This window comes from Canis lupus, chromosome 30, assembly GCF_011100685.1.
Source record: "Canis lupus familiaris isolate Mischka breed German Shepherd chromosome 30, alternate assembly UU_Cfam_GSD_1.0, whole genome shotgun sequence".
Taxonomy (NCBI): domain Eukaryota; kingdom Metazoa; phylum Chordata; class Mammalia; order Carnivora; family Canidae; genus Canis; species Canis lupus.
This window is the reverse complement of record NC_049251.1, coordinates 12,295,715-12,584,072: the sequence shown is the minus strand read 5'-3', so window position 1 is coordinate 12,584,072 and position 288,358 is coordinate 12,295,715. Positions and strand designations below refer to the sequence as shown.

The following is a 288,358-nucleotide window of genomic DNA, read 5'->3' as shown; positions in this document are numbered from 1 at the left end:
TCATGGAGAAAGGGAATTATTGTATTTTCCTTGTACGTTTGATCTTCCTTTTGTTGTAAGTTAAGACCACCAAGAAGCAAACTCCAATGGAGTGTAGTATTCAGTATGTTTATTAGGGAGTGTGACCTTGGGGTCAACACAGGTAGAAGTAGGGGAAGGAAGCTAGAGTGGGTAGGTGTCAAGCTACAACAAAATCCCAGCAGACAGCCAGTGAAAGAGCTTTATCTTAAGGAAAGGATTCACAAAATTGTGGAGGCCTGGTCAGTCTGAAATCTGCAAGATCTGCATAACTGTACCTCTTGAGATGGTTTTGTTTTGCCCTTAACAGTTGGATGGATTTTGTCAATCAGCCAGCCGGATATGCTGTTTAAGTTTTTACAATATATTACTAAATAAAATTGACATTCCAATTGCCTCATTTCCCTTTAAAAAAAAAAAAACTCAAGGAGGACAATTAGCTTTACTGAAATGAGACTTCTGATTTAAATGCGAATCTCTCTCAAAAAAAAAAAAAAAAAAAATTCCATCACCCAAGAAAGTTCCTTCATGCCTCTTCCCAGTCAACACACAACTCCCACCTATTTAAGGTAACAACTTTCACTTCTCTCCCCACACTAAATATCAGTGCCTCTTTTAAAGAAAAATTCAAGTCCCAAAAAATTGTTCCTAAAATGTGGGCTCTCCTTACCACAGTGGAGGAGGAAAGAGATTGAGACTTTCTTCTCAGGAAAGGAGATTGAGAATAAAGACTTAGTACCTTCCCAGGAAAGGGGATCTAGGCAAATTTGCCATTCCTTCTTTCTGGGTCTATGGCAGCAAGAAACAACCCAATTTCAATTCTCTGATGACTACATTACGTTAAATTTTCAAACTATTTTGCTATATTAGATCTCATTTCCACATCACATGGACAAAGAGAAATGTATCACGGAGATGAATAGTGGATCAGGAAAATCCAAACGAGGAACCCGTTTCATAGAAACATCTAGAATAAAGTTTGACCAAATATCTGAGTATAGTGGTCAAGTTGACACACACATTTAACCATCGTGCCACCCCAGAAAGGCATGATTTGGGGAGAAGATGGCTTCCTACAGCTAAGGCCTTCTGTAGGGATTAACAGCTGAAAACTATCTGCTAATGGTATTCCCTGCAGCTAGGGCAACGACTCTTCCCCATAAGTGGGAATCTGAGCAGGTGTTCCTGTTCATCACACCTGAGATTAATTGTGTTAAACAATTAACTTTACAGTTAAAACACTTATTCAATACTATGTTTCAAAGCAAAAGTTGATAAATATATATTAATGTATAGACGTAAAGGACACATAAGCTTTTTTTGTTCAAGAGAAATGATTAAGAAAGTCGGTCAAGTGTCCGCCTTCAGCTCAGGTCATGATCCTGGGGTCCTGGGATCAAGCCCTACATGGGGCACCCTGCTGAATGGGGAACGTGCTTCATCCCTCCCTCTGTTTGTGTACTCTCGCACTCTGTCAAATAATTTTTTTTTTTAAAAAGGAGTGTTTAAAATATCTGAAATTATTGCTTACACATGCAGTAAACCAAATGCCGAGTCTGTGCTATTGGTACCCCACTGAATAGTTGCCTTCACTCATACAGTGAGCCTCTCAGTTGCTTATATGTCTAATCCCTCTCAGAGCCTGATGCAGTGAACTCTTAAGATGTCTGGGGTGAAGGAGAGGGGGACAACTCAGAGAAACTTATACTGTGATCTAAGCAATTATTTGATAATATTTCCTGGAATCAACTAGTGTTATTTAAGGATAACTTGTCAGGACTCAGAACAGAAACACAAATTGACAGAGAGCTCAGTTGCCATGTCCCTCATTTTGTGTGTCTCTCCAACTTCTAGTTGCATTATACCACACGTGAGTGACCATCAACCCAGGAAATGGGTAGATAAGGACTGATTAAAAGGAATCACTTGAGATGGCCCAGTTGGGATGGGCCTCACCATGTTCTTCATCCTATGTGACTCATCCTTTGGGAGGATTTATCTGTCCTCCAAGCTGATGAAATTTATATGGGAATTATTCCCTCCCCTCTCATCCACAATAATTGGCTAAGGAATAGGCATGTGATGCAGAAGGAAGTAATGAAATATTTTTTGAAGTTTCTGGGAAATGGAGAGGGGGAATCAGTGTGGTCAAAGGTGAGATTGTTGGGGATCCCTGGGTGGCGCAGCGGTTTTGCGCCTGCCTTTGGCCCAGGACGTGATCCTGGAGACCCGGGATCGAGTCCCACGTCGGGCTCCCGGTGCGTGGAGCCTGCTTCTCCCTCTGCCTGTCTTTGCCTCTCTCTCTCTCTCTCTCTCTGTGTGTGACTATCATAAATAAATTTTAAAAAAATATTTTAAAAAATATTAAAAAAAAAAAGGTGAGATTTTTGTGGCCACCCTGAGGAGGTGGGATGACTGCAAAGAGCATTGCTGGCAATAACTGACCCTCTGAATAAAAGGTCAATCCTTAAAGTTAATCTTACTTCTGGGTTTTTTAGTTCTAGGACTCTGAATTTTCTTTTTTGTACTTTTATGAGCTGTATCATCCATACAAAAAAGAACGTAAAATATTTGTGAAGTTTAAAAGCACTTATATTCTCCCTCTGCATGGGGGAACTGGGCAGATGGCCTGGAGGCTGGAGGTAGCCCTGCCAGCAGGAGGAGGGCTAGAGGTGGGGGCAGGGGCCACCCAAAGCCTGGAGCTGGACTTCAACCTCTCTCACAATTGGGGCAAGGTCATTATGCATGGAAGGTGCTGCTGGCCAGCCAGGGAGGACCACAAGCCACACCTGCACCAGCAGCACCCCATCTACAAGCTGGTAAAGGACACAAACACAGGTCCAGAAGCAACCTGAAGCTCCTCCTCATGCAGGCAATGGGAAGACTTGGAGTCTTGGGTGACCTGGTTTCAGAAGAAATCTTTGAGCCAAAATCAACTACTGCCTCAAGGTCTGGCTGTATATGCATCACCTGAAAACAAACTGTTTGAGGAGTAGAAATTGCTGAGAGAAGAAACATTTTAGAAGATCTAGGTCAGATCTAGGTCTAAGCTGTCACCCGGAGGTGGAGATGAAGAACAACTTCAAATGGGAACTAAACCCTGCAAGAGTTGCCCGCCATTTCTTCAAAACTAAAATCAGATAAAAACAGACAGGGAGGCAAACCCTGAGAGACTCTTAACGCTAGGAAACAAACTGAGGGTTGCTGGAGGGGAAGGGGATGGAGGGATGGGGTCACTGGGTGATGGACATTAAAGAGGGCACATGAGGTAATGAGCACTGGGTGTTGTATGCAACTGATGAATCACTAAATTCTACCCCCGAAACTAATAATGTGTGAACTAAATAGAATTTAAATTAAAATAATTAAAGTATAGTAATAATTAATATGTGAACTAAATAGAATTTAATTTTTTTAAAAATAGGTATTGTGGTTGCCCCACATACATTAAAGTTACTGGAAGAGCCCATTACACGGAGGGCAAGTGGTGTGAGGTGTGAGGTGACAATAAGTGGACTTGACATGGTGAGAGTGCCTATGTCTGTGATGAACTTTGAGAGGCCCAAGACCAAAAAGCTTACTGGTTATCCCAGCGAGCTGCCAAGGGAATGGGCCCTACCAGCTCTGGGACTATCTAAACCCACTCTCCCTCAAAAGCAGAAGAACAGAATCAGAGGAGCAGTGCAGCAAAGATGGGCCAGCACCCTGGTACCACCCACTCCCAGCTCTGACCAAATAATGAAATTTTAGAGAACATATGGCAACATCAACCTAAACTGCACATCTGCTTTGAATGCTCTGTATTTCGCACCTCTGTCTTTACGTATTATCACATCAGGCCTTATTGGGGCAGTCAATTCACCTCAAGGAGTACCAGGCTATAGATTTGATAAGCTGAATATTAACAGATGGAAACAGTCCAGATCCTGTTTAGGTTCTTCCTCCACGGGAATGCTTTGGAACAAATGGAAAAGCTAGCCACTGTCTCCAGTACTGGGGCTGTTCTCACACAAACCTAACAGCTGTATCTCATGAGAGAATAAAGAGGCTGTGTTCCTTTCATTTAAGAGAATAAAATAATAAAAGCAAAAACAATTATAAAGCAAACATCAATCTAACCACCAATCAAGGCAAGAGAATATTTCTAGCACATCAGAAGGCACTTGTATACTTCTCCCACCCCCAGAGGTAAGTCTTTGCCTAACTTTTGTGATAATTATTCCTCCTCTGTACTGTATAGTTTGTTTGCCCTCAAAATTTACTCTCCATCTTTCACCTTGCTCTGGACCCCAAGAGAAATACATTTATGTATTACATTAACAGATTCTCTTGTCCTCTGGTTTTCAGTTGAATGTGACCAAAGGGAGGGATTGGAAGAAAATTAGAATATTAGAGATGAGAAACCAGGGAATTTCTTTGTCACTCAGGCTCCAGGGCAGTGGCTGGCAGCAGCTGTGTCTCCCCTTCAACACTCCTTCCAGGCACAGCCCTTCTCTTTGTGTTTCCAGCCTCTACCTGAAGGCCCCAGCTTCCGGGCCCCTGGTAATACTCCCTACTCTCTCTGTCTCCCCAACCCAAGGAGTTCCTACTAGGAACTCTAATCCCTGGTAATAACCAACATCCCTCTTTGGTTTTTCAACTCTTATAAGTTATACTTGCTCCCAAATGATGGGTTGATTCCCTAGACAGATGACACTATATCAGGGGCTTAGAACTGGTCTTTATCGCTGGCAGGTTGGGCATTTGATGACAGTAGAAGCTAGATAATTCTGTTTGCTTATATTTTGTTCATGATTTCTCTTCATGAGTGCAATTTTTTCACATCTTAATAGGTGGCAGCAACATTATTATGACATTAAAATTTTAATTGGGAACAGGGTCATCTTTTCTGATTCTCTGAAAGAGCTTTAGGTTGGAAGTATTTCTTCTGGAATGGCAGAAAGAACTGACTGGAAAATATAATTTGAGATATTCTTTGGTTTTAACTATGGTTCCAATCCTTTAGGTGACCATCCATACTTGCTACTTTTCATATGCTTTGATAAGTTCACTTCTCTAATAGAAATATTTCCATTTTTCTAAATTTTCAAAGTTATCAGCAAAATGTTGTTCCTACTTTTCTCACACTATGCTTTTTTAAAAAAATACTTATTTACTTACTCATTTTAGAGATAGAGCACATGCACATGAGCCAGGTGAGAGGCTAAGGAAGAAGAAGAGAGAATCACAAGCAGACTCCTCATTGACTGGGGAGCCTAACACAGGACTCAATCCCATAACCCTGAGATCATGACCTGAGTGTAAATCAAGAGTCTGAGGCTCAGTCCACTGAGCCACCCGGGCACCCTATTTCTCACTAACCTTTCAAGAACTGGAGGATCTATAGTGATGGTCCTGTTATTTCTGATAATAGATATTAATGTTTTCTTTCTTTGAAAAAAACTCAACAAAATCAGTCATGAATTAAAGAAATAGATTATGGATTTTAAAAATCTCTATTGTTTGTTTTCTAGCTCAACAATTTCTACCTTTATTTCCTTCTTTCCAATTTTTAGATTGGTTTTGCTATTTGATATTTAATTTTTTAAACTTCCTAAATTTGAAGTGTAGACTGGGTGCCATATTTAAGTGATAAGTCACTAAATACTACTACTCTTAAAACCAAAAATAAATAAAATACTTCCAACCCCTGCTGCCTGGTACCTTGTCCCCTCTTCAAGAACTTCTCCCTCCCAAAACCTACCCATACCCACCAATCCTGGCATGTACTAAGGGGTAAGTGCTGGGGTGGGGGCTTCAGGACGCTACTGGCCTTGGTCCTCATCATTACTACCTCTACAGTTAAATACCGTTAATATTGCCCCATCCTCTTCCTCCTTCTCCTCCTCCTCCTCCTCCTCCTTCTCTCCCCACAAAACAGTTCCTCCTCCTGACTTGTTTCTGGGTCCTGTATCTTGTTCTCCTGTTCATGTTACATGGAACCTCTTCTGAGCCCCACTCTCCCGTCCTCTCCTGCTCACCTTCAATTGGTTGTCTTCCCTGTGGCTTTGACCTCTTCCACCTTCTGCCACTCCTCCCTCATCTCCTCCTTTCCCCTCACTATGGCCTCCATCCTGGAACAGACTGATTCAGCCCAGTTTCCTTGGCCCCTACTGAACTCTCCTTACCTCCATCCCTTCCTCCTCCACAAACTTGAAGCCAAAGCCTGCCCTTCCTACCTTGCTTCCTCATGGGAATATGCCTTCTAACCAAGGAGGTGGCCTTTCCCCTGCGAAAGTCACCTCAATTAGAAATCCTCATACAGAAAAGGTATTTCATAAACATTTATTAAATTCAGTCAACTGAGGGAGGAGCAAGATGGCAGAAGAGGAGGGTCCCCAAATCACCTGTCTCCACCAAATTACCTAGAAAACCTTCAAATTATCCTAAAAATCTATGAATTCGGCCTGAGAATTAAAGAGAGAACACCTGGAATGCTCCAGTGAGAAGAGTTCACGCTTCTATCAAGGTAGGAAGACGGAGGGATCCCTGGGTGGCGCAGCGGTTTAGCGCCTGCCTTTGGCCCAGGGCGTGATCCTGGAGACCCGGGATCGAATCCCACGTCGGGCTCCCGGTGCATGGAGCCTGCTTCTCCCTCTGCCTGTGTCTCTGCCTCTCTCTCTCTCTCACTGTGTGCCTATCATAAATAAATAAAATTTAAAAAAAAAAAAAAAAAAAAGGTAGGAAGACGGGGAAAAAGAAATAAAGAAACAAAAGGCCTCCAAGGGGGAGGGGCCCCGCGAGGAGCCGGGCTAGGCCGGGGCGAGTGTCCACAGGACAGGAGAGCCCCGTCCCAGAGGAGCAGGAGCTGCACCAACCTTCCCGGGCGGAAAGGGGCTCGCGGGGAGTGGGAGCAGGAACCAGGAGGGCGGGGATGCCCTCGGGCTCCCGGGGACACTAACAGACACCTGCGCCCCGGGAGATGCGCCGAGCTCCCTAAGTGCTGCAGCGCGCACGGCGGGACCCGGAGCAGCTCGGGGGGGGGGGGGGGTGCTCGGGGGCGGCTCCGCGGAGGGGGCTGCGGGGCGGGAGCAGCTGGGGGGGCTCGGGCAGAGAAAGAGGCTCCGTGCGGAGGAGGCTGCGCGGTTCCAGGAGCAGCTCGTGGGGGCTCGGGCGGCGACTCCGTGGAGGGGGTTGCGGCCCGGGAGCGCGAATCCAACAGCGCAGGCTCCGGAGCACAGGGCGCCGGGACACACCCAGGATCTGGCCTCCCCCGGGACAGGCAGAGGCCGGGAGGGCCAAGGACGGCGAGGACGCTCCTGCCCCGAGCTGAGCAGATCAGCGGCCCCGCCCCGGAGCCTCCAGGCCCTGCAGACCGAGAGCTCCGGAGCTACTGCGGGGGCTGACTCCAGGGCTCCAGAGCTGGCCCAGCCACCGTGGTTGTTCCTCCAGGGGCCTCACGGGGTAAACAACCCCCACTGAGCCCTGCACCAGGAGGGGGCAGAGCAGCTCCCCCAAGTGCTAACACCTGAAAAACAGCACAACAGGCCCCTCCCCCAGAAGACCAGCTAGACGGACAAGTTCCAGGGGAAGTCAAGGGACTTAAAGTACACAGAATCAAAAGATACTCCCCCGTGGTTCTTTTTTTCTTTCTTTCTTTTTTTTGTTTTGTTTTGTTTTGTTTTGCTTTTTGATTTGTTTCCTTCCCCCACCCCCTTTCTTTCCCTTTCTTTCTTTTTCTTTCTCTTTTTCTTCTTTTTTTTTCCTTTTTTTTTTTCCTTTTTTTTCTCTTTCTCTTTTCTTTCCTTCTTTCTCTCCTCTCTTTTTCTCCTTTTCCCAATACAACTTGCTTTTGGCCACTCTGCACTGAGCAAAATGACTAGAAGGAAAACCCCACCTCAAAAGAAAGAATCAGAAACAGTCCTCTCTCCCACAGAGTTACAAAATCTGGATTACAATTCAATGTCAGAAAGCCAATTCAGAAGCAGTATTATACAGCTACTGGTGGCTCTAGAAAAAAGCATAAAGGACTCGAGACTTCATGACTGCAGAATTTAGATCCAATCAGGCAGAAATTAAAAATCAATTGAATGAGATGCAATCCAAACTAGAAGTCCTAACGACGAGGGCTAACGAGGTGGAAGAACGAGTGAGTGACATAGAAGACAAGTTGATAGCAAAGAGGGAAACTGAGGAAAAAAGAGACAATTAAAAGACCATGAAGATAGATTAAGGGAAATAAACGACAGCCTGAGGAAGAAAAACCTACATTTAATTGGTGTTCTTGAGGGCGCCAAAAGGGACAGAGGGCCAGAATATGTATTTAAACAAATTCTAGCTGAAAACTTTCCTAATCTGGGAAGGGAAACAGGCATTCAGATCCAGTAAATAGAGAGATCCTCCCCTAAAATCAATAAAAACCATTCAACACCTCGACATTTAATAGTGAAGCTTGCAAATTCCAAAGATAAAGAGAAGATCCTTAAAGCAGCAAGAGACAAGAAATCCCTGACTTTTATAGGGAGGAGTATTAGGGTAACAGCAGACCTCTCCGCAGAGACCTGGCAGGCCAGAAAGGGCTGGCAGGATATATTCAGGGTCCTAAATGAGCAGAACATGCAACCAAGAATACTTTATCCAGCAAGGCTCTCATTCAAAATGGAAGGAGAGATAAAGAGCTTCCAAGACAGGCAGCAATTGAAAGAATATGTGACCTCCAAACTAGCTCTGCAAGAAATTTTAAGGGGGACTCTTAAAATTCCCCTTTAAGAAGAAGTTCATTGGAACAATTCGCAAAAACAAGGACTGAATAGATATTATGATGACACTAAACTATCTCTCAATAGTAACTCTGAACGTGAACAGGCTTAATGACCCCATCAAAAGGCGCAGGGTTTCAGACTGGATAAAAAAGCAGGACCCATCTATTTGCTGTCTACAAGAGACCCATTTTAGACAGAAGGACACCTACAGCCTGAAAATAAAAGGTTGGAGAACCATTTACCATTCGAATGGTCCTCAAAAGAAAGCAGGGGTAGCCATCCTTATATCAGATAAACTAAAATTTACCCCGAAGACTGTAGTGAGAGATGAAGAGGGACACTATCTCATACTTAAAGGATCTATCCAACAAGAGGACTTAACAATCCTCAATATATATGCCCCGAATGTGGGAGCTGCCAAATATATAAATCAGTTATTAACCAAAGTGAAGAAATACTTAGATAATAATACACTTATACTTGGTGACTTCAATCCAGCTCTTTCTATACTCGATAGGTCTTCTAAGCACAACATCTCCAAAGAAACAAGAGCTTTAAATGATACACTGGACCAGATGGATTTCACAGATATCTACAGAACTTTACATCCAAACTCAACTGAATACACATTCTTCTCAAGTGCACATGGAACTTTCTCCAGAATAGACCACATATTGGGTCACAAATCAGGTCTGAACCGATACCAAAAGATTGGGATCGTCCCCTGCATATTCTCAGACCATAATGCCTTGAAATTAGAACTAAATCACAACAAGAAGTTTGGAAGGACCTCAAATACATGGAGGTTAAGTACCATCCTGCTAAAAGATGAAAGGGTCAACTAGGAAATTAAGGAAGAATTAAAAAGATTCATGGAAACTAATGAGAATGAAGATACAACCGTTCAAAATGTTTGAGATGCAGCAAAAGCAGTCCTAAGGGGGAAATACATCGCAATACAAGCATCCACTGAAAAACTGGAAAGAACTCAAATACAAAAGCTAACCTTACACATAAAGGAGCTAGAGAAAAAACAGCAAATAGAGCCTACACCCAGGAGAAGACAAGAGTTAATAAAGATTCGAGCAGAACTCAACGAAATCGAGACCAGAAAAACTGTGGAACAGATCAACAGAACCAGGAGTTGGTTCTTTGAAAGAATTAATAAGATAGATGAACCATTAGCCAGCCTTATTAAAAAGAAGAGAGAGAAGACTCAAATTAATAAAATCATGAATGAGAAAGGAGAGATCACTACCAACACCAAGGAAATACAAACAGCTATACGCCAATAAATTAGGCAATCTAGAAGAAATGGACACATTCCTAGAAAGCCACAAACTACCAAAACTGGAACAGAAAGAAATAGAAAACCTGAACAGGCCTATAAACAGGGAGGAAATTGAAGTAGTCATCAAAAACCTCCCAAGACACAAGAGTCCAGGGCCGGATGGCTTCCCAGGGGAATTCTATCAAATGTTTAAAGAAGAAATCATACCTATTCTCCTAAAACTGTTTGGAAAGATAGAAAGAGATGAAGTACTTCCAAATTCATTCCATGAGGCTAGCATCACCTTAATTCCAAAACCAGACAAAGACCCCACCAAAAAGGAGAATTACAGACCAATATCCCTGATGAACATGGATGCAAAAATTCTCAACAAGATACTGGCCAATAGGATCCAACAATACATTAAGAAAATTATTCACCATGACCAAGTAGGATTTATCCCCAGAACACAAGGCTGGTTCAACACCCGTAAAACAATCAATGTGATTCATCATATCAGCAAGAGAAAAACCAAGAACCATATGATCCTCTCATTAGATGCAGAGAAAGCATTTGACAAAATACAGCATCCATTTCTGATCAAAACTCTTCAGAGTGTAGGGATAGAGGGAACATTCCTCAACATCTTAAAAGCCATCTACGAAAAGCCCACAGCAAATATCATGATTTTTGATTTGAAAATCAAAATCATATCATTTCAGATCTTCAGAGAGTTGGAACAAATCATCTTAAGATTTGTGTGGAATCAGAAAAGACCCTGAATAGCCAGAGGAATTTTAAAAAAGAAAACCATATCTGGGGGCATCACAATGCTGGATTTCAGGTTGTACTACACAAAGCTGTGGTCATCAAGACAGTGTGGTACTGGCACAAAAACAGACACATAGATCAATGGAACAGAATAGAGAACCCAGAAATGGACCCTGAACTTTATGGTCAACTAATATTCAATAAAGGAGGAAAGACTATCCATTGGAAGAAAGACAGTCTCTTCAATAAATGGTGCTGGGAAAATTGGACATCCACATGCAGAAGAATGAAACTAGACCACTCTCTTTCACCATACACAAAGATAAACTCAAAATGGATGAAAGATCTAAATGTGAGACAAGATTCCATCAAAATCCTAGAGGAGAACACAGGCAACACCCTTTTTGAACTCGGCCACAGTAACTTCTTGCAAGATACATCCACGAAGGCAAAAGAAACAAAAGCAAAAATGAACTGTTGGGACTTCATCAAGATAAGAAGCTTTTGCACAGCAAAGGATACAGTCAACAAAACTCAAAGACAACCTACAGAATGGGAGAAGATATTTGCAAATGACGTATCAGATAAAGGGCTAGTTTCCAAGATCCATAAAGAACTTCTTAAACTCAACACCAAAGAAACCAACAATCCAATCATGAAATGGGCAAAAGACATGAACAGAAATCTCACAGAGGAAGACATAGACATGGCCAACATGCACATGAGAAAATGCTCTGCATCACTGGCCATCAGGGAAATACAAATCAAAACCACAATGAGATACCACCTCACACCAGTGAGAATGGGGAAAATTAACAAGGCAGGAAACAACAAATGTTGGAGAGGATGCGGAGAAAAGGGAACCCTCTTACACTGTTGGTGGGAATGTGAACTGGTGCAGCCACTCTGGAAAACTGTGTGGAGGTTCCTCAAAGAGTTAAAAATAGATCTGCCCTATGACCCAGCAATTGCACTGTTGGGGATTTACCCCAAAGATTCAGATGCAGTGAAACGCCGGGACACCTGCACCCCGATGTTTCTAGCAGCAATGTCCACAATAGCCAAACTGTGGAAGGAGCCTCGGTGTCCATCGAAAGATGAATGGATAAAGAAGCTGTGGTTTATGTATACAATGGAATATTCCTCAGCCATTAGAAACGACAAATACCCACAATTTGCTTCGACGTGGATGGAACTGGAGGGTATTATGCTGAGTGAAGTAAGTCAATCGGAGGACAAACATTGTATGTTCTCATTCATTTGGGGAATACAAATAATAGTGAAAGGGAATATAAGGGAAGGGAGAAGAAATGTGTGGGAAATATCAGAAAGGGAGACAGAACGTAAAGACTGCTAACTCTGTGAAACGAACTAGGGTGGTGGAAGGGGAGGAGGCCGGGGGGTGGGAATGAATGGGTGACGGGCAGTGGGGGTTATTCTGTATGTTGGTAAATTGAACACCAATAAAAAATAAATTAAAAAAGAAAAAAAATTCAGTCAACTGAGAAAAAAATTCGAGTGCACAGAATTACATTAATTACAAACCTTAGGTCATGATACACTCTTAACATTTCTATATACTCTATTGGTCCCACCTTCCCCATGTCTTTTTTGTTACTCTCACCTTCTTTTGAGTTGACTATATTTTATTCCTCCTTTTTTCCCTCAGCTAGTTTACATTCCTTTCAGTGTCTACTCTTTTATTGGTGTAGTGGTGACCTAAAAATTCCAACGTGTGTCCTATGTCTGTTTAATCTATACCTTCTCCCTACTTCTTTGAAGACTTCAGCTCCACTTAACACCTTCTCTACTTTTCCATTATTGTCATGTACTTTGATTATACATTTTAACCCCATTAGACATTATTGTTTCATACAGCCAATACTCATTTAAATGTACCAATATAGGGATCCCTGGGTGGCGCAGCGGTTTAGCGCCTGCCTTTGGCCCAGGGCGCGATCCTGGAGACCCGGGATCGAATCCCACATCGGGCTCCCAGTGCATGGAGCCTGCTTCTCCCTCTGCCTATGTCTCTGCCTCTCTCTCTCTCTCTCTCTCTCTCTCTCTCTTTCTCTTTGTGTGTGTGACTATCATAAATTTAAAAAAAATGTACCAATATATATTTATCACTTTTTTGTTTTGAATTTTTCCTTGCATGGTAAACCCTCAATGTGGAATTATTTTTCTTCCTGTTGACTTTCAGAACTTTCTTAGTCAGGGCCTGCTAGTAAGGAAGTATAGATTTTTTATTTAAAATATCTATTTCATCTTTGATCTTGAAATATTTTTTTAAGGTATAGGATTTTATTTTGGCAGATATATTTCCAACTTATTAAGGATCATATTCCATTGAATACTGGATTCCATTGTTAACATTAAGGAGCTGTCTGCTAATTGCCACTCATTGAAAGTAATCTTTTTTTATGACCACTTTTAAGACTGTTTATCTTCAGTTCTCTGTAGTTTTGCTGTGAGTGAAAAAGAAACATATGAGTTTCTTTTTACTTTTCCTGCTTTGGATTCTTTGGGTTGAGTCTTTGGATTAGTCTGTCATCAGTTCTAGAAAGCTACCAATTCTCTTTCTAAATATCTCTTCTTTTTCACTCTCTTGTCTCCTTATCAGACTCTAATCAGATGTCAGACCTTTTTACTCTTATCTGCATTTTCCCTCTTTTGACCTATCTTCCAATTCACTTATGTTCTATTCACCTACATTTAATCTGCTATTAAGCCCCATCTACTGAGGGTTTTTTTTTTTTAAACCAACTTTATTGTAGTACAATTTGCCACCCATTGAGTTTTTTAGTTTATTACATTTTTTTATTCCCCAAATTTCTATTTGGGTTATTTACAAAATTTTCTTTTCACTTTTTATAGTTGTCTGTACCATCCTAAGATTTTTCAAATTTGTCTTTATTTTAGTGTTTTATAATCAGTGTCTGATCATTTTATCTTTGGTCTTTCTGGGTCTGTTTCTATTATTTCCCCAGTAGACATTGCTATCAGTGCCCTGCCCTTATCCTTGGGAACCTCTGGTACTCTGCTGAGTTCCAATTGCCACTGTCTGCTGTCTATTCTGCACACAATGGCTCAGAACCAAGGCACATGTGCTACCTATGTGTGTGGCTGGTTACTAGTGCAAAGGAATTCACAATATCAACCTCCACACTAAAGCAACAACCAGCCAATGTTTGATTGACCAGGACTGGCATAAAAGGCGAGTTTCCTCACCTCTTAGATGGGATTATTCTGAGATGTGTGTTTTGTACTATTTCCCAGTTTCCTCATGAGTTTAAATTCTAATCTCCCACATTGGGCTTTATTGGCTACCTTCCCTATATCACATCTCCCCTTCCCAGCTCATTTCACTTGCACTGCCCAGATATTTATGTACCTTCAAATCCTTGTCTTGGATTCTGCTACAATGATTAGGATAAGGGTTTCCCATTTTCTTCTGTGCTTAGTTGCCCAGTCACCACCACCACACCCCTTCTTTTTAGCTTATCATTTAACTTAGCAAGTGTTTTGTAGAAATTCAGAACCCAGGATAAAGATATATTTATCCGAAGATTTGTATTTGCTCTGCCAATTCTGGGATGCTTCTTGAACCACCAAAGTGATGCAAATTTAAACTAAAAATTCACTTGAGGGCCAATCTATTATTCAAACTTTTCAAAACTTTTTAAGTTTTGCTCTGCTCAGCATAAAAGCAGTTTCCTACAGGCTCCTGGGGGTAGAGCTCTAGAGCAGAATTTTTCTAATTTTTTTAAAGATTTTATTCATTTATTCATGAGAAACACACAGAGAGAAGCAGAGACATAGGCAGGGGGAGAAGCAGGCTACCTGCAGGGAGTCTGATGCAAGACTCGTTCCCAGGACCCCACGATCATGCCCTGATCCAAAGGCAGATGCTCAATCACTGAGCCACCCAGGTGCCCCTCTGGAATAGATTTAATTCTGGATCACCCTTACTCTGAAGAATGACCTTTTGAGTTCCAGCCTTATTGAGGGTGGTCTCCCATGAGGTGCCCCATCTTGAAAAAATGCTACATTTTGTCTTGACTGCTGTACCTAACAAAACTACCCCCCACCAAAGAAAAACAGGTTTGGTAAATATTGTGTGTGGGTTTTAAGATTTTATTTATTTGACAGAGAGAGAGAGAGAGCACAAGCAGGGGGAGCAGCAGGCAGAGGGAGAGGGAGAAGCAGGCTTCCCACTGAACAGGGAGCCTGATGCATGGCTCAGTCCCAGGACCCTAGGATCATGACCTGAGCCAAAAGCAGATGCTTAACTGACTCAACCACCCAGGGGCCCTGGTAAATATTCTTTGAACAAAACAAGAATTCTCAATTTACCTCTCTGGGCTCCCACCTTATTTGATAATGTTTGAAAAAGTAAAGTCTCCCGCCTTTAATTTTTCACAATCTAGCATGTCTCTAATACTTTTTAAAATAGTTGTATTTAATATAGCATTTGTATTTGTTCTAGGAGGAATGGTCAGGTCAAATATGTAACTAATATTATTAGAAATGGAATTCTACTTCCTTTGGTTAAAACCCAACTTGACTTAAGTTTTCTGTCACTTCCACATGAAAAAATCCTAATAATGAAGAAGGAGATGTGTAAAAAAAAAAAAAAAAAAAAGGATGTGTCTTTACTTGCATCAAAATAATGTATAAATATTATACATATATTATAACTGGCTAAGCATAAAGGAGACAGTGTCACTGCATTTTCCTTTGTCATCCGATTGCTCCTTGAAATAAATCTCAGAACTTGAGGTACATGGTTTCACTAGTATATTCTATGCACAAGTCTATATCATCCTGTGAGCATTACTGAGTCACATTAATTCATGGGTTCTATCTATGTAGGCTATAAGAGCCCTCAGGACAATGGACCAGACTGATTTCATCTATTATTCAGCCAACAAATATCCATTAAATGTGCTTTGTAAAGACACTAAAAATACAAAAGCAGCCAAGATCCCTGACTTCATGTATCTCACATAGAGGTATGTAAGACAGACATCAACAAAATAATCACATAAGGAAATATATGCATAGACATGCTGCATTGAAAGCATATAATAAGGGAACATGTCCTAGCAAGCAAGGCAGGAAAGACTTTTGATGAACAATAAATGGAGTTGTTAGCTTCTGCAGAAACCAAGTTATTATTTGACTTTTTAAGGGATTAAAAATCATAGGGGAGAAGCTTTTTTTCTGTTAATTTGAAATTGTTCATTTACAAATAACTGTGAACATGGGGGTCTCCAATTTGGTTAGTTCAAAAAATCAATCAAGTATATTGTTTTACCCCTTGTCCAAGCCAATGAACTCTGTATGGGATGATTTTTAACCAAAGGGCCATGCCCGAAATCTAAGCATTCACCTCATACAAAATGTCAGGTACATTTCTCAAGTACCAATTATTTCAAATTCTACACACTTCCCCAAGAACTACCATGATTATAAAGCAAGGTAAGGGCACATCATCAAAGACTAAAACTATAAATTAAAGATGCCATCCCATTTATCCATGTTATCCTAGTGCCTGTTATTTTAGACAAGGTACAATTGGCTATGGATTATTTGCCAGCTGAGCTTAAGAAATTGGCTCAATCGAATAACCCAAGGAATCTCTGCTTCCTCAACATGAAACACTCTGTGGTAAGCATTAGTTTCTGGATGTGTTTTTTCAGTGAGGTGTTTAAGATTTATGAAGTCATTTTTTATGTGATTATTTCTGATGTTTCCTGACTACATACGCTGTTTTCAGGACTCAATGCAGCAGCTCCAACTCACTAAGTCCTGCCTGGACCTCTCATAATTCACTCCAGCAGGGCACTAACTGAACCAGAACCATTCTGTATTGCCATCTGCAAAACAAGGTCTAGGAAGCGGAAAACTTTAGTATTTGAACCAAAGTAGAGTGATTCAATTTTTTACAAAAGTCACCTTGAATTTTCAATACTCCAGTACATCTATTTCTCCTCACTTCACCCAACTCTAATTCTGTAGAAATTAATTGTAAAGGATGCATTTTAAAGTAAAAAACATTAGAAATATCACAAGTTTGTATTTTCTTCATATTAAGCCAATAGGTTTAAAAATGTAATTTGCCTACATCAAGATTTAATTCCCAACTGTGAATATTCCATTTAGAAAATTCTCATATATTAGATACATCACAATGCAATACAATTCCAAAATAAACAGCCCTGCAATATTATCAGCTAAAACTTAAACCAGCAAGTCATGGAAACAATCAGTGTTCACACATCATATTGTATTTAATCACATTAATTGCAAATGAGTATTGATGATGTTGATAAGTTAGCTGATGGTGATGTTTATTTTTTCAATTTCTTCATTAATGCCATATTTGTATAGGTTTAGACAGTAAGTTGTCAAGGTGATAGAACACATTTTGTTGAAAATAATGTAAATATCTTTGCCAAGTATAAAAATCACTTGTATTATAAAACTGTTCCTCACATAATTCTGAGAAACTTTTCAGAGCTTTGCTCAGTAACCTCTTGAGGATAAACTTCATTGAAGTTTTAGTTAATGGTAAAGACAATCTGTCTGTATTGACACAGAGTTCATGTTAGTTCTACCTCACATCACTTAAAAGAAAAGGTCTATAAATCAATCATGGAAGAACAAAGATATTTTACAAAGAGAAATATAATGAACAGGCTGTTCATTCTTTACTTGTCTTTACATTAGAACAGGATGAGTGACCAAACTAAACCTCCAGTAATGACATGTAATTGCTAATGTTTACCCAGAATGACATTTTTTATGAAACAAAATATGTGATGTTCCCTAGGTGCTTTCATGTCTCAGTTTATCTATACCAGATACAAAGATCAATAAATCAGACTTGAAAGTAAAAACTTTCAAGTTTCTCCTCCTCACCTTTAATCTCTCCTCTTCAGGTCTCATTTCTCTCTGTTTTCCCTCCAGTTTTTCTCAAAAAGACCAATAGGGCGGAGAGGAGGATCGAAGGTCTTAGCAGAGTGTACAACCAGACTATAATAATGTTCTAAAGCTTTTAAAAATGTTATTAGAAAATAAATTATGTTAAATTCAACAAAGATGAATTACTATTTAAAACCTTTTTGTTACTGCATCTAGCTGTCTCTCTATTTCTAAAATCAAGCAACACTGTACTTGCATCTTCTTTGTGACTGGTATTGAGTGCAAACTCATCATGTGGTGCTATAGGCCAGGGGTCAGCAAACTTTCAGAATGACTGATCCAAGCAGTTATTATCCCTTCCCTTCTTAAAGAAGATTAGAAATGCAGCCAGGAACACCTGTTAAGTCTGAGGCTATGAACTTTCCACCTTCATCTTCTCTACCAGCTAGGCAGTAAGTTGGACTTCAATTCCCACTTAAAACTATAATAGCCCTATGAAAGGTTGCTCCTTAAGTCTTTGCCAAATATTCAAGTTTTCAATTTTCATTTTTAATTTAATTACACTGAGTTCTGTTCATGATGCAACTGTGTACTGTTTCTTGCCAAGGTGGGGCTCCAGAGGGCCCTGCGGGAGAAGCACCTGAAAAAAAAGTATATCCTGAGACAGTAGCAGGACTGCTGCTTGGAGAAGTCATACAGAGCCCAAACAAAAAGCTTTCTCACTTGATAATTATATCTGGACTATGGTGCTTGATCAATATGCTGGCCTCGACCAGGGTTGTGTTTGTTCAAACTGAATGCAGGGATACTGGTTTTGAATATGGACCTAGTTTATAGCTGCCTGGCATTGGAAAAAGCTGTAAGGTAGTCATCTGCTTGGTTCTTCCTTGGGAATGAATAGAAAAGAGAACTATGTGTATGATCATTTCGCTCCAGGTTAAGGGTGCTTTGTTTTGTTTAATTTTTTAAAGAAATGAGGGACAAAAGGAGAGAAAATATTAAGGAGGCTCCACACCCAACACAAAGCCTGACACAGGGCTCGATCTCGGGACCCTGAGATCATGACCTGAACCAAAATCAAGAGTCAGATGCTTACCTGACTCAGCCACCCAGGACAAAGAGTATTTATTTTTTAATTAAACTATCTATTGCGGGGATCCCTGGGTGGCTCAGCGGTTTGGCGCCTGCCTTCAGCCCAGGGTGTGATCCTGGAGTCCCAGGATCAAGTCCCACATCGGGCTCCCTGTGTAGAGCCTGCTTCTCGCTCTGCCTGTGTCTCTTTCAATCTCTTGTGTCTCTCACGAATAAATAAATAAAATCTTTAAAAATAAATAAATAAAAATAAACTGTCTATTGCATGAATGAATGAATGAATGAATGGTGGGTATAATAGAGAAGAACCTTGCTAGCGACAATACGTTGGCTTCCCAGACTGTTCTAATTAAAATCTAAGTCAGATCATGTCAGTTCTTTTTCAAAATCCTCCAGTGACTTCCCACTTTACTCTAGGAGCCTGATCTTCTGTCAATAATAATCAAATGTGTATTAACTATCAAATACCAGGCACTTTTCTAGGCACTAGGGATATAAAACAGACAAAAATTCCTGCCTTCATGAAGCTTATATCATGAGGGCAGAAGTTATTGGAAACTAAACAATAAAATACTATATTACATAGTGATAAATGCCAAAGAGAAAAAATAAGAACCAATTCATATGTGAAATCCTCTATGCAATGTTTACATTTTAGACAGGATAGTCAGAGGAAACCTCAATAAGGTGGCTTTTGGGTCAAGATTTGAGAGACTTAACCATCTTGGGGAAGAGAGTTCCAGGCAGAGGGAAGAGTAAGTGCAAAAGCCCTAAGGCAGGAGTGTTCATGGTGTGCACAAAGAATAGCAAAGGGATCAGTGCAGCTGTTTGGAAGGAACAATAACAGCAAGAATGAATTTTTACTATGATTCTCCAGGTCCTAGTCTGTGATCAGCCCCCTTGAATGGTGTATGAAGTCACTGCGGATTTCGAACAAGGAGTGTCTTGATCATACATTTTAATAGGATCAGTCCAGGAAGCCAGGGTATCAGGAAGACCATTAATGTATATTAATTCACAAGGCACTAGAACATACATGGCACTGAAGGGTTAATTAGAATCTAAGAAAATCAAGAAATGAGAGGGAATGGGCTGGAGATAGGAGACAGCAAAGGACTGCAACAAAGACGGGTAGAAGGAGACATAGTCTGATTATATGTGGTTCAGAGCTTAGCATTTTTATGGAGAAAAAAAGAGCAATAGATATGAAAGGGGATATGGAAAGGAAGGAGGACACCCTCCTGACCTCCAGACTCCTTCTGAGGATAGACATAAAAGATAGAAAACACCCCACGCGGAAGAGCTGTAGAGGAATTGTCAAGAAAAGAGCAGGTTTCAGAGGAAGAAGTGAAGAGAACATTCACAGAAGAGGCTCCAGATAAAGGTCATCTTGATCAAGATTGACCTCGTGTTCCTGGGGACAACGTGAAAGAGTTCAAGAGATGGTGAGGCAAGGGGGAGGGGTCAGAGAAGGCAATGGACACAAAGATGATGGAGATGAGGAATGATTTCAGTCTTGAACTTGTGATGAACAGGGAGAAGGGGTATGCTCAGAGTTTGGCCACTGGTCCCAAGGCACATGGTGATAGAGAAGCTGTGTTGAGAGGAGAGGGATGAGGGAGACATGTCTGAGCTCCTAATTCACTCTTGCTGAAGGAAGCACACTCTACAGAAGGGTGATCTTTCTGAATGGGGGCTCAATCTACCTTCTCATAAAAGAGTGGTCTGTGGGGTGCTGACTCCCTTCTGATCCTGCTGATGGCGGATTGCTAAGAGCGTGTGGTCTGACTCTGAACACAGGCAAGCACTTGTCCCCTGATAAATGGGGGACTTTAGGATGCTGAGCATTCTCCCAGACCAGACAGCACCCCAGTACCTTCACTCTTGTTGATGGTGATCTTTGAAAGGGGTTATTCCTCTGAAATTTCAAAGACCCTTTTGATACCTGATGACTGAGAAATTGAGGTTACCTTTAGGAATACTTTCTCACTAAAAACAATGTTTATTGGACACTTAATGTGCCAGGCTTTGTGGCAACTCTTAAAATACATCCTTATTTAAGCCTTAATGTCCCCAGATCTCAGCGATACAGTCCCATTTTACAGATGAGAAAATTGAGGCTCAGAGCTGTACTCCAGAGTGCTCAGCTACTAATTGCTAAGTTAGGATTTGGATGCTGGTCTGAATGATGCCAAGTCTTGAACTTATTATCACTACACTCTACCACCTCCTAACTGAGACATCACAAGACTGTTGCCTGATTGAGAGCTGTCAGTAGCTGGGCCAACTTCTAACAAAGGAAACTAGAAAACTATCCTTAGCTGTGGCATAAGCCTGTGAGCTAAGACAGACCTGTGGGAATCTCTGTGGATGAATTCCAGGAAACATTGTCTCTAGTCCAAGGTTCTTTCTTTCAAGAGACTGCAAGATCTCATTTGATGGCCTGAGGATAGTGATTTCTCTAACTTCTCAAGGTCTGGGACAGAATCTCCAGGTTTTAAATCCATAACAGAAAAAGAAATGATTCCCAGCATTGGAGAAATCTATCCATACCAGTGGGGGGAAAAAAAGGAAGTTGACCCAGAAAACTAGGAGCAGACCAGCTGAGCAAATGAGCTCACCTAGCTGCCCTCCCTCTCAGTGTAGTTTAGAGCAGCACCCTGGGAATTGGGATAGCCGATTCTTCCTTCATCTCAGATGTGATTTTGGTAGCTCCTGCAATGTTCTGGTCAAAGAGGGAGTAAAAGAATAGATTGTAACCAAGAAAGCACAAGGTTCCCTTCAGTTCTGGGTTTCCCATTGCCTCTTCTGGAAATAGGGAAGGGGAAGTATCTATCTGGTCAATTCTGGTCTGTCAGCTACAGATGTTGAAGACCTACTCCTTTAGGATTAGGCTGAGCTGGACCCTGAGCCAACAAGGACTGAGGTTGACGACATTTTAATAGTTACAGCCACCAACCCCACAGCAGACACCACAAGAATAGGAAGTCAAAACCTCATTGACCCTGATCTCGTTAGATAGCTACAAGTGTTTTCCTATTCTGATAACTATTAACATTGTTTAAATGTCTTTCAGTTTCTTTTTACCATTCCTATCTTCCCCTAACTTGCCAGTCCACACAATCTACTTGAGAAACTGAAAGTTCTCTAGAACGGAATGGATAGCCACTTGCCTTCTTTTCAACCTGTTCTCAGTGACCTTGAAGTACTCTAGATAAAAAACAGTTGCAAGCTTTGATTATGCGAGAGATGTGTTACTGAAAGGGATGTAGAAATGGAATTTTTCCACTAATACCTCATAACTTGAGATCCATTTATAAAGGAATAATTCTGGCCCCAAGATGTCATTGAAAATCACACAAAGAACATAAAATGCTATTTTATGAACTAACTCTGATAAAATATTTATAACCTCAGTTGAAAACTATACTAAAATGGTGGTACTCCAGGCTACCACAAGCTGAAGTAAGTGCTCTTGGGTTGTGGGCAGAAGGCCTCATTTCACTACACTTAAGAATTTGTGTTACAAAAAAAATAACTCCGGTAACTAACTGCATTGAACAAATGTTCTTCCCATTCAGTTCCCTGAGGTGCCTAAAAAATCATTATTAACTCTCCTTGAAATGTTCAGGTTACATACATGATTACATCCACTTGATAGGATTGCAAATCTGTCTTAAATTGCCCAAAAGGCTTACGCTTTTACACTTGAAGCTAATTAGACTACCCCTCCCCCGATTTACTGATTTCTAAATTTCCTTTATCCAGGTGATGAAAACTTAATGGGATGCTAAATACTTCACAGGTGTCCCCAGAAAGTTCCATCTCTCTAATCCCAGAGGTATGGAACCAAGCCAAAGCTTCTGCAGTTCCCGCAAGCATGAGGATTTGGGGAGACTTTGGCAGAATGCAGGCATGGATTGGAATTCGGACCTAGTCCTTCAGCCCAGCCCAACCTCAGAGTTACCGATAAAGAGGGCAATGGGCAATGCATATTTCACAGGTTTGTGGGAGAAAAAGAAAAACATTTACCCTAGAGTGCCTGAAACTTCATAGGTGCCCAAATGTTGATTAAACACATTAAATCCATACCTCTATCCTAAAGGTCCTAAACACTACTAACTGTCTGGGGGGCCAGGCATAAGTGTGTCCCAGAGGGCCTGAGGGCAAGTCACTCAGTGGGGCTGCTGCTCAGTGCTCCTGGGAAAGACCACTTCAGTGCTGATGAAACTTGTGGTTTTTCCCTTATAGTGACAAGTCTGAATTTTTATGTGAAAAGATCTCAACTTTTAACTATTGCCTTAAATCTTTTTAGAAACCTTGTTTTAAAATAAATTTTAATAAAAATTTAAATAAAATTTTAAATAAAGCACACCTGCTACACCAATGTCAGCTGTGAGCCACCAGCTTGCAAAGCCAAATTTATAATTTTTTCCTGTTATTAATCATAAAAAAAAAAGCCAAAGGGACACCTGGGTGGCCAGTGGTTGAGTGTCTGCCTTTGGCTCAGGGTGGGATCCCAGGGTCCGGGGATCGAATGCCGCATTGGGCTCCCCACAGGGAGCCTGCTTCTCCCTCTGCCTATGTGTCTCTGCCTCTTTCTGTGTCTCATGAATAAATAAAATCTTTTTTAAAAAAAGAGAAAAAGGAAAACATCCAAAACCAAAACAAAGAACAGAAAAGTGGCAAGATGATTCAATAGCAAAACACAGAAAGGAATATATTTATTGGTATCACCTATAGACAGGAAGGTTTTAGGCAACATAGGTAAAGAAATAATTTTATTAAAGAAGTTTCACATTGCAGACTTTTGAAATTGTTTATATTGAATCATCTAGACTAAAGTGGTTCTCAAACCTGGCTACACTCTACTTTCACTTTGGAGGCTTTTAAAAAACACCAATGCCTAGTCCCTGCTTTCAGAAATTCTCATTTAATTGCTGTGTTGTGGAATCTGGGTGTTCTGTGTTTTTTTAGGTGAACCTCTCTACCTCCCTACCCTCACCTCCACCCTAGAACTTACAGCCGAGATTAGGAACCAGATGTAAAGCAGCAACTCTCAAACTAAAGGAGGTTTCATTGCTGTTTTAACTGTGTCTTAGATCTACAGAATTGAAAACCAGTAGCTGGAGGTAGGGCTCAGAAATTTTCTTTGTTAATTTGCTCCCAGGTGATTCTGATGCAAGTGGTCCACAGACCACACTCTTAAAAACATCACTAATGTTTGGGTTGAGACACAATGCTTTCCTCCTATTTAGCATGTTCAATATGTGCACACTTTTTTTTTTTCAACCTAAGTATCATTTCATAAAGTGTAATAATAGGGAAGGATCAGAAATGTGCTCACCAGGGAACATGGTGGAGCTCACATGGAGACTGAAACTGATGATTTAACCTAATTGGATGAGGACAGCCAAGTGGTAGCAACAGCGAAGAAAGTACAGCAGGGCCCAGCAACTCTTGGTAGCCAAGGCATTTGCCAACACAGGGAACACCAGAAAACAAAAGCATCAGACTATATTTGCCATCAGGAAGGTCATGGCCATTTCCGAGAGAGCTGCCCCAGTGCAGCACCCACACCAGCGGGAGGTAGTGAAGCACAGAGGTGGTAAGAGTGGAGAGTGAGGGGCGAATGGAGAGGGCCAAGGAAGGCAGTCAGGGAAGGTCGAGCAGCTCAGCCACTCACTGGCATTCACCACAAGGCTGGGGTCCTGGCAGGGTTCTCAAGCAGAATTCATAAGTGAGAAACAGGCAGTGCCCAGCCTAATTGCTCCAACTAACTTTAACATCCTTTGATTCTTTTTTTCCTGGTCTCCCAGCCCTGGGAGTTCAATAGGAGGTTTCTGGTTGGCTGGGTAAATCTGACTGACTAAATGGACCCAGCTTGTTTATAATTCATAGGCATGCCGCATTTTTGTTAAGCATCAAATCATTCTTAAAAGCTTTGCTTTCCCAGGTCTCTCAATCAGCATAATTAGTCGAACACCTGTTATGTATCTTGAGCTGTGACCTAGGTATTACAGTGTGAGACAGAGGAAATGAAGATACGAATTTGTCCTGTACCTCACCAGACCCCTCCCTGTCAACCACAAATACAGCTGAAAATGACAAGATAATACAGCTAAGGAAATAGAGGGAAATGCAAACCCTCCACCACATTGTACCAGATTCTCTATAAGGCCGGTGCTTTATTTTCTATGAGGCTTCCCCTACCAGGGAAGGATCCCAGTGGTGACTCAATATTGGTCACTGGGTCAACCGTATCTAATTCTCTCTTCCTTAAGATGAAGGTCCTTCCCAGGAGGCTCCCCTGTCACTCATGTAATAAATTCAGGTAGGCATGCTTCCCAGTCATCCTCAAATATCTAGACACTATTTACACAAGCTGTACCTCCCATTCCCCACTCACGACAAGAAGGAAGGTTAAAGAGGTGGAGGTGTCTGTCACTTTTACTGTCAAGCTCACTAACAGGATGTAGAATATTTACTAACTGGAAACAATCTAGAGAAAGCTGAAGGCAGAGAATATATGAGAATAACTAGATGAATTAATTTCATATTTATATGAGAGCCAAGTGCCTATTTGCTTCCCTTCTAGATTCCCTTGAATTTTCAACTTTCAAATCCAGCAGGAGATCATGAGTTTTGTTTCTGGTTCTTAAATGACTTCTTTCTTGCCTTTAACATACTTACTATGAATGTCCATCAACTGATGAATGGATAAAGAAAATGTGGCGTATATACACAATGGAATATTAGTCATCAAAAAGGACGAAATCTTGCCATTTGCCATGACATGGATAGAGCTAGAGTGTATTATGCTAAGTGAAAAAAGTCAGAGAAAGACAAATACCATATGATTTCACTCATGTAGAATTTAGGAAACAAAACAGATAAACATATGAGAAGGGGAAGAATGAGAGAAGCAAACCATAAGAGACTCTTATCTTAACTACAGGAAACAAACCGAGGATTGATGGAGGGAAGTGGGTGAAGGATGGGCTAAATGGGTGATGGGGATTAAGAAGGGCACTTGTCATGTCAAGCACTGAGTATTAAATGTAAGTATGAATCACTAAGTCCTTCTCCTGAAAATAATATTACACTATATGTTAGCTAACTAGAATTTAAATAACATTTTGAAAAATAAAACCATATTTACTCTGTTTTCCTCTCCAACTTTTGAACTGATTTTCCACATCAGCAGTGAGACGCTGTATCCCTTTGAAAAGATGCATCCTCTTTTAAGTCACTCTCTAAGACTTCTCAAACCTCTAGCTTGCATCAAAGTCACCTAGGGGACTTCAGAAAACACAGACTGCTGGGCTCCATCACCAGAGTTTCAGATTGGGGTGTCTGGAGTGGGACCCAAGATTTGCATTTCTAACACATTCCCCAGTGATGCTGAGGCTGCTGGTCCAGACATCACACTTGGAGAACCACGAGTCTAAACCAACATCCAGTTCCTTTGGAGTTAGGAACTGAGTGGAATATCGCAGTGAATTTGCAAATTGGCATCAAAGAGCCTCCATAAGGTAGATACCAGAGTTGTATATACCTGCTCCCCTCAGAAAGTGTCTCACTACTCTTCCTAAAGGACTGTTTCTACTTCTCCTGCTAGATTGTCCTAGCTTTGGTAATGAGAATTAGAATAGGCTATTTCTGAAGACTTTTCAGGCACTCACCAAGTTACATGCCTCTTCATCTGTTAAACCACTGCCTTGAAAAATCTTCAATATTAAGCTTTATTGCTGTTTCCAACTAACTTTACAAAACATAAAATGGGAAATTATAGGAGCAGCCAGACTAGTAGCCTTAGGTTCCCTATGTGTCTGCAAGGTCAAAATGCCTAATTGTACCACCATAATTACAGTCACCCTTGAGTTCTCCTCAGACATAAGGGGTTACACAGAGAGAGTCATTAAACAATTACTTGTAAAAACACACTATGAATTCAAACTTGGCCTTCATCAGCCCAGCCTAGCAATTATGACTTTTAAAATAAATATAAAAACCTTATTTAGTCTCCAGGCAATTGTAAGTATCAGCTAAAATAAACATTCAGAAAATACGAAAAGTATTTGTCTTCCAAGCAGCAGACATTTATGTTTTGCTCTAGTCCAATTAAAGCAAAGTTTTAATGATGCTAAATGTAATCATTCAGTGGGCTGGGACCACAATGCAATGGAGGAACAATTACAAACTGCTTTGTTGTTAAAAACCCATGTTCTAACATACCTGGAGAATAGACTTAGTGCTTGAACTACAGAAATCTAGACTTTCCTTCCTCCCCCATCAAGAGAAGGTAATAATTCAAAGTTAAGAAACACTGGTATGGGATGAGGTCAGGTATTTAGAAAGCCTCATATAGGGTGGAGAAAAAGTAGGCCAGAATATTAAGGAACATCCTGCAAGCCCTTTACCTATAGCAGCCATCCTCTGGGACAGGTTTGACAGATGCGGGAGATGCTTTTGTACATGTTAGTTTGAGATTTTTCCAAAAGATCTTTTCTTTCAGCATCTTCTCTAAAATCTAAGACTAACAATTTGTTCAATAACTTATCTAACTCATATTATGTGCCAGATACACAGGTTAACACTTAACAGTTAATTCAAACATATATTTTAAAATTTCCTCTGTTTTCCTTAGGTTTTAGTGCTAGAAGAGGCATACTGCACAAATCTAGACAAGAGCTAGACTACACAAAGGTTGTTACCTGGGGAAAACCAACCAGCCTCCAGTCTCGAGTTTTCTCATCTGAAGAGAGGCCATCTGGTACCACATTAGCAGGTTTCAAACTATAGGATGCATCAAAATCACCTGGAGGACTTGTTGAAACAGAGATTGCTAAACTCAATCCCCAAGTTTCTGAGTAGGTCTGGGGTAGGGCTTGGGAATTTGCTTTTTTTTTTTTTTTTTTTTTTTTTTTTTTTTTTAAGAGAGTGGGGGAGTGGGGTGGGAAGAGAGACAATCTTAAGCAGGCTTCATGCCCAATGTGGAGCCCAATGCAGGGCTCCATCTCACAACCCTGAGATCATGACCTGAGCCAAAACCAAGAATCAGACGATTAACTAAGACTCAGTTAATTAACTCACTCAGGCACACCTGGGAATTTGCATTTCTAGTAAGTTGCCAGGTGATGCTGATGCTGCTGGTCCAGGTGCCACATTTGTCTAGAGTATAAAGATTATTACCTAGAAGTTTTCTCTTGCCAGGTTGCTCCTTTCCAAGTCCAAGAGCAGGATTTTTTGCAGAATGTTTTTGTTTGTTTGTTTGTCTGTGGCTGTTGGTGTTTCTGGGTTGCCAGTATCTTCAGCTAAAAGTCTATATGTGAAACTAAAAGAAAGCCCAGGGAACTCATCACTATGTCATTCCTTGGGTCCTGAGATCCCTAGCCAGTCTTTATGTTTCCACCCTTTAGAGTCTTATGTTTGCTTTATATAAAATGTTTAGGACATTCTACTTACTATGAGAAACAGAAAGGTGGGATAGTGCTTCTCCACCCTCCCAGAATCAAAAGTCTCTGGACCTCATTTTGAGAACCACTACATTAGATACCTGTCACATCCTTTCCAACTCTATACTCTATGTAAAAAGGGGTCTCCATGAATTCATAAGACACATGACAGGGTAGACACTGAGCATCATAGAGAAGGGATAGGGTTAGCTCTCTGGGCTTCTCTGTATCTATTTTTCTAATTACAAGTCAATTAGCACTACCAGGTGTGAGGTCTAAGGCTCCTCCACTAACTCCCAACTGCCAAGGTTGACCCGCACAATCTGTCCACACCATACCTCCACACAAGTATTCTGGGTTCTACTGTTTGCTAACCTAGGACCCATTCTCTGGGCCCTCTCTCTGTGCCAGAACTAGTCTGTCAAACCTCTCTGTGTGTGACACTGGTGAGGCTCCAGATCACGTTTTTATAAGAACTTTATTTTTCTTTAACTTAGAGGATGGACTGGTAGTGATTTCAGTTGCTTCAAATCATCCTTCAAAGCTGGCATCCCTTCTTTCCTGGTCTCCAACAATTGCTTCCCCACAGATCTTCTTCTGTACACTCTTGCCCCATTCTAACTTTCAATATGGAAGTCTGAGTGATCCTGTCAGAAAGAGATGCTCATGGCTCATTTAGGTTTCAACCACTTTAAAACAAAAAGTACCTGCTATGTCTGATGTGGCTCTGCATGACCTGGGAGACACTTATCTCCTCTGCTCCCTGTACTCAGTGACAATGGCCTGCCTGGATTTCCTCAGCTATCTTCTTTAGTTCCAGGCACCTTCCTGCCATAGGGCCTTAGCTCTTGCTGTGCATTTTCCCTGAAATGCTCTCCCTATTCAGTCCGTTAATTCACCCTCCTTCACATGCCAAATCAATGCTTTCCCTGATCACTAAGACCTCATCACACCCAGCTGTTACTCATTTATAGCACTGTTTCCTTTCCTTCATGGCACCTATTGGCAAATAATCACAAAATCTCTTCTACTTTATTTTTCTTGCACCATTATATCACCAGGACCTACCACAATGCTTGGTATATGAGATGTGTTTAATCAATCTCTCTTAATTGGAATGTATTAGAAGAGGAGAAACCACCAAATAAACCAATTAGTCATGTGCTGCAAAAAAGAAAAAACTCACATTTGTTTCATTTCAATCAACAGTGCCTAGCACAATGGCTTTTCAAACATGTTGAAAGAGAAAATTTTCACATTTTATTTCATATGTTAAAGAACTAACATAGCGCTCAATACTCAACATAGCAGATTTTGCCATCCATAAGGGTGCTGTCTGGAGACTTTGGCTAATCCCTCAATACATGAACAACCCCCTCACATATTATTTACTCCACAAAAGTTTGGTTCAACAATGACAGACAAGCCTTTAACTCCTGATGCTTCAGTAAGATGACTGTGCCACCTCTCGACTTTGGATCACATTTGCAAAGAGACTCAGTCATGAGTTTCCTGAGCACGATCCCAACCACTGAGATAACTGCTGGATAGCCACACTGAAGTTTTCTCTCTTACCTACTAAGCCATTCTATACCTAACCAAAACCTTCCTTGAAATGTATGTCACTTTTCTTATTCCATAGAGTGCATATGGTAAACTTGTTCTGGTCAGTCAGAATAAGAGCTAGAAATCATTAGGACAAATTAAATGCAGAACATTGAATTCAACTAAGAAACATCACTTTCTTTGACCTTGTCTAGGGTCACAGACACCGTATGATGTCTGTAGATCTCACAGGTGAAGAATCTTGATAAAGTACAAACCGCAGACTAAACTGTAATGCTGATTTATATGTAAGATCCCAGTTCATTTACTTAAGTGTAATTGGAACAAACTGTATAACATTGGTTAGCATGTATTTACAGCTACTTCTAAAAGGAATCGTATTTTGAGGTATTACATTCATAAAAGCAAGCTAAAAATTATCAAATATTCATAGAACAAAAAAAATTATGTAATACAAAACACTTGAAATATGACTTCTACTGTGAGAGTGGTTATTCAAAGCTTCACTTCAGTGAGCAAACATGGCTTGGACTAGAAAATTCAGTCAAAAAGCAGTCTGTAATGCCCAGTCATAAATGGTCATATACCCAAAGGAGTTCATATGTGCCCACTATAAGAATTTAATACAGTAGTAGCTGTAGTGTTTTATAAACAACAAACATCAATTGAAAAGTGTGAACCAGCAAAACATAGGTACCAATAAGGGAAAGAACATGGTAAGTCCAGAAAATGTGAATTGAGCTATGCAAAAAAAGGATTAAAGATGCTCAAAAAAGTTACTTGGAACCAAGGTAAAATTAGAAGGTAGAGGAAAAACAGTAAAGTACCCTCCAGACTGAGAAGGTACTTTGAGACCAAAAAAACAAAGCGAATTACTCCATACCATGTACAGTTTTATGCAGGGTAACTTACCAACAGGGGGGTAATTGGGCAGACAACAATCCAGGAGCTATTCTCTCCCAGACCATAATCCACAGCTTTTATAGGATGAGAGGCATCGTGGTGAAGTCAAAGGGTTGTGACCTAAAGTGTACCATCTGTGTGCCAGAGGGAAGATCATTAACAAGCCTTCTCGCGTTCTGGTCAGAGTGGACATTAACCTCCCAGGAGCCTGGAACACATAGCCCCGAGGTAGGTCACCACACAAACATGAACAAGATGGGATTCCAAAGATGCAGTCAGAGTTGTTAGCACTCCTACCGCAAGTACTTCAAGTGCCTATTCTGATATGCTGTTGGGGACTTCCTAATGAGTTAGGCTTACAAGGACTGTGAGGCAAGATCTAAACTTAGCAGAAAAGAACAAATCACTAATTTTTAATACCTGCATGGGCTTGAGAGCAAAGGATGGTGGGAGAAATACCATTTTTTGTTGACCCGGGGGTCACTCTGGTTTTAGAGCTACTTCGAACTTCTCCTGGTCTTCACCAGTACAAGTAGTTGACTTTATTAGAGTCAATATTTTTCACAGAAAACTAAAGTGTTTGTTTCACTTTAGCAGAATTTCTACCTGAGGGGTCATGCATAGAGGATGGCCAAATCTCACTGGGATGCAGTGAGGTTTACCACCTGGCTAAGTGGTTTGCTGCTGCACAACAGCCTCACACATGGTCAGTTTCAGTTCTTGCCTCAGCATTGCCCAAATCACTACATGGGCATTTAGGGTCACTCACTGTTAGTTAAAAGTGTGATAGTTAAATGTGTAAATAAGGTTCAGTACTTGATTTGTGTACATGATTAGTAGTTTTGGACATAGTCCTTAATACAAGTTGACAATTTCTGCTGGAAAAGTAGATACAGTTGGATAAATACACATGTAAATAATGCTAACTTTGCAAATGTGAAGAAAGGAGCCCTTTTTAGAACTGAGCCTTGAAGGATTAATAGAATTTTGAAGGCAGGTTTTTAGTAAAAAAGAAAGTATTTCAGGCTGATCTTCCCCGGAGAAAATGTTTTTAACTCTAGTCCTGCTGCTTCTTCCAAAGATCCCATGGCTACCTCACCAATACTACTAAAATCTTGGTTTATATTAACTCTCCACAATTCTGCCTCTTGGCTGTATTAGTGGGTGTTATCCTAGGACATACCCAACAGTGGAAAAGAACTCCACATAGCTGAAAAGCACTGCTGTGGTCTACAAGTCTCTAATTTTTCTGGACTGCCACAAGCAGAAGCCATGAACAGGATATATAATATTTTTTGTCTCTCAATGTTCTGAGGTTGATGAAAAGGAATAGCAGAAACTCAATAGATTGATGACAGGACAGACATCCCTTTATCCCTTTGCTCTTTTTTTTTTTTTTTTTTTTTTTTTTTTTGGGTTGGGTCAGGACACAAATGCTTTTGTGCCACATAGAAAGTTTTGAATGATCTGAACTCAGCAGCTAGTAAGAAAGGCTCCCTGACCAGAGACACTTACCCAGAGCAGCTCTTCCATGGATGACAAAAGGTCTCAAACCTGCATGTATGCATCTACTGTATGTTGACGCAAATCCAGTGCTTGTGACCAAGAAGAATGTAAGATGGTAAATTGCTTTAGTATGCTTCTCTGACCATAATTTGTAACTTAATTTATCACTGAAAATCATATCTATAAAAAATTTTCAATAGAAAGTATAAAATTCAGTGCAGCTTTTTGTGTTTTGCATTTATTTCTATTAGAAATTTGGCAAAGTGCATACCTCGGCACTAAATATTCCTAAGTCAGAATCCATGGAAGCAGGGTCTGAGAGGGAGTACTTGTTCAAATGATTTGTGGGAAGAGTACTTTCAAGAATAGGGGCATGAGGGAAGCAAGATAGGGCAGGGGGAGGAAAGGGAAGCAAAAGTGTACTCTCAGCTGGAGACGAGCTTGAGTCTCATCCCTGGGGAAGCTCTGGCGTATGAATTGCACCACGGAGTTAGTTCACTTTGCCAAAAGAGAGACAACCTTTGTACATACTTGCGGCAGTCATCAGCCAAAGTCAGGTCTCAAGAGGGAACATCTGTCATGTTTGTCAACACTCACAGTAACTGGGAGATCTGGGTGGGGCACCATCAACACCCACTGAAGCCATTTTTATTGGTAACTGGTCATCTATGCTATGACAGTTTCACTAATCAGTTGATTTTTCCTACTTCACTTACCTTTTCTCTAGTCCAGAAGTGTCAGCAATCTTTAAATATTTTAGGTTTTTCAGGCCACATATCATCTCTGTGACAACCACTTAATGTTGCTGTTTTAGCACAACAGTAGCCACAGACAATCTGTAAATGAAAGAGCTTGGCCAGGTGCCAGTAAAAGTTTATTTACAGAAATAGGCAGCTGGTCAGATGTGACACGCAGGCTGCTGACTGTTGCTCTAAGTCCATCTCTCTCTACGTCCTGACCTGTTTTCTTCACTACTACTCATCATTGATCTCTTTCACGTGTAATCACATGTCATTGCACCTATTAATTCCCCATTGCTCTCCTTCCTATTCTCCCCCTCTTCTGACATGCCTCCCAGCCAACTTCCTTTCCCGACTAGTCCTCTTCTTCTCCTCTTACTTGACCTTTGAAATACAGCATCATTTGAAGTACTTCACACAGTTGCTTGATAATATTCCCATTGTTCCTTCTCTTAAGACCTTTTCTTGTTTTACTATCACATTTATCTTCTATTTCTTCTTCATCAGTATATCTGTTTATCCCAAAACTGAGTTCTCTTAGCCTGGTCTTCTAGAACACAGCAGCAACATTGTAGGCATCAACCAGGAACAAATTCTGTACTTATTCCAAATACCTACAAAAGTCCTGGCTTTCTGTTTGCTTTTCTTCCTTTTAGATATTTCTATAATTCTATTAACACTGGTTCAAGTTTTATATGCTGTATTTGGAACGCGAAAAAAATACTGATTTCCAACCAGTCTGGTAGCCCAATCTTACCTTACACCCTTCTCAAGGAGTATCTAAGGACATCGTGAAATCAATACTCAGAAAAGCAATCAGATATAGAATGTGGAGTTTTCTGTGGAGCAGAGATAAACTTGTTTTCCATGTAGAGAGTTCTTTTTCCTCCCTCTTTAAGACTAGTTTTATTCTCTAAGAACCCACTTCTTCATGTGGTGTTTCTGAAAATAATGGACAGGAGGGATTCTTCTTGGGTGGGGATCTCAGAAGCAAGAAAGTATGGAAATGCGGCAAAAACCTCTACATTAGTAGCCTTCACATTTCACTCTTAGTTATGACAAATTCATGAAGGTAAGATATTGCTTAAGAGTGTGGGCTAAAGGGATCCCTGGGTGGCGCAGCGGTTTGGCGCCTGCCTTTGGCCCAGGGCGTGATCCCGGAGACCCAGGATCGAATCCCACATCGGGCTCCCGGTGCATGGAGCCTGCTTCTCCCTCTGCCTGTGTCTCTGCCTCTCTCTCTCTCTGTAACTATCATAAATAAATAAAAATTAAAAAAAAAAAAAAGAGTGTGGGCTAAAGCTCTGGCTACATTGGAATGAACCCAAGGTATGTATCCCTGGCGACTAATGGAAGTGGCAGCAATCATGGTAGGCAGCTGAGCAAAGATTTGAGGATTCAGGATACCAGTTAAATCTTTTCCCAGAGGGACACTTGGGTTGCTCAGTGGTTGAGCATCTGTCTTTGGCTCAGGTTGTGATCCCAGGGTCCTGGGATTGAGTCCCGAATCGGGTTCCCTGCAGGGAGTCTGCTTCTCCCTCTGCCTATGTCTCTGCCTCTGTGTGTGTGTGTGTGTGTGTCTTTCATGAATAAATAAATAAAATCTTTAAAAGAATATCTTTCCCAGAATCATACCTGATGGAAGTGACTAGATGCAGAACAGTACAGGATATGGGAGATAGGCTTACTCAGAAAGATCAGACTGCAGGGGCACCTGGGTGCCTTAGTCGGTTAAACATTGGACCCTTGATTTTGGCTCAGGTCTTGACCTCAGGGTCATGAAATCAAGCCTTGCATCAGCTCCATGCTGAATGTGGAGCCTACCTAGATTCTCTCTCCCTCTGGTCCCTCACCACCACCACTGCCATTAGCTCACTCTCACTCTTGCTCAGAAAGAAAAGAAAAGAAAGAAAGAAAGAAAGAAAGAAAGAAAGAAAGAAAGAAAGAAAGAAAGAAAGAAAGAAAGAAAGAAAGAAAGAAAGAAAAGATCAAACTGCAAAAGAAACTTAACTTCTCATGGGAAAAGCCCCAGATGGAAAGAAAAAAATCTCTGGTATTGAGAGATATTCTCCATCACTGGTTCTAAAAGTCATCTCAGGGGGATAAGGATTCATCTTAAGGGCTAAGGCAGGTTCACTCCTAAAGTACAAATTATAACAACAATTATTTATCTAATCTCACCTGAAGCAACAAGATCTTGTTTCAGACACTGATAGGAATTCATTTCTGGATTGGGGCAGGCTCAGGTTAGTTGGGGAAGTGCACTTTGGATCTGACAGTATGAAGAAATAGTAGGAGGCAGTGAACTCACTATTCTATTTTTGTTTTCCTTCTTTCTCCTACTTTCAGTGAGGACTGGAGACTAGCATTTCTGGGAATGCAAAGCCGTGAATTTTACTTCTACAGTCTCCTATTATCTGCGAGGAGTTGCTTGCCTGTCAGAAAGTGGGAGTATCTTAATTTGGATTCTCCCAGAAACAGAATCTGAGACAAAGAATTGAGTATAAGTTGTTTATTTCAGAGATGCTCCAAGAAACACTTGGAGGGAAGTGGGAAATGAGGCAGGAAAGGGAGGGTATCAAGCCAGCTAATCACTGTGGGCCACTAGAGGCTCACCCTGCTGGGAAACTAGGAATCATGGTTGAACAGGCAATCCAGAGATATCCCACCCAAGTTATTGATTAAGGGCTGCTTATGGGGCATCAATTCTGTGGCACTTAGGTACAAGCAGTAAGTTCCAGCTACCTTAGTAGCTCCAGCAAATATGTGCAAATCCTGGCAGTTGGAAGTAAGATAGGGAATATACCACAAACATTAGGCTCAAAGAGACATGGTTGGGGGACCAACAGCATCTTTTACAAGGTATGATCCTGAATTCATTTGACTGTGGACTCTTCAGAAAAGTAGCAAAACTCCAATGTCCAAAAAAAAAAAAAAAGGATATAAGGCATTCTTGGTTCCTCCTTTTTTTTTTTTTTTTTTGAAATTAAAATGTATGATCTGTACACAAAATGGAAAAAGGAGCCTTACAAACTACCTGGATGAAAAATCTTACCATCCCAAACTTAAGAGATTTTACTAAAAGAAAGGAATGTTTCAGAGTTGTGCCTACCTTCCTCTCCCCTTTCTTCTCCCCACCAAACATGACAATTACAGTGTAAAAATGCTTTGTCAGAACTATTACATTTGAGTTTTAAATGGAGAGGGTGGGAGGGATCCCTGGGCTTTGACCCCGGATCTTAATTATTACAGCCCCATGTAGGCTGGTGCTTCTCACCAGGGTAGAAAAGGCGGGGGGGGGAGGGGCTGTTCATCCCACCTTCAGTCCTAAGTGCCTGTCCCCTCCTCCTCCACATTGTAACTAGGGAATAGTTTGACAAGTAGGGAAGAAAAGAGAAGAATAAGCAACAGCCACATCCGTTGGCTGTTGGTCTCGCCCCAGGCAGGGGACAGGCTGGCCATCCTGTGCAGTGGTGTGGCTGTGCCATCGGGATGGGAAGATGGAGGCCAGAGCAAGTACCTCGGTGGGGAAGCTCCCATCTTGCCGTCTGCAGGGTCCAGCTTGCCTCCTCCACAGGGGGCCAGTGGGTGGGGACCAAGCGCCAACAGAGTGGCCCTCTAACTGGGAGGGCCACGCCCCAGCTAGCACCTCTGGGAAGGGGTTTTTAACATTGGTACATGTGCTGTGGTTCCTGAGGTGCCTTCCACTGCCCCCTGCTCAGTAACAGGGCCTTGGTAATTGGGTTGTCACTGGACAAAAGTGCTTGAGATTTAAGTTACTATCCTGGCTTTGCCCAACCTCAGTGACTTGTAAGACTGACCGTGAAATAAACTGTGTTAATCCTGAAAAATAAATAAATAAAATAAATAAATAAATAAATAAATAAATAAATAAATAAATAAATAAACACAAGTAGGCTAGACAATAGGTACCAATTAGTCTTGTCCTATGGAGAAACTAAAAGTCTCTCTCTCCTTCTCTCTCTCCCTCTCTCCCCCTCTCTCTCATCTTTTCTTGGTTTATATTATCTCCAAAATATGCTTCATCTTTGTGGTGGTCTCTTACTGAAAATAGCAACTTGTGGTTAGATTCTAAGATATGTGTTTGGTACTGGAAACACTGGATTGCTTGGGGAATACATGTGCATATAAGGCAATTTGTACTTAGAATGTAAATATTTAGTTCAGTAGATCTGGGTCTAGACAGTTCCTTGGAACTTTGGAAATATGGAAGATTTGAGACTGGGGTAATTTCTGGAGGTGCCAAAGGAACAGTGCCATTTCCTATGGGAAATACCCTGGGTTGCAGCTGGAAAAGAGATCTAGACACCAGAAAGATACTGCAGAGCTGAGACTGAACCAAACAAGAATATAGTGACAGGCAAAGTACATATGTATATGCATATATATATATATATATATATATATATATATATATTTATTTATTTATTTATACACACACACTCATATGTAACATACCTGTACAATTATATATATATATATATACTTGTATGTAATATATTACTTGTATAAATATACATGTTATTAGACCTCTAATCCTTCTAAGAACAAGAGATTGACTTTTAAAAGCAAGATAATTTTTAGAATTATATCAAATAAGGTTGTCTAGTAGAATAATAGGAACTGGAGTTATCCTCCCAACTTAAATAACTAAAAACCTGGACAAAATATATGAAACCACATTTTTTAGATATTAAGTGACAAAATAGCAGTACAAAAGTCCCTGAGAGATGGGAAACAAATGAGAAGATATCTACAACTTTACTGGTTTATGATTTAGAAGCAATTTTCAGGCCTTTGTGCAGAGGAAAAAGCCAAATAGCCCAGCACTTCTTGAATTGAGAAGATGGGCTAGAGTACAAGAGGCCAAGACAGCTAGAATTTGTGGGGCAGAAAACCAAAAAGGAAAGGCAATAAAAAGGAGAGCTTTAGATTTCTACAGCGGGATCCTCTAGAGTCTTTGGTTAAGTATAGAAGTGCATGTGTAACAGGGAAATAATCAAAAGAAAAAAGTAGGAAGAAAAATTCCTGAAAAGCCCACTCAAAATAGGAATAGATTTTTAGCCTACTGACCAGAGTATAAAAATATCACAACACCAGGTGCATCGTGTAAGAGACTATAACTGTCATAATGGAGTTAAATTGATGCTAGAGTAAAGGATCATCTGGATCCACTCTAACAATTCTTGAAAGCCAAATTCAAAGATTCAACTGATTCAAGGTAATTTTACTGCATATTTGAATAAAATGCAGCATTATTTAATAAAAACAAAACCCAGCAGCCAAAACTAAAAACAATGTAAAATTAAAATGTTGGGCATGCAATAACAAATTATAAAGTATACAAAGCAGCAGAAAATTTTGACCTATAACTAGCCAATGCAAAAAGTAAAATAAAAAAAAAATTGATCACAAAATGGCTGAGGCAATCAGCTAGCACACAAACCATAAAAAAGGCTATAATATGTTCTACATGATCAAAAAGCTAGAGAAAAATATAGGCATTATGGAGAAAGAAGTGAAAGATAATTTTAAAAGACACAAATAGGTTTAAAAGTAACAATATAAAAATATGTACAATAGGGGCACTTGGGTGGCTCAGTTAAGCTTCGAACACTTGATTTTGGCTAAAATAAGGATCTCAGGGTTGTGAGGTCAAGCCCCATATCAGGCTGTGTGCTGAATGTGGAACCTACTTAAGATTCTCTCTTTCCCTCTCTCTCTACCCCTCCTTCCTTGCTTGCTCTCTGTCTCTCTTTCTCCCTCTCTAAATATATGTGTGTGTGTGTGCGTGTGTACAATAAAAACACTAATCAAAAGCAAGAAGGAAAAGCTATACTAAGGCAAGTAGACTTTAGTTTGAGAAATACTGCCACAAATAAAGAGAGATATTTTATAATGGCAAAGGGGTTGGTTCATCAAAAGTATATGCATTATTTTGCTGGGCCTACCATAACAAAGTACCACAGACTAGATGGCTTAAGCAACAGAAATTTATTTTCTTATAATCTGGGAGGCTAGGAGTATAACATCTAAGTGTCAGTATGCTTGGTTTCTTCCGAGACCTTTCTCCTTGCCTTGTAGATGGCCATCTTCTCCCTGGGTCTTCACACTCTCTGAGTGTGTCTATATCCTAATATTCTATTCTTATAAGGAAACCAATCATATTAGATTAGAGTCCATATAATGAAATCATTTTAATTTAGTTACCTCTTTAAAAAACCTATAGTCACATTCTGAGGTACTGAAGAGTAGGAGGACTTCCACATATGAATTTTGGAGGGATACAAATCAGTTCACAACAATACATAACAACCCTAAATGTATATGTACCCAATAACAGAACTTCAAAATAGACAAAGCAAAAACTATAAGAACTGAAAATAGACAAATCTGCAATTAAAGTTAGCTAATTCAACATATCTTTCTCAGTAATTAACAGAACAAGCAGAGAGAAACGTCAATGAGGATACAGAATGCTTGAACATCATTATCAACTAAACCAAACTGACATTTATTTCACAGCTCATCAACTGCAAAACACACATCTTTTTCAACTGCATATGGGATGTGCACTGAAAGAGACCATGTCCTAGACCGTGACACTAGCTTCAACAACTTTAAGAGAAGTTAAATGACACAAAACATGTTTTATAACCAGAAAAAGAATTAAACTAGAAATAATAGCAGAAAGATAACTAAAAAATCTCTAATATTTTCAGGTTAACTGACACACTTTTAAATAACTGCATGAGTTGAGAAGAAATCACAAGGGACATTTAAAAATATTTTTGAACTGAATGAAAATGAAAACATGGCATCTCAAAATTTGTGGGATGGAGCTTATAAGAACATTTATAGCAATAAGTGTATTTAGAAAAGAAACAAAGTCTCACAGTAAGTTATGTATATCTCCACTTAAATAAACTAGAAAATATGAGTAAATTTAACCCAAATAATAAGAAGAAAGTAAATAATAAGGATAAAAGCAGAATTCAATAAAACAGAAAACAAGAAAACAATGGAGATAGTCAATTAATTTAAAAAATGTTTTTAATTGATGAGCCTCTAGCTAGTCATGCTAATTAAGAAAATAGGAGAGATGACAGAAATTACCAATATCAGCAATTAAAGAGGGGTCATCACTAGAGACCCTATAGTTATTTAAAAGATAATACAGGAATATTATACACATTTATGCCAATACATTTGACAAATTAAATGCACATTTGTGACTTAAGACTCTTAAGATGCCAAGGCTCACTCACCAAGAAATAAATAACCTAGGTAGTCCTATATCTTTTAAGTAAATTGAATTCTTAGATAAAAATCATCTCAAAAGTAAAACTTCATTCATCAGCGGTGAATTCTACCAAATATTTAAAGAAGAAATAATACTAATCCTTCCCAGACTTCCTTAGGAAATAAAGGAAAAATACTTCTCAAATATTTTTTAATGAGGCTAGCATTTCCCTGACAGAAAACCAGATAAAAATATCATAAGAAATAAAAATGAAAATTACACACATAGATGCAAATATTCTTAACAAAATATTGGCAAATTAAATCCAGTAATAGATAAAAAGAACAAAGCATTTTTACCAAGTAGAGTTCATCCTGAAAATGCAAGATTGGTTCCTCAAATCAATCAATATAATTTGCTATTTATGGGCTAAAAAGAGCCATATGATCACCTTAATAGTTGCATTAAAAGCACTTGAAATTTTAAAAATTCAGCATCTACTTATGATAAAAAGCTCTCAGAAAACTAGGAATAGAAATATCCTGATAAATAACATATATGATAAGCATATAACTAATATCCTACTGATGGTAAAAGACTGAATGCTTCCTCCTGAGATCAGGAGAGAGGCAGAGATGTTCGCTTGTCACCAATTCTATTCAATGTGGTGATAGATATCCTGGCCAAGGCATTAAGGCAAAAAGAAGGGGGGGGGATTTTTTTTAAAGATATACAGATTGAAAAGAAGTAAAACTCTTCATTTGCAAGTGACATGATCTATGGAGAATATCCTAAGGAATACAAAAAAGCTACTAAAACTACTGAGTATGGTGAGGTTGTGGGATACAAGATCAATATGCAAAATCATATTTCTATATAATAGAAATCAACAATTGGAAGTTGAAATACCATCAGAAAGTGTGAAACAGATAAACTTGACAAAAGTCATTGAACTTGTACAGCAAAAACTATAAAATATTGCTTAGAGAAATTAGAGAAAATTTAAATAAGTGGAGTGAAATTTCTAATCCTCATAAACTGGAAGACTCAATAATGTTAAAATATTGATTCTCCCCCAAACTGACCTATAAATTCAACACAATCACAGAAAAATACCACATGTATTTTTATATTTCTTTAAAAGATGCTTCTAAAATTTATATGGAAATACAAAAGACCTAGACTAGCCATAATCATTTTGAAAAAGAAAAAAGAAAGTTAGAACTTTCCTGTTTTCAAGGTACATTGTAAGGCTAGAGCAATAAGAGACTGGAGCATTTATATAAAGAGATATACCCCATTACAGAGAGCAGGAGCTTGGGAAGATGGCAGAGTAGAAAGACCTTGAGCTCACCCCATCCCACATTTTCAACTAAATATCATCCACATCCAAATCAACAAACCGGAGAGTACAATCCAAACACTGGCAGAAAAAAAAACTCTGCAACTAAATATAGAGAAAAAGCTGCATCTGAAAGGTTAGGAAGGTCAGAAAAGCAGACAGAGGCTGCCTGCAGGAGGGAAGGAAAGACACACAAAGAGGACAGAGAAAGGGATCCTCACACCAGGGAGCTCATACTAGGAAGACTAATCCCCATAATGTTTGGCTTTAAAAATATTCAGAGGGGCTGAATTTCATGAGTTTTTAAAGCCAGTGGGACTTGGAGCTTGGAACTTTAAAAGTCAGCTATCTCAGCACGGGTGAGCTGGGAAGGCAAGTCATAGCTGGGTCACAGCCCTTACAGAGACAGCAGCCTGTGCAGAGAGGCAACATAAAAACAGCAGTCTACACAGCATAGGGGACAAGTAGGAGGCAGATCTGTTTACGCTGATTTGAGTGTGTTGGGGTACTTCTCTGAAAATTAGGGAGCTGACAGGTGCCATTTTCCTTGCCTACCCCCAGCATAAATACAGAGCCATGTGTGGCAGATGAAGTACACAGACACTGGTAGCTTGGCCCAGGGCTCAGGTTTTGTTTTTGTTAAGGTTGCTCAGATCCCATTCCCTGCTGCTGAGAGACTAGCTGCCACTGTGTACCACACCCAGCCACAACGCAGTACCAACCACTTGCTCCCACCCACCATTGTGCGCTGCACCCAGTTTCTGGGTGCATAGCTACTACCAAATGGCACCTCATCTGCTACACCATACACAGCCACATGCTCTCAACCACCATCATGTGCCCAGCCCACCATCACTGTAGGCCACCCCCAGCTTTCTGCCCCCAGCACACAGCCCACAGTTGCCACAGCACATCAGAAAAGCAGCATAGGCCCAGAGCAAATTTTGTTAACACTCCTGCCCCACTCCCAAGTTCCCCAGCAGGCACACTGCCTCAGAGCTGGCCAGTCTGGATCCCATTAACACCATAGACAGCAACACCAGACAGACAGTACAGATGACTGCACTGAAAGGAAAAGTGACTCAGAGACATAACAATGGGGTGTAAACAACACACATAGGATATTCTCCTATAGTGCAAGGGTCTGGTGAACAGGGGAGTCTATACTGTAGATCACTCCAGAACCTCTTCTTCATAGTCACTACTTTCAAGAGAAGACACAGCTGACTTTGTTAACACAGAGTAGCAGATGCAAAGAGGCAGACAAAATGAGGAGACAGAGAAATTTAACCCAATTGAAAGTACAGGAAAAGGCCACAACCAGAGATCTAAGCAAGACAGATCTAAGTGACATGCCTGATAGAGTATTTAAAACAATGATCATAAGGATACTCACCAGATGAGAAAAGAATGGAAGACATGAGTGAGACTCTTAACACAGAGGGAAAAAATAACATGGTAAAGATAAAGGGCTCAATAAATGAAATGAGAAACACTCTTAATAGAATAAACAGCAGGATGTAAGAAGCAGAGGAATGGATTATGACCTAGGACAGAGTAATGAAAAGTAGTCAAGCTGAACAAAAGAGAGAAAAAAGAATTTTAAAAAAATGAGAATAGACTTAGGAAACTCAGAGACTCCATCAAATGTGATAACATTTATATTATAGGAGTCTTGGAAGAAGAAGAGAGAGAAAAGGGAGCAGAAAACTTAATTGAATAAATAATAGCTGAAAACTTCCTTAATTTAGGGCCCAAGGAAACAGATATCCAGATCCAAGAGGCACTGAAAACTCCCATCAAAATCCACAAAAGCAGACCCACTCCAAGACATATTGTATTTAAATTAGCAAAATATACTGATAAAAAATTTGCAAGCAGCAACATGAGTCAATAACTTACAACAGAAAACCCATAGGGATGGTGGGAGATTGTTCAACAGAAACTTTGCAAGCCAAAAGGGAGCCATGATCTATTCAAAATGCTGACTGAGGGACACCTGGGTGGCTCAGTGGTTGAGCATCTGCCTTTGGCTCAGGGTGTGGCCCTGAAGTACTGGGATCGAGTCCCATGTCAAGCTCCCCTTGAGGATCCTGCTTCTCCCTCTGCCTATGTCTCTCATCAATAAATAAATAAAATCTTTAAAAAACAAAAGCAAAAGCAAAATGCTGACTGGGAAAAATCTGTAGTTGAAAATGCTATATTCAGCAAGGCCCCTATTCAGAATTGAAAGAGAGATAAAGAGATTCCCAAACAGACAAAAACTAAAGGAGTTAATTGCCACTAAACTAGTCCTGCAAGAAAAATTACAGGGAATTCTTTGAGTGGAAAGGAAAGACCAAAAAACACAATATGAAAGTAGGAAACATAAGAGCAGTAAAAATGAATACTTCTGTTAAAAAAAATCAGTCAAGGAACTCAAAAAAGAAAACGGATATAAAATATAATAACATATACCTAAAAAGTGGAGAGGAGAGGAAAAAAGAATGTGTTCACACTTAAATGACTATCAACTTAATATGGACTGCTATATGTAGAAGATGTTATATACAAACCTAATGGTAACCAGATATCAAAACCCACTAATAAGTATGCAAAGAATAAAGAGAAAGAAATCTAAATATATCACTAAAGAAAATCAGCAAATCATGAAAGACACAAAGACAAGAAAGGATCAGAGAAAATCTTTAGGAACAACCATAAAACAAGTAATAAAATGGCAATAAATACATATCCATCAATAATTACTTTAAATGCAAATGTAATAAATGCTCCAATCAAAAGACATAGGGTGACAGAATAGATTAAGAAAACAAGATCCATCTATATGCCGCCTAGAAGAGACTCATTTTAGACCTAAAGCACATACAGATTGAAAAGTAAGGGGGGGATCCCTGGGTGGCACAGTGGTTTAGTGCCTGCCTTTGGCCCAGGGCGTGATCCCGGAGTCCTGTGATTGAGTCCCACATCAGGCTCCCTGCATGGAGCCTGCTTCTCCCTCTGCCTGTGTCTCTGCCTCTCTCTCTCTCTCTCTCTCTGTATCTCTCATGAATAAATAAATAAATCTTTAAAAAAAGAAAAGAAAAGTGAAGGGATAGAGAAACATCTATTATGAAAATGGATGTCAAAAGAAAACCAGAGTAGCAATTCTTATATAAAATAAACTTTAAAACAAAATCTGTAACAAGAGCCAAAATAAGACGTGATATAATAATAAAGGGGATAATCCAACAAGAAGATATAAAAATTATAAATATTGGTGCACCCAACATAGGAGAACCCAAACACATACAACAGTTAATAACAAACATAAAGGAACTAATTGATAATAATACACTAATAGTAGGGGACTTTAACACCCCACTTACATCAATGAAAATATCTAAACCGAAAATCAAGAAGGAAACAATGGCTTTGAATGACACACTGCAACAGATGGATTTAACAGATATATTCAACACATTCCATCCTAAAACAGCAGAATACATACTCTTTTCAAGTATACATGGGACATTCTCTAGAACAGATCCCATATTAGGCCACAAAACAAGCATCAACAAATTTAAGGATATCAAAATCATGCCATGCATCTTTTCTGTCCACAACACTATAAAAGTCAACTTTTAGAAGTCTAGAAGTCAACTACAAGAAAACATCTGGAATGACAAATACCCACCATTTGCTTCAACGTGGATGGAACTGGAGGGTATTATGCTGAGTGAAGTAAGTCAGTCGGAGAAGGACAAACATTATATGTTCTCATTCATTTGGGGAATATAAATAATAGTGAAAGGGAATATAAGGGAAGGGAGAAGAAATGTGTGGGAAATATCAGAAAGGGAGACAGAACGTAAAGACTGCTAACTCTGGGAAACGAACTAGGGGTGGTGGAAGGGGAGGAGGGCGGGGGGTGGGAGTGAATGGGTGACGGGCACTGGGGGTTATTCTGTATGTTAGTAAATTGAACACCAATAAAAAATAAATTAAAAAAAAAAGAAAACATCTGGGAAGACCACAAATTCATGGAAGGTAAATAACATGCTACTAGAAAATGAATTGGTCAACCAGGATATAAATAAGAAATTTAAAAGTACATGGAAACAAATAAAAATGAAAATACAAAGGTCTAAAACCTTTGGTATGCACCAAAAGCAGTTCTAAGGGGAAGTTTATAGCAATACAGGCCTACCTCAAGAAACAAGAAAAATCTCAATTAAACAACCTAAACTGGGACACCTAGGTGTCTCAGTGGTTGAGCAGCTTCCTTTGGCCAGGTCCATTCCCACCAGTTCTATTAAACATAGTATTGAAAGTCCTAACCAAGCAATGAGATGGCAAAAAGAAATAAAGCACACTCAAATCAGTAGGAAAGAAGAAAAACTTTCACTGCTTGCAGATGACATGATACAGAGAAATTTAACCCAATTAAAAGTATATATATATAAAACCCTAATGACTCCACTAGAAAAGTGCTAGAACTGATAAACAAATTCAGTAAAGTCACAGGATACAAAATCAATGTACAGAGATTGTTGTATTTCTATATACCAATAATGAAGCAGCAAACAGAGAAATGAGAAAACAATCCCATGTACAATTGCACCAAAAATAATAGGAAACCTAGGAATAAACTTAACTAAAGAAGTGAAAGACCTTTAAAACATTGATAAAAGAATGAGGAAACACAAATAAATGGAAAGACATTCCATGCTCATATACTGGAAGAGCAAGTATGGTTAGAATGTCTATATGACCCAATGAAACCCACACATTTAATGCAATTCTTATTAAAAAAAAAAACAGGGATCCCTGGGTGGCGCAGCGGTTTGGCGCCTGCCTTTGGCCCAGGGCGGGATCCTGGAGACCCGGGATCGAATCCCACGTCGGGCTCCCGGTGCATGGAGCCTGCTTCTCCCTCTGCCTGTGTCTCTGCTTCTCTCTCTCTCTCACTGTGTGCCTATCATAAATAAATAAAAAAAAATTAAAAAAAAAAAAAAAAAAAAAAAAAAAAACAGCATTTTTTACAAAACCAGAACAAACAATCCTAAAATTTGTATGGAAATAGAAAAGACCCTGAATAGCTAAAGTAATCTTGAAAAAGAAAAGCAAAGCTGGAGGCATCACAATTCCAGATTTCAAGCTATATTATAAAGCTATTGTCATCAAGACGGTATGGTACCACACAAAAATAGACACATACATCAATGAAACAGCATTGAAAACCCAGAAATAAACCTACAGCCAATTAATTGACCTGCAGAAACAAAGACCTCTTCAACAAAGAGGGAAAGAATATGATGTTGGGAAAACTGGACAGCAACAAGCAAAAGAATGAAACTGGACCACTTTACTACTCCATACACAAAAATAAACTCAAAATGGATTAAAGACCTAAACATGAAGCCTAAAATCATAAAAATCCTAGAAGAGAGCACAGGCTTTGACATCAGCTTTGGCAACTTTTTTCTAGGTAAGTCCCCTGAGACAACAGATAAAAAGCAAAAATAAATAGGGAGACTACATCAAAATTAAAAGCTTCTGCACAAATGTCGCAGCCAGATCGCCCTCACATCCGTGGTGGAAGGGGAGGAGGGCGGGGGGTGGGAGTGAATGGGTGACGGGCACTGGGTGTTATTCTGTATGTTAGTAAATTGAACACCAATTAAAAAAAAAATTAAAAATAAAAAAAAAAAAAGCTTCTGCACAGCAAAGGAAACAACCAAAAAAACTAAAAGACAACCTGTGGAATGGAAGATATTTGCAAATGACATATCTGATAAAGGTTTAGTGTCCAAAATATGTAAAGAACTTATAAAACTCAACATCCAAAAAACAAATAATCCAATTTTAAAATGGGCAGAAGACACAGACATTTCTGCAAAGAAAACATCCAGATGACCAACAGATAAATGAAAAGGTGTTCATTATCACTTACCATCAGGTAAATGCAAATCAAAACTACAATGAGATATCACTCACACCTGTAAGAATGGCTAAAATCAACAACACAAGAAACAACAGGTATTGGCAAGGATGTGGAAAAAAAGAAGCACTCCTGCACCATCAGTGGGAATGCAAACTGGTGCAGCCACTGTGAAAAACAGTATGGAGGTTCCCCCAAAAAGTTACGATCCAGCAATTGCACTACTGGGTATTTACCCAAAGAATATAAAAACACTAATTCAAAGGGTACATGCACCGCTGTCTTTATAGCAGCATTGTCTACAATAGCCATGATATGGAAGCAGCCCAAATATCCAATATCCATCAATTGATGAATAGATATGCATATATATATTCATATATGGATGGAGCTAGATAATATAATGCCAAGTTAAATAAGTCAGTCAGAGAACAACAAATACCACAAGATTTTATGCATGTGGAATTTAAGAAACAAAAGGAGCAAAAGGAAAAGAAAAAGAGAAAGACAAATCAAGGAACAGATTCTTAATTATTAGGAACAAATTGATGGTTACCAGAAGGGAAGTGGGTAGGGGGAGAGGTAAAACAGGTGTTGGGGATCAAGGAGAGCACTTGTGATGACCACCAGGTGATGTATGGAAGTGTTGAATATTATATACCTAAACTAATATAACACTGTATGTTAAACAAAGCAAGCCAAAACCCACTGTATAGTAACTATTAACTAACTAGAAATAAATAAAAACTTAAAAAAAAGAAATACACCCACAATTTTTTTTTTTTTTTTTTTTTTTTGCCAGTTGATTCTTGACAAAGGTGCCAACGCAACTCAATGTGGGAAGGATAGACTTTTCAATAGTGTTGAAACAATGGGATATTCATATATAAAAAGAAAAAGAAGTTTAACTGTTGCCTTATAGCATCAACAGAAATTAAATATTAGGGATCCCTGGGTGGCGCAGCGGTTTGGCGCCTGCCTTTGGCCCAGGGCGCGATCCTGGAGACCCGGGATCGAATCCCACATCGGGCTCCCGGTGCATGGAGCCTGCTTCTCCCTCTGCCTGTGTCTCTGCCTCTCTGTCTCTCTGTGACTATCATAAATAAATAAAAAAAATTTAAAAAAAAGAAATTAAATATTAAAATAACATTACCTTATATTAATATTATAATATACACAAAAATATTAACAACCGAGTATGATCACATGAATCATAGACCTAAATGTGAAACCTAAAAGTACAAAATTTCTGTAAGAAACCATAGGAAAAAAACAAGACAAAATCTTTATGTTCTTGGGTTAGCAATGATTTTTTTTGGTAAGACACAAGAAGCACAATCTATAAAAGGAAACATTGGTAAACCTCATAAAAATTAAAATTTTTCAAAAGATACTGTCAATAAAATGAAAAAGGAAGGCTACAGATGGGAGAAAATGTTTGCCAAACATGTATCTAATAAAGGACTTGTATCTAGAACAGAGGTGGGCAAATTACAGCCACCTGTTCTTGTAAGTCAAGTTTTATTACTTGTTTGTCTTCTTTCAAGCTAAAATGTCAGAATCAAGTAATTGCAATCCAGACCTTATAGCCCAAAAGCATAAAATATTTGCTAGCAGGCCCTTTAAGAAAAAGTGTGCCAACACCTAACAATATTTAAAGAATTCTTAGAACAAAACAGAAGATAATCCAGTTTTCAAACAGACAAAAGATTTAATAGATACTCCATCAAAAATATATACGAAAAGAAAATTGAGTTATAGTTAACCAGATGAATAAATTCTAGAGATCTGCAGTACAACGTAGTAACTATAGTTAACAGAACAGTATCCTGCACTTCAAAGTTTAAGAGGGAAGATTTCACGTTAACTGTTCTTGCCAAAACAAAATCAAAAACAAAAGGTAAGCAAGGAAACTCTAGGAGATGTTGGATACACCATTACCTCAATTGTGGTAATGATATCACAGGTGTTTGCATATGTCCACACTCATCAAATTGTACACATTAAATATGTGCGGTTTTGTATATCAATTATACCACAATAAAGCTGTTTAAATATACCAAATATCATTAGTCATTAGAAAAATGCAAATTAAAATCATAATGAAATACCCCTATACATAACTAGAATGGCTACAATGAAGAGGACTGACAAAACCGTGCCAGTGAGAGTATGATACCGCTAGAACTCTCAGTCTATGCTTGTGGCAATATAAAATACTATAGCCATTTTGGAATAGTTTGGCAGTTCCTTATGAAGTTGAACAGACGTCATTTCACCCAACAATCCCATTCCTAAATATTTATATGAGGGAGATAAAGAATATGTCCACACAAATATGTTCATAATAGCTAGAAACTAGAAACAACCCAAACGTCTATTGATAGGTCAACAGATGAACAAATTGCAATGTATCTATCTGATGGAATACAGCAATAAAAAGGAAGAATAAATACAGAGAACAACCTGGATGAGTCTCAAAAGCACTAGGCTAAATGATGGAAGTATGAATTGGTTTTCACTTTCCGGAGTTTAAGTCAAAATGTTTACTATATTTGGACAACATCCTTCATTGTCTGTGATTGGAGTTTGCTGCTATTTCCTACGTTCATTTTATTTTTTTTAAGATTTTGTTTATTTATTCATGAGACACAGAGAGAGAGAGGGAGAGAGAGAGAGAGGCAGAGACACAGGCAGAGGGAGAAGCAGGCTCCAGGCAGGGAGCCTGGTGTGGGGCTCGATCCCTGGACTCCAGGATTATGCCCTGGGCAGAAGGCAGGTGCTCAACCGCTGAGCCACCCAGGGATCCCCTCCTATGTTCATTTTAGATGGATTTTTTTTATTCTATTTTTTTAAATTTTATTACTGAAGCATAATTGACGTATGAGTTTTGAGTGCATAACACAGTGATTCAACAATTTTGTACATTACACAAGGCTCACCATACATTACCATAAGATGTTACCATCTGTCAGCATACATTATTAAAATTATATATATATATGGTACTTTTCATCTCTGTGACTTATTTTATAACTGGAAGTTTGTACCTCTTAATCCCTTCACCAATTTTGCCCATCTTCTCTCTTTCCTCCCCTCTGGCAACCACCAGTTTGTTCTCTGTATTTATGAGTCTGTTTTGTTATGTGTTGCTGTTTGGTTGGTTGGTTGGTTTTTAGATTTTACATATAAGTGAAATCATGTAGTATTTATCTTTCTCTGTATGACTTATTTTACTTACCATATTACACTCTAGGTCCATCCATGTTGTTCCAAATGGCGGTATCCTATTTTTTTTATGATTGAGTAGTATTTCATTATATATATTATATTATATTTCATTATACATATATTATATATGTATCTATACATATATACATCTATTATATATATGTATACATTTACATATATATATATATATCTCACATAGATACCATTTCTTTATCAATTAATCTGTTGATGGATACTTAGGTTGCTTCCACAACTTGGCTATTGTAAACAAAGCTGCAATAAACGTAAGGGTGCATATATGTTTTCAAATTAGTCTTTCTATTTTCTCTGGGTAAATACCCAGGAGTGGAATTACTGGAAATGGTATTTATATTTTATATTTGTTGAGGAAACTCCATACTGATTTACAAAGTGGTTGCACCAATTTATTCCCATTAACAGTGCATAATAGCTCCCTTTTCTTGCCACACTTGTCTAAGAGAGTACTGCCTATGTTTTCTTTTAGGAGTTTTTAAGCCTCACATTAGGTTTTTAATCTGTTTTGACTTTATTTTTGTATAAAGTTTAAGAAAATCATCCTGTTTCATTCTTTTGCATGAAGCTATCCATATTCCCATCACCATTTATTGAAGAGATTGTGTTTACCCTGTTTTATAGTCTTGTCTCCTCTATTATAGATTAATTGACCATATAAGCATGGGTTTATTTCTGGGCTCTCTATTCTATTGATCTACATGTCTGTTTTTGTGCCTGGCCATATTGTTTTGGTTACTATAGCTTTGTAGTATGCCTTGAAATCTGGGATTGTGATACCTCCAGCTTTGTTCCCTTTCAAGATTGCTTTAGCTATTCAGGGTTACATACAAAATTTAGAATCATTTGTTCCAGGTCTGTGAAAAATGCGATTGGTGTTTGATAGATATTACATTGAAACTGTAGTTTTAAAAATATTAATTTTTCTAACCCATAAAGTATGGTGTTTCTTTTCCATTTGTTTGTGTTGTCTTCAATTTCCTTCATCAATGTCTTACAGTTTTCAGAAAATAGGTCTTTCATGTCCTTGGTTAGGTTTATTCCTAGATATTTTATTCTTTTTGGTGCAATTATACATGAGATTGTTTTCTTAATTTTGCTTTTTACTACTTTGTTATTAGTGTATAGAAGTGCAGTGAATTTCTGTACATTGATTCTGTATTTTGCAACTTTACTGACTTCAATAATTAGTTATAATAGCTTTTTGGTGGACTCTCAAGGTTTTTTATTTTTATTTATTTTTTTTTTTTAGGGAGGTTTTTTAAAGATTGTTATTTTTTTATTATTTTTATTTATGATAGTCACACACAGAGAGAGAGAGAGAGAGAGGCAGAGACATAGGCAGAGGGAGAAGCAGGCTCCATGCACCGGGAGCCCGACGTGGGATTTGATCCCGGGTCTCCAGGATCGCGCCCTGGGCCAAAGGCAGGCGCCAAACCGCTGCGCCACCCAGGGATCCCTCAAGGTTTTTTATAGACAGTATAATATCATCTGCAAATAGTGAAAGTTTTACTTCTTCTTTACCAATTTGGGTGCTTTTTCCTTCTTTTTCTTGTCTGATTGCTATGGCTAGGACTTTCAGGATCCTGTTGAATAAAAATGGTGAGAGTAGAGGACATCTTTGTCTCATTCCTAATCTTAGAGAAAAAAGTTCTCAATTCTTCACCATTGAGTATAACATTAGCTGTGGGTTATATATATGCTTATTATATTGAAATATGTCCTTGAGAGTTTTATCAAGGACATAAAAGGATACTGAATTTTGTCAAATTCTTTTTCTGCATCTATTGAGATTACCATATATGTTGAGGGTTTTTTTTTTAAGACTTTATTTATTTGAGAGAAATAGAGAGAGAGGGAGAGAGCACAAGCACGGGGACAGCAGAGGGAGAGGAAGAAGCAGGCTACCTGCTGTGCAGGGAGGCCGACACAAGCTTCGATCCTAGGACTCTGGAATCATGACCTGAACTGAAGACAGAAACTTAACCAACTAAGCCATTCAGATGCCCCATATATTTTTAACTTTTTTTTATTTGGATTCAATTTAGGTAGCATATTATTGTTATTAACTTCAGAGATAGAATTTAGTAATTCATCGGTAACACCTAGTGCTCATTACATCAAGTGCCCTCTTTAATGCCCATCACCCAGTTACCCCAACACCCCACCCATCTCCCCTCCAGCAACCCTCAGTTTGTTTTCTAGAGTTAAGATCTCTTATAGTTTGCCTCTATGTTTTCATCTTATTTTATTTTTATTTTTCCTTCCCTTCCCCATGTTCATCTGTTTTGTTTCTTAAATTCCACATATGAGTGAAATCATATGGTACTTGTCTCTCTCTGACTTATTTCACTTAGAATAATACCCTCTAGTTCCCTCCACATCATTGCAAATAGCAAGATTTCATTCTTTTTTCCACTGCATCCATGTTCATCAGGGATATCGATCTGTAATTCCCCTTTTCGGTGGGGTCATTGTCTGGTTTTGGGATCAAGGTAATACCAGCCTCATAGAATGAATTTGGAAGTTTTCCTTCCATTTCTATTATTTGTTAACAGTTTCAGAAGAATAGATATTAATTCTTCTTTAAATATTTGGTAGAATTCCCCTGGGAAGCCATCTGGCCCTGGACTCTTGTTTGTTGGGAGATATTTGATTACTGATTTAATTTCTTTGCTGGTTATGGATCTGTTCAGATTTTCTATTTATCCCTGTTTCAGTATTAATCCATCATTCTGATAATGTGATGTATCATGTTACTGATTTGTGAATATTGAAACCATTCTTGTGTCCCTGAAGTATATCTCTGCTTGGTCATGGTGGATGACCCTTTTAATGTATTGTTGAATGTGAGATTTGCTTATATTTTGCTGAGGATTTTTGCTTTTATGTTCATCAGGGATATTGGCTTGTAAACTTTTTGTACTATCTGGCTTTGGTATCAGGAAAATGCTGGTCTCACATAATGAATTTAGAAGCTTTCTTTTTTATTCTTTGGAATAGTGTGAGAAGAATATATATTAATTCTTCTTTAAATAGTTGGTATAATTCGCCTGTGAAGTCATTCAGTCCTGAACTTTTGTTTATTGGGAACTTTTTTATTACTGATTCAATTTTGTTACTAGTAATTGGTCTGTTTATGTTTTCTATACCTTCCTAATTCAGTTTTAGAAAATTACATATTTCTAGGAATTTATCTATTTCTTTTACATTGTCGAGTTTGTTGCCATGTAATTTTTTGTAGTAGTCTCTTATAACCCTTTGTATTTCTGTAGTGTTAATTGTTACTCTTCTCAATGAGTCTGGGTAAAGGTTTATCAATTTTGTTTATCTTTTCTGTCATTTTATTTTTTTAGTAATAAATTTATTTTTTATTGGTGTTCAATTTGCCAACATACAGAATAACACCCAGTGCTCATCCCATCAAGTGCCCACCTCAGTGCCTGCCACCCAGTCATCCCCACCCCCCGCCCTCCTCCCCTTCCACCACCCCTAGTTTGTTTCCCAGAGTTAGGAGTCTTCCATGTTCTGTCTCCCTTTCTGATATTTCCCACTTATTTTTTCTCCTTTCCCCTTTATTCCCTTTCACTATTATTTATATTCCCCAAATGAATGAGACCATATAATGTTTGTCCTTCTCCGATTGACTTATTTCATTCAGCATAATACCCTCCAGTTCCATCCATGTCGATGGTGGGTATTTGTCGTTTCTAATGGCTGAGTAATATTCTGTTGTATACATAAACCACATCTTCTTTATCCATTCATCTTTCGATGGACACCAAGGCTCCTTCCACAGTTTGGCTATTGTGGACATTGCTGCTTTTCTGTCATTTTATTTTGGTCTTTATATTACTTATTTCCACTTATTTATTTATTATTTCCTTTCTTCTACTAACTTTGGACTTTGTTCTTTTTCTGATTCCTCTAGGCATACAGATTGCTTATTTTGGATTTTTCTTGTTGTTTTTTTTAAGATTTTATTTATTTATTCATGAGAGACAAAGAGAGGCAGAGACATATGCAGAGGGAGTAACAGGTCCTATGCAGGAAGCCTGATGTGGGACTCGATCCTGGGACTCCAGGATCATGCCCTGAGCCAAAGGCAGACACTCAACTGCTGAGCCACCCAGGCGTCCCTCTTATTTCTTGATGTAGGCCTGTATTGCTACAAAATTCCCTCTTAAAACTGCATTTGCTGCATCCCAAAGATTCTTGGACTATTGTATTTTTGTTTTCATTCATTTCTATGTATTTTTTTAACTTCCTCTTTGATTTCTTTGTTGACTCAATGGTTCTTTAGTAGCATATTGCTTAGCCTTCATGTGTTTGTGTTTTTTTTTTTCTACTTATAGCTTGATACCTAATTTTTATTATTTTTATATCTATGGCCTTTTGGGAAGGGAGAAGAGTAAGTATACCTTTATCTTCTGTCTTTGGCTGGATATTATAAGCTCATGGTTATGCACTTCTCCAAATTGGTACAGATTATACTATACTCTTTGCCCTGAGTTGTGACTAGGATCAGGGAATAGGCCACTAGTTATTAAATATCTCATGCTTGCTTACTAATGGATTTAGATAGTTAAAAATTTTTAAGTTAATCTATAAATGAAAAATAGTTTTAAACATAAGAGTGAGAAATAAGGGTAAAAGGGACAGAGAAAAGAGAGAAGGAAAATTCTGCCGGCTTTCTGTGGCAACACTGAAATTAACTCTAAGCTTCCTAGAATCGAAGGTTGGGGAGTGAAATCACAATGGCTGATTCAGTTCTAATACCTTGATAAAAGAAAGCATGTTATCCAGTGGTAAGCAACTATTTTTTTCTGGCTTTAAAAGAATTCATAATAAGGATTTGTTCAATAGATAACTATTGTTCATTATCTCACTACATATCCCTTATATGTTTTAAACTGCAAAAGATAGATTATTCTCCTCTTTGGAGGAGAGGAGCTAGGAAGGGGAAGTGCCTAACATTCAGGTGATAACAAACAGTGAGAGTAGAAATTGCCTCTGCCCTATCTGTGAATTTACTACTAGTGCTGGCTCTAGGTCTTCCTACTATACTTACACCTAGACCTGCATTCTTGCCAATCCTGATTTCTGAGGCCTAGTTAATCCTCCTGATTTGGTTTTTCTCCTGGTTCCCATAGTTTCTACTTACTCCAAATAATGAGAACCTCCTAGACTTACTTGCCTTATCTTTCTTGGGCCCGTAGCTTGCACCTCTTGCTTCAAATTCTGTATCTGATGCCATAGTATGGTAATGTGTTTCCTTATTCAGAAACATAAAGGGTCAAGTCAGCCCCCTCAGTAAATGGTGGATATAATCATGGTGGCTTAATGGCCTCTAGAGAAGAGTGCTGAGATGCATTACTCAGATCCCTCACAAGGAGTAAAGGATTTATTCCCCCAGCTACTGAGACTGCTGATGGAAGAGATCTCAGCTGTCAGTTACCTATTGCCATGGCTGAAGGTGATGATTCTTCCCAAGGCTGCCTGAATTCAAAGAGTGATCTTCACAGGGATATGACCTTTTGTCCCTACAGGATTCAGAACTCCCTATAGGGTTTGGCAGAGGCCTTTCTTGAAACTATAACTAAACTTCTCCCTCCACACAATCTGGCTTTCTTCCCTTTCCTTCCTCACTTACTAACAACTCTCCTGCCCAGTAATCCCCATTGAGGAGTCTACTTTCTATAGAACCTAATGGGTAAAACTTCTTTTTTTTTTTATAATAGATTTTATTTTTTTAAGACTTTATTTATTCATGAGAGACAGAAAGAGAGAGAAAGGCAGAGACACAGGCAGAGGGAGAAGTAGACTCCATGCAGGGAGCCCGATGTGGGACTCGATCCCCAGGATCACACCCTGAGCCAAAGGCAGATGCTTTAACACAGGCATCCCTGGGTAAAACTTCTTAAAGCTAGCTTGGGCTGATCAACTGCATCATCATGATCAGAACATCATGTAATTGGCATAAGTGCCACAGTATTAACTAATACGAACATGTAGGGCCAGAAATGAAATACAGGGTACTAGAAAAGATTTAGAATTCTAGAATGGAAGGGGATGATTTAAAAGAGTAGGTAAGAAGGAAAAAGAACAGCAAGCATATCGGTGTAGCTATCTCTATCCTCAAGACACAAGTCTGGGGATTAGACATTGAAGGAATATCTAAAAACCACCCTCCACATTCCACCAGCACCATATCACCTGAAAAATGAACTCCTGAAACATCTTGAAGATTCCTAATCCTGAAACCTCTAAAATGTTTCTATGAATCTTCCAGTTTGATCATCAAGCTTTATCTGCCTGAAGTGGTGCCACCTTCATTTCACAGAAGGGGAGGAATACTCAGAGAGTTTAGACAATTTGTCCCAGGCCATCAGCTACATGCGCAAGGCCACCCCCATTACAGTCTCCTCTGAAATAGAGGGACCCAAGACAGCCAGTTGGCACTTATCCATTTTAACTTAGCTTTTTAAAATTAGAGTTGCCCATTTCCTGGGGTTATATACACAGCTTGAGTAAAACACTCTTGGATCTCTGGCCTGCATGAAGTCACTGCAAAAATAATGGAAAGCCAGTTAGAGTCAAAGAGAAAAACCCTGATCCTCTCAGCTGTTGCCTTCCACTCTCCACAGGTGTAAATACTACTCCACAGACCATTTTAGTGCAGGAGCTAGAGGCCTATTTATTTTCCTAGTTTAAAAAAAAAAAAAAAAAAAAGCTTTTCTGAAATCTTGCTTGGGGTCTCAGAGCTTCCTGCTATGCCACTGTGTACCTGCAGTTTTAGTATATAAATATATGGAGCTTGTCCCTGAAGTTTCTATGGGGCCTACATTAGCTTTATTTTCCTTGTGTGGATCTAAGCATCACTTAGCAAATTAGAATCAATTCCTGGAAGACCATATAATAGAGAGTTGCGACTTAGCTGGCAAGGGACACTCTGCTGTGAGTCTTGCTACTGAATATTTTAAAACAGATATAGATCAAGGAACTCGAGAAAATCTCCCACTGTCTTTGCTCTGACTCCTGATTCTTGCTCATTTGGATCTGTGTCCAACATGCCCTGTTGCCTGCATTTTGTGTTGCTCTGGGAGGTGCTAGACTCCCAGGATTAGTAACAATGTATGTTTCTTTCTGTTTCTCCCCTGGACAGCATGGTTGAATTTTTTTTTTCATGTGTAAGTAAAATAAGCAAATCTCTAAGAACATCAATAGGAGAAAAATCAGGGACTTTCTGCTCCAGCCACCTCTTGGAAGACTCAGCACAGGTCCTCTTCCCATGTATCACATGGGCTGGTTTGCCATGCCTCTCCCTTTAAGCCTGATTCAGGAGAGATTTTTACAAAGCTATTTTGATACCTGAGAACTTCTCTTAAAACAAACCAATATTTAATTATCTTTTCTTTCTTTTATTCCCCCTTTATTTTGGTGTTTTCTTTTTTGTTTTTTTGTTTTGTTTTGTTTTGTTTTAAGTAGGCTCCACACCTAGCATGGAGCCCAATATGGTGATTGAACTCACAACCCTGAGATCAAGACCTGAGCTGAGATCAAGAGTCAATCACTCAACTGACTGAGCCACCCAGATGCCCCTTGGTGTTTTCTTTTAACGAGAAGTATAGGAGTCATCCATACTGGCCTTTATTTTGTGGAAGAATGCTGTAGGTAATAGGACTACTTTGTAGAAGACAACAAGCGAAGAGGTTTAAACATAAGTTACCAATGCTGACATTTATGGCGCTATGGGGTATTCCTCTTTTTTAAGTATTACTACCACAATGGAGTTGTGGGTGATGGATGTGGATAGTCAATCAAGACCCATACAAATAGAAAGTGACTTCATTTAATTTTCTTTGTAAAAGAACAGAAAAAAAAACAATTTTACCTAGGTATTTTATAATTCAGAACAGAATAAAATATTCTTCCATCCAAATGAATCATTTTAGTGAATATTTTAAAGAGAAAGCAGGGTAGGAATGGTAGTAAAGTGTTGTGTGTGGTGAATCATGTAACTATTGAGTGAAGACAGTCAGGACTGTGCTGCAATGTACTGGATAAGAGTACTAACTGGGAGGTAGATCTCTTCGTACTGGCTCCATAGGCTAAAGTAAAATTAAGGAACATCATATCTAATCATTCTCAGCCCTGTTATTTATGTCATTTAAATCTCAGTTATGGCCGAAGACCAAGTTCTGAATGTTAGGAGGTTTACTCTACCATATTAATACTGATAAACTTTAGGCTATTTAAATAGCTATTTAAATAGCCCCCAGGGCTATTTCTTCCCCCTGGGGAAGGTCATCTTTTGCCCAATTTCATACTGTTAAGAGGGAGGCCTGAAAAACCATAAAGCAGGAACCAGTATCACTCTAACCAATCAGATCAACTGAATCAACCTTTATAATCAAAGCAGTAACATGTTTCTTCTAGACTCTTCCTTCCCTGCATATCCACAAAAGCTAGCTTCCATACACCAAAACATACAATCTTTTTGCAAGATGCAATTTCCATCAATATAAGGTGCAGTTTTGGAACATGAAGTGTGTGCGTGTGTGTGTGCGTGTGTGTATCTGTGTGTGTATGTCTGAATGTGCTGATTTGCTGAGTCTGATGGGAATAGTTTGAAAAAAGATCCCAGAGTTAAGAAACCTGGAACAAAAAGCAGCAAAATAAACCTTAAAAAAAAACATCCTCAGATGGTAGGAAGAACAAGTGTGGCTAGACACAAATACATGCCACCCTTCAGAAAAGGAAATCTACTAAGCTATCAGATTGTGGGAAATATGGTCAACAAGATGGATCTGCCTCAGCTACAGACAGCTGCTCAGCCAGGTTGCTGCCTTTCCTGGGACAGCCTATATTTAGTGACCGAGTGAAGTGGAGGGACAAAGTCCTCCTATGTCTGTCCACCAGATAGTTCTGATTGACAACACACATTCCCAAACTTCCCACCAGCTTCCTGGAGACAAGTTGGGTCTGCATTGCAGTACAATTGCTTCCCACTGACACACCCTTCCTTTCCCAAGTGTTGACTCTTAACAAACTGCCTCCATCCCAAACTCCATCTAGATGTCTACCTCTGGACAATCCAGTCTGTGACAGTTGGTGTCTGTTTCTGAGAAAGCTCAGATTGGGACTTGGAGATGGTTTGCTGGTCCTGGCTGGCACTGAGCTCCCCATCATTAGAAGAATGTGAAGGATAATCAGCTCCTAGTACCACTGGCGCTGTTGAACTGTGAAAACATTTGACAGTGCTAAGTTGGAATGATGCACTTTTGAAAGTATGGTAGATGCACTGGCGAACATGTCAGGTGTTTGAGACCCATAGAGGAAATAGTAGCTCTAGGGATAATAGGAATGCATGGTTATGCCTGTCTTCCATATTCCAGAAAGATAACTAATAGCTGAGCATAAATAGAAGCATAGCGTAGCTCTCATCTCCAGCAGGAGGAGGGCAGAGGATTTAGAAGTTAGAGTGGTTCAACATCAAAGAATTAAACACCCCAACAGGACAATCATCTTATCCTGAGATCAGGGCCTAGGTTAGGAAAACACAACACTAACACACCAGATGGAAACTTCTGTGTAAATGCCCTTGAAGATTTTATCTCCCTAGACTCCTCAGAACATTCTCCAGTAAGAACAACCATTTCCCCCAACCTCTCCAACTGGAAGAGAGAGCAACGGCCTCTCCTCTGAAAGGCAGCATGTGCTCTGGACAGGCTCCACCTCCCATCCTAGCTATTTAGGCCTATTTGTACGTAATCCAGTTATCTTTCTGGAGTATGGGACAGCAGCCCAATCCTGCTACCTCATCTTCCTCTCAAAGGTGTTGATTCCAAACTCCTCATCAATGCTTACTTCTGGAGAATGCTTCCCACAAAAGGAAGGGTCGCTTAAGATAGGCCCCAAATCATTTTTAAACATTAGTGTGAAAAACTGGATGTGTAGCACAGGAGAGTATATTTTGACAAGATATAACTCTAGAAGGACTGGTTCTGGGATAAAACTGTGAAGTAGACAGAATTTATCTCTAGAGCATTTCCCATCACCCTGTCTGCCTCTATCCCTACCTGTCTGCCTCTTCCCAGGTATGTAAGGTCTTCTGCTCATCTGGATGCTCCCTCTCCTCAGATTATGGTTCTCTACACACAAGGCTCTCTTGCTTTGGTCTCCCCTCATATCAAAATTGATCTCTAATACATAAGACACATAGGTATTAACCATGCACAATATTTTAAGGTGTTTCTCCCACAAATGTTTAATAGCTATGGTCAGTCAGCATTCTTAAATACCTATTAGGTGCCATGAAGAATTTGGAAGGGATTGTTTCCTGCCCAACAGCTTCCTCGTTAGTTCTACCTGCCATTAGCCTTGTCCTGTGTAAATGTATTCAACATGCTATCCCTTGAACAACCTTTCTAAAATGTAGGTTGATTATGTTGTTTGCTTGTTGGAATGCCCCCATGACTGCCATGATGCTCAGACTGAAATAACAACAGCAATAATGATAACTATCCTTTACCAAGTACTTTGTATATGCCAGACACTGTATTCAACATTCTCTATGGGTTAGCTCAGTAACTCCTTACCACATCCCACTAAAGCAGGTAAATTGTTTCGAATTGACAGCCCTGATTCAGGTGCAAGTTCAGGATGCCAGCTCCTGCCCTCCTCACCATTACACTATACTACTGAATCCTTTCGGTGACTTATAGAAGCCCTGTATAATGTGGTCCCAGTTTTTCTCTCCAGCCTCCCCCAGTCTCTTGGCTCTCCCTAGCCTGAACTCACTGGGCTCTGCTATGCTTCAGACCTTTGCCTGATGTTTTCTAGAACTGCCCCCAATGTACGCTATAGCCCTGCTGCTTTCTTCTCACTTAGCCTTTATTCACTCTTCTAGCATCCATTTAGACATCACTTCCCATGTCAGTTCCCTTCACCATTCTCCTAACAAGTTGTAAACACATGTATTTACCCTTATTGTGATTTCTATTTGCTTGTCACCCCCACTAGTCTGCAAGTTCCTTGCAAGAAGGAACATCTTGCTTACTGCTATATCCTCAGTACTGGTAGCACGTGACAGAGAGTAAATGCTCAAAAACAATACTTGTTTGATGAGTGGATGAATGAAGCCCAAAGGAATACATGAGATGGGAATTTCTTGGTGGTGGTGGAGGTGTGTGGTTAATTTTATGTGTCAACTTGACTGGACTAGGTGGTACCCACAGAGACAGTAAAACTATTTCTGGATGTGTCTGTGAGGGTGTTTCTGGAAGTGATTAGCTTTTAAATTGGTAGACTGAAAAAAATAAAATAAAAAAAAATAAATTGGTAGACTGAGTAAAGAAGATAATCTCCCTCAATGCCAGTGGGCATATCGTCCAATCTGTTAAGGGCCTAAATAGAACAAAAAAGTGGATGAAGGGCAAACTTGCTGTCTGCTTGAGTTGGGATATCCATCTTCTCCTACACTTGGACACCAGTGTTTCTGGGTCTTGGGCTTATGGACTTATATGGAGATTTACTTACATCCTTCCCTTCTTCCCCTCCAGCAGTTCTCCAACTGGTCATCTGCAGATCAGGGGACTTCTTGGCCTCCAAAATCACATCAGCCTATTCCTAGAAGAAATCTCTCTCTGTCTCTCTTTATATACATAAATATATACACACACACCATATATACACATATTTAGTATATACTTTCATTAGTCATACTTTTATTTATATGTATATATAAAATACATACATATATATTGTATATATATGAAAAAATAAGAGTTTGAACACAAGCTCCAGGCATCTTGCCCCACAAATTCATCCATGAACTCTTAGGTGACTGGGGCTAAATTTTGGATCCAAGTCAGGTTCAGAGTCTGTTATGCCATTTTGTGTCTGACCACACATGCCACCCAGGAGGATTTGAGCTGGCAGGTTCCAAGCCAGAAGAAGCCTGACAATTGCTTGTTGAAAGAAAATTGTTACCAACTCTCTAGATATTTGCAGTCTGACAAATAAACTGTCTTCCTCAAAGAGTTTAGACATACATAGCTAAACACTGAATACCCAGATGGCCCATCATGAATGAAAAGGTGGTAAATAAGAAAAACCCAGTGTAATCAATGTTGCTGTCTTCTAAACTACATGGAGAAAAATCCCAATCAATATTTGGGATAGTCAGTTCTTTTAAAACTGGGGAATGCTGAGAATGAAAGACTATTCCATACACAGAAAATGATTTGCGGAAACCTTCATTCTAATTTAAAATGTTCACATTTTTGCAATTCATGAGATTTGCTCTGTAGCAAAAAAGGGGAGCTACTATATATAGAATTTAGCAGCTCTGGACAAAATTGACTAAATGCTGGAAACACTTTTGCAGTGTTTTTTGCCTACAAAACTACAGGAAAATAATAGCTAAAAGGCAGCAAGAAATAAGCAGCCTTAGTTTGGAGGACTTATTTTTGCAAATGCATTTTTTTAATTACCAAGAAATTGCCTCAATTAATTGTTTTTAGGAATAAGGCATAATGAAAATCTAAAAACAACACTTTCTAGAAATTATTTAAACCAACTTGGTTAAAAGACCTTTTTAACTTGCTATAAATACAGCTTGATAACTAAATATTTATCTTACTAAGAAATCAAGACTATTTTTTTCATGATCTCTTGTTTTTTCCCTTAGAAAGGGAGAATGTCTCTTTCCTTTCCAAACTTCAGTAAATTAGAATATCGGTCATATTTATTGAGTGCCCATGATTTGACCCATGCTGGTCTACCGGTTAGGCCTTTCTTCTGACAATAGCTCTGCTGCTTTCTTATGTATAGAGAGTGATTTCTGCTAATTTTGAAGAAGCTAAAAACACATTTCCCAATGGATCGCAGGACATCCTGGCTATGTGTGTCTGTTCTAGCCCTGACTGTCTCATGATCCCGGGAGTGTTCCACTCACTTAGGCCTCACACCCCTCTACCCCCATCATCCTTCCTCCCCAATCTCAATCTCAACACTCCACATCTCTGTGACCATATAACCAGCCCCAAATGGAAACTCAGGGCACAAAGCAATCACTTGTCATCATTCTTTCATTCTTTCCTTCTTTTGAAGACTTAAGCATTTAGTCTGTGCCAGGCTCTGTTTTCAATATTGGAGAGAGACAGAAATGTATGCAAACAATAACCAAGATGACTCCAGATGATGAATGCTAAGAAGGGAGGAGTAGGCTTTACTTTTATTGAGAGTGTGGTCTAATAAGCAACCACTTTGCACAGATCTAGGGGCAGAGAACTTGGGGCACAGGGATAAGTAACTATGAAGGTAGTAAGGTGGGAACAAAAAGGCCAGTCTGATTGGATCACAGTGCTTTCTGGAGGGAGCTGGAGATGAAGTTATAGAGGTAAGGAGGGGTCAGACCATTTACCATCTTTAGTGGATAGCTCCCATCTGACCCTCCAGGTTCACTCTTCACCCAGCTTTGTGTCCTGGGGGCAACTTTCTCTGACCTTCTGCCTTCTGTTTGTATCCAGCCAATGATGAGTCCCAGCAGATGACAGAATATAGGGGCCTGAGTGTTTAACTGCTAGTCTCAGCTCCACGCAGCCGGTCCATCTTCACGTTAGAGTTAACAGGTAGCCTTCCTTTCAGACCTGGGGTACCATCTGTGCCGTTCTCTTACTATCTCTGGGGACTCCACACCACCTGTTGCTTCAGGATAGTCTGCCCACACTTTTAAGGAAAGTTCAGCAAAGTATTTACAGCTTTTTTTAAATTTGAATGTGTCATCTATTTTCCATGGAACCCTGACTCATATAGCCATATCAGCCATGGCAAAGAGTATGGGTTTTGTCTTAAATACAATAGAGAGTTACTTGCAATTTAAAATTTTTTAAATTTCAAATCACGCTTATTGAAGTATGATTTATGTATAGTAAAAATCACCCCTCTTAGGTGTACAATTTTATGAATTATGACAAAGGTGAGTCATATGATCCCACCACAATCAAGATACAGAACATTTCCAACCATTTGAGTGTTTTAAACAAGGGGGTTACATGATTTTTGTTTCTGTTTTTAAAATCTTACTTAAACTTGAAGAAGGGTCATAGGAAAGCAAGAGTATATGTAGAGAGGCTAGTTAGGAGGCTACTAGAGTGGTTTAGGCACTATGCTGGTCAGGGTATGATAGTGAATGATCTGCTCTTTAAAACATTATAGTCTAGCAGGACAAATCAACAAGGAAGGAGAACATTATAATTCAGTGTTATAGTTTGTGGGATATCCTGAAGTATGGGGTGCTATGGGAATACCTGGGAAGAACACAGGGGATCAAAATTGCACAAATTTTGTCTTTCTGTGACCTCTCTAGTCTAACCAATCCCTTTGGCCTGGGAGTACCCAGAAGAGGTCTGATTCCATCAGCACCAGTACTTGTGGGCAGAGGGAAAAAGGGCTTTTGAGTTCTCAAAATCCCAATAGTTCAAGGTATGAATGCCACTCATTCGAAGTATAAAGCAAAAACATAAAAGATTAATACATCAACATCAGATAACATATATCAGTGCTTCCTGACATTTTCCACATCACAGTCCACATAGCACACTGGGGTAAAGATCAGAGGTAGCTCACCTCCAAGCATAGACCAACCAGGCTATCTTGGCACACAGTTTTTACCAGACCACCTTGAGGGCTGAGGAGTGTTAAGATTTTGGCTCTCATTTAAGCTATTAATTGAGAAGCACTAACATAGTCTCCCTCTCATGTGAAAGGGTGTCACAGAGAGTGAAAAGAACCATGGACTTTAAAGTCACGAAATCTGGTTTAAGTCACAACACTGTTTGTGTCATCTCTGCCAAGGACAATCTCTTTGGGCCTCAGAAAATATCTTCTGATTTTATAGACTATTGAGCACTTTGTCAAACATCAGTTATTATTACACTGTAAAAACTTCAGTTTTTTGGTGCATACAGAATCTTCAAGATTGATCACAATGCCCTGCTTGATGTGTGTACCTGAGAAAAATGCTAGTTGTTGCCTGACTACCTCAGAAGAACAGCTCAGACGAGGGCAGTGAGTGGAGAAGGGAAGACTTTGATGAACCTTCATCATTAACCCCCTGCTGTCACTGCCCACCTGAATCACTTCCATTCACCTATATCAACAATCACCTTCTCCACCAAGCCCCTGGAAAGCAGAGGCTAGAAAAGAAAAGTGAGACAATGTGGTTGGAAGTACCACTGGGTTGATTTTAGGTCATTAAATAATAAACTTGAAGAGGGCTGAATGTCATTCTTCTATTACAATTTAATCCTTTGTTATATTTTTCTAAGTTTTAACATTACCTTGCATCTGTAGAATTATCTGAAATGGCTTGCTAAAGGTAAACAGTGGCTATCAAAGGATTCCACTTTAACAGGCAACTAAAGATCTGTCTGGATACTCAGAAGAGGAATGCTTTCAATCCCACAGAATAATATGAGTGGTAAATCCAGGCAGGAGGAAGATGATGGTTGATCATCACTGAGATGATGATGATAATAAGTACAAAAATAAACATAAGACATAATGATAATGCTAACTACATTGACAACATCAATGTTGACATTAACGATGAGCTATAGTGGTGTAAATGGTATAATGGTGCAAATAATTAAAAAGCATGAAATCTGAGGTCTCATTATTATAAAGTTAATGAAATGATCAAGGTGAGCCTGCTGTGGAGGTTGGAAATCAATTACTAGTTAAGGTTATCTAAATTTTCCAGGTTTCATCATACATACTATGTACTAGGCTTTGTGCTAAGCGTTATTATGAATTATCTTGCTTAGTTCTGACAAACAACCATAGGAGGTAGGTAAGTACTATTGATCCTACCAAATAACCAATTAGAAAACTAAAACTCAAAGATTCAGTATGGTTTTGTAGCCAGGCCAAGGTCAGGGAAGGGGATCAATGGCAATATCAGAAGACTCGCACTTTTGGGAGGCAACTTTGCCACGACTTGAACCTCCTCATAGAGCTATGTAGCCAATGCAATTGGCAATTTATTGCCTCAAGGTCTTTTATGATGTTTCTGATATTATTCTCAGAAGTCTCTGAAATAGACCAGAGCATGACATCAATTCATTTTACTTCAAGGTCAGCCTCTATACTAGATGGATGGTTTTCAAATTTTGCCATGCATCATAATCACCTGAAGAGACCATTAGATCACAGAGGTCTATCCCCTATACTCAGCCTTAAATCAGAACCTCTGGGAGTGGGGCCTGGGAGTGGGGCCTAGAGAGCTGCATTTAGACAACATCTTCAAGGAATTCTGGTGTATATCTGTTTGGGAACTATCACAGCAGGCAGTAAGGAAAACATCTCTTATTATATTTTTTCATCTCAAATTATGCTCATGTGTTGTCAAAACTTTCTTAGGATTAAGAATCTAGTATATACAGTGAAACAAATAGAATTGTGTCAGCAATATATAAATACTGCACATTTGTTGCTATCTTCATTTAATTTTTAAAAATCAAAAACTTCATCAATTACTGGATACAATTTGGTGAGTTTTGTAAATGTATATAATATATATCGTTGCGTATCTACCACCACAATGGCGATATGTAATATTTCCATTATCCTCAAATTATTTTGTGTCTCTTTGCAGTTAATCCCTTCCTTGGCCACTGGCAACCACTGATTGGCTTTCTGTTAGTATATTTGCCTTTTCTAAAAATTTCATATAAATAGATCATACTAATTATAAAATAGGATAATAGAGTATGTGTCTTTTATACATCCTTGGGTCTTAATAAGAATATAGGTTTTTCAGAAAATCAGTGAGAGACCAAGGGGCCTAGCTTTACCTGGAAGGATGAGTATGAGTGCATGCCCAGCCCATGCGGAGACCACCATGGAGACTGTTACACACTGAGGAACAGAACAAGAATTGAAGAAGTGTTGTGTCTATTTTCACGTTCTCCAGTTATGACTCCTGGCCTGAAACAACCAGAGGTGAGAAGGTTGAAGAGAGACTAGATTTGCTCTTGCTTCTTACACCCAACTAAGCAAGGTAAATAAGTACAAAATCACCAAACAAAAGACCTACAAGCCATGGAGCTGTACTACAAATTCACATGGGTCTCCTGCCTGGTGATCTGCATCCCCACAGAGGGGACAAGGGGAAGATTATCCCAAAACCCAAGGGATAGTAGTAGCATAGATGCGTGGAAATACCAAAATGAGAAAAGAAATTTAAAAGGCAAAAGAAAAATGAAGAACACATATCAGGAAAAACTATGGTGGAAAATTCAGAAAGAGGATATAATAAAGCCACTACAAAAATGTAAAACATTAAAAGCAGCAAAAAAGAAAAGAGAGACATCTGAAATGCAGTGACATGAACTCTTTGAAGCTAGGCAATAAAATGGGAAAAAAAAAGACAAAAGAAGAGGCTAAAGAGAAGATCAGAGGCATGGAAGATGAAAGCAGATAACTAATACACACATAATTGATAGTTCTCAATAAGGGAATGGAACAGATGGACGCCAAATTTTTTTCAAAAATATAATAAAAGTTGGCAGAGAAAAAAGCAAGCCCTAAATCTGCAGTAGCAAAGATCACACTGTGGCCCAAGAAAATTTGCAGGAAAGCACTATCCTCACTGAAAAAGTCACATGCAAGGGGATAGAAGGTATCAGGTTGGCACATATATTCTCAACAGGAATGACATCACCTCCAAGGGGAGAAAAATTGGTTCTCAGAGGGTAAGGGGGACTGAGAAAAATCTTAGATGTTACAATAGTTTGTGGCCCACCAGAGGCCATAAGAGTAAACAATGTAGAGTATATTTGTGGTATTAAAGGATCTTTCAGAGAGAAAGCAGTAATGCAATTAGAACATATGAGATATATGTATATGTGTGTGTGTTATATATGTGTATATAAATATAATAATAGTGAAAATAGAAACACTGGATTAATATAACAAATGTCCACAAAATCTTCCTTGCCAGAGCAATGTTTAGAGAGGCCAGGGGAGAAATAAGTATGTCCCAAATAATTTCAAACTAATCAAACATCAATCATGAATATAGTCATTAGCCATGCATTTGCAACTACACAAAGAATCACAACATAGCAATCATAGGCCCTAATGGGAAAAACTGAGAGAGAATGAACTCCAGCTAGCCAAAAGAGGACCTGAAATAAAGAACCAGAAATGAGGGCACTGTGATTTTTAAGGACTGGTGGCGAACACTGAAGCCATTAGAAGTTTATTACATTCACTAGAAGTGTTGTAAACTTTAATGCTGTGAAAATAAAGGAACTAAAAAGCAAAGTAGTGATGTAGGGGTGATGTAGGATTTCCCCATATTTCATAGCAAGAAGTCAATAGACCTAACTTTAAAAAATATTAACAATCATAAAGGTAGCCACTAGAGGAACTAAAAACCAGATTATAAATCTCTCAAAATATCAATAGTAGGAGAGCAATAGAACCAAAATAAAGACATAACCATATAGCAAAAGATGAAAAGCAACAGAAGCATTAGAAAGCGAAAACACAAAATGACAGAATTGAAATGTATTATATATGTAATAAATGTGTTCTATATATATATGAAATATAAAAAATTCTTCAAAGATTCTCAAATTGTATTTAATAAACAATAACTATATGTCTTAGTCATTCAGAAATGTTAAAAGTAAAATGAATGATATGACATGTGATTCTGGCTTTCCTTTTCTTTTTTTTTGGCAATAATTTGTCATGTCTGCCAGACAGATGTCAAGGCAAAAAGCATTAAACAAGACAAAAGAGTAGTTTATCATTACAAAAACATTCAAACTTAAATGAAGATATAACTACCGTTATATTTTACATTCCAATTATTGTAACATAAAAACACAGAAAGCTTAAAATACAGGGAATTTAAAGAGATTGCTCCAAATGGAGAAGGATTTTAATTTATTTCTTTCAGCTGCAAAAAAGTCAAATTCTCAAAATGAGCAACAGTATAAAGAATCTGTAATCTAATCTATCAGATTAACATTTATTATTACAAGAATAGGCTTGTTTTCAGGTACTTCTAAAAACACTTACCAAACTTGACCATACTTTAGGCACAAAAAAGTACTTAAAAACAAATGGTAATAATAGTAATGACCATGGTCTTAGGTTATAAGCCAATTAGAGTAGAAATTAGTAACTAATAAAACCAACCACCTGAAATGTTATAATTCATTCTTTAACAATTCTGTTCATGATTTCTTTATTGACTCCAAAGTTACAGAATATCTAGCAAATAATAATATTGAAAACACTACATTAATAAAACCCCATGTCAATAGCTAAAGCTATGCACTGTAAAAAATATGAAGTTATTAACACATTACTAAATACAAACTCAACTCAGTAATTTAAAAAGAATAAAACCTAAGGCAAGCAGAAGGAACAAATTATTTAAGATAAAAAGCAGAAATGATATATTATAAAACAAAGGAGAGAAAGTAAACTTAATCAGTAAAACCAGAAAGTGATTCTTAGGGTGAAAAGAAATAGAGATAAATCAGCAGTTAGTCTAAACAAAAAATAGAAAGGAGACAACGCAAACACAGATCATTAACAATGAGACTAAGGGAGGAAGAAACTTCATATGCATAAGATTTTTAAAAGAATTATGAGTACTTTGCAAAAACTCAAATTCAAAATATTGAATTCCTAGATGAAATGGATAGTTTCTAAGAGTTTAAAAAGTACCAAAACTGAGAGCATTCTTAATTTCTTTCATGTCTATAGATTTATCTTCTTTCTCTTCTGGGGTCAAAGAATAACTACTCCCCATCTCCCTAGTCCCCCAACAAAAGTAGGTCAAAAAGATGCAAAAATGCATTTTGTCAAATCTTCAAGGAACGAATAATGTGATATTATTTACACTCCTTCAAAGCATACAAAACAAATAAGAAACAAAGTTCAATCTTGCTAATTAATGTCAATGCAAAAATCTCTAATGTAATATTAGCAAATAAAATCCAACAGAACATTTTAAAAAATGTCCCACAACCAAATAAAGTTTACTGAGAAATGAAAGGATGGCGCAAGAATAATTAGAGGCCACAACCTTCCCTTTGCTATTGATCATTTCTTCCCTGGACCAGTCTTGTAACTGGCCCCCTGCCTTCTAAGTTCATTCATCTTCCCTCCCTCCTCATCATTCCATCAGAGTGGATCGCCTACATTATTGACTGAGAAAGCGTGCTAATACATGAATTTATATTTTGTTGTTTCCCTACTTGCACCGTCAGAGATTCTCCACCCTTCAAATAAAGTGTTATCCTCTATCTGTGGCATGTGAGGCAGGCCTCGCCCACCTGTCTAGCTTTGTTTCCTGCCTACGTACACACACAGTTGATTCTCTAGCCACTGCAAAGTACTTGGAGATCCTTAACTCTTTTTATTGTTTCTCACCTTTGTGGTCCACGTGCTATTTCCTCTGCCCAGAACACTTTTCTTCCTCCTCTTAGCTTCTTTCTCAGCTTATTCTGGCATCATCTCCTCCAGGAAGCCTCTCGTACGAGGCTGAGTTGGTTTACTTCTGTGCTCACTACAACGCCTTGTTCAGACCTCAGTAGGACTTACCACAGTGCATTAGAATTGTTAGCTGTTGGCAGTCTCCCACTTGACACCTTAACTTCCTTGAAGATGAAGAGTTTTACTTTGTCTCTTGCATTGAGTGTATGTCTGGCATATGGCAGACGTTAAATAAATGCTGAAAGGGGGAGTACTTCCAGTCTGGTAGAAAATCAACTCCAGATTGACCAAGTCACTGTAAGTTGTTAATGGAATGGAATGACTTTGGGGGCCCGGCTTAGAACTACTATATGCCAGCTTCTGACAATGAGAGATTTTTTCCAGGAGTGTCGCCACTTGAGAAACAGATGATTATGTTAGAAGACTGTGCATTTTAATGTGTTTTCCTATACTTGGGAGGATTAGAAACAAAATCCCATAGTTTGAAGATGACAGGATGCCAAAGACTAAATGACCCATCTCAAAATTCAATTTGGAGCAAGAAGAGATTTAGTTTACTACCACTGCATAGGCAGCATGCTTGGACACAAACACCCCTGGTTTGCCACTGCAGAAGAGCCACACAGCCACACATCACATTATTTTATATCGCAGAGTGTAACATCAATACAGGGAAGAGACCCCCATCCTTACCCCTATTGCTAACTAAAAGAGCTACTTTGTTTCTCAGTAGGATATCATCTGCATTTCTGGGTCCTCGATTCTCAAACATTTCTACTTCAACCACAGCTTCAGTTGTATTTGTTTTATATAATTTATTTCCCCCTGTAATTTTATCTAAAGATTACCTTCAAACTTTTTGGCAGGAAAGCACTCTGATTTGGTGCAACTCTTATTTCACAGATGAAGAATGTGAGGCCAGGTATATTAGTTACGTTTGCCCACACAGCTAGTTATTAAAACCCAAACCCCAAAGAAATACCAAAAAATCCTAGATACAGTGTTCTTTAGGGAGAATAATCCTTATACTTATTTCTGCTTCCAAGGTCTATTATAGCACAGAAGTCTATGTGCTCATTGTCTATGTCTCTTAATACAGCATCAGCTACTATTTTATTCAATTTTCTGAGCTGGGCAGTCATATTTTCTCAAGTATTACTCAAAGACAAGATTTTTAAAACCTAACACTAACCAGACAACACACACACAATCCCATGAGGTTACCAGACACATATCTCATGCCACCTGGAAACTAGCTAGCAGATTTCTACTCTAATCAAATCCATTGTCAATAAGTCGCAAAATAAATTAAAATGCAGCAGAGAATGAGGGAAGTTAACTTCAGAGTCCACCAGTGTGTTCATTCCAGCACCATCTGTGCATCTGTTACATGATTAGACTCTGTGTTGGGCAGTTTTTAAATAACTGGGCAGCCCTACCATAAAGACCATATGCTTACAAGTGAATAAGACTTGTCAATACAAGAACCATCAACTCCTCTGCAGATTTCTCTCTACTCTGAGAGAAATCTTCTTTAAAGAGTTTTGTTTTTTCTCAGACTGAAGTAAGATTGTAGAAGGGAGTTCTTTCTAAAGAGCTTATAAACTAGAACTACTTTGGGGCTACAGCACAATTACATGCAGCCACAAACCAAGCTGCCATTGCATGTGCCATGGTAGAGATAACAGTTAAGCCTTCAGACCTCACAGAGCCACTCCATTCTGCGAAGTTTCACACAGCTATGAATGAAGTGGAAGAGGGCACTAGAGGAAGTATACTGAATTTCATATACACTATTCCAGTTTTTACTATGCACTTACATACTAAGTCATGCATTTTGTGTGTCAAAAACATAGTAAAAATTTTTTTTCTACTCTACTCTTTTCAAAACTCATTACAATGTAATCTCTTGCCAGATCATGTCTTACCAAAGAGGCAGTTATTTTTCCCTCCTTTTATGTGGAAATATTACACTCTTCTTAATCATCTGTTTTGTTTGCTACCCCCCCCCCACCAGACAGGGAGCAATTTTGTATATCTACTACATAGTGCAGTGCTTGCCACATGCTAGATACTAACAATTGTTAGAGAGAAGGTGAGACGAGAAAGGGAGAGAAGGAAGTAGCTGTTGAGTCATCAGAACAAGAGCAATGTGAGAAACACAGAAAAAAGTATAGATCAGATGAGTTGTAAGATTTTTGCCATTTTAGCACATGGGCTATGGAACTTCAATCTTAATGAGAGAAGATTAAAGACTGACATTGAGAGACACAGTATATCTTCAAATTTTGTTCTTTTAGTATATACATATTATATACCATTTTCATTTTTGAATGTAAGATCAAAGGGATTTGTTGAAAGTGACAAAAGTCTTTATAAAGCCCACATTAATAAGCCTCTTAGATACTGTCATACACCTAGGTAGACATTGCATTACTATTAGAGTCCCGATCCTACAGCTGAAAGTGAGCAAAACTCCTTGCACTCTACCTGCACCTCCACCGTTCCCTGTTAGACAATTTTTTTCTGATGATGTTACTCATTTCATGACCTTGAGCTCAGAGCCTAATGTGAGCACATATGATCGGTTTACCCATCTAATGCCAATTCAAGAGGAAGTAGCCAGATAGAAGGTTACCATGGGAGGGGAAAAAATCAAGTCTGAGACAGAATATAAAGATAGAATAGGAACCAAAGACTAGATTGGCCTTGATCTCTCGAAACTGACAATCCCAGACTGAAATATCAATAAAGATGTATTCAAATTTCACTTGAGATTGACTATCTATGAAAGTTTGAAACTGCTAGGTTATGAAGAAGAGATATATTAACCACATTTGAAAGTAATACTGTTTCTCTGAGAGCACTGAGTAGCAAACATAATTTGAATTGAAAATTCTTAAGCATACACTCAGATATTAGTGATGTAAGAATCTTAGAATCATGTCCAGATCCCTAACACTAACAAAAGAGGAAGCTAAGGTTCAGAGATATTTCCCTTGGTCTAAGATCATTGAGTTAGTGTCAGATTGAGATTCCTAATTCCAACCAGAATACTCTCTCTTTCCGTCCATCTGAAATGATTCCTAGTTATGCATCATTTGCACAAAACTAGCTTAAACAATGAGGAACTATATGATTTAAGTGGGCCAGAAACAGAGTAAGCTTCCAGGTACCCTTGGTCAGCAACTCAGTAATGTCATCAAAGACCCGGGTTCTTTCTATCTGTTCTACTCTGTCTCCCTACGTACAACTTCCTCCTAAGCCTGATAACCTTCATTATTTCAAGACAGCATCGATTGCTACTGGGGGTTATGTGTTTGTTTGTTAATATTGGTTATGAGTGGTAGGGAAGGAATATAAATCTTTTCTAATTCAGCAAATTTAGATTTTATGCTCACTCCTCATCTTGAAAGCTGGAGATGGGATGGATACCTAAATAGATCCAGAGTGTTGTTATCCACTAGGAATTTAGAATTGGGTAATGAATTTAGTTTGACTACTATGTGTCTATCCCAGTGGTAGTTCAAATCAGTATGCAAGTAATCAGAAATGCAAGCTGCCCTAGATACACCTTAAATGCTCCCCTCCCACTTCTAACCCACCATTCCTCAATATTTCCTCCATCAAATTTCCAAAGTGATATAGCAGATGGGGTGAGAGAGAAATTGGCATAAGCTATTGTATCCATTTGCACGCAATTTCTGTTCCTGATTGGCAGGACTCCTTCAATTTTTTGGGTGGGCAAAACACAGCAGACTCTGCTAAACCCAGCTTTTGGGTTTAAATTAGTGTTGCATATTAGAATATTGATACCTGTACAGCACCAGGAAACTAATTAAATTAGTCTTTCGGGGGGTAGAACCTAGGCATAGGTATTTTTTAAAAGCCTAGGTAATTCTAATATGCAGCCAGAGTTGAGAAACACTACTGTGCTAAATTTCTCAGTTATTATCTTTGAGTTGTCTTGTTGGCCTAAGACTTTGAATTCAGTTTCTTTGCAATTCTCCCAGGTGACTTAAAGCATGATACATTTAAATAAAACATCATCTGTGGTATGATAACAACTACAATTTAAGGTAAGGATGCTGTGTCAGCTTCCTTTCAGAGAATGCTGCTCAATCAATGGATGAAAGTCTGAACCAAAATATTATATAGGCATGAGGGTTTTTGTATTGCTTTCTATCTATTTCTGGGTGTAGTGTATAACATGCATTGGCAACATTTCATTTTTATATTGTAATGGGATCTCCATAGGCTTATATTGAAATTGGTTTTCTGTTGTAATCTCACATTTTAACAGCCTCTATAGACCTGCTCAGAAACTGACTAAAAATTGTTGTGAAGAATATTTGGCATCATAATTTATTTTTTTAAATTATACAAATGCCTCAATCCCCTCTACCACCAACCATACAGATATTGAAGTACCATTATAACTGCAATGGGAAGTAAATACTTGACATATTTGATAGTCATTTTACAAAAGCAAGAAACTGTTTTTCCCCCTGAGTAGAGAGTCTTCAGTCATCCTCAGATTTTTAATAGGATTTTGATGTCCATTTCAAATTATAAGAGAAAGTGATTTTATCACTTATTTTCTTTGAGTAAATGTTAACTTGAAATTAATATTACAGGCACCAGAGTTCTTCAAAGCCCCTAGTGCCTCCAGGTGGTAACTCTCCTTTATCAGACTTGTCACATTCACGCTGCTGTCCAGATCAGCCAGTGTTGGAGGAGGTCATTGAGAGGACATGACCAGTGGTTGACCCATGAGCTGGACCTGAGCTTCAGGGGCTTCTCACCTCCTTCCATGTTCTTGGGATGTGTATTTTGTTTGGCCTTTCCCAAGCTAAAAGTTTCCCCAAAGACATAACCTTCAGATAGTTATGTGGTATCAAAATCATCTGGACAGTATACACAACTGAACCCAGTTAGGACTTCCATATCGACTAATCCTGTGACTGGCTGCCCAAGACAAGCATTGCAAGTAAGTTCCCCTGCTTATTAAATCTGCCCACTTACTATCTGGAGTGGCCTGCCTCTTTCTTCGGTCTGTCTTTCCTCCCAGTGTAAGGGGGTCAGTTTGCTAACCAATAGTGGGTGAACCATCCCAGAAACTAAAGAAATGGGTGGAAAAGAGGCATCCCAAGTTGGCCATTGACCTCTATACAGGGAGGGATAGCCTATATGTTAGATGTTTTGTGGACTGCCATGTGAGTAAAAGGATTCCCTGAAAACACTGGCTGCATGAATGCACTTGTTTAGGAAACTACACATGGTGCATTGTGGCAAAGAAGTGAAATGAATGGCTGACACAGAGGGTTGGCCTCTACTCTGGGCAATTTGGCTAGACACTGATGCCCAACTAGAAGCTAAAGCTCAAGTTAGAAAGCAGGGAGGAGAACTGAAGTTAGAGAAGGATGTGCAATCTCCCACTACGCTGCTAGCTTCCAGGCTGGCAGGCAAGGTAGAAGAGCTGAAGAATAACTTGGGAGAACTTATTGTGCCATTTTGTAAAGCTAGGAGGCCTTGTGACAAAGCCTGATTAGGATGCTAAAAGGTAGAATCCCTGGGACAGTAAGGAAAGCAAAGGGAAGGATGTTGTGATTGACAGTGAAACATGAGTATCCCATGCTGTCTGACCCCTAACACAAAGGAAAATTTTAAATAGCAAATATCTAGACTTCTGATAATAAAGAAAAATACCTCAAAACTCCTAGGAGAAAAGTTGCATTCTTTCTCTGTCCTTTGAAGTTGTAAATCTTAAAATGTCTTTGAAATATAAACACCCCAGGAGATAACTAAAACACTATCCACAAAGACTTTTTTTTTAGAGATTGTTGTGATATTTATTTATTTATTTTGTGATTTTTTATTTAATTTGGGATTCTGATTAGAATAAGAACAGTGAAAATTATGCCTTATAAACATTGCATTATTACTACCATCATTGTGATATGGCTTCATATTGATTGTAGAGGGAAAAAAAAAATAAGAATTAAGGCAATAACCACATGTGCAAACCAAGCACAATATACCCTGACACAGTCCTTAGTAAAAAGCTCTTTTGGTTAGGTGATGGTTGATATTGCTGCATGCAGATCAGTCATTGAAGGATGAGAAAGAGACTTTTTCAAATATGGACTGCTACAGAAGCTCCCCTGTCCAAAATCTAGTTCAGCCTCCATATGATTATTCATCAAGGGCTAAGATTTTGGAATAAAAGCTATGGGTCTCTGTTTGTGTCTGTCAATATGTTTGTGTATGTCTATGGATGTGTGTTATGTATAAGTAATTTTTTTGTACCTCTAGAGGTTATTTACAAAATTGATTTGTAAAAGAGCTCTATTTAATTGACCTAAAGAAAAATAGGCTTTAATATCAAGGTGTATTTATGTAAAACTGAAAACTAATTTTCTTTCATCTGCTAAAAGTTCTTGGTCTGTTCTTGGTAGGGTTGTGAAAGTCTTTGCTTTCCTTGTTAAGTAATATGCCAAAAAAAAAACAAAGATTCTGTATTTTATCAAACTAATTTCTTGTGCTCTGTATTGTATTTATCAGGTCTTTGATTACTGGAAAAAACTGAGTCTTCTCTATTCAAAAAGCTAAGATTTTTTACAACTATGTAACTTTCTGTATTTACTTTGAAGTCTTTGTCACTTTCATTAATGGATAACTAAGTGTTGTTTCACAGTGACCTATGATCCTATTTAATCAAATGTTTTAAACATTTTGATATTTTTAACAAAGTTCCCCCAAATCAAATCCTGAATGAAGTCTTATTGACCCCGAGCTAACTTTGGGACTTTTCCAAAGGGTCCTGGACCATCTCAAAAGATATATTCTTTCTTCTTATGAATGCAAGATGCTGAACTAATTAGGCTTAATTGGTATATCAAATTTCATGGGAAACATTGTCAAATAAGAAATAATACTAAACTTTCCTTGGGATATATTTGTATGAAATTCCTAAAAATCTGACACGTCCTGGTATAATGTTATCAGTTATAACTTTAAAATGTGTGTCACTGAAATAAATTCCCTTGTCAACTGCATTATAATAAACTCTCATCAGATCTTTAACCATAGGTTGTTTTAAATCTTTTGCCATTTACAAAGAGTTATTGTTTTACTCTGATATTTGCGAAAGTGTTCCTGCAAAAGTGTTTCATCTTCAAAGAGATTCACAGAAATGACTCTGCCAGGTACAGTTTTCTGATAATTAAGATCAATTGGCTTTCACATGGGAAGGTTAACAATGGACCTTACATATGCTTCCCCAAAGCTACCTATGTGGTCTTACAATATGTCATGGGATGGTAGCCTGAGACCTGTCCCTGTTCTTCTTCCCCGCATCAGTAAAATGAGCAATTCCATTGATAATATAATGTTTACTTGTGAAGACTTGCCTCTGCTGTTAGACACTCTTCAGGCTTTGCTGAAACATCTGTGAGGGAGAAGTTGGGTGGTAAACTCACAAAAATTCCCACAGAAAAAAAGGCCAAGGCACCCCCACAAAGTATTTGGGAGTCATTTGGTCAAGCAAGACATACATCCTCTTAGAAACCATTGTTGACAAGATGCAAGCCTATCCAACCCCTAAGAATGTAAAAGAGATGCAAGCCTTTGTAGAGATTTTAGGATTGAAGGACTTTTTTTCCTCACCTGGCAGATTGCTTCCATCCCTCATACCACCTGGTAAAGAAAGGGCATGTGTGGGAATGAGGATTAGAACAGTAAGCTGCCTTTGGAAAGACAAAAATACTAGTGAGGCAAATTAAAGTGAAGCTCTGGGCATCTCCCAGGCAGGACTACCATTTGAGTTAGATGTGCTTATATTCTGGAATTTATAGGTCACACGCTGTGGCAAAAACAACAGAAGAGACTACCTTAGGATTCTGGTCCAAGCTCTAAAAGGGGAAAGAAACCCAAAATATCTCCTAGAGCAACAGTTCTTACCTAGGAATGCAGTTCTCCTCCAGGTAGATACTCTCATACAGAAGCCAGTGGAGTAACCAGTAGGCTGAACTCAGAGCAGCTTGGCTGGTGATCACTCATGATACCTGACCATTAACTGTTTGCACTAACAGTTGGACTATTCTAAGGGGATTAGCATTATGGCTTATATGATGGGAAGCCAAGATATGGATAATGATGAGTGGATCCTTGTGGGGTCAGGATGAGTGGAAGGAAATTTGGGTTCACCTGCAGGAGCCTGAGACATTCTTCCCTATCTTCCATGTCCTGGCTCATAATGCACTGGTATTCCCTGGCAATCAGGAAGCTGATACCCTAACCCAGGTATAAGCCCTAACAACTGACCCTTCTGTAGATATAGCAGATTGGGTGCATAGGAAGAGTGGCCATCATTGCACTTGGGTTGTTTAGAATGCTGGTATTGCATTAACCAAGTCACTATAATTCAAAAGCAAACCAGTATCCTTGGCAATATGCCATCCCACCTGGGTACAAAGATGACCCAGTTGGTAGGTGATTGGAAAATTGATTATATTAGCCCCTCCATCTGAGTGAGGGTTGTACATATGCCTTGGTTTATGCAGACCCCATATCTACACTCACTCAAATTTCCCCATGACCATACAAATCAGGCTGCCACCACTGGGGGTTTAGAGAAGCTGAGTACCATGTATAGATATCCTCATTAACTAAAAAGTAAATAGGGGTCACATTTCAAAGGTCATGATGTGCAGACTGGATAAAAGAACATGCCATTGAACAGAAGGTCCATCTCTCCTATAACCTGCACATAGCAGGGTTGGTAGAAAGGAAAAATGAAATATTAAACCAGCAGAATAAACTAATGAGTAAAACTACCTCAGTTGGGTAGACCAAAGTACTGTCCCAGGTTTTAATACATATGAATGTAAGGCCCACTGTCCCATATGCTAGACTGAGAACCCCTGCTGAGACACCCGGGGCCACAAGGGTATGGAAGTCGAAGGGAAACGCCATTGCCCACTCTCACTATAGATCAATGTGCTATGCTTCTGAGAACACTAAGCCCCATCAGACCTGGAAAAGGTGTTATCTATTAGAATTTATAATGGGATGTCCCACCAGGATGGGTGAGTTACTTCACACCCCTGGGTAAGGAGGAACTACTCCTTCTCCACTGAGATTCCTTTGTCCTGCTATAAGGTGGACCTACTGAAATGGAGTGGAATGGAACTATACCTGGAATGGACCATGCAGCATTAAAACAGGGAAGATGGTGGGTGGGGGGTCCTGGTCTGGCATATCTGGTGACAACCAGTCCATCTTCTCATGCCTGGCAGTACTGTCTCCCCCAGCTAACAAGTATGGTATATACAGTCAGGTCAAGCTCCTAAATCTGTCAACCTCCCTCTTCTCAAGTCCAGACAAGTACATTTTGTTTTCCAGTGGTATGATCATTTGGCCACCATCATTGTTCCCGCCTTTGGCCTGTAGAATGTTATAGCACACAGAAAAGTCCTTACTATATACACCCAGCAAGCCTTAAATAACAGCCCATCCTTATTGAACACTTAAATGTCTCTAGTGAGAAAGGTTGTCCTCCAAATAGGATGGCCTTGGATATTATTACTGCTTCACAAAAAGGCACCTGTGCCATTAGCCAAACAATGCTGTATGTTCATACCTGATGCATCTGCCTATGTGTCATCTTTATTAAATTACAAGAGGACATGTGAATGCTCTGAGTGCCTAGAAGACTTAATAAATCAGTGAATCAGATCATGCAGTTCTTGGTGGAAAAAGTTTTCACTGATGTTGGAAATGATTGTCTTAATTTATTTTCTTTTGCGTGTCCTGTATTGTTGCTATGGTATCTGCCTCCAATGCAGCCAGAGAGCTGCCACTGAGCCATACCCAAGCTAGCAAAACCCCTTGCCGACCACTCAGGACACATTGCAGAACAGGGGGGTGTCTGAGATTGTAAGAACTGGTCATGAGGGGTGGACGGTCAGAGGAGGTCATTGAGAGGACATGCCCACTGATCAACCTACAAGCTGAACCCAGCCAACCAGAAGGTCCTTACTCCCTTCCCTGTCCTTGGAATGTGCATTCCTTTTGCCTTCTCTACCCTAGAAATTGCCTCAATTTAGCCTTGAAATAGTAATGTGATGCTGAGACCATCTGGACAATGTACATGACCAAGCCCAGTTGGGATCTCTATATAAATTTTCAAGATTTGGCAGGTAGGTACAGAGATCTACCTGTCTTGCAGCCACCCAAGACTAGCCTCAAGGTAATTCTCTTGCTTATTAAACACGCTACCTACCAATCTGGAGTGGTCTGCCTTTTTCTTCAGCCTCCCCTTGCTTTCTGTGTATGAAGGGTAGTTTACAAACCAACAGCCAGGCCACTCTTTTTATCTATTCCACCACTTAGGCATCCCCAAAGTGACAGGAGAACTAAACCCACCTCCTCTGTGGTGAAATCAGCATTATCAGTTGCCTCAGAGCCTATAAGATTCAAAAGGGAGGTAGCCACCTGCTCCCTCAGGTCATCCCCTCCTCTGGGCAATCTCTCTGGGTTAGAGTTTCACTCCTTTATCCCACAGCATCTCTGGAGCTCTGCAGAGGTTCAATGTAAGATGCACGATTTACTAACTCTAGGTTATTTAAATAACTTTGCCTCAACAAATCTCCATTTCTTAATTAGTAAAATGCTAACATTACCTTTTAGTATCTTTGGGAGGATTAAATGAGATAATGCATAGATTGTGTTCACTCAGCACAATACACAGCACAGATTTTTAGCTCCTGTTGATATAACACTGCTACTGGCCATTGTTGCCACCACCATACTGATGCTTGCAGAATTCTATGGGTTTTTTTTACATCTAATTTATTTTTTCCCATTGCTGCTTCAGTCCTTTACCATATTATACCTAGACTAACATTGTTAAGATCCATAATAGTCCTCTTTTCCTGCCTTAGCTGCTTGTCTTTCCTCTCCAGCAAGAGAAAAACAAACAAAAACAACTCAATTCTCTTTGTGAGAACTTCACAAAGAACCTCTAGTTGAAATGGAAGACCATGGATGCTGTTCCCCAAATTTACCCCTCACCCTTTTTTTAGTACAGCTCTTATCACCCCTTTGAACTGTAATGCTGCAGAATACACTTTGGGAAATGGTATTTTAGGGAAATGATAGGACCAAGTCACAGGAGCCTACTATGCTCTTTCTCGATGTTCCCATGCCCTAGAGAACAAAAGGCCAACAGCCTAAGAGAGGGAGCACAGTCAAGCCTAATTGAAGTCCTCCTTCATGAACCAAGTTTCCAGGAGTCTTCACTTCTGTCATGATCTGTAAGGAGATGGCTTTAGGAAAGATGGTGACACATACAGTGTGAGGCCATCAAGACATGCACAGCAATGACATCCTGCATCTGATGCTGCTTTTCAAGCCTTTTCAGTAACACAGGAAGGACATGGAATTTTCTGAGTCACTCTGTAAAATCTTCATTCCCATCGCCTGCTCAGCATGAACCTTGCTTATTGCTTGGGTTTGAGGTGATTTACTTAGTTGCTACTTTAGGATGCACCAACCACTGTTCTGTTTTAATTAGGCTAATGTAATAACCCAGGGTTCTGAAAAGAAAGCTTTGCTACTTGGTACAGAGATTGGTGCAAAAATTTATAAAAGCATTCTCTCCTGCCACTTCTCTCTCCATCAAAATATACAGTTCTGTAAACAGGAGTAAGGGATTTGTGCTCACAGAAATAACCTTTGCCACTCCTAACTAATAGTCTAAGTCTTGTACCTGTGGCGGCAGAAGCTCCATTAAGTGTTAAGCACCTGTTCTCCTCATCTCAGTTCACAATTTAAGGGTACAGTGGGCAGAGTAACTGCAGTCACTGCTTCATGGTACAGTATGAGTAGGGGAACTATGTAATTAATTATCCAGACCAGAACACTTTTAAAAGTGAAAGGGAACAATTAACAGTTTTACTTGGACAACAGGCATAAAACAGAACGATCCCAAGGAAACTAGGAATTATATCACCATACTTAACAAATACTACAGTTCTTAGAAAATGCTATGGGAACACAAATCTCAGTCCTGTGTCCCCAGAGATAAAGAAGATGACAAGTCTTCTGCTACTACCAACTGGCAGAAGAGAAGGAGCTCTTCTTCCCCATTCCCATCATCCAGGCCTTTTCTTCTAATCTGATATCTAGGATGAGAACTGTCTACCGCTCTGACCTTCCAACATCAGAAATCAGATTTTTTTCCTCAGAAAAAAGGGGAACTGTGTTCTCTGGTTTGATTCCATATTTGCTCATTTTATTTGCTCAAAGGAAGAAAGTATAGACTATCCCTGACTTACGATGGTTCAACTTACGACTTTTCTACTTTATGATGTGCAAAAATGATATGTATTCAGTAGAAATCTTATTTCAAATTTTTATCTTTTCTTGGGCTAGCAATATGCCCCATGATACTCTCCAGATGCGGAACAGTGGCAATGAGGCATAGCTCCCTCAGTTACACAATCACAAGGGTAAACAGCCAAACACTACAACCATTCTGTTTTTTCACTTTCAGTACAGTATGCAATCAAATACATGAGATATTTGACACTTTATTATAAAATAGGCTTTCTGCTAGATTACTCCACCCAGCTGTGGGCTAATGTAAGTGTTTTGAGAACATTCAAGGTAGGTTAGGTTAAGCCACAATGTCCACAATGCTAGGTTAAGAGTATTTAAATGCATTCATCTTTCAATGGACACCAAGAAGATGTGGTCTATGTAACCATGGAATATTCCTCAGCCATTAGAAACGACAAATACCCACCATTTGCTTCAACGTGAATGGAACTGGAGGGTATTATGCTGAGTGAAATAAGTCAATCGGAGAAGGACAAACATTATATGGTCTCATTCATTTGGGGAATATAAAATTAGTGAAAGGGAATAAAGGGAAAGGAGAGAAAATGAGTGAAAATATCACTGAGGGTGACAAAACATGAGAGACACTTAACTCTGGAAAACGAATAAGGGGTAGTGGAAAGGGAGGTGGGCGGGGGATTGGGGTGACTAGGTAATGGGCACTGAGGGGAGCACTTGGTGGGATGAGCACTGGGTGTTATACTAAATGGTGGCAAATTGAACTCCAATTTAAAAAAAGACACACAAAAAAAGAGTATTTAAAAGCATTTTCAATTTATGATATTTTCAACTTCCAATGAGTTTTCTGGACGTAATTTCACTGTAAGTCGGGGAAGATCTATAATTTCCTTTGACATTGAATCATAAAATCAACTGATTATTCAAATTAATAATTCTGAAAATACAGCTCAACTTGTGATAAATACACAAAAAGAAAAATCTAAGTTCACAATACCCCAGAAATAGAGGAAAATTCTAGTAGATGAATGGATAAAGAAGATATAGTATAGAAATACAATGGGATATTACTCAGCCATCAAAAAGAATGAAATCTTGCCATTTGCAATGACATGAATGGAACTAGAGGGTATTATACTAAGCAAAATAAGTCAGAAAAATACATATACCATATGACTTCACTCATATGTGGAATTTAAGAAGCAAAGCAAAAAAAAAAAAAAAAGAAGCAAAGCAGATGAACATAGGGGAAGGGAAGGAAAAATAAAATAAGAGAAAAGCAGAGAGGGAGGCAAAGTATAAGAGATTACTAACTATAGGGAACAAACTGAGGGTTGCTGAAGGGGAGGTGGGTGGAGGATGGGTAATGGGATGATGGGCGTTAGGGAGCACACTTGGTGTAATGAGCACTGGGTGTTTATGCAACTGATGAATCACTAAATTCTACCTCTGAAACTAATAATCCAGTATATGTTAGTTAAATTGAATTGAAATTAAAATTTTTAAAAATTAAAATAAAATAAATAAATCTTTCTAAAACATAAATAAGAAGAATTCCAAGCAATAAAAGCTGAAAAAATTCGAGAAAAAAATTTTAGAGTGTGTATACTGTCTCACAGTAGAAAATATGCTAAAATATATAAATGACCTATGTGGCAAAATTGAAATGATTATGAAGGGGATGATCAACTATTATAAAGATAACTGATCTTTCCAAATCAATCTATAGATCTAATAAAATTCCCATCAAAATTGCAGCAAAATAAAAAAAAAAAAAAAAAAAAATTGCAGCAAAATTAGGATGTGAGAGAATTGCCAAGTGGTTGTCAAGTCTTTCTCTAAATATTTTATTCAACATCATTTTTGCTATTTTCACAGATGGAGGATGTCTAACCCTTACAAATATTAGAATATATTATAAAACCACAATTCCTAAAATACCATTAAAATAAGATTTTTTTAAAGTAAATATCGATATACATCTAAAAGCCAAATACATGGAGTAATTCATTAACTGAATTGGGAAGAGATTGTTTGAATAATAGTTGAGAAATTCATCTTTGGAAAAAAAAAATTCTAAGTCCTCAGTTCATTCCATAACCATAACCAAATAACCTAAATATATGTAAAAGTTAGATTTAAATTAAAACCAAAAAAATAAAATAAAATACATTCATATATTTAGTTGATTTCTCAGTGACAGATTTTCTACACATTAAAACAATGGAGAAATCACAAAGGGGAAAAACAGATTTGGTTTTATAAACCCCTTAAACTTCTAGAAGTAAAAACATCATAAACAAAATTAAAAGGCAAGATCTAGGACATATTTGTAATTTAATGGCTAAAAATAGGATAATACTTGTATGTTATCTATTACCATAGCAATCAAAGCCTCAGAAGACAATAACGATATTTATTGCTCACAGTTCAGGGTCAGCTAGGCATCAGCTAGATGGTCCTGCTCATCTTGACTGGATTCACTCTCATATCTAGAAGTCAGCTACTGTCAGCTGACTTAAAATGTTCTTGGGGCACCTGAGTGGCTCAATCATTGAGCATCTGCCTTTGGCTCAGGTCGTGATCCCCAGGTCCTGGGATCTAGTCCCATATCAGGCTCCCCATGGAGAGCCTGCTTCTCCTTCTGCCTATGTCTCTGCCTCTCTCTCTCTGTCTCTCATGTATAAATAAATAAAATCTTTAAAAAAAAAAAAGTCCTCTTCTCCTTTCCACATGTCTCTCATCCTCCAGCAAGGTAATTCTGGCACATATATACTCATGATAATGGTAGAGATACAGGAGGAAATGTGGAAATATGCAAAGATGTTTGGGACCTAAGCTCAAAAGCAACACATTTCTGCCTCATTTTATTGAAAAAGGAAGTTCTATAGGGTGGAAAATAGACTCTGTTTTATTGGGAGGAACTTTAAAGTCACAGGTCAATGGGCATAGGTGAAAATTTGTGACTATTGATGCAATCAATGTCCCAAACATCATTAATCAATTAAGAACATGATCTTATTCCAATTAATAAGGGGGCAAAGGCTCAGGTAATCACACACAAAAAGACAGATATACAGATGGCAAATAAAAATATTAAATTTCATTGAGGATAAACAAAATGCAATTTTTAAGAGATAATATGTAAAAATATTTTTTAATTTATTCTAATTTGATAGCTTTCAAAAATATAACTTTTAAAACAAGAAAACATACTATTATTTCCTAATCTATTTTCTAATTTGATACTATCAAAGGAGTATTTGATATTTGATACAAAGGATATTTTCTAATTGATACTATCCAAGGAGTATCCACTCAGATGGAGCTGGTGCAAACACACATTAGTACACCTTTTCTAGAGGAATGCTGGGCAATATATATTAAAAGTGTTTTCTCTATTACCTCTAACTTAGAGGAAATAAATACACCTGAAGAGGTTTGTAAAATATAGAACACACAGAAGTCAATAGCAGTGTATACTACAGGCATTTATTAAAGTTTGAGAGGGAAAAAAAGGAAGAATGGAGATAGGAAAGCAGACTACTAAAGTAAGCATCGGAATAAAGGGGCACCTGGGTGGCTCAGTGGTTGAGCATCTGCCTTTGGCTCAGGTCGTGATCCTGGGGTCCTGGGATCAAGTCCTGCAATAGGCTCCATGCAGGGAGCCTGCTTCTCCCTCTGCCTGTGTCTCTGCCTCTCTCTCGTTCTCTCATGAATAAATAAATAAAATATTTTAAAAAAAAGAATCTGAACAAATACAGCTCCAGATGCAGTCCTTCCTTAACTAAAAAAGATCATTTTTCTTCTTTGGCAGAACACACTTCGGTTTTTTACCCACATCAATCTCTTTTCTTTATCTTTTCTAATAGTACCCCAGTGTTGTCCATGCATCCTCCCCATTTCCTGAAATCCTGATCCTGTCCCAATCTGCATATAGCATTTTCCTGATACGATTACTGATCTTGATAGGAGCACATGACCCATGATGGGTCAATCATACCAAAGGGAAGAATGTATATTTCTTGCTACGGGAAAATGTTTCCTCACTCTTCTACTGGTTGTGAACAAGGAAGCATGGTACCCTGATTGCTACTGGTGATCATTCTGCAACCAAAAAACAAACAGCCCTAGAAGGTAATAGAGCAGAGAAATGGAAAGAACCAGAGTCCTGGGTCACCATGCTTAAAGTCAGCTTTGCCTCTGGGTTCCCAGTTATGTGAGATATTTCTCCTTATTGTTCAAGTCTGAAAGTGTCTAGGCTTTCTGTTACTTGTAGCCAGAGACATCCTAATCAGTACACATTCCCCCCAACACACACACCTTTTTACTAAAAGTATCTCCTTCTAAAGTATGTGCAGCCATTGGAACTAAAACTTCTTTACAGACTTCAAGACATTGTATAGAAAAATATTAATCAGTATCACTAGCCACTTTTGCCTCCTAACGAAAGCACCAAAATGTGAGACACACCTGCTCCCGCTTTCTTGCAGCCAGATATTGGAAAAGCATTCCACACAACCCTGAGAGTGTGAGATAAAGGGGGTGGCAGTGGCAGTGGCCCGCTTTCTATGGATCTATCTGTGGCCATAGACGCAAGTCAGAATCTCAGACAAAGTCTGTTATGTGCAACAAAAAGAGCATGGTTTTATGTAATATCTCCAAACATATTCCTGATTTAAGACTTAAGATTTAAGATTTAAGAGCAAAAAAGCTCTTTTGTGCTTGGCATTTCTAATCTGTGGGAATACTACTTGTGTCCCTACTAAAAATGGTTACAGTCTCAATATTTTCTTATCTGAGAACCAAAATACTAAAGATGTGTTACAGTAAATGTCTTTTATAAAGACATGAGTTGTAATTTTGTTCTCCATATCACAATTTTTAAGCTCTATTAGAGTGATTATGACCTTTCATTTGAACCGTTCTTGAGATTTTTAAAAGCCATATCCATATGATTAGATAGAAAAAGAATATTTTCAACACACTTTTAATAGGACATTAGGGTCCAATAAAACAAATGTTCTGTGGATATGAGAAAGTTCAAATTATTGGTGCCTTTTTCAAAAATTTTTATTAAGATTATATTGAATTTTAGCACTGAGTTGGAAGCTATTCCTATAGTACAAATGCAAAACCTCATCAATTTTGACTGCATGAGAATGCAAACTCTGTCCTTCCAAGTACCTTAATGAATAATTAATATCATGTTCAATGATCTGGCTGCAAGCACCAATCAGCTGGCCAAAATAAATTGGATTTGTATTGAAGAAATAGTTCCCCATGCTCATCACAAAGATTACTGTTTCTTTTAGGGAAAGCCTATAATAGTATAAAATGAAGCTCTGTTGGAAATACCTTGCTGCTATCTGCTTGAATAATCATTCCTTTTTTAAACTACACTGTCAAAGCACTAGCTGTTCCTAGAAATTAAAAGATGGTGGTATAGGTTGTTCCCAAGTCTGTTCCCCACCACCTACACACACACACACACACACACACACACACACACACACGAAGAACTAACAACTATTCAAGAACAAGATACCACTGAGAGAATTTCCAAAACACAAGTGCGAGGCTAAAGCACTCCCCTGCACCAAAGAGGCCAGGACCGACTACATTAGAAGGGTAAGAGGAACATTTACACATTAACCACGTGATCCTCCCCCAAACCAGCACAGCACCATGTGGAGAGTCTCCTCTGGTCCTCTGGTTCCTCCAGTGGAAAAAAAGAACCTAGAAGGACAACAAGCTCCTTCCACCCCAGCACTGTGAATTACTTTGAGGTAACCCTTATTTTGATCTTGCACCACCACAGGGATTGCAGGGGAATTTGACTATGATGGAGAAGGAGGGAGGGACTTGCAACAACTAGCACACAGATCTTGACAGACCAAGTTTATATCTGGATCGTTCAACCAGCAGATTTCCTCATCTGTAGAACCAAGTCAGAGGAGCAATCTAACCAGGGAATTCAGTAGGGTACAGATCTGCCTGATTTGAATCCTCAAGAAGATTTGCTAGCCCTAGAGCCCAGCTTAACTGTGCCCAGGAAAGGGGCTGAATCACAACCACACCTGCTGTGGCAAATCTCCTGCCCCCATCTGACCAGAAAGGCTAGACAACTCCTGGAAGCTGTGCAGCCCAATGGTGTGTAAGCCAAGATGTGGGCATGCAGAGATGCTCACCTCCAAAGCAAAGCCAGTACGGGTCATGGTCTATTCCCATGCTATACACAGGCAGGGGGATTAATTCATAGCCAAGACTACAGGTAGCTCCCAGCCCTTCACAACCAGAAAGTCATTTTGGGAAATTGAGAGTAAAACAATCCTTCCCAGTCCTACCCAGACAAAGAACTGAATCATAGCCCTACATGCTATGGAGAGTGTCTTTTGGCCTTATCTGACCAGAAAGACATTCTGTGCCCCAGTGGTCCTTGAGCTAACAGGTGGGCAGGCAGGGCCAATACATTGCATAATAAAGCCAGCAGCCCTGTTTGGTCAAGAAATTGAGGTCTAAGTCACATTAAGAGACCGAAGAGTTTTACTGGCATTAGAGCTGCTTCTCCCACTGCATCCAGGCAGGGAACATACTTCACAGCCCCATTCATCACTGGATATAACCTTCAGCTTTGCTGGCCAGGGAACCTAACAAGAACACACAGGAAGTGGCTAAAATACCCATTCAACAGCTCCATATACAGTAGCACTTGAACAGAGAGCACAGCTCATAGCTTCCCCTGTTTGCAGAGCAAAACCTGTGGCCTCACATAATCGGATAATTCACACTCTGGCCTTATTCAGATCCCCAAACAATGAGCTATACAGGCCCTGAGTCTGTCCTGCTGCCCTGCCAGAGCAAGGAAGCTAATTCATAGCCCCATTTACTACTGAATATAGTACACAGTCCTGACCATCTAATAAGCCTGATTAGAGAATTCAGACAAATGCAAGCTTATCCTATACACTTGCTTGGGTAGGGAACCAACCCAGCAGTCCTATCTAACTATACTCAGACAGTGACACACTGCCCATCCCTGTCCTCAGGGCTCAAACAGTCACCTCACCCAAAAATAGACCATAATAGCAGGACTCACTTGCCCAAAATATTACCAGTAAGCACAACTGAAAAACCCAAAATGAGCTAACTAATGAACTGTCTCTGCCAAAGTAAACCTGTAAAGTCAGGAAAAGGAGCCCAGTTGTTCAACTGGCAGAGAAACCAACATAAAGAATTAAGGATCACAAAAAATCAGATAAATATGATACCACCAAAAGAAACTAGTAATACTCCAATAACTGACCTTAAGGAAATAGAGATGTATGAACTGTCAGACAAAGAATTTAGAATTCTCTTAAGGAAGTTTAGTGAACTACCAAAAAAACACAGACAACTAAATGAAATTGGAAAACAATGTATGAATAAAATGAGATGTTTAGCAAAGAACTTAGCAACCATCAAAAAAAAAAAAACCCAAAAATAGAAATCCTAGAGTTGAAAATACAATAAACTGAAAGGAAGAATTTAATAGAAAATTTCAAAAGTAGTCTTAACCATGAGGAAAAAAAAATCAGCAACCTAGAGGATAAGACTAGGAAATTATCCAGTCAGAGAAGCAAAAAGAAAAAGAATGAAAATGAGTAAACAAAGCCTATGGGAATTATGAGACAAAATGAAAAGAAACATTCTTTGCATTATGGGAATCCCAAAAGGAGAAGAAAAAAAGAAAGGGACAGAAGATATATTTAAAGCAATATTTGCTGAAAGCTTCCCAAACCCAGAGAGGGAAATGGACACCCATCCAAGAGGCCCAAAGCACCCCAAAGAGGTTGAACCTGAAAAGGGCTACACCAAGATACATTAAAATTAAATTGTCAAAAGTCAAGGTCAAAGAAGAATTTTAAGAGCAACAAAGGAAAAGAGAGAAGTTAAGGGAACCCCCATAGCCTATCAGTGAATTTTAGTGGTTGAGCATCTGCCTTTGGCTCAGATCATGATCCTGGGGAGCCTGCTTCTCCCTCTGCCTATGTCTCTACCTCTCTCTCTATGTCTCTCATGAATAAATAAATAAATCTTAAAAAAAAAAAAAAGGAAACTTTTCAGGCAAGTAGAGAATGAAATGCCATATTCAAAATATTGAAATTAAGTAACTGTTAACCAAGAATTAGATACCCAGTAATGCTGTCCTTCAAAAATGAAGGTGGGATAAAGATTTTGGTGAGCGAACAAAAGTTGCAGAAGTTTATTAACACCGGACTTGTCTTACAAGAAATGCAAAAGGAATTTTTTGAGAAGTAAAAGAACATTCATTAACATAAAAACATAAAAAGGTAATGTAAATATTACTGCTAATGGTAAACACATAGTCATAGCTAGATTCTTCTATATGGTAACAGCGGTATCTAATTCACTTTCAAGTATAGTTTAAAAGTTAAAAAAAAAAGTAAAAATAATCATAATTACAACAATCTGAAAGCTATGTTAGTTACACAATATGAAAAACATGTGAATTTTAACATCAATAACTTAAGGGGGGGGTAAAAGTGTAAAGTTTATAAATTCTATTGAAGTTATTTGTTTAAAATAGGGTATTATAAGTTTAAGATATTTTATGTAAGCTTCATGGTAACCACAAGGAAAAGGTCTGTGGCAATTATGCAAAAGAAAATGATAAAGAAGTGAAAGCCTACCGATACCAAAACACATCAAACACACAAAAAAAGTCATCAGAATAAGAAACAGGACAATAAATCTACAAAACAACAGAAAATAATTAGCAAAATATTAATTAATAGTAAGTCCTTGCCTATCAATAACTTTGATGTAAACATATTACATTCTATTACATTCTCCAGTTAAAAGACATAGAATAGATGAATAGATAAAAAGCAAGATCTAAAAATATGCTACCTACAAGCGACTCATTTTTTTCTAAGAGTTATTTATGTATTTATTTGAGAGAGAGAAAGCATGAGCAGAGGCAAGAGCAGAGGGAGAGAGAGTGAATCTCAAGCAGACTCTGCACTGATCACAGAGCCCAATGAAGGGCTCAATCTCCCTACCCTAAGATCAATATTAAAGCTCCTAAATACATAGGGACACCTAGGTGGCTCAGTTGGTTGAGCATCTGCCTTCGGCTCAGGGTATGGTCCAAGGGTCCTGGGGTAGAGTCCTGCATGGGGCTTCCTGTGAGGAGCCTGCTTCTCCCTTTGCCTCTGTCTCTGCCTGTGTGTGTGTGTGTGTGTGTGTGTGTGTGTGTGTGTGTCTCATGAATAAATAAATTTAAAAAAACACCTAAATAAACAAAGCAAAAACTAACAGAGCTAAATGGAGAAATAAACATTAACATAGTAAAATAGTTGGGGATTTTAACACCCCACTCAACAATGCTTGATTAAATGTTTGTTATGTCTTCTTGATGTATTAACCATTTATTATTTGGTTTATAATGCTGTTTAGATCTAGAGAATCAATAAGGAAACAGATTTGAACAATGCTATATACCAAATGGACCTAACAGACATATACAGAACAATCTGTCCAAAAAACATTCATCTCTCAAGTGCATATGGAACATTTTCTACGATTGACTATATATTAGGCCACAAAACAAGTCTTGGTAAATTCAAGAACTTTGAAATCATACCAAGTATCTTCCCCAACCACAATGACATGAAACTAGAAATCAATGACAAGAGGAAAATTGGAAAATTCATAAACACATGTAAATTAACACTATCCTAAATAACTAATGGATCAAAAAAAATAAAAGAGAAATAAAAGTTTCTTGAGACAAATTAAAATGGAAACACAACATACTGGAACATGTGGGATGCAGCAAAAACAGTCCTAAGTGGGAAGTTCATAATAATAAAAATGTACATTAAGAAACAAAACAGATGCCAAAAGAAAAAAAAAAAAAGAAACAAAACAAATGCCATATAAAGAATCTAACTCCAAGCCTTAAGAAACTAGAAAAAGAAGAACAAACTGAGTCCAAAGTTAGCCAATGACATGAAATAATAACTATTAGAGCCAAAATAAAGAACAGAAAAGATTAACCAAACTAAGAATTTGTTCTTTAAAAAGACAAACAAAATTGACAAACCCTCAGCTAGAATAATCAAGGAAAAAAAGAAAAAGGACCAACACAATTATACATTTTTAAAAAGGAGATATTACAATGGATACCACAGAAATTCGAATAATCATAAGGAGCAACTATATGCCAAGAAACTGGACAATCTAGAAGAAATAGAAAATCTCTTAGAAACTTACAATTTATGAAGACTGAATCAGGAAAAAATAGAAAATCTAAATAGATCAATTATTTGTAAGAAGATTTAATCAATAATCAAAAATCTTCCAATGAAGAAAAGTCCAGGACCAGATGGCTTCACTGGTGAACTTAACCAGACATTTAAAGAAGAATTAACAGCAATCTTTCTCAAAATCTTCCAAAAATTGAAGAGGAGGAAGTATTCCCAGACTCATTTTATAAGGCCAGCATGATCGGGATACTAAAACCAGAAAAGGATGCTACTAAAAGGAAAACTACTTTAGTAATAGAGATACAAAAATTCTGAACAAAATACTGGCAAACCAAAGTTAGCAGCACATTAAAAGCAATATTCACCATGATCAAGTGGGTTTATTGCTAGGATGCAGGGATGATTTAACATACACAAATCAATCAATATGATTCATCACATTCATAGAATGGAAGAAAAAAATTATATAATCTCAATAGACACAGAAAAAGCATTTGACAAAATTCAACATCTATTCAAGATAAAAACTCTTAACAAATTAGGCATAGAAGGAACATATCTCAATATAATAAAAGCCATATGACAAGTCACAGGTATCAAATCATACATGTGATAAGGGCTTAACATCCAAAATATATAAAGAACTCATACAATTCAATAACAAAGCCAAAGACAAATAACCCAATTAAAAATGGGCAAAGGACCTGAACAGAGATTTCTTCAAATAAAATATATGAAAGGTCAACAGGTACATGAAAATGTGCTCAACACCACGAGTCATTAGATAAATGCAAATTAAAACAACAATAAGATATTATCACCTATGCCTTTCAAAATGACCATCACCTACAAGAAAAAAATAGCACATGTTGGCATGGATATGGAGAAAAGGAGCCCTTGTGCATTGTTGGGATTGTAGATTGGTAGAGTCACTGTGGAAAACTATGGAGGATCCTTAAAAAATTAAAAATAGGACTACCACATGATCCAGCAGTTCCATTTCTTGGACTATATCCAAAGTAAATGAAAACACTAATTCAAAAATATATCTGCATCCCTATGTCCATAGCAGCATTATCTACAATAGCCAAGACATGGTAACAATCTCAGTGTCCATCAATAGATAAATGGATAAAGAAGTTGTGAAATATAAAAATATATGGATATATAAACATACATATAATATGCATATATGCATACACTTACATAAAATGGAATATTATTCATCCGTTTAAAAAAAAAAACAAAACAAGAAAATCTTATCATTTGCAACAACATGGATGGACCCTGAAGGCATTATGCTAAGTGAAATAAGTCAGATAGAGAAAGATAAACACCATATGATCTCACTTCTATGTGGAATCTGAGGAAAAAAAAAACCAAGACTTAGAAAAAGAGACCAGATGTGTGCTTGCCAGGGGGAAATTGGAAGAATTTATAAACAAACTTCTGGTTATAAGACAAATAAGTAGTAGGGATGTAATGTGCAACATGATAACAATAACTAACACTGTAAGATACATAGGAAAGTTGTTGAGATAGTAAATTACCAGGTGTGTATGAATTGTTGAATCACTATATAGTGTACCCGTAATGAATAAAACATTATATGTTTAAAAAAAAAAAACAGAAAAATCAGAAGAAAACAGAAATGCCATTTCATTGAATCATCCATCTGGTTTTTGAATCCTCACTGCAGAAAAATATCACGTAGACATTTTTGTCAGAAACATACTTGGATCCCAGGGCCTGTCTTCTTCTTTTGGAAATAGGGTAATACTTGGTGATAATAAAAATGAAGCCATTGAATAAGCAAAGCAATTTGAAAGTGGAAGAGAGGAGGTTTGGGTTTATATACATATAGGTATGTCAACAGAGGTAAGAATAACTCATTTTGAGCTAAATATAGTTTTAAAGTCTAGCTAATGGTAAATTATAGGTGCAAAATGCTCCTGAAGCAAATATATCCTACTATATCCATAGTGTTAATGAAACAATTCACACAATTAACTAAATAATGATGCTAAACTAATAATTTTTAATTCAAACATTGTTATAAATGCATCATAAATATTATCAAATTATCATAGTTTAAAAAGAAAGGCAGCAATTAATTATGAAGCAATGCATCTGGAACTTTTCTGAGAGTTCCTAATCTCTATCTGTAAATATACAAAAATAGTTTTGCCATGCTGGCAATTGCTAAACACCATTTGTTAAATTACTCCTCCTCTGTAAGCTGGTAAGTGCACATATTTTCATTTATGAACAACATTTTATAAGTCTTCATTCAGATACCTTCAATGGCTAACAAAACCAAAATCCAAGGGAATCGTGCCTTCTGAGTAGATGCCATTTAAAGAAGGGAGTTGAATTTTGGATCCGGTTTTGACTCATCAAGAAGACTTTTTTTGACCAGCAGTGGGCCACAAAATATAATTTAATCACCATCGTAAAGAGACCATCTATTCACTAGTGATCTTAAACTTAAAACTTAGAACTCTCCCAAGATGAAAGGACATGCTGTCTTCCGTTCACTTCTTTCTCTTCACAAGTCTTAGTTAGCTGTCACTGCCTCGGGCTGAACAAAACGACTCTAAACCTCTTCCACATGGCAGCCTTTTAATTAAAGATGGTGGTTTTTTCCCCGAGTCTTTTCTCCTTTAAGCATGATTTAGGATCCCATCACATCCTGGTCACTCTGCTGAATGCAAGTCTTGTGCTGAGTCTAAATAGCTGAAAAAGAGAAGAGAGAGGAGAAAATACTTGACAGAGAAAATGGTATATAAACAAGAAGTCAAGAAGAAAAAAAGTACCTAGTAAGTTCAGAGAAGAGTTGAGTCAGGGGTGAGAGAGGCACTGAGTAGGCTAGCCTGCCAGGAGTGCAAGGTCACTGAGAGTAGTAGAGGAGACAGTGCTGGCAAGCTAGCCTGGAGCCAGACTGTGTGTTGCCTGGCTGAAGAGTTTGGACTTTACATTCGGTATTTGGGGAGAAGCCAGGAAAGCTTTCGAGCACAGGAATAAAATGTTCGAAGTAGTATTTTAAGAACATTAAATCTGACAGCAGCATAAGGCTAGCCAAGAGGCAAGACATTTAGTTGGAAGACAACAAAGTATTAGTGATTACAGACTTGGGCTCTGGAGCCCAACTGTCTGATATGGAATTCCTGCTCTGGTGCTTTCTGTGTGAATGTAGTAGGCAAGTTTCTCAACCACCCTAAGCCTATTTCCACATCTATAAAGTAGGCATAGAAATATTACCTACTGCAGAGATTGGTTGTGAGCATTAAATGAATTAATATATGGAAAGCACTTGATATGTGATACATACTAAGTACTTAAAAATGTAAGCTTGTTTTACTATCGCATTTATTATCATTATAAGGCAACACTAAGTGAAACATAAGATCTTGCACTGGAGTTATGGTAAAGGGAATAGAAAGGAGGGGGTATATTTGAGATTTGTTGCAAATGAAATTTCTCACCCTCCTCCATAACCTTCCTTTGTCTTTCCTCTCATTGTTGGTCAACGACATGGGTTTCGGTGCAAATATATGTGACAGCATAAAGTCATGAAAAAAAACCTTGTTTAGTAGACAGGGAATGAATTCATTTTCTGTCAATAAGTCCAAACTGCCTCACTAATTTTAGACAAGTTAGAGAAAGGGTTATATCTACACAGACTGTAGCCCTAAACTCTTGTCTCATATACTAACTCCAGGATCTTTTAATCACTTCTGCCCGCTGTTCTCAGATTCTAGTCTTTCCTGATCCAGGAGGGGAAATACTGAACTTATCAACCCAAATGTGATATTTTTTCTGGTGCTCTTTCGATTAAAACGTAAGAGTTCTAGGTTCTAAACTTACTGCATTCTGAGTTCTAAAACCTCACCATCAGAGGGAGGTAAGATGGTGGAGGAGTAGGATGACCCCTAGCCTGCCTCCTCACTCAAACACAGCTGGATAAATATCAAATCATTCTGAGAACCCAAGAAATCAGTCAGAAGTCTTAGAGAACAAAGCTGCATGTCCTCAAATCAGAAGAGTGACCCATGGAAGGTAGGAACTATGGACGGTTGGTGGGCGCTCCCTAGGTGAGGGAACCCTGTCTGCAGAGGGAGTAGCAAGAGAGGAGGAGAGAGAGAAAACCCATAGGGGAAAAAATAAAGAGTGAAAATACACACAAGAAAACTACTGCTCAAAACCGTTGATGGAAGAAAAGGAGAAGAGTACAATACCACCAGTTTTCTATAAATACAGTAGAGATTCTAAGGTATCAGAGGTTTGGGACATAGCCCTGTTAATGCCTGAGGAACTGAGGGGTGCTCAAGGGGGAGAGCAGGGCTGAGCCCCAGCAGTGGGCAGCCTAAGGATCCCAAGGGTCACAGAGAGAAGTGGTGTGTTTCAGAGAGGTGCTATAGCCTCTCTTAAGGCAAAAGACCCTATTGGAGCCATTGAGCCGCCACCCACCAATATAGGAACAAAGACACCCACTGAGGGCTACAAATCCCAGTGCCATCTGTATGTTGCAATTTACCATAAACTCCAAACTGCTGCATGGTGGTGCCACTATCTTCTGGGACATGCAGGCACTGGCCACAGCTTGAGGCATTTGGGAGAGGTGATAGGCCTTTCTGGTGGGCAAAGGACCCTGAGGGCCCATTGAGCTGTCCCACCCACCAGTATGGAACGAAGACACTGGCTGAGGGCTACATAACCTGGCCCCAGCTGTGTGCTGCAATTCACCATAAACTCTGAACTGCTAAAAGGTTGCACCACTGTCTTCTGCTACTAGCCAGCACTGGCCACAATGTAGGGAAACTCTCTCTACCCCCACCAGGAGGATCAGGGTGGGTCTAAACCTCAGGGGTCTCTGAAATGTGGGGTTTTGAAACACAGCCATGCCTGAGATAAAACATAGGAGTGCTGTACCATTTGGCAGGTAAACAGCTCTAACACAGACAGAGTAAGGTAGAAATCTGACAGAAACCAGGGATACAGGGGGCCTCACTAAAAAGAGGTGACATGCATTGAGAAAACCAGGCAAGACCATTTTCTCCCCACACCCACCAGCTTGATCCACCTCAGTGAGCTAAATAGCACCACCAAAAGCAGAATAAAGGGCTACACCAAGCTTCCCCCTCCCCTGCCCTCCACTAGGGCACACCTCCACCACTAGGGCAATTCCACCTGAGAATCAGAGCAGCAGATCCTTCCCCAGGAAGACCAGCACAAACTCCTCACCCATACCAAGTCCACTGATTATAGAAAGCCAGAAGGCTTCAGCTTTAAGGGAAACAGGATCTAGCATTTGGGGGCTTTTTGGTTTGTTGGTTTGATTGTTATTTGTTTCTGGTTTTGTTTTTTTGGTTTTGTTTTTTTTTTTTTTTTTTTTGGTCTGGTTTTATTTATGTGTTTTTTGGACATAGAGCAATTAGTTATTTATACTATTTTATTTTTAATTTTTCTTTTTTCTCTTTTCCTTTTCCTTTTCTTTTTTCTAACAAGCTTCTTGTAATAAGTAGACCATAACACACCTAGGATCTAGCTTCCTTTATGTATTTTATTTTTTAATTTTTTTCCATTTTTTATTATTTTTTTTTCTTTTTCCCCTCCAAAATGACAAAAGAGAGGAATTCACCCCAAAAGAAAAAAACAGGAAGAAATGATAGCCAGAGATTTAATCAATGTGGATATAAGTAAGATTTCTGAACTAAATTTAAAATAACAATTATAAGGATACTAGCTGGGCTTGAAAGAAGCTTAAAAGACACTAGAGAATCCCTTACTACAGAGAATAAAGATCTAAAACTTAGGCCAAAATTAAATATGCTATAACTGAGATACAAATCCAAATGGAGACCATAAAAATGAGGATGGATGAAGCAGAGGAACAAATCAGTGATACAGAAGATAAAATTATAGAAAATAACAAAGCTGAAAAGAAGAGGTCATGGATCATGAAGATAGACTTAGGGAACTCAGACTTATTAAAATGAAATAATATTTATATGATAGGAGACCCAGAAGGAGAGAGAAAAAGAGAACTAAAGAAACTCGACAAGCCAGAAGAGAGTAGTAGGATATATTCAATGTGCTAAATGGGGAAAATATGCAGCCAAGAATTCCTTATCCAGGAGACTGTCATTTAGAATATTAGAAAAAATAAGGAGTTTCCCAGACAAACAAGAACTACTAAGTGACTACTAAACAAGCCCTACAAGAAATACGGAGACTCTTTGAGTGGAAATAAAAGACCAGGGCAGCCTGGGTGGCTCAGTGGCTTAGCACCACCTTCGGCCCAGAGCATGATCCTAGAGACCCAGGATTGGGTCCCAAGTCAGGTTTCTTGCATGGAGTCTGCTTCTCCCTCTGCCTGTGTCTCTGCCTCTCTCTCTCTGTGCCTCTCATGAATAAATAAATAAAATCTTAAAAAAAAAAAAAAGAAATAAAAGACCAAAATCAACAAAGACCAGAAAGGATCAGAAACAGCATCACCATCTACAGATAATACAATGATACTAAATTCATATCTTTCAATAATCACTCCAAATGTAAACAGACTAACTCTTCCAATCAAAAGATTTGGGATACAGAATGGGTTAAACAACAACAACAACAGCAACAATATCCAACTATATACTGCCTATAAGAGACTCATTTTAGACCTAAAGACACTTGCAGAATGAATGTGAGGGGATGGAGAAACATTTATCCTGCAAAAGGACGTCAAAAGAAAGCCAGAGTAACCATCCTTATATCAGATAAAATAGATTTTATTTTTTTTTTAAATTTTTATTTATTTATGATAGTCACAGAGAGAGAAAGAGAGGCAGAGACACAGGCAGAGGGAGAAGCAGGCTCCATGCACCAGGAGCCCGATGTGGGATTCGATCCCGGGTCTCCAGGATCACGCCCTGAGCCAAAGGCAGGCGCCAAACCGCTGCGCCACCCAGGGATCCCTAAAATAGATTTTAAAACAAAGACTGTAGCAAATGATGAAGAAGGGCATTATATCATTATTAAGGGGTCTACCCATCAAGAAGATCTAACAACTGTAAATATTTATGCCCCCAAATTGGGAGCAGCCAAATATATAAATTAATAATAAACATAAAGAAACTCACTGTCAATAATACAATCATAGTAGGGGACTTTAACACCTCACTTACAGCAATGGACATATTATCCAAGCAGAAAATCAATAAGGAAAAAATGGCATTGAATTACACACGGAACCAGATGGATTTAACGGACATATTCAGAAAATTTCATCCTAAAGCACAAGAGTACACATTTTTTTCAAGTGCACATGGAACATTCTCCAGAGATCACATAGTGTGTCACAAATCAGGCCTCAACAAGTGCAAAAAGTTGAGATCATACTATGCATTTTTTTCAGACTACAATACTATGAAACTTGATGCCAATCACAAGAAAAAATTTGAAAAGCCCTCAGATAAAAGAAGAAATTTAAAAATACATGGAAACAAATGACAATGAAAACATGACAGACCAAAACCTTTGGAATGCAGTAAAAGCAGACTGAAAAGGGAAGTATATTGCAATATAGGTCAACCTCAAGAAGCAAGAAAAACTCAAATATGCAACCTAACTTTACATCTAAAGGAGTCCGAAAAGGAACAGCAAATAAAGCCTAAGGTCCTCAGAAGGAGAGAAATAATAAAGATTACAGCAGAAATAAATGGCATGGAAACAAACAATAAAACAGAACAACAAAACTAAGAGCTGGTTCTTTGAAAGAATTAATGAAATTGATAAACCCCTAGCGCTCTTATCAAAAAGAAAAGAGAAAGGACCCAAACAGATAAAATCACGAATGAAAGAGATCATAACTAATACCACAGAACTGCAAACAATCATGATGGAATATTATGAAAAATTATATGCCAACAAACTGGGCAATCTGGAGGAAATGGACAAATTCTTAGAAATGGACAAATTCCTAGAAACTTGCAGACTACCAAAACTGAAACAGGAAGAAAGAGAAAATTTGAACAGACCCATAACAATAAAGAGATTGAGTCAGTCATCAAAAATCTCCCAACAAACAAAAGTCCTGGGCTGGATGGCTTCCCAGAGAAATGCTACCAGACATTTAAAGAAGACTTAATCCCTATTCTTCTCAAACTGTTCCCAAAAATAGAAATGGAGGAAAACTTCCCAACTTATTCTATGAAGCCAGCATTACCTTGATTCCAAAACCAAAGACCCTACGAAAAAGGAGAATTAAAGGCCCATATTCCTGATGAACATGGATGCAAAATTCTCAATAAAATATTAGCATATCAAATTCAACAGTACATTAAAAGATTTATTCACCACGATCAAGTGGGATTTATTCCTGGGCTGCAGGGGTGGTTCAACATTTGCAAATCAATCAACATGATACATCACATTAATAAAAGAAAGGATAAGAACTAGATGATCCTGTCAGTAGATGCAGGAAAAGCATTTGACAAAATACAGCATCCTTTCTTGATTAAAAACCCTCAACAGGGAATCCCTGGGTGGCTCAGTGGTTTAGCGCTGCCTTCAGCCCAGGGCGTGATCCTGGAGTCCTGGGATTGAGTCCCACATCGGGCTCCCTGCATGGATCCTGCTTCTCCCTCTGCCTGTGTCTCTGCCTCTGTGTGTGTGTGTGTGTGTCTTTTATAAATAAATAAATAAATAAATAAATAAATAAATAAATAAATAAATAAATAAATACTTAAAAAAAAAAACTCTCAACAAAGTAAGGATACATGGAACATACCTCAACATCATAAAGGCCATATACAATAGACCCACAGCTAATATCACCCTCAATGGGAAAGACTGAGAGCCTCTCCCCTACAGTCAGGAACACGACAGGGACGTCCACTTTCACCACTGTTATTTAACACAGTATTGGAAGTCTTAGTCTCAGTAATCAAACAACAAAAAGAAACAAGAGGCATCCAAATTGGCCAGGAAAAAGTCAAACTCTCACTATTTGCAGACAACATGAAACTCTATGTAGAAAATCCAAAAGACTACCAAAAAATTGCTAAAATTAATACATGAATTAATACATGAATTCAGCAAAATTGTAGAATATGAAATCAATGTGCAGAAATCTGCACACCAATAAAGAAGCAGCAGAAAAAGAAATCAGGGAATGATCCCATTTGCAGCTGCACCAACAACAGTTAGGTACCTAGGAATAAACCTACCTAAAGAGCTAAAGGATCTGTACGCTAAAACTATAGAACACTTATTAAAGAAATTAAAGAAGACACAAAGAGCTAGAAATGCATTGTATGCACATGGAATGGAAAAACAAACATAATTAAAATGTCTATACTACCCAAGGCAACCTACACATTTAATGCAATCCTATCAAAATAACATCATTATTTTTCAGAGCTATAACAAACAATTCTAAAATCTGCATGGATTCACAAAAGACCCCAAATAGCAAAAGCAATCCTAAGAAAGAAAAACAAAACTGGAGGCATCATGATTCTGATTTCAAGCTATATTACAAACCTGTAGTCATCAAGACTGTATGGTACCGACACAAAAATAGACACAAACATCAATGGAACAAAAGAGAGAACCCAGAATTGGACCCACAACTATATGGTCAATTTACCTTCAACAAAGCAGAAAAGAATATCCAATGGAAAAAAGACAGTCTCTTCAACAAATGGTGCTGCAAAAACAGGGTAGCAGCATGCAAAAGAATGAAACTAGACCACTTTTTTTGTTTTGTTGTTGTTTGTTTACTGGACCACTTTCTTACACCACACATAAAACTAAATTCAGAATGGATAAAAGACCTAAATGTGAGACAGGAATCCATCAAAATCCTAGAGGAGAACATAGGCAATAACCTCTTCAACATCAGCCATAGCAACTTCCTACTAGACACACCACTGGAGGTAAGGGAAACAAAAGCAAAAATGAGCTACTGGGACTTCATCAACATAAAAAGCTTCTGCACAACAAAGGAAATAATCCCCAAAACTAAAAGGCAGCCTACAGAATGGGAGAAGATACTTGCAAATGATATATCACATAAAGTCTCCACACATCCCATTCACTCTACTCTGCACCCTGTTCAGACACTTTTTATGTTTATATAAACACAACCCATATGTTCATCATACACCATGGACTTTACAGTGTGCCCTTATGAGTAAGCACGAAGTAAGAACTAATAGATGCTTTTTGGCAGTGAAAAAAGCCAATGCAAGACTTGCAACTACCCATCTTTTCTTCCTTGCTGCTTGCAGGTCAAGCTTTTACCAATACCCAACAATAGAGCTTCTACAAATAAGGATCTGAAAGCTTAGAACAGGTCAATGGTGTCAAAACTTGCCTTAAAAGAGGGGTTAGATAAGTTGATCTTTAGAGGTGACTTCAATTGCTAAGATGTAGATTCTCTATCTATGGTTTTACAGACCATTTCTGAAGTTTTTAATATCTGGTGGTATTACAGAAAGACCACATTGTCTAGGTGAAGTTTGGAAGCCCTACCCTGTACTTTGCCACATTCACCCTGCTATGACATGGGGCTTGGAGCTAAACTGAGGCTCATCAGTAAAATAAGGATAGTAATAGAATCTAATCCATACAGATGTTCTCAGTGCAGGTGCATATCAAGGGCTTAGCACAGTGCCTGGCTTATAGAAAGTGCTCAAAAAATGTTGGCCATTACTTGATTAACAGGAGATGGGTGAGTTTCTCCCCAACTTGATCTCAGTGAGTATTCACTGCAACAAACTAGCTGCCACATCAGATTATTCCAGGAGAACAGCAGCAGCCCTTCCTTTTAGGTGACAGAGACACAAAATGCCCTTTAATAACTGCAGGTCCCACTCGGATGAAGTTAATTGAGTATTCTCACTTAAAAAAAAAAAAAGTATTTATACTCTAGTAGTTTATGTGCTCTAAGGTTCTAAAAGCAAAGACAGAAAACAGTGAAGATAAGAGTTAAATTAAAGATTTTCTGCCACAGACCTCCAAATCTGCAAGAACAGGGGCTCCTCTAACATGCCAGGTCACTCCAGGACAAGGGCTGGTGGTGATGGGAAACTTAAATCAATGAGCGACATCACTGTCAAGCTGCTACTTGGTATTTTTAAATAAATTCCATTAGAGAAATCTCCACGTTTGGGAAAAGAGCAAATGTCAGTACTTTCTACCAAATTAGAAAGGAGAAAAGAAGAATGACCCTGAAAATGATAGATAAGTCAGCTTAATGTCACAAACCCTGGGTGACACTGGAGCAGATCATCAAATGATCGATTTATAATCACTCAGAAAATTAAGCGCTAACAAGTGCAATCGAATAGCTTAGGGAGCTACAAATTATACCACATTAATTTTACACAAGGGCAGTTTATCTAAACAAGGGCAGCAGGGATGGGAGAGCCAGAGATAAGACTCTCCTGAGCTCAGTGAAACTTCCAGAGTCTCCGCCTCAGGAGATTTTTCAGAAGCAAACCAGGAGAACGTGGTCTGGATCATAGAACTCTCAGGCAGTTTAACCCACTGTGACTTAGTTGGGTTATTATTTCCAGAAAAAGGCCTAGCCTATTTCCATCCTTTACTGATACAGCTGGACTCCAGAATAAGTGTAAAGGAGTAGCTACCATGTGCTAGGAATTATGTGTAAATTATCTATAATCTTCCTCCTTCCCTAGTTCCTCAACAATACCGCAAAGTAGTGATTTTCTTCACTAGGAAATGGAAAAATACAAACCTGAGAAGGACAAATATGAGTTGTCCAAGGCCATAAAGCTGGTAAGTGGTAGAGTTAAGGCTCACACTGACCAATGGAGAGGCTGAGGGGCAATGGACACTAATAATAGCTAGTGAAAGCTTTGAGGAACTGGGCCAGATGGTTTGGGTCTTGAGAAAAGAGGACAGGAAAGGAAGAGAAAAAAAAATGTGCAAACTATAGGCTGAGAATTTTGGAACTGAACTGAGGTGCAAAATGCTTTCTGACCCTCTTAGCCTCCATTCCTCCTCAAGAAAAACACCATGGGGCTTGGGGTCTCTCTAGGTAATATTCAAAGCACGCACACAGCGGGTACCCTCTGGATCCTGCTAAAAACTTCCAAGAAAGGGAGGAACTAACATTTCAGTGATCAAGTACCTGACCTTAAGCTTACTGCCCCCACACTTGTTCTCTCACTCAGGTCTCTCTGAAACCTGAGTAATCCAATCTTTATCTTTTCCTTTTTACATGTGAAGCTCAAAGAGTCTGTCCCTTGACCAAAGTCAAAGGGCTAGGAAATGACAGAGCTGAAATTGGAACCCATATCTGTCTGACTCCAGATTTTTTCTTCACTGAGATAATAAACCAGGTATATTTTTAGGCCCTGAATCACTAGGCTGATGATTATTATCAAAATATATTTTTCCTGTGTGGGCTTTGTTCTCTCTCTCTCTTTCTTTTTTCCATGTGAGGCCCAAGAAAAATCAGATAGCAAAGACTATCTTGGAAGATGAGATACAAGGCTTTTTGATACAGATGGAACTTCTTGAAAGTACTCAGAATTTTAAAGTTAGCTCTCTTGGGTGTTCTTTTTAATATGCACGTCACAGTTGATAAGGTGTCAGCAGGAAGGAATCATACAATACTTACAGCAGACATCTGAAGAACATAATTGCCCCAGCTGACATGTGTGACTGCTCTTTCATTATCATGTCAAGAGGACAGTTCAGCTTATAAATTGTTTGCAGTGAAAATAAAATAGGAAGTACTTGCTTAAAGTTTATTATAGCCTTTTAGAGTAACATAATTATGATTATAAAGTGTTCTTCCTTGGTGTGAACATTTTATTTGTTCTTCCGAGGATTTCTTCAAGATCAAAAAAGAAAATGTTATTTCAGTGGATGTTAAGCATAAAAGTTCCATTCATGGAAACTTTACTCGAATGTTCAATCATATTCTCTGGAGGACATAAGCCCCCCAGGGGCCTGCTGTGCACTCTTCCACAGATTAAGAATATCTTAGCAGGTTGCCTTGCTGCAATTTTCCTGGGATATCAAGGCTCCGAACTAATCTTCAGGACCAGCATCAATCTATAGTAGAATTTAAAGTGAGAAAGGAATGGATTCATTAGAGTCAGGACTGAGACTGTTCTAACTCCCCAACAAGACAAGACAAGCCAGGAAGTGGTTTTCACACCTGCTAAAATGAAAGACCCCTGGGATGGGCAACCTCCAAAATACATCATTGGCTCCTTAAGTGAACTGATTTTAGGTTATATTTAGTTTTCATAAAATTCTAAGGACGAGAAGAGGCTTAGAGACCACCTTACCCAGTGCTTCCTTTCACAGATGAAATAACTAAGACAGTCAAGGTTGTGTGCCTTGTTCGGGATGACGGGAGACAGAACCAGGGGACAGATCCAGGACTCCTACTCCAATTCAATCATCTCTCATCTAAAGAGCATGAATCACTGGACAACTGAGAGAAGACAAAGGCGAAGACAGGAATCAGGCAAATTGCATCTTTGGTGCCCCTCATCTCTCTGTTCTGTTCCCTGAGATGAGTGAAATGACAAGACAGAAACTCATGCGGGAAATTTTTATGAAATAAGTTTTCCATGCACATGTAGTGTATATTAAACTGCCTGTATTCTGTTGCTCAGAACTCAGTCACATGGCCCCAAGCAACTGCTAGAGAAAAGTCACTTGGCTATGCAGCTAGGAGGCGAAGGAAATTGGTTTGGGTAAATATATAGCAATCTCCTTGAAATGTTCTAGTTCCATAGCTTTTAAGACATTTTTTATTTTCTTGTTCTTAGATTCAGAAACTGTTGACTGAAGAGGAAGCCTGATCCTCTTGAGGAAAACCATGTAACCCACATAAGTTATTACAACGAATACTTCCCCAGTTCTTCCCCTAAATGATCTGAAGCTATTTATCAGGGTAACTGTACACCAGGAAATGGAATGTCCAGAATATGAAAATTTTTTTGAGGATTGTGAGATACAAGAACTGAGCTGCCACTAATAATAAGAAACCCAAAATGTGATAATAGCTCCCTGGGCAAGGTGAATGTCTATTGAGGCCAGGTGATGATAGAGATCATACAAAGATCATTTTAAAGAGGGTTCAATAGGACTTCAGACCTGTCCTATGGTTATTCCCTAGTTCCTAAGTATATAATTGGATAGATATGCTTACTCCTAGAAGAATATTCACATTTTTTGTCCAACTTATGGGATAAGAACCATATGGGAAAGGCCAAGTGGAAGCCTCTAACACAGCCCCAGCCTTGGCCTAAATAGTAACTCACAAACAATACTGTACCCCAAAAGGAATTTCAGAGATTAGCACTACCCTCCAAGGCTTAAGGAAAACAAGGTTGGTACTCTCCATCACATCACTCATCAGTAGAAAAAGAAAAGAACCATCCCCTTTATCGCCTTAGTAATATGGGTGCTGGATATCACAGAGAACACCATCTGCGTGATACAAGTGAGAAACTATCAAACCCTGCCTATGTACCACCCAAGTCCTTGAAACTTCACCATCCCTTCCAGCTCTGCATGCTTTCTTATCTGCATCTTTCTTAAGCAGTTGCATCTCAACACCGCCTCACCTTCTCACCTTCTCCCCAAGTCTTGCTTCTTTCCTTTCTCTCTCCCAAGTGCTATCCTGTTGAAGCTGTTGCTGGACCCTAAATGGTGCCCACAGGCACAATCAGGAAATGCTGGGAAGTTAATACCCTTGACAATGGAAAGCAAGGGTCAGTAGATAAATTCTTCCCCTATCTCCCTTTTCCCACCCAAGGACAGTTCTGAGACACAATTTTTTTTTTTTTTTTTTTTTTTTATGATAGTCACAGAGAGAGAGAGAGAGGCAGAGACACAGGCAGAGGGAGAAGCAGGCTCCATGCACCGGGAGCCTGATGTGGGATTTGATCCCGGGTCTCCAGGATCGCGCCCTGGGCCAAAGGCAGGCGCCAAACTGCTGCGCCACCCAGGGATCCCCTGAGACACAATTTATATAACTTCTCAGAGATGTAGTCCCCTGATTTGAGCAATTAATTACACTGGTGGCCCATTAAATAGCACCTTCACATGGGCTCTCCCTCCTTGCCTGCATTATTCACCTGGGTCCTTTACTCCTGCTACCTGAGATTGCATTTCCTAATAAAATAATAGAGAAACCTGTCTGAGCTTCTGTTTTCTTGGGAACCAAGAAAGACTAAGACAGTTACTATTGTTGATTTTATTATTGTTGTTGTTGTTGTTGTTGTTGTTGTTGTTATAATGGCCACCTAATAGATTTGTTGAAAATATAATTCTTAGCACATTAAAACTGCTTAGAAGCAATGCCTAAACATTGGCTATCATCATCAACATTAACCATCACCATTATTGTTAACATCCCAGCCACATTTCCTGCCCTACCCTCTGCCCTCCTCAAACTCTATATTCTATAAAAATTGCACTTGTCCATAAAAGAGAGGATATGTTCCAAGGTGCTCCTTCTTGTACTGATTTCAGGGGGGTAGAGATAGAGTGCTAAGTGGCAAAAGAAGGTAGTTTGGGACCATGAGGTGGTTCCCAGAATGTTCTGACTATTCTAAATCTTGGTTACATCCCTCCCTTCAGAATTCATGCACCGCTAATTGTCTAAACCAACCAAAGCTACTTTTGATTTTATGGTGTTCTATAAAATTTATACATACACATGTATATACACAAGCACACATACACAAATATGTTTTGTCTTCCTATCTAGACTGAAGAACCTACTTAAATATGCCTCCTGAGGTACTGATCCAGGCTGAGCAGATTCTAGTGTTTGATTAAAGTTTATTTCTTTACTGCCGGACAGGCTGAACAGGATTTCTTCTCATTGTTCCCCCATGGCACCTTTTCTTTCCACTCTCAGTTGTTCATCTCACCTGCCTGGATTCACAACAAAGCATGAACTACTTGTATCTAGCATTTCTTTTTCACAATTCCCTGGCTGCTTCTTCTCTAATTAAATAAGACTTTTCTTAGGCAGAGAAATCTACCATTTTATGGAAGAAGTACAAAAGAGTCCCAATGGCTCCTAAGCCTTCATGGAATACTCTGCTCCACACTATAACCATCTTGGCCAGGCTGGACACCCTGTCTTCAATGTAGAGTCCTGTCCTGAACACCTTGAGAAGAGTTTGTGTGCCTGTGCCAGCTCAGGGGAGAGAAATCAGTCAAAAGTAACAAAGCTAGCAAATAATCCCCACACACCTCCAATTCCAGACTTTGTATGGTCCACACTTAGCGCTAAGGCTGAGTGTAGGGAGTTTACAAGTAAATAATGTGGGGTAGCAGATAAGGTCCTTCCATATTACTCCCACATTTTCCTGTTGTTATTTTACCTTGTCTATTTCGTTGGTGTTCATGTCACAAACTATGTGCCTCTGGGACTGGATCTTGTTCTGCTATTTTAATTTTATTCTACCATTTTCAAAATTAAAGGGACTCTGTTTTTATTTCAGACCTTCCTTCTTTCCCCTCTCACCAGATTGCCTGGAATTTAATCTGTCAAGAGGAAGCAAAACCTGCCTTCTCCACCCTCAGTATTGCTAAGCTTTTCATCTTTGTCAAACAGAGGGGATAGCAGTTGTTAATTGAGCTTTCTTTGCAATTATCAAACTCTAGGCAAGATGGGACCCATGGGGCTCAGAATGTGCTACAGGGCTCCTTGCCAACTTTGTTACCTTTGTGGCTCACTTATACTTAGATGAGATATTCCTCACCTAAGGACAGTCTTCTCCTTGAGGATCTGTACAAAGTAATCACTCTCATGGATTTCTTTGAACATCAGAAATTTTAATCCTTGAGGAAAAAAATTTAAAGACCATCAGCTCTACTGCTCTTAAAAAATGCTAATTTTCAGAAATATCCTTTTGATGCTTTGATAATAGATACAATTGGAGCCATACTATTAAGGGTTAAAGGCACAATGTACAAAAATATTCCACATCTAACCAAAAGAAGTTCTGACTTTTAGCTCAAACCTAACAAGCCTATCGTTTTGCACATGAGAACAATCAGTGCATTGTCAGTTGTGGATAAATGGTAGCAAATTCTGGAATCATTGGAACTCTAAATGCATCAGAATTTTTGGAACCCATAAACCTTTCCAGAAGATAAAAAGAAAATCACAAAGAAATATGTCTTCTCTGTAGACTCTCTCCACAAATCAAACACCTCTTTCTCTATGTATAGCTTTGACTCCCCTCCCCCCAATCTCCTATTGTACTATTCTAGTTAGGTTTATCTGGTTCCAAGAAATAGAAACTCGTTCCAATTACTTCAAATAATTCTGGGCTCATTGAAAGAATGGGCAATCATAGGAGTCCAAGAACAAGCAAAATTCAGACCTTAGTTGACTATGCGTCCATCCATGTTAACTCTGGGAAGAATTTCACAAGTCTTCATTAGGACATATAAGGTGATCAGTCATCAAGGTCACTTAGCAACTTTCCAGGTGTCTATGTCTCTCTACCAAATGGCTTCCTCACCCTCTGCATTCCATCTTTCTCTCCCCAATGTCAAAGTTTTGTTGAATCAGAATTTGTTCCCTCATTTACTTCCATCTCCCAAGGAGAAAAAGAAGGAAGGAACATGAGACTCTGCTCTCAGCTTGCAATACTTCAGTGTCTCATGATTTCCTCTTGCAAACTCTCAGGAGATTCTGATTCAGGTCAATTGATTTATTGTTGTTTTGTTGTTTCTACCAGGCCCTATTATAGATAGCTGGCTAGCTTGTACACTGGCTGCTTTGAGGACATGTGACCACCTCTGATCCTGTCTAGAGTCATACCACCCAAATACTATCATAATTGCCCTAAGCAGACCATTCCTAGGAGGGAATCTCAGTATGGCAGCCCCAACGGCTGATTTGGGAACCTCAAGCCCTTAAGTTCCCTTAGATAGAACTTAACCTTTAATCATGCATAATGCTATATTGTTCACTAAGTTTTCATGTATTCATATCTGTTAATCTGAGCTACTATATATAAGCTACTTGAAGGCAGAGGCCATTTTTAAGAGTTCTGTGTTCTCCACAGCACCTGGCACAGGCTTGAACTTACACAGTAATATTAGCTTATTGGCTTCCTCAGGAACTAGTTAAAACAACAAACTAACAAAAATGGATTTATCCACTCAACCAAATCTCCATATGCCTTCTATATCCTCTAATTCTGTATCATAATTTTAGTACTTACTGTCTCTACTTATACTGTATCAACTTATCCCACCAAGGTTTGAGGTTGCATGATCATTCATTTCCCAATAACAACGCTAAGGCACTAGAAGTTTCTGGAAAGAACTCAGGTTAATCTTTTGCTATGTGAGAAAAGAGGATTCATTATAGGCTGAAATAAGAATCATGTGTAACCTTGAGTCAAACTACTTTAATAATACATTTAGCTATTCTGGTTCTTTGTAGTTCTGCTAATATTTGGCCTTCCTCTGTGTGTCAGTTGCCTAATGTTTCCTAAAACCCTAAAAGAAGACCCAGAAGCAATGTTCACAAAACAGTAGAGCTCTCATCTCTCTCTTTGTGTTCAAGAAGCCACTAGATACAGAGAGATGATGTTGACTTGCTCCACCTCAGCACTTCTAGATTTATGAAATTCTAGAGTTGGAAAAAACCCTGGTAGTTCACCAGCTTTTAAAACTGAGACAAGATAGTGTAGCATGGGTTTAGAAGTTATTCAGGATTGGATTCAAGCCCTGCACTACTACTTACTAGCTGAAGATTGTGGGCAATTAATTACAATTTTTTAAACTAGGGAATTCACTTATAGAAGATGAGAATTGAATAAAATAGTACATCTAAATTACTTACTCAGGTGCCTGGGTCATAGGAAGTATTTAATAAATGTTAGTTGACTTTAATTATATAATCTATTTTCCTTAATTTACAAATGAGGAACTAAAGGCCAGAGAGGTAAAGGGAACTAGCTAAGGTTGTATATCTGCATACTAACTAAGGTACGTATTAAACACTTGAACAATAATTGAATGAAATCTTCCCTTTAAAAAACAAAGCTCCTTTCTGGCCCATGTTATGGGCAAAGAATGGCTGCTCCAAACAAGAAAAGTAAATTGCGTATGCTGAGTGTTTTCTCTTTCTCAAACACTGAGCAGATATAAAATGAAAAATAAAAATATAAATGAAACAGTCCTGTCTTGGAATCACTTAAAACTGATTTGAAGGGGCAGCCCGGGTGGCTCAGCGGGGTGTGATCCTGGAGACCTGGGATCGAGTCCCTCGTCGGGCTCCCTGCATGGAGCCTGCTTCTCTCTCTGTCTGTGTCTCTGCCTCTGTGTTTGTGTGTGTGTGTGTGTGTGTGTGTGTGTGTGTGTGTGTGATGAATAAATAAATAAAATCTTTAAAAAAATTTTTAAAAACTGATTTGAAGAGATGAAAGATAATCCTAATTAATTAATAAAATTTTTCCTAACTAAATGCCAGGTATGTGGAACAGGTTTGCTAAGAATGAAGAGGTGAGACACGGTACTTCCCTGGTGCAATCCGAGAAAACTTCTTGATAGGAATAGGTCTTAATATGGGGTTTCTTATTGGGCAGCTGAGGGAAGAAGAAGGGGGAAAGCATGACAGTATTAACATTTTGTTACCAGAGAGGGAGAGCCCAAAGTCTTCATTTGCCATCTAATTAAAAAATTCACAGAGATGTACTCTTTGCATCAATGAAATCTCCCTTATACAACATAGTTTGAAAAATGAAATTTTATTTCTTTCAGAGATTATACCTTAAATCCTTTTCCATTACCTTTGATACATTAGACACTCTCATGTAAGTGAATGCAAAATGTAAATAATCCAGAAACAAAAGGCATATATATAAATTTAGCACTCTAGCAATACCAGGGAACTGTCCTTCATTGTCATTGGATAAACATTTCCTTTTTAACCATTAATTTCTTTAATAAGCCTCCTTTTTCCTTTTTTTAAGATTTTATTTATTTATTCATGAGAGACACAGAGACAGAGGCAGAGACAGGCAGAGAGAGAAGCAGGCTTCCCACAGTGAGCCTGATGTGGGACTCAGTCCCAGGACCCTGGGATCACGCCCTGAGCTGAAGGCTGATGCTCAACCACTGAGCCACCCAGGAGTTCCAAGCCTCCTTTTTTTAAAATAAATTTGTATAAAAATATATTTCAATCCATCTTCTTTAATTGGTTCCTGGATCCATGTATTCTTTCTTTGAGGGACAAGCCCCACATAGAGGGTTCTCATAATGTGTGTGTGCCCTGCATTCTGAGGATATGCTGCCATCCTGCATTCTGGAGGATGGCATTATATCCTCACAGTGTTTCCTCTGACCTGTGTATCAGCAGCACCTTCAGCAGATTGTTCCAACACTCTACTAAGCCACTGCTTCTGGGTGGTACAATATGTCCAACACCACAGATGTGTGGTAAGGAAAGGGCTGCTGGTGCAACTCTGGTGACTACTGTGGGGCTCTGGACTACTTAACTCATAGATTGTTTGTGCTTCCTGGTCCTACTTGTTCTAGATTCCACATGTACCACTTCCAATTCACAGTGAAAAACTGCTAGGTATACACCTGATTTTATGAGTTGGCGGTTCAACAAGACCTTATGGATGATGGGAAATTCTGAACCTATGGTTACTCAGTGGTCCAATGGCCAAGTATTCTGTCTCTACAAGGCACTACTGGGGTGTCAAAAGCTGTTTTGCCAAAGGTACTATGGCCTTGCTCCAGAACAACAGGGGTCTGCATTTTTATTTTCATACTGAAAGGCTTTGTTGGATCAAATAGCCCAAGAAACAGGGCGGCTTGTGCTGCAACCTGGACATGTTGCAATGCCTCTCTTGTTTTGGAGTCCATTAAAGGATGGCAGTCTTTTGTGTTACCAGGAATATGGGCTTAAGCACCATTCATAAATTTGTAATATGACACCTAGTATGAGTTGCAATCAATGAGTTAACTTCTGCTAAAGTTTCTTCTACCACCAGGCTTAATCTTCAAAGGAGAACTACCAGTGAAATTCTTAATGGTGCTAGTATATCTTTTACAAGTGCCTTCCCAATAGCTTTGGAAAATGAGGTGTGTCCTCAGCCCCTTTCCATGGAATATAATCCAGTGGTGGATCTTCTGGACTTATATAATATCTCCACTCCAGCAAGTCCACTTCCCTGAGACTTTTGTTTTCTTCTTCTGATACCTGCAATGGCAATTCTGGCATATCCACTTCAGTCAGCATGGGCCATCATTTTCTCTTACTTCTAGAAGCCATCCTAACAGTGAGTCATTGCCAAGGTAGTAAATCATCTGTCCTAAGAAAGTGCCTCCAAGCCAATAAACTTTCTCATATGCAATGTTATGTTCTGGCCCCTAAAGAACCGTCAAATTTCAGTACCATGAGTACTCCCCTAGCTTCTGGTGGTACATGCAGACTAGATCTTGTAGCTCCTATAGAGTATAATATCATTCCTCCCTTATTATAAGATCTAGGACATCCCATCTGGGACATGCTATGATATGATCCTAGTTATAGGCCAAGCATCCAAGATAAGAGGTTCCGCCCATATCTTGTTGAGGCTAGAGAGAAGCCTGTGAGCTTACAGAAGAATGGCCAGAAATGGCTCCTCATATGAAAGGGTTGTATATTAGTTCTTAGTAGGGAAAGGGACCACCTCTAAAAGCTCTGAAAATCCAGAGGAGTTTGGAGAGCCAACATCTGGGAGACAGCAACAGAATATCCCCTTCACATGTGTTAGGATGGGGACAGTTTTCTCAAGCAGAATCCTAACTTTGGCATAACAGACATGCTTCAGCCACATAACCAGTTATGTTTGAAGCTCTGGATTCTATTTAACCCTGCGTTTGGTCTGTTTCTTCTCTTCCAATGCTGAAGATAAAGGCCTCTTTTTAAGCTACCAAAAAGGACTTCTGATATCCTTAGTTACCAATTTTTAACTGCCTTCAGCTTTTCATAATCCCTCTAACAAGCATCAATGCTACTTAATAACAATCAGAAAATTCTATTCTCCTTGTATGAATTTTTTTCCCTTATCTTTTTACAAATGCCTAAACCATCGCAATGGAACATCGTCTCAATTCAGCAGAGAAAGTTTTTGCAATTGGGCCAACATCTTATGCCAGACACTAATCTGTGCCCCCCACATACCACCTGGGATAGGATTCTCATTGCCAATCAGGCACTGAGTGATCCAAGCCCAAAACCTCATCTTACCACCTGTTTTCCTCTAGCACTCCTGGAACCACTGTGTCAGTGAGGTCCTCTGGGAAGCAGGTGTTGAGAAAGAACTAAGAATGCAGATTGAAGAATAATACTCATGAAAAGAAAAGGGAGAAGTAGGATTGAGCAGAAAGAAAAAGAGCCCATAATGTGTATTGGACAAAGCTTCAGCCTGCCCAGTAAGAAACTCTGAAGCAAAGATTGCCCATTTGGGGAGTGCCAGCTCAAAGGCTGACATGGACCTAAAGAAATAAACAGCAGGAGGCTGCCAGCGAACCACGCTTGAGCAGCAAGTCCTTTCTTGAAGGAGGATCCGAGAAATGCATCTGTGTCTGTCACTATGCTAGCTAAAATAATTAGGTTTTATCCTATATATGGGCCTGAATATATATTGACCTAATTAAGGCTGGATGGCCCCTCATGAAAATTTGGACAAATTTTACTTTTTTAATGAGTCCTTCAACCCTCTCTGATCTCCAAAAGCTTCTAAGTTCCTCTGAGTCTCTTCTTAATGTGTACCCAGACATCTTCTTGACATCTCCATGTCAAAAGAGATTTGGAATAATCGTAAGGAAGAGAGGAAAGTTTAAACATTACCATCATCTCTGAAACTATGTCCTATTTTCTAATTAGCTTGCTCTGAAGAAGAAGTCAAATGGCTTATAGTTAGTTCAACCAGAAAAACTACTCATGGCTACAATTCTCCAGTCAGACTCCAAGTGTCAAACAGCTCCAGTGTCAACATTTTGCAAGTTAACATACATTGGTCATAATAAAAAGTGCTGGAGATAAAGTAACGGCCTAAGCTCTGACGTTATGATGTTTGCAGTATTTCTGAGCATGTGTAGGAAATTCTACAACACTGAGACCAGAGTAGAGAAGACATTCACACTATAAATCTCTGCTTGAGAGCTATTAATCAATGGAGTAGTAACTCAGGAGCTAAGATAATACAATTTTCAACAACCACCCCATTTGTTGACACTGTAGGGAAGCTCTGAATCTTCTCAAAACGAGTGAACTGCTAGCCTATAAGAACTTAGGTCTTCGGGTCTGAACTGATACCAAAAGATTGGGATCGTCCCCTGCATATTCTCAGACCATAATGCCTTGAAATTAGAACTAAATCACAACAAGAAGTTTGGAAGGACCTCAAACACATGGAGGTTAAGGACCATCCTGCTAAAAGATGAAAGGGTCAACCAGGAAATTAAGGAAGAATTAAAAAGATTCATGGAAACTAATGAGAATGAAGATATAACCGTTCAAAATCTTTGAGATGCAGCAAAAGCAGTCCTAAGGGGGAAATACATCGCAATACAAGCATCCACTGAAAAACTGGAAAGAACTCAAATACAAAAGCTAATCTTACACATAAAGGAGCTAGAGAAAAAACAGCAAATAGAGCCTACACCCAGCAGAAGTAGAGAGTTAATAAAGATTCGAGCAGAACTCAATGAAATCGAGACCAGAAGAACTATGGAACAGATCAACAGAACCAGGAGTTGGTTCTTTGGAAGAATTAATAAGATAGATAAACCATTAGCTAGCCTTATAAAAAGAATAGAGAGAAGACTCAAATTAATAAAATCATGAATGAGAAAGGAGAGATCACTACCAACACCAAGGAAATAAAAACGATTTTAAAAACATATTATGAACAGCTATACGCCAATAAATTAGGCAATCTAGTAGAAATGGACGCATTCCTGGAAAGCCACAAACTACTAAAACTGGAACAGGAAGAAATAGAAAACCTGAACAGGCCAATAACCAGGGAGGAAATTGAAGCAGTCATCAAAAACCTCCCAAGACACAAAAGTCCAGGACCAGATGGCTTCCCTGGGGAATTCTATCAAACGTTTAAAAAAGAAACCATACCTATTCTACTAAGGCTGTTTGGAAAGATAGAAAGAGATGGAGTACTTCCAAATTCGTTCTATGAGGCTAGCATCACCTTAATTCCAAAACCAGACAAAGACCCCACCAAAAAGGAGAATTACAGACCAATATCCCTGATGAACATGGATGCAAAAATTCTCAACAAGATACTGGCCAATAGGATCCAACAATACATTAAGAAAATTATTCACCATGACCAAGTAGGATTTATCCCCGGGACACAAGGCTGGTTCAACACTCATAAAACAATCAATGTGATTCATCATATCAGCAAGAGAAAAACCAAGAACCATACGAGCCTCTCATTAGATGCAGAGAAAGCATTTGACAAAATACAGCATCCATTCCTGATCAAAACTCTTCAGAGTGTAGGGATAGAGGGAACATTCCTCAACATCTTAAAAGCCATCTACGAAAAGCCCATACCAAATATCATTCTCAATGGGGAAGCACTGGGAGCCTTTCCCCTAAGATCAGGAACAAGACAGGGATGTCCACTCTCACCACTGCTATTCAACATAGTACTGGAAGTCCTAGCCTCAGCAATCAGGGAACAAAAAGACATTAAAGGCATTCAAATTGGCAAAGAAGAAGTCAAACTCTCCCTCTTCGCCGATGACATGATACTCTACATAGAAAACACAAAAGTCTCCACCTCAAGATTGCTAGAACTCATACAGCAATTTGGTAGCATGGCAGGATACAAAATCAATGCCCAGAAATCAGTGGCATTTCTCTACACTAACAATGAGACTGAAGAAAGAGAAATTAAGGAGTCAATCCCATTTACAATTGCACCCAAAAGCATAAGATACCTAGGAATAAACCTAACCAAAGAGGTAAAGGATCTATACCCTAAAAACTATAGAACACTTCTGAAAGAAATTGAGGAAGACAGAAAGAGATGGAAAAATATTCCATGTTCATGGATTGGCAGAATTAATATTGTGAAAATGTCAATGTTACCCAGGGCAATTTACACGTTTAATGCAATCCCTATCAAAATACCATGGACTTCCTTCAAAGAGTTAGAACAAATTATTTTAAGATTTTTGTGGAATCAGAAAAGACCCCGAATAGCCAGGGGAATTTTAAAAAAGAAAACCATAGCTGGGGTTTATGCCAAATCTGGCATAACAATGCCAGATTTCAGGTTGTACTACAAAGCTGTGGTAATCAAGACAGTGTGGTACTGGCACAAAAACAGACACATAGATCAATGGAACAGGATAGAGAACCCAGAAGTGGACCCTGAACTTTATGGTCAACTAATATTCGATAAAGGAGGAACGACTATCCATTGGAAGAAAGACAGTCTCTTCAATAAATGGTGCTGGGAAAATTGGACATCCACATGCAGAAGAATGAAACTAGACCACTCTCTTTCACCATACACAAAGATAAACTCAAAATGGATGAAAGATCTAAATGTGAGACAAGATTCCATCAAAATCCTAGAGGAGAACACAGGCAACACCCTTTTTGAACTTGGCCACAGTAACTTCTTGCAAGATACATCCACGAAGGCAAAAGAAACAAAAGCAAAAATGAGCTATTGGGACTTCATCAAGATAAGAAGCTTTTGCACAGCAAAGGATACAGTCAACAAAACTAAAAGACAACCTACAGAATGGGAGAAGGTATTTGCAAATGACATATCAGATAAAGGGCTAGTTTCCAAGATCTATAAAGAACTTCTTAAACTCAACACCAAAGAAACAAACAATCCAATCATGAAATGGGCTAAAGACATGAAGAGAAATCTCACAGAGGAAGACATAGACATGGCCAACATGCACATGAGAAAATGCTCTGCATCACTTGCCATCAGGGAAATACAAATCAAAACCTCAATGAGATACCACCTCACACCAGTGAGAATGGGGTAAATTAACAAGGCAGGAAACCACAAATGTTGGAGAGGATGCGGAGAAAAGGGAACCCTCTTACACTGTTGGTGGGAATGTGAACTGGTGCAGCCACTCTGGAAAACTGTGTGGAGGTTCCTCAAAGAGTTAAAAATAGACCTGCCCTACGACCCAGCAATTGCACTGTTGGGGATTTACCCCAAAGATTCAGATGCAATGAAATGCCGGGACACCTGCACCCCGATGTTTATAGCAGCAATGTCCACAATAGCCAAACTGTGTCCTCAGTGTCCATCGTAAGATGAGTGGATAAAGAAGATGTGGTTTATGTATACAATGGAATATTACTCAGCCATTAGAAATGACAAATACCCACCATTTGCTTTGACGTGGATAGAACTGGAGGGTATTATGCTGAGTGAAGTAAGTCAATCGGAGAAGGACAAACATTATATGTTCTCATTCATTTGGGGAATATAAATAATAGTGAAAGGGAATATAAGGGAAGGGTAAGAAATGTGTGGGAAATATCAGAAAGGGAGACAGAATATGAGACTCCTAACTTTGGGAAACAAACTAGGGGTGGTGGAGTGGGAGGAGGGCGGGGGATGGGGGGAATGGGTGACGGGCACTGAGGGGGGCACTTGACGGGATGAGCACTGGGTGTTATTCTGTATGTTGGCAAATTGAACACCAATAAAAAATAAATTTATTAAAAAGAAAAGAACTTAGGTCTCTTCTTCTGCCAAGTAGAAATGTTATGGATTTAAGAATGTGTCCAACCTGGATACAAGTAATACTTCACTGTAATTAAATTAAATGCTAATGTTATCAAAGAATGCTCTGATTCAGAAACTTGGAAAGGTACTTCCCAGATAGTGAAGAAAAGTGTGATCCCTGGAAAAGGGAAGGGAAATAACTGGAGAGAAAAAAGAAACAGCAAGTTTTGTTTTGTTCACAGGTATCATTCTCACTTTATAATGAAAATGTTCTAGTTAGATAATGAGCCGAGTCCTCTAAGGGCTGGCGCTATCCCTTGCAGACTTTCTGAAGGTTGCTGGCAGAGGAGATCAGGCCCTCATACCCTGACTCCTGGAATCTTTTAGGTAGGTTTCCAATGTACAGGAAGGGAGGTAGGGGTGCTAAGGAACTTACACCCAGACCAGAAGACAAAAGCATTTGTTAGCATTTAATGAAACTCCCTTCATGTGGCTTCAAACTACCAGAAAGCAGCCCTTCCACTCCCCACCCACATATATCCCTAATAATCTTCTCAGCTCTTCTACTGAAGAATTTGGCCTTCAGGATGACAGGCTGTTCGAGGAGCTTTCCCCTTCCCAAAACTTTGCAGCAGCCCAATCACACCATGTCACTGATAGGAGCAGCTCCAGTCTCGTCTTTGGCAGCATTTACTCATGTCTACTCACTGAGTAAAGTCCACAGTTTATCAAAGTTGACAGATGAGAAGAAGCTCTGGTTCCTCTTCAAGTGATAATGTCTCATAGCAACTTTTCCAAAGTAACCTAAGAGATATTTGCCCAAGTTGATCCTGTGGTGATGCATGCCACCAGCATTACCCTCCAGCTTCCTGGGTGCTTCCAGTGCTTGCCTATGTGACCTTGACCATGGCTCACATTGCTCAGTCTGGATGGCATGTTGGCAGCCCAGATGAAAGGGTGAAACAACAGGTTTTTGGATGCTCTGTGACCCCATAAGGGAACAGAGGCTGAGAAGAGATGGGGAGAATCAGAATTGCTAAGTGGAGTGATACCTGAGCCCAGGAAGAATTACATGGGACCATAAGATACTGACCATAGACATTCACTGACTATCTTTACCTCAGAATTGTGGAATCACCAGTTGGGCTGATGGCTCAAGGGACCAGAAGAAAATCGGTTTTTTCCTACTGGTAAAGTGAAATGAAGAGCCATTTCCCATATTCCCAAGGCCATGGAAAGTGAGCTCACAGGGCTTTGAGGACAAAAATAAAGCCAACTATCAAGAAAGGCCAGTGACCTAAAGATAAGAGCAGAAACAGAAGCTCAGGAGTAGCCACATGATGTGTGGGTCCTAATTAGAATTACAAGCAGAATGTGGGTCTCTTGCTCAAAAATTATTAAGTTTAAAGTGCAACAATGAGCATGAAGCCAAGTACAAGGCCTATCTAAGCAAGAGGCTCCTGCAACTGCACAGGTTGCAAACCCATAAATCCACCCTGAACAAGTTAATTGTATTAGTTATTTATGGCTGGGGAAGGAGAAGTCCCCACCTTTGAAGAAAGGAGCATAAAAAGAAAAAAAAATAGGGACTTATATTAAAACTTCCACAGCTGTCTTCTGGTCGAAAATTATTTATTTTCCTCCCATGTGCAAAATGGACTCATCTCCCAAGATCCCTCAAAAGCCTTATCCTTTTATGTCACCAACTCAAAGTCCAGGACATTGGCATCCGAATCCAGTCCAAATGAGCATGACCAAAAATCTGTTTATTTATTGCTACATAACAAATTGCCCCAAAATTTAGTGTGTTAAAACAATAAACATTTCCTATCAGTTACTGCGGTTTATGTGGTCAGGAATTCAGGAGCAGATTAATGGGGTGGTCTGGCTCAGGAACTCTCTAGGGCTTGCAGCCAAGATGTCATTGAGGGCTACATTCACCTGATGGCCTGCCTGGGGCCAGACTGTCCACTTCCAGACAACTCACTCGCAGGAGGCCTCAATTTTTAGCCACATGAGTCTTTCCATAAGGCTGCTTGAGTAGGCAAACAGGTTCTGCCCCAAGTAGATGATCCAAAAAAAGAGAACAAGAGGAGGTTGCAATACCTTTTGTGTCCCGATTTCAGACACCACACACCATCATTTCTGCCTCATTATGTGTAAGGAGCTAGCCACTAGTGGGAGTCCAGCTCCCACTCAAGGGAAGGATAATTAAGTTCATATATGGAAATGGGGAAGAGATAGCTAAGGATTTTAGGACCTATTTTAAAGTCACCACACTGACCAATTCAGTAGTTATACAGAGTGTCCTTTCACTCAAAAATATTCTCACTCAAGAGTATTATTCACAGTTGCATAAAAAGCAATAGAAAAGGCAGTGAACCAAGAAGGATCCTAAAGCCCTTGAGTGGTGACAAGAAAGAGCTCCCTGACATTCTGTGAGTTTAAAAAGCCATTTCCCCTCTCACTATTGACACCATTCTACCTGCTTAAACTGGCGTGGGTCTAGCTTGGGTTGGGGTAAGTGCCTGTGACCCTGCAATAGAGGGAAGATGGTTATGTGAGTATAATGTCTGCGATCTGACTTCATGAGCACCACGGATCCAGCAGAATAGGTCACTGAGGAGGGTAAGAATAGGGAGCGAGTGCTGCTTAGGGCCATGTGAAGCCAGCCTTCTGCCGAGCAAAGCATGCCGGTGGTAGGGGATGTTTTCCTTCTTTCTCCTCTTTCTGTACTTTCTCTCTTCTACCCTGGGGAAGACCTAGATTCTTTTCCTCAAATATGATTCCCTCATGTGAGGAAAAACAAGCTTGAAGCAATCCGAAAATACCTGAAGACCTCAGGCACCCGTATTCCAGGTTTGTAGTCAGTAAGAACCAGTAGCATAAACACAAATAGGAGATGGAACTGCCAAGAAATCACGAAGGACTGGTGAGAAACCACTGAGAAGCAGCACCATGAATCAAGAAATCTGCTGGGAAATCTGCTGGGAAAGCCAAGGGAAGAAAGCCTTAAGGAAGTATTTAAGTAATGTCTTAAAAAATGATGAGATACAAAGGTGATACAATTTTGAGGGCATATCAAGCAACATATTTGGATAATATTTTGCTAACAAAGATGATAAAAGTTGCAAAATAGTATAGAGGAAAGAACATCAAACACCCAGACTCTTGTGCTATAATTTTGGCTTTGCAACATTTACTCAGGTGATACTGGACAAAACATTCTGCCACCTTTAATCTCATTATCTGAGAGAGAGACTAAGATTGTATAAAATTGTATCTCCTCTAATTTTCTCATAGGATGTTCTAAGGAGCAAATAACATGCAGCGAGAGACTAAGCTGCATATCCACAATGAATCAGAGATCCCGAACTGTTTTTCTAGGCATGTTGGAAAGAACCTGTACCTCAGGGGATGCGAGGGGCTGAATGTTTGTGTCCCCCTTGCCCCCACCTCAAACTCAGGACCACCTTCATGCCTTCATGTTTATGTTTGAGTAAAGACTAAAAGTAACCTTGTCTTATAACACTTAACAGCAACTAGCCCCTACGGGTCCTGAAAGCCTTGCTTCCAAATTCCTTAGCAACTTACACTGTCCCTAAACCCCACTAATTAAAAAGCATATGATCAGTCACTCCTCAAATTCATATGTGGAAACTCTAATCTCAATGTAATGGTATTTGGGGGTGGGGCCTTTGGGAGAAAATTGGGTCATGAGAGTGGAGCCCTCATGAATGGAATCGGTGCCCTTATAGGAAAAGACCAGAAAGCCAGCTAGCCCTCTCTGTCATGTGAGGATATAATGAGAAAACAGCAGTCTGCAAACTTGAAGAGGGCTTTCGCCAGAACTGATCATGCTAGCACCCTGATCTCAGACTTCCAGCCTCCAGAATCCTGAGAAATAAATTCATGGTAATTTGTTAGCAGACCATACTAAGACAAAGATTAAGACCTCCCACACAATCAGGAAAAAGATAGCTTATCAATAAACTCTCTAATCAATGCATTGAATGAGAGAAGGCAAGGCTTCCAAACAATCCCACAGAGTCACTGTTGTCAAGGAACTTAAATCTCATTTGTCAGTTTCACCTGGAAAACCCTGGAGTAGAACCTAGGATCTTAAATCATCGAACTCTTACATTTTGAAGCCATATCTGGACCTAGTAACTGTGACCAGGTAGGCACAGTGGTGATTTGAAAGGAAGCCACCCTAGATCATTTGGGGCCCAGGAAATTGTGACATGTAAACATGGTCGCCCTCACACATATAAATTAGAACGATGGGAATAGAGAAATAGGCATTTCCAAAGGAAGATGATGAGGGAAACAGGCAAGAGAAATGTAGCTTAAATTAAATCTCCTTACAGCTTGCAGCCCACTGATCCCTGACACATGCTGTGACATGACCTTCCTCAGGGAACTCAGAGCCACCTTCATGCCTTCACATTTATGTGTTAGTAAAGACTAAAAGTAACTTTGTCCTAACAGCAGCTAGCCCCTATGGCTCCTGAAAGCCTTGCTTCCCAATTCCTTAGCGATTTATACTTATCCCTAAGCCCCACTAATTAAAACGTATATGATCAGTCACTCCTCACAATCCCAGGGCAGCTCTTTCTGCCCACGAGTCCTGTCCCCATGCTGTAATAAAAACACCTTTTTGCACCAAAAATGTCTCAAGAATTCTCTATTGGCTGCTCACACACCCAGAAACTTCCAAATTTTATCATTTTGGGGCCCTTATGTGGGGCTTCGAATCTTTTCCACTGAAAAGATTGAGCCTTGGTGCAAAACTGGTAATTCTTCTCTTCCCTTCCTTTCATCTCAAGGGCTTTTCAATGAGCACAGTCTTACTGGAATGCCTTCCTGTCAGTTACTTAGGCTCCAAACCCCTAGCCCATGACTACTTTACAGGGTGGAAAGACTGCCTTTTGGATGGAAGTTAGTACCCTGGCTGGAATGGTAATAAGATCCAGAAACTATAAACCCTCTCTTTATTCCTATTCTTATACAGAGTTGTCTTTTGGGCATGGGACAGCCGCCTAGGTCACCAGGATGGCAGCCAATCTTAAGACTCCATGAGAAGTTTCCTCCTCATCAGTCTACTGTGATCCCCTTCACATCTCTGGTCTAGCCCCTCCTGGCTGAGGAACCTCTGACCCGAGCCAACTGAAACCAGTACTCAATTGAATTAAAACTCAACTGGAGACTGTTCCCTAGAGAAGTCGGTTATAAGGACTATACGTGTTGGAATGTCACTTAGGTCATGGTAGATTTCGATCTTCACTATTTTTCATTGGTGTCTCCTACTGATGATTGAAGACACAGAATTGTGTAATTTCCCCTTGTAAAACTTTTCTGGTGTTTTCCGTGAGTTGGAAATAGCAGGTTCTTCACTGCTCAGCATGGTATTTTAGTCCATTCACTGGTACCCAATTAGACAATGGGTAAGTTGGGAGATGCCAGCATACCTCCTGTGGGGCCTTTATGGCAGAATGGTGATCAACAGTGATTTTGTTCAAGGGACACCTCCGCTCACTTTTGACGCCTGGAACCTCTGACATATCCTGTGTGGGATGCCCACCTGGGAGTCAGGGGAGATTTTTGGTAATGGATCTTTTTTAGGCTTCTTCTTTAGTTCCCAAGAACTCTCCCTAGGAATGCCTTTATCCCACTGGAATAGATTCAGATTGCAAGATTTAAAAAGGACTGGTCTTCTGTAATATTGCACAGCCTCAATACTTCTTAGAGAAATGCCCATTAATGGGACATTAAGCTTCAGTATGACCTATCAGTTAGATCTCTCCTGCAGAAACACGGCAAATGGACTGAGGCACCCTATGTCAGGCCCTCAATGGCCCTAAATCAGGACCCTAATCTAAGGTCCTCTTGCAGAATGTGTCTAACCACCAGCCAAGTTAATGAACCACCTCTGGACACTGGATGTTGATCGTCCAAACAAGCCTTCTCCAAACAAACCCAGATTGCCAGAGAAAAAATAGGCCATCACAAAGAAGGGGACGCTCTCTCTCACTGTTCCTCCTAATAAACTCAGGTTACTCTTGTTGTATGTAGGAGCTTCTCCCTCATTCATTTCTTAGGTTAAAGGCTATGGTAATGAGCCAACTGTCTGTGGTTAGTCTACCCCAAGCAGCTGCCGAAACTCCTTTTGTTTCAGGGAAATTCCCTGTCTTCTCCAGCCTGACATGGTCTGCATACTTCCACTTGTTGGTAGGAAAAAAAACCTATCTTCATCCATCCACACTGATGAGCTTTGGGACTGGGAGACCTCTTTCTCAGACCTCTGGGCTTTTATCCACCTCCAGACTTCCTGGCAGGACCTCACCTATTCTGTCTCCCCTCCTCCTCCTCCTGTTTCTGCACCACCTTGGGTGCAGCTTGCAAAACTGGCTCCTATACCATCCTCAGTGACTCTCTATACCATCCACTCCTCCCTTCCCTGTCAAGGAGCGCAGAGCACCCCCTTGGACTTACACTGCCCACTTCAGATTTCCCCACCAGGGTCCCAGGTAAAAACTGACGATGGAGAACAAATTGATTTTAACTGGGCCCAGCCGAAACACATTCAGTATTCAAACTAATTGAAGATTGTTGGTGTAATTAGGATATACATGTCTTTAGAGTTATCAGCATTAAATATAAAGCTTTTTATTCTACCAAGGTTTACTGAAGGTCAAAGAAGCTCATGTTATCTCTGTTGCAATTTGTTAGCAAAGGGATGACTTGAAAAGATGGTTCATTCTGTCTCAAAGTTGTCATGGGTAATTGTCAAGATAGCTTTCAAAGTCTTTGGTAACCTGAAACTTTAAAGTTTTGCTTGGCTGATAAATTGGATTGCATTTGTTAGACATCTAGGTCTTTTCCAAATATGATGGAGTGCTGAAGCATTGATTACTAAATGCAGGTGTGTGCTTTTGGCTTCTTATTGCAGAGAAGCTGAGGATACTTGGGTCTGTTGGTAAACATGCTTTGTGCTTTATTAAAAGATTATACTATAAAAATGTTTTTTGTTAATTATAAAATGTATTTATAAATGTCAGATCTAAAAGAAGTCTGATGTAACAGTTCTCAATTGGTTACTACTTAGTTTTCACTAAGAGATTAAGGTTCCTAAGAGTTAAAAGTCTGCTAAATGTAATTAAGACTGATTTTTTAAAAAAAGAGTTTAGGTCAAAACCTAAATAAATAACAAGTTGTAGATTTATAAAGAGAAATCTTTGGAAAGGAAATTTATGTGCAGTCAGGACTAAGGTTGAAATAAATAGATTTTTAAAGTACACTGGCATAAGACTGAATTCTGCTTTTCTCTGTTAAAAAGACAAAGTTTTCTCAGATTATTGACCTCCTTTAGATAATAAAAGAAAAAAATGTGAACAAAATTTTTTCTCTTTTGTCTCCTCAGAAAGCCAAGGTTTCTATGTTTTATCTTTATCAGGTCTTTAATAACTTAGTTAAAACTTCTTAATATTAAAGGAGCTAAGTTTTGCTAACAGCTATATAACTCTTCATAGTGGCCTGTGGAATCTTCTATTGCCACCTTGGTTAAATAAATAATTAAACTTTAAGTTTTGTGATGATCTGTAATCCTATTTAGGCATATGCTTTATAACTTTCTGAGGTTTTTAACAAACTTTCCCAAGATTGAAAATGTAAAGAAAGTCTTTTTGACCAATGAGGTTTGTTTATTTGGTACGTTAAATTACTTGGAAAGCACTGTCAAACAAATAATGATAGCCTTAGGTCATATTGCTTGGGTAAATGCTATAACTGTTCAAATATATACATATGTATATATACATATACATATATATGATTCCTGAAATTTTTATATGTTTTAATAATAAGGTCATTACTTGGTATTCTGATTATTGAAGTGTTATGTGTCACAAAAATAATTGAATTTCCTTGTCAATTGCATTATAGTCTTTTGTCATTTATAAAATAAACTTCAATGTGGTCTATGTATACAATGGAATATTACTCAGCCATTAGAAATGACAAATACCCACCATTTGCTTCGATGTGGATGGACCTGGAGGGTATTATGCTGAGTGAAATAAGTCAATTGGAAAAGGACAAACATTATATGGTCTCATTCATTTGGGGAATATAAAAATTAGTGAAAGGGAATAAAGGGAAAGGAGAGAAAATGAGTGAAAATATCAGTGAGGGTGACAAACCATGAGAGACACCTAACTCTGGGAAATGAACAAAAGGTAGTGGAAGGGGAGGTGGGCGAGGGGTTGGGGTGACTGGGTGATGGGCACTGAGGGGGGCACTTGGCAGGATGAGCACTGGGTGTTATGCTATATGTTGGCAAATTGAACTCCAATAAAAAAATTTTTTAAATAAAATAAAATAAACTTCATCTTCAATGAGATTCATAGGAAGGACTTTTTTCAACAAATACAGGTTTTAATATCTTTAAAATCATAAAACTAAAATGGGTAAAAATTTCTAGAACAGAAAAGCTGAATTCAAACTGAACAAGAATTAAGAACATGGAACTAAATGAACTGAAAAAGATGATTATAGTGTTGTGACTCTTGTTTAAAACATTGCTGGTTCTCTAATATTTTCTCTTGCAGACTAAAGCAACTTTCTCTTAAGATATCCATGATATAGGGGCACCTGGGTGGCTCAGTGGTTGAGCATCTGCCTTTGGCTCAGGTTGTGATCCTGAGGTCCTGGGATGGAGTCCCATACCTGAATCAGATCCCTGCAGGGAGCCTAGTTCTACCCATGTCTCTGCCTCTCTCTCTCTCTCTCTGTGTCTCTTATGAATTAATAAAATGTTTATATATATATCCATAAAAGACAGAAACAGGATAAAATATTCTTTTATATACAAATTGAAGCACTTAACTTTTCTCTCTACCAAACCCTCTGAAATTCCGAAATTCTCAGTGAATATTTTTTCTTCTATGGCAATTATAAGCATTTGCATAAGTTCAATAAGAATCTGTTCTCATAACAGGACACCATTGGAAACACTGGTTATTTTACCAAGACTTTGACTGGAATGTCATATTTGAGAGAGACATGCATAGACCCAGATATGACCAGACACTTTAAGGAACTAAAGTTGACTTTATGAACCATGGAGCCAATAAAGCCCTATGGAAATGTTGGCCTGATACCTTGCTTACAAAGTTCCCAGCAGCCTTCCCGAGTGAGTAGAGAATGTCACTTCCGGGCAGGTGCAGGAACTTCAGGATATTTTGGGGACCTCGAGAAGAATTCACCTAAATCTACAAGTATTACAGGCATGTCAGATGGCAAGTAGTTGGCTTGGCTTCTGGCCTCAAGAGGCTATTAAAAGTTCAATTGAGATTCCTTATGAAAAGTTCCAGCAAAATAGATTTTAAAAGATCTATACACTCGGGGCACCTGGGTAGCTCAGTCAGTTAAGCATTGACTCTTGATTTTGGTTCAGATCACGATCTCAGAGTTGTGAAGCCCACTTAGGATCCTCTCTCTCCCTCTCTCTACCCCCTCTCCCACTCATGCTCTCACTCTCTCTCTCTCCCCTCCTCATTAAAAAAAAAAAAAAAAAAGATCAATATGGTCAATCACTATTCTTGCTGAGCTTATATAAATAAATAACTAGGTCAAGTTTGTTTTGGACTTGCTTTTTTAACAAATTAATTTTTTTAAAAGATTTTATTTGAGAGAGTATGCACAAACCAGGGGGAGAAGCAAAGGGAGAGGGAGAAGCAGACTCTCCACTGAGGAGTGAGCCCAACTTGAGGCTCAATCCCAGGACTCTGAGATCATGACCTGAGCTGAAGGGAGATGCATAACCAACTGACCCACCCAGCTACTCCAAACAAATTAATCTCGATTTAGGTATCTCTGATTAAAAATAAAGGTGATTGAAGAGAGGAAAGTGTTTCAATAACACATCTTTGTAAATATTAGATTTGATTTAGCCAAAAAAGATTTAGCCAATATTAGATTTTAACACTATTTCCTGAATTCTTCTGGTTTCCTCAAATATATGGCTCTCCAAACAGGTTTCCAATCTTCTTCTCTTCTCTTGACTTAAAGTCATTAAAAACTAAAACTGCCCCTTCTCCTAAAGCCTTGAAAACTGATGCTGAACAACTTGAGGTCAGCCTCAAAAAATTGCCACAAAACTCAAGTATAGACAATCTTTGTACCTGTTGCTCTATAAGCCATTCGAAAGGACCACCAGAGACATCCGAATCACAAACCAGAAAAACCTATCTGATTCCCTCTGCCTATTCCCACTCTGAGGATACTTTAAGTCTGACATCTAAAAATTTTCTCACTGGCAGGACTTCAAAATCAGATACTGACTTTATAATTTACTCTAACCATTCACCTATATTTTTCTTTTGTTTCCATAAAAGCGCCTCTTATTAATTACCTGATTGCTTGCTAAACAAAACAGAGTCTAGGTGATGGTTAACAACACCCGCTACACAATGAAGGCCTTAAATGGCTCTCAAAATAGCATTATATTATTAAACACTAAAATAACTCAGATGCATAACACAGTGCTACAAAATAAAATGTCATTAGATGCTTTAACAGCTGTACGAGGTAGAGCATGCACCATTATTAAAATGACATGTTGTATATGTATTCCAGATCATTACAAAAATATAACAGGATTGCTAAAAAATATAAATATATTGGTGCTTTAAACAATCCTCCCTCTTCTTTAATAACTGGTTAAACTCCTGGACTAGAGTAGGTTTTTGGTTAACTATCAGAAGTCTTTTACTGGACTTCTTTTCTCATTATTTTTTAAAATATTTTATTTATTTATTCATGAGAGACAGAGAGCAAAGACACAGACAGAGGGAGAAATAGGCTCCCCAGGGGGAGCCTGATGCAGGACTCCATCCCAGGACCCCAGGGTCTTGCCCTGAGCTGAAGGCAGATGCTCAACTGCTGAGCCACCCAGGCGTCCCTCTCTTCCTATTTTAATCAGGTGCTGCTGTGTTTTCCTATGTCTTTCCACCTGGTACAGAGACTCCTTCACTGCCATAATTTCAAGCTAACAGATGATCCTTTCTGCTCAAGGAGACTCCCATATGTTATCACCTCTAGATACAGCTGCCTCAGCCTTTCCTAACTCCTATTAAATTGTCAACTGACCAACCTGGATCCCTAGGTAGAGATATCTCTATGTCCATATTCAGTAGGAAGAAGCTACAGAAGATAAGACCTTTTGCCTTCAACAACCTTAAAGATTTAAGGGTCAAATTTGTTCAGGAGTAAAATGATGAAGGAAACAGAGGCAAGAGAAATGTGGCTTAAATTAAATATCCTTACAGTTTGCAGCCCACTGATTCCTGAAACATGCTGTGGCATGACCTTCCTCAGGGAACTCAGGGCCACCTTCATGCCTTCATGTTTATGTTTTAGTAAAGACTAAAAGTAACTTTGTCCTAACAGCAGCTAGCCCCTATGGCTCCTGAAAGCCTTGCTTCCAAATTCCTTAGCGACTTACACTTATCCCTAACCCCCACTAATTAAAAAGTATATGATCAGTCACTCCTCACAATCCCAGGGCAGCTCTTTCTGCTCATGAGTCCTGTCCCCATGCTGTAATAAAATCACCTTTTGCACCAAAAATGTCTCAAAAATTCTTTCTTGGCCATTAGCTCACAAAACCAAAAATTTACAGATTTCATCAAAGAGAGCCACATATCTTAGGAAAGGGAAGGAATTCTGCCCTCCCCCAAAAAAAATCCAATAGTTGTACTTTTTAGAAAAGAGAAGGTAGTTCAGACAAAGTAAAAAGCTGAGGTCAGGGGCACCTGGGTGGCTCAATGGTTGAGCATCTGCATGATCCTGGAGAGTCCCAGGATCGAGTCACACATCGGGCTTCCTGCATGGAGCCTGCTTCTCTGTCTGCCTCTCTATCTCTCTGTGTCTCTCATGAATAAATAAATAAAAGCTTTAAAAAATAAATAAAAAATAAAATAAAAGCTGAGGTCATTGAAGGGAACTGAAAATATAAGGTCAGTCTATCCCATGCCCTAGCTTCAAAGAGCTAGAGAGGTGCAGGGAGAGTATGCCATAACCCTCTGAGTTTGACCACAAATAAAGCAATGCTACTGCCACCTCAATATGGGTAATATCAAGCAAGAAGCGTTTAGGGTAGGGAGGGATGACACCCAGCCATGGAATGGGAGCCACAGGTGGCAGGAATGCCATGCCCTAGCTAGAGGAGACGGGCATTTAGGGGCATTCACGGTGACTCTCTGGGTGATTTTGGAGGTATTTGGGAACAAAGACAGCAGAAGCTTTGCTAATACTGCTGCAAATCAGACAAAAATGTAACATTGATTTATGCCTTAATTAAACTGCCTAGACTCTTGTTGCTTGGGAAACCATTGACTACTGAAATAATAATGCCAAAGAGCTAAACAAATTAAAAGTATCAATTTCAGAAGTGATAGGAAACATCTATTAAAAGGAGGCAGAAGGGAGCTGACATTTATGGAGCATCTACCACATGCAAGCTCTGAGCCAGGAAGGTGACAGTAGGTCTCACTTCATCTTTATGAACCCTCTGGGTATAGAATATAAGCTCCTCGAGGGCTGAGTTTTTTGTTTGCTCACTGCTGTATCCCCAAAACTTAAAATAATTCCTGCAACTTAAAAGGCACTCAGTAAACATTTGCTGCAAAACCTGAGTAAGTGTAACTGTCCCCATTTCTCAGAGGGGTAGAACTGAGTAATAATAAAGTAATTAAATTGCTGAAAGTAACGCTAGATTTTAAACCCAATTTGTCTGACATCATCAAAGCTGACCTCTCTTGGAAATCATTTTCTACTAAAGGCAGAACTTCCAAAAAATTTCTGACTCCATTTACTATTTAAACTGCACATCTCCAAAAAGAATTGGGAGAGCTCAATGTGTGACCTGTCTCACTATTTATTTCATCTTTCAAAAAGTTAAGGAAACAAATACTCCATATTTTGACCAATAAGAAAGTAGTAGTCCATGACACAGTTGTAATAGAAGAAACCATTTAATGTGCCATAACAAATGATGAGAATAGTGTCTATCACTGGGCATATAACCTAGATGCCATCCTGACTATAAATGAAATCCCAGGGTTAGATCATTTAAAAGGGAAGATACTTTTCCAGGATTAGAGATTCTCAGAAAGAAAATTCTGACATTTGAAATTTCCATGGACAGTTCTAAGATGGTAAGATATTTTTGAAAAAAACAAACAAACAAAAGCAAGCAGATAAGCAAAAAACCCTGTACCTCGCCTCTACCCCAAGCCTAACAACAGCAATCTGCCCTTAAGAAGGGGCCAGAGCATGGGGAAAAAAAAACCCTGAGAGGGGCAGGTCTGCAATGCCCACTGGGGGCTGAAAATAGACTGCAATTCTGAGAAAAATCCTGCATCAGCCTTGGGACCCACACAGAGCACAATATACCAGTAGCCAGATGCTGGAAGAATTCGAGGTCTGTGTGGAACTGAAGGTAGAGTCCTGCCAAAGGCACTGATCATAAATCTGATACTTTGCTTTGGCTGCTAAAGTACAGGAAATTCACAGGACAAAAGAGCATAGTGAAGTGCACCAGAAACATGCAGTTGACAAAAATCCAGACTGTGAGTAATGCTACAGGTCAAATACCTTCAGATTCTTCAACAGATAACTTATAAGGGAAAAAAAAGGGATGGAGAGACACTGTAAATGTTTTAAAAATAAGAGCAAATAAAAATGAACAAGACTAAGGTACACTGTCTAGAAGAGATGACTATAAAAGCCTGATGAGTGGCACTTTGGAGGGAGGGAGAGGATGGAAATTTTAACAGGGCACATGGAGGAGTTTCGAGATGGGTGGCAAAGTTCTGTTTCTTCGCCTGGGTGATAGTTATAAGAGTGCTTGCCTCATAATAACTCACTAAACCACACACTTGCTTTATGTGTCTTTTTTCGCTGTGTTTTCTACAATAAAAGGTTAAGAAAAATAAGTGTGATCTCAGACCTCGGAACTGAAAAGAAGTTATATAAAAGTTGAAAAACGGGGGCTTGACAAAAGATAGATCCTAAGAAGGACTAAAATCTATCAGGATATTGCAGAATAAACTCAAAGCAGAAATATACACAAGAAAAAGTAGACTCACTACCCATGGCAAAGGGATTCACGTTAATAGGTTCTCACGATGGCAGAGATGAGAGACCAGAATTTCGATCTCCAATTGAAGAGTGGAATCTTCAGTCCTTCTTAATGAGAACTATTCTTGTCTTTTGGGTCCAAAGTCCAAGATTGATTTGAAAAAAAAAAAAAAATTACTTAGAGACCCTAGTAATACCCTAAGAATTCAGGTTTCCGGATTAAAATAAATTACATCTCAGAGTACAAGAATTATCTGATCAAAGGAATGTTTTCAGCCAGCTCTGAGGAATCATGGAAAGAAGTTTGGAGTGATTTGTTTAGACTCCACATAATTAGGGTAAATTGGAAATTATGAAGGTCTTCAGACAGCTACTAAACTATGCCACAAGTTTCCTATTAATACGTATTTATATATGCCTAGTAACTACAAGTAAAGATTACTTGTCAGAGTGCTAACGCATCATAGGCATTTTCCCTAAAACATGATAGCAAACGTTTTTATTTTTTAAATTACTGTAGCCATAGTATTTGATTCAATATACACTACACAGTGACATGAATATATAAATTGTGAATCTTCCAATATGGAACATGCAGTGCTTTAGCTTTCATTCTATTTTACTTAAGTACCTTGATGATTTTCATGAAGTCTGCTAACACCAGCATTTCTAGCTATAATTATGATAAAATAACTGCTATTTGTATTCTCACAGTGTAGAGTACTAGGCTAGAAGTCAGAAAATTTCGTTTTATTCTGAACTCTGTCATTAACTAGCTCCGTGACCCTGGTCGAAGCACCCTCTGGGAAAGAATTTAGTTTTCCCATCTGTAAAACATAGATATTGGATTATATCTGAGGGTCAAATAGAGTGTTTTCACTTTAATAGAGGGCTCAGGGTTTTGCAGGTTTCTCAGATTTCAAAGGGAACAAGTCTCTAATGGTGTCATTTTGGACACCTTTTCAGGGTTTGTGATTGAGATTTGGTGCAAGAGACCATACATACTTTGCTTCTCTGCTTCTGAGTTGAGAGCTCCAAGCTCAGCTAAGTCCAACCCCTCAGGCTCCCAAAAGAGGATGGTTCTAACATAGATCCACCAATAGAATCATGAGTTTGGGGATGGGGGAGGGGAACCTTTTAAACTGACTTATTTAAAAGCTACATGCTCATTTTCACTCATTAAATTGGCAAAATTTAAAAGAATGACAATACCCAGGGTTGGTATAGCAGTGGGCAAAGGTGCACTGTAGTTTACTGTTCAGGAAAGAACAAACTGGTAACGTTCTGAATATCAATTTGGCAGTATCTACCAACATTTACATTTCATATCCTTTGCCTCAGCAATCTCAACTATGAGAATTTGTCCCACTGAAAATGCTATATCTACATAAATACATACATGTGATAGTAGGTTTTATGGCCTTATGTGTGCAAGTGAAAACTAGAAAGAACTCAAATGCTAATCGAGAACTGGCTGAATAAAATGAAGGATAGCCAAACAATGAAATTCCACTCAGCTGTGAAAAGAATGAAGAAGATCTATTTGTACTGATATGATATTCCTATGAAATTTTCAGTCAACGAAAAATGCATGTTGTAAAACAAAATGTATGACCCCATTCACAAAACTATAAGCATTTGTATAGATATGCATACATATTCATGCATATATATGTGTGTGTAATAATATGGGAGCTTACACAGGCATAGGAAAAAAGCAGAAAGACAAAGCCCAAGCCCTGCAGAGGCCATGACAACATATGTCTTAGATTATCTACTGCAGGGAGCACAGTTGACCAATGGATCCCAGCTACTGTGCTCTGAAATCCATTGCTGGGTTAGTATCAAAGCCACATTCCCCACCAAATGACTAAACACAGCAGAGATACCAAGGCAGGCCCATTTCTGGAAGATGCATGACTCCTGACAGAAGACTGTCTCAAAGACTCCCCATTGGCCAGGCCTAAACTTTCTTGGAACTGTATTACTAAGACCTCGCTTCCGGCATTGCAATCTGCTGGCTCTTATTATCTCCTTTGACTCACTTCTCACTGTCCCTCATAGGCGTCTTCCCCAGTAATCTTTTCTACGTCTAAACCCAGGTTGACATCTGTTTTTTGAAGTACCCAAACTAACATCCAGCTGACAGAGTTTGCCTCCGGGAGACAAAAATGTATGTAGATATTTTGCTGTAAGCCATATTCTTTTGCAAACTCTTTTTCTTAAAGATTCCAGAATAGGGAGGCCCCAGTGGCTCAGCGGTTTAGCGCCACCTTCAGCCCAGGGCCTGATCCTGGAGACCTGGGATCAAGTCCCACATCAGGCTCCCTACATGGAGCCTGCTTCTCCCTCTGCCTGTGTCTCTGCCTCTCTGTCTCTGTCTCTCTTTCTGTATCTTATGAATAAATAAAATCTTTAAAAAATAAAATAAATATTCTGCAAGTGAAAAAAAAAAGACTCCAAAATAAAGCCCAAGTACCAATACCCATGTGCTTAAAGTAAATCCCTACTCTGTATGAGCACATGCACAGAGACCCGCAGGTGCTCTGGTCCCTCCAGCAGCAGAGCAGGTAATGACTCCTCCTACTGTTTGTAGAGTCCATTACAGTTTTCATTCCCAGTACATCTCCACTCAGAAAAAAACTTCAGTTCTCTGAGCCCCAGACTTCTTGATTCAATCCAGTGTTCCTATTCCCCAAATTGCCCCCTGCATTGGAGAGCCTGGGGCACCTGGTTGAGGTACTGCTATCCTGATGAGCCAGCATGCTATGCTCATACCCACCCAAAAAATAGATATTACCTTTATCCTTATTTTACAGATGAAAAACCAGAGGTCAGAGAAGTTAAGGGACTCATCCACAGTCATAGTAGGAAGTCATAATTCAAACTTTGAACCAAGGTAGTATGATTTCAAATAAACTTGTTGCATGAAACTACTAAGAAAAAGCTGACTAAAAAAGTAGTAAAATGGGCAAATTTCTCTTCTTCCATGTATATTTATTGTTACTCCTATTCTCCCCACTCCGGCAGAGGTATCTTTTCACCCTCTTCCACTCTTCCTTTCTCAAATGATTTTTTTTTTCTTTATGGAGATACTGTCTTCAATCAGACTTGAGTGAAGGCATAATCTACAATCCACACCCTAGAAAGAGGAGGCATTGACTTGACAATGAGAGCAGACCTGAGGTTCAGACAAGAGTAAATGAGGGGTCTAGTGATTTAGAGGAGCCAGAAAGGACTCCACAGTGGCATGTAAGCCTGGGACAAGCTGAACCAAGGTGTGCCAGAGTGAGTCCTAGAAGTTCTCCTAATACTGGTTTAAACTGAAAAGTAATTCAGGAATTTTAAACTATTCTGAGACCTATATGCCAGTATCTCCAGCAGTGACTTAGGAAAATGGACATAAGAAATTGGGGAGTGAGGGATGCCTGGTTGGCCAATCAGTTAAGTGTCCAACTCTTGGTTTCAGCTCAGGTCATAATCTCAGGGTCATGAAATCAAGTCCCACATCGGCTCCATACTCAGCAAGGAGTCTGCTTGTGTTTCTGTCTCTTTCTCTCTCTGCCCCTCCCTCTTCCCTACCCCCAAATCCACACTCTCTAATAAATAAATAAATCTTTTAAAAAGAAGAAGAAGAAGAAGAAGAAGAAGAAGAAGAAGAAGAAGAAGAAGAAGAAGAAGAAATAGTAGTAGTAGTAGTAGTAGTAGTAGTAGTAGTAGTAGTAGTAGTAGTAGTTGTTGTAGTAGTTGGGGAGTGAGAGAGGGATAGTGATTTCAGACCCAGGGAACAGATGAGGAAGGGGTAGAGATCCTAACCCGAGGAAGAGGAAGGGGAAGGAGGTTAAGTCATCAGCCTCAGAGGAAAAAACAGGACACCTTCCTTCCCCTAAGATCTGAGGAACAGCCAGCCTTCCAGAGAGCCACGTCGGATCACACAAAGCAATCAGGAATACCTACAGTTCCCAACCTAGACAACTGAAAACACATTCCCCAGCATGCTGCCAGCATGAAGAAATTCTGTAATTATAGACATGCAGGGGTTTGTGCTTCTGACCTCACTCATCAATGAAACACTTCTATCCCCTCCATTTCCCATGGTGTCTTTAGCAAGAAATGTAAAGCTAGACCCTTCAGAAAAGACTCCTCCCAGATGTGAAACTGATCTTAAGATCCTCTGCATTTCCTGCTCCAGAAGTCTAGAAACCACCACCAAGAGATACACAGCCACCTTCCTGTTTCAGAGTTCATGGACTTCCTGACATCTTTCCATGGACCCTCTAGAAGTCCAAGGAACCCCTCATAAAGAACACCTGCCCCACATGGCTCTGGAAGCCCAAGCCCTTTGAGCTCCTAGAGGATCAAGTTCAATACTTGAGGCATCTTTTTAGCCATGCTTTTGCTGAATGACTGACTTATCACCCCATACCACAAGCTGTGAAATGAACCTGACTGACCCCCCCTCCCTCCCCAAGAAACAGTTAAAACCCAGTGACACAATGGGTTATATTGGACAGAATCTTCTCAGACCACACTGTGCCTCCCTGTTGCTGATTCTGCAGCACAGAGTCTAAAGTGCCATAAAGTATCAAGAGGATAGATGGTCTTCACTGCAATAACAGAAAATACGGTACAGCTTAGACTGGCTTAAACAATAAAAGGTTTAAGCTTTGGTCCATGACAATAACAAAGTTCATGTCTAAAAAAAAAAAAAAAGAAGTTGGGGAGTGTAATGTGGAGATAAGGAAGACTAGAGTATCATAAATGAGAAATGGGAGCTAATATGAGAGAATGAGTATGAGTAATATGAGAGATGGAATTTTTAATAGAGGGTAGAAGTTTTTGAGAAATTAGAGGCATTATAAGTATAATCAAGAGCTAGCATCACTGCATCACATACCCATGCAGAAGGCTAATCTTTCCCAGCCACCTTTCTTGAAAAAGATCAGATAGGTAATGTCTTCTACCCAGGAGAGCTGAAAAAAGGAGATGGTCCCTGATCAATATCCACCAACTCCAAGCTAAGTTCTTTAGGTCATAATCCCAAAGGGTAAATAATCATAAAAAATTGAAGTTAGGTCACCATTCTACCCAGAGCTAGAAACCATCTGAGAGAAGAAGGTGTCAATTCCCTGATCAGGATGGCAGGAGATCAAGCAGAGAGTTCTTCAAGAATTCTGAGGCCAAGGACTGGCCAACCAGCAGAATCTTGACTCTCTAAAAATTCACTCATCTAGCATCAGCTATGTACATGGCCTCAAAATAGTTGTGGCAAGATTACGTAGTTTGGGCCAAGAGTGCCAACTGCTGGCCCAAGCATCAGTGGGAAAAGGGCAAGAGAAATGTCAAATAACATTGCACCCAGGCTATGATGGGCTGCTGTGGTCAGCAGCCCAGGAGGAAATAGCAAAGAAAGAGAACATATGAAAGAGGATAGCTTCTTTATTTCTTCCTATCCTGAAGCCACACACCTGGGAAAAGGTTTGTGACAACTCATGGGGGCTGTATTCAGTGTTTGGTGCATAGGATCTTTCTTGGCTCCCCTCCGCACTAAAATGACCCCCCTGGATGACTGGAAAAAATGGAGGATGTAGGAGGGGAATTCAGTGACAGCCTAGTGGAGTCAAAAGAAGAGTTGAGTAGTTCAAAATTTTTCCAGTTTCTAAATTACCCAATGGATGTTAGGCTAATGACAAGATAATCATTTTATTTTTTTAAAGATTTTATTTATTTATTCATGAGAGACACAGAAAGAGAGAGAGAGAGAGAGAGAGGCAGAGACAAAGGCAGAGGGAGAAGCAGGCTCCATGCAGGGAGCCGGACATGGGACTCGATCCTGGATCTCCAGGATCACACCCTGGGCTGAAGGCGGCGCTAAACCACTCAGCCACCTGGGCTGCCCAAGACAATAATTTTAAATGACCTCTCCTGGGGCACCTGGTGGCTCAGTGGTTGAACATCTGCTTTTGTCTCAGGTCATGATCCCAAGGTCCTGGGATTGAGTCCCTCCTCAGGCTCCCTGAAGGGAGCCTGCTTCTCCTTCTCCCTATGTCTCTGCCTCTCTCTGTGTGTCTTTCATAAATAAATAAATAAAATCTTCAAAAATAAAATAAGTGATCTCTCCTGACCCCTCCCAACTTGATTTGGTTTTCTCAGATGTGGGTAGCAATGTATCATTTACTTGGTTAACCACAGTAAAATCACTTGTGCTCTTTCAAAGGCCAAGGTCAATCTGGAGGAGACATCTACCTTCAAGACCTAAGTAATGGAAAGTCTGCCCACACAGGGAGAGAAGTCAGCTTATGAACACTCTCTTTAGGAGCTACACTGGAATGTTTGTCTAAACATTAGCATTTCCTGTTCAAGCCTGAGCTTTCCCAGCACTATCACATCTTCTGAAAGCCTCTTTCCTTCCATCCCTCTCACCACCCCTCTGGCAGCATGTGCACATCTTCAATGCTATGGGTCCAGTTCATCCAGCCTATTTTGTTAACCATAGACGTTCCAGGACAGATTTCATTTTAAATATTTGATAGGTCCCATAAATCATAAAAGTATACCAGAAATTCCATTATGTCTACATCTAAATTATGCCCTCATACCCAGAAATAGCATAAAATTTCTCTTGCATATTTTTATCTCGATTTTTTTAAGATTATTTATTTATTTATGAGAGACAGAGAGAGGCAGAGACATAGGTAAAGGGAGAGGCAGGCTCCCTGTGGGGATCATCCAGGATCACTACCTGAGCCAAAGGCAGATACTCAACCACTAAGCCACCCAGGCACCTTTTTATCACGATTTTTATTAAGAAATAGACTATTCATTTTTAACACCAAAGATCTTGGCCTTGAATGGCAAAAAAAATCAGCCTGAATTCCACAGCTTCCTCCCTCTAAATCCACAGCAGAAATTATCAGTGTAATGCAGAGCTCCTTGCCACTGAGGTCTCATTCTACCCCAGAACCAAGACTGAGTCATTGTCAATCAATTATGCATTTGTTCTAAGTTTTGTAAACTTATTTATACTAAGATTTCACTGTCCAATAGGTTGATGTAGTACCCCACAAAGTTTTCTCTTATCTAGATCGCTGTATCCCAAGATATCTGTATTTTAAATCTCATCCTGAACAGTAAATCTATTTTTTTTAAGATTTTATTTATTTATTCATGAGAGAGGCAGAGATATAGGTAAAGGGAGAGGGAGGCTCCCTGCAGGGAGACTGACATGGCTCTCAATCCCAGGACCCCAGGATCATGCCCTGAGCCAAAGGCAGACACTTAACCACTGAGCCCCCCAGGTATCCCAGTAAGTCCATTTTCTAAAAAAGACACTGTGTTAATAGTTCCTTTATCAAAGAGTGTATCTCTACCTGTAAAATTTCAGGAGTTCAAGGGGATGGGCAAAATAGGCCCTCTTGAGGCTTTGAATGAAGCTAGGTGGGAGACTCCAAATCCACCTGTGCCTGAGACAAGCCCAGAAGTAAAAATGTGTGCTCAAACTATGACCTTATATGTCTTAGAGAAATCATTACTAAATTACAAATCCATCCCTATAATAAAACACCAAAGATACAAGGTATGTTACACTCACCAGGACTACCTGAGTCCTTTCTGGAGACCACAAAAGTTTAAGGAAGAGTGAAAATGATTGTTCTTACTCCCTACCTCTTATCACACAGTCGGAAATGCATGCACACATGAATCAGGCCCATAAGAGGATGATTTGCAGATGTATTTATTATAACAGAACTATTTCAGAAAATGTTTGGTGTCTGGGGAATTATTTTAAGAATGATAATTAGCATTCATCTACCACCTCCAGAAGTAGTTCTGTATTAGCAATGCTGTTTAATTTCTGAATTTATAATGTCACATTTTATGAGCTCAAATAAAGATAGAGACAAGACCCAGCGTTGGCTGAACTGTCTGAGGACCGTTTACAGGGATAATAATAGTAACCTGAAACTTTTGGAGCAATTGCTGTAATTTTCCATTTCAGCCCTAATTTCAAATATTGAATTGCAGGCTACAGAGGGTAGCCTGGTTCCTGAGTAAATTTATAGAGTGCATGGTTTTTGAAATTTGAATAAAAAGGATAGTGAACTATTTTCTTTTGAACATAAAAGAAAAGACAGGTTGATTGCCAACTCTGGATTATGTTCGATGACCACAAACTATCAGGCCAATATATTCATAAGCTTTTTTCTTTTCAAGTTAAAACCATCACAATAATATTACAAAAAAAAAAAAAAAAAAGTAAGGCAAAGCCTTTTTGTGCTTTGATTCTCAACTTGGAGGTACTTGCAGAATTGGGATTTGCAAAGGCCTTATGATTTGGCCCTCATATATTTTAAGCATAGTCTATAATAAACTTTAAAAACAATCTAAATGGCCATTGATCAGATAATATAAGAAAGTTGTCATCATCTACACAGGAATAACATGAAGCCATTAACAATGTCTTTGAAAAATGTGTAAATAGGAAAATATATGGAAGTACACATAAACATTTTGACAGTCTTTACCCCTGTGGAGGAAGTCTGAAAGCACAGGGTAGGAAAGAGTTTACTTCTCATTATCATACTATCTGAATTTTTTATTATAACATTTTCATTTTAAAATTAACTGTACATGGAGTATAATAATACAAATAAATAGGCTTATCTCTGTATTTTGTTTTCCTAGGTATTTTCTAAATATTCCTAAAAAAAATGCATTGCTTTATAAAAAAGGGAAAATGTGCATAATTTATTAAAATACATCACAATAATCTCTTTAAGCCTCATTTTGATAAAGTAAACAATACCGGGTTTGGCCTCTGGGATTACAGAACTAATTTAAAAACTGGTTGAAAAATAAAAATAAAAATAAATAAAAATAAATAAAAATTGGTTGATAATTCAGTAATACTAGGTTGTCCAGGTCTTCCTTTCTAAAGGCAACAAAAAGGTAACCAACAATAGTGACAAAGACAGACATTCATGAACGCTGTTGAAAAGAGAAAGCAAATTACACAACCCTATGCACAGAATGATTCCATTGCATGTATGAGCTAGTGTGTGGGTGGGTGAGTGGTTGGATGGATGCATGGATAGACAAGCAAATACAAGGAAGGAAGGGAGAAGGGAAACAAAGGAAGAAAAGAATGAAAAGATATTCACCAGTTTCTAAGAGGGTTTTGTTTTTTTTTTAGTGGGACTATGATAACCTTGCAGTTCTTCTTTTTGTTCCTTGACATTTCTGATTTTTCTACAATCAATGTGATGAATTTTTTTTAATTTAAATTAAATTTATGCTGAAGAAGGAGCTGGACCTCCAAAGAAATTCAATGATTTACTAAAGTCTATCTAAATAGCTAGAGTAGAACTTGGACTTCAACCTAGATTTGGTTTTTTGTTGTTTTTTTTGTTTTGTTTTGGGTTGGTTTTTTTTTTTTTTTTGTATATTTTTTTTTATTGGAGTTCGATTTGTCAACATAGAACACCCAGTGCTCATCCCATCAAGTGCCCCCCTCAGTGCCCGTCACCCAGTCACTCCAACCCCCCGCCCTCCTCCCTTTCCACTACCCCTTGTTCGTTTCCCAGCGTTAGGAGTCTCTCATGTTTTGTCACCCTCACTGATATTTCCCACTCATTTTTTCTCCTTTCCCTTTTATTCCCTTTCACTATTTTTTATATTCCCCAAATGAATGAGACCGTATAATGTTTGTCCTTCTCCGATTGACTTACTTCACTCAGCATAATACCCTCCAGTTCCAACCACGTTGAAGCAAATGGTGGGTATTCGTCGTTTCTAATGGCTGAGGAATATTCCGTATCCATAGACTACATCTTCTTTATCCATTCATCTTTAATGGACACCGAGACTTCTTCCAGTTTGGCTATTGTGGACATTGCTGCTATAAACATCGGGGTGCAGGTGTCCCACGTTTCACTGCACGTATCTTTGGGGTAAATCCCCAGCAGTGCAATTGCTGGGTCATAGGGCAGATCTATTTTTAAGTCTTTGAGGAACCTCCACACAGTTGTCCAGAGTGGCTTCCCCAGTTCACATTCCCACCAACAGTGCTAGAGGGTTCTCCTTTCTCCACATCCTCTCCAACATTTGTTGTTTCCTGTCTTGTTAATTTTCCCCATTCTCACTGGTGTGAGGTGGTATCTCATTGTGGTTTTGATTTTCAACCCAGGTTTGTATATCTAAGTCTTGGCCAAGGGTTTCAAGTGTTTTATTCCAGCAAAATAAGCAGGCATCCTTATTATACCCTAAGGAATCTTTACAAATTAGGCTCCAAAACTAATGGCCTCAGAAAGTTAAGAATCAACTAATATACTAGGTACAAAGACCAGTTTCTGCTCTCCTTAAAGAGAGGGTGGTGGGTGTGTTGGTGGCTCATTGCTTCTTTTCATGCCTTCTGAAGAGGTAGGCTGAACAACTCCTCCCAAGGAACTAGGAGCAGGGGGCCTCTTGTTCCAAACACTGCTTTGGAGGAAATGAAATGGGGAGTTTTACTGACTGCTCTAAGCTTTTGTTTCTCCAAAATAAATGTATGTTCTGTTTCCACAGACCCAGCTCACTGGTTTGCAGAACAATCTGGTATTTTCATCAAGAAGAGTGATTACAACATCAGCAGTGGCTGGAAACAGTATCTATTGTCCTGATTATTCATTGTCAGGCATTCCTTGTAATCAGATCAGTGAAGCATTGTTATCCTAGGGCAGTCCCTACAGGGGCACTCACACAGCTACCTGTGCACTTGTACAGAGGAGGATTTAGCCTGTACTGTTTGAACACAGGGATGCAAGTTTTTCAAATTATATGTAGGAACAGTTGAAGTAATTTGGAAAACTGCATCCCTGTGCTCAAACAGTACAGACTAACTTGAAAATGCCATCTTTACACCCACTTTCTCCTTCCATCAAACCCAACAGTCTAATTGAACAATAGTTAAATGCGGTATCATAGGCCAAGCAGTCAGGCTGATATATACATGTATGGTTAGATGAGCAAACAATATGTCCAAGAAACATAAAGGTATCCTCCATCCTCCCAACCCCTCCAAAAAACGGTAAAGAGGAGGATGATTAGAGAAGAAAAAAGTTATAATTAAGTCATGAGTTGTTTAGAAAGGCTGTTTCCTGGATAGTCCCAAGATCCTCTATGTGAATCACAATGAAACAAGGAGAAGCATCTTGGAACTTAGAACGTGAATGAAAATGCTTCCAAGCCTTCCTAGGGAGCCAGATAAGAACAAAGGCCAAGCATAGGCTAGGTCCAGCACTCAGAATTAAGATCCATGCCCTAAATTCTACACTCAGATTCTGTGCCTGCTTGAAGCATACCTCAGGGTACAGCTCATCTCCCACCACATCACTGCGGATGCCCATCTGTTCCATTCATTACATCTCATGCCCACAGTCTGGCAGATTTTATTGTGCTCTAGAAACCTGACTTGAGAGTAAACTGTTCCTTTAGTTAAAAGATTTTCCTCTGGAAGGTGGACAAAGTAAAGGGAAGTGCACTCAGTTCCCAGGCCAAGGCCACAGAGAAGAGCCTCTCAGAAGAGCCTCATGCCATGAATTAATATCATAGGCTGAGGAAGCCAGTGAACCAGCCATCTTCTACATACGCATGGTTCCAGATAGGTCTGTCCATCATGCCATCTTTTTGTTCTAGTGAAAAGTCTGGTAGTTCTTTGTTGTATAGTAGGGCACCCCATGTCAAAAATCAACTATTAACTTGACTGAGTGATCCCAATCTTCCAGATTGCAGTAGCACCAACTTTACCCATTGAATGTGAGTGAGCAGTGTGACCACAGCTGGCTTAGTTACTCAGAAAATACCAATAATGATAATGGGACTAATAATAGTAGCAAATACTTATTTGGCATTTACTAGGTGCAAGGCACTGTTCTAAGCATTTTCATGTAGTTCTATATCTGAGCTTCAGTTATCCCGTATACAGTCAGGCTAATAATAGTACCTGTACCCTTGAGTTATAAAGATTAAACAAGTTCTGAAATGTTCTCAGTGACATATGGCCAATATAGTAGAGAGCCAGGATTCACATTTAAGCAAATAAAATCTGCTTTTGACTGTTTGTATTAACCATGTTTCCAGCTTCTATAAACCTGATGCTTTAACGCACTTTAACCCTACATGCATATGTCACACAAGCCTCGCTCTGGGCAATACAACACCACCATGTTTGAATCACCTTGCCTTGGCTTTCTGTCCCCATTGTCACCTGACACCCTCTTCCTCAGGAGTCCTCCTCCTCCCAGAAGCATGCTTTGCAAATACAAACTTACCAATACAGAGCTCAGACCCCCAACCACCAACCACCTCTATCAGGCTCTCATACTCCAGGCCACTACCCACCTGCTAAATTACCCTATGGCCAGAAAGCAGACAACTAGGGACAGGCCCCATGCCCCAGAGCCACTGAAAGTATTCAAACAAAGCAATCCCCTGCCTCACCTAGTCCTCCCATGTAAACTACAATAAAAGTTTTTGTCCACAGTTACCCCTTCTTCCTCTACTGCCTGGCCAGCCCCCTATGCCTCCCTGGGAACTGACATTTATATGATATGCCCCTTCCTCTTGGGAACTGACATTTCTAATGTCAATCATCTCTTGACCTGGTGGCCTTACTGTACCTCAAATCTTCTATTAATACACTGTATTCTAATATATATATCACTATGCCATACCCAGCGAACACATTCCTGTGAATCAGACCAGGAATGTTTGTTCTGTACTCAGTTCAATTCATCTCTGAAGGCTTTCTTGCTTCCAGCATTACTGGGTGGAATTTCAAAAAATTCATCTGTATATGAAAAGAGCCCTACGGTGCCTGGGTGGTTCAGTGGTTGAGTGTCTGCCTTTGGCTCAGGGCATGACCTCTGGGTCCTGGGATCGAGTCCCACACTGGGTTCCCCTCAGGGATCCTGCTTCTCCCTCTGCCTGTGTCTCTCATGAAAAAATAAAAATAAAATCTTTTAAGAAGAAAAGAAAAGAGCCCTAAGTGAAGTCTCTGATCCTTAGCCCCATCTTCTAATGATGTTTCCTTCTCACAGGATGAGGTGGGAGGCCCGTCCTTAAGCACAGCACTGTCAGGGTTGCTGTACATATTTAAAATCTATAGAGATATAATATTTGCAACAATATATATGACACATCTCTACTCTAAGAAAAAAAATTAAAACCTGCAGATCCCTCTGCAGGATGTATTTTCACTAGAAATTCTGCTTGCTTCAAATTTACATGGATAGGTGGAAATATCTAAAAATATACATATAGGGGGAACCTGGGTGGCTCAGTTGGTTAAGTGTCTGCCTTCAGCTCAGGTCATGATCCCAGGGTCCTGGGATGGAGCCCCAGGCTGTGCTCCTTGCTCAGCGGGGAGCCCACTTCTCCCTTTCTCTCTGCCATTCCCCCTGCTTGTGCACTCTCTCTCTATATCAAATAAATAAATAAAATCTTTGGAAAAAAATAGATAGAAAACGTATTCTTTGGTATCCTACATAAAGGAAAGTTCTGATTGGATATGTGACAGGCCTAAGGAAGGTAATAAATGCAGTTAGAATGTTCCTCAACTTTTTGCTGGAAAAGTTGTCTCACGAACCCCACAAGGGTTTAGGTGGTCACAATGGGCTACAGACAAAACACTCAGTGTGAACACCAACAAAGAAGGCAGCTCCAAATTCCAAAAGTATTTAAACCATGTTCTGAGTTCAGAGGAACTAACTAGTGGTATGAGGCTTTATCTGACAGAACAGATAACATCTGAAGATAACGTGACATGTTATTTGATAGGAAACAAAAGGTGAATAAAGCCCATTGGTGACTCCCTGATTGTATGTGTCCTAAAATATCCATCTTCTTGTAATCAGAAGAATCAGTACAGTCAAATCCAAACAGGGAAAGTCATCCTAGTGGTGACAGTCACTGAGACAGCCTATCCTGGTGCTGAGTGAGTTGCGAGCATATTTTAAAATCATAGCATCACTTCAAGACAATTTGCTAAAATGAAACACTGAGACCCCACTATATCTAACTCGCTTCCTCATTTAAGTAAATTGTATTTGTGAGAAAATGCTTTATTTGCATCAACGGCATATGCATCAGATGCCAGGTTTATCTCAATTCAGATACGCATTTTAAAGTTGTAAACATATGGTTACAATTTCTGTGGAGCTGTTTAGGAAATTTTTATGGATCAAATACTTAGTCCTGACATTCCAGCCAGGTTCAGAGATTTTTAAAACTGCTGCAAAACTCTTCACTTCCTAACGGTTCATTTATAACAGGAATTGGCTTTGGAAGTGTTTGTATGCTCTTCGGTGTTGTCTATAATTACTTTCTCAGCTGAAGTGGTGGGAAAGAGGGAGATCCAGACTGAGAAAGGAGATGAAAAAAGCCTGAATAAATAAATAAAAGTCTCTTATGGGGAATCTGTTTCATCTCTCTGGTCTTGCAATTTTCTTCCCCACCCCCCAGCTATAATTGAAAAAAATACTTGAGTCCAACTATGGATATTAAAAGAAACATTGCTGATTTTTGTTATGTGGGTCTCATAGGCTTGAGGTTTCAATAGCAGCTGTATAATGGGCAGTGTCCAGTGAGGAGACTGGGAACAGTGAAAACTGAGTTTTGTCTCCGTGTTATTTAGACACACTTGAGAAAACTATTTTCACTTTACCTGGGAGAATATGAAAAACAGCTTTCTCAGCCCTCTATTATGTGTATAGTGTATGAACAAGTCCAAGATAGGGTACTTGAAAGTAAAATTGCTATTCTGAGGGTTACTGAGGTAATAAACAAAACTTGTACTATGTGATGTGCTATGGGCTTCTTGACGGTGAGAGTTGGATAAAATCCAGAGACTCTCTGGACTGTGCAGTCTGGGGTCTGCGAGAGACCTAATATGAGATTTGGGTAAAATCCACCAAATTTGAAATTAGTAGAGACTTCTAGGACAGTGGTAGCTGTCTTCTTTCTTCCTACTATTTCATTTCTCTGATCATTGCATTCCACATCTTGCTTCCCTCATTACATTTGCCTACGCCCTGGATTGTGTCTACCTATAATGAGAAGAAACAGTGAGGACCCCAGAACAGCAATTGAGCAGGCAGGGATCACCCAGTAGAAATCTCTAGCAAGATACCACACCGAAATGTGGCCACTGCTTACAATAACAATGCAGCCCTTTTTCATTCATTGGACTATGATGCTGATAAAGGCATGGTTACTATTTTTAAACGAGGCAAAAAAATATAGAGACACACATATGGAACACTTTTAGATATGCTTCTAAATTAAAAAGTAGAGTCCTGAACAGTGAGTATTTTACTTCTTTTTTAAGGCAAGGACTTATTTATATCCATATGCATCTCTATGTTTAGACTATCTCTGAAAATATAAACTGATAATATGGAAAGGAAAGAGCATCAAAGAAAGAGAACTGGCTGCTCATGGTCTGAGCAAAGAGGGAAGGCTGAGTTTTCATTTTGTTCTATATGAATTTTTACTATGTACACATATATTAATCAGAAATTAATAAAACATAAACAAAAATAAAACAATGATTCGTGTGGTCTAGTTCTCAGAACAGTCTCAGCTCCAAAGAAACACAGTCAGCAGACAAAAGCTATTTCTAAAAAAATCAAGTAAGTTTTACTTACATCTCTTGAACACCATGAAGGACGCCTGTTTTGCTCTTCCACTTCCTTCACACCATCACTGTTCCAGAACATTTCCTCCTCTTTGTCTCCAAACTTCTTACAAAACTCCACCTCCCAACCAAGACTCCTGCATCTTCTATCTTTTACCCTTCACTCTTTTCTCCAAATTTTTCCTAATAAAGCCCCCCAGGAGTTTGACTATGGACACAGGATCACACTCACAGGGCAGGCAGGGAAGCAGACTGACTGAACCAACCTAGAAATCTTCTCAGTCAGGCAGGGAGGCGAAGGCTGAGACACAATAGAGGCATTAGTTTTCATCCCATTTCATAACACTTATTGACCTATCAGGACTGGAGCACTGGAAAACTGAAGTCAAGATACCTGAGCATAACCTGCTTCATCCTGACTGGCTTGGCCAGAAGTGAGTGAGCAGAGGTAAAGGACCAGTGGTGCCTTCTGTATAAAAACATGCTCTTAAGTGTTATATGTCATACATAATGAAATCTAAACATATTATGTGTGTTTATTTTTTTAAGATTTTATTTATTTATTTGAGAGAGAATACACATAAGCAGGGGAAGCGGCAGAGGGAGAGGGAGAAGCAGACTCCCTGCTGAGCAGGGACCCCCCCCCCCCGGCCCCCTCCAAATCCAGGCTCAATCCCAGGTCCCTAAGATCATGACCTGAGCCCTAAGCTGAAGGCAGATACTTAGCTGATTGAGCCCCCCAGGCGCCCCAAAATTTGTGTTTATATGTACACACACACACATACACACATAAAGACTGGTGATCTATAAGCGTCATGTATAAAGGGGACACTGTTGCAATTCAAAACTAAGCCTCAAAGATTTGGCAAGGCCCACTTTATGTGCACAGCATCGCTCTTAGCTTCGCACCCTCTCACTGGGGGCTCTGAGGCCTTGGAAGTTGGGTTGATTCACAGTGTAAGCTCTGAGTCTATGTGGCCATACAGAACCAAAGTTATGTAGCCTTTATTATAAAAATTAAGAATTAAATTTTTAGACTATTTGCAGTTGTGTGCATGTACCAATATGAAGCCAATCCAAATCACTGCACATAATTAAAGAAAGGTGACCATGATTTTTTAAAAGTCAAGGCACAATTCAGCAGTACCTGTTCAATCTCCATCTACATAGGAGGACTCAATTTACCCGATCCTAGTAGCTTCACTCCTCCTGCTGTGTACCATGGTTCCTCATACAATTAAAACTTGATGCATTAAAAAAAAAAAAAAAACTTGATGCAAATGTTATTAACACCTCTAATTCTGATTTATTGCACATAGATAATATTAGGTTTATAATTTGGTTTCCCACACAATGAGCTACAGAGGGAAAATAAGTTAGCCAGAGGAAACAGGTGTCTGGTTTTCTCCACAGTTCTTATTCCAACTTAATTCACCAGCATAATGGTTTTAGATATCAGTCTCCATAAGTTTAGTTAATGTAAGTATACCCCTGAGAAATTTTACTATATTAAGTCAGCCCCCTCAAAATGGATTTCTCAACTTAAAAGCCTGGACTCTGGATCCAGTGAATTCTTACTTTGGAAGGCCTCTTGGAAGACAACCTATAAGCCACCTTAAAGGTACCATTTGCAAGGGGTTCATTTTTTCAATCATATTATTTGTTTGACTATATAAGTAATGGACTCTGGGCACCTTGGTGGCTCAGTAGTTGAGCGTCTGCTTTCGGCTCAGGTTGTGATCCCGGGGTCTTGGAATCGAGTCTCACATCAGGCTTCCTGTGGGGAGCCTGCTTCTCCCTCTGCCTGTGTCTCTGCCTCTCATGAATAAATAAATATAATCTTTAAAAATAAAAATAAAAAATAAGTAATGGACTCCTGTTGTAGAAACTTTAAAACATACAGAGAATTTGCAAGAAGATAAGAATCCCTCAAACAACCATAGATAGCCATTGTTACATACTTAGAATCTTTCCCCTGACTTCAGCTCTGCACTTGTATCTCTAAACATGCATGTGAAATTTAAATGCTACCAGAAATCACGTTGTAACCCATTAATTTCACTAAACAGAATATCTTAAGCATTTCTCATATCATTAAATATGTTTTGAAAATACCTTTAATCAATCCCTTTTGGATACTTAAGTCAATTCCAGTATTTTGTTAAAATAAAACATGCTCTGATGAACATTTCATCTTCACAGCTCTGAATATTTACTTAGGGTAAACTCATAAAAGGAAAAAATACTGACTGGAAAGGTATGAACAATTTTGGTGCTTTGATCTATATTGCTATATTATGCCCAAGAACTTGCTGAGCTGATTTTCACTAAATCAGCAATTTTGCTTTTGGTGCCAGGATGAGAGTTTTCTTTACCTTTCACCAATATTGGATGAAAGATTATTACTTTCAATTTTTGATTAATTTGAAAGGCTAACTTTATGTTTGCCTTGTAATAATGTGCACTTTCTTATACTTTCTGTGAACATTTCTTCAAATATCTGTGGCCACTGTAGTTCTCATTTTGTCATTTTGCTTGTTCTTGCCCTTTGTACATCATCTTCTTTACGCACTGATTTGTAAAATCATTTTTATAGTAATCCCATGTAACATATTAAATTTTCTATCCAGTTTATCTCATATAGATCAGTTATGTTCATGGATCACTTTTTTCCATTTTTTGATAGATGGAATTTTTTCAAATTTCTCTTTAGAGATCTCAATCTCAATCTGTTCATACCTCCTTTTGAGTGAGTCAGCAGCCCATGGTTCCTATTGCCTGGCACTCATGCTTGATTTCAAGCAACCCCTTCTTTCCCAGTCATAGCTGAGGGATAAGAGATAAGCATCTGACCCAGAAACAGCTTCTCTGCAGGCTGATCTGCAGTCTCTACCTATAATGCAGTCTGACATAATGACAGAGATGTGGTTATTAGTGGAACTAAATTTTTATCTCTCAAGGAAAACAGTGGGGCAGGATCTGAAAGGAATAAATTCCAGAGGAAGAGTTGAAAAGCTAAAGGAACATTGGGCAGAAGGGAGACAGGATCAGAAAGAGGATAAACAGAGGAAACCAGTGAAGAGAGAGAGGACAAAGGACAAGTAGGAGAGCAGAGAAAGTGCTGCCCTGAAAGAACGCCCATGAACCCTACCAGAGAGATGTGGAGACCAGAGCTAGTCCCTTTATCTGCCTTGTTTCCTTGAAATTTTACATTTCCAAGACAAGGCCCCATGTAGGTGCATGATGAGCCCCCCATGACTTGACTTTGCAGGGGCATTTTTTCCTTTTGCATCCAAAAGGAACTAGTGATTCCCATGCAGTGGCATTTTTACCCCATAGGGAACGTCTGGCAACATCTGGGGACATTTGTATTATTATGACTGGAAGGGTACTACTAACATCTAATGAGTATAGGCCAGGAATGCTGCTAAACATCCTCCAGTGCTCTGCCTCCCATAACAAAGAATTATCTGACCCAAAATGTGAACAGATCAAGAAACTGACTAAACATACAATGGGTCACAATGTCTTCGTGCCTGTGATTACCACACACCACTAGAAGAGAACGTGACAAAGATGCTCGCAACTTTCTTAATTTAATAAGTCTTCTCAAAAAAAAAAAAAAAAAGTCTTCTCTTCCGTAAAGGTGAACCGGTTACTGTGAAAATCCATCTTCCTCTTAGTGGAGAGGCAAATGCTAATAAATCCCCTCAGCAGTTGTACTGAAAAAATACAGTCTATTTAACCACAAAACTGATGACATACAGGATTCTATATTTACTCAACCACCAGATGTTCAAAATTACCAGATTGGGGAAGACTTAAGAAGGTGGTACTCAAGGAATAGTGTCAGGATACTGGTCATTAGGCATACAGGATAGAAGTCGCTTACTTAGAAGGTAGAGTTTTTAGAGGTTTTCAAGATGAGATGAGAGGATGGAACTAGGTTAATATGGTGAAAAGCTATGCCATGAAGAGTGGAATATGACTTAAATCAACTTTAGTGAAAGTTTACACATTTGAGCCGGTTTTCAGACGTCACATCCTGTCTTCTCTTCTTTTTGCCAACATTATGGGAGCCATAAAGTTTTCTAAGATTCTGTGAGGCAGATGGTTTCTGTCCACATATCACCATAACAACCTATATTTCACAGTAACTAACAAGCATGATTAGGAAAGACAGATGGAATGAGCCTGCAAATGTAAAATATGCCCCTCAATTTAGAATCCTTTGTCCCTGCGGGAAGGTTCTCATCTGGAAATTTAGTTGTCTTCTTGTGAACTCTTGGTAGCTCATCACAAACAGCACTCACACATTAGACTTGTTCCTTAAGAACTCAGATTCTTTTCCCTGTATCTACCCTGAACCAAAGATTAATCCATTCTACCTGTCAGTGACTTGAGAAGTGGGGGGAAAAAAAAAATAGGCATTTTCTGCTCAGTTACTCCAGATTCTATCCCCAGTATAATACAAACTACAACTTGAGCGGCTCTCTGAAATTTCAAATAGCAGCATTTTGCTGGTCTGCACTTGCTGGCAAATTATCACCATGACTTCATTAAGTACTTGTATCTTCTCTCCCCTGCCCCTTAGAACTTGAATTCTTATGTTGACTCTGTCTTTCATGCAGTCCTTATTTGGACATGGATACCTTTAAAGCTAAGCATACTCACTTCCCCAGTACTTATGAGCTAAGTTAATATACATATATCTGGCAATGTATAAAACATCCACAGGCAGAAACATGGAGAAAAATTAATAACCAGAATACAAAATATAACTTTTTTCCATAAAAACAGGAAAGATCAATGCCATGATTAGAAAATGTGCCTTTAAACAAAACAGATTTGGAGAGAAAGAGATTGAAAGCCCTCTCAAGGCCTATCTATACAACAAAATAAGCTGATTCCAAAAAATACCTCTTCAAAAAAAATTAAAATAAGTAAGTGTTCACCAGCAAACAGTCATAATCCAATGAGGTTGTTTATTAAGAGCAGTTTTTAATCTTTTCTTTGTGTAACACTATCATATAGACCAAGGGTCAGCAAACTGTTTCTATAAAGAACCAGATAACAAGTATTTTAGCCTTTGCAGCTCATAAGGCTTCTTTTCCAACTACTCAGTTTTGTTATTGTAGCACAAAACGGCCATAGATGATATGAAAATGAATGAGTGTGGCTGTGTTCTAATAAAACTTTATTTATAGACATTGGAATTTGAATTTTATACCATTTTGTATCATAAAATGTTATTCTTCTTTTGATTATTATCAGTGAGGTCAATGATTTAAAAACTTAAAACTATTTTTAGCTCAGAGAACATACACAACAGGTAACAGGTTGGATTTGGCTCATGTGCCAAAGTTTGCCGACCCCTGAAACTGACCTAGGTTTTTGGCTTCTTTTAAGATTTCATGTATTTATTCATGAGAGACACAGAGACAGAGGCAGAGACACAGGCAGAGGGAAAAGCAGACTCCCTGGCAGGAGCCTGATACAGAACTCCATCTCAGGAACCCCGGGATCATGCCCTGGGCCAAAGGCAGACACTCAACCACTGATCCACCCAGGCATCCCCAGACTAATGTTTCTTATAACTGAAGTGATTCTCAAAATGCTTCAGTGAGAAACACAACTTAATAATGTTCAACTCTCAAAATAATAATAATAATAATAATAATAATGATGATGATGATGATGTCCAACCCTCCTTACTTTGTTTACTGGGCAAACTTCTCCCAACCTGCAATCTAATCAGTTCCTTTGTGGTATTTCTTTCTGGTGAGTTGGTTCAATCAGAGAACCAAGAAGGGATTCTAGGAGCAGAGCTTTCTTTCCTGGTGCATTAATAAGCTCATTTCCAGATTTCAGTTCATCTTATAAATTGTCCCTTGTTCCCCTAAGTTTACATAACCATTCAAAGTTCCAGATCTCATATTTAAAGGAGCAAAGACTGTAATATGAAAGTAAACAGCAGCTATTAAATCCCTGGTCAAGGCAGAATCAACATCCTTATTGTAGATTCTAATACATCACTGTCAACTCAAAGGGAGTCCAAATGAAGACAAGTTACAGTTGAGTCAATTGCTAGTCTGATTAGTGATGATTATAAAGTAATAAATTATAACCATAAAACTTTAGGACCTCAAACATCTAATATGCACACAGAGTCAAAATGTGCCAAGATTGTACCTATAGGATAAAGGGAAGATCCCAACAGCCACATTGCCACAGGAGAGATAAAATGGAAAATAAACATCTAATAAGCAAGTAGCTAATAATATAAATATACGAGTTTCATAAAATTAATGGAAGCATACCTATCCCAAAAGAATTGTATAATAAATAAGAACCTAGTTTAATCTGTGCTAAATTTGTCTATTGCACAGTTGATCAATCATGGAATAATATGAAACCCATGAGTCCCCAGAACTCACCAACTAGATGGTAAAAATGAATTCTATTACTAATTTAATCTCATTCTTGTCTTCCTACACTGTTGAGCCAAACTTATAAGAGTCTCATTTTTTTTTAATGCAGTCTTTTTCATGAGATTTTTGAGGTTCTCATGAAAATAAATGTCCAGCGTCTTTCCATCCAGCTATTTAGACATGGAATACTGGAATCCTAACAAAGTGGGGAAAATATAAATCAAATAAGCAAAATCCTGATATGTGGCAGAGCTGAGGCTTAAACCTAAGCTACTGAGTCTAATTAGCTCTATAAATTTGGGACAAATTGTCTTTACTTCTCTGTGCCACGGAGCAATAGGGAGACCTTCAAGCTTATCTAGTCTCGATTTTGAAGCTCTTCTTTAGTAAAAGAATCTTTGTTTAAAATGTCATTTAACACATAACCCCCAAATGTAAAACTGAAAAAATATAGCTGCTTTGTTAAAGAGAGTTCAGAGCACCAGGTGCCCTGCCCACTCAGCCTTTCCAAGGCAGCTATTTTGGCCCCCAAGGGTCTTCCTCAGAACCCTAGATCATTGGGGAGCACAGCTAGAAACCACTGATCTTATGCAATCCTCTCACTTTACAAATGAGGAAGCTACTAAAAACAAGAAAAATGGCCCTGCCAGCAGCCAGACAGCGCTATTCCTAACTGAACATAAACAATAAATATAAACAGCGCTCAGACAAGGCCATACTCCTGCAGTGTTTGGAACAAGACAGAGACAAGGCCACTCCACAATCTCACAATGACAAAACACCCCCTCTTCTGATTAACATGAGACTGCAGTTTCTCTCCTAATAAGAACTCCTAGCCCACCTATAATCAACCGGCCTCTGAAAAAATGTATTAAGAAGATACCCAGTCACTGAATGCCCCTGCTTTTTAACACCATCCATTCTAGAACCAGCCCCTGCTCTCCCGATTCCTCCCTTGAATCATCCAACATAACTTTTGGGTTTTACTCCAGGTGTGTCCCCCATGGTCTTTGGCCTCAATGCTACATTAGAACAATTCTAAGCAACGTCCTCAAGAAAAACAAAGCAGTACCAAGAATCGGTTAAGAGAACAGACAGGTGAGCTCCTGGAGTGATAAATAAATATATCAGAAACAAATAGAGGATAATTCAGGCCATAATAGACAAAACACTACATACATTTGATTGTTTCTTTTATTTACTAATAATTCTCAAATCTGCATTCCTAGGCCACACAGTTCTCCTGAGCCTTGATATCTACACTGGTTCATCTCACAGGCAATAAGTTGTAAGATTTTTTACACCTGTAAAAGCCTTGGTCATCTCCTCCTTTCACCTTTACTTTACTCCCACCTCAAGCCTGTTCTGTCTCCTGGTTTTTATATCTTTTCTTGGTGAACTGTCCACCATCCCCCACACCACATCTGAAATCTTGGGATCATTCTAAACCACTCCCTCGTTGTATTCTTTCATAGCATTAGCCACCAACCAAGTATTTCTCAGTTTCTCTCCTCTTTTCCATTCTTCCTGACACATTGCTTATTTGAAAGAGTCCCCAGAGTGTTCTCTCTGCTTTCATTTTCCTCCACCTTCAAACAATCTGCTACATTGCTGAAAGAGAGCTTCCTAAAATGCAAATCTAATCACATCATTCTCTGCTTAAAACGACCATTTCAGGCATCACCCAGCCCCAACCCCACCGCCACCCACTGTCCCAAGGAGGAGGCCCCTGCCCCATCTCCTGCAGTACCCCTCCCCCCACACTCCAGCCATGCCAACTGGCAGCATCCTCCCCTGGAGTCAGAGCACCAGGAATGCCCTTCACTCCTCTCTGCCTAGCTCACCTTAAGTGTTCTCTAAGCAGTTCAAGCATTGCCTTCAGAGGGCTCTCTCCATCCTGATCCTTCCCCTGGCTGAATTAGAGGCCATCTTCTTTTCCCATTGTACACAAAATGTTTCCACTCTGTGTGAGGCAATTCAGAGATGCTCGACTCTAGCTGCATGCTAAAACTCACCTGAGCATCTGAGTGCCCAGAACTCAACCACTGCGATTCTGATTTAATTGTTCTTGGAATCAATATGATTCCCATGTGCACTGGGCTTCATGCTTCTCAAACTTTAATGTAAGGAACAATCACCTGGGGAGCTTTTAAAAAATGAAGATTCTGATTCAGCAGGTCCGGCTAGGATCTGAGATTCCACATTGTTAATAAGCTCTCAGGTGATGTCAATGTTCCTGTTCCACAGACCACACTAGGACTAGTAAGGATCTAAATAAACTCTGACATTGGCCAGCCCGTCAGGAGGCAATAAAGCTGTAAATTGACAAAGCAACTACAGAAAGACTTCCCTGTCAAGGAAAACAGATGTTGCTAAAACGTGTGACATACCCTGGTTCCAGAAAATTTTATGAGTATCTGCGATAGCTGCAAGATTGTAGAAGCTATTGTCACCTAAGGGTGTCGAGCCCAGAAAGTGAAAGTGATTTGCCCAGAAAATCACAGAGAGTAAATAGCAGGACGGAGATCTAAACTCAGAATACTTGATTTTCCAGTCTGTATTCTATTCAGTATGTTAAATCCCTGGAAGAGATGTTGACCATCACACTAGGGAAGTAGCAATCAAGCAGGGCATGACCAATATCAGCAAGACCCAGCTAAACATTTTGATACAGAAGTGACTGAGCAGTTCATTCAAAAGAGATCCCAGTCAACAACTGCTGATGAGAAGAGCAATAGGGAAACTGGTCACTTGAGGCCAGAGGTATTGAATGTGTTCCTGAATGAAGTTAACCTTGTCCAATGGCAAATGACATTGAAAACATGCGCTGCCGAACTCCAGACTATGCCAATGTCTTTCAATATCTTGAAGGCAGCAGGAATGCACTGTTCATTTTAATATTTCCAGCATCCAGCACAGCATTTGATACATAGAATTCACTGAATATCTGTTGAATAAAGCCTAACCAGAGAAAGTCTTGGCCTTCTTCACGTAATACTACATCTAACTATGTTGTAGCCAGTATCCGTCCTATAGGGTAAGATGATACTAGCCTGCTGCCTGACTTTCTCCTCTAGAGAATTCCTCAAGTTTCTGGGTGGGAGTATCTAGTGGAAGTATGATACAGTACGAGTTTCCCCAGGCCCTTCACACATATGCATGGAAGATATAAGGATTAAAGGCATAAACACAGTAGTGTTTATTCTTCCTGGAGAATCAGGCAGAAGTTAACTGCTTTTATTAAGTTGTGGAGTGAGGGATGGAGGAGTGGTGACCTCACCAGTTTTCCAGAAAGCAGAATTGTTGGTCAGAGACAGAGAATCATTGAAGAATGAGTCATATTATCTAAAGGTGAAGAGCATAGGTTTAGGGTCTGAGAAATATGAGTTTGAATGTCATTTCTACTGATCACTCATCACTTGGTACAAGCTCCTTAACCTACTAAGCCTCAGCTTCCTCCTCTATAAAATAGAGAAAACAAGTAACTTCCAACGAGTATTGATGTAAGGATTGAGATCACTGTGTATTTAACACGGTGTCCAGGACACTGTAGATGTTAAATAATAACAGTTTAGCAACAGTACCAATGGAGAAAAGCATCAGTGCCAATTATGGCTGCATGGCTAATTCTAGAATCAAGGGTTGTGGTCACCATTTGTATTTCTTACCAGAACATACAAGGACTGAAAAAGGGGTTTTATTCTTGTTTTTGTCTTTTCCCTTTTAAAAAATGAGAGTGATTATTTCATTTTGCTTGTCTCGATCACATTTTGGCTTGCCCTCTATTGTTGTATATGAAGTAGGTAGGCGATAGGTATACTAAATAGACAAGGAATGGTGAATTTTTTTCATCTCAAATCACTCCCGCCTATTTGGGATTGGTGGCCAAGCTCACTGTATTAAGAGGGATGTTGGTGCCAAGCCCAAGCTAAGTGAAAAAGAGAGCTATGATTGATCCGCACTACCTGCAATGAGTGCTTGTCACACCTCAGTTTTATCCAGAAGCAGTAGAATACTGAACAATAGCTAGGTAGGGTCACAATGAAGCCAGAGGGAATGGATGGCAATGGTAGCTTGTAGATGGAGAGACTGATAAACATTCCTACACTGACCTTGAGATATTTTGTGATATAGTTGCTGTGTGTGTGTGTGCCAATTTCCCCTCCACATCTACTCTTCACCCAGCTCCTTGCCTGGAAGCTGACCTATACACAGTACATAAACGGGGTTGTATGCCCCCTGGCTCTGGTTGGCTTGGCCAATGGAGAGCACCCCAACAGGAGATATATGTGAGAAAACAGCAAGAGCAAGATCATTATTTCCCTGAAATTATTTCTCTCTGCAGGGCTGCTTCAGGCTAGCCATGGTCCCTCAGTATGAAGTCATTGATCCTCTCAGTGGAGTTGACTCTATATGATTCTTAGTTCTTAAAGATCTCAAAAGCAATCTCCTCTTCCCATCCCTTTAAAACAAAAGGTGATACAAGCTCTAGGATACTGCACTACCCTTGATGGTTCTCCTCACCTAAACTATTATAAATAGTCCCTTTATAAATGAACGCTATCAAACTATATCATTTTGAAAAGATCACCCATATCCCTTGGAACCCTGAATGATAGTATGCCTTTGGGTTGCCTATATGTTTGAAATGAAGTAAGCATTTACAGAAACACAAATGATAGAATATGCCAGGTAGGGGATCTTTGTAAATCTAAGAAAAAGGGTATGTGTCTGGTGGCCAGATAACTAGAGATAGCAAGACAGATGCCTGTCATACCTGCTTCTCCATCTACCTTAAACTGCCCACCAATGATCTGGACCTTGCTCTTCACAGCAAGGTCAATTAACTGAGCAGAATTAAGTACTACCATTAACAATCTCTAACTTGACCTGATGAGACAGGATGTCCTAGAGTATTCTGCTTCCCTTGATGGAAAATTAAAACTCAAAAATTCATCATCTGGATGTCAATGAGATGCAGAGGTACAGGGGTACCTGGGTAGCTCAGTCAGCTAAGCATCTGCCTCAGCTCAGGCCATAATCCCAGGATCCTGGGAGAGAGTCCTGCATAGGCTCCTTGCTCAGCATTGAGCCCGCTTCTCCTCCTTCCTCTGCCTGCCATTCCCCCTGCTTGTGTGTTCTCTCTCGTGCTCCCTCTCTCAAATAAATAAAATATTTTAAAAAGAGAGAGAAAGAGATGGAGAGGTACAGACAACTAGAGGGTGACTGAGTCAGGTTATCAGCAGAGAATTGGACTGAGGAGCACAATGTGGTCCTGCCCCACTAGTCATCTGCCTTTCCCACCAGCCTGCCCTTTCTGAGGCCAAGTTGTAGAATTCTTTCTAGGTCTCTACATTTGAGGAAATAAATGCATCTCTGATCCCTATTCAAAAGAAGAAAGAAAAGAAAGAAAAGAAAGAGAGAAAGAGAGAGAGAAAGAGAGAAAGAGAGAAAGAGAGAAAAGAAAGAAAGAAAGAAAGAAAGAAAGAAAGAAAGAAAGAAAGAAAGAAAGAAAGAAAGAAAGAAAGAATCCCTGTTCACCACCCTTCAGTGATCTAAGAAGTAACATTTCACGATCAGCAATGTAGACAGAATCAGGACAGGAAAGGTAACCTCTCCACCCTCAAGGTTAAAATGCTATGCTTGAATATTGCACCCAGCAATTTTGTGACTCGAATAATTATTCACCTGTAAAGCCCCATGTGGACTAAGGTGATCCCGGTTCTTGGTAGGAGACAGACCCCTCAGAACCATTAAGCCTTCTCCCAGTGTCCAGCATCCAGAGATAAGGCCTCCATAGCAAGCACAGGCAAGGTAGCGAAGTATAGCTCTGACTCTCTCCTATAGAAAAGATGAGAAAGCATACAAAGGGAAAAGGTAATGCAGGATTTCTCTGAGAAGGCAGATTGTAGGAGAGCAATCACAACACTATTTAGGGGAACAAAAGGGAGAGGAATTAGGGCCAAGGAGGGCTGTAGGTCTCTGCCCCTTAAGCTAGGAAGACAGTAAAGCTCACTCCAATTCCATTTTAGTAAGATTCTTTTTAAGCTTCTGCAACCCTTCAATTCACTATCTTCAATAGTCTTTTCATCTCTCAAGGTCCAGATCAAATGCTTTCTCTTTTGTGGAGGCCTCCCTGATCCCAACACCTCCCACTCCCAGTCAAAATTAACCGTTCCTTTCTTTACACTCTTAATGCATGCTAATCCTTCCTTTAGCATTTTTTACTTTGTAAGATATGAACATGTTTGCCTCCCCCAAATGATTTGTGAGCTTGCTAATGGCAGGACCTGTCTTAGTGATTTCCGAATAAAAATGGTCCCTAGATGGTAGTGGAATATTAAATGCTCACTAAGTTTGACAATGACAGGCTTTTGCTATCAACTGGAAACTGGACAGCCTCCCTCCCCCCACCTCACTCTCATCTCTTTCCAGATATGTCACTGGTGGGAAAGTTAGGGGAACCTCCAATGCAGGTAGATCTCTCTGAGCCTGGGTTCCAACAAAAAGTGGAATTTGAGGCAAGGACTTCTGGGAACAGAGGTGGGTATGGAAAGGCCAGGAAGAATTGAAAAGGAAAGGAAGGAAAGTCAAAATAAGGGGTGTTATTGAGCTGGGCCCCTCTTCAGCAACTAGGGATCCCCTCCACTGGGGACAGTCTGAAGGGCTATGTAGAAAGTACCTGAGGGGTACCTGGGTGGCTCAGCGGTTGAGCATCTGCCTTTGGCTCAGGGCATGATCCTGGGATCCTGGTTTTGAGTCCTGCATTGGGCTCCCCATAGGAATCTGCTTCTCCCTCTGCCTAATTCTCTGCCTCTCTCTCTGTCTCTCATGAATAAATAAATAAAATCTTTAAAAGAAAGAAAGTACCTCAGAATTGTCTCCCCAAGGCCAGAAGATGAGAGAAGATATCCACATGCTCCCATTACCCACTGATCAAGGATTACTTATGGGAGCTTACCTACCTCATACTTTCCAGTGCATGGCTGGCTGTCAGAATGACTGAGCAAATGTTTGCAGGAGGCTCAGATGACGGTAGCAGAGATGCCCCGGGACATAAAGCAAGTGACAAATGGTTCAGTCAAGTTAGGTGCAGTCCGATTACACCTGAGCAGAGCTGGTTACCACAGCAACAACTACAGTAGAACGGCGAGCTAAGAGGATGTGAGGGGGGCCATAGAAGTATCCCACACACGTTGTGATGACTCTTATTGGCCCTTTGTGATTTCTATCCATCCTGGAGAATAAGTCTCCCTAATCCTAGCATTAGTCATTGTTAAGTTGCTAGGAAAAAGAAAACATTGCATGATACAGCTAGAATTTCCCCAAGCTCCACTAGACTGTGTGTACAGAGTCATGAGAAACACCCAAATTTCAATGGTTCTAACCCTATGGCTTCTAGCTCTAGTTCTCCAGCCATTTGCAAGCTTCCCCCAGCTACTGCTCCAGGCCTGCTGAGCAGGCTTCACACATACGTAGAGATCAGTCTGTCAGCTGTGATCACCCTGTGGAGTTGGCCATGCACTTCCCCTCCTGTTTGAGTCCCCCTTCTGCATATCATTTCCCAAGCAGCTCTTCCTGCCATCTCTGCTGCCATGGCCACAATGAGACCACACTGAAAGCATAATCTTCCTTGTTCCTGACACTGCCAAACCCTCTAAATGCCAAAAGGACACATTTCTTTCCACTGTCCTTGTGCCAGAGCCATGTCATGGCTCAGACACAAATGGGAAGATGCTTCTTTCCACCATGTCATCCTCTGAGCTAGGAGAATACCAGCACTGCTGCCTTGACCTGGAGGCTCGGTCATTAAAGGTAGCTCCCTCAGCTTCAGCTCTAGTCAAGGGTGGATCCTCCTCTCTTCCTTGTCTTCCCTTCCCCATCTCCCACCACCAACACAGCTCACATAAAATGAGACAAATACACACATCCTCATGCAAATAAACTCAAAAAAGTCAGCAGCCTGTGGCCCGTCACCACAGGGTTGTGGACATGGCCAGGCAGGCCCGTACACCAGGGTGCTCACAGCCTCAGCACACACGCCATATATCCCTCTCAGAGCAACTATCTGATATCTTCTACATGCCAGTGATCATATGTGTTGAAGCTCAGAGTCACATGGATGCAAACAGTTTGGCACCAAAAAATCCCAAGGTGTTTGTGGGTTTGTTTGTTTTTTTACTACAGCTACAAAATGAAATCTCATTAGATGTCCTAAATAGCTTTTTATCCTGGCATTCCCTCACATCCTTTCACTTTAAAGAAAAATGGGGTTTTGCTTGACAAAAGTACTTAACCTCCACGAGACCTACTCTCCAAGAGCCACGTGGTATGAGTAACTCCAGTGCATACAAAGTTTCCCTGGACATATCCTTAAATGACAAAGTTCCCTAAAAGTAACCTTCACAGACATGTGACATCCGTCCTCAGTTATATCTGTAGAAAAAAATGTGTTCACAACATGCTACAGCTTGGTCCAGCTATTTGAAGAACAATAACAGATGAAAGCCAAGAGCAAAAGAAAATGGCAATAAAATAAGGTGGCATATTGACAGCTGAGATCTAGTGTGACATCTAGGAGTGGCTCTGTGGCTCCAGGATTAGATTGCTCTCACTTCAAAAAAGCCATCCATGAACTCCATCAGTCAGCAACTTGGTCATATATACATAAAATTTCTTCCCCAATATGCTGCCAAAAAAAAAAAAAAAAGATGATGCTTTAAAAACAATGTATAGACCATATGCATTCTATTAGTGAATAGTTGCATTTTTCTCCTCGACTAATTTCCAAACTGAGTTGAATTTTAATCCAACCTTTCCCATGCCTCACTTTTACAAAAGGAATTCAATTTATTATTCTCCGTGGACTTCAAATAAAAAGGTAACATCAAAGTCAAACAGAAAATGAAAGCCCTGGTTCAGACATTATTTTGTTTTCCTCTCCCAAGTAAATATTTGCACTTGCTGAAGGAGCTTATGCCGCTATGTCTGTAAATTGAAGACGTATTTTTATGAGAAGGTAAGTAGCCAGGAACAAAGGGATGCAAACCAAAGTTCCCCTGTGCTCTCTTCCGAGTGACCTCCAGCCAACCGTTCAGATGACCTGTTTAGAAGGAAGATGATTTGGTCTCCATGGAAGCTCAGTGTGTGGGTTCTGCTTTCACAGATTGACAGCTGTGCTAAATGATGTTGAAATTACATGTAATAGATTTTAGATTATGACTATTGTCCAGTAAGGACTAAAGAACCTCATGCAGTGAGAGAGGAATCAGTCTGGTTAGCTACTTAAGCTTCATTCCAGAGTAAAAAGGCAAAGGCTCTTATTATAAATTGGACTTTTGGTTTGTCGGGGGAGGTAGTAAGTACTAAAGTAGTTTCACTAATTAGAAGCTATAACCCCAGAACAGTCATTGCCATTCTTTCCTAGAATGAAACATAGGCATGCTCTGTACATTTCTGGACACAACTTTACCCAACTGAAAGCTAGGAATAAATGAAATGCTTAATTTTTCAATGTCATAATAGCCAACTAGAGTAGCGTTTGACTCTTTGCAAAACTAGTGGGCTGCTGACCTGCTCCTGATATTTATTGATATGCAAGATTTTCTGTTTTATTTTGCCTGTATAAAGTAGGAGAGTGGGGTTTATAGGAGGATAACCAGGAGAGAGGAAAGTGATGGAAAGGATGCGGGTGTCAAACCCCAAAGAAATGGAGGAAATGAGCAAGAACAGGCTTAAACCTGAATACAAGTGAGATGGGATCCAAGAATTCCCCAAAATGAGGAGGAACCAAGTGCCTGTATGAGAAGGTAGAAGTGTAAGGTCTGAAAAATGTGCATTTTAAAACACTACCATATTTGTTTCCATTACTGGGAGTCAGAGGATAGATTACCCTGAGTACCTGGGTTTAAACAGTATCCCCTTTGTCATAGTACACCACAACACAGGTCATGCTCTATCTTTACCCTTTTAGAGAAAAGTTGGTGTATTACTCAATAATTAACATCCTTGCCCAAAGGACTTGAACCTCTGTAAAAACACAACAAAACAAGCAGCTTATTAAGCCACTGGATAGAGGACAGGAAAGGTAACAGAGAAATAGGAGGAGAAAATAAGTAAGAAAGATATTTTACATTTCATCAAAATATGAAGTCACATTTCCTGTTTATCTCCTCCAGCATACTATCACCACCACCCCCAAAGTGAAGCATCAGTCATATAAAAACTAGCTCCTTTTCTGAACTAAACCGACCAGTTCAGACAAACATGTATTTGCTCTAAAAGCTACTTTGGGAACTATGGTCTGAGGTTCACTGAGTGCCAGGGGAAACCCCCATGATGCAGTCACACCCACATGCTGTCTGGGGGCCGGCTACTAACATGTGGTCCCAAACCAGGAGCCTTGGCCTCACTTGGCAGCATATTAGAAATGCAGGATCTTAGCCCCACCCAAGACCTACTACGTCAGCCCAGGTGATTCATGTGCACATTAAAATTCACCCCAGCTCAGATGATCAGTTCCACCCTTTAAATATTTTGAGAGAAGCCAGAAAGGAGAACTTAAACAACAACAACAAACAAACAGGGTACCTGAGTGGCTCTGTTGTTTAAACATCTAATTTTGGCACAGGTCATGATCTCAGGGTCCTGAGATGGAGCCCCGATTTGGGCTCCCTGTTCAGGAGAGTTTGCCTCTCCCTCTCCCTCTACCCTTCCTTCTGCTTGTGCTTGTTCTCTCTCTCTCTCTTTCTCTCTCTCTCTCTCTCTCTCTCTCAAATAAATAAAATCTTAAAAAATAAATCTGAAAATAGTGAAGGTGGTAACTTATCCTTTCTTATTTGTCTCTCCCATTAAGAAAATCTTCCCAAAATGCAAAAGAACATACTTTGTGTAAGAAAGAGAAATAAAAAGTGTATATATTTTTTTTCACCAAAAAAGAAACATAGGACAGATAAAACAGAAAACAATCTGATTACTTACAAGGTATGAGGCAAGAGAACAGAGTAGAAGACATATAAGAGGGAGCGACACCTCTCCAAGTATACCTTTTGGTATAGTTCTGATTTACGGGATCATGTTAATATCCAAAAAATAAAATGAAACAATGATAGAGGAAAGAAAAACCTAAAACCAAGCTAAAACAAATAAACAAATTGTATTTTAAGTGAGTTCTACAACCACGGTAGAGATAAAGTCAAAAGGAAGAACTAATCCAAGTAACTTATGAGCACAGTATTTGACGGTACAGATGGTCCTCAACTTGTGATCGTTCAGCTGGCGATTTTTCAACTTTACAATGGTGCAAAAGAGAAATGTATTCAGTAGAAACTGTACTTCAAATTTTGATTTTCTTTCCTGGGTAGCGATATGCAGTACAATACTCTCTCATGATGCTGGAGAGGGGCAGTGAGCCACAGCTCCCAGTCAGCCATGTGATCACGAAGGTAAACCTACAACCATTCTGTATCTGTGCAACCATTCTGTTTTTCACTTTCAGTACAGTATTCAATCAATTACATGAGCTATTAGTGTTTTATTATCAAATAGGATTTGTAGGGGCACTGGGTGGCTCAGGTAGTTAAGCAACCAATTCTCCATCTCACCTCAGGTCTTGATCTCAAGTCATGAGTTCAAACCCTACATTGGGCTCCATGCTGGGCATGGAGCTACTTAAAAAAAAATAAAATAAGACAAAATAAAATAGGCTTTGTGCTGGATTATTTTGCCCAACTATAGGCTAATGTAAATGTTCTGAGTACATTTAAGATAGGCTAGGCTAGGCTCTAATGTTTGGTAGGTTAGGTACATTTCATGCATTTTCAACTCATGATATTTTCAACTTACTATAGGTTTATCATGACATAACCCCATCATAAGTCAAGGAAGATTTGTAAGTCCCCCAGTCTTGGGTAAGATGGAATGATAACAAGAGCTACAAACAAATCCTAAACTTTTTTTTTTTAAAGATTTGTTTATTTTACAGTAAAAGAGAGAGAGTGAGCAGGAGAAGGGGCAGAAGGAGAATGGGAGAGAATGCCCAAGCAGACTCCCTGCTGAACATGGAACCTGACTCAGGGCTTCATCCCAGGACCCTGAGATCATGACCAGCCAAAATCAAGAGCTGGCCACCTAACCAACTGGGCCACCCCTTTAACTCTTATAATATCTTTGTTTCTTGTATAGGTATTGGCACAGCAATTCTGAAATTGTTTTAAATGTATTATAGGATTAAACAAATGAGTAAATGTATGATGTTGTTGGGAATCAAAGACCAGTGCCTGCTTGAGACACACACCAATGGCCACAGGAGCGAGCTATTTCCCTAAGCCCAGCATCAGGTATGATTTACATGGGAATCAAGATACACAATAAGAGATGGACAGAGGGAGTTCCAGATGAATACCACAGAGGAGAAGGCAAGGTGAAGATTAAGGCAGAGATTGGAGTGATGCAGCCACAGGCCAAGAAACGCCTGCAGCCACCGAAAGCTAGAAAAGACAAGGAACAGATTCTCCCCTAGAACCTCCAGAGGGAGCATGGCCCTGTTCACACCTTGACCTTAGGCTTCCAGCCTCCAGATCTGTGAGACAAAACGTTTGTTGTTTTAAGCCACCAAATGCATAATAATTCATTACAACCTCCCTAGGAAATCTGCAAGAAAGATATATTATCATCTCCACTTTCTAGACCTGACAATAGAGGCATAGAGAGTTCAAATAACTTGCTTAAGTTCCAGAACTAGTCAATAATTTAATAGTAAATGTTAACCCAGGAAATGTGATTCTAAAGATAGCCCTTTATAACCTCTATTTCAAACTCTTTCTGCCATATAGTCATTAAAGATAAAAGCTACGTGGAGTAGCCATCTTCCCATATCAAAATGTGATTATGTAGAAAGGCAAGTCACAGAACTGTATACAGGGACACTTTGGAAAGCAAGCATGGAACCTTACCTTAGTAAAAACTCATAGAAATGCTGGGTAAAGAACTAAAAGAAATATATACCAAGCTGAGCTTGAAAGGAAAGGAAAATCCCCAGTAGCCAGAAAGGAAGGAACACAAAACCAAAGCAATTAAGCGTATGAATAAGGGCAGGGGATTAACATCCACCAAGGAGCAAGAAGCTTAGTCTCAGAATGTACAATTTAGGGAGGAGGAATTGAAATCTCCCTTTAAAGCCAGGACTCATAAAGAGCTATCCCTCAGTGAAGTGGAACAAGACAAAAGATCCACTCACCTGCTCAGGGAAGGTTAAAGAAAGTTGGTCTGTGCACTGTACATGGGGAAAAGATACCCCAATAGAAACAGCAGCCCCCGGCCTAGTCTACACATGTATGTGGGGGGTCTGGATTCATAAAAACCACACAGTATAGGAATCTCCAGCCAAGAAATTATGTAAATATGGGCTCCACATAGGTGAAACCCCTGGGACTTCCAGCAAAAGCAAACACCAAGCTGTTTAGGAACAAACCTTCTAAACCCTAAAACATACAAAACATTCTAAGGCACACAAACACACACACAAATAAATACATTCTGGCTGAAAATGAGCTCAAAATTAAAAATTCCAGAGCACGGGAGAAAGGGGGTCACCATGAAGCAGAATCAGCAGTCACTGCAAACAGAAAGATTTGGGTGGTCAATGGGAAGGCCAGCGGAGGACAAAGCACAAGGCGACACCCTACAACCCGCTCCCCCTATCCCCTCAGGTGGGATCCATGTGACATTCCTCAGGCATTCCTGGTTGCCCTAAAGCTAAGGCAAAGGAAGAACAAATAGTTAACTTATAGAGATTATAGTCCTATAAACCTGAGTCCCCCTCAGTTTACAAAATGTCTCCATGATTTACAAGAAAAAAAAAACATTCTTATCAACAACTGGACTTCCAGAAGGAAACTCCCAACTATCTTAAGTTAATGCTTTACTAGAGGGAAAAACAACCTGAACTTGACAATAGCAAGGCCTCCAATCTCTTGTAGGTACTCTTTAGCATACAAAAATTATTTTGAAAATCTCCCTTTTCCTTACCTACCCTAACTCCCAGGTATATAATCACAGGTATATAATCCCTCACAAGCCTGGGGCAGCAGCTTTCCTGCCCCAGGGTCTTGTCCTGTGTTTTAATAAAACTACCATTTTGCACCAAAGAAGTCTCAAGAATTCTTTCTTGGTTGTCAGCTCTAGACCTCAACCCACAAACCTCACCTATATTCTAAAACTACCTCAATATGACAACCTGAAAGGGACTGTTTCAATAATCATGTTTCAATTGATACAATAAAAAGACTTGAAACCTTAAGGAAAGAACAGGCATTGTGTGGAAAGAACTGGCAGATTTGAAAATGACCAAATAGAACTTCTAGAAGTGAAAATGTAAAATTCAACAGGTAAGAGAGCAGATTGGAGACAGCTGATAAGAATACAGATGTGAGGAAAACATCCAAACCACAGGAATGAGGGACACTTGGGTGGCTCATTGGTTGAGCGTCTGCCTTCAGCTCAGACTGTAATCCCGGGTGCTGGGATCAAGTTCTGCATCAGGCTCCCTGCAGGGAGCCTGCTTCTCCCTCCTCCTATGTCTCTGCCTCTCTCTCTCTCTGTGTCTCTCATGAATAAGTAAATAAAATCTTTAAAAAACAAACACAGCAATGAAAGATAAAGAGATGGAAAACATCTCATGTTTCCATGAGATGAGATGTTTCCATGAGTTAAGAGTCATGAAAAAGTTAAAAAAAAAAAATCTTTCTCATTATAATTCCAAGAGAGAAATTAGAGAATGATATAGAAATAATAACCAAAATATAATGGCTGAGAAATAATGAGAATTGATGAAAGATAGGAGTATCAGGTTCTAGACAGAAAAAAACTCTCAAGCCAGGTAATTGAAAAAAATTTGATGAAGCAACTGTTTACAGAAGCAGGAGTGCAGGGAAATGAATAAGGGATAGAGGAACACCGGGGAGCTAGTAAGAGCAAGGAGTCTGCAAGGGCAAGGTGACCAGAACTCCGAGAAAGAGCTGCATGAAGAAAGTTGCCCAGAACAGCAGCTGTGCCTTCAGTGGAGCCACCCAGCGCCCCCTGGTAAATTAGCATGGGGGGAGCCCACAGAATAAACACACAGACCTCACTCTCCTTTGTCCCCAGAGCCTCTGCTGGGGCCTTGCACTGATGGAACTGTACTGGAAGTGAAAGGGCAGGAGGAGATGCAAACCACTCATTAACCTTCCTGGTTCAGGGTCTTCAGGTAAAGGCTACTAGCAGCTCCTTCCTGGAGCTCCTGGGTGTTTTATCAGTTTTCCTAAACCCTGCCACACCTTTGTAAATAGCCTCCAGGCATTGTGCTACTGCTTCCTGCCAGAACCCTGACATCCTTCACCTGTGTAGACGTGTGCGCCTGCATTATAAGTGGAAAGGAGAGAGAGGGGAGAAAAATACAGAGAAAGCCTAAAAGTAAATATACCAGAATGCCACTTTTTTTTTTTTACTTGCTACATTTTCTCATTTTTCTACAGTGAACATGGATGGAACACAATGATGCAAGACATCAATATTATAGTAATGCTAAAAATCTATAGAAAATATGGATTCTTAATCAATTCATTCCCCACTAGTCTGACATCATCCCTGATCCAGAACTCCCTGCCTCCTGATATCAGAGCTAGACACACAAGCAAATGATGCAGCTGGAAAAAAAGAAGAAAGCGGGGATGGGGGCGATGGGGAAGAGGCAGGATTCAAACCAGGTATTGAAAATACCTATTTACTTTGTAAATAGTGAAACTTTTATAGACAGGGTTATATGAAGACTTGCTTAAGCTCAGTAAAACAGAATCTCCCAACTAGGGCATGGCCAGGTTGTGGAACTGAGCCCCAGGCCCGTGAAAGGTAGCAAGAAGTCCTATGAAAACTGAGACAATTATGTATTTAAAAAGACAACAATGAAGTCTCGTCGCTGACTACCTAGGATGCTTCCAGAAATAGGTGTACCTTCACTTTGGCCAAAATGGAAGCTTGATGTTATGATGTACGATGCTTGTTAGATTTTTTTTTTTATTAATCTACGCACACAGCTAATCATTGCTTGAAACTCAAATAGCCATTTGTTGAGGCTGGGGGTGACATCTGGCTTTTGATGGATTAGCAGGCAGGTCCTCTTTTTCGTCTCTTGCCTCTAAATGTTGCTGCCTGGAAAGTGACACAGGCCGGGTCCCACGCAGCAAACTGGCCTGGATCCAGAGGGAAGAGCGCCATCTACCGCCGAACGCCCCTCAGCCTGCAGGCTCACCGTGTGCTTGCCCCCAAAGGCCTTCATTCAGATTGTTCCAGCTCAGACGGGCTCCCGAGAATTAACAAGATTTCAGCTGGGGGTGGGAGGGAAGGGAACCTTTGACCACAGACCAACACTTAACTATATTAAAAATCCCAAGTCTTTGGCGGGAACTGTTTGCTCTTAACGTCGCAGTGCTATTAGGCAAGGATAATGATTGATAGAAGTCATTTTACTAGGCAGTCAGATACAAGTGGCAATTTCTTGGAGTTTGTATGAGAAATGACATCATCCCCACAATTCTCTGGCGAGGAGTGCAGAAGGATGTAAAAGCCAGTAGAGCCAGCTAGAAGCCTTTTGGTCCTTAACAGGAGCCACTCCTGCCTGACACCCTTGAAGAGAATACCTAAATCCTACTTCTATCCTCTATCTGTGATAGAAATTCATGTGCGGGTGAAGGGACAGGATGAGGCAGTGCAATCACCTAGGGTGACTCTATCTTCTGCAAAAAGTAGACTTTGGTACATCTCAAGTGGGGCCGAAAAACAGGCTTTAGCTTAGAGAGCAGCAAGCAGTGGGGCTTGGTGGGTCAGATAGCCTCACAGAAGATTCCACCAACCACTGACAGAAAGCTTCACAAGGGACTGGCAGTCAGTCTCTTATGAGATGGAATGCAAATGTGGCTGTCTTTGGGCTATGAGTCAAACCCTGATTGGCATGCAAATGCACAAATATTCCTTCCAGCTCTAAAATTCTATGGCAGCTTACGCCCACATTAAACTATGTGATAAAACACAGCTCAGAGCAGCATCAAAACCAGAGTTCCCTGAAATGCAAATCAGAACCACAATGAGATATCACCTCACACCTGCTAGGGTGTCTATTATCAAGAAGACAAAAGATAACAAATGCTGGCAAGGATGCAGAGAGAAGGAAACCCTCGTGCACAGCTGGCAGGAAAGTAAGTTGGTGCAGCCACTTTGGAGAACAGTATGGAGGTTCCTCAAAAAATTAAAAATAGTATATGATCTGGCAATCTCACTTCTGGATATATATGCAAGGGAAGTGAAATCACTATCGCAAAGAAATATCAGCGCTGCTTTATTCATTGCAGCATTATTCACAAGAGCCAAGATACAAAAACAACCTAAGTGTCTATCGACAGATGAATCGATTTAAAATATGGTTTAATATACACAACGGAATATTATTCAGCCTTTAAAAAAGAAGGAAATCCTGCCATTTGTGCCAACACAGACAAGCCTGGAAGGCTAATTATGCCAAGCGATGTTAGACAGAAAAAGACAAATATTGTACAGCATCACTTATGTGTGGACTCTTAAAAAAAAAAAGTCAAACTCTTAGAAATAGAGAGCAGGATGGTTGGCTCAGGGTGGGGGGAATGGGGAGAAGTTGATCAAAGGGTACAAACTTTCGGTTACGAGGTAAATAGGTTCTGAACACCTAATGTACAGCATGGTGACAATAGTCAATAATACTATGCTGTATATTTGACATTGGCTAAGAGGGCAGATCTCAAGCATCTTCACCAAAAGAAAAAAAAAATAACAATGTAAGATGACAGATGTGTTAACCTGGTCATGGAAATCTTATAATGTATACATATACCAAATCATCATTTTGCACACTGTTAAGTATATTATAATTTTATTTCTTAATGATGCCTCAAAAAAGCTGGGGGGAGGCGGAAAAACGGAGTGCCCTCAGCCTTTATTACCACTGCATGAATTCCTACCCCACCACCCAAAAGGCTGGAGGAGTTTCTTCTTCAACAGCTGCACCCTTGGGTCTGTAACTTTTCCCTGGCTCTGTTACTTCTCTCATTACATCCTCTTTATCACAGAACTGAAAACTCAGGGTTTAGAAAAAAATATATATCTGTGTGCCTCCACAAAGAAAGTTAATGTACATAGTAAGTAATTATAAGAAAGCCACATTCCACACCTTTAATTGCTTTATATTTCATTCTTTCTGCCCAGTAGGAGTCACCTCACCACTCATACTTTCACTCATTCATTCGTTGGATTTCCAGCCATCTGGGTTGAACTCTACCATCTGGCTCTCTTAGAGTGCAGTGAAATAGTAGCTGGGCTTTATGGATTTCCAACAGAGTGAAGTACTCTCTATTATTTCAGCAAAGTTTTAGTACTATGGGCTGGCAGTCTGCGTGCAACTGTTGTTCACTCATCTTTGCGACTTCTACCTAGGGTTAGATTTTGAAGGGTCTGTCACACATATTCAGCAAATCCCCAGTTTGGGTTGGTGCCGCTGACCACCTGTCCATTCCACGTCAGGACCATTACAGAGAGAATCACACACACACACACACACTTTTGGGTGATGGATAAGCATGAAATCAAAAGCCTTCCACATTTCACAGTGCTTCACAATCCTTCTACATGTTCCAGGTTCATTTCTCATGTTCATAATTTCTAAGCTTTATCTCCCTTCCTAAATCCTATTGTCTAACCATCTCCCCACCCTCTGCCCAAAGAGAAAAATGGATATGGGAGGAATGAACCCCTTTCATGTTTTGCTCTCCCATCTCCACCTCTTTGCCTGCACTCCTAACCACACCTCTGTCCCCATCAGATGTTCCTCCTCTTGTTCAGGATTAGTCCTCCCACCTGAGCTCCCATTCCAATCTTTCCCACTTTCTCAAAGACCTTACCCTGAGAAGAAAGAAATAAATAAAGAGAAGGAGAGAAAGGGGGAAAAAAAAGAAGAAAGGAAAGCAAGATAGAGAAAGAGAGAGGGGAGAGAGGGAAGTGAAAAGAAAAGAAATGGAATGCAAAGGGAAGGGAAAGGAAAAGGAGAAACTCCCTCAATGGGGCACCTGGGTGGCTCAGTGGTTGAGAATCTGCCTTTGGCTCAAGGTGTGATCCCAGGGTCCTGGGATCAAGTTCTACATCGGGCTCCTTACAGAGAGCCTGCTTCTCCCTCTCCCCATGTCTCTGCCTCTCTCTGTGTGTCTCTCATGAAAAAATAAATAAAATATTAAAAAAAAAAAAAAAGAAAAGAAAAATTCCCTCAAGACAACATCCCTCTGATTTTCACTCAATCTCTTTTCTTATGGCACATACCAACTAACTACCCTTAAGAGTGCCCTCTTGGGGTACCTGGTCAGTTAAGTGTCTGCCTTCAGCTCAGGTCATGATCCCAGGACCCTGGAATCGAGCCCTGCATCCTGCTCCCTGCTTCACAGGGAGCTTGCTTCTCCCTCTCCCCCTCCCCTCACTCCCGCTCATTCTTTCTCTCTTTCTCTCTCTAATTAATTAATTTAAAAAATAGTGTGCTCTCTACTTGAGTCCCCCTTGTCTCATAAACTACCCTTTCATCAACTGAGTGCAATCTGGTTCAGTCTCCACCACTCCACTGAACCCTAACTGAGGTACACTTGTGTGAGCATAAGTGTGGTGCATCCTACAGTGCCTGGTATAGGGTGCAAGGTCAATAATAAACTTTTCTGGCCAATCTCTCCCTAATCTGTAAACTAGATTCCTCCTTTACTTGATGTTTCTACATCAGTGATGCCTACCCCCTCTGAAATCTCCCAGATGTGCCTCCAGGTCCCTTCTCTCTCCTGGAGTTTCTCCTACCTCTAACTACTCCTTATGTCTCCTTTTCAGAATCCTACACACCCCCGATGCCTTAAATTAGGACCACTTTTAGTCTTCATCTCTTGGCTGTATACTCTTACCGGGTGGCTCTATCAAGTCCCACAAAAGCTTTACCATCTCTATTAAATGGACAAACATACAATGAGTTCCTACTGTATACCAGTTCTACAATCCTCCCCACTGGATATCTCCATTGAAATCACACACACACACACACACACACACACACACACACACACAAATTATTCTTCATTCTCTCCTTCCTGTTTAAGGAAATGACACCACCCATCCACCAAGTCAGTCAAGTGAGAAACTGATAATGTTAAAATTGCTTTTCACCCACCCCACATCCAAAGAGTTGCCAGGTCCTGTGTATGCTACCTCCTAAATTCTCGAGAGTCCCTGCCACTGTCTCCAGCCAATCGGCTGGCTTCCATTCACACTTCATCCTTTGCCATCTGAATTACTGCAGCAGCCTCTTAACTGGCCTCTCATGTCCGTTCTAGTTCCTGTCCAGCCATTCCCTACCCTGGCCTTTCTAAAACATGATCTACTACTAGCATTTCTCTGTCTAAAAAAATTCAGTGGATCTCCCTGCCCCAGTATAAAATCCAAACCTGTCAAACTGCCAATGATCTGGCTCCCACCAGCCTGCCCACAATCGCATCTTGACACCTACTCTCCTACTGATATTCGGTGCCTGTGGTTTCCCACACTCTCTCATGCCTCCAAGACTGTACACACTCAGGTCCTCTTCACCTCTTCCTTTCTGTCCAGGTTTGTTCTATTTCCAGACTCGGATCAACCGTCACCTTCTCTGCCCTTCCTCCTCACATCCTCAGTCTGAAGTAGGTACTGCTTTCTGAGGAATCCCAAAGCATTCTGTACTTCCCTCTGCAGTATAACTTATCACATGTTTGTGATTCACATTACATAGCCATATCCCCTATGATTTAAGCTCTACTATAAGCTCCCCAAGGCCAGGGGTCATTAATATTCAGTATCAACAGTACCTATCACAGTGCCTAAAACATAGTAAGTGTTCAGTAAGTATATGTTCATTAAATGTGTATAGAGTGAAAGCATTACAAAGCTCTCCCCAGCCTCACCAGCTATGGCACCAGTGAAGTCATAGTAACAATATTAACTCAAAGTCCAGTGAATTTAGGCCTCATCTTTTCATGTTAGATATAAGGCCCTGCAAATACACATGCATATGCACATCATGCACACTTGGTGAAAAGTGCACAGGAACTGCTGACGCATGATTCTTTCTGCTGGCAAGAGCTCCCTGTTCCACCTGACCTCACCACAGTCTCCATTGGTCACAGATGCCCCTTTCTGGTGCCTGCACTGGTACCCTAAAGGTTTTGTGATGGTGCTTCTTGGCAAAGGAGGAGCTGAGAAAATAAGCAGAGAAAGCCCATCTCCTCCATTAAAGGTGCCCCCAAAACAATACAGTTTGTGCTACAATTTTATTACACATCTGTGAATAAAACATCTTTTTATCACTAATCTGCACACTCCTTCTCTGCATGAGGCCCCAGGCAGGATCAGTAGGGGTTGTTGTCTGTGAGAAATCTGAGTATTGGACACTAGGCCAACTCAGTTACTTTTCCCTTCCAAAAATTATGGCATTCTTTACAGAGGAAGTTCATCTGCGTAGTTTCTCTCTCCCTCTGCCCTGCCCCAGTGGTTCAATGGATACGGTTGATTCTCACCTACCTCAAACTGGGACACCTGTCCTTACTACACCATGATCAGACACGTGCTGGCACTGGGTACAAATGGTCAACAAGGCAGACATGCCATCATGCAGGCAACGCAGCATAGAATTGAAAGGCAGGGAGCTGGAGCTCTACCACCTGGGTTTACATCCCGGCCCTGCCATCTTCCAGCCTGTGTGACCTACAGCATAATACTTTAACTTCTCTGTGCCTCAGTTCCTCCATCTGTAAATAGGTGATAATATAGCACCTACTTTATAAGGTTGTTATAATGAACAAGTTAATTCATGTTAAACAGCATTGCCTGTCAACATGTCACATTGCAAGTACTCTATAAAAGTTATCTACTATTATTATAGTCTAGTGGGAGGTAAACAATAAAATAAATAGATAAATAAGCAAAATAATTACTAGTTGTAATAAGTGCTAGGGAGGAAAGGAGCCAGCCACACAAATAGCTGGGAGTGCAAAATTCCTGGCAGGGAGACAGAAGGAACAGCAGCGCAGAGTCCCTGAAACGGAAAGGATTTGGTGAATCATAACTCTTGAAAGAGGGTTCATGAGCTGAGAAGAGCCAGTCGGGCACGGAACAGCACAGGAAGAGGAGAGGGAAGATCAGATTGTGTTAGGCTGATGAGCAGCAGCAGAAAATTTCAATTTCATTCTATGTTAAATGGAAAGCCATTGGAGGGCTTTAAATGTTATCTAATCTACATGTTTTAAGATTACTCTGACTAATGGACTGAAGGGTAAGCAAGAGTAGAAACAGGAAGATAATTAGGAGGTTATTGCTGTTGTCCAGGATAGAGATGGCGGTGGCTGGCACTAGGGGGTGGCAGTGGAGATATAATGAATCAGTGGTCTAGAGTGTTATCTGCAGAGAAAATGCAGTGGACTCTGCAATAGGGCAGAGCCAGCTGAAGCATTAAAGGTTAAGAGAAGGTGAATTATCTCCCTAGTGTAACCTGAAAGAGAGAGAGGCCTTTATTAGTAAACATGGCTTTGGTTTTCCATGGAAGATACACAATCACTTCTGCCCACAACACAAAGCAATGATTTACTGGGAGCCTGTCGAGGGTATAGCTCTGGGGTTGGTAGAAATTACTTTGTTCTGTAATAGATGCACAGATAAAGATAACTTCTTTTTTCCTTGATACATGTGCCTGAAACCACTGCTTTTAAGCCATCAAAATTATATTTATAAATCCTCTAAACAATAAAAATGAAAACAAAATAGGTATTGGATATAATAATCATGAGAGAATTAACTGACATGTTTTAGGTCACTTATAAAACAATAGATTCATATTTGGTAGGTTATATGTGTTTTGTGATATTTTGTGGGGCCTTCTGTTGCAAATATATACAGTATATTTATTAATATTTTATGGAAATTATAATATAATCTGTTTTAAATGATTAGATTGATTTTATAATATTTTCCTTTGTAAATATTATATATTTATATATTACCATATGCAAGACTGTTTTATATGTTACACTTTTAGTCAAGAATTGTAGCCCTAAAAAGGGAAATGAAATTTCCTTCATGAGAGTTTTTAGAAACCTACTCTGGCAAAAGTGGGGCCTGCTTATGATCTCTGTTTACTTTTCCCTGGCTCAGAGTCACACATAGCAGAGGTTTTAAAATCATTGTTTAGTATTCTCTTTTCTCTGCTCCCAAATAATTGAAGCTTTCTCTCTCATAATCTCTCTTGTTACTAAAAAATAGCATCTAAGAATGCTATTACAAAAACATTGCAAGAGCGAGAAAAACAATCAAATCAAATCAGCATATATTTATCAAATAACTAATACTTGAACTCCCTTTTCTATATATTCCACTTCCAAACTTCATTATTTCATCCAAACTAAAAATAAACTATATGTGGATTGAGCCACCTAAGGAAGTAAATAGTTACTTAAATAGAATGGGGGAGAGGTATAGTTAGAGAAAAATAAAGGAAAATAAAAGAAACCATCCAAACTTAGGGGCTACTGGCTCCCTATGCACTTTTCTCAGGATGGCTTTCATATATATATATATATATAAAATTTATTTATTTATTTGAGAGAGAGAGCACGCACGTGCACACCAGGAGGGGGAGAGGGGGCAGAGGGAGAGAGATAAGCAGACTCAGTGCTGAGCAGGGAGCCAGACATGGGGCTCAATCCCAGGATCCCGAGATCATGACCTGAGCCAAAGGCAGACACCTAACCCACTGAGCCATCCAGGCACCACTCAAGATGGCTTTCAAGAGTAAAACTCAAGAGAATCGGAGCACCTAGCTGGCTCAGTCAGTGGAGCATGTGATTCTTAGTATCAGGGTTTTGAGTCAAGCCCCATGCTGAGTGTTCAGCCTACCTAAAAAATAATAATAAAAATAAACCTCAAGAGAATTAACATTTGTTGCATGTGTGAACTTAGAGAAGACTCAGCTAATGAGAAAGCAAATGACCTTCTTGGGAAGGTCATGTTTCTTACCATCCTTAGAACAGGTAAATTCAGCACATGGGTGGAATAACACTATGAGGAGAAGAAGCAGAGCCAGCACTGGGAGATTAGGACAGTGTGTGAGAAGGCAAGTCAATTTCCATTTATTCAATCAATGCATAGATAAAGACTAGCAGATGGGAAGCCAGCCAAGGGACTCAAGGTTAAAATATATACTTTGAGTTGAACATTATGCAGACAATAATTCACAAGTCTTTGGCTGTATCAAAATGTCTGAACTAGAAGTTTCTCAAATCCATTGCTAAGCTAGGAATTCTATACACTAAGTTCATAAACATGTAAGTGAGAGGATAGGGTGGAGGGAGACTGCATGTCTCCAAAACGGTCATCCTTCATGTTTATGTGTAGAGGAGAATCTGCTTCTTGGCTAGGTTGATGTTAAGGATCTGTTTCACCCATTTGGTTAACAACCAAAATGGCAGACCTAACTGATTATCTAAGACACTAACTCCTAGGGCCAGACTGAAAACTAGCCAAAGTGCAGGGAAATTATCAAATTAAAAGGAAAGCAGATTCGAAATGGCTATTTTTAAATGGGACACATCATTTTTGAAGGCCAAGGGATAAAATCAGGTTAGGGAAGGAGAGTAGGAGTACAAAGGAATATACTGCTATTAAAAATTCCAACAGAATAACAGGATGCCTGTCCCAAAAATCTGTGCCCCTATAATCTATTATCAACATAGAATCCAGGCAATTCCATTAAACACAAGTCAGATCATGCCCCTCTTCTCTTCTAAACCTTCTAAGGACTTCTGACATCGTTCAGAGTAATTGCCAAATCCTGTAGGGCCCCAAGTGATTTAAATGGTGAGGACCAGAAACAGAAGGCTCCATGGGATATTTCCCCCTTTTTTGGCTCCCCAATGTTCTGTACATCCTTCCCAGCTAGGGGAAATCCTCTGCACAGTATGGTGCTTAGAAGGAGGCAGGGCTTATAGCAGTGAAAGAGGGACTGTTCCCTGTCCCCACTCTCTAATCAGCAGAGCAATCTCAAGACCCAGGCTAGGCCAATCTGGGTCTGCATTTTTTTATTATTCCCTCAAGATTCAAAGATGGAAACTATTTGCAATGATGGAATCAAGGATGCAGTGGCTGTCACGTTGTATATGGTGGTAGCAGCACCACCAACAGCAAGCTGTCCATCTTCGGTGGTGCCACAGTAGCATCCCAACCAGACTGTTCTTTTGCATGACTCTGGTGCCTGCTGAGCTTTCTTTGCCTCCTGCCCATTTTCTGAGGCTGTCTCTATAAACTCTCCTTTGATTCTAAAAGTTGCTATGACCTGCCAATAAATTCCTTTTCTGCTTAGATTAGCCAAAGTTGTTTTCTGTTTTTTAAACCCAAGACTCATGACAGGTAAAATGAGCTTTGTTGCACATCGATGAATCTTTGAATATAGAAGGGAAAGGAAAGACTAGAGTCTAGTAGGGTGTGCAGAGAGCCAGCTGGCTCTGAATAAAGTAGACAAAATTGAGTTTCTTGGGGCACCCAAGGAGTAGTGGCCTGGGATGCAATCTTGAAGGAGAGAGAAGAATCTGAGTAACTGGGCTGAGGAACCCATGAAAGAAAGGGATCAGGAAAAAAAGTTCTGATGAGCAATAAAAGGAAAGGCAAAGGAAAGTGAAATTGTAAAAGCTTACTCTAAATAGCCTTACTCAAAATAAATAAATAAATCAGTAACCTTACTCTTGGGGCACCTGGGTGGCTCAGTCAGTGAAGCATCTGTCTTTGGCTCAGGTCATGAACCCAGGGTCTTGGGATGGAGCCCCATATCAGGCTCCCTGTTCAGCAGGGTACCTGTTTCTCCCTCTCCCTCTGCCTGCCGCTCCCACTGCTTGTGCTCACTCGCCCTCACTCTCTCTCTCTAATAAATAAATAAAATCTTTTAAAAATAATAATAAATAAAAATAAACAGCTTTACTCTTTAGAATCCCACCTCCTGTCCTGTATCTTATCTGCCCATAATTTATTTTCTTACTGGAACTGCTCAGTTAAAGTCAGCAGCTCCAAAGCTTTGGGTGAGATGTCATTTGCTACAGCTGAATTAAAAAAAAAAAATCTTTTTAATCAATACCTAGGTAAATCTGACTTAAGAAAAAAATGCAGTTGAATACGGGTCATGTATTCTGCTTCTACAGGACTATTGATGGCTTTGTCATTTGGTTGAGTAATTGATGTATTTTATCACTTGTTGGCCATTATTCAGAGATCAATTTATTGAAACATGAAACTTTGGAACAGTCAACAAAGAATGCTACATTTCTGAGGTGAGTAGTGATAGGAAGGGTGTAAGTCCCTGCATTACTCAAGTCTCACACCCTACATCCCTCTCTGGCCCTGTCTCTGCCCCTCAGCATCTTTTCCTAGTCACTTCTCCATGTCCCTGCCTCCTTCCATCTGTGTGCTTCTGTCTAGATCTGCCTGTTTCTGCTTTGTTAACTCCTCACCTCACGTTCAAAAATGGTTTACTGCATCTCAGAAATAGCAAGAAAACATAGATTCAAAGTAAATAAGAAAGGAAAAGAAAAAGGAAAGAAAGACACAAACAAGGGTCAAAAATGAAACTAACACAAAAATGCATACCAGGAAGCCCTACTCACCGGCAAGGGGACCATCAGTTTTTGTGGGGTTTTTAAAGATTTTATTTATTTATTCATGAGAGACACAGACAGAGAGAGAGAGAGAGAGAGGCAGAGACACAGGCAGAGGAAGAAGCAGACTCCTCGCAGGGAGCCTGATGCAGGACTCGATCCTGGGACCCCGGGATCATGCCCTGAGCTGAAGGCAGATGCTCAACCGCTGAGCCACCCAGGTGTCCCGGAACCATCAGTTTTATCCACTCTCTAGCAATCATTTTAAAGATGGAAATACAATTGGTATCCATAAGATAAAATTATACCAATTGCTCAAGCTTCCTAAATCTGCATAGTAACTTAATTTGTGAAAACGATGCATCACAATGACACAATTTGTCAGAAAATCCCTCCACCTCACAAATGGCCCTGCCACACTTAATAAGCAGAAATAACTGGCAGAGAGTTCACTCACCTTTCTTGGCTGGAAGAGCTGGTTTCTCCGTGTGCTTGATGGGAGTATTGCCTCACACAGCAGGTAATAAATTTGCAGAATTCATTACCCCCAGGAGGAGGTGCAGGCAGGAAATAGAAATGGATTTAAAAAGGATTGGTCAAATTTATACATGGTGAAGCCATCAGTGGCTCTTATTTTGTTTCTATTTAATAATATTTTATACTGTGATCAACCCCACCCCCTTACCTGCTATCCTAAAGGGCATCCTTACAGCTCCTTACCTTTTTCTCCAGTGAGATTTCTGATGCTATATATAATACTTTATATATATATATATATATAGAGAGAGAGAGAGAGAGAGATTTATATACAGAAATACTCTATTTTTACTTTTTATAGAAATATATTTCAAATTTCACTAACGTTCAAATATAGATGTTTTAAGTCTTCACATTTTCAACATATAACACCACACAACACATAACTAAATTAATAATTACAGTGCTGCAGTCCCAACTAATACCCTGCTTTAGAACACATTAATTGTGCTTTGACAATCCAACTGAAGTAAAGCTGGCCTTGGGAACATTTAGGAAACTTTCTTATTGTTCAAGGCCCAAGAGGGAGTGAGGAAGGTAATTAGGGTTGGATGAAGCTCCACTGACACTTTGCATGGGCAGGTAAGTCAAGTCTCTGCTGTGTCCTGCAGTAGTAGGTGCCTCTCTATCCTACAATCCTGCCTGCCTGAAAATCGGGAAATACATGGTCAGTCTTTGCAGGAAATCAGCACAGCTCTGCTATTACCACTCTAGGGATCACCATTAATGTGTAGTGTGGCAGTTCTGGGAACCAGTCACTCTTCCCCCACAGGTAGACATCGGACATCTGTTCAAAGGCCTCTGAGCATAACAATGGGAGACAGGGTTCTGCTGGGCTTCAGGTCACTTTCTTCTCTTCACTTTGGGGAAACTGTGGAGAACTTACCAAGCCCTTGAGCAGCTGGGAAAAGGTAACCAGAAGCCACATCCTCACTGGTTTTTTAGGGAAAGAATTTCTGGGCACCTAGGGAAGGAATCAGTTTCAGGTGTCTTATTTAAACCAAGAGGCACTGAGGCTCACATTGACAGAGTTCTCTGGCCCCTCTGAATGGGGTGATTTTTGGAGGTGGGAATGAGTGTAGTAAACAGTTTTGCAGCAATAAAAATATGCTTTTTCGATGTGTTGGGATTTTCTGTAGCTGCCACTAATACGGCAGAGACAGGTCTCATGATCTAGAATCAAGCCAGGAAAAAGAGGCCAGTACTGTCCTGGTGTACTTTCCCATTAGTCTGACTAGGGCTTGCTTTGAGCCCCATTAAACTGGAATATCACCTTGGACAAATTCCTTAACTCCTCTACATCTTCCTCATCCATAAAATCAGGCAGCTAGACTAGGTTATCTTGAAGGTCATTTCCAGCTCCAAGCTCCTTTCTCTCTGGCCTGGGATCATGCATGGTTCTGTGGCTATAAAAGGCACTGCTAAGGGTGTTCCTGCCTACTACCTGTTAAATTTGCATGATGTTTCTAAGTACTGATTTTTTTCCTGATGGTAAGAAAGCGACACTCATCTCACCAGAATATTCTTGATGAAATGTAAAAATATGTTTCTACAAACATTTGTACTGAGCAAGAATTGCTTGAGGTTTTTAGGGACCTACCAGGAGAGAGTTGGGAAAGCAAATTCAGGCTGCTCACTTTCCTTCTGTTTAAAATCAAGATGAGGGGTGCCTTGGTGGCTCAGTCGGTTAAGAGTCTTGACTCTCCATTTCGACTCAGGCCATGATCTCAGGGTCATGGGATGGAACCCCTCATCAGGCTCCATGCTCAGCATGGAGACTGATTGTGCTCTCCCTCTACTTCCCCCACTTCAAAATAAATAAATGAATAAAATATTTTTTAAATAAATAAATAAATATAATATAATATAATATAATATAATATAATATAATATAATATAATGAAGGGGCTCCTCAGTGGCTCAGTTGGTTAAGTATCTGCCTTCAGCTCAGGTCATGATCTTAGGGTCCTAGGATCCAGCCTGGCATCATCAGGCTCCCTGCTCAGCAGGGAGTCTGCTTCTTCCTCTCCCTTTGCACCCCCTTCATGCTTGTTCTCTCTCTCAAATAAATAAATAAAATCTTTTAAAAAATAAAATAAAGGGAACCCTGGGTGGCGCAGCGGTTTAGCGCCTGCCTTTGGCCCAGGGCACGATCCTGGAGACCCGGGATCGAATCCCATGTCGGGCTCCCGGTGCATGGAGCCTGCTTCTCCCTCTGCCTGTGTCTCTGCCTCTCTCTCTCTCTCTGTGTGTGTGACTATCATAAATAAATAAAAAATTAAAAAAAAATAAATAAAAAATAAAAATAAAAAAATAAAAAAAATAAAATAAAGATGAAAAGGACACCCACCTCAAGGTGTTGTAGAGATTAAATGAAACCATATTTAGCCACCATGGTTTCCTGTGTAAACAATGTTATGAATGCTATGGTGAGTGCTACCATGAGGTGGCTATGCTTATCTCTGTGCAGATAAAAAAAAAACTGAGATTCAGAGAAGTGAAGAAAATTCCCCAAGGTTATATAATTATGACATAGTAAATTGGCTTTTAAACACACAAAAATTGGAATGCCTGGGTGGCTCAGTGGTTGAGCGTCTCTCTGCCTTTGGCTCAGGGCGTGATCCTAGAGTTCCAGGATCAAGTCCCACATCAGGCTCCCCAAGGAGCCTGCTTCTCCCTCTGCCTATGTCTCTGCCTCTCTCCATGAATAAATTGAAAATGTCTTTATTAAAAAAATAAATAAACACAAAAATTTGACTCCAAATTTCATCCTCTTAACTCAGTATATGTATGAATTGTTTGGCTTTGCAGTCCTCAGTGTGTGTATGCATTTTGTAGTCAGAAAGAGATGTAAACAAATGATGACTAGCACATACAAGCAATAACTCTAGACAAATAAATTCATTTTGCTAGGCCTTGGCTTCTATATCTGGAAGGATTAAAGGAGATTATATATATATATAAAGCACCTGGGGGATCCCTGGGTGGCTCAGCAGTTTAGCCCCTGCCTTTGGCCCAAGGCGTGATCCTGGAGACCTGGGATCGAGTCCCACATCAGACTCCCTGCATGGACCCTGCTTCTCCCTCTGCCTGTGTCTCTGCCTCTTTCTCTCTTTCTGTGTCTCTCATGAATAAATAAATAAAATCGTTAAAAAAAACAAAAAAACAAAAAAAAACACCTAACACATGGCAAACCTTCACCACATGGTGGTTTTCATCCTGAATTTGTAAGTCCCTAAAACAGACCCTAAGAAAAGGGTTTGGATGCAGTAGTTTGTTTGGGAGATGATCCTCAGAAGTAAAAATAAGGAGGTGGGCAAAGCAAGACCAGGAAGGAAGAAGAGTCAATAAAGGATGTATTAGTGGCTCAAGCCCATCTAGACTGAGAAAATGCATGAAAGCCACCTTAGAATCATCCCATGAAAGCAACAGTATTCAGACTTGAGGACACAGAAGAATCTCCTGGAGGGCTTGTTAACATAGATTGCTGGGCTCCATTCTCAGACTTTCCCATTCAGTAGGTTTGGGATGGGGCCCAAGAATTTGCATTTCTAACAAGTTCTCAGATGACGCTGATATCGCTGGTTCAGGGGCCACACTTTGAGAACTACTGCATTAAAAGAAGCCACTGGTTTGTCCCCTACTGATTGAGATGCCCCATTGTTTGAGAATGAAACTATCACACACATATTTCCAGGCTGACCTACAATGGTGAAGCAAATTTGAGCAGCACCAAAGCAAATTTTCAGGCACAGCAAAAGAGAAACGGGTGCTACAAGTAGGAAGTAACTGTGTCCCACAGCAGCTGATGAACCCAGGTAAGCTGAGGGGTAGGGGCAAGGCATCAATAGTATCTGCTGTACTTTCTCTTCATTATTGTTGCTGCATTTCTGGCCATTATTAGTCTCTAAACTGAAAAGCTATAGTCTCAAGGTCACTGGTGGAGAAATCTCTGAACCCAATGGCTATAAAGGTGGAAAACTCTCACACCCTGAGGCTGATAGCAGTCATGAAAGACTCTTCTAAGTCAATTTCTTCGTCAAATCAAAGAAATGAGGACAGGAGTGAATGAAGGCCAGAGCAATTATCAGTGAGTGACTGCAATGACCAGCAGATCCACTATGACCCAACACAAACTTCTGACCCCACTGAGGCACTTCCAGGCTACAAAGAGGATACATTTTACATACAAATCATGCAGAGCTCAGTGCTCTCCCACAAGCTTTTTGTGCCCTGTGGAGAAAATGGCTAACACTGGTGATAAAACGGGACTGCTCCATTATTCTGTTCCGCTGTACATTTAATTGTCAACATTGCAATAGCTTTAACTGCAAATAAGCACAATCTCATTGCCCATCAATTGTTTGATGGGAGGAAAACAGGCAATTTGGAGATGATTCTGAGATGAGAAACATCATTATTATCTTTTCATATGAGGTTTTGTTTTCATTCTTCACTTCCCTCACCCTCTCCTCAGTGATTATATTTTTCCACAAATTCAACATCAAAATACTATAGCCAATACAAAATATTTCAGCATTCCTATGAGTCCTGAGGGTTTCATTTACTAATTTCAGATATCTGTAGTAGCATTTTTTTTTCTTTTCTCAAAACACTTAGTATCTCTTAATCCATTCATCCTCATAACAGTGTCTTGAGCTTAGGGAGTTGGAGTACTTTTTGCAAATGAGGAAACTGAGGCACAGAATAGCAAATTGACTTCTCCAGAAACTGACTGGTAGTAATAGAGCTGACTCACACTAAATTTCAGAGTATCACATTCAAATTTGCTCATGCTGTTAGAAAATCTTTGGATATTTAATCAATGAGTATAGAGAATTCCTCATAGTTCCTCTTCCCTTATTCAAGCTAGTAGCAGAACTCTGCTCAATGCCCAAGGAAGACATGTGGTTCAAAAAATAGAATAATTCCTGAAGAATTCTACAAGTTCCCAGAGGATGTAGGAAGGAAAGTACAAGAGCAAGTACAAGACTCTCCCCAGACTAGAAAAGGAATAGAAATTCAAGAAGACTGAAAAGAGAGAGCTGTGTGCTAAATCAACAAGGATCCAGACTCCATTTCCTGGCATCACAGTCAGGGAATAAGCAACATGCTAGGAAGTGCTGTGGGTACAGGACACCCTAGGTACAGACCCTGGACTCACAAAGACTTTCAGAGCCCCAGAATATTTAGGAAGCAATAGTATCCCAACACTTGAAACGATATAGGGACAAAGGCATAGGACGTCTCAGCTTAAAGACAGATGACCCATCATCAGAGGTCCTGCAGTTTCTCCTTATGTCCCAAACATGGCACTAAGTAATACATGAAACATTGAACCAAATCCATGAGACAGAGGCCAGGGGTGGGGGGCATTGTAATTGGAGAACCCTCAGAATGGCTGAATTAATTATCTAGCAGAGAAAGAATGACTGAATTATATGATATAAAGTAAGTGATATTTCACATTTCTGGAGTCTGGGGCTAAGCTTCTCATCTGTTATGGTATCTGTTGTTGCTTTGGTACCCGCAACATTCTTGAACAAGAGAGTCTTAGAGAAAACAAGTGAAGAGGCACCTGGGTGGCTCAGTCGGTTAACCATCCAACACTTGGTTTCAGCTCAAGTCATGATCTCAGAGTCATGAGACTGAGCCCTGTGTTGGGCTCCAAGCTGGGTGTGGAGCCTGTTTAAGATCCTCTCTCTCCCTCTCCACCTTCCCCCGCACATGCACTCGCACTCTCTCGCTCTCTCTCAAAAGAAGAAGAAGCGAATGGAGGAGGAGGAGGAAGGGGAGAAGGAGGAGATATATCTGACTCTTCCATCTCAAAATGCTGGAGCCCTCTCGGCACTTTCCTCTGCTGCCTCTTGGTTCCACGGCTGCATCTTCCTGGATGCTTGCTCAAGAAAAACCTTCCACTACTACCATCAGAACACCACCTTGTAGTACCAACTAGATTATTTAATTATCATTTTCAGTCTCCTACCCACCCAAGCCCTAGGAGATATAACACACAAACTTCCATCAGCATAACTTCCATCAGAAGCAGCAGCTCACCATGCAGAAATTCTCAGATGAGGATATAGAAATGGATATAGGAAAAATGCAGGGATCTAAGTAGAGAGAAACAGAGGTAAGGTATGAGCTACTAATGTTCACCAAAATGGACATAGGTTTAAACATGACCACCCCAGTACAGTATAGGAAGAGCATCTTCAAATTCTAGACAAGGCCATTGGGAGTGCTGTAGACATGAGCCATGCAGGACAAAAGGTTCAGAGCCACTGCATTATGTTTAATCACAAAGCTTTGGAACTATGGAAAGCCAGGAGAATAGAGTAGATCCTAACTCTACCATTTACATCTGCATGACTTAAGAGGAGAGTCATAGATAATTATTCTCTCACACAGTAATACTGATATTAGCAGCAGCAGCATCTCATCCTCATCATCTCTCCTACTACTACTACTTACAGCTAGTACTTGCTGACAATTTCTCATGGAACAGACATTATTTTAAATGCCTTTAAGCTGCACACAAATGTTTTGTGGTATCCTTTTTATCACAAGGATCTAAGGCTCAGAGAGGTTAAATGGCTTGCTCAACAAGAGAGTCAGTTGTCTAAAGAGAGCAAACCCTGTACTGTGAAATGAGAGCTCCGAACCACACTGCTATTCTCTGCATAGAGGCATAAGGAGGGTTTTAGGAGACAATCCAGGACTGCGTTACATATACTATACTGAAGCCATGCAAAGGGGATATATAATCATGGGAAAACCAAGTTCCTTCCCAATTCATGGAGTACTAGTCAGGGTTCTTGGTTGCAAATATGTAACATATATCCCTGCAAACCTAAGCAGAAAGGGAATTTACCCAAAGGATACTGAATGATCAAGAGCTATAGAAAGCCTGGCAACAACACTAGGCTGAACACTAAGGGCAGTGAGCTACAGTGAGGACCCTACCATAAGAACAATCCACTCGGGACCCACCACCAGCACTCATTGGCCCCAATAATTGACCATGGCTTTGCAACCCTAAACCCTCCCTGCCATGCTGCCTAACTAACTCAGTAATGTCAGGTTTAATCTGATCGGTAGTGAAATGAAATAGAGAGGCCAGGCAAAAGTTGGTCGAAACAGGCTTTTAATGGGACAGGCTCTCGGGCGAGGTTCCACGGCCCGGCCCGCAGGAGAGGGAAAGAGTGGGGAAGTCGCGCGGAGGGGAGGGCGAGCCGGCTTTTTAAGAGGGGAGGGGGGGGGAATCCCTGGGTGGCGCAGCAGTTTAGCGCCTGCCTTTGCCCAGGGCGCGATCCTGGAGACCCGGGATCGAATCCCACGTCGGGCTCCCGGTGCATGGAGCCTGCTTCTCCCTCTGCCTGTGTCTCTGCCTCTCTCTCTCTCTCTCTCTGTGACTATCATAAATAAAAAAAAAAAAAAAAAGAGGGGAGGGGAAGGGGGTTGTGTGTCTGTCCGGGGTGATAGGTATTAGGCATTTTACTGGTGAAAACAGCATGAGGCAGTAACTGCCCATGTCCTTATGTGGGGTCTGGGCAAAGTCCGGTTCAGGTTTCCTGCATAGGTCCTGTCTCCCCCTAAAGACGTGTCCCCAGGCGGTCTGCTGGTGATGGGAAAGCTCTGAGGTGGGGGCAACAAGGTGGGGGGTCCGCCGCCGTTTTGTTGGTGCCTCCCGATCCCCCTTGATCCCGCAGCCCAACATTCCGATCCTTTTGTTGTTATAGGGCATCGGTTCAGATCTGGCTACTTCCTGCTGAGTAGGGGGCATCGTGGGGTCCCCCGGAGTGGGCAAGCAGGAGTGGGGGTGTAGGAGGAGTTGGTTGACAGATACTGGAGACATCTGGCGGATCCGTTCCTGTTTCACTGATGTAGTCACAGCATTCTTCGGTGAGAAACAGGCAGGCTCGGCCTTTGTCTGCGGTGAGGAGGCCCCGGGCACGTGGGTTCTGCAGGGCCGGCCGGGCCACTCGGGTTCCCTGGCGTGGGAGGGAAGCCAGGGACTCCGCCGGGCCTCGGCCATTGGGAGCCTTTCAGATGGGCCCCTGGTGGCATCTGCGGAGTGGATTAGACCCCCGTCCCCGACTCCGTGGCCACCAGGGTTGAGGCCTGGGAGGCCCGATAACTAGTGGGAGAAAGATCACTCGTTTCTGCTTTTCGGGGGGCCTGGCGAGGAGGGCTACTTCCGCCTGACTATAGAGGGTTAATCGGGGAACCGGGGAGACAGGCAGACAGGAGAGAGGCAGAGGCATGGAGAGATTTGGAAAGGGGGCCACTGCTCCAGAAGAAACTGCCAATAAGAGCGTGATGAGAGGTAACATTGACAGAGTGACGTTGCAGAGGGAAGAGTTAGGGGTGGAAGAACAGAAAGGGAATTGGTGGTTGAGAGGGTCAGTGAATAAGGGAATGTCACCGAGAGAGGGATAATGTCCCGGAGGTGTGGGTGGGTGTGAGGTTGGTGCAATTAAATGCATTAGGAGGGGACCCGCCACCAGGGGGGCTTTGCCCAAAGCGCCACAGATAAAACAGTGGGGCGGACTGCCCGTATCGGAAAGGCTGGCCAGGGAAGTGCCTTGTTGGAGAAGTTTTATCCAGGAGAAGGGGCCCTGGTCCTGAGCTGGATTAGCCTGTAGGTGGGTTTGGAGAAGTTGTTCCTGTGCGTGTATGGTGTGAGCTTGGTTACTTAGGGCGGTTTGGAGAAGTTTGTTAAAACCTTAGAAAGTGGGATCCCTGGGTGGCGCAGCGGTTTAGCGCCTGCCTTTGGCCCAGGGCGCGATCCTGGAGACCCGGGATCGAATCCCACGTCGGGCTCCCTGCATGGAGCCTGCTTCTCCCTCTGCCTGTATCTCTGCCTCTCTCTCTCTCTCACTGTGTGCCTATCATGAATAAAATAAAATAAATAAAAAATAATAAAAATAAAAAAAAAAACTTAGAAAGTTTTAAAGCACACACCCAAATAGGATTAAAGACCTGATAAAAGGCAAAACATAGAAACTGGTTTTTGTGGGCAGGCTAAGAGAAAACACCCCTTTAGATTTTCTTATCAAGAGCAGACCAACAAATCAAGAAAACTCTTGAATAGAAAGCAGACTTTCTTTACCCAATACATGGGTATCCATGTATTTCCATTCACTTCTATCTTAGTCTGTCCTGACCACACCTAAAATTCCTTTCCAAGGATTTCCCTTCACAAACCTTCTACCTTCTACACCTTCCTTTGCATTCAGAATTTGTCCCAAGCCATTTCTTTCCAGTCAGTCTCATTTAGGACAAAATTGCTTTCTTTTACCTTGAACAGAAATATATTCCCATTCCTTATATTTTTCTTACACATCTTCTACTTTTCTACATACAGAGTTGCCTCCCTTATTCCCATTAGTCTTAATTATATTTAGCAGAGTTTTTCACTCTTAGAAGCCTTAGTCTCCAGTGAAAACTAAGGAGTAACAAATTTTGAACTGTCACACCAGAACTCTTTAAACGGCAAATTTATGAAACAGTTAAGTACAAAGCATGTTCACCAACAGATTCGAATATCCTTAGTTCCTTTGCAATCAGAAGTCAAAAGCACAAACTGATGTCCATTAATCAATGCTTCAGCACTTTATCCTGTTTGGAAAAGACCTAGATGTCCAATGAATTTAATCCCATTTATCATCCAAGCCTAACTTTAAGGTTTCAGGTTACCAAAGACTTTGAAAGGTATCTTAACAACCTATGAAACTCGGAAACAGACAATTAACCATCATTTTAGCCATTGTTTTTTACTAACAATTTGCAAAGAGATAACAGAGCTTATATGACCTTCAATAAACCTCAATAGAATAAAATTTTCAGGCTTAGTAGTGATAATTTTCAAGACCTATGTTAGTTAAACCAACAAATTTAGTTTAAGTACCTACTATGTCCCACCTGGATCCACTTAGAGTCAATTAAAGTCAATCAATTTGCTACCCATTGTCAATTTTTACCTGAGACACTGGTGGGGAATCTGGAGTGGGCAGTGTTAAGTCCAGGGGGTGCTCTTCTTGCTCCTGGATGGTGAGGGGAGGAGGAGCCCCTGCACCTGAGGTACCGAGGATGGCCTAGAAGCCAGCTAGGCAGGCCCTACCGGGGTGCTGCAGAAACAGGAGGAGGGGGAGGGAGAGGGGGAGGCAGAAGAGGGAGGTGCTGCCAGAAGGCAGGGAAAGGGCTCCCACAGAGGAGCGGACCCATGTTTTCCCACCAACAAGGGGGAACAGGCAGCCCACGTTGGACCTGAGAAGACAGGGAATTTCCCCCGAAACAAAGGGAGTTTTGGCAGCTGCTTGGGAATATTCCTTAAAGTCTGTCTCCAGGCAGACCAACCCCAGTTGGCTCCAATTATAGCCTTGCACGGGGACGTGAAGGAGAAAGACAAATGGTGGCCTGGAGTTTGTGTAGGATATCCCAGCCCAGGAGAGGAGCTGGGCGGGAAGGGATTATAAGGGAGGAATGGAGAAGGGGAACCCATCCAGGCTGCAGGAGAGGAGTGGGGTGGTCCGTGGAATGGAGGAGGTGCCATCAATTCCCACCGCCGCTCCTGGAGAGGGGAAGCTGGCCCCCGAGTGCGAAGGCAGAACCGAGTGGGCCGCCCCGTCCAACAGGACTTACCGCCACCGCCACCGCGGGCAGGACCCTGGGCTCGGCCTGGGGGAGGGGGTGCGAGTCTGGGCCCGTCAGTCGCCGTTGGGAGGCCGGACTGGCTGCACTTGGGCTCAGGGCTTCCTCCGCGTGGAGGCGCCGGGGATCCCCGAGACCGGGCAGGCGGATTTCCAGTGGGGCGCGGCCGCGTTGGCTCCTCGGGATTGGGACCTCGCGGGCCCAGCGGCCCTCGCTGCAAGCCCCGGCGGGGGGCGGGGGCGGGGGGCTCCCCGTTTCTGCGCGTCCGGAGCCCGCCGGCCGCAGGGCGCCACCAAGGCGGGGCTCTGGACTTGGACCTTGGCTGGAGCCTGGCCTGCCTGAGGTTCAGCCGCTTCCCCTCGGGAGGTAAAGACCTTAAATGCCCTTTCACCCGGCGGCGATGCGGGAGGACTGAGGGATGACACGGGATGACACGGTCGCCCAGACAGTAGCCCCGCCGCGAGGCAGGCGCTGGGTTACGGCCTCGGCCTCGGGAGCCTATTAAGGAAAACTGCAGGGTTTTCCCCTGGGTCCTGCCCGGCGACCGGAGTTTGTCGGAGCCGCGGGCCCGTGCGCCCCGAGGAGGCAGTGGCCGTGCGCTCGCCCTGGCCAGCCTGGAGCCGCGCGGGGACCCAGGGCGGGCGCCCCAGCACCCACCGCCGCCGGCATCGGCCCGGCCCTCGCGCGTGCTCCGGGGCAGCACCTGAATACGCAACCTCTCCTCCTGCGAGCGGGGCCTGGACTACGCGCAAACCCGGCCAAGTCAAGTCACAGGCCTGCGCCAAATACGGACTTCCTGGCTATAGTTTCCCGGGTTAGCAGAGTAAGAGCCCAGCCGTTTTTCAATTTGGGAAAAGTCCTGGAGCGAGAAAGGAGCGTGGCCCCGAACGGCCCCTCCAGCTCCCGCCACCCGCCACCTCTCGCAGGGGGCAGGCCAGGTCGGGGGAGGAGGAGGCCTTGTGGGATTTTGCGCACGTGGAGATCTGGAGATCGGAAGGGAGGTTGGAGGGGAGGTAGGGGGTGACGGTTGGGGGCCAGAAACGGTAAAGAAGTGTGTGGCTGGGAGGCAGGAGGAGAAGGAGAGGGGGCAGGGGGTTTCGGATAGGCAGGGGGAGGGCTGGCATTCCCCAGTAGGTGGACAGGCCAAGGTCTCAGGAGACTCCAAGGGAGGGGAAGGGGGAAAGGACTCGGGGCTTTTGGAGCTGAGGGAATAGGTGGAAGGGAGGGAGGCAGCGGCGCCCGGGCCAAAAGGACCTGAGTGCTAGAGCATGGGGAGCAGAGGGAGGGACAAGAGCGGAGGTCCCAGAAAGCCTGCACGTATGACACCTCAGTCCACTTGCCCTGGCGTCTACAGAGATTGTCCAGGTCCGTGAGAATTTGCTAAGACGACGTTTTCTGAGGTCCTGTGAGAACTCCAGAGTTTCAAAATTGGCCAGTAGACAAACCAATGGAGTTTTGGGGTCAAATTTGTATTGGGCAGTTCCCATGATTCCATTCTAAGTGCTCATTCAAAAGCAGTTGATCAGCCACCCTTAGGTCACAGGCTCATTCCCTACCTTGCTAGAGATCTGTAACTGTCAACTGTTGCCACAATAATGCTATATAACAAACCACCCCAAAACCCAAGAGCTTATAGCGACAAGCATTTACTTTCTTGGCTCACTACAAGTCAGCTGGAGTAGCTCTGCTTCAGACTGCAAATCCGTCAGGATCAGATCTGCTCCATGAGTCTCTCATCTTCCTTGGATCAGAAGCTAGATGGCCATGTTTATCTCATGTACGTCATCAGTGCAAGAGCATAAACTGAAATACCTGATGCCTCCTGAGGCCCTGACTTTAAACCAGCATACTGCCACTTCCACAGATATTCCATGAGCCAAAGCAAGCCACAAGTTGTATGACCAGTCCCAACATCAATAGGGAAATACGCTCTCCTCACTTTAATGGGAGAGACTGCAAAGTCACATGATAAAGGGCATGGATGTACAGAATTCTAACACAAAAATGTGTAATATATTGTGAATTCACTCTATCACATGGGCCAAAAAGAAGGAATGTGCTTCTGTTCCCCAAGGAGTAGAAAGGGTGTTCAGCTTCTACTCAGCCACTACTCATTCTAGGGAAGAGGCCTTCCAGAGACAAGAGGACCAGACTAAGAAACCTCAGAAATGAGAAATCCTCTCACTTCACGCAGTGAGTTATAATCTCAACCCAAGTTCCAGCTTAGGGTCAAAATTTTATTGCAAGTTTTTAAAGAGGTGGACTTATTCAGTATGTCTCAGCCTGTGATACCCATCAATTGTATTATTTCCCTGGATGATTTTTTTCAATTTTTATTAGAAATGACAGCTTCTTTATTAAAAAGGCAGGAAATATATCGAAGAAAAATACAAGCAACAGTAATCAGGTGTTAAAGGATATGAAAGTCCTATCTTATGATAGAGAACTAACCATATCTTTAGAGGATTTATGGTTTGAGTGGTTTATTAAATCTGACACCAGGCCTGTAATTACCACCAATTATTTGGTCATAGTGTCAGTTCCATTTAAAGTGAAAAAGATAGTGATGGCAACAGCTTATTTTTAATAACTGATTTCAGAGAAAACCATTTTATGTCCAATTGCTACTTCTTCACCTTCTGATCTCCAAATAAAAGACTTGTACCTGTGGGGTTACTGGTGTGAACCCCAACTCAGGAAAGCAGCCACAAGATGCTATTATGGGCTGACAGTAAGGTATATATTTACTCCACTGCTCATCCACCCTATAAACACCTGGGTGCATCCACTGGGTGCTGGCCCCTACAGTAAATGCCTCCTAAACACGCTGCATTCGACTGAAATGCTGAATCTGAAAAATCTCACCACATTACTAAGAGGGCCTTCATTCTCAGAGCAGGAAGACACTTCATAGAGTCTTCTGTTGTGGTGCTTATGTATGAGGAAATGCATCCTTCCAGGTCTATGAATCCGCTCCCTCTTTACTCATTTAAAAAAGAATTGAGTGCTTTTGTTTGGCTGTTGAAAGCTGCCATCCTTGGGAACAAATGGCTTTCAAGTCCCAAGAGTGCTAGCAGGACAGCGTCTTACCCCTCACGCACTAGTCCCTGAGCCAGGGAGGGGAGTATAGCTCCAAATACAAAGTTGCCAAATATAAAGTTACCTTTTAAAAATCTGCTTTTCTTTCTATTTCAAGATAAATGAAGTTACCTTTTAAAAATCCGCTTTTCTTTCTATTTCAAGATACAATCTCCCGCAATCTGTATCAAATGTATGTAATTTAGGGACCAAGTATTTATACACTTCTACTTCGAGGTGCTTGTGTTTGATGCTATGTTCAAATGCCACACCCACCCACCAAGTTTTTTGCTTGATTTTGCTTCAGTTTTTCCCCTACTCCCTTAACTTACTTTTATGATTCTGGAGTTTAAACGACAGCAACTATGAAAACCCAGAAAGTGTAAATTTAAGAAGTTTTAACCATCTAATCCACGGAGGTGAGTGGATAAATAAGGTGTCAAGATTCAATTTTGACATAAAGAGTGACTACTGGTAGGAGACTCGACTGAGGTCATCTTTTCCAAATGTTGTCAGTGGGATGGAGTAGGAGAGAAAGGAGAGATGAGGGAAGGAGGAGGACATTAGGGAGAAGTCTGTATATTCTCATTCAAACAGACAAGCAAACAAAGACTAAGAGAACCTTTAAGCCTTTTGGTAAAGGCTCCTCACTGGAGGCAACACATGTCATCGTCTGTCTCAAGCTCCGAGCCTCTCTTCAGCGTGAACACAGCTGCTTCAGGAGACAGAGACTGAAATAGAAAACCAGCCATGGTGATGAAATGTGACAACTTGCTTCAGAAAAGACATGTTTGATGTGTTTTCCAACTGGATGTTTCTAAAATTTATGGCAGTTTCAGACAAGATTTCCAAAGAAATCCTTTTTCTTACTCATTTCAAGCTTCTGAATCTGTAATATCCTTATCACTGCTGCAAAAAAGACACCAAAGAAAGTTTCTTCCCCGCCAGTTTCACAAATTACCTTTCAGTCTTGAGAAGATGCGTCTCCACTTGGCCAACTCGGGTATCTCTCACAGATCACTCTGGCTCATCTTCCCCAGCATCATAGGACTTGCTTCCTAGAGATTCAGTTTTCTCATCTGCACAATGAAGAGGTTCTGCTAAATAATCTTTAATGCCCCTTCCACATGTAACATGCGGGAACCCCAATTTTACCACCAACCTGAAAGCATTTGAAGGATTCATTGCAACCATAATAGTGTTAATAGGGACCATCTGGAAACACGAAGAGAAAAAACAAAGAGATGTTTTAGGACAAGGATTGAGTTTCTAGTAATAGCCAGGGAAACATCCTGCTCCATGTAGGAGAAACCTCTGCATATTCCACATGGAATAAACCCTCCACAGATAGATATTCTGAAATACAGACATATACAAGAAGCAGCTACATGAAGGCACAAGACAGTGGAGGGAAGTAGATTCTAGTGAGAATGAGATGCATGAGAGGGGGCATTACATGGAATAAGTCCTCCATTTTGCTGCTTCTCTTATAACCTGAAGGGAGGCTCAGTCAGCATATATAAAGCATCAAGCATGTGTAGAAAATTGCCACTTTTTTGGCCCAGGGAATCAGAGTACTGAGTCCAGGGTAACTGTAGCCATTGGATAAAGAAACAATTTGGGAAGGAAAAGAACCAGAAAGGGAATACTCAAATTCTGCCTCCTTACATGTCTGGCTGACTCCAGAGCCATGTATGCAAGGAACAGCCTTGAAGTACCTCACCTAAAGGTAAAAGATCAGAACTGACCTGAGTTTGGAACTAGAGAAAAGCAGAGTTGGGAGCTCGTATCTAATCAAGTGTGCTGGAATGAAAAAACGTGACTCATTAGAGGAAATGAAAAAGAGCATTCAGAGTCTCTACAATATTACATTGATAACGTACATGATATAATCCAAAATTACTCAAAATATAACAAATCAGAGAAATGGAGATCCTTAAGCACAACAGACAAGTTCACGAGGAAGGTCATAAGGGATATTTACTCCCTTATCTCCCTTCCTGTGAGGTCTGGCTATGTCCGGCCATCCCATAATGTTTTAAATTACCTACTCCCTTCATACCCCTCAATCCCAGGAGTCATTTTATTTCTCTAAGTTTGGTATTCAGTGAGATATTCATTTCAGGGGATAATAAGGGATTCTTTTCACCACTGCATGCCCTGAGCACCCAGAAGACCATCTCCTAATATAAAGGGATTTTTACCAACTTTTGCCCCCAAAGAGCGAGCCTGTATCCCTCAACTCCCTTTGAGGATTGGTTGTTTATAGTCTGCTCCCAGTAGCAGTATCGTAACACCAAGGTTCTTGATTGCAAACCACAAAAATCAAAGTCTAGCTGATTAAAAAGAAAAGACATTTACAGGAAAGAACAAAGTAGTTCAGAAAAGTATGAGGGAGACAACTGCTTCCAGCCATGGTAGAGTAACAAGAAATCCACTTTAAAGAGAAAGATACCAAAGGTAAAATCAGATGATGTAAAAAATATACCATGCAAACACTAAACATAAAAAAGCTAGAGTGATCATATAGCTACAAAGCAATTAGGTAGCTCTCTACAAGCCAAGAAGGGCAGCCTCAAGCCAAACCTGCTGACACCTCAATTGTAACTTCCAGCCTCCAAACTGTGAGCGAATATTGTCTTCAGAGAGCTTACCTTTGTTAAGATAGTGGAACTTTGGGTTGGAGTGTAGAATTGGGAGCAGAAGGACACTGGCTAGAAGATTGAATGTCCACAGTGGCATCCGATGCAAGTGATCAGTGTTATCAGCATTTATGGTGTGTATAAGAGCTGAGGGCAGTGGACTGGATGGAGCATGTGCTTAGACTCTGCCTCATGTTGCAAAAAAAAAAAAAAAACATAAGTATTAGAAATACTTTCAGTATTATTTCTGTTCTGGGATCTAACACAAAGTGTGTTTTATCTGCCTATAGTATGAGAAACAGGAGACCAATCTAATAGAAATTCTTACAAATGAGTACAGTACATAGAAGCTGGCAGGGATGGGGGAAAGGATGGAGAAGGGAGGCACACAGGATCAATTTTATGTGCCTCTCACATAATAGGTATTCAATGTATTTGATATTGATAAAAATGACAGATGAACTAAACCTATTATGCTTGGGTTTTTTTTGTTTTTTGTTTTTGTTTTTGTTTTTGTTTTTGTTTTTGTTTTTAAAAGGATAGGACAGCCCGGGGGAAGGGGGGGGGGGGAGAGTTCAGTGGTTTACCGCCACCTTCGGCCCTGGAGATCCAGGATCCAGTCCCACATCAGGCTCCCTGCATGGAGCCTGCTTCTCCCTCTGTCTGTGTCTCTGTCTCTCTCTGTCTCTCTCTGTGTCTTTCATGAATAAATAAACAAAATCTTTAAAAAATAAAAATAAAGGATATTAAGTACAAATGCTATCCTAGCAATGATGTCCTACAAATGTGACTAGTTACCTGAAACCCTTTTTAACACCATGAATTAAATATATCTTTTATAAAAATTATAGGCTATCGAACCTTTATGGCAAAAGCATCAGGAAGAAATTAAGCAATGAGTCACAGCACCATGTAAAGACAATCAACCAGAACCAATTTTCAAGCTTCTGTCAGGGCAGTATTTATAGCATGTGATAGCTGGGTCAGTCCTCTTTGAATAAGAACCATGCACTAAGTCCTAATCACCATTCCCGAATGCCTATTAGCAGGACCCAGATCAGCTTGGCATTAAGTGATACCGTGATTATGTTAAAAAGCTGGCACAGAGAAGGCCTGAGGTAATGAGGGCAGGTTTGGGCTTTAATGAAAGGAAGGGGAAGTGGCTGTCATCCTTCTTGGGTACTACACATCACGTTGTCTCTAAGTCAAGCAACCAATGACGCAAGAGCTGTGCCTTCGACTGAAAAAAACGCTTAATTAGACCTATAACTACACTGAGCCCAAAACTTCACAGGTATCTTTTCTATGTTGTATGAGGTCTGTTTTCAATCTGGCTTTTATACTGCTAACCAAAGAATTCCACAAACAATATAGACTTTTTGAAAACAACGTCAGTTGAAAATATTCTCAGCTCACTCCATATTTTTTAAAGAAGATATATATTTTTAAAGTTTGAGTAATTTTATTTAAAATATAGTATAAATGGGGATCCCTGGGGGGCTCAGCGGTTTAGTGCCTGGCTTAGGCCAGGGCCTGATCCTGGAGTTCCAGGATCGAGTCCTGCATTGGGTTCCCGGCATGGAGCCTGCTTCTCCCTCTGCCTGGGTCTCTGTCTCTCTCTCTCTCTCTCTCTCTCTCTCTCTCATGAATAAATAAATAAAATCTTTAAGAAAAAAAATTTAAAAAGAATAAGTGTAGCCCTGGGGATATGATGACCACTCTGTAACTCCTATTTCTCATCTAAAAAAATGAGAATAGTAACCTCCTCATGGGGCTGATAGGAGTACTAAACGAGTGAATACCCTTCAAGTTCTTGGCACATAGGGGTGCTGGGTGGCTAAGTGAATTCAGTGTCTGACTTCTGCTCAGGTCATGATCCCAGGGTCCTGGGATGAAGCTCTGCATTAAACTCCAGTGAGCCTGCTTCTCACTCTCCCTCTGCCTGCCACTCCCCCTGCTTGTGCTTGTGCTCTCTCTCTGTCAAATAAATAAATAAAATCTTAGAAAAAAAAAAGTTGGGATGCCTAGGTGGCTCAGTGGTTGAGCATCTGCCTTCAGCTCAGGGCATGATCCTGCAGTCCCGGGATCAAGTTCCGCATTGGGCTTTCTGTATTGAGCCTGTTTCTCCCTCTGCCTATGTCTCTGCCTCAATCTCTCTCTGCATCTCTCATGAATGAATGAATGAATGAATGAATGAATAAATAAATAAAATCTTTATAAATAAATAAACAAACAAATAAATAAATAAATAAATCAAACTGTTCCTGGCACACAGTAGGTACTTTCTTAATATTAGCTAGACTTTTTTTTTTTTTTTTTTTTTAATTTTTAATTTTTAATTTATTTATGATAGTCACAGAGAGAGATAGAGAGAGGCAGAGACACAGGCAGAGGGAGAAGCAGGCTCCATGCACCGGGAGCCCGACGTGGGATTCGATCCCGGGTCTCCAGGCTCGCGCCCTGGGCCAAAGGCAGGCGCTAAACCGCTGCGCCATCCAGGGATCCCTTAGCTAGACTTCTTATAATTAATGTGTTATAGGATTTTTTAAACAGATTTTAAGCTATTTCTACTCATAGGTAATAGAGACAGTAATCTATGATAAAACTTAAGAGATCTTTAAAAACCCATTGCCCTTAAAATATACATTTATTCAAAAACAGTTTTATACATTTATATAAAACTGTATATGATATGGCCTTGCCCTTGAGAAACCAATCTACCAAACTATTTTTTTATTTTATTTTTTTTAATTTTTATTTATTTATGATAGTCACACAGAGAAAGAGAGGCAGAGACAAAGGCAGAGGGAGAAGCAGGCTCCATGCAGGGAGCCCGATGTGGGATTCGATCCTGGGTCTCCAGGATCGCGCCCTGGGCCAAAAGCAGGCGCTAAACCGCTGCACCACCCAGGGATCCCCAATCTACCAAACTAACTATCATATTAATAGGATATGTTTTAGTAACAAAAAGAAAGAGAATATACAAATTATCTCTTACCATCCATTGATGCAGTATATCAAGCATTTGAAATTTAGGGAAGACAAGCAAAACTACAAGGACAATGAGATTAGGTAGTTATTGTCAAGGGGTATTGATGCTCCTTAGAAATAAACAAGTTGCTAAGGTAAATTAACAAGCAATAGGAAACCAAGTGTAAAAGCCAGAGGACCACTTTGGTAGCACAAAGAAGTCTTTATCTCCTGCAGAGCAATGAAAGAAGAAACCAATGTTCAAGGCCAAGATTTAATGGTCCAAGTGACTGAATTACAAAAAAAAAAGGTCAAATGCCCAACAATGGCAGGTCTATTACACCAAGGTCAGGGCAAGGTCTCCCTACTTGGGAAAACCTAGTAACTGATATGCAATGAAGACATCTGGCAGGAAGCCCCTGAACATTTTGACTCCCTAGACAACTCTGAATTTTCTGAACCAACAGAAGTGGCCCATCCCCTATTAAGAGCTAATATTACCCCTTCCACCTCATCCTGGAAGACAATGCAAAGATCTCTTCCCAAGAAGGCAATAAGATCTACCTCACTTACCTCCCTTGCTACTAGGCCTATAACTAAGGTTAAATCACAGCATAACCCAGCTGGGAATATGCTGGGCCTGATAAGGAAAGAAAGGGACAATGTCTTCAAGGAAGCCACAAACCCAGCCAAAATACACCACCATGTACCAGCATATACCAGAGTAGTATATGTGCATATGGGACCGGATTCTGAGGGTGATTAATCAAGGTGACTGGAACACAAACTTAAAATAGGAAAGTGTTCATCAACTTGGAAGTGGTCTCCAAAGATACAGAATTTATCCCTTGACAAGGACCCCAACAGATAGTATGAGCTTGCTATAAAAATGGCTCCTAGAACATTAATTAATAATTACAGATGATGATCCCTGAACAAAGTTGCAATGCCAGGATTATCACGGCAAATGGTGCAGGAAGGGATTTAAGGACTGACTGAAGTGGCCGAAATGAAATTGAGATACTATGTATGGCCAGAAGACCTGCTCAATGATTATGTTCCACAGAAAGGCCCAGAAGACCTACCATTTGCCAAGACTCTAATGTGGTGGAGAGAGGCACCAATGCTAAAATGTTCAGTTTTGTTGCTCTTCTACAGGCCAGAGGTGATGGTAGGCAAGGCTGTTATGGAACAAGGCTCCTTAATAGCAATGGGGATAATAGGGCCCCAAAACAAAAGAGAACAAATGGTAGATGTAAACAGCTCAAAGCCAGAGGATTGCAGTAATGGTAATGAATGGCAGGGCTGGCGCAGCAGTCATGAAGCCTGAGGTATAGAGAGTTACACAGATGATTAATAGAAACCAAATATCTAAAGGCAAAATACATGGGTACTACTCAGTTTATATCAGCAGAGGAAATTAATGATGGACTACCAGGAGACCAAATACAGTCTCCTCTACAAAAGGCATGATCCCTTATGCAGTTTCCACATTTGAGCCAATTTTCAGATCTAGAACCCACTGAATAGGTTGCCTGATACCCAGGAGGAAGGACTCTGTAATATCACAGCATTGCTCTGACTATCATTGCTCTGACTCTTCCCCAAAGGGACCTATGACCATTTATTTGGGTAAATGTACACTGGGGAAAGGGAAACAGCCAGGGCTATGGAATATAGAGTTTGAGGACCTTAGCTGATAGCTGAAGACCTGAAATATTATCATGGACCCTTATGAGAGTAGGGATAAATGGGAGATAGGTAATAAAGGGAGCCATAGCCAGGGTCTGGTTTATAGTAGGATCACTGGATCCACAGATTAACCTGGTGGCAATTTCTCCAGTGCTAAATTTACAATCAGCAGTTGGTATTACCCAATACAGTGGGGGAGGTTGGGCAGGAATAGTGGAAATTAGTGCCACCCTTAAAGATGTAAAGGATCAAGTGGTAATTGCCTCCCATAATATCTCCATTTGATTCTCCACTCCAGCCCCTACAGAAACCGGATAGATCCTGGAGGGTTAATGTAGACTAGTGGTCAGCAAACATGTTCTATTAAGGCCCAGATACCAAACATTTTAGGCTTTGTGGCCCATACAGTTTCTGTCACAATTCAACTCTCCCACTGTGATGTGAAAGTAGTTACAGATAACATGCGAGTAGGTGTGGCTATGTGTTCCAATAAAACTTTATTTATAAAAACAGGCAGCAGGTCACATTTGGCTATAGTTTGCTAACCCCTGATTTAGACTACCACAAACTCTACCAAACACTAGCCCAGCTGGAACCATATGTCACATGTGACATCTGCTACAGCAAATTAGCATGGCATCAGGTACATGGTATATGGCTATTGATTTGATTTGATGAGTAGATCAGGAAAAAGAATTAGAAACATTTTGCATTTGTGCAAGAGAGATGTTAGTCATTTATAGTTTTCCCTCAGGACTATGTTAACTCTCTGTACTTTGTCAAACTAGAATTCAAAAAGATCTGAATCATCTGAACATTCCACACAATATTGATCCATCACGTTGATAATATGCTGATTGTACTAGATACAAAAGAGGTAGCTATCACTTAGATTTCATAAGAAACACACATTTCACATAACCCTATGAAGATTCATAAAGTGGAACCACTATTTTGGTAAAACCGTTAGGCTCTAAAGACCAGGAGTATACTGGACATCCCCTCCAATAATTTATTTCAAAATAAAGTATGGCTTCTTGTACTTCTTACCACAAAAAGGAAGGAAAACATGCCAAGCCCTTTTGGATTCTGGAGGCAGTATGTTCTGCACTTGCAATATCCAGTATAGCGGCCCTTAGCCACACAAGGTCATTTATACTTAAATTTAAATTAAATTAAGTTAGAATTTCAATTCCTCAGTTGCATTAGCCATATTGCAAGTGCTCAATAGCCACATATACCAGTGGCTACCATATTGAAAACACAGATATCAGGTATTTCCACCAGTGCAAAAGTTCTATTGGAACACACTGTACACCTATAAATAGGACTATTGTTCTGATCCATATGCCTGGTGACCCAAGAGCAGCCAGCTTTCAGTGCAGCCCAGAGCCAGAAAGAGTTCAAAGGTCTAAACTGCAGTGAAATAGCCTGCCACTTAAGCCATATGATCCAGCAGACCCTATGATAACACAGGTACCAATGGTTGGCAAAAAAAAAATCTTGTTGGAATTTGTGACAAGCTCCAGTGAGAGAATCACAGTATAGGTCCCTGGGACTCTAAAGCAAGGTTATACCATCTGAACTAGAGGTTACTGGTGAGATTAGACTTGGGATATGAACTGGGAAGGGGTGCTGTTAAAACAGTGATGGAAAAAAAAAAAAAAAAAAACAGTGATGGATGCCATGGTTTGGGGCTCTAGAGCAATGTCATGCTATCTGTCATAGGGAATTAGATGCTATTTGAAAAACAACTCCTGGCATGCTACAGGGCCCTGGAAGAAGCAGAAAACCTCTTGATCTTGCTCATGCTCATTCTCAGATGTACAATTTTCATATTACAACAGATAGCTATGCCCACCTGGTCATATGTGTTGTCAGGTCTGATGGAACTCATGATTGGCAAATCCTGATATATGGTCACTTGGTATTTTGTGGTAAGATATTTCTTCTTGCCAGGATTAGAAGTAGGTCCATGATCACAAAATCCATTGATCATATACTATTCCTCAATATCCAGAGCTGGGGCCTAACAGAATGTTGGATAAACCTGTGAAAGTCACAAAGAAAGTGTCATCTCAGAAGTAATACTCTGATAGAATAAGATGCCATCTTCCAGGACACAGTATAGACATTACATGAAATATCATTGCATGACACTGTCTGCAGTAGAAAGAATAAACAGGTCTGGGCACAAGAAGAGTGAAGTAAAAATAACCCCACTTACCATTACTCCCAATAACTGAATTAAAAAATATGTGTCTCCTATCCCCACAACTATGTGTCCCACAGGGTTTAAGATCTGGTCCCTGAGAAGAAACTCCTACTAGAGAACTAGCAAAATCCCCATTGAACTATAAGCTGCTGCCTGGTCCCGCTGGTTTCAGCAGAAAGAGGAGTCATCATCTTAATAAAGTAATTATCCTTGATCATGAGAATAAGGTAGGAATATTGTTACAAAATAGGGCCAAGGAAGAATATGGGTGGCATTCAGGTAATTTATTCGGACACCTCTAGGCCCTCCCTTGCCTGATTATGACTATAAACAAACAGATACAACAAACTGTGCCAGAGAAGGGCATAGTTTCCAAGGTCTCAGACCACTGAGTATCAGGTTCAAGCCACTACATAAGTCCCTGAGGCTAGCAGACCTGGTCAATGAAGGTGACAGAAATCTTCAGTGGACTATAGAAGAGGGAAAGTAATAACAATTGCTATGACCTGGGGGAGCTGCTCCCCACAAAATATATGAAGAAGTGGAGCCAAGGAGACTATGGGCTGTAGTAGGTCAGAGATGCACCATGCAGATCCCTCTTCAGGGAAGGACTTGCTCCCCAACTTCAGGGAGAGCAGGGATCTTTCAGGTGTACCCCAGCTACAGAGAGTTGCCTGGCCAAGGTCATGTCCTTCCCTGAGACAGCGCCAGTGCAAAGACTGAGTGAGACAGGGGTACAAAGGCTCAGCTATTTCAGTCCAGTGAGGTTCAACCCCAATGGGCAATACTCACTCCAGAGCTCCCCAGTAGGCTGGCTGAGCCTTTCTCAGACCCACAACTACAGTTCAGTTTCTCTCTCTGCCCAATCCTGCTTCTTCCCCTTTCCTTTCTCAGGTATTGATCCCCAATAAACATTTTAAATCCCAAACTCCATTTTTTTTTTCCAAACTCCATTTTAATGTCTGTTTCTAAGGAACCCAACCTGCAACTGTGTGATTGTATGTTTGTAGGAGCCCAAGCAGACAGTACAACCCAGCTGAATGTAATATATAACAAAACAAAAAAACAAAAACAAAACAAAACAAAACAAAACAAAAAACTTTCCCCTGCCCCCTCCAATAGTATTTGGAAAAACTGTTTCTGAGCTAAGGTGTACATCATTCCAAAAGTCATTTTCTTCAGTGGTCAATGACTATCCCAGGCTGTTGGACCATCAGTGTCAATGGCAAGTATGCCCACATTACCACAGACCTTTTGGTAGTGGGCAGGTACAACACAGAAGCATCAAGAACAGCAACAGCCAATAAGTCAATGAAAGAAAGACAAATACCATATGATTTTACTCATATGTGGAACTTAAGAAACAAAACAATTGAACAAAGGAAGAAAAGAGACCAAAAAAACACTTTTTTTTTTTTTTTTTTTTTTTGCAAAAACAGACTTTTAACAATAGAGAAGGAACTATCAGTTACCAGGGAGGAGGTGGGTGGGGGATGGGTGATGAACTAAGTGAAGGAAATTAAGAGCACACTTACAGTGATAAGCACTGAATAATGTATAGAATTGTTGAATCACTATATTGTACACCTGAAACTAATATGACACTGTATATTTACTCCACTGGAATTAAAAATAAAAGAACAGCAACACCCAAGAGAATGGAACAGTTCCCCTGACTACAGATTTTCTAGTCTTTTTCCATGGCAGGACAGTGACCAACACTGAGTCTCAGAGTTAAGCAAATACCCTTGGGTTTTCTTACCCTGATGTGTGAGCTCAAATTCTGAGACAGGAAAGAAAGGGAGAAAAGAGAGAGAAATGAAAGAAAGATATTATTTTTCTTTTTTTGAAGATTTTATTTATTCATGAGAGACACAGAGAGACAGGCAGACACACTCAGAGGGAGAAGCAGGCTCCCTTCAGGGAGCCCGATGCCGGACTCATCCCAGGATCACTCCCTGAGCCGAAGGCAGATGCTCAAACACCGAGCCACCCAGGCATCCCAAGAAAGATAATCCTGTATTTTGGAGCCACAGAGTAATTCGACTAGAATATTAGAAGTAAAGTGAACTCATGCTTACAACCTCTAAACTGATAAAACATACTAATACAACTCTTAAATGAAAAAAGCAGATTATAGAACAGTATGCAGGGATCCCTGGGTGGCGCAGCGGTTTGGCACCTGCCTTTGGCCCAGGGCGCGATCCTGGAGACCCGGGATCGAATCCCACGTCGGGCTCCCGGTGCATGGAGCCTGCTTCTCCCTCTGCCTGTGTCTCTGCCTCTCTCTCTCTATCATAAATAAATAAAAATTAAAAAAACAAAAACAGTATGCATAGTGTGAGCCCACTGTTTATGAAATATATATCAATATGTTCATTTTAAAAAAAAGATCAGAAGGCCAAGATGTTTTTTTAGCAGTGGTTATGTCAGGATGGTGGATTTTTATTGCATTATTTCCCTTATCTGTATTGTCTGAATTCTCTGTGATGAGTTTGTATTTTGGTAACAAGGAAAAAAGTTATTGTTTCAAATTTACTGAAGTGGTAAAACTGTTCCCCCCCATCCTTCAACAGCTTTAAATTTTTTTTTTTTTTTTTTAAGAAAAAGAGAGTGGTGTTGCATTCTTTTCCTAAGAAATATAAACATTTCCCCTTTCTTTCAATTAGAACAGGGCTGCCAGGTTGGAGGCCATTCCAGATGTCAATCTACAAAGCAGTCTAGAAAGGCAGGAAATAAGCCATGGAACATTTTAATTGCTTTCATAACCTTGATTACAGAAAGGAGACATCTCCTTTGTGGTTTCTGCTTCTGAGAGGAAGGTGTTATGGCCAAGGGCTGAGAAGCTCACAGAATCCCTCACCCCCTTCCATGAGTATTATTGAAGACAAGGTATCACACTGAGCGATTGTGAGCATAAATAGAGTAACATTCATATGCTCTGTGAGCTCATCTAGTCCAAACGGCCAGCCTTTCTGCAAGCTCACTAATGGCTATCCATGCGATGCCCGCTTGAACATCTCTATAACGGGCAAATCAACCCCTAGTGGTAGTCCCACTTAGATATACTTAGGTACTTTGAACTCAAAACTAAATTTACCACCCTTTCTCCCCATAACAGTACCTTTTTATATATTCGACTATTGCCACTCCCCTGACTCCCACCCTGCTAGACTGTGAGCAGGTCACTCAGCCTGTCTCATTTCTCCATAATACCGGTGCCTAGAACAATATAGTAGATAGATAATATAGTAGTTACTCAATTCACGCTGTGGAATTACTGTTGAATGAATAACAGGCACCCCAAAGATTCTCTTTAAAAAATCCAAGTCCTTTGGTAAGCTTTTGTCTTTGATCAGCTTGTCTGTTCAATTTCTGCTGTCCTTCCTTTGACTGCGACCTTGTGCTATCTTGGAAGCAGTTGGTTTCTGTCAATTTTCTTTTGCTAATTATCTCAGTACCCATAACCAAGGTCATCTATTTCAAGGAGCCTATGGGGTGTCAACATTCTACATATAGTCATATTCCTCGGTTAACCCTCCTAAATAAAATTTGACAGAAAAAGGCATTTTTTGAAATGTAAGGGTGAAAGAGTAGCTCAATACAATAAAAGCCCAGTAATTTGAACTAAGTGCAGAGAAGGTCAGTATGACAGGGAAAAGTACAAATTATAAAAGCTTTTTTTTTTTTTTTTTTAATAGAGAGTGACTGGTCTCATGCATAGGAGGGTTACAGACCAAATTCAAAATGTACCTTTTAAAAAAATTAATGTTATATTATGGGTGGAAAGAGAGAGGAAAAGGCAAAAGCAGCCAGAAACAGAAAGAAGCAACTGGGCTCAGGCTAGAACACAGGCCACCAGGAAAAAGCCAACCATTAAGAATGCAACCTCTCTGTACATGCCGCTGTACTATCCAGAAAGATGAAAGGAAGTAGGCACCTGGGTGGTTCAGTGGTTGAGCATCTGCCTTCAGCTCAGGTCATGATCCCGGGGTCCTGGGATTGAGTCCCACATCAGGCTCCATACAGGGAGCCTTCTTCTCCCTCCACCTATGTCTCTCTGCCTCTCTATTTCTGTGTCTCTCATAAATAAATAAATAAAATCTGGAAAGAAAAAAAAAGATGAGAGGAATCTTAGGAAATTTGAGGGAGGGAATGTTACCCATATTCTGATCTGACCTGAAGTCATGACCAAGAATGCCACAGAGGGTAGCATTCCAGGTAAGGCAGGCATCACACCTGGCAGTGATGAGGAAAGAGGGCTGACAGTGAGCAGTGAGCATCTCCTGGACATCCAGTGCAGGCCTCTGTGCCATGCCTACTGCTTGAAGGACCATACATACCAGTCAAGTTTCAGGCATAGGACCTATGCAACTCACCTAGGCCTAAATCCATGAGGACAAACACCATCTCTTGTGAAACCCTGAAAGAACTAAGCCAGGCCCTGGGGCAGCACATGATCTGAACAGCATATGATGGTGAGATACAGTCAGACTATGGAAACCAGGACTTTGTGGACCGGTAGAAACCATCATGGAGGACCGGTAGAAACCATCATGGAGGACACAGATCTCCCATATAGTAGGATGGGTAGGATTTGCTTAGTAAGAGAGAGGTGTGAGGGGAAGCAGGGTCTGTAGGGAGAACAGTGTGAGTACAACCCAGAAGTGAGGAGGGGAGTCGATCGTGTTGGGGGTGACAGCTGAAGGGATGGTCTAGGCTCAGCGTGGGGAACCGACCAGCTGAGACAGAGGGGGATCAGTATGTAGTCCCTGGGTACGAGGCACTGTTCACAGCACCAGGCAGACAGCAGGAAACGAGACCAACACACCACAAGGCCAACATTTAGTGGAAAGAGACATCCCACTGAAAAACTGGTAGGGAGCTGAAAAGCACATATAATAAAAAAACGAGAGCTACAAAGAAATTCACCTCACCCCTCAAAAAACCACAAGTTTTGTCCAACTGATACTGGCCAGAGGGAGGGAAGTGGTTACATAAACTAGTGAGGATGGCCAGCAGTGCCACTGCACTTCTTCCCAACTCTGAGTAACCCGGTAAGATAGGTGGATCACAGCTGAAGAAAAGAGGAGGTGAAGGTGGAAAAGAGCCTCCAAAATAATCATGTCACTTTAAAAAGACCCGAATCAGAAGAAACATACTCTGGATCCTTTAAGAAGTGCTGACTCATGCCTTAAAATTATATCTCCATTTACTTATAAAATAATTAATGTGCCAAACATCAGCAAATCAATCTAGTTTTTTTTTTAAGATTTTATTTATTTATTCATAAAAGACACAGAGAGAGGCAGAGACACAGGCAGAGGGAGAAGCAGGCTCCATGAAGGGAGCCTGATGCAGGGCTCGATCCCAGGACTCCAGGATCACGCTCTGGGCCCAAGGCAGACACTCAACTGCTGAGCCACCCAGGAGTCCCTCAATCTAGTTTCTAGGCAGAATTTCAAATTGAATGTTTTCCCATTTGCCTGGAAAAGCTCTTCATAGGACAAACTAAGTCAAGAATAATAAGAGGTCTTTCAACACTTTTATTCCTACCTATTCCTTCTCTTCTTAGCAAAATAAAGACCAGTTCATCTCAATTTTCACTGCAAATATTATTTTAGAGAGCTGCCACCAAGTGTAAACATCTTCATTCACTTTCCTTTAAATTGCACTATTTTATTGAATAAATTATTCAGTGTCAGGGACCTAGACAAGGGACCACATTACTCTGAACGAAGTTGAAATATGGCATTAGAGACTAGCAAGCTGTCATGGCAAATTGGGCATGACCCACCACCTCTACTCCCACCCAAGCCCCTACCATGTTCCTGAAGCTTCTGTGACTGAATCATAAGTCTGGAAAACTCAATTTGGTAAGTGTGGGAAGACAGATCTTAATTGAAAAGTTCAGTTCTAATAAAATGCAAGGTGGTAAAAGGTTGGGCTGGCAGGGTAGATCATTTGAGTCTTTATTAATAACATCAATTCATTTTAATTCAGTGAAGCACATAATTGGCATCAAGCTTTTCAAGTTCACCACACATTCCTGTGCCTGGAATCCCTAATATTTTTTTTAAAACTTTTCTTATTTGGTAATAGATGTTCTAATAATTTGCATTTTAACAAGAGGTTACTTGTAGCAGGCTTATACTAATTATAAGTATGTTGAGTTTTACTAAGCCAGTGGTACCCACCAGCCAGTGACAAATCTTTCTAAGTCTTAACTGGAATTCCCAGTAATTATTCTGCAGTCAGCTAAAACTCCAGCAAAGAGATGAATGAGGCCCCTTGAGATTACCGCACCTTGAATAATCACAGGCGGTCAGCAGGGTCAATTACTGTTTCAGTTTGTGCTGTAGCTGCAGCCTGTAAATCCGTTTACTAGGAGCTCCAAGAAAGCCTTGATAGCATTTGTTTCATTGCCTTTATCTCTGCAACTGCAGTCATTTTGTGATGCAAGACCCCAAGGGTGCCAAGGACCACCTACCTACATGGGAAGTGAGGTCGCCTGCAGAAGGGCTGTGTTTTTGAGAAGGAAACAAACAAACAAACAAGAACATCCTGTGTTGTCTTATTCACAGGATGGAAGAGAGGTGGAATTGTTGGCTTAGTGAAAAGACAGGACTGAGAATCCAAAGACAGTTTTCTAATCCTCCTTGGCTGAGATAACCAACCAGCCACTCACACCAATACGAGCTTCTTCTGGGGCTTCATACTGTCATGCAGTTCTCTATAGCAAGAAACACAATAGGGAGTAGCAGAGGAAAAAAGGCAAGAGGCAAAAGCAAGAGGGAGAAGGGGGAAGAAGCCCTACCATGAAAGTAAAAACAAACAGGAACAGGTAACCCAGGCAGCCCTTGTTAGTGTAAAAAACCGAACATACCATTGCCTTCATTTGAACTGGATAAATGTGCACAGTGTTTCTGGTTTAATTTAATGATAACTTATTAATACCTATTGGATGTTACCGAGGTTACGAAGATAACTAAGAATAGCCACTGCCCTCAATCGTTCAAGCTTGTAGACAAAAAAGACATATGCAAAGAACAATATTAGTGAACAAATGAGGCCATTAATTGTTGTTCATTCAAATAAGTTTCAATATTTTTGCAAGATTCAGGATGTCAACTTTAGAACCCGTAAGTGTCCAAGCCTGGCTGTGCATTGGAATAAGACCACAAACCTTTTTTTTTGGAAATACAGATGCCCAGGGATCCCTGGGTGGCACAGCGGTTTAGTGCCTGTCTTTGGCTCAGGGCATGATCCTGGAGACCCAGGATCAAATCCCACATCAGGCTCCCGGTACATGGAGCCTGCTCCTCCCTCTGCCTGTGTCTCTGCCTCTATCTCTCTCTCTCTCTCTCTGTGACTATCATAAATAAGTAAAAATTTAAAAAAAAATTAAAAAAAAAAAGAAATACAGATGCCTGGATTCCAATCCAAACTTCAGGAACTATATATTTTTTTAAAAGATTTTATTTTATTGCGAGAGAGAGGAGGGAGGGGCAGAGAGAGAGGGAGAGAGAATCTCAAATAGACTCCCCGCTGAGTGCAGAGCCTGACCCATGTCCCTGAGATCACAACCTGAGCCTGAGCTAAAATTGAGAGTTGGACGCTCAACTCAGGCACCCCAGGCTATATTTTTAATCAGCCTCCTAGATCATTTTTATTCAGTCATCCTGACACCAGAAAAGGTTCAAATTTTGAAATCCATGCAGCAATTTACAAATTATCAATTTTTCCCAGTTCTAAAGAAAGAAAAAAAAATCACCTTCATTAATCCCCCAGGCAGAAAAATGGAAAAACTTCCTCAGTTAAATCCAGAACCCAGAATACCTTTCTCCCAATTCACTTATCCCAACCCTCTGTTCTTTATGGCTTATTTTCTTCAATACAGTCAGGGACAGGAAGGAAGCAGAGGAAGTGTCAAATTCTCAACTTGCTCAAATATTCCTGTGCAGTGAGGAAAGCTCAGCAGGCTGCATCGTGGAAGTGTATTTAGATGGCATTTAAGGACAGCTGGAAATGTTTGGGAAGTAAAAGCAGCTAGTGTGACTTTTAAAGCCTGCCAAAATGATTTTACTATAAATGAGGAGACAAATGAAGAGTTCACCATAACGACCACACCTCTACATGGTATTAATGATGGGACTAGAACCCTGATCCCAGAACCCCCATAAGCTCCTTCCACAAGGCCTTTCCCATCCCCCCTCCTGGCTGCCAGCTGGCCATAATGGAAGTCAGGCACACATGGTTTTGTTCTCCTGCCACGACACGTATTTATAAAGGAAATGGATGACTATGCAAATAGTGCATTGGAAATATGTACTTAAGATATCTTGTCTCAAGGCTGTCCACTTACTTATTCAGCAACCAGAAAGCTAAAGGTTAAAATTCACTGCTTCCACTTCCCCTTAAAAATGTGTTTGTGGCTAAGGAACACACACTGAAAACAGTGAGTCAACATCTCTAGCCTCTGAACTCATTTAACGTTGGAAGAGATGAGCCCTGGTCTGGGCTGCTGGTGGCCACAGGCAGGATTGTTCACCACCCTACAGTAGGATCAACATGGAAGGTATAATGTTGGCCCAGGAAAAACAGGTAAGGGAAGACAGGGACATATCCTAGGCCTCTGTAGTCAAGTGGATAATAGTCAAGATGGGGAGGAGCCTCAGTGTGACTGGGCAAGGTGAGTGCAGGGGCATCAAATGGCTTTGCTTTTATGGGAGGTGTGTCCCTGGATCCCCACGTCAATGTCCCAGATTCAGTGTCTCAACAGATGAATTGACTAAACCTGTGTCGAGTGCCTACACCTAGATTCCTGGAGCCAATGAGAGGCTTAGCCCCTTCTAGCTTCCTCTTTTTCTCTTTGGAAAATAAGAATCTGCTTCCTATATATCCTCACATAGTAGATACAGGAAAATCATACACACAAATTATAATTGCCCACTTTAGACACCATCTTTCTCCCAGCTACTAAGGCTCAAAATCATAGAATCATCTTGGAATATGAAGGAAGGGTCGGGACGCCTGGGTGGCTCAGTAGTTGAACATCTGCCTTTGGCCCAGGGCATGATCCCGGAGTTCCGGGATTAAGTCCCACATTGAGCTCCTTGCATGGAGCCTGCTTCTCCTCCCTCTGCCTATGTCTCTGCCTCTGTGTGTGTGTGTCTCTCTCATGAATAAATGAATAAAATCTTAAGAGAGAGAGAGAGAGAAGGAAGGGTCATTCTATAGTTCAATTCTGTGCCCCTTTGTCCACAGTGTTCCTTCCCTACCCTATCTGATGCAGGCAGTCTGGGTCTGAGGACCCAGAAGGAGTCCCAAAGGGCTAGGAAAAAGGGTCCTTGGCTTCATGCAGGATAGAAATCAAACATGAGCCAGCAGAAAGTGAAAGCAGAGTTACTGGAGTTAGAGAGAGAGATGGATAGACCATCCAGGAGACTCTGAAAAGAAAAAGAGCATGAGTTTCATTTTTGCTTGGGGCCTGGGGTTTTTATTGGCAATTGTGGTCTGTTGTTCTCTTAGGCATCCAGGAACTGGTTAAAACAAGGACAGGGTCCAGATGTCCTCCATAAGTCACTTATTTCCTGAAGCCAGAGGTCTTGGCATCAAAGTGTTTGGAGTTCATGGTCTTAGAGAATGTGTGGCAACCTTGCCGGGTCACTGCTTAGACATTATTATGCTGGAAGACTCCAAAGTTACCATTACCTCTTTGTCCATTACAAGGAGGACATACACTATTTGCATTACAAGGCTGTGTAGAGTGGGGTGGGGGTGCAGGCCCTAGTAAGAATAGAAGCTGGAAAAGAGGCAAAGGGGAAAAAAATACAACTTTTTTTTTCATGGGATCCCTTTAGTTTTCCTGTCTCACCTCTAACATTCATAGGCCCTTATGCAAAGCCTATTTCAATCACCTCCAAACAATTTTTTTTTAAATTTTATTTATTTATTCATGACAGAGAGGGAGAGAGGCAGAGACATAGGCAGAGGGAGAAGCAGGCTCCATGCAGGGAGCCCAATGTGGGACTCGATTCCAGGACCCCAGGATCACACCCTGGGCTGAAGGCAGGCACCAAACTGCTGAGCCACCCAGGCATCCCAATCACCTCCAAATAATTATCTCAACACGTCCACCCTTTCTTCCATGGCCAGAAAAACGTGTCCATGCACAGAGTTCCAATAATGCACCTTCTCCCTCCATAACAATTGCCAATCAAATTAGATGTGCATTCTTTTCCTCTTTTTCATGTAAAGCCTTTCATTTTTTTTTTTTTAAGATTTATTTATTCATGATAGACATAGAGAGAGAGAGAGAAAGAGAGGCAGAGACACAGGCAGAGGGAGAAGCAGGCTCCATGCCAGGAGCCTGACGTGGGACTCGATCCCAGGACTCCAGGATCAGGCCCTGGGCCAAAGGCAGGCGCTAAACCACTGAGCCACCCAGGGATCCCCCATGTAAAGCCTTTCATATTGTGGTCTTCCCACCTACATTTCCAGCCTCTACTTTCCCACCCACCCCCCACCCCCAACACACACACACACACACACAGTTATAGCTTCCTGATTCTGAATCTTTACTCATGCCACGCCTTCCACCCAGAAGCCTTTCCCCATAATTTCTGATTAAAACCCTGCCCATCCATGATACTGTGATTTACAAGAAATCTGAATAACCAAAATTTATATGTCTTAGGTGAATTTGATCTTCCTCCACAGTTTCTGGCTCACAGTTCCCAAAACCCTTGGAATTTCCTGAACAAGGGTGAATTAGATGTCTTTTGTTATGTTAATGAGATAGCATTTGGAAAGCCCTTAGATAATCTAGGAAGAGGGGCTGGTTGCCAGGAGAAATGACCAGGTGATTTGAGGGTTTGAAGTTTCAGTCCTACTTCCCACATATGAAAGAGAGGCTGGAGGTTGAATCAACCAATGGCCAATGACTTAATCATGACTGTGTAATGGCTCCTTCATTAAAAAACCCAAAAGGACTGGGTTCAGAGAGCTTCTGGGATGGTGAACACTTGGGGTGTGGAGAGAATGGCACACCTGGAAGCTCCACACCATTTCCCTGTACCTGGCCCTATGTATCTCTTCATCTGGCTGTTGATCCATACCCCTTATTATATCCTTCAATAAACTGGTAAATGGTAACTGTCTCCCTGAGTTCTGTGAGATCCTCTAGCCTATTAATCAAATCTAAGGAGACAGTCATTGGAACCTCCAATCTATAATTGGTCAGAAGCCCAGGTAACAGCCTAGGGCTTACAAATGGTATCTGAAGTAGGGGGTAGAGGGCACTCTTGTATGACTGAGCCCTTAACCAGTAGAATCTGATGCCATCTCAGGATAGATGGTGTCAGAATTGAATTGATTGCTCAGACTCTCTACTGACGTCTGTAAATTGTTTGGTATTGCACATGAGGGAACTCCCCTGTCCCTCCCCTACCCATGTTGGAATTGGGGCTGGGAACCTAAAAAGACCATCCCATAAAGAATCACCATAAATATCTGTTCCTTATCGAGCATTTCACAATGCCTCCCCTCAATTGCATCTCCTTCCCCTAAGTTCAAAGTCATTCACTTGTTACACTTGCCTTTCCTAGAGTACATTTTGCATTGCTTTCATGTTTGTGTCCTATTACCCATCCCCATCCCTAAATCCCAAGCCCTTTGAAATCAGGAATCAAATTCTACTCATCTTTGGGCTCTGCTCCTCCTCTCCAAGTCCTGTTTTCCTAGCATGCACCACAATGCCTCCTATCAATTAGTTGCTCAATAAATGTTTGTTAAGTGTAATTAAATTTTGTGGGTTAGAGAAAAAGAGCCATGGTTGTCTGAATTTTATGGTAACTAGAGCCAAAGTGTGGTAAGAGCCCTCGACTGACATTTGCCTTCCCTCCTGCATGTAATGTGTAATGTGAGTAGCTTTGGTGTCCTCCGAAACTTTCCTCATAATTGTCATTATTTATTTTATGTCCAGCCTTCCACTAGAATATAAGCACCACGAGGGCAGGAATCCTGCTTTACCTGATTCGCCTCTGTATTCCTGGTACATACCTCAGTGCTCAGCATACAGAAGGTGCTCAAAAAAGAGAACTGAATCAAAGTGAACTGAATCTTATATAGTCTGATCTAACCACATGGAATCTAGAAGGAGAAGGGGGGTAGGTAACAGGGTGCAAGCCTTGCATTACATCTTAGTCAGCTGACCCCTGCCAGGAGCGGGGCCCAAAATAAAGAAAGGAGTCACTTAGGTCTTCCTAAGATTCCTTAATAGGAAATGACCCAGGCAGCTGAAGCACAAGTCTTGGGGCCACAACTAGCAGGGGGAAGCATGTAGGATAACATTTCATTAAAGGAACCAGATGGAGACAAGTAATGTTTTGCTGAAGGAAGGTCCACCTTAAGGCCTTTCTATCTTTTCACTTATGCTTAAAAGAGTTTTAAATGAAGGCCTGCAGTCTAGTCATGCAATTCCATAACAATTAATTAAGAGAAGAGCTAATCTTTGCAGGAAGCTGAATAAATCATTACTCATTTAGTAAAATTTAAAGGTCACTAAGAAAGCTCCCCACACCCTCGCCAAAAAAAAAAAAAAAATCAGAAATATATCTTCCGATACTAATTATTCCTGTTTCCCACACATTAATTAGGTGACTTCTCTGAACTGCAGAACAAGATGTCAACCAGTCCTGCTTCACCCTATTACAGATGAACAAATCAACCATCTGTGGCTGCCTTAAATTTCAACATCCTACCATTCCTTTTGGAGAGACCCAAAGGAATGGGGGAGAGACCCAAAGGAATGGGGGAGAGACCCATTCCTTTTGGTTTGGGAGGAATCTTATCCTAAGGAGACCTTTAAAAAATGCCAATGGCCCTGGAAAGGGTTGTGTTATCATTATTTTTGTTGGTCTCTGCAAAGTTTTCTGAATCTAGTTGAGAAGGAAGAGTGTAGAAACAGGAAAGAGAGAAGGTAGATTCCTGGAAATAAGAGAGATATTTGAGAGGACCAGGGGTGGAGGAAAAGAGAACATGAATTGCTAATGACTGCCTTTGTTTCTGCAATTTCACTTATAGCTGGGACAACTAGGAAACTTCTCAGAATCAGTCTGACTAGCTCAGTCAGTTGAGTGTCTTCCTTCAGCTCAGGTCCTGGTCCTGGGATCAAGTTCAGTATCAGGCTCCCTGCTCTGTGGAGAATCTGCTTCTCCCTCTCTCTGCCTGCCACTCCCCCTACTTGTGTTCTCTCTGTCAAATAAATAAATAAAATTAATACCCTCTAGAAAGTAAAGTTTATAGACAAATAGATTAGTGGCAAATAGATATACATACAGGAACATTGATTTAAAATAAAGGTGGGCGCCTGGCTGGCTCAGTTGGTAGAACATGTGACTCTTAATCTCAGGGTAGTGAGTTCGAGGCCCATGGTTGGCATGAAGTTTACTTAAAAAAAAAAAAAAAGAAGAACTTTGAAAAAAATAATAAAGTGGCACTGTGAGCAATGAGGAAAGAACAATATTGTCACCAAAGGATGACAATGGAATGCCCTTATGAAAACAATAAAATTTGACTCCTACTTCATTCTATGTAAAACTCAAATCCAGATAGACTGTAAGCCCAAATGTGAAAGACAAACAAACAGCAACCGAAAAACTGTTAAAAGAGTATAGAGGAGATTCTTGCTATCCAAATCAGGAAAATTTTTCTTAAACAGAACACACACAAAAAAACCAAAATTATAAAAGGGAAGATGGGAATTATACAGTTGACTGTCTTTGAATTAAGAACTTAGAGGCATGAAAAGACACTATACAGAAGTATAAAAACAAACCAAAGTGTGAGAAAACATATATTTGGAACACATTTCAACAAAGGACCCTAACCACAATATAAAAGTAACTCCTACAAATCAGATTTTTTTTTTTTAATGATAGTCACAGAGAGAGAGAGAGAGAGAGAGGCAGAGACACAGGCAGAGGGAGAAGCAGGCTCCATGCACCGGGAGCCCGACGTGGGATTCGATCCTGGGTCTCCAGGACCGCGCCCTGGGCCAAAGGCAGGCGCTAAACCGCTGTGCCACCCAGGGATCCCCAAATCAGATTTTTTAAAAGCAGGTAGCCAGAAGAAAACTGGGCAAGAGATTTGAATAAGCACATCTGAAGAGAGAATATCCAGGCGGCTCCAATAAACACATGAAGTGGTATTCCTCATCAACTTCATTGTTATTGAAGAAATACAAAATAAAACCACAATAAAATACCAATGCACCCACCAAAATAGCTAAATTTTTTAATATCAAGCATTAAAGAGAACGTGGAACAAATAGGAACTTTCCTGTATTGCGGAAGGGAGTGTCAGTTAGAATAACCATCTGTGAAGAGTTTGGCACTATCTACTTAAAACAAATATACACGTTCCTTCTAAGCCAGCAAGTCCACTCCTAGGTGTATACCCAACAGAAATGTGCACACACACATCAAGAAAGCACACACATTTAACAATAATAGCAACATTATTCTTTTTTTTTTTTCATTATTCTTGAGTCCAAATGATAATGACCCAATTTGTCCAACAGCAATAAAATTAAGTATATATTTATACAATGAAATAAAATACAAAAATGAAAAAAGTGAACTATTTCTATGTAAACAATATGGTTGAATCTCAAAAACAATACTGATTTTTTTTTTTTTAAGATTTTATTTATTTATTTGAGAGAGAAAGACAGAGAGCATGAGCAAGGAAGAAGACGAGAAGCAGGCAGAGGGAGAGGGAAAAGCAAGCTCCCTGCTGAACAGGGAGCCCATGAAGAGCTCAATCTCAGGATGCTGGGATCATGACCTGAGCTGAATGCATACAATTAACTGACTGAGCCACTTAGGCGCCCCCACAATATTGATTTTTAAAACACAGAGACAAAGAATACATACCATGGATCCATTTATATAAAATTTAAAAACAGGCAAATCTAATATTAAAAGTCTGGATAGCAGTTATCTTTGGGAGTAGGCAAGGTTGATGATTAAGGGGGACACCAGAGGAAGGCCTCTGTGGGCTGGCACTGTTCTGTTTTTTGAGCTGGCTGGTGATTACATGAATGTTTATGATATCCATTTAGCTAAGCTGTCCACTTAGATTGTGTACACTTTTCTATATGTTTGTCATACTTAACAATAAAAACATTTTTAAGTGAATACCCTTTAACATGGCAATTTTACTTCCAAAAATTTAACAAAAAAATGTAACCTAAAGTTGATGTAAGGTGTAAAAAGATATTCATTGCATTGTTATTAATATGATGAAAAATTGGAAACAATCTAAAGATTCAACAATAGGGTATTGGATAGATAAATGAGACTATATCTCCCTGGTGGATAGACATATCTATTAAAATAACTGCACCAGATCTGTGTGTGTTCATGTTGGAAAGACATCATGTTATATTAAGGAAAGAAAATGGTGTATAGAATAGTATAAGTAATCTAAGTCTAATTGTGGAAATACATGCATAGAACATTACGGTTGAACAATCCAAATGTTTTTTATTTTTAAAGTTTTATTTATTTATTCATAAGAGACACAGAGAGAGGCAGAGATATAGGCAGAGGGAGAAGCAGACTCCCCGCAGGTAACCAGATTCAGGACTCCATCCCAGGATTCCAGGATCATGACCTGAGCCAAAGGCAGACGCTCAACCACTGAGCCACCAGGTGCCCCAACGATCCAAATGTTAATAGTTATCATCTATATATAGAATTTTGGCCACTGCTTACCTAATTTTTCTGCAAACAAGATTACTATGGTTATAAATAACAATAGCTACTATGTATTGAACAGTAGCTTAGTGACAAATATTGAGAAAGATATAAGACATATTTTTCTTATTTAATCTTCACAAAAATAAGTACAATTATCTCCCTTTGGCAACTAAGGAGACTGAAGAAGAAGTTAATACGCAAGATCAAATAGCCTAAAGTGGTCAAAGTCTTTAACCAGGGTCTGTCTGGGTCCCAGCAAACACTCCACTCCACCTCATCACACAGTAAGGTTGTATTAAGAGTAAGGTTCATAGTCAGAGTTTGAACCCAAATCTCTTCATTCTATTTCAAAGCAAGAATTTCTATCAGTTCATGAAGTAGCACACACAAACCAGATACAAAAATAAAACCTTAGACACTAGATGTGATGTAAATAGGGAGTAATAATAACTGCTACCATTTATTAAATGATGGCCATGTGCTAAGTACTTGCAAGTAGCATCTCATTTTAACCTCATTGTCCTGCAGTAGATTGGTTGTATTAATGGCCCCAGTTCTCTCTTCACATTCTTTGCAAAGTAGCTTTGTAGTGTCCTCCCATTCTGCCTTAGGTCTCCATCTTGTGATTTACCTTGCCCAACAAAGTGTTAGCCACCATAAAGCAAACAGAGGCTTGAAAAGTGCTTCTGTGTTTCTGCCTACTGTTCTTGCCTCTGTCATCACCATGAGATCATGCTAAAGCTAGCCGTGGGGCAGATGAAGAACACGTGGGGCACAGCTAGTCACCCCAGTCAACCCAGATGAGGCCATACAAGATTAGCCAATAGCCAGTCAACACCCAGACAAGTGATTGAGCCCAGTCAAAATCAATGGAACTGCCTCAGGAACATCTCTGTGACCTCCAGACACATGAGCAATAAATACTCTAGGCCACTGAGATTTTGTGCTTATTTGTTATACCGCATTATTCTAGCAAAAGACATCAGTTTTATCTAAATGATAAAACTCTTGGGAGGTAAATAGTATTATTATTGTGTCGATTTTACATGGGAAGAAACTGAGGCTCAGAAAAATCAGCTAGTAAGTGGTGAAGCCAGGATTTGAATCCAGGTCTGTCTTAACCCAGAGGAATACATTCCCTCTACAAACACACCCCCAAGTATAATTTTAAATGAAGCTCCAGCAACCTGTGTGGCTTGTGTACACAAGTGCACACAAGTCTTTCTCCGCAGCTGCTCACTCACTAAAAATTTAAAATTTGGAAGCAGTATTTCTGACTAACTTTAATATCTGAGCCCTACTTAGCACTTTTTAAAAAGCTGACTGATCATAGTCTCCTTGTAGTTTAAACCAACAATTCTGTGCATGGGGACTCTCATGTTTGTTTGTTTGTTTGTTTTTTCTCTTTCTCTCCTATACTCTCTCTTCCGTAGGCCACAGGTATTTAATTTCTCACAGATGCCTTCCGTGCTGACATGTATCCCAATATTAATTTGTGTGCTTCAAAGATTTATCCTAAAAATGCTGATGACACCAATAGAAGATGTAAAATCTGACCTTCACTTACACAATGATTGGCATTGACTATAATTCCTTATGAGATTTCACATAATCAACATGCTGATGTGTGCAGCTAGAGTACATAATCAGTTGTTCCGTATCAAAAATCACCTTGCAGTTGGGGAAAGGAAACAAATTTTCATATTATATGGTCAGGAGAAACAGATATCAGATATGCAGCCAACTTCTGGGGTGCCTGGGTGTCTCAGTCAGTTGAGTATCCAAGTCGATTTTGGCTCAGGTCATGATCTCAGGGTCATGGGATCAAGACCCAAGTCTGGCTCTGTGTTCAGTGCAAAGCATCTTTTCCTCTCCCTCTGCGTCTCCACCTACTCTCTCTCTCAAACAAATGAATGAATGAATTAAATAAATAAATAAATAAATAAATAAATAAATAATTTTTTTAAAAAAAGATATACAGCCAATTTTCAATAGTCCATGTTAAGGATATAAATAGATAAATGATATATCCACCCAAAGTTTTGCTTTCTCACCAGAAATCCCAAATTTATAGTGATGAAACCACAGAGGGCTCGCAGATAGTTTGAGGCCAGGTGCCATGAGGTTCCATGCTATGCTTTCTCCCCTCCCGAGGAAAGCATATGTGGACACATAACAGGTGGGGTATCTGGAGATGTGACCTCCAGTCCCAACTCTACCTGAGACTGATGGGTTTGGCAGACACCTTTGCTTCCCAGATCACTCTCCACTCTCTCCTAACCTACCTGGTGCCAGGAGGTTGTATGGACTACCTTGCCCCTGGCTTCCAGCTGGGATTTCTGGAGAGGGAGCTCTGGCAACAAATCAGTGGGATGGAGGAGAGGGAAACAGAACCATTTGTTCCCCTGGCTTTCCACCTGTGGTGTCACAGTGGGGTGGCTGTCCCCCTCCACAAAGGTCTCAGCTCTTTTCAAGTGGCCCCTCCACACATCCCTCCCTATCTCAGGGTTCTGCTAATCACTTCATGCATTCAGACCTAGAAGGAGTAATAGCCTCACTGCTTACAGTTCTAGAATCTGCCTTACCTCTTATCATGTTTCCCTACACCAGTGCAAACCTTTGTGGGTAATCTCTGCATTAAACCTACCTTGAATCTTTCTGCTTTGAGTGAGCTGGGACTGATCCACTCTGTGACCCTAGGGACATCCTCTCTCACTGGTGTCATCTTCCCAATCTACAGAATGAAGAAAATCTCCCCTATTACGGAGGGTGGGCAGATTTTCTTTTTTAAGATCTTAACACCAACACCCCTGAAAGGGTTAAGTACTATAGAACATAAAGATATTATTACATCAAGTCAGTTTTTTTTTTCAACAACAGTGAGGGATGTGATTTATTGATAAATTGGTTACTAATGAAGATGAGTTTTTACACTATTTCCTTTATAATTAGCTAGTTCACAGAATGAAGAAAACAAAAAACAAAAGCGACACCCCAATCTTTAACGCCTGAACAGAACATTTCCCTTTCACTTACCTGAAAATATAAAAATATAAATGACCATGTATGGAGCTGTACCATTAAATTTACTTAGTGGTTCTGGTTTTTTACTGAGAATTTTACTTATTTACTTTGAAAAAAATTAGAAAATTGTCATTTTGAAATCAGAACCATTAACATATTGGAGGCAACAAACTAAAAAAAAAAAAAACAAATGGCTAAAAATAACTCTGTTGTAAAAGTACAATTTACAATATCACATATTTCAGAAAAGTAAACAAAACCACTAAATGTCTTTCCTTCTAGATGACTATTTTCTCTCCAGAAAGAAAAAGCAATGAATGAAATTAAAATCAAACATATCTTAAAGCCTTACTGGGTTGACAGAAAACAATCGTATGTCAGAAACAGGAGGGGAGATGAAAGTGTGTAAAGAATCTGACTAAACATAGGGTCTGACGCAGAGAAAATGAGGGAGGAGAAGAACAGAAATCGGACTGCCCTTCAATGACAAGCCATGGTAGGATCAGTTCTGATTGTGACTGATGTCCTACCCACCTTCTTGGCTTTTGCTCCTTTTATCATCTCCCACTTAGAGCCCACTCAGGAAAGTCTATGTTTTGTTGAAAATTAAGGTATGTTAAACTTGCTGACATAAAAGATGAATATATTTGATGCAAAAGAATCTGGATAAACTTCGCTGGGATCAATACTTATTGACATGGGCTGGCTCAGTGGTTGACCATCTGCCTTTGGTTCAGGTCATGATCCTGGGGTCCTGGGATGGAGTCCTGCATCAGGCTCTGCACAGAGAGTCTGCTTCTCCCTCTGCCTATGTCTCTGCCTCTGTGTGTGTGTGTCTCTCATGAGTAAATAAACAAAATCTTTAAAAAAATAAAACTTATTGACACTATAGCCCATAGATTCCCCCTGGCTCTCTCACCTAACCTAAGGGCCTGGTATGTGTCCCTATGATTGTGGCCAATTTGGCCTTTCACATTATGTTAACAGACACTGTAAATTTTTACTAACATTTGTTTATTCATTCAGCCTCATTTTTTAGATAACCACTGTGTGATAGGAATTCTCCTAGGCAGTGGTGAACAAGAAAAACAAGGTTTCTTTTCTCTTAGAGTTTATATTCTAGTGCCATAGTCCAATGGGATATGTATAATCTTTAAAAAAAAAAAAAAAGTCTTAAAGAGGTAAAAGCACAAATACTGATTTACAGTATCCTCTACATATATATGCAAACATAAAAGACTAATGATTATTCAAAAACGGAATTTCAGATCACTAAATCAGACCCCAAACGCCTCATACTTCCCCACCCCACTCTACTCCCCACACAGAGAAATTACAAATGAGTAAACAGACTGGGCGATCTTTGATAAATATCACAACCTCTCTGATCCTTAATAAATGGCAGAACCAGCACTAGATTCCAGGCCTCCTGAATCCCACCATGCTTCATCCCTGAGAGCTGATTTCTCTTGGTGTTTCCCTGCTCTGGTCACCCTGTGGCAGGTGGGAGATCATCTTCTCATCTTAGGAAGGCATCTCTTGTCCTGGTCAGAGCCTTCCCACCTGTTGTTTGCCCAAGCAGGCTATCTCCCTCTCTTCCTCAAGGTTCTCCAGGGAAGCTTCTCAGGACTTCCAGACCAAGCCGATCAGGGCCTGCCCCACCCGCACCAATACCCATCAGGCACATCTGCAGTAACTCACCCTCCCCCATCAGCATTGCTTCTCTTTCACAATTCCTAGCGTCTGACCGTCCTGCCCCACTAGACGTCTCTAAGGTCCGTGCGCCCGTCTCCCCCCTGTGCCCAGCAGATGGCAGGCCTGCTGAAAGGATCTATGAAGAAATGAAACTCTTATTTAATTTATAAAGGAAAACAGTGAGAAGATTGGAATGTGTTCACAGAATTTTACATGAAAGAAAACTCAAGAATGAGGCACTTCTACACCTCACTGTTTTCAGCAAAAAAATAAATTTGATTATGTTTCTGAATAAAAGAAAAAAGAAGGCTACTCCCTCCCTGGGCTCTTGTCCTGTGAGGAGCCAGGTCCTCCTTCCTGCTCTTTTCCTCCCCCTCCCTCAGAGCAGCAGGCCTGACACCACTTCCTCCTCTCAGGCCAACAGTGATTAACACACAACAGTCCCCTTCCTCCCCTTCATCCACAGCAGCACAGAAAATGTGTCTCCCAGCCTAGGAATTTCCTCATCAAATCTAAATGGGAGGAGACCAGAGGATTCAGAGGGAGGGAGCCTCTCCCCTCCAAGGCCATGGACCACACAGTCCTCAGGGTGGAGGAAAGATTACGGAGAAGCACAGATGGCATGCTGGCAGTTGGATGAATTAATGTGATTGCATCCCAGTAACGTTTCAAGTGAGATATTCATGTAATTCATGCAAATTCAGAAATAATTGAGGCTCGTGTTTCTAGGATAAAGTCGTGGCATTTTGCTTTCACCTGAACTACCCCCAAAAAGGGTCATTTTTATTATTCTGTATTCAATTATTCATAACCACACGCTCATGGATTTTAGAACCATAAAAGGTCAGCCCTCTTTGATTCTGCAATTGTTTGCCTCTGAAGTCGGAAGCGGTGCATGAATATGCACGCGCACACAATCCTGACACTTCCCTCACTGTTCATTAACAGCGTGTTCACTGTATATTTCAAAGTCAAACAAATAATACCTGTCATGAACATGAATTTTTAATATCTCCTATATTTCATTTTAAATGAAATGTCAAAATGATGGAAAATATTTCCACGCAAGTTTGGAAAGGGCAGCGTCGCCCCAGCGCTGCCTTGTGAAATCCAGCACTGGTTCGAAAGCATCATTGAAGCAGGTCCACTACCACTGGAATCAGATTGTTTTCTTGGTATTTTACTGCCTTTGTCATTCCCGGGAAATGTCAACGTGAAATCTGTTTGCCGAGTCAATATGCTTTGGGGGCTGATGGGACCCACTATCCTCTTTTCATCTGAAAACGGACGCCGTTGGTTCACAGCCTGTTCAATTCCCTGCTTTTTGGCTCAAACTGCATTTTATTTGTGCGTGGCGTTCCGCTTGGCATATGTGCCATTTGTCCCTCCTCGTTCTTTGAACACTATTGCTTATGCTTGATGGCAGGGAAATTAAACAGCTCTGACCTCCCTTTCTCTCCAACCCTCCATCAGAATTTCTTAATTTCAAGCTCCCATCTCCTCTTCCAGAAATAGCCTATTTTTTTCCCTAGAAATCGTTCCCTGGAGATTAGCACAAGTCAAGGGCAGAATGCAGCTGAGATGGGGTAAGAGAATGAGGCTCGTGGTGGCAAGAAATGACCAGTTAAGTCTATAATAAAGTGTCTCAACCTCAGCACTACTGATATTTGGGGCCAAATAATTCCTAGCCGTGAGGCAATCCTGTGTATTAGAGGATGTTTAGCAGCATTGCTGGCCTCTACCCACTAAATGCCAGTAGCACACGCCCTCTTTCAGTTGTGACAGCCAAAAATGTCTCTGGACATGCCAAAAGCACCTGGGGGTGGGCTTGGAGGTGGGGATGCGAACTCCCCACCCCCACTGTAAACCACTGATCTACAAATACAACCACAAATGATTGTTTTCTCCTCTCAGCATTAAAGACAGCAGGTGGCCCAGGAGCTACAGCAAACTGCACCAGTACTAAAATGTGTAGCCTCTCTGATACCCTGGAAAGCAGAGGTTTTCTGTTCTCCACCACTTGGAGATTTGGCCAGGTAGATGTGGGCTGAGACTATGGTTGTGATCCCCGCTCCCCTCCCCCCCCCCCTTTTGGCCAAAAGCAATTTTCTGATCTCCTACCTAGTAACATGTATCCTATTATATAAGAGGCTATTATTTTAACCTATTTGTGTGGCCTTACCCTCCCACTGCTCCAATCTCTAAAGAAGGCTGAGGCCTGTCCATTGTCAGGCTCTTCTACCTGAGTCCTAGGGAAGGGTAGGGTGGGGTACGGCAAGAACAAAGAAATTGGGGATAATGACTTGTATCCTTTTAGTGGTCTTCAAGACATACAAGCAAAGGACCTAAGCTAGCCTCTTAGTTGTGTGAAGGAAGAAAGCTGGGCTGTTTCTTCCTCAGAACCTCCAGAAGGAATCAGCCCTGCAACAATTGGATTTCTGACTTCTGCCTTTCTCAACTGTGATGCCCTCCTCAACTGTGAGAGAACACATTTCCACTGTTTTAAGCTATTTAGTCTATGGAAATGAGAATGGAAGTCCTAAGAAACTAATACAGCCCTTTTGTGTCTGGGGGACATGAACTTTAATGTTCAATTTGGGAGCATTGGAGCATGTTGGGCCAGACTATCCCTAGCCTCACAGTGTGTGCTGGAGGTAGCCACTAACAAACCCTACACCTTCTATAATCAGGTTCAGGCATGAATGAAGAGGCTTGCTCTGTCAACCAAGTGAGAATCACAATTGAACAACCCAATTAAACGGCTGTCTAAGGATGCTACAGGTTTTAGTGCAAACCTGGGCTTGGAGGAAGTGTTTCCCTTTCCACTCTCTAACTTCAGGATTACCAGCATGTGAGAGTCCTCCCCTAAGTGCACCAGACCAAGGGGTCCATAGGGAGACACCACAGGCCCTGTAGGAGAGTTCGACTGTGAGCAGAATCCCAACTGTATTCTGCTGCACACTCCCCCATGACCAGGCACCTTTAGGAATGCTGGGACAGATATGTAAGAGCATGTGTGCATATTCTTCCCCACATAGCTCCACCACTATGAGTAGCTATGAGATTTTTCTGTGCCCTAATAACATGGCTTCACACAGAAAGGGTGAAATAAGATTTATTCTGCATGAGAAGTCAGTAAGAATGGTAGAAAGAGGTAAACGTTTACTTAGTGACTAGTCTTTGCAGGGAACTTCATATATGAGCCAGCATAGTACCTATAAAATAATAGGAGGTCTGAAGTGATCGAACCATATAAAGGAGAAATATCGACAGGCCAGGGCTGGAAGGGAGGACTGGGAGGCACAGCAGCAGAAGCCACAGAAATTGTACACAGAGGAAAGAGAAGCAGAGTACAGACAGCAGGATAATGAAGTAAATGGTAAAAGAAAATGGTGATGAAAAAAAAGGCAAGAGACCCAAAGAATCCTATGTCAACAAAGCTGCAAAAGAATTGGCCCAAGTTCACTTGGATGCCTGGGTGGCTCAGCGGTTGAGTATCTGCCTTCAGCTCAGAGCATGACCCTGAGTCTCACATTGGGCTCCCTGCAGGGAGCCTGCTTCTCCCTCTGCCTCTGTCTCTGCCTCTCTCTGTGTCTCTCATGAATACATGTATAAAATCTTTAAAAAAAAATGAAAATTTGTATGATTAAATGTTCATCAACAAGGAAAATTGTAATCTTCCACTCTTCTAAAAACAAAAGTCTCCTTCTTGATTTCATTATTTAAACAACAGATCTACTGGGAGGCAGTCAGCTGCCACCCATCAGGATAGCCCATGGGGACAGGTGGCATTTAGTGGAACAGCAAGACACAGGCAATGACTGGCTACATGGTCTCAGAGAACAGAAGACAGAACTGTGTCCACATTCCTGATCTTTTCCTGATCTTATCCTAAAGATTTCTCTTATAAATACCCCTACCCGATACTGTATTTTGGCGATATTTTTGATCATCAAACAAACTACACCTGCTGGTTCATGAATGACTTTGTTTCCCCCGCTTTTCTATTAATTATTCATATGCCGTAGAAGCATACATAGCTTCTGATCAGTTTGCATATTCACCATTCCCACACTCAAGCAATAGAATCCTAAGCAAAAGCAAAGAAGCATGTGTTCTTGCCAGCCCATACAGCCCTTTCAGAGAGCAATGCATAATTTCTGTCTGACTTTCAGAGATTTAAAAAAAAAAAATGTTCATAGAGTCCCAGCACAATAGCATCGATCTCAAGGTCAAAAGATCCTAGGCTGGAAACCACTGATTAACTATGATTTTGTCTAGAAGCTGTTTGACCCCTGGTAAACCTATAGAGGGATTCCCTCCAATCCCTAGTTTCTACGGCTTTTTCCTTCTCTGTCATCTCTCTGCCAACCCTCCTACAGATATCAAATATCTCCCCATCATGTCAGAATTCTGTCCATTCATTCTTTTCCCTGTTTGATAACACTATTACATAGGTCACACAATACTATAGAATAAAACAAGAGATACTCAAATTCTTCAAACTGGTAGGATTATTTTCTATATCATAAACCTATTTTTTCATGGTAATAATTATAGACAGTGCCTCAGTATTCAGGTACGGGGAATGTCACATTTGTTTTTCTCAAGGTTAGTCCAGCATTACCTTTCAGAGCTCCTCATTCTCCTTTGGTTGGTTTAAGGCCCCCAGGAACTTACATAGCTCAGAAAGCAAGCCCCTTCCATTTTCCTCTGGGCCAAGAAGGACCCCCGCATCTGTTCTGGCTGCCTTCTCTGCCCTTGCCCTTGTCTGCCTCTTGGTGGTGCTGTCGAGCCTTCTTCAGACACCGGGGTCCTTGCAGCTTTGCTCAAGCAGAGGCCAGCTCTATTTCCTCCACAAGAAGCAATCTGGGCTTTAAACGCCACCACAATCAGTTATCAACCCATTGGGAGCCCACGCAGTCATCCTCTAAGATCCTACTACCTCCGAAGTGATTGCCAGCATGAACTCAGCATCCACCCATCCATCCATCTTTATAGGCCTTACTCCTCTTCTCCCAGGGGAGCCTCTTCATCCCCCCAGAAACCAAAGTGTTCTGCCATTACCTTATTAAGAGTGTAGAAACACAGAGGCCTGTTAACTCCTGTGAGGGTCAAGGGATGAAGAGGGGATGAGAGGTTGGTGAGCAAGGAAGGATCTCCCTCCACTTCTTCCTAATGAAGGAACCACAACAGGGCTTCATGCTATAGCACTGAAAAAGCAAAACTGAAGTTGTTTTCAGCAGGACACACACACACACACACACACACACACACAATGGCTATGGACAGGCTACTGCCCCAGCTTTACAGTTTCAAATGAAATTGTTAATATTTTCCAATTACAAATATATATTCACTGTAGGGATTTAGAAAATAAAATAATTAAAATAGCTTTATGTAACTCTGGATTCAGTAAGATAAGGAAGCATAGATTAGTATAAAGAAGATCAAAATGGCATTTTCCATTGAGGCCATGCTAAGGAAATTGCCACCAGACAGCAACATGACCACTAAGATTCCTGTAGAGGTTTATAGTCCCTCATCCACAAATCTGATTTCCAAAACCAGAATCTTTTCTGCAATTCATTTGGCATCAAAATCTGACCTAACATGGAACTATTTATAGTCTTTGTTTATCTTACTTAGTGTGAATATTCATATTTTGCTACAGAAATATTGGTGTTTTGATATTATTAGGTGCTTTCCCAAATGAGACTGAAAGTATTCCATTATATATTATATTTCCAAAATTCAAACCAATTCTGAATTCTGAAATCTATCTGTCCCAAGCTTTGTGAAAAGAGACCATAAATCTACAATATCCCAGTCTTTGAGGAACAACCTCTGCCGTGAGGAATTGGGACTAAAACACCCATTTCTTCAAGATCTTAAGTAAGATATTGTTTTAACACTGGGTCATCTCAAAAGAGCCAAAATTTACAACATTAAAATGCAAGCCTTTTTCACCAAGATTTGTACACTATAAACATTCTTCTCTCCTCTCTAAGCTCCTCTTCCCTATGGGGAGTCTTGGGGTGAGATTCAGGGACAGGAGGAGGGTGGAGGCTTGAAAGTCAGGGATGGACTGAGGGTTAAAGATATCATTTCACTTTTTTAAGTTCAATAGCTATTTTTTTATGGTCACAAATAGATATGAATATCACTACAGCAACCAAATGGCTATATCAAAATGTCATGAACCCCATGAAAGAAAGAAAGAAATCTTTATAGCTACTAAAGGAGAAATTGTAGCTGCTCCCAGGAGGTCTAAGACCTCAGAGAGATAAATGGCACCCAGGAGTCTGGCCAATGAAATACTGTAAGCCCATAGGTCAGACTGGAAAGCCACAGGCCTGCTTTGTTTAGATGGCACAGCATTGATCTTCACAGGTTTTATTTTGTTTTGTTTAATGTGAGTAGCTTGCCACCATTAAAATTTGGAAGCTTTCATGTAAATACCTTTTTATCTGTCTTCTTTTGAGAAATCTAAAGACCTGGCAATATTGGGCCCACATTCAGGCATGGCAAAAATCATCTTGAGCTAAAGACAAGCCATTGCCCCATTTTAAGCAGACATGATCTCCCCATTCCAGCACAGTCCCCATACTCTGGGAGCTCCATGTAGTCCCTGCCAGCATTTGGAAGTGAGACACAGGCTTTGGCCACCACCTCTGGGGTGCCTGCCAGGAATTCTGAGATGTACCAGTGTGTACCATGCTGGGGTTACACATGACCATAGATAAGCTAGGGACAAATTAGTCTTTCTCTGCAGGGGAAACTTGCAGTCTTGCTCCAAAGCACATGTTTGAGCAAGAATGACTTATAAAGTGACCCAGGGAAATCACAAAGGGAAGTACTGAGCAGAACTGGGAAGTCAATGAGGGGTTTTGCATGAGTAAAATAGCAGTATTGGGCAGCAGTTGATACAGGTACTCTTAGCTGAAATAAACCTTAGGGGACTTCTAATATAAATATTTTCACTCATTAGAAGCCTGTTGCTCTTCTTCCAGCCAGACACAAACATCCCTAATGTTTATAGTATACCTACTAAGTACAGGTGTTTGACATATACTCATTTACTGTTTACAACATCCCTGGGAGGCAGATATTATGATGTCCATTTTTGAAACAAAGAAATGAAGGAAAAAAGAAATTACCATCTAGGGATTGTAAATAACTTTACTCAAGTACACCAGCTTCTAACTATTATAACTGAGATTCAAACTTAGGTTTTTGTGACCCCCAAATAATTCACTTCTCATTATACCACTAGACTAAAAGCAAATGTTTTTATCTTTACCCACCAAGAAAGTTATCCTCAAATAATTGAGACGCTTTCATTGTTTCCTCTCTCCCCTGAATAAAAATTACTCTCAGTACCAGACATACCAGGCCATTTTAAGTCATCATTTTAAGTCATTTTGGAGTCTTAACAGAAACCGCAAGATTTTTCACCCAAATGAAAGGAGGGAAGAAGGGCCCCTCCTGGTGTCACTGAAGTCACATTAGCCTTTATTAACCATACTTCGGTTTTCGCCAAGCTTGCAAATATGATCTGGGAGGCATGCTCGGGGCCCATGTGTAAGTTTTCTCTATTAAGATTTGATCAGGGAAGTCACAACCTCCTGGCAAGGAGACAGTTTGGAGAAGGATAAAGCATTGATTGTCCAAGCCGTGCAAAAGTCTCTGGCACCCAGGTCCCTACTACATGATCTCAGAAAACCCGATTATTTTATTTTATTTTATTTTTATTAGTTTTTTTTTAGAAAACCCAATTATTAATGAGTATATGAACATCATTTTGTTTTGATTAGATTTCACTTTAATTTAGATTTTGTTAAAGCCACAAGAGAGTACAGAAACAGTCTCGTGAAATAAACGAGACAGTCGCAGTTTTATTTTTCATGTTTGCAAGCCAGGATTGTTGGCAAATCTTATCAGTCAGGCGGCAAATTACCAGGAACTGCATTAAAAATGTGTATAGTCATTTTCATTTTTGAAAGATTCAAGACTATAAATAATTAAATGCATTAGACATCTGTTATTTATGAACTGAAATGACAGTTTTAATTTAGTTCTTCATTTAGCTGAACCTGACGTATTGTGACTCTAAAGGAAAACACAGGAAATATCTAAAAATGACATCTTTCTGAGTCCACAGTGACCATAGGTGCAGATCAAAGCCTGGTTATTTTCACTTCCCTTCAAGACCTGTCAAGACACAATCTTCATTCGTGACCTTGTGTTGTCTGTCCTCGGAAATTCTGATTGGCTGACAGACCAGCCCTGCACCTGCTAGCTTCACAATGTAAATCAGGCAGCTCAGTAGGAGCTGGGAACGGGCTCCCAGTTAATTATATATGGGGAACTAAGTCACTGGATCAGATCTACAGTCCACTTCAGGGAAATGCCAAAGAATTCAAACCACCTGCCTTTCCCTCTCCCTATGCTAGAGATGTTATTTGGGTTTCCCAAAGATGTGCACAACTCATGGATTATGGAAAGGAGGAGGCAAGAAACAGATGCAGGAGTCGTGATTTGGAAGCCAAGGGACAATATGTTAATAATTAAGATGCACTGCAGTCACTAACTATAGTCAGAAAACGATGGACTCGTTTTTGGAAGTGGAGGCTCCCTACTTATACAGCCCCACACCCTCACACACATCAGCCATGTGCCCGGTGACAAGATACCCTTGGATTCCTGGCTCAGAGGAAGCACAATTTTCTGTAGCTTGGAGCCTTCCAGAACTGTGGTGAATCCTGAAGTGACCCTGGCCTCCAGTGATGGGGAATCACAGCACCCCAGCCTATGCCAGAGCCTCTGGAAGTGTGACAGGTCACATTATCCATACTCAGCCAGATAAAGAAGTGTGCCGTTTGATTGAGCACATTAAGCATTGGCCACAGGCTACAGTTTGGAAATTACCGAATATTTAATAGTAGCTCACTGATTCCCATCCATAGATGGATTGACTGATTTGCAGCTTGTCAATTTCAAACGATTTGCCTTGTGAATTTTTATCTACGTGTTTGTGTATCATGTGTGTAATGCTTAAAGCACTAGGACTCCTGATTGGAAAAGACTAGCACACAATTAGGTGAATTCCAAGTGCCCAGAATTGCTTAACAGACTAACATGGATGTATGGTTTCGGGATCATTTGCAAACCACGTTCTTTTTGGGGAACAGTGGTTAAAGTGTTGTTTGATCCAATATACAAAATATAAATCAGGGAGCAAACCAATGCTTTTTAGCTGATAAAATACATGCAGGTAACAACTCTCCTGCCTCCCCAGTCCTGAAAGTTTTCAAACTCCCAGTTGGGACCACTTTGCCCTTCCTCGGGCTATAAGGCTGACCCTGAAGTCAGAGAAATGGAAGGACCACTGGGGCTCAGGGACTCACATCTGAGGAGCCTGGGGGTGTCCTTGCCCTAACCTTATAGCCAGATCCAGTGCCAGGACTTCTTCTTGCCTTGCTTCTTACAGTAAAACTTGCCTTACATACCATTGTCCATATTGTCCCCAGGACTCCTGAGTCCTCACCTTCCTTGCCTCTAGGTCCTCTGGGAGCTGGAATCAGCCTTGCTTGTTCCCCAGAAACTAGCATCTTATCCTTTAAACCTACTGCCAGTAATGAGGTCAGACTCTGTCATGCACAGTCCTGGATACCTGCCTGGACCCTCCCGAGGCTCCCTAGGCCACCAGCCAGGACAGCTACCCCGTCGTCTCTGCTGAAACCCCCCAGGGTCTGTTTCGACTTCTTTCCTCCTTACCCTCTCCACCCAGCTGGGTCACCCAGTCCAGTGCTGGTCCATTCTCACAATGCCTTCTCAGATGTGGTAACTAGGCATTTAGCTTTTCCCTCTGCTCCATCCAACAAGCCTGATTGACAGCTTTTCAGGGATTTCTGACTTCCCCAGCTGCTAATCCTGCTCCTCACCCAGCTCTGTATTTCCCTGCTCAAATTAATCTAGGCAGGAGCTGATTTGGCTTGTAATGTGAGGTTAATTACAGAAGTGATAACATTTCTAAATAAAAATGAGCAACTTGATTTTAAAAATCCAAATTAAAATAAAACCAGAAGGAAATCATGTTGGGTTACAAAAAACAACCTCTGTTCCCCGCTCTTGTGAGCACTTCTGCCAGGGGCAGCTTGTCCTTTTCAGCAGGGCCAGCTTCATGGACATACATCCTGAGCAGTCACTCAGGGTCCTGCCCACAGGAGGATCTTGTGCTTGGTTTAATGTTCTGCTGCTCTTGCCTAGAAATCCTCATCTTTGAACTGTTTTTTTTAAGTGAAGCCCCATGGGACAGTGGAGCATGCACGTGTGCAGAGGTAATGTGCGTGATCTACATAGTCTGTCATTTCCTTGCCACTCTGTCAGCATAGAGCATTCTTGATGCCCCATGAACGTGGAATTTGCATGGACCCATGATGCATCAGTGAGACTCCAAGTGACTACAAGGTACATATTATGTCTACAACAGAGTTTGGGGGGGGGCACTGATAGCCCCCAGAAGCCATAATTTTCATTCAAACCAGAATTTGCTTTGAACAGAGAAGCAGAGAAGAAGCCAATGGTCTTCCTAAGAAAGTGGAATGACCAAGGAACCCTGTCATACCCTTTCTTACTTGTGTTACTTGTGTTCCTTGGAAGTTACCAGTAACTTCCAATCACTCCCACTGAAAATGATGACATAAAAGAAAAAGGAAAAGATAGTACAACCCACAGTTCTCTTCTTCTTACTCCTTCCTTACAACTTAGCAAGAAAGAGGTCGAGTGTGTTGGTAAAATGTGTACATATCACAAAGTGAATGAAAACAGTTGAGTTAGTTTAGTGTAGTGTTTCCACTGTTCTGGTCAGAACAAAATACATATGCATGTATTTTGCATGAAATACAAATTGTGTAACTTTGGTGGTTCTACATAGGAGTTGAATGCTCTTATATTTGCATTTAAAACTGGCATCACGGGATGCTTGGGTGCCTCAAAGATTGAGCATCTGCCTTCAGCTCAGAGCATGATCCGGGATCCTGGGATCAAATTCCAGATTGGGTTCCCCACAGGGAGCCTTCTTCTCTCTCTGCCTGTGTCTCTGCCTCCGTGTGTCTCTCATGAATAAATAAATAAAATCTTTAAAATCAATCAATCAATCAATCTGGCCTTGCAACTGGGTGATGGGCATTAAGGAGGGCCCATAACCTGATGAGCACTGGGTGTTATATTAATATATTGGCAAATTGAATTTAAATTTTAAAAAATAAATAAATAAAACTGGCATTGTGTAATATGAAGTTGAGTAAAATCTGTGCTAATAATCTCAAATTTCAATTTGACTCAACTTAAAAAGATGGTAAATAGCAAATAAAATCATCACAAAATATTTCAAAAATAAAAAATAAATCACTATGACAAATTGTGGGAGAGACCATCAGAGAAAAGAAAAAGCTTTCTGTTTTGGTACTTTGAACATCACTCTTCCCTGATTTTTGAACAAGGAGCTTCACATTTTCATTCTGCCCCGGGGCCCACTAATTATATGGTTAGAAGCAGGCTAAATGGGCAGGCAGGGAGGGTCTTCCTCATGCAGCTTAGATGGGTGGGAGGGCAGTGCAGAGGCCCCCACTGCTCCCAGCCTGTAGGTTCATCTCTGTGTTTGCATCTTCGTTCTGGGACCCCAGTGCTGTGGCTCTTCTGCCCCAGTGTTGAGTTCCACTCTTCACCTGATGGACTAACCTTGAGTTCTATATAGCTGACTCTGCCGTGGCACAATTTTGACCACTGTGTCCAGGCCACCAATACCCGAGGCCTGAGCCCCATCCATCTCCCCACCTCTACCCACCAGGACATTCCTGCTCACCCACTTCACACTGCTTTCCACATCCTTCACCTTACCAACCTCCCTCTGTAGCTCTGCCTCCCCAGCAGTCCTATCTTTTCACCAGGTACCCCTATCCAAGCAGCAGGACCAGTTCTTGGCCACAAGAAGCCCCATTACTGGTTCAACTCCCCTCTTAGGTTTCCTGTCACTAGGGACATACCCTTTGGGTTGCCTGGTTCTCTATCAAACTGCTAACCTCCGTAGATGATCCATGTAGGGGTCAGAGGAACAGTGCTGGCTAGGGCCAGTTAGCATCACAGAAGGAGGGGAGCCCCACACCAGCCCCATAGCTCCCATAAATGTTACTTGGTTGTCTCTGACATCCAATCAGTCAAGACAGCTTACATCAGAGGTTCGCCACCTTCATTCATTAGAACCACCTGAGGAGATTTTAATAAAAACTGATGCTGGGCTCCCATCTCAAGTTCTAGCTGAATTGGTCTGGGCCCAGGCTCAACACTGGTATTTTTCAACATCGTCCTCAAAGGACTCAGACAATACAGAGATCCAGCCATAAAATAAATCGCTGAACTGAGCTTAAAGAGCAGAGCTAAGAATGGAAGACAGGACCACCTGGTTACCTCAAGATAACTGCCTGTTTTTACCTCTCAAGTGGCATTGGGTGAACCGCCTATGTCACTAAACATCACTTTTTTCTTGTGAAAAACAGAAATGATTTTATATATCCCTGCTATTGATGCTATAAAATAGGATTAGAGCAATAATACATTCCTCACGTGAGCCTAGTAATTTACAATTTATCATTCTTTCATAGTCATCAGACCCTAAGATAATCGGGGCACACTCGGGAGGTGATGCTATGGACTGCATGTGTGTGTCTCCCTCCAAAATTCACACAGTGAAATGTAATCCCCAATGAGATGGTATTTGGAAGTGGGACCTTTGGGAGGCAATCAGGTCATGAGAGCTCCACCCTTACAAAAAAGACTCCAGAGGGATTTCTTGCCCCTTCTGCATTGTGAGGTTATAGCATCTCCAAAACAGGAATTAGGCCTCACCAGACACCAAATCTGCCAGTGCCTTGATCTTAGACTTCCTACCCAATTTATGGCCACGCAGTCTATGGTATTCTGTTACGGCAGCCTGAACAAATTAGGACAGGTAGGGACATGGGAAGCATGTTAACAAGCTCAGACCCCCCAATTAGTGTCGTGAAGACACACAGGCTGGTATATTTTACTCCATCTCTGAAAACTTCAGTGTGACAAATACTTTGATAAATCATTAGTAAGACACAAATCCAAACTTATCAGCAACATTCTCAATTATTCCTGTTACCTATTTTTTAATTTAGCCACTTATTTATGCATAAATGTTTCTATCAACACTTAATGATCCCTTAAGTGGGTGAATGACCTGATCCTATTCTTTAATTTAAAATAATAGCTCAGTCAAGAACTTTAAGGAGACTGGTTTTGAAAGTGTAAAGCCTTCTACTTTGTCACCAGGTTCTCACTGTTTTTCTTTTTCTGTTTCCCTCTTCCTCTCTCTCCTACCTTTCTCTGGCTTCGGCTTCCTTCCCCTCCACTTTCATCTTCCCTGAGAGATTCACATTAGAAGAGACTTTTCTCAAGGCATCCAGTCCAATTCCTTGACTGATCCCTCTTACCGCATGACTCTGCTGGTACTGACGAGGCGGCCATCTCTGGGGACAGTCCTGTCACTCGGTCTCCTCACACAACTCAAGCACCCTCAGACTGTGCGGCCTCCATGTTCCCCCACAGCCCCGGCCGCTTCCTTCCACAAGGATAACTGCCATTGGATATCTAGAGAATCTTTTCCTATTTCTTCTCATCCCTTTTTTACTGACTAAATGTGTGCCTTCCAGCAGAAAGTGGTTTTCCTCAACGTCTTCACCTGTCATTTTCATAGGCCATCACATGGATGGCTGAGGGTTAAGCTCCACTGCCATCCTGACCCCAAGCTACCTCTTTTTTTTTTTTTTTAAGATTTTATTCATTTATTCATGTGAGACACACAGAGAGAGAGGCAGAGACGAAGGCAAAAGGAGAAGCAGGCTCCATGCAGGGAGCCTGATGCAGGACTCAATCCCAGGATCCTGGAATCACGACCTGAGCCAAAGGCAGTTGTTCAACCACTGAGCCACCCAGGTGCCCCTCCCCTACCCGGCTACCTTTTGAAGTTGGTTGCAGGTGGTTCCAGTGGTTGAGCCCGAAAACTGAAAACAATGGCAAGGAGCAGACCTCGGGTCTGGGCTTGGGCCTTAACAGGCAGTTTATGGGATCAAGAAGAAACTTCTGGGGAGCCTGGGTGGCTAAGCGGTTTAGCGCCGCCTTCAACCCAGGGTGTGATCCTGGAGACCTAGGATCGAGTCCCACATCGGGCTCCCTGCATGGAGCCTGCTTCTCCCTCTGCCTGTGTCTCTGCCCTCTGTGTGTGTGTGTGTGTGTGTGTGTGTGTGTGTGTGTGTGTGTGTCTCATGAATAAATAAATAAAATCTTAAAAAAAAAAAAAAAAGAAGAAGAAGAAGAACCTTCTACTCTCAGAGGCAGTGCATCCTTCCACAGTCCAGGCTGCCCTGGGGCGAGAATCAAAGGGCAAGCCATTTCCTTGTATGCCCACAGTTCAAAATGCAAAATGTTGCTGTCAGAAAAGGCTGAAAGAAGCATTTTGGTTTTTCCGGTTGGGCCTTTTTTCCTAATAGACATACACACACATTCCAGACCTATACACTCTCTCTCTCTTTATAATTTCACCTCCTCAACTTTCTCTATTCCTTTCCCTTCCCATCTGTCTCCTTCCTCAAATAATCACTGAATTCAACAAAATCTAAGTATATACATTGTCATTAATTGGTGAGACATCCTGAAAAATTTATTGTAGTCATTAAGGAAAATAAAGACACTTGACTGTATCAGGATCCACTTTTTTTAACAGACTATTTTTTAAGAGCAGTTTTAGGTTCACAGAAAAATTGAATGACAGGTATAGAGAGTTCCATATACCCCCTGTCCCCACACATGCAAGAGATGTCCCCATTATCAACATCCCCCACCAGAGTGATACACTTTTTTTAAAGATTTTACTTATTTATTCATAGAGACACAGAGAGAGGCAGAGACACAGGCAGAGGGAGAAGCAGGCTCTCCCGAAGGAGCCCAATGTGGGACTCGATCCCAGATCCAGGGTTCATACTCTGAGCTGAAGGCAGATGCTCAACCACTAAGCCACCCAGGCATTTCTATGTTGCTTTTATTATGATTGCAAGACACCCTCAGCAGTAACTATCAGGAAATGTTGAATGACAAGGTTTTAACTCACAACACCTAGAGAGTACACAGCACACCTGGGGCCATGCAGTAACGTCATGGGTAGAGAAAGAGAGTGTGGACCTAGGGTTCTGCTTTTATTGGGGTGGAGAGTGAAGGCCTATAGTTTTATGACTTATTCTTTCTTGGTGAATTTAACAAAGGAGTAGGAATCAATGCACAAGAAGGGAAAAACAGAAAGTCAAATGGTGAGTAATCTAAGCCAAGCAGCAGTCTCTAAAACAAAATGAAACTGGAGTGGGGAGTGTGCGGTAGCTTGACTCTTTATTTGGTCCTGTGGCTGGCAACGCATTTATTCAAAGTAGCCAGGTGTCTTTGAAATGGTTGCCTTTACAATCAAGAGCTTAAGTCAGTTGGGATGCCTGGTGGCTCAGCTGTTGAACATCTACCTTCAGCTCAGGGCGTGATCCTGGAGTCCCAGGATCAAGTCCCGCATTGGGTTCCCTGCATGGAGCCTGCTTCTCTTTCTGCCTATGTCTCTGCCTCTCTCTCTGTCTCTCTCTCTCTCTGTCTCTAACAAATAAATTAAAAATCTTGAAAAAAAAAAAAAAGTTTAAGTCAGGCACTTGCATTACATTAAAAACAAAACAAAACAAAAAAAAATACCAGCCAGGAACTTACACTTGTCAACTCTTCCAGATTTTCTATATAAACAATCATATCATATTCAAACAAAGACAGTTTTATTTCTTCCTTTTCAACAATATATTTTGGGGGGTGGTCTCAGTGAATTAGCTAGGACTCCCAATACAACATTGAAAAGGAGTGATGAGAGGGGACATCCTTGCTTTGTTCCTAATTTAGAGGGAAAGTTTTGAGTCTCTTCCTATTAAGTATGATGTTAATCATAGGTTTTTGCAGATACTTTTTATCAAGTTGAGGAAATTCTCCTCTATTCCTCATATACAAAGAGTTCTTATCATGAATGAGTGTCAAATTTTGTCAAATACTTTTTCTTCACCTATTTATGTGATTGTGTGATTTTTCTTCAATTAATGTAATTAATTACATTACATTAATTGATTTTCAAACTGAACAAGACTTGCATACCTGGGATAAATCCCAACTGGTTGTGGTATGTAATTCTTTTTATATACCGTTTAATTTGGCTTTTTGATATTTTGTTCAGGAATTTTGCATCTATATTCATAACACATACTGGTCTATAGTTTTCTTTTTTCATAATGTCTTTGTCTGGTTTGGGTTTTAGGATAATGCTGGCCTCAGAGTAATTTAGGAAATATTTCCTATGCTTGTAAGAGATATAGAGATTATAGAGAACTGGTTGTAATTTTGTCCTTAAATGTTTGGTAGAATTCACCAGTGAACCTATCTGGGCCCACTACTTTCTATTTTAGAAATTTATTAATCATTGATTCAATGTCTTTATAGATATAGGCCTTTGGGGATTGTCTATTTTTTGTGTAAGTTTTAGCAGAGGGTGTCTTTCAAGGAAATGGTCTGTTTCATCTATATTATCAAATTTGTGGGCATGAAGTTGTTCATAATATACCTGTATTATCCTTTTAATATCCATGGAATTTGTAATGATGTCCCCTCTCACTTCTGACATTAGTAATTTGTGCCCTCTCTCTTTTTTCTTAATTAGCCTAGTTATAGGCTTATCAATTTTATTGACCTTTTCAAGGAACCACTTTTTGGTTTTGATTATTTTCTCTATTGATTTCCTATCTTCAATTTCCTAGATTTCTTCTCTAATTTTTATTATTTCCTTTCTTCTTCTTACTTGGGATTTAATTTATTCTTCTTTTTCCTAGTTTCTTAAGATGAAAGCATAGATAATTAACTTCAGATCTTTCTTCTGTTCTAATATATGCATTCAATGCTATAAATTTTTCTCTCAGTACTGCTTTCACTGAATCCCACAAATTTTTATAAGTTGTGTTTTCATTTTATTTAGTTCAAAACATGCTTTTAATTTCTCTTGGGATTTCTTCTCTGACTCATGTGTTCTTTAGAAGTGCTTTAGAAGTTGTTTAATCTTTGAGGATTTCCCTGAGATCTTTCTGCTGTTGATTTCTAGTTTAATGCCATTGTGTCTGATAGCAGACGTTGTATGACTTCTACTCATTTAAATCTGTTAAGGTGTGTTTTATGGCCCAGAATGTGGTCCACTTTGGTGGATGTTCCAGGTGAACTTGAGAAGAGTGTGTATTCTGCTGTCACTGAATGAAGTATTTGACAGATGTCAATTAGATCCAGTTGATTTTGGGTACTACTGAGTTCAGCTATGTCTTTAGTGATTCCTGCCTGCTAGATCTGTCCATTTCTTTTTTTTTTTTTTAAGATTTTATTTATTTATTCATGATAGACAGAGAGAGAGAGAGAGAGGCAGAGACACAGGCAAAGGGAGAAGCAGGCTCCATGCCAGAAGTCCGACATGGGACTCCATCCCGGGACTCCAGGAACAGGCCCTGGGCCAAAGGCAGGCGCTAAACCGCTGAGCCATCCAGGGATCCCCTGATCTGTCCATTTCTGATAGAGAGGCACTGAAGTCTCCAACTGTAATAGTGGATTTATCTATTTTTCCTTGCAGTTCTATCAGTCTTTGCCTCAAATATTTTGACTCTTTGTTGATAGGTGCACACACATAGGAGAACTGATCATTTTTTCTTTATGTAATCCCTCATAACTTTTGTTTTTCCGAAGTCTGTTGTCATGGATCTCCCCTTTAAAAAAAAGTATCATAACATGACAAGCAATACCTCCCCTTGGTATTGCCACTTGAGTAGTGACTTGTTAAGTCTTCTAATCATGGTGAATGACCAGGGCATATGCACACCCTCACAGTATAGCACAAAGAGTCAGTTTCATCTTGCAAACCATAGAGTGTTGTACACTATAAATATGTATGGACAGACCTGAGTCGGCTGACCAACCCAGTCTATTCTTATCTAAATGGCTAGAGCAAAGAGCTTGTGTTCCTTCAATCCTTCTCATCTTAGTTATGAAACATGAAGGCAATCTCTTTAGTTTCTACTAAAGACACAAGCTGACCTAAGGTGAACAATGGGCTCTGGACAAAAAGAGTTCTGGATGCTTGACTAGTCCTGGAACACATTACATATACAAACAAGTATAGACTTTGGAGTCACAGACAGCCATGTTGTATGACCTTAGACGACCCTTAGTTTTCTCATCTGTAAAATGAAAGAGGAAGAAGTGAGACTACAGAAATAAACATCTTCATATTTTGTTGTGAGAATTAAATGAGGTACAGTATGCATAGTACTAAAACAGCCTGGTACTTAGTAAATGCTCAAAAAATGGCAGAGAAGTATCTCCCTAAAATTATTCATTAATTACAAAGAGGAAAATAGTAACTTCACAGCAGAAAAACCTGAGAGACACCATCTTACCAAGTGATCAATGTTAATATCACCAGTAATGAGACAATCTGACATCAAGTGCCTCCTGATGTGATGCATTTCTATAATATTCCTGCCAAAAATATATAACTGAATCTAATTATGAAGAAACATCAGACAAATCCAAATTGAAGGACATTCTAGAAAGTTGTGGCCTGTACTCTTAAAAAATGTCAGTGTCATAAAGACAAAGGCTGAAGGACTATCCCAGATTAAAGGACTAAAAAGACCTGACAACGAAATGCAATGTTTGATCCTGTGTTAAATCCTGGGCCAGAGAAAATAATAGCCATAAAAGACACTATGAGGACAGTTGGAAGTTTGAATATGGGATGTGTATTAGATCACAGTATTTCTGCAATGTTAAATTTTCTAATCATTGTGCTGAGTTATGTAACAGAATTAGGAAATCTGCGCTGAAATATTTAGAGGTAAAGGCGCATATGTCTGCAGCTTACTATCAAATGGTTCAGAAAAAATAATCATTTTATATAGGTAGGTAGAATGAGAGAGAGAGAAAGCCAGTGTGGTAAAATACTAACACCAGGTGAATCTGGATGAACTACATACAGGAGTCCTTCGTGCAACTTTCTGTTCTGTGGGTCACAACTTGCCTGTATATTTGAAATTATTTCAAAATAAAAAGACTTTAAAAGGCAGGGAAGATTATTTTTCATTGCTAATTGGAAAAAGAAATCAAGGTACACTGCTCACTCTCTCAAAAAGGAGGAAGATCCTTTGATAAGGATTTTCTAACTTCTGTAAACTCTTAATTCACAGAAACACAGTATCTGAGCAACCCCACCCAAAGCAAAGCTATGATATTTGTATCGGTGAAGCACTTCCCTGCAAGCAATGACCCTCACCCCTTTGCTTTATCAGCATCTGAAGAACCAGAGTTCTGTATTGTCTGTCTGATAGGTACCATGCTAGACCCTAAGAGACTCATAGGAGGACATCAGTAGGTAACAAAAAGAATTATTCTTTTTGTGTATATATATATATATATATATATATATATATACTCAAAAATATATATATAACATATATAAAATATATCTATATATATCAATTTAAGTTTTACCTTATTAAACAAATTATAACAATCTTTCAAATCATATATTATTACCCACTTTATAGATAATGAAACTGAAGCTCCAGAGAATAAGTGACATGCCTCAAGTCACACGCTAGTAAGCAATAATGCCAAAATTTGAGCTCAGATCCATCCAATTCCCAAGTCTTTGTTATTTCTACTATCCCTTTGCAGGATGTCTCATGTTTGTTTAGCAGATATACTCAAAAGCCACATCTTTGGCAGCTCTTTTGTTACATAATTCCCAATCCTTTCAAGCAATTAACAAGTTCTGGGGGCAGCTTGTATATTTCCGTAGCACTAACATCAGAAACAATCTCTGGGTGTACACACTACTATAGATAGCCCTAGGCACAAGGCTGAGTGTCCCACCAGGCATAATCCCTGCCTAACTGAGCACTTCACATAACTGAGCAGAGGGAAAAGCATGGGATAGATTGCTTCTGAGTATCCTAGTGTGTAGATCTCAAATGGCAGGGGACGGCAAGTGCGCTAAAATGCCCAAAACCATGTGGAAATTCAAGGGGTCTTCCATAGCATTTATATGTGCTCCAAGTCTTACTGTGCATTGCAAAATAAGTAGGCCATGCTTGATGGTGAAGGTAACCTATTAATGTTGGAAGCTTTGGGGGAAAAAATCATTATTCTCAATGTGCTTCAGATGCTTGTCTGTAAACATTTTATCACCTCAGAACTCCAGCGATACAAGGCCATGGCTGATGCTGTGAAGGTTGTTGACTATCAGAATCTCATGAGTGCTAAATGTGAGGCAGTAAAGCTGTCCAAAGATTAATTCACACCTGTGGCAAAGAATATTCTTGTACCAGGCAGAAGCTTAATTCTAAAAAATACTAAGGTGGGGACGCAGGATAGAACACTACCACAGCCCTCTAACAACTACGCTTCAGCGAAAGTGAACATGTGTGTCTGCATTCATTATCTATTGCCGTGTAAGAAATCACCCCAATATTTAGCAGTTCTTTAAAAATGCACACTTTTATCTCATGGTTTCTGTGGGTCAGGAACCCAGGTGTGGCTTAGCTGGGTCCCCTGACTCAGGGTCCCTCACAGGCCGCAGTCACAAGAGGAAGATAACCTCTTCCAGGCTCACTCATTTGGGTGTTGGCAAGATTCGGTTCCTTGAGTGCTGTTGGACTGAGGGCCTCAACTCTCACCAACTGTTGACTGGAAGCCTCCTCCCTTGTTTACTTGCTATGTGAGCCTCTCCATAGGGCAGCTCACAACAGGGCAGCTAGCTTCCCTAAGAGTGAGTGAGCAAGCAAGATAACTAAAAAGGGGAGCAAGAGGGAGGCCAAAGTCTTTTTGTAACCTTATCTCAAATGTGCCACGCCATAACCCTTGCTCATAGATCATCATTCTATCAGTTAGAAGCGAATCACCTAGCCCAGCCCACACTCAAGGGGAGGGGAAAACCCAAGGGCCTGAATGCCAGGACTTGGGTCTCACTGGAAACCAGCTTAGAAGCTGCCTACCCCAGGGTCATTGGACTTGGTACAACAGAAGCATTCAAGTCAGGCTTTAGTTTGACTCTTGCCTACTTCCACTCTATAAACAGTAGCTCCTCACTCAGCCCTGGATGACGCAGGGGTACACTAGCAGGACCTATTCCAGAGGAGGCAGGCTTTTGCTTTTGTTGAAACTACACTGTTGTTCACCTTGTAATATTCCCCAATAACCTCTGCTTCATCCTAATAGAGTAATACTATGGAAAAACACACACACATTTAGAGTGAGAACACAAACAAAAATGGCCAACGTTCTCATTTTTTTTAATGTAGACTGAGCAACATCCTTAAAGAATTAACCTCATAAAAGTGGTGAAAAAGAAAAGGACCTTTTTTAAGATTGATTTTCTTAATTTAAATTCACTTTGCTAACATATAGTATAACACCCAGTGCTCATCTTATCAAGCGCCCTCCTTAAAGCCTGTCACCCAGTTACCCTATCCCCCTCCCATCTCCCCTTCTGCAACCCTTTGTTTCCCAGAGTTAGGAGTCTCTCATGGTTTGTCTTCCTCGCTAATTTTTCCCCACTCAGTTTCCCCCTCTTCCCTTATGGTCCCTTGCCCTATTTCTAATATTCCACATATGAGTGAAATCATATGATAACTGCGTTTCTCCAATTGACTTATACCCTCCAGTTCCATCCATGTCAATATAAATGGTAGATATTCATCCTTCTGATGGCTGAGTAATATTCCATTGCATATATCTACCACATCTTCTTTATCCATTCATCTGTCAAAGGACAGTGTGGCTATTATAGACATTGCTGCTATAAACAGTGGGGTGCGGGTATCCCATTGTTTCACTACATCTGTATCTTTGGGGTAAATACCCAGTAGTGCTATTGCTGGGTCATAGGGTAGCTCTATTTCTAACTTCTTGAGGAAACTCCAAGCTGTTTTCCAGAGTGGTTGCACCAGCTTGCATTCCCACCAACAGGGAAAGAGGATTCTTTTAGAAAAGGCTCTTTACGTATCAGACAAGAGACTTGAGTTCAAAGTTGCCTAGGGATTCATCGTATGACCTTTGACACCTCACTTAACCTTTCCTCACCTATCAAAATTAAAGAAAGAGAAAGAAAAAGGTGCCCCTCCAGCTCCTTTCCTAAAAGAACTCTTACAACCCCTCCTTTAGGGGCCTGCCATACTGTAATTTAGAAGAACTATACATTTGGGCATTCAGATGACCAAAATTTATTTCTCATATATATTTGTTCTTCATCCACAATTCCTTGTTCACAGCTGCCAAAACCCTTGGAATTTCCTAAATTTTAAGAGTGACAAAGGCATCTCTTGTTATGTTAATGGATGACATTTGGACTCTACCTGAGGATTAGAAGGTCTGAAACTTAAGTCCCTTTCCCCAACCCCATCTCCTCCTCCAGGGAGGTTGACTCAACTGCTGATGACCAATGAATTAATCAGTCTTGACTATGTCATAAAGCCTCCATAAAACCCCAAGAAGATAGAGTTTGGAGAGCTTCCAGGTTGGTGGACACGTGGAGGTGCTGGGAGTGTGGCATGCTTGAAGAGGACGTGGAAGCTCTGCACCCCTTCCCAGTACCTTGCCCTGGGCATCTCCACCATCTGGCTGTCCCTGGGTATATATCCTTTTATAATGAACTAGTAATCTAGAAAGTAGAATCTTTCTCTGAGTTTTGTGAACTACTCTAGCAAATTAATCAAACCTGGGGAAAAGGTCTTAGGGATCTTTGATTTACAATCAGTCAGGTGGAAGCAAGGATGACAACCTTGGTTTGTGACTGGCATCTGAAGCAGGGGCCAGGGGAGGGGGTGGTGAGCAGTCTTGTAGGCCTGAGCCTTTAAACAAGGGATTCTGATGCTATCTCTGGGTAAATACTGTCAGAATTGAACTGAATTATAGGTCACCCAGCTGGTCTTGGAGAATTGCTTGATGTCTAGGAAATCTCTCCCTCCACACACTGGAAATCAGTCTCAGAACACCAAAAGAGGGCCCAACGTCAAAAGTGGTCATTTGCCCTGTTTTCCCACATCCCAGGGCACCCTAGAACCCTGGTCAACTGGTTACTTGTCAGTGCACTCAAATTCCCACAGTAGCCAAGGATAGGGTGGTTTTTTTTCATTGATATGATTTTAATGTATTGATGGTTAAACTGAAGCAGCACTAAGCAATTCAATACTTTGTAGGACCACACAGTAGCAAGGGCCAGGCTCCCAATAACCCGATAATTATGCTGTGAAGTGTCATGCCTCATAAAATAACAGTTAGGGACAAGTAATTTCAAATGTGGATATAGAACAATCTCATTATTAATGAATATTCTGAAAGGAAAGCTGATTTCTAAAGAAATTGGTTCCGTTTTAAAAATAATATGTCATATACAATCAGCACCACACCATTTAGCTTGTGTGCGTGTGTGAAAATCAATAAAGGGAAACCCCACTGCAATGGAGTCAGGACAGTCTGCATGGCAGCTCTCACACTCCACCGCTTGTCCTCAATTGCAAATTCAACAGGAAGACACAGACTTTGCACATGGATACTGCTTTACTCTCCCAGCAGGAAGAAGAAAGGCTTTTTTCATGCCCGCTCCCGGCCCCTCCCACCACAGTCACCAGCCAACTCAGCCACTACACTTCTAGTTCCCAGTTTACACCAATGGACTTTTTGTTTAAAAAAGGCTTCCCAACTCCACGCTTTCATTTATAAAAGAGCATTTGTCTCCTTTGTTCTTTGGGTTGCCAATGGTTTTGCCACAGCTTGCCTGTCCTGGATTTCAATTCTCTGATATTCACAAATAAATCCATCTTTTGTTAGTAAAATACTGAAAGTTTGTTGGGATTTTTTTTTTTTAAGATTTTACTTATCTGTTCTAGAGAGGGAGAGAGAGTGCACGCATGCACAAGTGGGGAGAGGGGGAGAGGGAAAGGAAGAGAATCTCAAGCTGACCTTCCACTGAGCACACAGCCAAATATGGGGCTCCATCTCATGACCTGAGTCAAATCCAAGAGTCGGATACTTAACCGACCGAGCCAGCCAGGCACCTCTGGAAGTTTTATTTTTAAGGTTAACATCACTCAGTGGCCTGTATGGGGATTCAGGGAGGTCCCTCAACAACTCTGAGACTAATGAGCAAAGGGGCCAGTACCCACAGAACCCATTGAGCTCACTGCTCTCTCACCAACCTGGGGTTTAAAGGTAGGTTTTCTCTTGGATTTTGAGTTCCACATTTTGTGTTTGATCTCTCCAGGCTTTATTCAGGATCTGTTTTAAGGCCTTAGTTTGTGTTTTTCCCTCTGAGAGTACTCATTTGTCCTTAATTCCAGCTCCTTTTCAGAATCCAACTGTTTGTGATGGAAATGTGCAGCCCTAGGGGCGCCTGGGTTGCTTAGGTGACTGACTCCTGATTTCAGCTCAGGTCATGATCTCATGGGTCATGAGATCAAGACCCACACTGGGCTCCACACTCAGCAGGGAATCTGCTTAAAGATTCTCTCTCTCCACCCTTCCTTTCACAATCTCTATCTCTCTCTTTCTCTCTTTTGCTCTTACTCTCTCTAAAATAAATAAATATTTTTTAAAAAGAAGAAGAAGAAATGTGCAGGCCTTCAAATCTGAGTCCTGTTTGGAACTGGACTGTTCTATTGAACTGTGCTAGTCTTCAGTCTGACTCCTTTTTGGAACCAGACAGTTCCTGGTGGAACTGTGCCAGCTTTCAGTCTGATTGCTTTGGAACCAAGCTATTCCTCCTGGAACTGTGCTGGCCTTTGGTTTGATTCCTTCCAGGACAGGCTATTTCAAAAATGCTTTGAGGGTGCATCTCCCTACTGGGACTCTGGCTGCTTTTATGCTTAAGACCTATGGTCCTTCCACATGCACATTTATAAATAAATGGACTGCCTTAGCCAAAAGTAATTCAGAACTTCAGTGGCCATTCTGTGGAACTTTCAATCTCCCCAAACTTGTTTTTCTTAAAATTAAAAGAAAGTCATGGCTCCTTAAAAGAACAAGGAAAAAAAAGAAAAAACCTGAAGGTATCCTAGAAGGTACCTTGAGGCTTCCAGATGGTTTCAGGATTCTGGGTTGGTGTCTTTGCAAAGTCCTATGTCTAAATTAACTAAGGTAAATAACTGAAAGAAGTCAAAATCTCTTCTGAGGCTTCTTTTTCCCCTCCCCCAGCTTCTCAGTCCACAGACACGTGGCAGCCACTTTGTGTCAGTCCCCGCCTCTGGTGCCATTTTCCTCTATTCTCTCTGCTGATTTTTCCTTTTCCTTCAAATCTTTCCCCTACTCCTTCCTCTTCTGAGTCAGTTAAAACCTGCTTTTTTAAAATTAAATCTTCTGAGAACCTAAATAATCCTCAAGTTTCTTATGTTCCCCAGGCTAAAGTCAAATTATGAGCCATAGTTACAGTGTTTCTTCTTTCTTTCTTCTTTCTTTCTTTCTTTCTTTCTTTCTTTCTTTCTTTCTTTCTTTCTTTTTAAAGAGGTGAGAATAAGTGACCTTTTTTTTAAGATTTTATTTATTTATTCATGAGAGATGAAAGAGAGGCAGAGACATAGGCAGAAGAAGTCTCCCTGTAGGGAGCTCAATGTGGGACTGGATTCTAGGAGCCCCAGAATCACAACCTGCGTAGAAGGCAGATGCTCAACCACTGAGCCACTCTGGTGCCCACTGTGTTTCTTAAAGAGACTGAGGACCCCCATAAGTTTGGTGAAGAATTTAACATAGTTATTTAAACTTACCAACCTGGTTTCTCAGGCTTATATTATATTAATAAGTTCACACACTTGTTGGTGAGGTTCAGGCCAAACATCGGGTCAAACTAGCCAGAAGGGAATATCCCAAAAGGAATTTACAGAAACAAAGCCCTAATTTTTGGTAAGATGCTAGAAAACGCACCGGAAATCTCTATCAAGCAATAATAATAGCTTTTCCTGAGCCTGTTGATTGGAATGAAATTCAGGCTAGCACACAAAAGCCTGATGAATCTGCTCATGATTATTACAATCAACTCCAAATTATCTTTTAAGAATATTCTGGTCTTCCTTGAATGTTGAATCCATCTGGTAGCATAGAATTTTATGTTTATTAACAGGCTTAACCTGTGTCTTTCCCTTTTAGTTAAAAGGACTGGGATGGAATGGAAAATTATGTCCACTCTAAATTTAATTAATTAAACCCAGTTAACGTGTACCCTACATGAGTCACCTAGAGGAAAAACTGTTAAAATTTTTGATGTTCAATTCCAGCAAATGAAAGCCCCTAAACAAAATCAGAAATCTAGTTTCTGCTATTATTGTAATGAACCAGGACATTGGGGGAAAAAAGATGGTTAGAAATTTAAGCACACCAAGTGCCTTCAGCCTTCTAGGCAACTTTTACAGTGTCCTCCTAATTCCCAATGACAGGACTTCAGGGAACTACAGGAGCTCTTCCCATTCCTCCCTGTTGGTTGGCTCAGATAAACCATATTCCAGGCTGGGAATGAATCCCTCTCCCTCCTTGTTGACCCTGGACCTACACCCTCTGTATTTAACCCCACTGCTGTAAAGCAGTCCCTGCATCAGAGTACTAAAGTTTTTGAACAATAGTGAGGGTCTTTAAAAAGCCTCAACAGATTCCTGTCCTTAAGCCTATTCTATTTTGTCTAGGCCCTTTGAGAAATACACACCCTTTTTCGTTAGTTCCCCTGCCCCTATTCATTTATTGTGCCAAGATCTCTTAGTAAACATGCCAGAATTTCTCCCAAAAGGAGGAAGCAATTCTAGAATTTGACAGTAGTAACCAAAATAGCCAACAAAGGGAAATAAGTGACCCTTCAGCATCTTTTCTATGCTCTGATTCTGATGACACTACAGCTGAGTCTGGGGATACTCATCCTTTGTTCCTATTGGTTCAGCTACCATCCCCTCTGTGGGCAAAATCCTCAGTAGATATTAGCAGAATTCACAGTACACCTAGCAAGATTCAAACAGATTCCTCAAAATCTCTTCCCATAATAAATTGATGCCCTTCAGGGCACCAAGCCCATAATAGAAGATTGCAAGGCTCAGGGCCTTATTATCTCCTCTACTGATCCCTGGAACACCTCTATTTATAAATAAACACCTATGAGGAAGCCCAATAGCCAAGGATGGTGGTTTGTCCAGGACCCCTAGGCAATAAATAACATTATTATCCCTTAGCACCGTGTTGTTTTTAACCCTCAGATGCTACTGACTTTCCCACTGAAGGCAATTTTTTTCACTATAATTAATATATGTAGTGCATTTTTAATATTCCAGTTGATAATGATAGCCAATATCTTTTTGCTTTCACTTGGGAAGAACGAAAATGCATCTGGACAGTAATGCCTCAGGGATATACAGAGAGTCCTTCTTACTTTTCACAAACCTTAAAGGCTGATTTGGATGGTAAAAGTTTTCTGCAGCCTCTACCTTGTTACAATATGTAGATGATTTCCTTCTCTTCTCCCCTTCTCAAACCTGTTCACAGAAAGATAGCATCCACCTGTTAAAACTTTTGGCCTGAAGGGACATAAAACCTTTTATGAGCAATTTGCTTAAACTCAGGTTCAATATTTAGGGCACTTGATCTCTGAACAAAGACTGGATTTGGACCCAGGTAGACTTCATGGAATCCTGAATTTCCCCAAATCTAAAACTAAGCACCAATTACGAGGCTTTCTTAGACTGACAGGCTACTGTCAAAATTGGATTCCAAACTTTCCTCTTATGACTCAGCCTTTACATGCCTTATTAAAAAACAAAAAACTTAACCCTATTTTTTGGAAAGAGGGGGATGATGTAGCCTGTGAGACTTTTAAGAAAAGCCTAACAAAGCCCCTTGCCCTGAGACATTCTAATTATCAACTTCCCTTTTCCCTCTTTGTATGCAAAGGAAAGGAAATGCCCTTGGAGTACTCACCCAAAAACATGGAAACCATCATCTGTCCATAGGGTACTCTAACCAACAACCAGACCCTGTAGAATGGGGATAGCCCCCTTGTCCCAGAGCCCTTCCTGCCACTTTTAGTTAGGGCCACTGAAGAAATAATCACAGGGGCCCCTTTAACCATCTTGTACCCCATGCAATAGAAGCCCTCCCAAATTCTCATCGCACTGAACACTTTACAGTCAGTTGCCCCACATTCTAGGAAATCCTTCTTTTAATTCCTCATATAACTCTTTCTCATTGCCACCCTTCTCCCCTCCTTCATTGATGAAACCCCTCATAGCTGATTAAGATTGACAGGTCAACTTTTGACTCCTTGTGACAATTTACAGGAAACTCCTCTAACCAACGCAGATTTGTCATGATTTACTGATGGTTCTTAGCATAAAAAATGGTAAGTGTCAGAATGGGTATGCTATTGCAACTCCTCCTGAAGTCATTGGGACAGCACCATTACCTCTGGCTGCTTCAGCCCAATAGACTGAGTTATATGCCCTTACTCGCTTCTACCTTAGCCATGGGTAAAACCCCAAACACTTACATGGATAGTCTGTATACCTTTGAGGTAGCTTGTGATTTGGGAACGTTATGGAAACAACAAGGTTTCCTTACTTCCAATGGGGATAAGATTAAAAGTGGCTCCTGTGTCCAAAATTTATTAAGTCCCATACTTTTGCCAATAGTTCTAGCTACTATTAAGATTCCGTGACATTCCAAAGTTGACTTCCTGGAGGCCAAAGGAAACCACCTTACTGATATTTCTGCCAAAACTACTGCTCAGAAGATTGATGGACAGACCTCTGTCATATTCCAAAGGGATGTTCTCCCAAATAACAATTTGGAAAAATTGACCAGAGATGCCTAATAATTGGCCCCAGAAAAGGAGAAACAATATTGGAAATCTAGTAATTGTTGGCTCATAAAAAGAGAGATCTTTGTTTTATACCAAACAAGCCAGTCCTACCAAAAATTCTAAAAGTTCCACTATGTACAACTGTAAATGCATTAAACCATTGGTCTATTGACAAAATGATAGCATTCATGGACCAGTATTGATGGCGAAAGGTTAATAAGGCGACAAAAAGTGGCTACTTCACTTGCCCCAGCTGTCTGAAGTATATAATCAAGAAAAACCTGTTAATGTTTGTACAAATGGATTTCATCCAACTTCCCCCTCTCACGGATAAACATGTTTTAGTCATGGTCTGTATGTTTTCTCACTGGACCAAAGCTTTCTCTTGTAGACAAGCCATTGCTGCTTCTATTAGAAAAGATTATCCCTACCTGGGGAACCCCTCTCAGACTTCATAGTAATTGGGGAACCCATTTTATTAGTCAGGTGCTTTTGACAATTTTGTGCTATTTGGTCAGTTTTATGACACTTTCATTGTGCATATCATCCTCAATCCTCAGGGTTAGTCAAACACAATAGTGGCACTACTGAGACTCAACTGGCAAAATTTGTGACATTCTCCAAATACTTTGGCCCCACATTGTTGGTTCTTCTAAATCTCAGATCCACCCTCTTGGGAACTCAAAGATTCACCCTTTGAGACAGTCATAGAATATCTAAAGCATTTATATGGCCCCTGCCTCCTCGACCCCCAGTTGATAAAAGGAGATATACTTCAATAATATAAAGTCTAATAGTTTCTATTAAAAATAGCCATGATTTGGTAGAACAATCTTTTTACAATGCATTCCCAGAAGACAATTGCCTTAAGCATCTCACCTTACAACCTGGAGATTTCATCTGTTGGAAAGGACACCTCCAGAATGACCTCACTGGAATGACCCTTATCAAGAACTGCAAACCAACCCATGTTGCCCCCAAACTCCAGGAAATAGACTCTTAGATTCACATGACACATTTAAAGAAGGCACCATACCCTGACTGAACCTGCACACAATCTGGTGACCTGAAAGTAAAGATTTCCCAGAATTGAAGCGGATGACATCTGGTGAGACAGCTTTCCCAAGATGTCTGGACCAGGCTTGTATATCTTTTTCTCACTATTGCTTTTTCTCTCTATGAGAAAACAATGTCCCTGTCTGCATTTCTCAAGCCCTTGCAAAAGGGGGAAACTTCCTCTTCTTTTGATTTTGAACTTTCAGAAACAGGTCTCATTACAATTGCAGGACAAGTCAACTTTCACTTGTTTTTTCTAAAGCATTAGAAGGTTCAGTATTCATAAAAGTCCATTTTTTCAAAAATTTAAACTATTAGCTGATACTGGATTCTTATTCAAATTCATGATCTCTGAATTTACAACTTTACAGATTATATTATTGGATAACATTTGTTTTCAAAACAATTCTTTTGAGATCACAATGTTTTTCTTTACTACATCTGTTAGAAGTTTTGCTATTCTTGCAAAAAGTTCATTAACTATTGCTTCATGTTTATATTTGCACTGTAACTTCCCAAATGTGTCTGGTTATTTCATTCAGTGCACTCTCGCAGTATTCCACTACTTTACTTCGCAGCCACTTTAAGAGGGTTTGCAAGTGGCATACCTGACCCCAAGTTTGCCTTTACAAGAAGAAATCTTTCTTCCCTAAGTCCAATAGGTATTTTCAGTGGGCTACTTTCAGATGTAGGGTCCTGGCTCAGAACCAACAAGATCCATCCACATTGTCCCAGTTTAGAATTGTCATGTTACTTTCAACTCTGTACTCTTTCATCTCTTGTAAAAAGGATGTACCCAACAAGGTGATGTTGGCTAGACACTCAAAACCTCTAGAAGATGTAGACTTCAAATGGGAAGTGCCTGAGAGTTCTCTCTCTTATAGCCTTCCTTGTTACTCTGATGTGCCCTGAAGTGGTTTCCAATGACTATGAATGAGGACATAACTACCAGAAAAGGTCCTTTCTGACACTAAACCACTAAACCACTAAATATTAAAAACCTGACTATTGATCAGCAGTGCTTTCAAAGGAAGATCTTGATGTAAAGGGGGAAATGCGAAAATTAATAAAAGGCAGCCTCTCTAAACTAGAGTCAGGTAGTTTGGCAGAGGGAGCTCTCATCCTCTACCGCTTGTCTCAATTACAGATCCAACAGGAAGACAGACTTTGTGCACAGACACTGCTCCGCCATCCCAGTAAAAAAAAGAAAGGATTTTCTCACGTCTCCTACAGCCCGACCAATGAGAGACAGTCACAACTCAGCCAATGAAAAGCCACTATACTTCCAGCTCCCAGTGTACTCCAATGGACTTTTGCTCTTTTGGGGGCTGGGGGGAGATTTTCTCTTTATTACAGCCTTCCCAGCTTCCCACTTTCCTTTATAGAGGGTTCTTCCCCTTCGTTTTCTGGACTTGCCAATCGTTTTTTCAGTAGCTTGCCGGTCCCAGATTGAAATTCGCTGCTGTTCCCAAATAAACTTCTCTTTCGCTGGTAAAAAAAAATAAAAATAAAAATGGAAGTTTTGTCTTCAAGGTTAATAGGTGTGACTTTGGGTAAATTAACTTTCTCTAACTCAGTTTGCTCATGGTAAAATGTGGGAAAGAATTGGCAATTTGTTGGTGGAGTGTTAAATTAGATTGAAATAGCTAAGGTGCTTGTCACGATACAAGCCAAAACACTATATCTGTATTTATATTTTACAATTACATAAACATAAATTATATTATAATTGTATTTTTATTATAATTATTATGACTGGCTCATAAAGAAAAATCCGTGTAGTTTGTTTAAGTGATGTAATTAAACTTTGGGACCACAACAGACGGACAATAATTTCTCTATTCAGGTGAGCATCTTATCTGTTCTTTCAAGGACCAAAGAGTTAATCTGAAACATTCAGGGTTATTTTCAGGAGCTTCCAAGGGCTCAGGAGCAGTAGGACCCCCCATTAAGAGTTTCCCCTGTTATTCAAAAGTAGAGCATTCTTATGAAACCTTTTGTAAGCCGAAATGCCATAAAGTGAAGAAACAATTACCATTAGTTTATATGGGAAATAGTTCAAGCATTCCCAGATCCAAAAAAATAACTTCTCATAGACTTTTCTGATACCTTAGAACACACCTTGCTAATGGATGCACAAAGTAGGGATAAAGCACAGATGCTCCCAGACACAATTCAAAGCTATGACGGCTTGATGCTAAGACGTTGACCTTTCAAAAAGCAGAGTATACCATACAGAGTTTTGTTTTTTCTAAACTAGAATTCCCCCTCCCTTAGTATAGGTCACCTTGATAACCTTTATATGTATCTAAATTCTGTATGTCCTCTCTTTTTTTTTGTCATCCAACTCCCAGATGCATATTTTATGTTTTCTCAGGCAACTTAATATAATTTCACTCAGCACTTAACAATTAATTTTTTCTCTTAATCTTTATATGTAATACCTAGAGTATATCTCCAAGTCTTCCACATTATTTTTATTTTATAGCAAGGAACCTTCTGATAATGAATGTATGAGCTATGCTTATAGCAGTGCCCAGCACGTTTTCAATGAATGTTGGCATTAGTGTGGCTGAGCCAACAATAGCTAGCTAATATTTATTGAGAACTAATTCTGTGCCAGGCACTGTTAGCCAAAGGCTTTTTTGTTGGGCTGGATTATCCAGGATCAATGTATTTACCAGGACATCTTTAAACCATTTAATTGGTATTCAAATTGATGGTCCAGATTCTTTCTTCTTCACAAAAACAGGTGTGGGATCGTGCACAGGACGCAGAGATGTTCCTGTAGAGGATATACTTTAGAAAAGCTCCTGCAATCTCATTATTCCCAGCAGTCTCACACATAAAATTTTTGATAGCTGACAATTTAACACATCCAACCAGAAACAAATCATCATCATTAAGCATCACTGATAGGCCATCCACTAAGCAGATGTGTGAGAATTTGTGTTGTAATTACCTATGGAAGAGTTGCCAGCAGCTATTGCCCCAGAAAATTTTTTCAAGCACACTGGAGTATTTTATATCTATTGTCTAATATGCCAGGAATCAAAGGTACTTTAGCAGCAGTATTAGCAATCCAACTATCTGTAATAACCTCGTTGGTGCCCTGAGTTTCAAATCAGTACCTTTCCCAATTACCCTTAAGTCCTAAAATTTCACTGTTCATTGTTGGTTGCAACCATATTTCTGATCCACCAAAACTTGAGAGTGGATATTAAATAGCCCACCTCCCTGCCTCTATTGGTAGCACAGCTCCCCATTAAGAATAGCAATAAAAGCCCTGTACTTGTACTGCCCATGTGTGCAGAATCCTTCATACTGAAATCTTGGAATGGAATATACTATATTAATTCATCCAATGGCATGTACACAAATCCCTCTCAACATTTCCTGCATTTCTATTATTCCCCATAACACTAGCTGGGCACTCATTAGGGGTGAAGTGTTGAATTGCTGGACTTTCCCCTGTACCCAATCATTTGTACCCTACTTATTCTTGGTCCCACTCTCTCATGCTCAGATGATCTCAATTCCTATTTCACTGAATGGAGCTACTTTTTAAAAAATTGCTCCAATTTTATCAAGATATAATTGACAGTTAACATTGTATTAGTTTTAGGTACACAACATGATGATTTAATATATGCATATACTGCAAAAGGATGACCCAGTTAGTTTAGTAAATATCCATCAACTCACACAGTTGTACAGTTTTTCTTGTGATGAGAACTTTTAAGATCTACTCTCTTAGCAACTTTCAAATACATAATACAATGTTATTAACTATAGTCACCATGCTGTATATTATATCCCCAGAATATATTTCTCTCATAACTGGAAGTTTGTACTTTTTGACCACCTTCACCCACTTCACCCATCAATCCGTTCTCTGTTTCTCTGAATTTGGTATTTTAGATTCAACATAAAAGTGAGCTCATGCAGTATTTATTTATCTGATTTATTTCACCTTAGCATAATGCCCTCAAGATCCATCCACATTGTCCCAAATGATAAGATTTCATTCTTTTTTTATGGTATAGAAGAACTCATCCTTTTTTACATGGTGATATATCTAATATATATATCACCTATCCGTTAATCCATCAATGGACACTTAGGTGGTTTCTGTATCTTGGTTACGTGATGGTTACCTGATACCAAGAGGAGCCTGATGTGGGACTTGATCCCAGGACCCCCAGGATCATGACCTGAGCCAAAGGCAGATGCTCAACCACTGACCCACCCAGGTGCCCCTTTTTGGTCTTTTCAATAATAGCCATTCTACCAGGTGTGAGATGATATCTCATCATGGTTTTGAATTGCATCTCCCTGATGATTAGGAATGCTAAGCACCTTTGATGTACTTGTTGACCATTTGTATATCTGAGTAGAGCTAATTTAATTCCTCCTCCCATCTACCCTCATTTCTCTGTACCCCACCATCTGTGGAATTACTTTCCCATATGGGTTTTTCCCAAGATGCTTGTGCCCTACCACAACCCCAGAAGGATGAGTTACAGAGCAACTGCCATGTTGATATTGCAAAAAGAAAGTGTTGAAGGCAGAGAGCGCAACCTTCTAGTCAGAAAGTAAAGGGCATCTCATACCTATCCTGCCTTTTTCATCTTGCCAAAATGTCTCTGCTACTACTGCGGGAGATCCTCCAATATGGCGACCCAGCCCTGCCTCAGGAATTTGTAATAGATAAATATTATTTTTGTGATGTTCGACATTTGTCTATCAGGTAGACATTCTGGGTCTATTACAAAGCTATTTGGCTTTTTTTCTTTGTTATTGCTAAGGATTTTATTGTCTTGGTTTGTGCTAATTTAAATTTTCCTTTCCTTTCTTCTTCCTTTATTATCAATCCCTTTCTGTTCAAGCTTTTTTATTTTCTTTTTAAAATATTTTCCCTTAATCCTCTTTGTTAAAGTACTAATACTGAAAAGCATTCTGAATTCCTTATCTTGTACTTAAGCTTCAAACCCATCAACTTTATGTTTTTCACATTTTTATAGCATGTTTTTCTATTTTTAGTCTTTTATTCTCTTGATGTTTTATCTTTTACTTTGATGCATTTACTCTTTCACCTTGTTGACCTTGTTGGTTTAAGTTATTGTATCTTTTATCTTAAATCTTCTTTATCTCGTTACTTTTTAATTCTTCATTTTTATTTTTAAAATTTTATTCATAGTCTGCTAACTTTATTTTTTAACTTCAATCTGACTTTGGCTTCTTTGTGTGTGTGCACACTCCGCTCAATTTCTTTCAATGATTCTGTCTGTTCTTCTATTTCCTTTATCTTAAATTTACTTAATTCATCTTTCATGACTATTTTAAGTCTTGAGCTTTTATCTGTATTGGCTTTATTCTCTTATTAAAACATTTATTCTATTCTTTTTCTCTCAACTTTCTCTTACCAAGTCTCAATGTTTTTATTTTAATGTTCTCTTAGCCTTCTACTCTGCTTTTACCATTTTCCTTAAGTTTTCTCTTCTTTTTTTCTTCTCTTACATTTTTATTTATTTTATGACTTGGTTTAAAATCACCAGCAGGAGCAGTAGTGAGAGAAAAACCCCACCTCCCTCAGGCAGGAATTAGAAAGCTTCTCCCCCAGGGAATCCTCCCTGCCACTGCCCCCCCCCAGACCCCCTATCTCATGGATCCCCCAGCCCCTTTAAGGAGCCTTGAGAGACCATCCTCTAACTCTCTCCAAGACTAACATTTTCTTTTTGTTTTTTAAGATTTTATTTGTTTATGCACAAGAGACACAGAGAGAGAGGCAGAGACACAGGCAGAGAGAGAAGCAATGGAAGCAAGCTCCATGCAGGGAGCCCAATGCGGGACTCGATCCGGGAACTCCAGGATCACGCCCTGGGCAGAAGGCAGGCGCTAAACTGCTGAGCCACCTAGGGATCCCCCAGACTAACGCTTTCTGAATGGTTGGGGGTAGGGAGGTAGGCATGATGAGTTTACTCAAGGGCATTGCTTCCTAAGATCAAATGTTATCATATATACATATGATAGCCAACACAATGAGGGAAATGTGAGCAGTTCACATGAGAGAGAGGGGAACATTTTTTACATCAAATGTTATAATATATATTATATTAAATGTTATCATTTATATATGATATTATGTCATTTATATATATCATTTATATGATATGTTATATGTAATTTGTATATGTCATTTTATATATTTATATATCATTTATATATTATATATGTTACCATATATATAAATGTTATCATATATTTGTGATATATCATATATATCACATATATTTGATATATTCATTGAAAGTATCATCACAGATCTGCAGAATCAACCCTACATCTGCTCAGACACAGGCCACAGAGGTGTTCACCAGTGCCCCTCCGGGACCCCCCCACCCCCACGCAGGTCACCTCGGACCTCTCGCTCTAGCCCACTATTTCTGCAGATAGACTCAGTGCGGGATGGTGGTTGGCAAGCCATGGCCCAAGGAAGGTGGTCCTTAGCTCCACTGGGCCCTGGCGGCCCCTCTGCCGCTTCAGCCTTCTCTGAGATGGGCCCACCTCAAGTGGTTGGGTGCGGTGGGTGGGAGCGGGGGAACAGGGGTCCAGGGAGGGTGGGAGTGCAGCATCGCTCGCCCCTGCCCCAAATGCTGCTTGCAGCACCCCTCTCCCCCTAATACCCATACTTAGCCTCAGCAGGAGCCTGGCCTGTAACTTAAAAAGTGCAACCTCATGCTGCACCCTTAGCTCCAGGAACTCTCCATGGACCTTTTTTTTTTTAAAGATTTATTTTTATTTATTTATGATAGACACACACACAGAGAGAGAGAGAGAGGCAGAGACACAGGCAGAGGGAGAAGCAGGCTCCATGCCGGGAGCCCGACGTGGGACTGACTCGACCCCAGGACTCCAGGATCGTGCCCTGGGCCAAAGGCAGGCACTAAACCGCTGAGCCACCCAGAGATCCCCTCCATGGACCTTATTTTTATACAAGATTAATGAAGATGTTTGAAATATATATATGTATGTATATATGTATTTGAAAATTTCGGTTATTTATTCATGAGAGGCAGGCTCCCTGCAGGGAACCCGATGCCAAACTCGATCCCAGGACCCGGGAATCATGACCTGAGCCAAAGGCAGTTGCTCGACCACTGAGCGACCCAGGTGCCCCCCACATATATATATATATTTTTTAATTCTTGTTGAGGCTGTCTCAAGCCTCAGCCTATGTTGAGGCATTTTGAGAGAAACAGCCCTATGAAAACAGACACTGGGGGTTGCTAAAGATGGAGAGGATCCTTTTCCTGAGTTCAACATCAAGAATAGGAATAGTGATACTAGTTCCCCTCTCTCTCATATGAACTGCTCACATTGCCCTCATTGTGTTGGCTACTAGAAGTCTTAATGCCAAATGTATGGCCTACCCCAGGCAAGTTCCCAGAACCCAAGGGCAGGCCCTGTGCACACTAACTTCCCACCAATTTCATCCTCCCTTTCGCTCAGCTACAATTTTTTTTTTTAAGATTTTATTTATTTGAGAGAGCGAACACAAGCAGGGGGAGGCGGGGAAGCAGACTCCTTGCTGAGCAGGGACCCTGACGTGGGGCTCGATTCCAGGACCCTGGGATCATAACCTGAGCCGAAGGCAGACACTTCACTGGGTGAGCCACCCAGGCACCCCTCAGCTACAGTTTTCTAATCTACTTGTTTTACTCACTTTTGTGCTTTATATGTATTTGAAAGCATCATAAATCCTTTCTAAAACCAAACCACTTTGAGTTAGTACCTGAGTGACCTCAGGCAAGATCTTTGTTCTCTCTGTACTTCATCTTCCTCATCTGCAAAATGGAAATAACTGATGGGTGATTGTGAGAATTAAATGGAGATAATGGACAGGCCTACTTAGCACAGTGCCTCACGTACACTAAGTGCTTAACAAATTGTAGCTAAAATCAAGAGAGAAGCCTGAGAAAGGACTGGAATAACAAGCTAAATAAAGTGCTATACAAATGGGTTACAACAGACTGTATTTTCTAAAATTGGCAACATTTTCCATTCCACCTGCTCTTCTGTAGTGTGAACTTGCTCCATCATGGGGTGGAGCCTGTATCCCCAACACCTTGAATCTGGGCTGGCCCTGTGATTACTGTGACCAATAAAATACAGCAGAAGTCATTGTGCCCATTCCAGGCACAGCCCTTAACTTTTCCAGAAACTCTGTTTCTTGTCTTTAGGGGACCAGCCACCATTAAAAAGGGCTACAACCCTGAGATCAACAAACTCCAAGAATCCCAAGACATGTGGAGGGGCCCTGTAGTATGAAGCCATGTGGAGAAAGAGAGGCGAGGGAGCCCCTAAGACACCAGATATGAGAGGAAGATGCCATGTTAGGAACAGATCCTCCCAGCCCCTCAGCCACCCAGCTGATACCTTCTGGAACGCCTGACCCAAAAAACTGTGAGCAAAAGGAAAGAGCTGCTTTAGGTCACTAAGTTTTGAGGTGATTTGTTCTACAGTAATAGATAACTGAAATGGAAATGGAAGTTCTTTGTAAAACATATAGAAACTTATTGGGTCCTCAAACCAACACTTTACAGGGAAGTAGAATCAAATTAAACACACTGTTTTAGTTGTATGCTAAAAGTCCACTTCCTAGTAGACAAAGGCCATGTCTAACACGTCCACAGAATGTCCTGATAATTCCTAAATTCCAAGTTGGGCATTTTGGCATAAAGGCCATATGTCCAGTATGCAGGATATTTATTCATTCATTCAACAGATAAGTGTTTAGTACTTACTATGTGTCCAGCACTGTACCCCGTTGGAGATATAGCAATGAACATGTCAGATCAAGTCTCTGCTCTCAGCGAGCTGGTACAGATACTTCCCTACGCTGATTACTCTTCATCCCATCCACCAGATCCATTCTCCCTTCTCTGTACCCTGGAGGCCAAGCTCTATGGTCTGCATTACCTGAGCTTCTCCTCACCCTCTGGCTTTCTCATTAAACGGCAAAGAATTTACTGAAGGGTCTGTTCATTACATAGGGCTCAGACATTAGAAGGCACTGAAAGATCAAATGGCAGAAGGAGAGAAGGGTCAGGATATTTGCTCCCCCAGTTCCCTCTCTGTTCCATCTCCCTTGGTTCTGTCCCTCAGCCTAAGGCCCAAGGCCCAGTTCATATAGAAGGGGCCTCTTCCAGGTCTCCAGATCCCCAGTATCCTTAAACACTGTACCTTCTGTTTGCATTCAGGCCAGAAGATGAGAATTTATTTTCACTTGTACTAATACCTGGGTGCTTCACCATCCCTCTTAGGGTTCCTTGATCCTCCCCTGAACCCTGTCAGAGACCCTTCAGAGACCCTTCAGTACATTCTCTAGTTTTACCACATTGGGTATGCAGTCTGTTACCAGCCAGGATCTTGACCCGGTCTCATTTCAAACTCAACAGGATCTTTACATAGAACACATTTCAAACTTGAATTTATTTATTTATTTATTTATTTATTTATTTATTTATTTATTTATTTATTTTAAAGATTTTATTTATTTATTCGTGACAGAGAGAGAGAGAGAGAGGCAGAAGGAGAAGCAGGCTACGTGCAGGGAGCCTCACATGGGACTCGATCCTGGGTCTCCAGGATCACGTCCTGGGCTGAAGGCGGTGCTAAACTGCTGGGCCACCGGGGCTGCCTTCAAACTTGAATTTAAATCAGGATGGCCATTGTGGGCTTCCAGAAGTATTGACCACTCTGGTACCAACTTTATACAACTCTAAAATCCAGCATTCAAAGACATCAATGATGAATTCCAATCATTATCGATCATGCATAAAGATAAAAGAGGTCTCATTTCATGCACTAACATCAATTAGTTGGAAGAGGCTGCATAGAACACCATGTTGAGAACTGCAGGATCATATCAGGGTTCTGCAATGATTAGCTCTGTGATCAATTAGCAATGTCTGCTGTAAGCACAGGATGGGAAGTGACAGTATGTGAAACCCAGAGTTCAGGCCATGATTCTAGTATCACTACTGTACCACTATATGCCATTGGTATCTTCCATAAATACCCTTTTAATCATAATACATAAAGACCCACAATAAGTAAAGCTTCTACTTTGTACATGTCTATTTCCACGAGTCAGAGATTTTTTTTTTGTCACTAGAAGATCAAGGAAGTGAGCAGAACTGAACCCCATGACCTTGCAGTGCTCTGCCTGAATCAAACAAAACTTCAAGGTACAAAGACTATATATCCTCATGAAATCGGTATTTATTTGACTGTTTGGAACTATCACAGTGATTTTTAAAAATTTCTTTAGCAATAGAACTCTTCATTTAAATTAAGCCTCAGGGATCCCTGGGTGGCGCAGCAGTTTGGCGCCTGCCTTTGGCCCAGGGCGCGATCCTGGAGACCCGGGATCGAATCCCACGTCGGGCTCCCGGTGCATGGAGCCTGCTTCTCCCTCTGCCTGTGTCTCTGCCTCTCTCTCTCTCTGTGTGTGACTATCATTAATAAATAAAAATTTAAAAAATAAATAAATTAATTAATTAAGCCTCAACAGAACCCTGAAGAGACAAAGGTAGAGTTGCTCTCATTAAAGACAGAAAAGCCAGAGGCTTCCCTTGTCTGTGACACCCATCGGAAGCATCTGAGCAAATCTCTGAGACCTGGAGGGCACAGCTTGAACACTAAGAGGAACCCTCTTAGGTCCATTGAGGCCTATGTAATTGTAGCAGTAGAATATTTTGATGTATTAACCAATTCTTTTCACCTCCAATTCCCAGTTACCCTGTGAGCCAGCCCCAGTCATGCATTCAGACATGAAGCATGGCTTGCCTCAAGGAGGATTCATGCCATGGAACTGCAGATATAAAAGGTCAAATGCTTAGCATTTGTTTTCAAAAGGCAAGGTCCAAGTTGAATCAGTCTTCCTGATTAATATTAAGCTATCCTACAGCAAAAACCAACCAGAAACATCAGTGACTTGGCACAGGAAAACTTATTTGGATTGGGTCTTCCTCCTCAATCTTTAGCAACATCATCTAGAACACATGAAAGTCGGTACCACAAAACAAGAAAGAGAATGGGGTCTCCCTTTTAAAATTTAAAATTCTTCAGCCTGTGTTGCTCAGGCAGCCATAACAAAATACCACAGACTGGGTGGCTCAAACAAGAGAAATTAATTTTTCACAGGTCTGGAGGCTAGAAGTCCAAAATCAAGTTGTCAGCAGATTTGGCTTTCCTGGGCTTGTAAAAGGCCACCTTCTTCTTGTATCCTCCTTGTGGTCTTCCCTCTATATATGCACACCGTGGTGTGTCTTCCTCTTCTTATAAGAAGCAGTCGTATTGGATTAGCAGCCCCCTCTTTGATCTCATTTGACCACATTTATCTTTGTAAGGGCTCCATCTCCAAATATAGTCACATTTCTAAGGTCCTGTAGTGTTAAGGCTTCAACATATGAATGGGGTGGGGGCTAGGGATGGAGTTTAGTCCATACGTCCTGGAACCAGTTAAGTACCATTTCCATTCATATTTTCTTGGCTAGAACAAGTCACATGGCCCTACCTGACCATAGGAGAGACTGGAAAGCTTCATCTTCACATGTGCCCAAGAAGTAAAGAAGAGCCAGATGTGAGTGAGCATTAGCAATCTCTTCCTCACAAGAGTAAGACAAAAAGATTTAGGAAAATATATGATTGGGCACAAACACCCATAGGGTGAGTCTTCCCCACCCCTCGCCCCTAGAGTGAATGATGGGGAAGGAGGAGGGACGGGTGACAAAAGGGAAGTGATGTGGGGAATTGATGAAGGGCCTCCATTCGGACAGACATGTGGATGTGCCCCCACATTCCCCTGCATTCAAGCAATAAACACCAGCACCAGAAAAACAAATGGAAACTGCGTTCACGCTCACAGGTGACCCAGACTCCATTCTATTCAAGTAGGCCCTCTTGAATAGGGCAGAGCAGCCATGCTAATCATCCTTTCCTCTACCATGGGGATGATCTATTATTGACACTGGCCAGCATGTTGTCCACTGACCATCCAGAAGGACTGTCGCCCGTGTGCCCCAGACTTAGTATCCAACCGCTCCATCATCTGACTACTGTCTCCACACAACTCACACACAAACTGAGGCCCTCAAAAAACCGAGACACAGAGGGCTGAGATGCTGATGAGGGCAAGGGGCGGGGGAGCCTTCACCCCCCATTCTCCTCACCTGCGGGACTGAATGACACAGCCCAAGATTTTCCCCACTGGCCAGGGCAGAGGTGAATTAACCTCATCTATTTAGTGGCACCAACGGAACGCGTGTCAATACAAGGAGCGCCATAGAGCCATCTACTGGTCACAAGTAAAAAGAGAAGTCACCCGAAAACAATAAACAGGAAAAAAATCAAAATAATCAAATCCAACTTTAATACCTTCATTATAGAAACACGATGGGAAGTGTCATCTCATTCCCTCCAGTGCAAGAAAACATAAGAGACACTCCAAGTTAGACATGCCTTTAATAGATGCGTTTAGGGAATTAGAATTGCAATATCCTAGAAGGTCATCCAGCACACGGTTCTGTGAGGTGCTTTCCAATGCTCTCAGTTCTACCTGTTCAGATTCCCTAAAAATAAGACAGGGATTGGGATCCCTGGGTGGCGCAGCGGTTTGGCGCCTGCCTTTGGCCCAGGGTGCGATCCTGGAGACCCGGGATCGAATCCCACGTCGGGCTCCCGGTGCATGGAGCCTGCTTCTCCCTCTGCCTGTGTCTCTGCCTCTCTCTCTCTCTCTGTGACTATCATAAATAAATAAAAATTAAAAAAAAAATAAGACAGGGATATAAGACAGGGATTCATTTGCTGAAGCCTGAAACCTGCAAGTGTAATTAAGGAAATTGAGATCCTGCAGTTCGGCTGACAAATGACCCCCTGGGCACCCCGCTATTAGGTGCTCCGCGTGCACAATCACACAACCATAGAGCACGCACAATGTCTGAGACGGAGTTTCCTGGGCACCAAGGGTTTTAACAACAACAAAAAGCTCCAGACTTGGGGCAATAAGAGGCTCCCTCAGGCGGATGCCCCCTTTGCAGGGCGATACCTGGAACACCAAGCAGCCGCGCTGCCCCTGGGGAGCTGGGATCTGCTCCACCGACTCCTCGGTCCGCGCGGGCTGCCGCGGTGCCTCTACCGCGGTCTCCGCAGCCTCGCACGAAACCCCGACAGGCTGCGCGGCGGAGGCGCTCCCTGGAAACCCCCGGGTCACGCCGTGGCCTGTGCGCGCACCTGCGGAGCCCAGCGCGGGGCACGGTCCGGCCTGCGGGGAGCGCCGCGTTTGAGCACGTACCGGCTGACCTTCCGCTCAGGGTCGGAAATCGGCTAATCTGTGTCTCAGACTTGCTCCGCAGACGCTGAGCTGATAGAAGCAGTTTAACTAAAAAGACGCCGGACGCCCTCCCCGGACGAAGGGCCCGGAGACGCGCTGCCACCAAGCATCGAGTCCACAGCGCCACCTGCAGCACGATGGGTGCCGCTCATCGGAGCCCTCCGCAGCCGCGTGGGGGAGGAAGAAACATCCCCCCACTTTAGGGGTTCAGGGCGCAAAGTGACCCAGACTTTACACTTGGCAGATATGGGATGCCCGGGTGGCTCAGCGGTTGAGCATCTGCTTTTGGCCCAGGGCGTGATCCCGGAGTCCTGGGATTGAGTCCCACGTCCGGGCTCCCTGCTCCTCCCTCTGCCTGTGTCTCTGCCTCTCTGTGTGTGGGTCTGTCATGAATAAAGAAATAAAATCTTTAAAAAAATTTTTTTAAATAAATTTGGCAGATACTATGTTTACTTAAAGGTGGAAAAAATAGAAAACTCCAATAACGTGGAGGAGTTTGGGCTAATTGGTTATAGGCTTGTCTGTTTGTTTTCTTGCTTACTTTAACAGCAATGAATTCTGACATTGTGATTTTTTTCCCCCTAGGATCTGTTGCAAAAATTTACCAGGAAGTAAAAATCAATCAGAAATAAGCATCAGGGGGATCCCTGGGCAGCTCAGCATTTTAGCACCTGCCTTTGGCCCAGGGCGTGATGCTGGAGACCCGGGATTGAGTCGGGCTCCCTGCACGGGGCCTGCTTCTCCCTCTGCCTATGCCTCTCTCTCTCCCTCTCCGTGTCTTTTCATGAATAAGTAAATAAAATCTTTAAAAAAAAAAAAAAAAGAAAGAAAGAAAGAACCGTCAAAAAAAATGTCAAGAGCAGCTGACATTGAAATCTGATGTGAAACATTCAATAATCATCTGCTATCTCTGAAATTTAGAAAATAAAACCCTAGTAGAAGAGACTCCAGAGTCTTCAAACCTTACAGAAGCTAGATAGAACTGGATGTGATCACAGCTCAGCATTCTGGAAAGAGCTGCTACAGTCAGCTTCCCACTAACTCCTGAAAGCCTAACCATCTTTCCCCTCTTTTGAGTCCATCTTCACTGATTCTTTTCTTTATGTTTTAATTCAAACTGATTAAGCATCTACTACATGATATAGGGAGATAAGATAGAAGAGGGAAAAAGAAATATAAAGATGAGATTAGCTCTTAACCTCAAAAACTTGTGCCATTTATACTGCCTACCCTAATTTTATCACTTTAACATAATGTGCTCTTATATACAGATCCACGTTTTCTACCAAGTTTTATTTGCTCAGAGGAGGAAAAGTCACTGTTTGGGCAATCAAGAAAATTTCATGCAGAGGGGAAAAAAATCTCACTTCTTCAAAATTCAAGCTCAAATGTCAAGAGGAGACAGCATGTGAAACATAAGGAATGACACACAAGCAAAGCCATGGAGGTGCTAGATGTGCCCTACATAAAATAGCACTCACAACTGCACACATACAGGCAGAGACAGACACATCTTCACTTACACAAAATCCACTCAATCTCATTATTCTGCTTTGTTCTCTCTCACAACATTTATTATCACCTGATTTATATGTATTCCTGGGATTACATTCTGTCTCCATGACAAGCTACACAACAGTAAGAACTTTGTTTCATTCGCTTCTGTATTCTGAGTGCCAAATCTGGCACATTGTAGCTTCTAGATAAATATGGAAGGAAGGGAGGGACACAGGGAGGGAGGGAAGAATAGGAGGAGGGGAGGCGCTTAGGACACCCACTGAGAAGCAAATGAGGAAGATTATGGGAAATTAGATACCTGGGATGATGAAGACAGAGTACAGGGTATCTTGAATGACAGGTGAGAAGCTTGGATTTTTTTCTGCTTCTTCAAAGCTGCCAGTTTGTACAAAAGATAATAACAGTAGGCTAAGCTAAGATTTTAAAAGATTGATCTGGTGAAAGTATAGGATGAATCTGAGGGGAGACAGATTAGAGGTGAAAGGAGCAGCTACTGTGAAATAAATAATAATAATAATGGATTTATTCAATGGTTGTTGAATAAAATAGAAATCCATAAGACCTTAAATATATAAATAAATAAATGAGTCCAAGTCCAAGATGAATTTGGAATATTTTGCTGGGTCAGAAAGTAAGGAAGTGCTCAGAGGTTAATGAAAATATGTCAAAAGTACTAAGGAGACAGCTTGAAGGGCATCCTACTAGCCAAACTTGGACATCTTAAACTATAAAATAAGTGATAGTGAATGTTGTACAGCCTGTTGAATAAAATTAGAGTCCATTAGAGCTTGAAGATAAAAATGGATACATAAATAAGTAGGGAAGAAGGGAAAGCTCTTCCCTACAGTTGAATGCCAACTCATAAATGTAGATGGAATGATGGAAATAGAAAGTCATCATTTGGCAACCATCACGGGGGGAGTTACTAATAATTGCTAAGGCAGGTGAGTAGAAGTTTAACAAGGAACAGGATATTGGTATAATTTCAGAATATCTCCCCACAAGATATTTATTAATTGCAATGAGGGGGGAAGGGTGGCTTTATTGGTGGAGAGACAGAAACCAACTTGACAAGGTGGTCAGGATTAATACCACCAGTTGTTAACGGAAAGAGTTACCATCAGCCTCCTGCTGGTATGATGTACCAAGAGCCTAGCAACCTCTCTGTACAACTCTTGCCAAGAATGTATGACACGAGTCTGGTCGTAAAAGCACATCAACCAGACCTGGACTGAGGTCAGGCTTCAGAATGGAAAGTCACTACTTTGGAAATCTTTCTAAGTCATGCAAGAGAGAAATACTGAGGAACCATTCTAGACCAAAGGAGATTCAAGAGACATGACAACTAAATACAGTGTGACCCAGGGCTGGATCCTAGACCAGAAAGGTAAACTGTCCCATGGCTGGGACAGTTGGGAAAAGTTGGATGCAAATGTATTAATGTTTTTTTGTTTTTCATTTGAGGACTGTAAGATGGTTATTAAGGAAAGTATTAAGGAAAGTTATCAAGGAAAGGAAAGTGATGGAAGATCCACTGTGGTATTTAGAGGTGTTGAGGTTTCATATCTGCAGCTTACTCTTAAATAGTTCAGAAAAAGAAAGAGTAATAGCAATAATTCTATATAATAACAAGGTTTTATGTTTAATTATAATAAGATGGTATATAGAAAGCCCCTGGCACGTGGTAGATTCTCCCTACAAAGTTTGTTGTCTCCCCCAAGAAAAAGGGAGAAAATATTAAGGCTGTGTCTACACACTCTGTCCAAAATAAAGGTATCACATAAACTCTCTCTTCAACTTACGAGGAAGCCCACCCAAAGACAGCAGTGCTAATAACAGGTATTGAGCAACATGAAGTATAATGATAGTTCTTTTTGGATTACGAAGCACTTTTGAGTCCATTATCTCATTTTATCCTCGCGGTACCCCAGGGAGACAAGCAATTATCATTATTGTTGCTGGTTTTTTATACTATTATTACAGTTATTATTATGAAGAAATGGCAGTTCAGAGACCTCAGAGTCAGGCTAAATAAATAATAATTAAAATGATGGTTTACCTTTGCTGAGAGAGAAGCATGATTATACTCATAACTTGCATGCACTCACATATACAACCACAACCTAATATTCTGTAGACCACAGAGGCATCTCTCAGGACCCAAAGGAAAATGGTATGATTGTGTACTCACTCTGGAACTAGTCCAGCCTGACCTTAACATGCCTGTAAATGGGCTCTATGATCCTCAATATATGGTTTCTACCTCTGCACCAGTTAGAAGATGAATAAGTTCTGGGGATCTAGTGTGCAGCATAATGATGATATTTAATAATACTGTATCATATACTTGAAAGTGGCTAAGAGAGTAGATCTTAAACCACAAAAAAGAAATCGTGATTATGGGACATGATGCAAGTATTAGCTAATGCTAGGATGGTCATCATTCTGCAATCTATAAGTGTATCAAATCAACATTTTGTACATCTTAGACTTACACCATGTTACATGTCAATTTTATCTCCATGAAGCTGGGGGGAAATGTCAATGTTATAAAAGACAAACAAAGGCTAGGGAAATGTTCCAGGTTAAAGAAAGCTAACGGGACATGACAACTACATGTAATCCCTGACACGACACTGGATTCTATACTTGAGGGGAATGTGCTCTGGAGGACATCATTCCATCAACTAATAAAACTGGATTATTAACAGTAGATTAGGTAAAACATTGTATCAGTGAAACTTTGTGAGGTTGATAACTGGACTGTGGTGATGGAAGAGACGACCCCTATTGCAGTATTTAGTAGACCTAGTATTGTAGTTTAGTATTTAGTATAATGCATTATTTAGGGTTAAAGGCCATGATGCATGTAACTTACTGTAAATTATTCAGAAAAAATGTATATACAGATATAAAATATGTATTCGTATGCATATAATATGTATAAATATATGTACATACGTATATAAGTGTATGTACGTGTATATAAATGTGTCCATACAAATATTCCATATATTTACAGAGAGAGGGAGAAAGACAACACAAATGACTAAAGAGGAGCAAAATGTCCTAATAGGTAAACCCGACTAAAGGGTATTTAGGTGCTACTTGCACTACTTTACATTGGCAACATTTTATAAGTTTGAAATTATTTCCAAATAAAAATTAGGGGAAAGAGAAAGAAAGGCACTGTAACCCTGGCCCCCACTGCTGGATTCTGGAAGACCTAAGCGACCGGGACAATTCAGCTCTGGCCCTCTCAGTCCCTCTTCTTAGCACATTAATGTAGCTGATGCTTTAACAGCACTCTGGCACTTCTCAGAGACTGCTTTAGTGCCTTATGTTTATTAACTCACTTAATAATGGTTCACACACTGTTATCCCATTTTTATAAATGAGAAGAGTATAAATGAGTAAGCCAGTACCTCTTCATGAAGGGAGGTCACCTTGGACAAGCAGTGAAGCCAGGACTCACATCTGCCTCTTTCTGCTCCATGTTCGATCTTCTTTCCCCCCTTACGTGGTTCTCAAGCCTGGGCGAGCAGCCAACTCACCTCAAGAGTTTTTTAAAGTATGGACTTCCACATCCTGCCTCAAATTCATCAGTCAGAAGCACCAGACAGGGGACATAGAGACCTATTTCTGGGTTTTGTTTGGTTATCTGCTACCCTCTTCTGTACCCATTAAGCTCTTCCATTGTCCCTGCTCCTAGATATCTAGTGTCCCACTGAACACACCCTCCCAGGATGCTCTTACTCATCTGGCCTCTGGCCTTTGGACTCCTCTAATGAAAACATAAGCATCCAGAGTCCCCAGATGCTTTAGAGGCCCTATCTCAATGTCATAGCTGACATCTGTGGCCAACTGATTCCAGCTGATGGGTAGAAGACACCATAGGCCATTCCAACCTTCTGTTTGGCTTCTATGCCATATGGCATATGGTAGGCCCAGATGATTCTGTGCTCAAATGCTCACTATCACACTTCCTTCACTGTAAAAAGAGGCCTCTGGTATGAAAAGCTATTACATGGGATCCCTTGTCAAAAGCAGACACTCTGTAAACCCTTAATGATACTAGTAGAGGCACAGAAAGGAAAAGAGATATCTAGGGGGATCAGTTCCATAAAGGATGGATCACTGTCCCCTGTAGGATGATAAAGGCCTGATGGAATCAACTTGCCAGCAAATCCAGCCAGACTTCATATTGAGAGTTCTGTCACCAACACATTGGGTTTTCAGCAGTGACAGTAACTCGACCAGCTTTGGACAGAGGGAATCCCTGCAGAGCCTCTATCCCTGCTATTATGACTCTGCCAACCACGGACCCATTGGGTGAGCACTAGGGTGATCAAGGGCAGAAGCTGACAGGCAACTACCAGATGAGTCCTCTCATCTACCTGGTTATGGAGTGACTTTTGCTGGGTATTAATGGTCAACATTAAGATCTACATGTTTTGTGCCCACTCCTGTGGTTCAATCATGTGCTTCTCCAGAATCCTGGTCTCAGATCTTCCACACTGTTCCTTCCAGACTTCTAACCAAATTATTCATTGCTTTTTAGGAGTTCATGTAAACTACCTCAGGCTACCTCTCCTTCCATACAAAATGGACAAACAAGGGTACTGCTTACAGCTCTGCTCATTCTTAGGATTTCCCTCACCACAGTTCTTAAGGCCAATCCTGAGTGGAGCAGTATTGTGACAGGTGTCCCTTTTTAAGCCCTACAAGAAGACTCAACCTCTTCTCTAAGTGTCATAGAGAACTCTCCACCCTGCCCCACTTCATGAAGCCATGATATAACCTGGGGGAGGCATCAGTGTAGCAGGGGTGGACACCATAGGAATGGGGGCACCTTTTAAAGTAACACAGATTGCCACGCTTAGGCCCAAACTGATCTAAGCATAATCCCCAAGCAAAGGCTCTTTAAAAGAGAAAAAGAAAGAAAAAATAGATTGTGATATGCCACCATGTTTGGGAACCACAGATATGCAGATACCTAGAAGACCCAACACAGCTAGGTGGTAAGGCTTCAAAGTATAAAGTAGATAGGGTCTTTGCCCTCCAGAAGCCTAAAGTCTGGTGGCTGGGGACAGGGGAGGATCAGTGGATACAAACTTCTTTAATGAAGATTTTAAAACTATCACTTTAAATCAATCAATAATTAGAAACTAGATTACGGTGCTTACAATCAGAAACGGACTATTGAAGTGAGGCAATCAGAAATGGCCTCTCCTAATATTAATATTCCCCTCTGTAAAGAATAAGTAGAATTTCACAAAAAAATAAACTCAAAATGGACTAAAAACCTATATGTAAGATATGAAACCATAAAACTCCTAGAAGAAAACATAGGTAGTAATTTCTTTGACATCAGCCTTCATAACATTTTTCTAGATATGTCTCCTCAGTCAAGAAAAACAAAAGCAAAAACAAACTATTGGGGCTATATCAAAATAAAAGGCACAGCAAAAAAAAAAAAAAAAAAAAAAAAGCACAGCAAAGGACATCATTGACAAAATGAAAAGGCAACCTACTCAATGGGAGAAGATATTTGCAAGTCATATATCTGATGAAGGAGTTAATATCCAAAATATATACAGAACTTATAAAACTCAACATCAAAAAAACAAATAATCCAATTTATAAATAAGTAGAAGACCTGAATAGCCATTTTCCCAAAGATATGGAGATGGTCAACAGACACCTGAAAGGATGCTCAACATCCCTAGTCATCAGGAAAATGCAAATCAAAACCACAATAAGATATCACCTCGTACCTGTCAGAATGGCTAGTATCAAAAAGACAAGAAATAACAAGTGTTGGCAAGGAATTGGAGAAAAAGGAACTTCTGTGCACTGTTGGTGGGATGTAAATTGGTATGAGCATTATGGAAAACAGTATGGAGTTTCCTCAAAAAATTAAAAATGGGAATACCACACAGTCCAGTAATTCTACTACTGGGTATTTAGTGAAAAACAAAAACAAAAACACTAATTCAAAAAATATGTTCCTTTATGCTTTTTGCAACATTATAGTAGCCAAGATATGGAAGCAACCCAGGTGTCCATCAACAGATGAAGAGATAAAGAAGATGTGGTATACGTATATATACACATTCATATGTATCCAATGGAATACATATACATGTGTATACATATACATATATATGCGATGGAATATTACTCAGCCAGAAAAAAGCAAGAGATCTTGCCATTTGCAACAATACAGATGAACACAGAGGGTATTATGCTAAGTGAAATAAGTCCAACGGAAAAGAAAAATACCAGACAGCCCAGGTGGCTCTGCGGTTTAGCGGGGCCTTCAGCCCAGGGCCTGATCCTGGAAACCTTGAATCGAGTCCCACGTCGGGCTCCCTGCATGGAGCCTGCTTCTCTCTCTGCCTCTTTCTCTGTGTCTTTCATGAATAGATAAATAAAATCTTTAAAAAAAAGAAAAATATCATATGATTCCACTTACATGTGGAATCTAAAAAACAAAACAAATGTACAAAGCAGGAACAGCCCCATAAATTCAGAGAACAAACTGGTAGTTGTCAGAGAAGAGAGTGGTGGGAAAATGGGCAAAGTGGGTGAAGAGGGGTGGAGGTACAGGTTTCCAGTTATGTAATGACTGAGTCATAGGGATAAAAGGTACAGCATAAAGAATGTAGTCAATGGTATTCTGATAACATTTCATAATAATTTTAATAACGGTACTTTAATAACAGCAATTTAATGAAACAGATGGTAGCTACACTTGCATAAGTGTATAAAGTTGTCAAATCACTATGTCGTATACTTAAAAATAATGTAACGTTGTGTGTAGGGCAGCCCGGTGGTGCAGCGGTTTAGCGCCGCCTGCAGCCCAGGGTGTGATCCTGGAGACCCGGGATCGAGTCCCATGTCGGCTCCCGGCATGGAGCCTGCTTCTCCCTCTGCCTCTCTTTCTCTCTCTCTCCCTCTCTGAATAAATAATAAATTAAAAAAAAAAAAAAAAAAAAAACCATTGTCGACTATACTTCAATCAAAAAACTAATTAAGAGGGATCTCTGGGTGGTGCAGCGGTTTGGCGCCTGCGCCTTTGGCCCAGGGGCGATCCTGGGTCTCCAGGGTCGAGTCCCACATCGGGCTCCCGGTGCATGGAGCCTGCTTCTCCCTCTGCCTATGTCTCTGCCTCTCTCTCTCTCTCTCTCTCTCTATGTGTGTGTGACTATCATAAATAAAAATTTTTTAAAAACTAATTAAATATTTTTAAGAGCAGATTATATATGTCTATATATTCCTTTGTGTTATTATTGATAAAGACAGGGGGTATGCAAAATAAATATTTACATACTCAAATGTAAAAAAAAAAAGAGTGAGGACAACTTAGGCACGCAGAATCCTCAGTGAGTCAAAGACTTGGGAGCAAGGGGAAATTGCAAGGAGTGGGGGTAGTGGAGGAAGACTGGTGCCTCTGTAGATTACCTTAGGCAGCTGCTCCAGACTTTCATCCTAAATGCTACCAGTGTAAGACAAACTTACAGAAAGAACTAGAAAAGCGTGCGATCCTGCATGCATACACACATGATGGAGCTGGCCAGCCGTAACTCACAGAGGTCTCCGGTAGCTTTACAGTTTCGCCCCATATGGTACTGATGACCAACTTCCCAAATTGTACATGAGCCTAGTTCGAAAATTCGGCCTCCTGTCACAACAGATGTAGCATAATTTCCAGTTCCAGAAATGTGCTCATAATACCTGCAGCCCGTTTCCCAATGCTGCCCACCCAGGCCCTCCAATAGACACATTCATACATACACCATACATACCTACACGGTGTGTTTGTGGGTTTTTTTTCCTTTTTTTTAAGATCTTATTTATTTATTCATGAGACACAGAGAGAGGCAGAGACACAGGCAGAGGGAGAAGCAGGCTCCCTGCGGGGAGCGCAATGTGGGACTCGATCCCGGGACCCCAGGATCAGGCCCTGGGCGGAAGGCAGGCAGCCGCCCATCCACTGAGCCTCCCAGGCATCCCCGACACGTGGGTTTTTACCAGAGTCAAAATGCAACGTGGGTTCCCGCCCAGAACAAGCGACCCCCCTAGAACGAGCTGGAGCAATGAGGCGCGCCCTCCTGTGGCTCTGGCCTGACCTTGTCGCCTCCTGCCCCGGAGCCGGGCCGCGGGCCTCTAAGCCTCAGTCACCGGAGGACGCGGGTGAACCGCCCCCGCGCGGCGGTGGAGCTGATTAAACGAGCACTTGGATGCGAAGCGCCCGGCCGGGTGTCGGCCCCAAAGCGCTCAGAACCGTGGCGGTCGAGATCATTCCGACGGCGACCGCGGCGGCGACGGTGGCTGAGCAAACCGCGGAGCCGGAGCCGGGCGGGGAGGGGCGCGCGGCGGGGCGCGGGGGGGCCGGGAGGCTCCGCGCCGGAGTTAACCACGCGCAGCGTGGCGTGGCTTCAAAGCGGGCTGCTGGGCCGCGGGGTCGCGGGGTCGCGGGGTCGCGGGGTCGCGGGACGAGGAAGGAGCGAAGCGGCCCGAGACCGGCAGGCGGCGCGCAGGTGCTCCGCGGTCCTGCGGGGGCGCCACGGCCCGGCCCAGCGCGAGGGCGCTCTCCCCCGCCCGCCGCCTCCACCCGCGGCGACTCCGTGGCGCTGTCACCGAGCCCCCCGGGAGCCCCGGCAGCTGAAAGGTCCTGTGCCCGCACGTGCTGGCGGGAGCCCCCGGGGTGGGCCGACTTGGGGGGGGGGGGGGTCAGTTCCCCCTTCCTCGCCAGGAGGATGCTTTGCAAGCGACCAGAGGACCCCTCCTGAGACTCCCTTGGGCCAAGCTCCCCCCTGAGGCCCGAGCCGGCTGACTTACCTGGGGACCCCGCGGCAGGCCAGGCGTCGTGCCCATGTATTCGCAGAAGGAAACAATAGATGAAGAATAGATTAATATTGCTGCTAGAGTAGAAGACAGGATGTGTCCTTGTTGTCCTTGTAATAAAGGTAGGGCTTCAACCCTAGCGTCTCATGGGGAATCACCCTCTTCCACACTCATTCTCAGTCCGTGTGGCTCCCACAGAGCTGACACAACCCCCCCACCCCACCCCCCCGAGACTGGACGCAACGTGGTTGGTTCAAGAGAAGTCACAAACCCAGCTTGGACCATCAAATCTCTTCCCGCATTTTTACTGTTTTCAGTCAGAAAAGAAGGACTGTTGCTTTAAGGACCAGGTACACACACCTGCCCCTGCCCGGGGCCTCACCTGCTGATGATTTTGTCAGCAGGTGAGGTGATGTACCTGAGGAAGACCCAACACAAAGGAAAGCAAGCAAGAACAAGAGAGGAAGACTTTTGAGCCTCTGGATCTGGCCATGCCTGATTTCTGTCTCAGACTACTTAAGCCAGTAAATTGCTTTTTTTTTTTTTCCTACTTGGAAAATAAGACAATTTGTACTAATACATTTCTCCTTTTACTCCTGAGCAGAAATATTACAAGGTTGAACCATGAGAAACCTTCCGAAGTAATCCTGATATCAACAGGTTTTCCAAGACGCTGAAAACAGGCTGAGGTTCAGATCCCTCTTCTGCTTCTCATTTGTTATGTGATCTTGAAAATCTTTCAGGCCTTTTTTTTTTTTTTTCTTTCAGGCCTTTTGACAATGAACACCTAGTCCCTAGTCACAGATGACAGCCCATTTCTAGATTTAAAAATTGGATTCAAAACTTTCATCTTAACCATAACCACTCAAATTACGGTGTTTTTATAATTATTGATGTTTAAGCAGTAAACCTACACTATTGGTGAAAAAAAAAAAAAACAAAACAATATGATGGGCAACCTGGGTGGCTCAGCAGTTTAGTGCCGCCTTCAGTCCAGGGCATGATCCTGGAGACCCAGGATCGAGTCCCACATCAGGCTCCCTGCATGGAGCCTGCTTCTCCCTCTGCCCTTGTCTCTGCCTCTCTCTCTCTCTCTCTCTCTCTCTCTCTCTCTCTCTGTGTGTGTGTGTCTCTCATGAATAAATAAATAAGATCTTAAAAAAAAAAAAAAACAATATGAAGGCATTTGTCATTTAGAAGACAGCCACCATTAGTCAGATCTAAGGTGAATTAGTAGGATGTAGGATGTATTTACAAGCTGGCATAGTACCAATTTGGAGAAAGAAAGTTAATAAAATCAGCTCTGGTGGAGCGAAATGGCACACAATGAGGTCCTTGAGTCTCACTGCCTGCATTTGCCCAGATAAGGAAGGAGTAGGGTAAGGAGAGTTTTCTACCCCAAGCTTGTTAAATTTCAGACTATGGTCTCCAGTCATCAGTAGGGCATCAACTTTGGAGGAAGGTCTCTGGCTGATCACTAAGAGAGCCAACGAGGTGGGTACAGAAATGTAAGGCTGGTCAGCAGTTGTCCCAACACCCTCTCCTCACATCCTCCCATTGTCCCATATGGGGATTGATGCCCTCTCATCTTTTTAATGAGACCCATGCCCAGGTGCACTCTCCATCATTTGCCTCCCAACCTCTTCATCAAAGTCTGTTCTTTTCACTTCTTGGCTTTGCTTCAGGCCTCCCTCTGCTGTTCACAGTACTACGCATGCCAACAGGACCCTCAGGCCAAAGAGATTGCCAACATTTTCCAAGTCCTAGAAGGTCTCCCATAAATCTACCAAAAGGAAGATTTATAACTGCTTTCTCCTGAAAGCTGGATATTCATCAGCTGTGGAAAGATCTGTTAATCCCAGGTTTGGAATACCAATTTTTATATGTCAAAATACTTTATGGTTTTATTCCATGAATATCATTGAGTGAAGCAGTCTGAGTAAAATCCCACTAGGGCAGATGGCTGCAACTCCATAGTTGGCAGGGGGTTGGGAAGCTAACCTCCTGGCAGTGCCTCCCTCCCTGTCCAGAATCTTCTCTTCAGCAACTCTCCCTCTCCATGGTGGCATTACCATCCATCACAGTCACTCAAGTCATCTCAGCCTCTGTATCCCTTACCCCTTACTAGTCATCCCAAAGCCCTGGGCTTATGTGCCCTGTCCCTTTTATACTCACCCCTGTATCAAGGAGGAAACCTGGGAAAGATAACCAGTTTCATTTAGAGTCTGCCAGTGAGAGAAGGGTTCTTGCACCAGACTGAAAAGCAGAAGAGAAGAAGCCCTTCCTCCTCAGGCAGTAGTGGGCCTATATGTCTGTAGACGTGAGGCCTTCATAGATGTGCAGGCAGCCGCCTACTTCAACGTGTCAGACAGCTGAGATCCAGGAGGTCAGTATTTCCTGCCATTTCTTCAGACTCCTGATCTCCTGCAACCAGCAATGGTTTTCCATGATACTTGTCTCCCCATCTATTGCCACAGTTCTGTACATTCCCAATGTTCTAGGAGTCAGGAAACTTCCTCTGAAGAGCTAGGTATGGGATCCCTGGGTGGCGCAGTGGTTTAGCGCCTGCCTTTGGCCCAGGGCGTGATCCTGGAGACCCAGGATCAAATCCCACATCGGGCTCTTGGTGCATGGAGCCTGCTTCTCCCTCTGCCTATGTCTCTGCCTCTCTCTCTCTCTGTGACTATCATAAATAAATGAAAATTTTAAAAAAAATGTTGAAGAGCTAGGTAGTAAATATTTTAGGCTTTGAGGGCCATGCAGTCCCTGCCACAACTGTTCAACTCTGCCATTGTAAGGCAAAAGCAGCCCTAAGCAATACATACACAGAGGAGCACGACTGTGTTCCAATAAAACTTTATTTATAAAAACAAGCAGTGGACTGAATTCAGCTCATAGATCCTATTTGCCGACCTCTGCAATCTTCAGTTTCTTTCTGCCTGAACTATTTATACAGGGTTTCTGTTTGTCTAATACAATGTCTTAAGTATCTGTGACTTTTCCCCCATCCTCCTTCCTTAGTGTCTCAATTCAAGCCATCATCATCTCTTACTGAAGCTAGTTGGCCCTGGCTTTGGTCACTGCATCTGGAGTCTTCTCAATCCACACATCACTCAGGCTGCTACAATTCCGTCATTCGTATATACATTTCGGTATCTCCACATCCTTTTTAGTTATCTTGTGTTAGGGGCGCCTGGGTGGCCCAGTAGGTTAAGCACCTGCCTTCAGCTCAGGTCATGATCCCAGGGTCCTGGGATCAAGCCCTGTGTCGGGCTCCCTGTTCAGCTCCTCTTCCTCGGCCTCTTTCCTCATTCATGCTCCCTCTCTCCCTCTCTCTCTCAAATAAATAAAATCTTAAGAAAAAAAAAGTTACCTTGTGTCAGGGTCCCAAAAGGGAACAGATGACAAGGTAAGGTTAAGTTAGGATCATTCAAGATAGGCTTATTTACACAGGTGGCCTGGATTAGGGGGACCGCAGGCACACTACAGTCATTTGGGGTTTGTATTGTGGGGCCGTTTCCACCTTTAGACCCATAGGGATGGTGCAGGAGTGGTTATCAGAACCCAAAAAGAGTCGTGCAGAAAGACCAGGTTTGGAGTTTTTGTTCTCATATTGTTTGATTGGTTTAAAATCTGACTCTTCTCAGACTAGTACTTTTGTAAAATACAATCAAAATTTATTAGAAGAAAAAATGATATTTGAAAACACATAAAATACAAGCTCAGTTTTTTTATTATTAGATTCAACAGTTATAAAATATATCTGTCAAATTGCTATAAAAGTTTATAAACTCTTACTCTCAATTTCTGTTATTATCTCATCATGGGGCCAAGACATTCCTGCAGGGAGAGAGCAGCCCAACCTGGAGCTCTCCTCCCTCTCATCCCCTACCCACAACTTCCAATGGCCAAACCCGGGCAGAAACTAGACAGCAGGGGACACTATTCACCCTGCCCTCACCAGTCTGGCTCCCAGGGCAGAGGACAGGGTGCAGAAAGTGAAGGGTGGAACTGAAGGAGCAGAAAGCAACAGAAATCCCAGCTGTTTCACAGAACTAGGACAAACAATCCTAAAATTTGTATGGAAACGCACACACACACACACACACACACACACACACAAACCGCCGAACAACAAAAATAATCTTGAGAAAAAAGAACAAAGCTGGAGGCATCATGCTCACTACTTTCAAACTGTATTACAAGAAAGCTATAGTGATCCAAACAGTATAGCACTAGCATAAAAACAGACACAGTGGGGGGCACCTGGGTGGCTCAGTGGTTGAGCATCTGCCTTTAGCTCAGGGTGTGATCCTGGTGTCCTGGGATGGAGTTCTGCATTGGGCTCCCTGCGGGGAGTCTGCTTCTCCTTCTGCCTGTGTCTCTGCCTCTCTCTCTGGGTCTCTCATGAATAAATAAATAAAATCTTAAAAAAAAAAAAAAGACACCGTGGAACAGAATAGCCCAGAAATAAACCCACACATATATGGTCAGTTAAATTACAACAAAGGAGCTCAGAATATACAATGGGGAAAGGACAGTCTCTTCAAGTAAATGGTGTTGGGAAAACTGTACAGCCATATGCAAAAGAATGAAATTAGACCACTATCATGTACCACATACAAAAATGAACTCAAAGTGGACTAAAGACATCAATGTAAGACTCAAAGCCATAAAACTAAAAGAAAACATAGGTGGTAAGCTCCTTGATGTCAGTTTTGGTGATGATTTTTTTGGATCTAACACTAAAAGCAAAGGCAACAAAAGCAAAAATAACAATTGGGACAACATCAAGCTAAAGAGCTTCCACAAAGCAAAGGAAATCATGGGCAAAATGGGAAGGTATCCTACTGAACGGAGAAGAGATTTGTAAATCATATATGTGATAAGGAGTTAATATCCAAGATACATAAAGAACTCATACAATGCAATAGCAAGACAAGAAGAAAAAAAATCCAATTTAAAAGTGGGCAGAGGAGGCACTTAGCTGGCTCAGTCAGGAGAGCATACAGCTCTTGATCTTGGGGTTGTGAGTTCAAGTCCCACATGGGGTGCAGAGATTACTCAAATAAATAAAAGACATAAGTAAATAAATAAAGGCAGAGGATCTCAATAAACATTCTTCTAAAGAAGACATACAAATGTCCAACAGACACATGAAAAGATGCTCAACCTGACCAATCATCAGGGAAATGCAAATTAAAATCACAATGTGGTATTACATCACATTAGCCAGAATGTCTAGTATCAAAAGATACTAGAGCAAAGGGAATCCTTGTGCACTGTTGATAGGAATGTAAATTGGTGGAGTCACTGTGGAAAACACTTATGGAGGTTCCTCAAAAAATTGAAAATAGAAATACCACATGATCCAGTAATTCCACTACAGGGTATCTACACCCCAAAAAACAAAAACACGAATTCAAAAAATATATATGCACCCTTATGTTTATTGCAGCATTATTTACAATCGTCAAGATACAGAAGTCTCCTAAGTGTTACTGATAGATGAATTGATAAAGATCACACACGCACACACACACACACACACAGGAATATTATTCAACCATAAAAAAGAATAAAATCTTGCCATTTGTGACAGCACAGATAGACCTTGAGGGCATAATGCTAGGTGAAAACAGATAAAGACAGATACCATATGATCTCACTTAAATGTGGAATCTAAAATGAAAACAAAACAAAAAACAAGCTCATAGATACAGAGAACAGATTGATGGTCACCAGAAACAGAGGTTAGGAAGTGAGTCAAATAGGAGAAGGGGTCAAAAGGTACAAACTCCCAGTTATGAAATAAATAAGTCATGGGGGAAGGACACCTGGGTGGCTCAGTGGTTGAGCACCTGCCTTCGGCCCAGGACGTGATCCTGGAGTCCCGGGATTGAGTCCCACATTGGGCTCCCTGCGTGGAGCCTGCTTCTCTTCCTGCCTGTGTCTCTGCCTCTCTCTCTGTGTGTGACTCTCATGAATAAATAAATAAAATATTTTAAAAAAATAAAAAATAAGTCATGGGGATCTAATATACAGCATGATAACTATAGTTAACAATACTATATTGTATATATGAAAGTTACTAAGAAAGTGAATCTTAAAAGTTCTCATCACAACAAAAAAATTGTGTAACTACATCTGGTGACAAGATGTTAACTAGATTTTTGTTGATCATTTTGTAATATATATGAATATTAAAGCATTATACAACTGAACTTATATGTTATATGTAAACTATACCTCAATTTCAAAAGATAGCCCAAAAAGGGAAAAGGAAAAAGAAAAAAAAAAAAGATCCCAGCCCAAGATCCTCCATTAACCCATTTTCTACCCTGTCTTCCTGTGGTCCAGTATTCTATCCATACCAAATTATCTATAGTTGCCTCATTCTCCCACCTCCATCCCTTTATACATATTGTTCCCCATTTCTGGGAAGCTTCCATTCTTCTTCTCCTGGGAAAGTCTTGCCCGTGTTTCAGGACCATAGAGGTATTAGGGTTTTGAGGTGCTCAGAATATTTTTCTATCAATTTG

At 40.6% G+C, this 288,358-nt stretch overlaps 1 long non-coding RNA gene and 1 pseudogene across 9 annotated transcripts; one reads left to right on the top strand and one right to left on the bottom strand.

The window, feature by feature from the left end:
• Positions 1-2,642: 2,642 nt before the first annotated feature.
• Positions 2,643-3,656, top strand: LOC100684464 (annotated as a pseudogene).
• Positions 3,657-95,221: 91,565 nt separating this feature from the next.
• LOC102152285 lies at positions 95,222-271,553 on the bottom strand. Of its 9 annotated transcripts, none has more exons than XR_005381599.1 (9): positions 271,407-271,553; positions 207,146-207,334; positions 200,635-200,807; positions 199,729-199,783; positions 199,143-199,195; positions 198,942-199,059; positions 198,603-198,711; positions 162,654-162,806; positions 95,222-96,690 (listed from the first exon to the last, which is right to left on the bottom strand). It is a non-coding gene; the product is annotated as an uncharacterized LOC102152285 (long non-coding RNA). The 9 variants fall into 9 exon arrangements; XR_005381600.1 differs by lacking the exons at positions 95,222-96,690; positions 162,654-162,806 and adding exons at positions 184,173-184,467; positions 185,133-185,210; XR_005381604.1 differs by lacking the exon at positions 162,654-162,806 and having other exon boundaries at positions 271,346-271,553.
• Between the last annotated feature and the right edge of the window lie 16,805 nt (positions 271,554-288,358).